The 288,358-nt window shown below is 43.1% G+C and overlaps 5 protein-coding genes across 6 annotated transcripts; 1 reads left to right on the top strand and 4 right to left on the bottom strand.

The window, feature by feature from the left end:
* Positions 1–2,453: 2,453 nt before the first annotated feature.
* Positions 2,454–10,369, bottom strand: CCNO (cyclin O). Its single transcript, XM_056848872.1, is given in 4 exon segments — positions 2,454–2,933; positions 4,612–4,797; positions 10,003–10,323; positions 10,325–10,369. Coding segments are annotated over 4 exon segments (1,032 nt in total).
* A 9,928-nt stretch (positions 10,370–20,297) lies between these two features.
* On the bottom strand, positions 20,298–59,172 carry DHX29 (DExH-box helicase 29). The gene is made up of 27 exons (XM_056848503.1): positions 58,980–59,172; positions 57,035–57,108; positions 56,629–56,742; positions 55,467–55,596; positions 54,873–55,012; positions 50,628–50,753; positions 48,931–49,057; positions 46,271–46,429; positions 44,435–44,600; positions 42,624–42,747; positions 39,630–40,232; positions 38,081–38,224; positions 36,628–36,804; positions 34,560–34,700; positions 33,358–33,502; positions 33,002–33,122; positions 32,761–32,845; positions 31,599–31,687; positions 30,385–30,513; positions 28,670–28,745; positions 27,928–28,152; positions 26,522–26,658; positions 25,727–25,820; positions 23,631–23,918; positions 21,675–21,806; positions 21,185–21,281; positions 20,298–20,442 (listed from the first exon to the last, which is right to left on the bottom strand). Exons 1-27 carry the CDS (start codon positions 59,170–59,172, stop codon positions 20,390–20,392), a joined length of 4,089 nt encoding a protein of 1,362 aa, XP_056704481.1. The 3' UTR covers positions 20,298–20,389.
* A 4,181-nt stretch (positions 59,173–63,353) lies between these two features.
* Positions 63,354–119,761, top strand: MTREX (Mtr4 exosome RNA helicase). Its single transcript, XM_056849039.1, has 27 exons — positions 63,354–63,481; positions 65,114–65,248; positions 67,479–67,545; positions 68,199–68,261; positions 69,151–69,263; positions 70,553–70,727; positions 70,959–71,049; positions 71,492–71,616; positions 73,009–73,107; positions 74,031–74,133; positions 74,237–74,368; positions 77,231–77,310; positions 78,170–78,280; positions 79,771–79,872; positions 80,526–80,651; positions 89,522–89,672; positions 91,262–91,434; positions 92,231–92,299; positions 100,957–101,085; positions 107,606–107,716; positions 107,989–108,177; positions 110,323–110,486; positions 113,612–113,717; positions 114,485–114,541; positions 115,246–115,408; positions 119,148–119,252; positions 119,661–119,761. The coding sequence occupies exons 1-27, from the start codon at positions 63,354–63,356 to the stop codon at positions 119,711–119,713; spliced, it is 3,120 nt and encodes a 1,039-aa protein (XP_056705017.1). The 3' UTR covers positions 119,714–119,761.
* Positions 119,762–119,941: 180 nt separating this feature from the next.
* PLPP1 (phospholipid phosphatase 1) lies at positions 119,942–215,492 on the bottom strand. 2 transcript variants are annotated; one of them, XM_056848328.1, is made up of 6 exons: positions 215,378–215,492; positions 185,643–185,797; positions 167,914–168,194; positions 141,304–141,361; positions 121,379–121,555; positions 119,942–120,318 (listed from the first exon to the last, which is right to left on the bottom strand). In XM_056848328.1, exons 1-6 carry the CDS (start codon positions 215,433–215,435, stop codon positions 120,187–120,189), a joined length of 861 nt encoding a protein of 286 aa, XP_056704306.1. In that variant the 5' UTR covers positions 215,436–215,492; the 3' UTR covers positions 119,942–120,186. The 2 variants fall into 2 exon arrangements, with proteins under 2 accessions (XP_056704306.1, XP_056704307.1); XM_056848329.1 differs by lacking the exon at positions 185,643–185,797 and adding an exon at positions 174,983–175,134.
* Positions 215,493–240,455: 24,963 nt separating this feature from the next.
* SLC38A9 (solute carrier family 38 member 9) lies at positions 240,456–284,393 on the bottom strand. Its single transcript, XM_056848327.1, has 15 exons — positions 284,379–284,393; positions 281,683–281,830; positions 280,694–280,826; positions 280,177–280,298; positions 279,959–280,022; positions 279,740–279,833; positions 278,147–278,317; positions 274,141–274,200; positions 271,159–271,356; positions 268,753–268,860; positions 261,805–261,911; positions 252,076–252,189; positions 250,091–250,239; positions 244,062–244,151; positions 240,456–240,674 (listed from the first exon to the last, which is right to left on the bottom strand). Exons 2-15 carry the CDS (start codon positions 281,784–281,786, stop codon positions 240,509–240,511), a joined length of 1,680 nt encoding a protein of 559 aa, XP_056704305.1. The 5' UTR covers positions 281,787–281,830; positions 284,379–284,393; the 3' UTR covers positions 240,456–240,508.
* Positions 284,394–288,358: the final 3,965 nt, after the last annotated feature.

Genomic DNA, 288,358 nt, shown 5'->3' with positions numbered 1-288,358 from the left:
TTCCTTAAATATATTTCCCTAAATAAACAATACTTTGTAGCACATCTGGATATTTCCCTTTTTGTTTTATTGTTCTCCCGTGTTTGTAAGGAATATATTACCTTCCATTTGCACAGTAACTTTTTGTGTTCCTATGTCAGGTTATCAACAGGTGCCTTTGTTCTTTTTTACACTAGGTATTTCAATCCATCATCATTAAAATATTACAACCTCAAATGATCACTAATATAATAACCAAATGTAAAGAAACCTGTCACTCCTAAAATATAGTATAACTGTGAAGGTTATGATATGGCATTTGTCATCTTTCTATGTACGATAATAATCCATCTGCATTCCTGGTAGTTAAGTGCAACGTTTTTGATCTATTTTTTTGCTTGTTTGTTTTGTACCGTCAAGTCACAGCTGACTTATGGCGACCCCATAGGGTTTTCAAGGCAAGAGACGTTCGGAGGTGGTTTGCCATTGCTTGCCTCTGTGTCGAGCCACTGGTGTTCCTTGGAGGTTGCCCATCCAAATACTAACCATGGCCGACCCTGCTTAGCTACTGAGATCTGATGAGATCAGGCTATCCTGGGGCTAACCAGGTTCTATTAATTGTACCTAAATGTACAAAGCCCTGACCTATGTGGCCCAGGCTAGCCCGATATCCTCAGATCTTAGCTGCTAAGCAGGGTCGGCCCTGGTTAGTACTTGGGTGGGAGACCACCGAGGAAATCCAGGGTCACTACGCTGAGGCAGGAAATGGCAAACCACCTCTGAACGTCTCTTGCCTTGAAAACCCTTCGGTGTCACCATAAGTCTGCTTTGACTTGATGGCACTTTCTACCACCACCAACTGTGCAAAACTACTTTCCTTTCCTTGTTGGAACCTACATTCTGGAGAGCCAGAGTGTTGTAGTGGTTAAGAGCGGTGGACTCTAATCTGGAGACCCAGGCTTGATTCCCCACTCCTCCACATGAGTGGCAGAGTCTAATCTGGTTAACAAGATTTGTTTCCCTGCTCCTCCACGTGAAGCCTGCTGGGCGCGTCCTTGGGCTAGTCACAGTTCTCTTTGAGCTCTCTCAGCCTCACCTACATCACAAGGTCTGTTGTGGGGAGAGGAGAGGAAGGAGATTGTAAGCCAGTTTGATTCTCCTTAAAAGAACTCTTCTTCTTCTATTCACAGAGATCAGATGTATGACAGGTTATTTATTTTCCAAAGATCTCCTCATGGATCACACAGTGCAGAACCTAGCACACTATTTTGCTTTAATATAAGCCTTAGTTTAAAAACAAGCAAGTAATTAAGCAGAGTTTTACCCTTTGGGTAAGTCTTCAATGGACTTAGAAGTCTAGAGCTTTTATTGTATGGTCAACAGATTTCTAAAATACAATTGTTAAAACTGGCCTGTAAATATTTTAATTTTTTAATAACTTCCCCGCCTGAGTTTCTTCTCTGTAAGCATAAGGTTAGATCTTCAAGAAACAGTGGCAGAATCTGCTAATCTCATGTTATAAATGGAGTTACTGGATAAGAGCAGATCAGAGACCACCGCTCCAAACTACCGCTCTTAACCACTACACCACGCTGGAAACCAACATATGGAGAAATGGGGGGGGTGCTGAACCCACCCCTTGCAAGGTTCTTTTCCCTCTCCATCCTAGATGTTTTTCTCCCACCCATGTTTACACCAGAAATAAGACTGAGAGAAAAAATAATCTCCTGTGGGAAGAGGTTGTTAAGGGGGAAAAGTAGAATGATACTGTTTCTGCATTCATTTTCTTTCATCTGTGTTGAAATTATCCCTGTGGATTTCCAGCATTTTATTTATTTTTATTTTATTAGATTTATATCCCACCCTTTCCTGACTACACACGAACACACACACATAAGGTCTGTCACTGTAAAGCATAGTTATAGTTAAGAACACAATACTAAATTGCTTCTTTTCTAAATGCTTCCCTATAAAGAGCTGTTAAGAACAAAACAGAAAAAGGGGAAGGAAAAGATGCTATTACAGATAGTTACTGATAACATTTTTATTAGATAAAAGTATTTACAGTACTTTTTCTTTCCTATGGCTTAGTAATGAACTACATTCTCAATAAATAAGTACAGAGATAATGTACACCATTTACAACTTCAGTTTGTTATTTAGAATAATGTCAGTGCAACATGTGACAAATCTAATGTGCAAAACAGAATTTAAAAGCTGTATTTTAAAAAGATCAGCAATGCCATTGCTAAGCAGATTGCATTCTCCACCGACATCATAGCTTCCACTACAAATAAATATAAATATGGTACCATGTAAAAGGGTGAAATGAATACTGTTATTTTAGAGGTATTAAAACCATCAGTGAATTTTCTTTATATGCACTGGGGGACAAAATTACAAGCTTCCAAATGAAAGGCCACAAGTAGGGCTTCAAGTACAGCTGCCTCCTCCTCCCCCCCAACCAATTTATCTCATTTATCCACATGCAGACACTGTTCTGAAATCTCAGGGGGCAACACAAGAGGCAAAGAGTCTTCATTCAAAGATACCAGTAAATGTAGTTTGTCCAGGCAGTCCTGTAAAACCTCTTCCGAATAGTCACTTAAATGCAGGTCCAGTGGTTTCTGGTGGTGTAACATCTGGTCAGCCAGCCCCAAGCAGCAAACGGCCAGCAAGGAAGGCACGTATTTGTTAAAAGCATAGTCAGCCAGGCTAAGTTCAGCCACACCTTTGGCCAGGGCCTTGGCATTGCTGGCCTCCCAGGCATAATCCTCACAAGCCTCCAGCCGCACGTACGTGAAATATTCCAAAAAGAAGTTGACGGTGGGGGCTGCCAAGTTGAAGCGGAGCTTGTTCAGGATGATGCACTCCAGGTTACAGAGCTGCTGGCGGGAGAAAGTGTCACAACAAAGAGCCAAGAGCTGTTTCACCTTCGGCGGGTGCACTTCTACCTGAAAGACACAGATGGACAGAAAGCAATGCATGTTATCAACCCAAGATGTGTGTGTGAAGCTTATCAGGATATATTTCCAAAAATTTCGCAAGACCCAAATGGTACTGTAGATATAAAAATCCATCACAACTGGTTGTTACGCTCCTAAAGGTAACGTACTTCTCAGAACCTAATTGCACATTATGTTGTTCCCATGGGTCTACATGGTCCATGGGAGGGGCTGTGGCTCAGTGGTAGAGCATCCACTTGGCATGCAGAAGGTCCCAGGTTCAATCCCCGGCATCTCTAGTTAAAGGGACTAGGCAAGTAGGTGGTGTGAAAGACCTCTGCCTGAGACCCTGGAGAGCCGCTGCCAGTCTGAGTAGACAATACTGACTTGGATGGACCAAGGGTCTGATTCAGTATAAGGCAGCTTCATGTATTCACATATGTATACCTGTCAGTTTGCCTGCTTGCAACTCAATTCCTATGCACACAGCACCCATTTCAGATTGGGGACCAAGGCATGTGAAGACAGGGGACTTCAGCTTTCCCCAAAACGATTTTCTCAACTTGAAACAGACCAGGAGAGTGCTACCTGCCCCATTGGGGTCTCCCATAATATGCAAATAGCAATCCTCAGGAAAACTATTAATTTAATTCATTTATACCTCACCTTTCTCCCCAATAGGGACCCAAAGTGGCTTACATCATTTTCTTCTCCTTCATTTTATCCTTACAACAACCCTGTGAGGTAGGTTAGGCTCAGAGAGTGTGACTAGGCCAAGGTCACCCAACAAGTTTCCACAGCATGAGTGGGGATTCGAACCTGGGTCTCCCAGATCCTAGTCCAACACTCTTTCGCTGCACTACACCTCACTGTCTATCTGTGGGGGGGGGGACATGTCATAGTCCTGATCTGAATTGGGCCCAATGCCCCTGAAAACTGAGTTGTCAGTAGGGAATGTGCAAGCACACGGGCTGACTGTTCCCGTGGAAAACTCAGAGCCCCAGCGAGGACTAGTTACAGAGGGCAGCCATGCTGTTCTGAAGTAGAATAGCTTGAGTCAAATCCACTGGGACCTTTGAGAACAACAAGATTTTCAGGGGGTATAAGCTTTCAAGAGTTCAAGCTCCTTCTGTCAGATCTGATGAAGACAGCTTTGACTCTCAAAAGCTTACACCCCCAAAATCTTGTTGGTCTTGAAGGTGCTAATGGACTTGAATCTGCCAAGGACTGTGTGCTGTGAAGTTAAGACTCCTGCTTGCCTTGCTATCTGTAACTGAATAAACACAATTTAGAACCCTGCTACATGTAAAGTGTGGAAAAGCCCTAAGATTGTGACACAGTATTTACATTCTTCTTTATTAAAACCAAATTGTTACTAATGCCTTGACTAAGAGTCAGAACAGTGAATAAAGAGATTATCTGAAGTATCATAAGGCAAAAGATGACATAATTTTTTGGACAGATCACACACATTAGAGCAAAATACCAGAGTCTTTGTATCTTGAGGAATGGGAGTTCAAGCTTCCCTTATTAATTTTTGGCTGTTCCCAGCCATCATGATTCAAAGCACTGCCTCCTCTCTAAACTTTAAGCCAATTTTAAATAAATTTGCTCTTCTAGGTTTTCTCTTTCTCTCCAGTAGCAAAGTGCTGATTTTACCACCTTAAAAGTGGAAACCTTTTGGTACCTGTTTGCAAGCAATGAAGAGGGTGGTGACCCCTAGGAGTTGGAAGCAGTCAGCGGCCACTGGGGTTGTGGTGAGAAAGCGGTCTAGAGTGTTTACTGCCAGGCATAAGGACTCAAAAGAGAAGCCAAAGTGTTTATGCACTGGTATTAGCCAGCTGATCAGTTTGCACCGGGCCTCTGCAGTCACCTGGGAAGCAGGGGAAACAAGGGGTTAGGAAGCAAAAGAGGCTATAGCAAAACTTGGGGGGGGGGGGCAGCCATTTGCAGCATTAATATGAATAAAAATATTAACAGGAAAGTACTTCAAGAAACACTCTGGCGATATACTGTATTTCTTACTCCTGATTATTTCACAGTTAGTGCTGCTTTATGAGTATATAAAGCACTCTGAGGAATAATTAAAACAAAGGAGGGATTCGGTGCTGCACATCTACTCCTTGTGCTCAGAATTATTTTCCTTATGCAGGTCCACTTCTGTCTCAGTGTCTTCCACTTCCAAGGTAAATTGGTGAAGCTTCAGTGAGTGGGAGAAGACACTGTATCTCCAGATTCTGATTAGCTGAGAGCAGTCTGTCCGCAGCAACAACAAAAAGTTGAGTTTACAATGTCAGTCAGAGATGAACAAAACTATTTCCCACTGTCCTGAATGTTAACTGTCCCCCCCACTAGCTACAACCAGAACCGAAACTGCTATAGAATACTAACAGCATCCAATTCTACTTTGTACATGTGTATATATCTATGTATTTTTGCTGTCAAGTTGCAACCAACTTATAGTGACCCCAACAGGGTTTTAAAGGCAAGAGATGTTCAGAGGTGGCTTGTCATTGCCTGTCTCTGTGTAAGAAATCCTGGATTTCCTTGGTGGTCTCCCATCCAAGTACTCGCCAGGGCTGACCCTGCTTAACTTCAGATATCTGATGAGATCGGGCTAGCTGGGGCTATCCAGGTCAGGGCACTTTGTGTATATTGGTTTCTAATTCTATAAGCTATCCCACGTACATCTATACCAGTGTGTGAAAGTAATTCAAAAACCTATTTTGCTACAGCAGTTGCCAAATGTGTACATGCAGCAAAACACACAGAAATGTCATGCATGTTTTTTTTAAAAAAAAATCCTTCTCCCTCCGTGTATGAAGTGGATTTAAAACTGCAAGAATAATTTTTGTTGTTGACTGAGGGAAAATTTGTTCCCTGAATCTATCCCTTGTGTAAAAAATGTACAATCAAAGAATGATGAAGTCCTTTTGGGGGCAAAAATGCTGAAGTGTGTTCCGATCAGAAGATTGCAAAGACAGTGTAACCAGAAAACCCATCCACCCCACATTGTTCACCAATAACTTCCATTGACCAACTTCAAGGAACATGTAGCTTTGTAAAATGCTTGGTATGCATTCTCTGAAGATGTTCAGAGGAAAGCAACATGCTGGTGGTAGAAAGACACAAAGCATAATGTGACAGACATATTATGTGATACAAATTCACAGTACAAATTACAAAAGCCATGCACAGAAGTACAGGGCGTATAACAAATGGTTGCAGAAGAGAGAAGGGATATCTGGATTTTAGCATCTACACATGATCGGATCATATGATCAGGGGCGCTTTGTTATTTTTATTTATTTATTTATTTCAATTTCTAGCTCGCCCTCCCTGGCCAAAACAAGGCTCAGGGCAGGTAACAATAATGTGTAATCTGTAACAACTGATCCATCCTAAACAGAGTCACGCCATTCCAAGCCCAGTGACTTCACTGGATGGTTGCTCTGCCTAGCATGGAAATGTTCATCCCCAGACTGCTTCAGAGGGTCAGATCCCATCCATCACAAGGATTCAACAACACATGTCAGTGCCTGCTGCCTCAGATTGCAGTCCTAAGGGCAATTTCCTGCGAGTAAGCTCCATTGAATCACATGGTACTTAGTTCCACACAGGATCAGGATTGCTCCCTCAGTCTCTGACCATAACTCCCAAATGTTCTTTGTGTCATCGAGCATTACTGTTTTTTAACACGTTTGTAAGGCTGTTCTTCCTTATCTTTTCAAAGTCTTGGTTCTTGTTTTGCTGTCGCTCTGGATTTGTCTGTAACTGCAATGCTGCAAGTTCAATGAGATAAGGGCTCCCCCCCACCCGGCATCATTTCATATAGTGCCTACAAATCTTCTACCTCCTTAACATCTCTAAAATGGACATATTCCTGCCCTAAAGAACTCAGGGCTGAACAGACACTTCATGTGCAACATGTCTTTACCCAGAAAGCACATGAGAACAGTATGATGTGTGACAATCACACACAAGCATTTGTGTGTAGAGATGCTGGGAATCCATCACCAACCTCAGCTTTCCCAGCATATGTACACACAGTAAAAGAAGAAGAAGAGTTGGTTTTTATATGCCGACTCTCTCTACCACTTAAGGGAGAATCAAACCGGCTTACAATCACCTTCCCTTCCCCACAACAGACACCCTGTGAGGTAGGTGGAGCTGAGAGAGTGTGACTAGCCCAAGGTCACCCAGCTGGCTTCATGCGGAGGAGTGGGGAAACACATCCAGTTCACCAGATCAGCCTCCGCCGCTCATGTGGAGGAGTGGGGAATCAAACCCGGTTCTCCAGATCAGAGTCCACAGCTCCAAACCACCGATCTTAACCACTACACCAGGCTGACAATTAAACATATACACGTTTAATTGTCACATGACAGCATACATGCAGGTTCACGCACATGTTTTCCATGCAAGAATATATAGTGAAGAAAACATTAGAAAGAGTAAAGAAGATGGAAGAATCTTTTACATAAAGATTGTTTGGGTACTGAACTGCAGTGGTTTTTTATCCAAGCTTCATCACAGCATCATCGTCCATCTGTTGTCTTTCTGTGGGTTTCCTTATCTTTTCTCTGTGCTCTCTCAAAACCACCTCTGATTAGATTTTGAGAAAGAACGGAAGAACAAGGAAACCACAGAAAGACAATGGATGTAGTGAAGAAGCTCAGGAAAAAAAATACCGCTGCAGTTTGGCACCCTAACCGCAGAAGCACTCTGCGTGAAAACAATAATATAAAATTACACGGGTCAGCTGTTCACTTTCTGAGATCCCACAGGGTTAATCATTGTCAGTCCAACAAAACGAAGAGCCCTGTGGTACCTGAAAGACTAACATATTAATTGTAGCACAAGCGAGCTACAAGCCCAGGAAACTATTCTGTTATAAACGTAGCGCCTTCCATTGTGATAATTTCAGATGAGCAGCTGTCTGCAGCAGTGTGACAAAGTCCAAATCCGGCAGCACCTTAAAGGCTAGCCACATTTATTCTGGCATGAGTTTTGTGAGTTAGAGCTCACTTCACCGTAAGTGAATATCCATTGGGTTGATGCTTATAGATTTTTATTAGATCTTTTAAGTCAGCAGCTCTTTCTAACCTCTTCCCCCTTCCATTGTGAACATAAAAGCATCGATCCAATAACACTGCTGAAATTCTGACTCAAGAAAGCTTATGCCGGAAGACATTTTCTAGCCCTGAAGGTGCCATTGAAGCCCTGTTTTTATTTTCTGATAATAAAATACATTAAAAGTGCCTCGGAGCTGTCCTTTACTTTTCTCCTGTTACAAAACTTGTGTCACCGAAGCCAGGTTTGATTTTGAGATGATAAAACAGAGCCAGGGCCGGTGCTCCCATTAGGCGAACTAGGTGGTCGCCTAGGGCGCAGACCTCAGAGGGGTTCTGAACCGGCCCGAGGGGCCCAGTTTTAAACAGATTAGTTTCTTGATTTAAAAAAATGCAACTGAAAATTTATATATTTTTTTACTTTAAGGTAAGTACCACAACAGTGCTATGGAAATAATCAATTGTAACGTCTTATAAAAAGGTTTTGTACTTTTGTTTTTTTCCTACAAGAGTCTGTTTTTGAAAACTGGTTAGCAATGGGGGGGGGGGCATAAGTAGTTAGCCTTGCCCAGGGTTCAAAAATGACTGGCACCAGCCCTGCTCAGAACTGCCACTGAAGCCTTGTTTGATTTTGCAATAATAAAATACATTAAAAGTGCCTCGGAGCTGTTCTTTACTTTTCTCCTGTTACAAAACCAGTGCCACGGAAGCCGTTTGATTTTGCAATAATAAAATACACTAAAAGTGCCTCGGAGCTGTTCTTTATTTTTCCCGTTACAAAACTTGTGACACAGAAGCCTGGTTTGATTTTGCGATAATAAAACACACTAAAAGTGCCTCAGAGCCAGGGCCGGTGCTACGATTAGGCAAACTAGGCGGTTGCCTAGGGCGCAGACCTCAGCGGGGTGCCGAACGGGCTTGAGGGGCCCAGTTTTACACAGATTAGTTTCTTGACGGAAAAAATGCAAGTGGAAATTGTTATTTTTTACTTTAAGAGAAGTACCACAACAGTGCTATGGAATATAATCAATTGTAACTGCCCTGACCTGGATGGCCCAGGCTAGCCTGATCGCGTCAGATCTCAGAAGCTAAGCAGGGTCAGCCCTGGTTAGTATTTGGATGGGAGACCACCAAGGAGGTCCAGGGTTGCTGTGCAGAGGAAGGCACTGGCAAACCACCTCTGTTAGTCTCTTGCCATGAAAACCCCAAAAGGGGTCGCCATAAGTCGGCTGCGACTTGAAGGCACTTTACACACACACGTCTTATAAAAAAGCTTTGTGCTTTTGTTTTTTCCTACAAGTCTTTTTTGGAAAATTGGTTAGCAATGGGGGGGGGGCAGAGTTAGCCTTGTGTGTGTGTTTTTGGAGGGGTTTTCATGGCAAAAGACTAACAGAAGTGGTTCACCAGGGCAGACCCTGCTTAGCTTCCGAGATCTGACGCGATCAGGCTCGCCTGGGGCCCCCGGCCCTGCTCAGATTTCGCTCTTTGCTTTCCTCCTGTTGCAAAACTCGTGCCACGGAAGCCCCGTTTTATTTTGCAATAATATAATACACTAGAAGCGCCTCGGAGCTGTTCTTTACTTTCCTCCTGTTGCAAAACCCGTGCCACGGAAGCCCCGTTTTATTTTGCAATAATATAATACATCAAAAGTGCCTGGGAGCCGTTCTTTACTTTCCTCCTGTTGCAAAACCCGTGCCACGGAAGCCCCGTTTTATTTTGCAATAATATAATACATCAAAAGTGCCTGGGAGCCGTTCTTTACTTTCCTCCTGTTGCAAAACCCGTGCCACCGAAGCCCCGTTTTATTTGCAATAATATAATACATCAAAAGTGCCTGGGAGCTGTTCTTTACTCTCCTCCTGTTGCAAAACCCGTGCCACCGAAGCCCCGTTCGGTTTCGCGACCATCACACACAAAATGCAAAGCGCCGCCACGACTTTTAACTCTCTTTTTTTTGGGGGGGGGGAACCCACCCCCCTCCCTGGTGCTCAGGGGCCGCCCCTTACTTGCGGCTGCCGGGCCAGCGGGTCCAGCGGGTGGAGCTCGCCCTCCAGCGCCTTCCGGCAGCGGTACCAGCTCCGCCCGTAGTCGCGGAAGACCTGCCGCTCCAGCGGGCGCGCGGGCGGGCCGCGGCCGCCGGAGGAGGGGGAGGGGGAGGAGGAGGAGCCGGGCCGGCCGGCCGCCCGTCCCACCGGGGGGGGCTCGCTCCTCTTGACCGGCGCGCGGGGCTGGAGGCCGGCCTGGGCGCCGCCCTGGGGCTCGGGACGCTCCTCGGGGGTCGCCGCCTCGGCCCGCCGCCGCTTGGCCGGCGTCCCCCCCCCTCCGCCGCCGCCGCCGCCGGCCCAGCGCCTCAGCAGGGCCGCCGGTCACCATCGCTGCGTGGCGGGCAGCGCCGAGGCGGGCGCCGGCTATATGTGGGCCCAGGGCGGCCCCGCCCCGCCCCTGCCGCCGGGGACGCGCCTCCCTCAGGCCTTCCCGGCCAAAGAACCGCGCTCGGCCCGGCCCGGCCCGGCCGGGTTGCCTCCCTCGCTGGTCTCTCCACAGCCAGCCTTTCGCTCCCCCTCCCCCCAGCAACGGGGGGGGGGCAGAGCGGCCCTCCAGGGCTCCCCTTCGACGCCGGGGGGGGGGAGGGGGAGACGGGGAGGGGGAGGGGCCGTCTTAACAGCAATATAGCCCCCTCCCCCCCCCCCCGGGCAAAGCAGTGTGGAGAAGATTCTGAAGTGTGAGGATATGTCCCTGGCCACCAAGACTAGATTAATTCATGCCACCGTCTCCCCTATTACAGGGGTCGGCAAACTCATTTGTCAAGAGAGCCAAATATCAACAATACAACCACTGAGATTTCTTTTGAGAGGCAAATTTCTTAAACTATATAGGTAGGTACGCTGTTTATTAACTTAATAAACCTTAATTCAAGTTTTAAGTCTTAATTAAACTATAGGTACACTGAATAGATTCTCGTCGTAGGGTTTTCAAGGTAAAGGTTGGTCAGAAGTGGTTTACCAGTGCCGCCTTCTGCGCAGTACTAACCAGGGTTAGCCGTAGTGGCACTGCCGTTGTCTAGGAAAGATCTTCCGCCAGTGTCCCCTTCCACTACTGCTGCTGCCCAGTAGCTAACCTTCAGGGATTCCTCTGCCCCCATCCCCATTGGAACTGCCTGTTCTCTTCTGCGGATGTGGCCATTGATCCCTTAAGGGGGTGGATGCATCTTTGCCTGGTGTCTCAGCTGTGACCATTCTGTCTTGAGTGACTCTGCTAGGAGTTTAGTCTCTTGATAGAGTCTAGACCCCTTACGGTATTGGTCTCAGCTTCCCTGACACTCACAAACCCCCTCACCACGTTAAGGTGTGCATCCAGAAGGGGAAACAAAAAAACAAATCAGTGGGTTCTAGATCAAATCAAGCCTGAACTGACCCTAGAAGCTAAAATGACTAAACTGAGGCTGTCGTATTTTGGTCACGTCATGAGACGACAAGAGTCACTGGAAAAGACCGTCATGATAGGAAAAGTTGAGGGCAGCAGGAAAAGAGGAAGACCCAACAAGAGATGGATTGACTCAATAAAGGAAGCCACAGCCTTCAGTTTGCAAGATCTGAGCAAGGCTGTCAAAGATAGGACATTTTGGAGGACTTTCATTCATAGGGTCGCCATGAGTCGGAAGCGACTTGACGGCACTTAACACACACACTGAATAGAAGGAGCCCCGTGGCGCAGAGTGTTAAGCTGCAGTACTGCAGTCAAAAGCTCTGCTCTCACGACCTGAGTTCGATCCCAACGGAAGTCAGTTTCAGGTAGCCGGCTCAAGGTTGACTCAGCCTTCCATCCTTTCAGGGTCAGTCAAATGAGTACCCAGCTTGCTGGGGGTAAAGGGAAGATGACTGGGGAAGGCACTGGCAAACCACCCCGCAAACAAACTCTGCCTTGGAAACATCGGGATGTGACGTCACCCCATGGGTCAGGAATGACCCGGTGCTTGCACAGGGGACCTTTACCTTTTACACTGAATAGAACTTGATATCATACTTAATAATGATCTTATTTATTGATAAAAATTAAATTGTAAGTAAGGTATCCATAAAATTAAATCATGACAATGACTGACACACTTAATGTGAACAATGGCCTTGCATCTCCTTGAAAAGTTTGGGTAAATCAGGTTTGTATGTTGTTGTTTTTAATTTTCTGCATGATTCCAGGTTCTCATCAATAAGACGACTTCTCAGTTTACTCTTGATAAGGTTCATGCTTGAAAAAGATTGTTTGCATGAATATGTAGAACCGAAAAGGAAAGAACAGCAAATGCTAGTAGAGGAAGGGAGGGGGGAGGAATGGAGAAAGGAAGGAAGGAACTGGGAAAGGAAAGAAGGTAGAAAGAAAGGGGGGAGGGATGGAGAAAGAAAGAGGAAGGAACTGGGAAAGGAAAGGATGAAAGGGAGGAAGGATGGAAGGAAAGAGTGGGGGAGGGACAGAAAGAAAGGGAAAGGAAAGAGAAAGAAGGAACTGGGGAAGAAAGGATGAAAGGGAGGAAGGATGGAAGGAAAGAGTGGGGGAGGGACAGAAAGAAAGGGGGAAAGGAAAGAGAAGGAAGGAACGGGAAGAAAGGGAGGAAGGAAGGAAGAGTGGGGGGAGGGACAGAGAGAAAGAAAGGGGAAAGGAAAGAGAAGGAAGGAACTGGGGAAGAAAGGCAGCCTGGAGCTGGACTTTTGGGAGCCGCCTGAGGGGGACGAGGAGGAAGGCGGCGAGGAGGAGAGTTTACCCCTTCCAAGTGGGCCAGTGATTAAGGCGCGAAATTCGCCCCCCGCAAGATCCCGGCCGGGCAAGACGCGGCCTGCGCTGTGGGCGGGAAGGCGATGCGCCGGACCGGCTCCAAACTCTCAGTCTGAGGTGCGGGGAGGGCGAAGTGAGCTTGGTCCTGGCCCAGGAAGCATCGTCGCCTTCCCCGCCCGGGGCCAGGCGGAGCCAACAGGAGGAGGTGGGGGGGTGAGAGGTCGCCCAGCTCTGGTCAGCCATAGAGACAGAGGAGGGAAGGCGGCAGCCGAAACGAGGACCGGACAGCCACGCCTCACTCCTCACGGTGGAGAGAAGGAAGGGGGGAGGGAGGAGCCCCCTCTCTGCCAAACCAAGGCGCACAGTCGGGCGGCAAGAAAAGACGGGGGGGTGGCAGCTGAGGGGCTCTTGTCGTTCTCCAGCCGCTGCCGCAATGGTGGGAGGCGGGGACAGCGCTGGGGCGAGAAGGAGGAAGGGCCACTCTTCCTCTCTCGGAGACCCTCCTGCTGCTTCGGCCGGCCTAGGGCGCTGCTTCCGCACGTGGGAAGAGCCGCACTCGGGCCCAAAGAGCCACTTGCGGCTCGGGAGCTGCGCTTTTGCGACCCCTGCCCTATTACTATGTATGGGTGTGAAAGCTGGACAGTGAAGAAAGCTGATAGGAAGAAAGTAGACTCCTTTGAAATGTGGTGTTGGAGGAGAGGGTTACGGATACCCTGGACCGCCAAAAAAACAAATCAGTGGGTTCTAGATCAAATCAAGCCTGAACGGACCCTAGAAGCGAAAATGACTAAACTGAGGCTGTCGTATTTTGGTCGCAACAAGAGTCACTGGAAAAGACAGTCATGCTAGGAAACGTTGAGGGCAGCAGGAAAAGAGGAAGACCCAACAAGAGGTGGACTGACTCAATAAAGGAAGCCACAGCCTTCAGTTTGCAAGATCTGAGCAAGGCGGTCAAAGATAGGACATTTTGGAGGACTTTCATTCATAGGGTCGCCATGAGTCGGAAGCGACTTGACAGCACTTCACACACACACACACACACACACACACACACACACACACACACACACAGGCAAAGTAGTGCACTGCGGCCCCTACCTACACAACCACTCACAGGAATAAAAATGTAAATTGTCAATCAAATATTTATTGGTGTTTCCATAATGAACAAGTCCTTTCTTACATTATGCTTCAGCATTTATTCTTAATCCAAACCCAAATTAACATTAATACTGTTCATTATCTTTAGTAAAACACACACTAAATATGCAAGTCACAACATACATAGATTAGCATGCCCCCCCCCAGGCGACTCCTTTTGTGGGGGGATTTTCAAGGCAAGAGACTCACAGAGTCTCTTACCAGTGCCTTCCTCTGCACAGCAACCCTGGACTTCCTTGGTGTCTCCCATCCAAATACTAACCAGGGCTGACCCTGCTTAGCTTCTGAGATCTGACCAAACCAGGCTAACCTAGGCCATCCAGGTCAGGGCAAGCACTGCTTACTTAGTTGGAAATGTTACATTTAGGTTATTGTTTTATATACATATATATCTTATTTGCAGACGGACCCCTCCCCTCTTTCCTTCTGTATCCCTTATATATATAAATAAATAAATAAAGTAAAAAAAAACCCAAACAGCAACAACAAAAGAATAAACAAGACACTGCACTCATCAGGGGCAGCCACAGTGGGGAAAGGGCCCTGCCATTTTTGGCCTGCTTCCCCCCCCCCACTCCTCCACATGAAGCCAGCTGGGTGACCTTGGGCTAGTCACGGTTCTCTTCTCGAGCTCTCTCAGCCCCACCTGCCTCACAGGGTTAGGCTGACCATATTTCCTTGAGACAAAAAACGGGACATTGGGATGGCAAAATACCAGGGGTATTAGTGTAACCCGACCGGAGCACTTTTTCTATGAGAGTTTACCCACCCATGCCTGCATGCAGCATTAGAAATGCCAGAAGGAAACAAACATTGGAAATTTAATGAGGTGCTAAACAGGACAAAATTGACATTTTAATTAAAAAGGCGGGATGGCCGGGAAATATAATAAAAACGGGACTGTCTCTTTCAAAACAGTACATATGGTCAGCCTACACAGGGTGTCTGTTGGGAGGGGAAGGGAAGGCGATTGTAAGCTGGTTTGATTCTTCCTTAAGTGGTAGAGAAAGCCAGCGTCTAAAAACCAACTCTTCTTCTTTTTCTGTGTGTACATATGCTGGGAAAGCTCAGGTAGAGAAAGCCGGCATATAAAAACCAACCTTCTAGATCAGTGGTTCCCAAACTTTTCGGGCCACCGCCCCCTTGGTTCCACAAACTCAACCCCAGCGCCCCCTACCGTACCGTTTGCATTCCCAGGGAAAAGAGCCATAAAATGCACCATGTAACCTTTTGCTCTACCTGCCGGAAGGGGTAAGATGGATGGCTGTTGTAAAACATGATCTGGGCATTGAGATGTATGGAACTGCACCCTTGGAGGAATAGTCCTTGGAGGGTCACCATTCCATATGGGACTGAGTTCCCTAAATCTGGATTGGGTAAGAGGCTTCCTGGCAGCTAAGGCAGGAAGGGTAAATTGTAAACGTACAGTAATGCTGTTCAAATGCTAGGAGCCAGATCCCCCTGAATGGAGCAGGTGGGTGTCAGAATTTGCATTTGTTCCACGGACTAAGTTTAGCTTAGTGAGATGGTTTTTCCTTAGATCTGTGCAACCAGTAGACATGATAGTCATTTCCCCTTGTCTTGTTGATGTCCCCCGGACAGCCCCATTTTGATCCCTGCTTGTCAACGTGTACATCTCAGTATGGGCCTAGAAATGAAAGATGGATTTTGCATCAAACAAATATTAAATAGCACTGACTCACACGAAGGGCATAAAGGAGCGCAGGGCAGCTCCTCCATCAATTGTGCAAAGCCCATTTCAAAGAGGGAGTCGACTGGAGGGCCGTTTTCCCCAAGGACCTAGGAGCCTCCTTGATAGTTTGGTCTTAGTGAAGGACCCATATCTCATAGACAATAAGCAATGGGCCAATTCCAGCAATTTCCCCCAGATCTTAACGATTGGACAGGAAAGGTTTCTTCCTTTAATAATATCAAGTACCCAGCCATCAACATTTACGAATCTACTTCCAAATCTCCCCAAGGGATGCTTTCATTGCAAAAGGAGAAAACTCCCCTCCACAATGCAAACAAATTAATTTCTTTTCAGACTGCCCATCTCTGGAAAGACTGGATTTTTATTACACTCACATCCCACTGCCAAAGTCAAAGTCGTGGCAAAGGTGGATAAAAAGTTACCCCTCAGCCCCAATTTTTGCAATTGGTTTAGGATCCATCCACTTACCTCAGCTTCACAGTCACTTCTCTTCCACAAAACTACTCTGCTACTCTTCCTTCCCTCCCCTACCTGGTCAGTTTCAGGCCTCCAGAGCTGCCTCATCACTGCCAAGGAATCTCCTCCCTCCTTTTCTCCAAAGACCAGGCTTATATGTTTTTGGTTGTCCACTTTCAGTTTCCCCCTTGTAGGCAAGTAGTTTATTAGATAAAGGCTTTAAATGGTTTTTTTTTAACATGCATTTTTCCTTTCTGTAAATTTTCATTTTACCTTGCAAACCATATACGGTTTTGTTTTGTTTTTAAAAATATGTTAAATAAATACCTTTTCCGTTTAAGATGTATTCCCCCTCGTTCCTTCAAGTGTTGGTCTGAATCTCAGCCTCGGTATACAAAGGGTTAAAATCTCCAATATACTTTTACCCCAAAACACGTGCTTTCTCCATACTAGCAAGGGGATACTTTTGCTAGTTACAGGACCTGCAAGCGTATAGCGATTTGGGTAACGTTAAAAGGTGCAAGCACCGGGTCATTCCTGACCCATGGGGTGACGTCACATCCCAACGTTTACTAGGCAGACTTTGTTTACGGGGTGGTTTGCCAGTGCCTTCCCCAGTCATCTCCCCTTTACCCCCAGCAAGCTGGGTGCTCATTTTACTGACCTCGGAAGGATGGAAGGCTGAGTCAACCTTGAGCCGGCTACCTGAAACTGACTTCCGTTGGGATCAAACTCAGGTCGTGTGCAAAGCTTCGACTGCAGTACTGCAGCTTACCACCGGCTTCCGCACCACAAAAGAACAATTTATTGTATTGAGCCGGCTACCTGAAACCAACTTCCATCGAGATTGAACTCAGGTCGTGAGCAGAACTTGGACTGCAGTACTGCAGCTTACCACTCTGCGCCATGGGTATCCCTGGGTAATGTTATGCTCTAGTTAATAACCTGTAGCAATAAAGTTTTCCTGTTCACGAGAGCAGACTGCGATTTAACTGCTCCCTGCACACCTTGGCCACTCGCTCACACTGAAAACATACACATGAGGGAAGGGCTGAAATAGTTGGGAAACAGCTCTTTTGCACATGCTCAGAGGCAGCCTTTACTAGTGTTCCACAAGTCACTGGTAATGTGAGAGGCTGGATTTAAACTTGGGGTGGTGGCACAAAGAAGAGGAACGTGCTTACATGCACACGAACACACTACATTCATGTAAACACACATAGACATGAGGCAGGTTTATGACAGCCCGTGTTATGGAAGGTACTGTCCAAAGAGGTATAGAATGCACTGTCTACACTTCAAAAGGCCTGTTGAACAGTTTCATTTCCAAGGGCATCAGTAGATTAGTTAAGAAAGACTGATTGGGGTCATGTCAATCTCTGTATTGTTTTCTGACTTTTAAATGGATGCAGTACGGTATGGTGGGTTTTAACAGTGAGGAATTCTAAGCCACCTTGAACTGTTAGGAAAGGCAGGGTAGGAAAAATGTAAAACAAACAGATGGCGAAGAACGACTGAAACCCGAGAGCTGTGGCTGTACAAGTCAAACAATTTGAACTGTTTGTTCAGCCCACAGCCAGCATCCAACCCATTCTTTCAAAGAGCTGATTCATCATTTCAGGATTCCGATCACCAAAGTAGTATAGAAAACGGTAGCTTTTCTCTTCTCTACCTGCCATTTTCTGCAGGTCTGTGTTTGCCTGAGGCCAGCAGGGAGTCTGGGGTGGTTGTGTGTGGGAGCCCTGAGTGGCTGGTGATGATTGGCAGCTGCCAATCATCCCCTCTGGTGTTTTTGGGCCGCAGTTCATAGGGTGGCCAGCAGAGTTTTAAGAGTGCAGGCTCTAAGACCCCCCTTTAAAAAAAAAAAGATAATAATAATAAAGCTCTGGTTTTGAGGGTTTTGGGCCAAGTGTGTGCAGGCCCCTGTGCTTTTAGAGTGGTTCTGTGCCCTGTTTTTCTGGGCTGCCACCTCCAGGTGGATATTTCAGCAAAGTGCGGGTTTTTATTATTATTAGTTAGCCAGGCGGCTTTTTGGGCACAACGAGGAGGGGTTTTGAGAGTGTGTATGCTTTATGCAAGACATGTTTTAGGGGTGGGGGGCTGGAAGGAGACCAACAGGACTTAGGGTGCCCAGAAGGCAGCAGCATAGGACTGGAACAATGTCCTTCAAAGCCATCTCACAGTAGGGGAAGCAGAATTTGCTGTTTCCATTTCTCCCCCCACCCCCAATTTTGGCAAGGCTTGCAATGTGTGGTGTAGTGGTTAAGAGTGGTGGTGTGGAGCGGTGGATTCTGATTTGGAGAACCAGGTCTGATTCCCCACTCCTCCACATGAACAGCGGAGGCTAATCTGGTGAACTGAGTTTGTTTCCCCACTCCTACACACGAAGCCAGCTGGGTGACCTTGGCCAAGTCACACTCTCTCAGCCTCACCTACGTCACAGTGTGTCTATTGTGGGGAGGGGAAGGGAAGGTGATTGTAAGCCGGTTTGAGTCTCCCTTAAATGGTAGAGAAAGTCAGCATATAAAAACCAACTCTTCTTCACTTTTCAGCCACATATTAAGCAAAGAACACTATTACCTAGTTGGGAGTCTACATCAGCAAAAGATAAAAGCTATGCTTAGAGTGAGGAAGAAGAGTTGGTTTTTGTATGCCAACTTTCTCTACCACTTAAGGAAGAATCAAACTGGCTTACAATCACCTTTCCCTCCCCACAACAGATACCCTGTGAAGTAGGTGAGGCTGGGAGAGTGTGACTAGCCCAAGGTCACCCAGCTGGGTTCATGTGTAGGAGTGGGAAAACAAATCCAGTTCACTAGATTAGCCTCCACCACTCATGTGGAGGAGTGGAGAATCAAACCCGGTTCTCCAGATCAGAGTCCACCACTCTTAACTACTACAGCACTAGGCAAGAGGAACTACTATATGTAAGACTTATTAAAAGGTAAATAAGGAAACCTGGATGGCCCAAGCTAGCCTAATCTCGTCAGAAGTCATCGCTGCCGCTTGGGAGTTTCAAAAGCCTGTCTTAAAACACACACTCACAAAACTGCTGTTAAGAGAAAGGTGGAGGGGGCACAGAAGGGAAAGAATCTCTCTTGTATGTATGTAAGCATGTCTGTGTATCTTCAGGATCTCTAGATTGTGGCCTAGAACCTTTTAATCGTTTAGATCAACAATGAGAAATTATCTTCACTCAATGTTTTGTTTATTCAGATTTACTAATTCCTCACTACTTGCATTTAATACCACTCTTTCTCCAGAGCTGCTTCCTTCAAAGAACTGAAGGGGGTTTACATCTATGTGGTTATAACATTTCTCGCCCCCTACAACAACCGAGTGAGGTAGCTTAGGTTCCAAAAGAGACAGCACATGTGCATGACTGATCATGGCCCAAGCAGGGATTCAAACTCTGTTATCCCCAGTCCAACATTCTAACCCCGTGCTGCCTCTGTGTTTTAGATGTCCTTGTACAGGAATTCGATACGACGATACTTTTGTAAGGTGGTCCAATAAATGTGTAGCACTTCAACTAGAAAAGCAATGAACGTTTAATTACGCTCCTCACTATTTCATAGGCTAACCTTTTCAGAAACCTGCCATTTTTGTGTATTGCAGCCTTCCTTCCAGAGTAGAAAATAGTTGTACCTTCTTGTTTTATAATGTTAAACATTTATTTCAGGAACTCATATTACACCTTTATCAAAGCTTAGTATGCATTAATTTCAGGCACAAAAGTGCAATTCTGACGATGATGGGGCCAAAGTATTAATGGAGCTCTGAAATGAAATAACTTTCGCTAATTTGTAGTTTGTTGGCTTAGGTAACAGTATTTAGAATTCACAAAAACCAATCCCAGTTTCTTAAAATGCACAGCTTAAAATTATCACGATGAAGATAAAATCCATCTCATAAGGGATGAATACTATAAAAAAATACCATTCCTGTCATTCCTGCTCACCCAACCACGTCTTCAAGAAGACAGATCAAAACAATTCCATACAGATTTAGATTCCGATCTTGAAAACTTGAAGATATGGAACTCATGCAGTGAGCAATGATTATTTTTATACCAAAAAACCTTTGAATTGCTGTCATTCAGAACATTCTTACAAGTGGCACCAAAATTTATTGTAAAATTTTACTATATATTTCCCCCCCGGTTCATGAAACAAAAAATGAACTTCTGTCCCTAGTCAACCAGTTCCCACATGATGACTGATGTAACATCCCGTTCATGTATAATTTTCTTCTTCCAATTATTGTGGCTCTGTAGATGCTGCTAAATTTGTGTTTCAAACGTTTTCTGTTTTTATCAGTTCTTTGATGATGTTCAAAATCTTGTCATCTGAAAGAAAAAATTACAATAGTGTCATAGAAATGCAACACCACAATGTATCTCAAAGACACGACTTCTAGAGTTTCCCCTCAAATTTTAATGCACTGCAAAAGGGTCAAACAAAACTTTTGGCTCCTAAAAGCAGCAAATAGGCAACACATTCCTGAGTGTGTGTGTGTGGGGGGGGGTGTACACAGGCGATGGCCAAGAACAAAACAACTTTTGCTAATTTGTAGTTTGTTCGCGTAGGTAACAGTATTTAGTATTCACAAAAAACAATCCCGGTTTCTTAAAATCAATCTCATAGGGGATTAATACTGTAAAAAAATATTTTAGCAAGTAAAAATAACTGTCATGTCTGCTCACCCAATCAAGTCTTCAAGAAGACAGCTGAAAACAATTCCATACAGATTTAGATTCTGATCTTGAAAAAACTTCAAGATATGAAACTTATGCAGTGCACAATGATTATTTTTTATACCAAAAACCCTTGGATTGTTATAATTTAGAACATGTTGATTGTTTTTAAACAAAACCGTATTTGTTTATATGTTGACTGCTTTTAAATTGTTATTAAACAAAACCGTATTTGTTTTCATCAGATGGACTTCCCCCATTCCCCTCCCTTTTTCTCCTTTCTGTATCCCTTAAAATACATTTAAAAATAATTAGAACATTCTAATAAAAATTGTAAGTAACACCATGTGCTTCATATACAACATTTTAATGGTGAAGCTACCAACAACATTACCTTCAAGAGACATTTTAGGGTTTTCAAGCTTTTGCCTTAAAACAGACTCGATGAGAGCTCTCAGCTGCTTGAAAATGACCGCGATTTTTACAGGGGCCTGTAGAGGTAAAAAATATCAAACTTTACAAAAATATAAGATCTTTATTCTCCACCTCCCACCACCAAACAGTCTATTATTGAGGAACTACTTTTTAAAAACCACATTCCACAAAAAAAAAAAAAATCAAGACCCCAATTCTGTAAGACGTTATGTACAATTCTTTGCATTTTAGCACTTGAACAGGAAAATATAATTCAGAAGGACATGCATAATTTTTCCTGTCTGGCAAGCTCTAGAAATTAAAGGCATCTTTCGTATCCTCCCCATCTTCTTACAAGTATCCTGTACTAATGCTTAGGCAAGGAACAAAAAACACACACTCGAACAGGGCAATGGTTCCCAAGGTACGCAGAATATAGCCTATGAAAAGCCACAAGAACCTAGATATACCTGAAAATGGATCCAGCCATCAACAGACAAGAGGCGTTCACGATGCAAAACCTCTATGTCACCCCCGAAAAGTAAAATTGGAAAGGGGGAAATTAAAGTAGACTCTTTCAAGTATACCTTGGCGTATCTAACCTGCACGCAAAACACAAAGACGAGTTAACTCAATTACCTTACCAGAACCAGAAAATTTATTGGCCATCACAAATAGCTAAAACATAGAATACTGCAGACAGTATTACATACATACGATTAGCTAAAACACAGTAATACAGAAATATAAATAAAACAAATTACTGTATATACTCGCGTATAAGCCGAGTTTTTCAGCCCCAAAAATGGGCTGAAAAAGCCGGCCTCGGCTTACACGCGGGTCAATACGGGGGGAGGGAGGGAGGAGGGAAACTTACCGCCGTCGCCACCGCCGCCGGGCCCGTGCCTCTTCCTGCCGCTGGGAGCGGCCTGGGGCAGCCTCCTGCAGCCGCAGGATGGCTGCCCAAGGCCCCCCTGCCCCCCCGCCATTTTTTTCGGGTGGGAGGGGCCTTGGGCAGCCATCCTGCAGCCGCAGGAAGGCTGCCCCGGCCCTTCCCGCCCCCCCCCGCCATTTTTCCTGGGCGGGAGGGGCCTTGGGAAGCCTCCTGCAGCCGCAGGATGGCTGCCCAAGGCCCCCCCGCCCCCGCCGCCATTTTTCCCGGGCGGGAGGGGCCTTGGGAAGCCTCCTGCAGCCGCAGGATGGCTGCCCAAGGCCCCCCCGCCCCCGCCGCCATTTTTTTCGGGCGGGAGGGGCCTTGGGCAGCCATCCTGCAGCCGCAGGAAGGCTGCCCCGGCCCTTCCCGCCCCCACCGCCATTTTTTTCGGGAGCCTCCTGCGTGCAGGGAGGGGGCTGCCACTGCCGCCTGCCTGCGCGCCTGGAGCCCGGTCAGGTAAGCCTGCGGGGGGGGGGGAGGGGGTGCATTTCCCCCTCGGCTTATACGTGGGTGCCTAATTTTTCCCCATTTTTGGGGTGAAATTAGGCACCTCGGCTTATACTCGGGTCGGCTTATACCCGAGTATATACGGTAATTAGTAACTTTTTCAGAAACCTTAGATCTTATTTTCTTTGCTTCTAGGGCAAACAAAGAAACCTTATATGTTACATAAGCATCTATATCAGACAGCAGAAATTGGCTTCTATGGGCCTCCAGAGGCCAGGTCTACTGCCAAGAAAGCCAATGGGTAGACCTGGCCTCCCAATGGGACTCAGCCGGAGGCCAGGTCTACCAATAGCCTTTTATGGCTGTAGACCAGGCCTCCAGACAAGGACTCCGGACGGGGAGGGGGAAATGGCAGGGACTTACAATTTAATTTTTATCAATAAAAAAGATCATTATTAAGTATGATATCAAGTTTTATTCAGTGTACCTATAGTTTAATTAAGACTTAAAACTTTAATTAAAGTTTAATAAGTTAATAAACAGTGTACCTACCTATATAGTTTTAAGTTTAAGAAATTTGGCTCTCAAAAGAAATCTCAATCGTTGTACTGTTGGTATTTGGCTCTTTTGACTAATGAGTTTGCCGACCCCTGGGATAGAGGGTTCTAGAGTGGTCATTTTTAATTAGTTTATACCATGGCGCTGCTATAGATTTTAAGATTACTAAACGATCTATCAAAGCATCAGCCTTATAAACCCAGTCTCTAAGCTGGTGATTATCAGTTGAGACTTCTAGAAGGTCATCCGGGATCGAGTACCTTAAGAACTACCTTAACAAACTGCTACTTTTTATGGAACAGGATGCTATTTTTCTATCCCCATCCTCCCTGAGCCCTTCTTACATACTCTTCGTGGTAAATATAGTGAGCAACTGTACATCTGATAACGTACTGCATGCGTTCTTTAGCCAAGAGGATAAATTCTGGCCTTGCACAGGGTTTTTCATAAGAATATATGACCGACTCTGTTCATTACAAGCTCTTACCTTTTCTTGATATAGCAGCCACCCGTAGGTCTGCAGGTCCCTGTTCACAGAAGAAGGGTGCACCTGGGCTTTACCCTGAGCCGTCTCCACCATGCAAGCCAGTTTCTCCGTAATATCTACAGACTTGGTGCACATTATCTTCCCCACATTGTCATACAGCCCTGCAGTCAGCACAGCTTTAAGAAGGGCTGTTTCTTGAAGCGAAAGAGAGGGGGCATCTCCGTGGTGACACGAGGGCGCTGCAAATCCTGCAGCCCGCACCACCTTGACTAGCTCTTGTTTCACATCCTGGAACAGATGTAGGCAGCTTGTATTTTAACCATCCATTCACTGCTCAAGTCAAGATTTTTAAAAGGGGAAGGAAAAAAAAAAATTCCACCAGTCCCAGCTAGACTCCAGAAATCAGCTATGTCAACTCTTCATTTCTCTAGTGTCAGAATCACACACGCTCAAATTCTGAGCCCGTTTACTAAAAGATGTGAAATCAATTACATCGTATTTTAAGTTAGTTTCCGATTAACAGCTCTTACAAGCAAGTCTTTAGGACCTCCCCACCCCAAGAAAACTAAACACTGCTAGGGTTCAGTTTCATGATATGTTGCATCCATGTTTTTTCCGTTCCTCTGGTCATGAATATGGCAAGGAATTTAAGGGAACAGTTGCTGGAGTTGACCCTCCCCCCAAATCAGGGAGGATGTTTCCGCACACACAAGAAACGGAGCCAACCTAGCCTCTCCGCTAAACATGCCAAAAGGGAGTTTTGAGACCCAGAAACGAAACACCTTGGAGAGGGGCAAGAAACACAGGAGTAACGCAATAATATGGCCTTTTGTAGGTTAGAAACCATCTAACCCATATCAATGGATATTTTGTGTTGAGACCCAGGTGCAGAGACATGTGAGAATGGCAGGAATGTCCAACATGGAAGTTAAGACACTGTTGAGGTCTTAATTAATTAAGGGATTGATTAGTGAATTCTTCTCTTCCCAGGCATTAAATGATCTATGAAAGCTAACAAGAAGCTTAGGGCTACTTAAATGCATGCCTATATCTGAATCAGATCTAGGGTTGCCAATCTCCTGGAGATCTCCCAGATTCACAACTGATCTCCAGATGACAGAAATCAGTCCTCCTGTAGAAAATGGCTGCTTTGGAGGGTGAACTCTATGGCATTATACCCTGCTGTGGTTCCTCCCCTCTCCAAACCCCGCCCTCCCCAGGCCCCACCCCCAAATCTCTAGGAATTTCCCAACATGGAGTTGGCAACCCTATATCTGACTGGAGTCATCTAGAACACTCTACATCATGACAGTGAAATTCAACTACAGACAATAAAGATGCACATACTCTAATGTCTTTGCTACTGGGCACAGATTATCACCCATTTCTAGAGCCCCACAAATGCATGGAGCTTCAAGCTCCACAAGCACAACAAACAATTCCCATATGTTTGAAAGATTTTGCTCCATTGACAGTGCATTCCTAGATTTTGGCGTTCAGGGACGGCGGGGAGGAGGCACCACAGTGGTGCCTCCTAACCCATTTCCCCGGTGCCAAAAGCTTTAAAAAAGCCTTTTAAAGGCTTTTTAAATTTTAAATGGGGCTTTTCGCCCCATAGAGAAAAGCGAGGCTGCGCCTGCTAAAAAGGCTTGCTCTTCTTGCCTCCGGTGTACCCAGGGCGAACGGGGACAGGAGGCTGCCTAGTGGCAGCTCCTCCCCCCGGAAATGCCTCCTGGGACGCTGGAACGCCCCCTGGAATGCCGGTGCGGGCCTTTACAACGGTGGGACCCCGGCAGAAGGTCCTGCTGGTGTTCTGGGCCTCCATGCCAGCACTGGGACCACTAACGCCATCATAAGTAGCCCGGGCACCGGTGCGGGGACCCGAACGCTGGCACAGCACCTTTCTGGCCTCCTCGAGGCTCAGGAATATGCTGTGAAAGCAGTACCATGGCATAACTTCAACTGTTTCAACTATATTTGATTTCAAATTCAAAGCATGAAACCAAATAACTACTGGTTCATTCTAAGGATACACTGAAAACTAAACCATGAAATATTTTCCTGCAACAAAAAATAGTGTAAATTGTTGCTGGTACCTCCAGAGTTAATAATGATGTCCTGTTGAGAAAATTTCTCCTGCAGTAAGTCATTTCTGCACGGTACCCTCCTTCCTGACGGGCTTTCTTCCACCTAGAAAAAGAATAATTTGTTATAACAAAAACTGCAATGATAACTATTTTGAAACACAGAGAAAAAGCATTAAGAGATCCTCCAGTGGCCTACTGACAAACGCAATCAGAACAGGAATGTCAGAATTAAGCCATTTTCAACAACCGATAAAATATAAATGCCTGTGTACATTTTTCAGAGGGTAACTGTGTTGGTCTGCAGTACAAGAGCTAGAAGAAGAAGAGTTGGTTTTTATATGCCGATTTTCTCTACCACTTAAGAGAGACGCAAACCAGCTTACGATCAACTTCCCTTCCCCTCCCCACAACTGACACCCTGTGAGGTAGGTGAGGCTTGAGAGAGTGTGTCTTGCCCAAGGTCACCCAGCTGGCTTCATGTGGAGGAGTGGGGAAACAAATCCAGTTTACCAGATTAGCCTCTGCCGCTCATGTGGAGGAAAGGGGAATCAAACCCGGTTCTCCAGATCAGAGTCCACCTCTCCAAACCACCACTCTTAATCACTACACCACACTGACTAGATTCGAGTCCATTAGAACCTTAGAGATCAACAAGATTTGTTTAATATGTTTCATACTTTATTGTTCACATTGTTTCTAATTTTGTAATCCTAGCCTGATAACATGTGTTTTTTAAAATTTGTAAACTGCCTTAACTCTTGGTGAGAAAGGCAGGCCGCAAATAAAAATAAATAGGTCCGTTACCCTAGATAGGCCTTGTAGATTGTCAAATGGTCAGAGCAGGCCAACGCCAGGGAAGATTTGGCAAGGTCTGCTTCGTCTTTTCTTCCAATAGGTGTTGTGAACGGAGATTTTTCTGTCATGACAGCAGCAAGAGTGGCCTGTGATAGATATAATATGTTAAGTCTGAACAGCAATGTTACTTTCAGGCCAAAGTTCTACTTTACAATAAAACAATGGACAAAAAAACTGCAGTTACAAGGTGCATATGAGCTCAAGTGTGTTCTCAGATTTCTTAGTTTAAAATCAGCAACTGATTATTTTAACAAATGTGCTATCAGGTTCTCTGAATTCCCAGCTTTCATCTCCCCCCCCCTTTTCCCCCCAAGGTGTCTTGCCCCTTTTGTTGCAGAGGTATGCATTTCTCATTATATCTCCGCAACAAAAGGGGCTAGATACTTCCTTTTTGAATGAAAGCTGGGGATTCAGAAAACCTGATAACACTGATTATAATGCTATAAGAATATTCAATTGCTGATTAAAAAACAAAAACAAAATAGCTCCTCAGTGGTGGAGGAGGAAGCGTGGCCGCAGAGGCAGGGAAAATGGCTGCCATGTGGACGGGGCAGGAAAAATCTGAATTTTCCAGCCACGTGGCAGCCATCCAGGGTTTGCAGAGATCTTTCCCAAAACTTTGCAACAAAGAAGATTTGGGAAAGAACAGAAAAAAGCCAGATAAAATCTGGGAGGTGCTCGAATGCACCATGATGCTGTAAGGAAGCAAGGGGGAAAAACCTCACTTCCCAACAGCAGCAAGCCCAGGGCAAATAAACAGCTTGGAAAAGGTCTCAGCCTCAGAGGAGTCTCTGCTCCTATAGTGCAAAATCAATTTGCACTGCATTAGCATTTTTTTAGAAGTTCTTACCTGCCCACTACTCTACCACAGGCCCTCAATATTAAAAAAACAACTTCATAAATATCAGCAGTGACTAGGCGTTCTTGGTGACTAGAGCAGCCCATGCCACTTCCAGCTTTTTGGGCTCCTAGCCATCAATACAAATATGCTGACACATGAGAACAGAATAATGCACCCCTCCCCCCCCCGAAAAGGAAAAAATTTTAGGCCCCTGTTGAGCCTGAGACCCAGGACCAATGGGTCTTCTGCCCCCCCCTTTGGCCCCGACACTGCCTTAAGACAAGATGGCTTAGGGTCAGGGGTGTCAAACATAAGGCCCAGGGGCAGGATCTGGCCCCTTGAGAGCTCTTATCTGGCCTGCGAGCCAGCTGAGGCAGCGACCCCTCCCTCTCGATCTGGGCTGGCAAGGCATGGACCGGCCCGACCAAATGACATTTATGCCATATTTGGCCCTTGTAACAATTGAGTTCGACACTCCTGGCTTAGGTGGACTATATAATGGTTGTTAATTTACCACTGGATCCAAGCAGCCGAATATAGCACCAAATATGAGCATTTTGCCAATCTTTACATTGACCGGCAACGCTGCGAGGTGTTGACCTAGAGGCGTCAGCTTGGGCTCGCTCAGTTCACAAGCCCCGATCTTCCGCAGGAGGTTCATGGCATTGCCAACTACTTGAGGCTGAGGTGGGTCCAGGGCTTTCAAGAGGAAATCTTCAGGAGAGCCAAGGTTACATTTCTGTACATGAACCAGGCAAGAAACAGATAAACACATGTAACAAACATAACCTAGAAATGCAGGCAATAAATGCAGCAGAAGACATTTTCTTTCAGCAGAACTGTCTCTCCTCCATTACCTAGCAGGTGATCTGACGCTTCTGAGACCCTGTTTTCTGAGGTTCAATAAAAAGATCACTTTTTTCTGCTCGCTTCTGTAAAAGCCAAGCTCAGGTGCTTAGGAACCCGTTTCTCTTGGAGTTCTAACTTTTCCACCCTGGTCTCCTTGCCTTTGAAAAGAGCTCAGCTGCTAGAACAGTTCTTCTTTACATACCTTGCTTCCTGAATCAGAGACAAATGCCCCGCACGAATCTCATGGGTACTTTTAAAAGACACAAACAGCCTACGTTTTGCAACTCCTTCTAAGAGGCTACAGCTTTTTTCAAGCCCCCAGAAATCCAGAGACCACAGACTAAGGCAGATACTGATGCCTTTCTGACAAGCCAGAAGTCCGAGTAATTAAAGCAGAAAGATCTTACCATTATGTGAAGGCATAGTTCTTCCAAGGGCACACGCAGTATTTCTGGAACTGAGTATTCTAAGAAACTTTCAAATCTGTAAAGATCACAATAAAGTCAGACTAAAGCCCAGTTCATGCTACATAAAAACATAGGAAAGGCCATGCTGGATCAGACCAAGGTCCATCATGTTCAGCAGTCTATTCACACAGTGGCCAACCAGGTGCCTCTAGGAAGCCCACAAAAAAGATGACTGCAGCAGATTGTCCTGCCTGTGTTCCACAGCACCTAATATAATAGGCATGCTCCTCTGATCCTGGAAAGAATGGGTATGCATCATGATTAGTAGCTACGGATAGCCCCAACCTCCATGAATATGTCCACTCCCCTCTTAAAGCCTTCCAAGTTGGCAGCCATCACCACATCCTGGGGCAGGGAGTTCCACAATTTAACTATGTGTTGGTGTGAAGGAATACTTCATTTTATCTGTTTTGAATCTCTTACCCTCCAGCTTCAGCAAATGACTCTGTGTTCTAGTATTATGCTTCTGAAACCCTTCAACTACACAGCCATGTGGGGAACTGAGCTGTATGTGGGGTGAACTGGCAATTGTTTCTCTGATTGTTGCTACTGGAAAATACCATAGAAGCTAAGAAATATATTATTATGATTCAGGAAACAGGTTCTATTCACTCTCCCTGAAGCCTTATGCTTTGCATTTGTACTATACAAGGAAATATTCTTGTAGAAGAATACGCCTCTGCCATTTAAAAGCGAAGAGAACTACCAGAATAGATGCTTGCAAGTACCATACTATGAAGAGGAATTGAGCATGGGCTGAGGCCTAAGTTACCCAGAAGCCCATTCAGGAATCAAAGATTCATTCAGAAGCTTCAGCATTTAAACTTTATACACAAGTACAGCAGGCATTGATGGAACTCTGTGCAGAGATCTTTGTACAGAAACAACAGCTGGAAACATTTGAAGGAAGTGAGTTTCCTCCTCTCAAGGGTAGTTGAAAATAGCCAAAAAAGGGTCAGCTTGACATTCTGTCCTTGGCCAGCAGGAATTGAATAACTTGGCTTGGGTAGAGGGATAAGAGGGAAAGTACAGATGTTTTGCTATCAGTATTTTGTAACCATTTCTGAGAATTCAAATCTTGTTTAAAATGTCTATATAATTGCTGGTATTTGTGGTTATTAGAGAGAGTGTGTCTGGTTGCTTGCCTGCCCTATAGGTTAACAACGCCTCTCTCCCATTTGCGCAAATGATTTACTTGCAATAAAGCATTATCAAATTGCAGATATTCTCTGATTTTTATATTTGAATTCAGCCTGCAGTCTGGACCTTAGCTGGGGTTTGGATTTCCCCCCTACAGCTACACTTCAGTGGATGGCTCTATGTTAGAGAAACACACAGCAGTGTTTCCTTAGCCTCCAAATTCTCTGATTTTTATATTTGAATTCAGCCTGCAGTCTGGACCTTAGCTGGGGTTTGGATTTCCCCCCTACAGCTACACTTCAGTGGATGGCTCTATGTTAGAGAAACACACAGCAGTGTTTCCTTAGCCTCCAAATTCTCTGATTTTTATATTTGAATTCAGCCTGCAGTCTGGACCTTAGCTGGGGTTTGGATTTCCCCCCTACAGCTACACTTCAGTGGATGGCTCTATGTTAGAGAAACACACAGCAGTGTTTCCTTAGCCTCCAAAATCCTGACGGTCAACATTGACTCACCTGTCTCTGGTGTACATTCGAAAGCAGAATCCGTCCCTGACACGCCCAGCTCTCCCTTGACGCTGTAATGCGCTCGCTTTGCTCACAAAAGTCTCCTCCAACGAGCTCATCTGACTGCTTTCATGGTACCTGGAAAAATGGCATTTCAACAGGAAGTTTGGGAAATAAGCCACATTTTTACCCCTCCTCACCCATACTCAATTTTAAAAACATTAAGAACTGGGTCAGCCATCAAATTTTATTACCCAGCTTTGAAAAAGCTGCTTCTTTCTCCGATCTAATCACCTATCGAAGCTGCATGCTGGACTGGGTTCCCTGATGTGTCTAGTGTGGTTATTTCTCCAGTCTAATGAATGTAACAATGAGCTCACACCAAATCTGCCATCTTAGTTAGGGCCTTACCAGTCTACTCGGACCAGACCTATTTCAATATCAGCCCCTCCCCTTTACCATATGGTATCAAGAAGGTGAAAAAGGGGACTCTCTTATGGCTAATCATAGACACCTCCCAAAAATTCCTGATTGGGCCCAAAGCAACCAGCAAATTCCATTTTGTAAATCACAGGGACGGTGTATGGGGCGAGTCTGCCAGCAAAAGCTTTTGCGGACTTTAAATGGCCATCTGATTGGCCAGCATGTCCATCTGTTTGCTGCCCTTCCTTTGATAGTGGGGCAGTACCAAACAACAATATGCCAAAGGAGGGAACCAATTTTTATTCAGTGCTCAAGAGGAACACTCACAAAAATGATTTTTTAGAAGATCAGAAGTGGAGGTTCCCTATAACAAGTTCTACTTTCTCACCAAAATAGCTAATTATTCTAATTTTTTTTTAAAAAAACTGTATAATCAACAGTAAAGACATGCAAACATACATGATTTATTCCAATGGAAGAATCTGGGTTTGTTTGTTTGTTTGTTTAAACCAACATAGCACCTCCCATGTCAGGGTAGACATAGTAAGGCCCTAATTAAGATGGCAGATTTGGTGTGAGCTCATTGTTACGTTCATTAGATTGGAGAAGTAACCACACCAGACACATCAGGGAGTCCAGGTTAAGGCCACTCCGCTTAAATCATCATTGAGACGGTTTTGGGGATGTTAGTCTGCAAGTTACACAGGAAGGTACTTCCAGCATTATCCGGACACAGCCGCAGTACAAAAACCATTTCAGAACCAACTCAGAAAGCATACATGATCGTAACTGAATATTACCTGTTTTCCTTTGTTCTCCCAGCGTCGATTACAAAGACGACATCGGGTATAGTAATACCAGTCTCAGCAATATTGGTGGCCAAAACAATCTATCAAACAAAAATACTTTTTAAATGCAAGTATTATCAGCCAGTCTCCAAAAGTCTATTTTTTGGAGCAAGGTTAATCAAGCAGTGGTGGCAAGACATCTCTAAGGACTTCCAGATATCACACCAATCTTTTTAGAACTGAAACCATTTTAGTCACCCTCTTGGATGGCCTATGTTGGGAGAAAGAAAGGGGGAGTGCGAGACACTGTTCATTCTCCTCAATCTTGTAGCTGCTTGTGGTAACACTGACCGCTCTATCCTTCTGGATCACAAGGCAGGGCTTGGGGCAAGGTGTTGTTTTTACCAGTCAGCCAGGTCTCAAAACCTAGTGTTAGACTGCTACTCCACATGGTTTGAATGCAGAATTTCCCATACTGTACCACACTAGTGCAAATATGGCCTCTGACTGATGTTCCTTCTTAATCTGGTTTTCCAAGTAAAACTGATCAACCACTGTTCTTACACCACCCCTCTGGTGACAACCACAATGATCTCTACACAAAGCCAAACACATCAGCAGAAGTATTCAAAAGGATTCAGGTAGGTTTAGGAAGATGAATTAGCATTTTTCAAAGGTGGCAAGAAGAAGAGTTGGTTTTTATAACGCGTTTTTCTCTACCTTTTAAGGAGTCTCAAAGTGGCTTACAATCACCTTGCCTTCCCCTCCCCACAACAGACACCTTGTGAGGCAGGTGGGGCTGAGAGAGCTCGAAGAGAGCTGTGACTAGCCCAAGGTCACCCAGCAGGCTTCATGTGGAGGAGTGGGGAAACCAACCCGGTTCACCGGATTAGTGTCCACAGCTCACATGGAGGAGTGGGGAATCAAACCTGGTTCTCCAGATCAGAGTCCACCTCTCCTAACTACTACACCACACTGGCTCTTGGGGGGGAGGGAGGGAAGGACCAACTTTGGGATGTTCAAGAAGGACTGCAGTTCCATAGCAACAATCCCAACATGTTTTAAGAGCTCTGAAAAGATCACATTGGTAAAGCAGCATGTAAGGAAAGTCCACACGAAATGTTAATCAGAGAGAGGCAAGGTGCAGATATCGATGCATGAAGAGATGTAATACCTTCCTAATACCAAGAGGAGGCAACGTAAATGCGGCTGCTTGGTCTTGAGTTGACAGAACCGAGTGCAGCGCAACTAACCGATGCCTGAAAGAAACAAATATTATACAGCTGTGAAAACTGACTTGTTTGGTACCGTACTCATGGGAATTTACATTTTTGTGTGCAAAATTCTACACACACACATGCAAATACATTTCCCAGAGTCATCCACATGTCGTTTCCCCAAGAATTTTTATTTACCTCTCCCTTAGATTAAACCTTCTGTCGGTTGAAATGAGATCATACAACTGCTGAATGTGAGCAAGCCCTGGCAGAAAAATTAAAACAGCTCCTTCCATGTTTTTGAACTGGGGACTTCTATCTGTAAGTATATGAAAGGAAGCAATTTACAAGACGTCTGTAAAGTGTCATGATTTAAACAAGGAAAAAAAGATTGAAACCGTATGCAAACCCTCTCCCAAAATTCAACATTCTTTTCAGGACTATTCACTGAAGAAGAAAACCAGCAAGTTCCAAATTAAGATTTAAAACCAAACAACAACAAAAAACCTTAACAGTAAGTAAAACAAGTGAGTTTGTTTTTAAAAGAAGCATACCTAAATATGCAAGCAACTCCAACACGAGGTCAAAGTTGATCTTATAAGGATTCATGTAGAAGATCGCCTGCTGAGTTCGGCTGCTGTATTTTTGATAGTAGGGACCTAAATCAAGACCTGAAGCAACCTGAACTGGGATATTTTCCTAAAAAATGAAGGGGACAAAAAATACTGAGAGTGAACTATGAAGAGGATGAAACAGGGATTAATGTAATTTCATTTTCACAGTATCACCTTAAACATGTTATGCTGAGTATGAAAAACATTACAAGTACAGCTACTGAATGAAACAAATGTCTTAGAAACTGAAGTCAACTGGCTTTGCTTAATAACAATTACGATTTAATTCATAATCAAAATGCCTGATGGACTTGTTGTATGTGCTTAGAATTTAAGGGAAGGGGAACCACCTAGCGTTAAACTTGTCTGACTTATCTTGAATTTCGTGGGCTGGGAGAGGGCAGATAATGAATCCTCTCTTTGAGTTCTCTTTGTGGGAAAACAATAACTTTTAGATCAGCAGAAGAATGCCCAGGCAGATTAAAATGTTCCTCCCACTGGTCTCTGAACATATGTTTACTAATTTAGAAAAAACCAGCACACAGCCTCTATACGTCTGTTAATTAGATTTTGTTATTTTGTTTTACTCTATCCCAGCATAGGATTGTTGACAGCCAGCATGGTAGAGGCTAGAGTAGGATATGGGAGACCCAAGTTCGAATCCCCATTCTTCCACAGAACCTTCCTGGGCAACCTTGGGCCAGTCATTCTCTCTCAGCCTTAACTTCCTCACAGAGTGATTATTATGAGCATAAAACAGAAGGAGAGAACATTGTTGTTAAACTATTTTGTGACCCCATTGGGGATAAAAGCAGGGTATAAATATCTAAATAAAATGAATAAATAAGAATAAAAAAGGGAAAACTGAACCATCTTTGAGGAAAGATGAGACATAAATGTAATAAATTATAGTTACATAGTCTCCCCGGCTCCCATATACTTGGTTTTCACCTGATAAAGCTTGGATAAGTCACTTATCAGGTTCTTAAAGCAGAATAGGAATCTATTTTCAATCAGTTCTCCACAGGATTTCAATAGAGGCTATAAGAATACTGTGTTTCTGAAATTAAATGAACTTTCAAAAGAATAGCTGCTTTTGTTTCATTAACTGCTCGTATCATTTGTGGAGAAAAATATCTTACCCGGTATTTTGTAATTCCTCCACCTTTGTTGGTAACATTAATCGTTACTTCCTCCTCTTCTTCCAAGAACTTCTGGCAATATTCCGAATCTTTTTCCAAAACGAAACCAGTTTCCTCTATGACATCTTCAACATGGAAAATCTAAACACATGCAAAACGAATAAACTTCAATTATTATTTTAAATAAACCTGAAGGACAGCATACCTCTGAGTAAAGAAGAATTAACTTTGCTACGAAGAAAGGTATTTATAAGGCTCAGCTGGAATTCTGATCTTGGCACAGAAGGTCCTTCTTCATGTTGGTTTGCCTCCCACGGCAGATTTCCATGTATGCAAGAATGCGTGTACAAGCAGAACTGCTACAATTACTCCTCGCCGTATGCCTGAACGAAGAGAAAGTGATGGTACCTCCACTATCTTTTCCGCACATGCAAGACATGAACCGTTTGTTGCACATTCCGTATGCAGATTGTTGTTTTGTGAAAAATTATACTAAAGCACTCTGTGTTGCTGCTGCTGTTGTGCTATGGCTTGTGCAAGTGGAGGTACACTAAGTACATTTTCCTTTATGCTCATGTGTCACTAGATCCAACCTGTTGTGCTGGTGGCCGCATCCAATTCTAGCTTCTGGTCAGCAGCCAGCCGCTCAGACCTGCCCTCCCTCCCACCTCCAACCTATCTCAACCATCAGGGACTGCTGACTGTCTTTGTCACTTGCAGCGACCACCTGGCAATTCTGATGCTGGAACTGGGCTGTTGTTATTGTGTTTTAAGAGGTGGCAACAACCTTGTGGTAAGAGCCCTGTGGCGCACAGTGGTAAGCTGCAGTACTGCAGTCAAAAGCTCTGCTCGCGACCTGAGTTCAATCCCAGCATTTAAAACTCCAGTACCAAGGCTAATGAGGAACCCCGTGGAGCAGAGTGGTAAGCTGCAGTACTGCAGTCCAAGCTCTGCTCACGACCTGAGTTCAATCCCAACGGAAGTTGGTTTCAGGTAGCCGGCTCAAGGTTGACTCAGCCTTCCATCCTCCCGAGGTCGGTAAAATGAGGACCCAGCTTGCTAGGGGTAAAGGGAAGATGACTGGGGAAGGTACTGGCAAACTACCCCGTAAACACAGTCTGCCTAGTAAATGTCAGGATGTGACATCACCCCATGGATCAGGAATGACCCGGTGCTTGCACAGGGAATCTGTACCTTTTTTAACAACCTTAGGATTTTAAGCGTAAACTTCCTTGAACGACCAGGTCTATACATTTTTTAAAAATAAATGATTCATTGTCAACATGATAACATTCACAACTTAAATTGGGAAGAAAGTTATATGGCAATGCAGACCTAGACCTAGACATGGCCTTTGCAGTCATGGAGTCAAAACTGCAAAAATCCCTCCCAGGGACATTCATTTGTCCCCCTTCTATCCCTGACCTCCACCAGTGGGAGAAGTCTTTTTTCCCCGTCCTGCCTGGTGTTCCCTTGATGATCTCTCCTTCTTGCCCTATGTTTTCATTGTTGGTGTTGTGCTTTCATATGTGTATTTTGTTTTTATTATGCGTTTTAATTTTCTGTTTTTAATTGTTAGCTGCCTCGGTAGCCCTGATGGGGCAAAAAGACGAATTATGAATTTTGTAAAGAAAATAAACCCCCAAATGGTCAGGGGGCTATGGTATTTTTAGACAACCTCCTGCTGTATGGTCTACCTCATGCTCCAAGATTTAGAATCAACTGTCTGGTCCCCTTCATTTACAGCACTGAAAAACTTTGTGTGAGGCTTCCTATTTAGGAAAGATTTTGGTTCTCTTTTTCAGAAGGGGAAAGGTGTGTACAAATCTCAGCAACTCAGGGTCATTTTTGTCGACAAATTGTGATTGCTCATGATGTCTGAATGCAGCCACAAAATCAATGAAATCACAGGATTTCAGCTTCTTCTTTTTTTTAAAGGATGGAATATTATCTTGGATTCACCAAAGATTCAAGATCATACAGCATTGCAAGCGTAGACATAACTGCATGCTGTCTTCAAGTAATTTCTAACAGTAATTCGACCACATTAATACAATTGTACACTCACCTCCACTGGATAGCTCCTTCCTGAAATCCTTAGTATGGGACAGTGAGTGAAATAGCTGGAGAATTTCTCGCTGTCTACGGTGGCACTCATTAAAACAAGGTGCAGATCTGAACGCTTGTGCAAGATCTCCCTCAGGATAATTAGCAAGAAGTCTGATTGGACACTTCTTTCATGAACCTTGGGGAGGGGGGGGAAGGTACAGAAAATCAGTTCCAGAGAAACAAGAGCCATTTATAAAATATTCGGTTAGAGTTCGGTAAGCAACATATTTCGTAAACAGTTTCAGGAGAGGAAATGTGTTGGTCTGTAGAAGCAGAACAAAATTTGAGTCCAGTAGCACCTTGTAGTCCAACAACATTTTCCAGGGTTATAGGCTTTCGTGAGTCAAAGCTGATTCTGTCAGATGCCTGACAAAGTGAGCTTTGACTCACAAAAGCTTATAAAAAAGGTAAAGGTCCCCTGTGCAAGCACCGGGTCATTCCTGACCCATGGGGTGACGTCACATCCCGATGTTTACTAGGCAGACTTTGTTTATGGGGTGGTTTGCCAGTGCCTTCCCCAGTCCTCTTCCCTTTACCCCAAGCAAGCTGGGTACTCATTTTACCGACCTCGGAAGGATGGAAGGCTGAGTCAACCTTGAGCCGGCTACCTGAAACCAACTTCTGTCAGGATCGAACTCAGGTCGTGAGCAGAGCTTGGACTGCAGTACTGCAGCTTACCACTCTGCGCCACGGGGCTCTTCTACAAAAGCTTATAACCTTGGAAAATTACATGGTCTGGGACCCTCGTCTCTTCAGGACCGCCTCTCCTGATATACCCCCCAAAGGACATTAAGATTGTCCGATGAGAATTTAGTGGTGGTCCCTGGCCCTAAGAGCGTGCGGCTGTCCTCGATAAGAGCCAGGGCTTTCTCAGCCCTAGCTCCGCCCTGGTGGAACACTCTGCCTGGTAACATCAGGGCCCTGCGGGATCTGAAAGTTTTCCACAGGGCCTGCAAGACAGAGCTTTTCCACCAGGCCTACAACTGAGGACAGCCGCTTATATCATCTTATACCATCTTTACTGGCCTCCCCCCCTTCCTTGAATGGGAATAATATAAATTGAAGGGTTGCCACCTGTATGGTGCCTAGAGCTTACTTAGAATTTGGGCACCATTATGTTAGGGTTTTAGAGTTTTATTGTTGGTTTTTATTAAGGATTATGTATATTGCTTGTTGTGCTTTTAAATGATGTTACCCGCCCTGAGCCAGCTTGCTGGGGAGGGGGGGCTATAAGTCTAATAAATAAATAAATAAATAAATAAATAAAATTTGTTGATCTTGAAGGTGCTACTGGACTCAAATTTTGTTCGGCTTCTACAGAGTAACACAACTGCCCACCCGAAACTGTTTATGAAATATGTTGCTTACCTAACCCCAACCTCCCCCCCGACACCTGTGAAAATGTTGCTTACCTCATCCACTATAACGTGAGACACATTAGAAAGAAGAACATCTTCTTGCAGTTTCCGAAGAAGAACTCCTGTTGTGCAGTAAAGCAGTCTAGTGGCCTCGCCTGTTCTGGACTCCATACGGATTTGATAGCCGCACAAGGAATTCTAGATTTAACATTGGGAAGAAAAAGACAAATCAGTCATCAGAAAGGCGCATAAGGCTGAAATTACTTTAGTTTCCTTAGTGTTCTAATTAGAATGGAAACTCTTTCTCCTGGTGAGTTCCATCTGGGTTCCCAATTCAAAATTACAGCTCAATCTACTCAATTTAATGCAAGAATACCTGAACACATGAAGCTGCCTTATACTGAATCAGACCCTTGGTCCATCAAAGTCAGTATTGTCTACTCAGACTCGCAGCAGCTCTCCAGGGTCTCAGGCGGAGGTCTTTCACATCACCTACTTGCCTGGTTCCTTTAACTGGAGATATTGGGGATTGAACCTGGGACCTTCTGCATGCCAAGCAGATGCTCTACCACTAAGCTATGGCCCTTCCCTCTACTTCCTTCCGAATCAGCTTCAGCACAACACAGGTAAGTGCAAACAGTTGTACAGCAAGAACGAATTTTCGGTTCGTGTGGCGGAAAGCCTGGCTATCTAGTTGACAGAGGTTAGGTTTGCTCCACTGGTACATCTCCGTACCAGTATGGCATTATTCTTCAGGGCACACAGTATGTACAAAGCTAGCAGTACCCAAGAACTAGCAGTAGCAGTACCTAAGCATTCAGTACAGCTGAAAGTAACACAGGCTAACTCTGCTTGGACACTTAGCATATCTGGACAGAAGCACAATTTTGTTGCTAGAGAAAGACCATTGTTTCAGGGCCTGACTGCGTTAGGGTTGCAAGGCACACCGCAAAAAAGTCTCCAGCAGTTACACAGGAGGGAAAACTCCACTTTGTGCAGGTCCTCCCATTACTGTTAGCACTTCGATGCTAGAAGACGGAACTGGCAAAATGTTCCCTTCTGTTCACTTCTAACAGACACAAGAAATCTCTCGATCTGTAATGGGCAATCCATCCATTCAAGTACGGTCACTGTTCTCTATGCAGCTGTTGAGTTTGTTAGATAATAAATAATGCCACTGTCTTGCTCCGTGACATACTCACAGCCTCCATAAGCAGGAGTCAGTATCAAATTAAGCTTGATTAAATTGGAAATCTCTGTTAGTAGCAATTGTGCATTTGTTTTATTATACACTGAAAATTGCTAGAGATCTTATTATAGTCTCTACCAAGTTTCACTATTTGTTTTAGCAGCCAAGAAATTCTGAGCAAAAGCTGTTTTCTAATCAGGGAACTTAACAAACTTAATTACTATCTTCATGGGGTTCAGACTGTTTTAAAATTATTTCAGTGTTATTTTATGTTATTTTAAAGATTTGTATGATAAGACTGTGATGGCCTTTGGCCACAAACAATAAACCTTTTCACAGGCTAAAAGGCAGGCTTGGTGCACACAACCAAACACACGATTACAAAAAATAATAATAAAAAATAAAAAATCTTACTCTTCCTCCAGGCCCACTTTCACAGCCCAGCTCTTCGCAAACTCTGGTTGCCAAACTCACTGCGGAGATTCGTCGAGGCTGGGTGCAAACAATATTGCATTTACTTGGGTTTCGCTCATTAGACAGCAAGTCCTCCAGCAAAAAGTGCGGGACCTGGGTACTTTTGCCGCTGCCTGTTTCGCCGGCCACGACCACGACTCGGTGCTTTTTAAGGGTTTCCACAATGGAATGTCTGTGTTTGAACACAGGCAGCTGCTCTCTCTCCTTCAAAAGCCTCTGGTATCTGGGCATGCTCTGCTGTTTTTTAAAGAGGGCCCTGGCAGGTTCCAAATCATCTGTTGCTGGGCTCTCTAGAGAATGCCCGCTGTACTCCTCTTCGGAAAGTAAGTTCTCCCAAGAGTCCTCCGCATCTTCTGATACTTTGGGCTTGCTTTCAGGCGGCTGTTGGGGTTGCTGCTGTTTAAGCTTGTTCAACAGTTTGGCAATGAATTGGTCGCGGGGCTTGTTGGTCTCCATCTTGTTTTCTTCTGCCTTTTTCTTTTCGGTGTCGCTCCATTCCAGCCAAACCTCTCTGTATGTATGAGGAAGTAACTGATGGACTGACTGCAGAAGAGAAGACAAACACAACGTCAGTGGCAAAGAAGGGGGGGAAATATACTTCAGATTTCAATATTTGACCTTTTAAAGGAGAATCCAGCTATAGAAGAATCAAGTTCAATAGCATGCAGGAACAAAGGAGATTTTACACTAGCCAGGGGGTAAGCGCTCAAAGCAATTTGAATGGCTCTCTCCCCTTTCTTTTCTATTACTATATCAAACATGCCCACACTATTTAAAAACAGAACCCCATTCTACAATGCCATGGCCACAAGCTAGCTTTGAAAACTTCTTCAATTTCAAAATTTGTTTGCCATGAAGGGAGAGGGTGCATTCTAAGATGTACAAAAGCCCAAAACCCTTTGGGAACTGTGAACTGATTACATAGTTCTTTGTATCTCAGGCAGTAAATGGCTAGGCTCTATTAACCACAGCTACAAAGATTCAGCATAAGTGCTTGAAAACCTATAGGTGAAGAGAGGGTTGTTAACCTATTCACATCATATCAAGTCAAACTCAAAATGCAAATATTGCTGAAATATTCATTAGTTTGCTAGGTTTTCTGAAATGCAGCATATTTCTGTAATGCCTCATAATGCGTCACACACCAAAAAAAACCCCACATTTTTATAATTTGAAGTTACTTACACTTATGGTTAGGAACCAGGAAAAAGTTTGTTTCCGAAGTACATATTTTAGAAGATCTTGCGTTCTAATACGCATTTAAAACTCAGAGTACTTATTATGGGTTAACTATAAAATATTTCAGAATTAGTAAAACGTATCACACTTTAAAAGAGTACAAGTTTTAATAAATTATATCGAACAGTAAGGAAACAATCTAGTCCACTGTAGGTGCGGTGCCTTAGCGCAGAGCCCTTTCTGCCCCCCCCCCCCGGACCCTGCTACTAGCTACGCAGCTGCCACTACAAAGAATGTGACATACACGGGCCCCTCACATAAACCTATCCAGGCTTCCCCCTTGGTGCAGTTTATTTGTTGACAGTCAGAGAGTCGAGCTGGAATCCAGGAGAACCAGATTTGAATTCCCACTCTATCATAGAATCTTGCCAGAGAACATTGGGCCAGTTACACACTATCAGCCTATCCTACCTCACAGGGTTGTTGCGAGGAAAAAATGGAGAAGAACCATGCAAGCTGCTTTGGGACTCCACTGGGGAGAACGGCTGGGTATAAAGGTAAATAAAATAAAATAATGAAGCCTGTACTTTGTTTCAACATGGCACTGAACTCTGCTACAAGCTTCAGGACAATCAACAAAATTCCTTCTTAGGTGATCTAGGGTGGGATTTTCTAACAGGTCTTATTACGGCCTCTTTTAACAGGCCTAGAAATACTCCCTACTGTACAAGCTATAGCTCAGAAGAAAGGGATCAATTTTTTCTGGCAAGCTACAGTCAACCAGGAAGGGCAAAGAACTACAGAATATGTAGTTAACGGCATTACTCCAAGGCCCTTTTGCATGCCCTGGGCTGGAACAAGCAACACCCGATACATAGATACTTCAAAACACAAGATCTAAGTATGCCCAGATACAAATTATTTTGTCTGCTGCCTCCGGTGAATTAACTACCTTGTCTTGTTCTGAAAAGCTCCACTGAATGGCCCTGGGAAAACATGCTGGTTATGAGAAGATTGTTTTTGCTATTACTGCCAGTGACTCAGTGATATGATGGGCTCTACCCAGTGTCCAACTAGACTTGTACTTTCTCCACCCGCACTCTTAATTGCAGCCCTTGGAGTTTCACTGCCAAAGTTTATAGTGGTATCAAGCGGCTGTTTGGGCTATCCAAGCGATGGGAATCTAGGAGCTATCATGTCAATGCCTGCGTCCCAAAGATCAACCGAGGTATCAAATGAACTGTCAAAGACACCGGGAGAAAAGCCCCCAAACTGTTTCTAGAAACAGATCAGACCCTTCAGCCTGCCAAGGCAGACAGCTGCGGCTCACACATACAAGTCAACATGTGATTCTCCAAGTGATGCATGTGCACATACCAATAAGCTCTTACTGCAGTGATAATCACTCAGTGGCTTGGGAGCCACATGTGGCTCTTTGAAATGCCACTTCTGGCTCTTCTGAGCCCTGTTCCCCAATATGGCACCTGTCCCATGTCTCAGAAAAGTGGGCAAGGCCCTTGCCCAGTGGGGCTTGTGGTTGGCCGGTGGTTCCCACCTTGAAACGGCCGCCCAGGGAACAGGTAAGCTTTGACCCTCCCTGAGGTGCAGGCCCCATGCCAGGAATGGAAGTAAATGCAACTCTTTTGGTTGATGGCAAAGGCAGCTCTCTGCTAGCCATGACCTACAGAAACAAGGCACAGTTGGCTTTTCACCCTGGGAAGAGTTTTGGGAGTTCAATCGTATGCTAAATCTCACCTGTCCTTTGGTTAAATGATAGAGTGCTAACGTGGCAGCCAGATGTTGAGCCTGCATGCTGTCCTCCGTAAGGATTGTCGGACACACTGCCATGGTGTCATCAGCTGATTTGATAACTCTTGCCCTTAACAAAAAATTACAGCAAATCTATATAAGTACTTTCACCCATAAAGCAGTCATTTCTACTCAACAGTAAAATAGCAAAATGTGGCTTTTGTCTACACATTGCCATCCAAAAAACACTTGGGATCATAACGGACATCAAAGGGGTACAACCGCACACTTCCATACTATCAAAGTCTGCTGTTTGTCTATTTGTTTTAATGTTAAAGGTTTCATTAAGTCATGGTAAAAGCACAATACTATTTAGCACAATAGCTGCCTTAGAATAACACTACAGTTAAAATAAGGTGACAAATGATACTCTTTCGGTATTTAAATATTTTCCCTCTTTGCACCTACGGAAGACTAGGGATTCTGCAAGATCCCACATTAAAAAAATAGTTAAACAGAAGCACAGTAACTACTTTAATATTTATTTATTTGAGGGTTTTTTTATACCATGGATTCAGAGTGGCATGCAGAATTTTTTTCTTATGCAAAGGGTCACTCTAGGAAATTTAATTATTCAGGGGAATAAAAAAAGAAGAGGAACTAAATGGAATTTTATATATTGTTGTGGAAACAGAGACAAGAAGATCTTAATCTTTCAGTACTGATTTTTTGGCTATACTGTAAGATTCCAATGATCCCAATTTGAAAGGGGGGGCACGTTTATCCTAAGAAGGAAATTAAACTTGTGTGAAATTGTAGCTCCACTTCCATGAAAAGAAAAACACACAAGTGTTTGGCTGTTGCCATTTGGTCAAAAATCAGCAGGGTATCTTCTATATGACAGTGCAATCTTAAACAGTTACACCCTTCTTAAGCCTTCAAGGGATTTAGAACGGGGTGACTTTGCCCTCAGAATTATATCTATCGCTTGTCCTATTTTAACCAAACCAGAGCAAACTATTTTTCTACTTGCACTATGAATATTTAAAAAGTTCAAGGTAAAAGGTAAAGGTAGTCCCCTGTGCAAGCACCGGGTCATTCCTGACCCATGGGGTGACGTCACATCCTGACGTTTTCTAGGCAGACTATGTTTATGAGGTGGTTTGTCATTGCCTTCCCCAGTCATTTTCCCTTTACCCCCAGCAAGCTGGGTACTCATTTTACCGACCTCGGAAGGATGGAAGTCTGAGTCGACCTTGAGCCAGCTACCTGAAACCAACTTCCATTGGGATCGAACTCAGGTCGTGAGCAGAGCTTTTGACTGCACTACTGCAGCTTACCACTCTGTGCCATGGGGCTCCCTAAAAAGTTCAAGGGACCCATGTTATGAGTGAAAAAGCCATTTCTGCTCCCAGTACCATTTTGTTCAAAAGTGAGTGAAATGAAGATTGGTGATAATGATGACATGTCGTTGTCATCGTCTAGTATGACTTGTATCTGCGCTGGAATGCAAGACATTGAATAAAGCACTCGGGTTCACCTCTATAGACTGGGGAAGAGGAGCCCACCTCCATCATGGATTCACACTAACTTTCAGCAGATCGCTTTGTCCATCTCAACTCCCCAGTTGTAAAATGGGGGCAAAAACAACCCAGCTCAAAAGGTTTATTGCAAAGATAAGTGCCAACAGGAACTACAAGTCCAAGTGTTCCTTATATTTAATATATCCATTCTGAATTATATAGACAGGTCAACGAAATAGAAAGCATTGAGCAAAATCATGAGGGGGGAAAAATAACTTTACTGGTAGTACATACCTACATTTCCAATACCTCCCCACTTGAACTTTTTCAAATGAAGGATTTGGGCACTTAGGATAATGTTTCCTGCACCAATCAATCAAAAACTGTTTGGGAGATTTACCAGTCCAGCTTCTAGCAGTATAATCAAAATTTCTCACGTCTGGAGGTTCTTTCTTTTTCACTAAAGTTTGTAAAAAAACCAAACATTTATACTGTTTTAGAATTGAAGAAAAAACAAGCACACAGCACATTGTGAAAACTGAAATATTGTCTGGAAATTATGTTATGATCTGCAAAATATGCCACGTGTGCTTAATTCAGATTAATATGAATCATAAAACAATCACATTTATCAGTTATAAACTCGTTAGAAGAATCAAATGCTGAGATGTTCACACATGTCAGTCTTGTAGGTCTTTACGCAGAAGTAACTGAGCGGTTCCTCAGTGGAACAGGCTTCCACAGGAGGTGGTAAGCTCTCCTTCCATGGAGGTTTTTAAGCAGAGGCTAGATGGCCATCTGTCAGCAATGCTGATTCTATGACCCTAGGCAGATCATGAGCGGGAGAGAATCTTGGCCATATTCTGGGCATGGAGTAGGAGTCGCTGCGGGTGTGGTGGGGGAGGTAGTTGTGAATTTCCTGCATTGTGCAGGGGGCTGGACTAGATGACCCTGGTGGTCCCTTCCAACTCTATGATTCTATTATTCTAAGTAGCTCCCACTAACTTACGTGAGAATATTTCTAAGTAAAGATACAGAGGCAACATTACAACATTAAAATGTTATACAATGATTCCCCTGCTGGAGTTAATTAAGCTTATTCTAACTATGTCAGCTGACATGGGAAAGCAAGCAAAAATATACAGGACTGAGATTCTTCCTAGCCCGAGAGAGGGATCTATGATGCATGTTGGCTGTTGCTTTAAGCTGAATGTGCAAATTCACACTATGGGATAACAGTGATATAAAAGTGTACATACATGTCTAAAACAGATTAAATTGTTTCAGGCCTGTGTTGTTTCGTCTTTCAGGGAAATGTGAAGCAAACGGGAGATGCTGTGTGTATGCTGCATCACCAGTGGAATGAAAGCTTCGGACAAACGTTTTCCACCAAGGATGGAATACGAAATAGCTTTGAATTAACAACAGAAACTGGAGTGAGGGGACTGGAGGGAGGGGCTGTGGCTCAATTCGTAGAACATCTGCTTGGCATGCAGAAGGTCCCAGGTTCAATCCCCAACATCTCCAGTTAAAGGGACTAGGCTAGCAGGTGATGTGGAAGACCTCAGCCTGAGACCCTGGAGAGCCACTGCCAGTCTGAGTAGACATACTGACTTTGATGGACCAAGGGTCTGATTCAGTATAAGATAGCTTCATGTGTTCATGTGGCTTTTGCTTCTATTTCAGGTTCTATTTCAGATCAGATAAAGAACGGAAGTTTTTGTGTCCCAGTAAGCTAGTGTGAGGCAGGATCTATGCAAAAGAGAGAGATTTCTGAAGAGCTAGTCTGTAGTTCCATCATCTCTCCTGTAAGATGAATGGAAAGGACTTGGGTACGCAAATATCTGGTAAAGCTACATTTAACTTCCCATCCTCTCCTTTTTGAAACAAGTATATTCTTGTGAGGATGAAAAAGCTGACAGCAACAAGGGAAAATACTTCCAAAAATTCCAAGGCACTCAAAAAACACAGGAAGAAAATTATAGTAGGCAAACACACATATTATGGATTCATTTCAGAACGTTGTTAAGTGAGAAATCGGCATCACTCAGCTGGTCTTGTTAATGTACTTACAGAGTAAGCTCGAGTTCTCAAAGGTTTTATGGTAATCTAAAACAAGTTTTGCCATACCTTTTTGTTCGTCGGGAGCCGCCTGAGGTTTTTCAAGTGCGTTCAGATTCAAAGCACCATCTGTTTCGAGGGGGACAGGAACCTTTTTCTTTTCACTTGGTTGGTTTGAAATTTTTATAGCAGGATTGAATACAGGATGTTCTTCCAATACTGACATTTCTGTCAAGAGGGAACTCGTGATTGGTTATTCAAGGATTTTGAAGGGTCTGAGTAGATAATACTGACTTTCATGATCCACTGGTCTGATTCAGTATAAAGCAGCTTCACGTGTATGTAAGTAACAGTGCAATCCTAAATGCAGAATTACTCCAGACTAATGCCATTGAAATTAGTATGTTTAGTGTGGAATAACACCACAGATTATTTCACTATATGACAAGTGCTAGAGAAGAAAGGGGGGTATATATCGCACCAGAGTTTCACAATTGGATCTAAGTTCTATTCGTTACCTACACCATTATTCTTTACCTTCACCATTAACCTGGACTAACCTAAATACTTTGGATGCTGCAATTTCAGCCGCAGCCAAGGGTATGCTATGACTGTTGGCATAGCAAGCAAACTATGGGAGGTAGTTCCATGGAATCCTTCAGGAAGGTTGCATAGGAAACAAATGCAATCTGCTCCTAAAGCAAAACGCAGGAAGTCAGGAAGAATTTCCTGTTTAGGCTGTACTGCAAGCAACTTTCAAAAGATGGCTTATCACCCTGTCAATATACCTGAGCCCTGAACCATTACAAATACTCGCTTTGCCTAGTCAGACCTAAAGAGGCAGCAACCAATATGAATAAGAACGAACCCCGTTAAATGGTCCTCTACACTTAAACAGAGAAAGAGATACACAAAGGTAAGGCATTGACTGGTGTGGCCTGGAAGAAGCTAATGGCTTGGGAGCCATCAGCCATACCTATGAGATGGTTGACCTGCAGAGGACAGATACCGTGTTTCCCCGAAAATAAGACATACCCATAAAATAAGCCGTAGCAGGATTTCTAAGCATTTGTGCAATATAAGCCATACCCCGAAAATAAGACATGGTGATAGGCGTGGCTATGCAGGTGCCGCGCGAGCCCTCCTGCCTCGCCGCGGCTCCTACCCGGACCTGCGCCTGCGTCACTCCAATGGCCAACCTCGCAGCGTGCAACTGGGAAACCTCGGCCGCTCCCTCGCCCCTTTAAAAACTTGATCGGCGGGGGGAGGAGGAGGAGGAAGGGCGGCTCGCAAAGTGCCTGCCTGGCCCTCCCGTCCAGAGGTGTCGGGCTGCTTTTCCTACCTTGTGCGTCCACCCCCCCCTTCCCCTGCGCCCTCCCCGCGCGTGAGGTCTCAGGGCTTGCTGAGCCAGCCTCCCGCGCCGCTTCTGTGTGCTCGGCGGCTTGCAGTGCCGCCTGCCTGCCCAACTCTTTCCCCTCACTGCCGGGCCGCCAGTTCCTGCACTCCCACCCCCCACCCCCCGATCGCTCTCTCCTCCGCCTTTTTCGCCCTTTTCTCTGTTTGAGGGGGTGGGGAGCATCGAAGAGCTCCCCTCCTTTTGCAGCAGGAGCCGCAATCTTTCCATCCCCACCGCTGCCTGCTGCTCCATGGCCGGCCACGAGTGGGACTGGTTTCAGCGGGAGGAGCTGATCGGGCAGATTAGCGACATCTGAGTTCAAAACCTCCAAGGTAAAACATAAAAACATTTCTCCCTTTGCCTTCCCTCTTTCTGCTTGTGCTTGGAGGTGTGTATGCGCCTGCGTCTGGATCGGAGTGCGTCCCCCTCCGGGGTTGGTTTCCAGATGGATTCGATTTGGGGACTTTAAACCCCGTTTCCCATCGAGCAGGTTTAGTTAAGGAGACTTAACTATCTTTGAATAAATGTAGATTGTTGTACCATACTTAATAAAAATAAGACATCCCCTGAAAATAAGCCATAGTGTGTCTTCTTGAGGAAAAATAAATATTAGACAGTGTCTTATTTTCGGGGAAACTCGGTATATGTATCTGAATAAGAAGACAATAAAAGCTGCAACTACTCTGTATTCTGTCTGGTTGAACCTGAGCTTTTTGTAATTGGGGGGGAAGGAAGAGAAGCAGAGCAAACTGGCTGCTGGAGGCTGCTCCTGAACTATTTCTTTTTTTGTATTATGAATCTTTGGGGGGCAGAGGACAAGGAGGCAGTCTGTTATCTCAGGGACATTTTGCCTTAACGTTCAAGTGTACTATATGACTGACAGGGGAGTCTTGTCAGCCTCCTGGGACTTCACAGCAGAGGATCTCTTGCTGAATATTCTGTCACTTTTGACCACTTCCCTAAATTTCCATCCTAGGACGGCAACATAAATGGAATTCTCAGCAGGTCTCCCATTCAGGCACTGACCAGATTCAGACCTGAATCAGTGCAAACTGACCCACCCATGTGCCTTCAGCCCATATTCTGAGCCAGGGCATTTGTGCAACACGCATGACTATGGAATCTGAGTTTGAGAGATCTGGGCCTGAAGTCCTCCATTCCCATTGTACAAAGTGGAATACAGGGACTATGTCCTTGGCTCATAAGACTATACCAGTTCTACAATGATAAATGTCATAAAATCACATTAGAGCACATGGTGCATGCTGAATATCAGCAGCATTGACTTCATCAGGATTTCCAGAGATTAAAACTGGTGTAATGCTCTTCCTACCTTGCTGAATGCGCCTTATTTTTTCTTGCGCCACCTTCTGGCCTTGCTTGTTTTTGTCTTGCTTGGATGAACTCGCCTGTTCTTTGGCTTCTGCAAGTTTGCCAGCTAGGTGCAAGTATCTTTCATTCTGTTCCAGATTAAGTAATTCATTAGTATGCTTTGCAAGCGTAAATATGTATTTTAGACATGGTGCTATGAAAACAGTTTTAAGAATCACTAATATGTTTTTTTTTTAAAGGCATTGATTTTTAGGGACCCGTGAATCAATCCTGGCTTAGAGCTTTTGGGGCATACTGTGGGCTCCTCTCCACGCAAGCAGAGGTGCTCTTGAACCAGTCGCTTTCTCTCAGTCTAATCAACATCACAGGCTTGTTGTGGGAGCAAAATGGAGGAAGGAAGAGCCACGTATGCCTCCCAATCTCCTCAGAAGAAGGGCTAAATGGGGTAAGATTCCTACTAATTTCCAGCACCAATAACCATCCCATGCCATCAAAGGAGGCACCAGCTTTGCTATCTTATGAATGATGCAGAATTAGTTTTCTTAAGCAGGAAAAAGGAACTTTGCCTGTACATCTCACTTAAGAGGAGGTGCAGTTTTCACAAAGCTACACTGTGCATTTATTTATTATTTAAAATTTTTGTATCTTGTCTTTCTGCCCAATTAGGGGTACTGAAGTGGCTAACAATTAAAAAAATACAGATAGCCGAGCAGAGAGTCCACCGGCACTCCTTTATCAAGGTCATGTGAATAGGTAGAAGTCTTCTCCCCCCATTAATAAGAAAATAAAATCACAGGCAAACAGGATATTCTTATCGATTGTTGCATTTAGAGAGGCTGTTCTAGCAAAAGGAGGAGCATAGCTATTATAGAAATGAAAAGTGGGTAAAAGAAGAAGAGTTAGTTTTTATATGCCGACTTTCTCCACCACTTAAGGAAGAATAAAACCGGCTGCCAATCCCCTTCCCTTCCCCTCCCCACAACAGACACCCTGTGAGGCAGGTGGGGCTGAGAGAGCTGTGATTAGCCCAAGGTCACCCAGTTGGCTTCACGTGTAGGAGTGGGGAAACCAATCCACTTCACCAGATTAGCCTCCGCCACTCATGTGGAGGAGTGGGGAATCAAACCTGGTTCTCCAGATCAGACTCCACTGCTCCAAACCACCACTCTTAACCACTACACCACGCTGGCTCTCTTAAGATAAAGAGTTCATAGTACTTTTATCAAGATGCTCTTTTAACCTATGTTATCAGGCCTAAAAGTTTTAAAAAACTGCTATTTCCTATGTGTGTGTAAAGTGCCGTCAAGTCGCAGCCGACTTATGGCGACCCCTTTTGGGGGGTTTTCATGGCAAGAGACTAACAGAGGTGGTTTGCCAGTGCCTTCCTCTGCACAGCAACCCTGGTATTCCTTGGTGGTCTCCCATCCAAATACTAACCAGGGCTGACCCTGCTTAGCTTCTAAGATCTGATGAGATCAGGTCAGGGCTATTTCCTATACCTGGGATAATATAACAAGCTGCTCAAGCTATAGGAACTGTTCTAACTGATGGAAGAACTCCTTCTTCCAATGAGAGGACTCTTGGCAGACAAATACTATGGCATTTAACCAACTGAAATGATAAAAGGTTAACCTTAGATGACACCTGTTAAAACTTCATTATAAGTGTCAAGTGAACAGAGATCTGCAACTAACTTACTGGGTCAAATTTTTCCTCATCTTCTGAATTTTTCGCAGACTCACTTTTATCTTCATTGCTCTGCTGCTCAGCGTACTGCAAGATCCATTCCTTCATGCTGATGTCTTTCTTTATTTCTGTGTTTGTCTTTGGGTATTGCAAGAATATGCAGATGATTGTAAATTTTAATATAGCTTTAAAAATGAGACCAATAGATAATAATACAATGGCACAATACATTAAATGCTTCAATAAGATTTGTGCCTTCTTTACTGGTAACAGTAAAGCCCCACTGCAGCGAGGGGAGGGGACGGTATAGAAATCAAAATAAATTCAGAAAGACATTCCCGATAGGGTTGCCAGCTGCAGGTTTGAAAATACCTAGAGATTTTTTGGGCGGAACCTGAGGAGGGCAGGGTTTGGGGAGGGACTTCAATACCACAGAGTCCAATTGCCAAAGTGGCTATTTTCTCTGGATGAACTGATCTCTATCGGCTGGAAATAAGTTGTAATAGCAGATCTCCAGCTACATTCTGGAGGTTGGCAACCCTAACTCCCAATTTTATCACACATTCTAATCATGAGCATAGTATGCTTACTGAAATCATGGGATATCTCACAGTTATTGGTTCTCGTAGGTTATCCGGGCTGTGTAACCGTGGTCGTGGTATTTTCTTTCCTGACGTTTTGCCAGCAGCTGTGGCAGGCATCTTCAGAGGAGTAACACTGAAGGACAGTGTCTCTCAGTGTCAAGTGTGTAGGAAGAGTAATATATAGTCAGAAGGGGGTTGGGTTTGAGCTGAGTCATTGTCCTGCAAAGTATTAAAGGTAATGTGCAAATCATTGTCCTGTAAGAATCAAGATAATGTGCTAATGAGGGTGTGGTATGTTAATGTGGAACCATTGTATCCTGAAGTGATCTGTTAACATGTGGAATCCAAGGCTAATCCGTATGGCTATTGTGGACTGTAGTCTTTGTTAGTCTGGAAGTTTTCAGGACAGGAAGCCAAGCCTTATTCATTCTTAAACTCTCTTCTTTTCTGTTAAAGTTGTGCTGATGTTTATGAATTTCAATGGTTTCTCTGTGCAATCTGACAAAATAGTTGGTAGAATTGTCGAGTCTTTCAGTGTCTTGGAATAAGACCCTGTGTCCTGTTAGGGTCAGTCCATGTTCAGCCACTGCTGATTTCTCAGGTTGCCCAAGTCTGCAGTATCTTTCATGTTCTTTTATCCTTGTTTGTATGCTGCGCTGTGTGGTCCCGATGTAAACTTGTCTACAACTGCAAGGTATACGATATACTCCTGCAGAGGTGAGGCGGTCTCTTTTGTCTTTTGCTGATCGTAGCATCTGTTGTATTTTCTTGGTGGGTTTAAACACTGTTTGTAGGTTATGTTTTAACACTGCTTGTAGCTACTGTTTGTAGCTCAAACCCAACCCCCTTCTGACTATATATTACTCTTCCTACACACTTGACACTGAGAGACACTGTCCTTCAGTGTTACTCCTCTGAAGATGCCTGCCACAGCTGCTGGCGAAACGTCAGGAAAGAAAATACCAAGACCATGGTTACACAGCCCGGATAACCTACGAGAACCAATGAACTCTGACCATGAAAGCCTTTGACAATATCTCACAGTTACTTTCTAAAAGTAATCCTGCTACATGGTGGCTATGAACACATCCTTTTACAAATGTAGACCTAACCCTACACACATATTATGTGAATTGTCCAGGTATAGAGGTATGTGTTCTTTGAAGAGCCAACAGTATTCCTACTCCCTTATCTTCTCTCAGTGAGAACAGGACATTTGGTTTCAGGGTACGATCTGCAGACACAGTATGCCGTGATCTTGATGAAGCTAAGCACATCTCCTGGAGGAAAGGTTTTCATCAAATCTATCAAGAGCAGGATACTGGATAGGGAGGCAATTGGACCATTGATGGCAAAGGAACAAAATGGCAGGAAGACTTTGTTTGGGTTATGCATCCTGTTTCCGGCCATCAGAGGTCACCTCGCTCTCCCCCTGCGTTTCCCTCATTTTGCCCACGTTTTCACATTCAAGATAAAACAAGTCCCTCAACATGCAGGCAAAATGCAGGAAAACGCAGGGGGAGAGTGAGACGACCTCTGACGGTCGGAAACAGCATGCATAATCCAAACAAAGACCCGAAGTCGTTGGAGGGGTGATGGCGAGTGAAACAGCCATGCATAAAAGACCAGTAAGGACTACTGTGGCAGGATCCCTATATAGGCCAGGTACATCACAGAGCCTCAAATTCAGATAATCATCAAGTTTCTCTGAAGCTGGTTTATGTAAATATCAAGTCCTCACCATATTTGTATTCAACTCAGTAGATGGTTCCTTTATAAAATTACCTTGAGGATCTTGCCTCAAACTTATTTCCTTCGAACAACACTGTGTTATAAAATCTAGCTTCTCGTTATTTTTTTCCAAAGTTTGCGCAATAAGCATTGTCTGCTTCACTAGTAAATCTAAACTTTCAGGTCTGGATGGACTAGACCTTTCAGAAGCTGATGAAGGAAACTGAAAAAACAAATCGTTATTATTTGGCACTTCTCTAACACTGGCGACTACCTGATGAGATAAAATAGAAACACTACTAGATGGAATAGGGGCGTCATTCGAAAGACTCTGGAATAGGGTTGCCAGCTCCAGGTTGGGAAATACCCGGAGATTTTTGGGGTGGAGGCTGTGGAGTGCGGGGTTTGGAGAGGAGAGGGACCTCAGTGGAGTATAACGCCATACAGTCCACCATCTAAAACGGCCATTTTCTCCAGGTGAACTGATCTGTCGCTTGGAGATCAATTGTAATAGCAGGAGATCTCCAGCCACCACCTAGGGGTTGGCAACCCTACTCTGGGACCTATTTGTAGCACAGCACAAAAGGATCTATTTAGTAAAAAGTCCTCTGTTCTACTTTGTTAGCTCTGTGGAGCTGTATTATCCTTAAAAGGGCATCCTCTCTTACCCATTTTGGGTATAATACAGGATAATTAATATATTGCCAGATGTTTAAAATGGTAGCTGGTTAGCAGAACAATACATATACCTAATTAATCCTAGTTGATTTACATTTCTTTAAAGCCCCCAAAATTAAGCTAAAATAAACTAAATAGCTATACAAAAACAATAAAAAGTTTACATTTTTTTCTAAAACTGATAGCACTACATGGCTTTTGAAGCTCTACAACCCACTGCCTGCTGACTTCATAAACCCAGCATACAGCTGGCACTTTGTATCTTCTTGAACAAATATAATAGATACAACAGCAAATAAAATAAAAAGACCAAGCATACAACAAGAAAAATGCCTTCTCAAACCAATAACAAAATATACTAAACAAAGTAACAAAATTACTTCTCTCCTGCGCCAGCCTCTGCTGCTAAAACAAGCCAAAAAACAACAGCTGGTTGGAGAAAACTTCTTTGTCGCACACTTATTATCTACCTGCCTGAGAGTTCTTTCTCTCCCCCGGAGAAAAAAACCAAAAGCCAGAGAAAGGAATTAAAACAAACAAAATAAACATGAAAAGCAAGAGCATGCTGCCAACAAATGCCCAGCCAACCGTAACCGGAAATCAGTGCTAGAGATATTGCAGGTAGGCAGGGGAAAAGGGGCAGGACTGGTCATCTCTCTCACCGCTTGAGCCAGACAAGTGGGGGGAGAGATTCCACTGCAGCCCCCAGCTGTGTGGAGCTGCAGCTGGGCAGGCTTGCCAGCAAACGGACAGCCCACCGAGCGGAGAGGGGAGGATGGCCTCTCCCTCCTCCATAAATCTTGTTGGTCCCACACTTGTAACGAATTGCTTAAAGTGTTTGTTAAACTGAACGGTCTGCATGAATATTGCCTAAAGAAAATGCTAACCGAGCAAGCAATAACACAATTGTTTCTAACACAAAAACCCAAATGGTTTAAAAGCACAGAAATAAAAGGATTGATAGTTCTAAGATAAAACCTATTGATTTTGTTCCTGCAAGGAAATCATTCCTACGTTTTGAAAACATAGTAATCATCATGTAAAACAACAACAACAAAAACCAACAGCCTCATTATGGTCTGGTTTTGACTATTTCTGACAATTGACAACATTAAAATGCTTCACCGAAAGTGGGGGAAAGTACCTACGGTAAGTTTATACTTTACCTCATTCACAAAGGACCTGGGAAGAGATATTAACAACCTGAGCCCTTGAGAGTAATAACCAATGTCCTTTCCGTATGAAAAACTAGCTTAAAAAATACCTTTTTTTCGCAGCCATCTTCCTTCTGTTTATTATTTGTCACCTGTGGAGTTTCACATGGCGGAGCGGGAGAATAAAATTTGGCTCTAGTTTTCTGTTGCTCTTCACCAAATTGCTGGCTGAAACCTTCTGGCAGTGCCTCTTAAAAAAAAAGTCACACACAGCTTAAAGTACTATCAAATAACAATTGCTTAAAAAGAATAGATAACATCCTATACGTCTTAAATTTGGCCACAATATGTTCTGAGGACACATATGCCAAGATATAAAGTAACATATAAAAATAAAATCCACACAGAGGCAGGCAATGGCAAGCCACCCCTATTCATTTCTTAGCTTGAAAACCCAACAGGTTTTCAAGACAAGGTTTGGCTGCAAATTGACAGTACTTTACACACACAGAGAAGTTTGAAGTACCAGCTTGCAATGGTTGGGGTACTAGTGTCAAGTAGTTAGCCAATGGCAAGGGACTAGCGTGAAGGCAGAGTTCTATAAGATTTTAAATTAAGAAATTATAAATAAATATATGGAAAGGGAGAGTTTCCATTCAAACTAACTTCCTTGAGCTTTAAAGTCAGTTTGCCTTTGTATTTACCATCTGAAAGGTTTAAGCACAACCAGTCAAGGGCTGAATGTAGATCACCACCATATAAAATAGTATTTTTCATAGCTTCTTCAATATCTTCAGTTTTAAAAGAAAATCCTTGCAAAGCCGTGTATACATCCTGAAAGGAACACCAGAATAAGGTCTAAGATATAGAAGAGATTTTTTTTCTCAAATCCAGAGGCTCTTTCTACACCTGGGAACTCTTACCAGTCACCATTCATTACTATGCAAGAATATCTGTGCTCCTATCTCATTGCAAGTGTAGAACAATCCCTGATTTTGCAGCAAACACAGAAATCTACAATCAATAGGAGCTAACTGTGCATCAGAATGCCTCCAGAACTTCAGATAAATTCCAAAGCCCATAAAACAGAGAAGGCACAGTATTAAGATGTTACGTTAACCAGGCACACCCATTAAAAAGAATGGATACAAGGCCCGTGTAGACAAAATGCCTCATCCTTTAACCATGCTTAACAATGAGGGATTCGATATACTTCTTCCTGCAACCCTTCAAATCCTTAAGCAAAACTCCTCCCAACAGACCTCACCAAGATTAATGTTCCATCAGTACCAGTACTAACAGGACATGCTAACTGAGATTAGTCTCTGTTTATGATGGAAACCTGATTGACATTTTTCCCAGTTAAGGTTAATACAGAATTGCTATAAAAGATAACTCTGTATTAATAAGGTAGGGAACATTTGCAAGCATAGCTCTTTCTCTAATCCCTAATGCGAGCACTGCATTATGTCTGAATCAGCCCAAAGATTCAGAAAAACCCTACTCAGTTTAAATCTGTCACATTTGTACTTCAAGAAATACCAAATGAATAATGTTCACCCAGTGACATGAGCACTGTAAGAAATTATTTTTATTTTACAAGACTGGATCTCTTTTTCAATATGATAATACATTTTATCCGATAGAAATACTGGGAAACAAGCAAGCCAATGTCAACATAAAAAAACCCACCCCCAATTTAGTGAGACCAGTTTTATTTTGCAGTCATTCTGAACTGTAAAAATAAAGTCAATATGACATGAGAATACGTTGAAGTGACAACCCTCCTCTCCCTATACGCATTACTACTGGGACATTTTGTATATTACCTATCATTGAAAAAGTGAGGGGAAAATTTCACGTTACCTGTAATTTCTTAGCAGTAAGTCTTCTAGAAATCATCCCCTTTTCGCCAGTTTGTTTTTTATGCTCATTAATCACGCCAATAATCCTTTTTTCCAACTTACTGTTAATCATTACCTATGATATTAAAAATTAGTAACTATCAGACGAAATTGTTATAAATTGCTGGCTTGAGTACTTTAACATCTGAACAAAGACGCAACCCAGTAGGGGCATGGATTATCTCTTTCACATTTCTACAAGGAATGAATGCTACACTATATTGGTATGTGCATGAGGATAACACTTGGTTGAATTTTGATTAATTCCCCTCACAAGCGTACAGCTAAATGTGACTCCTACAGACCACTTCCTGTTAAAAGTAAAGATAATGCTCCTTCCTCTCCTGCACGCTTATAGACACACCTACCTTAAGAATGGATTTATCTGCATTTGCAGAGGCGCCGGAGTCAACTGGAGAACCAAAGCTATAGGTTTTTGGACCTGCGTATTAAAAAAAAAAAAAAAGAATTACCTGAACAATACCACAGATAGACAAATTTGACAAGCAGAACACTACAGGCGTATCTAGCATATGAAAACAATGTGTTCTGACTATAGCAAAGTTGCATAGGATTGTTAGCATATTACTTAGAACAACATGGTCAGAATCTCAGAATGTTAACAAAACAGTACAGGTTACATTGTACGACAATGCATAGAATCCCATACTGATGACTAGGGTGCCAGCCTCAACGTAAGACCTGGGAATCCCCTGGAATGTTTATCGCCAGGCGACAGAGATCCATTCCCCTGGAGAAAATGGATGCTTTGGAGGGTGGACTCTATGGTATGTGCCCCTCTGATGTCCCTGTCCTACCCAGGCTTCATCCCCTAATATTCAGGAGTTATCCCAGCCTGGATCTGGCAACCCTACGGCCTCCCATCCCCCACCAGTGGCTGCGGTGACCTGGCAACCCTATGTGAAACTACCCTCCATGAATCTGCCTCATCCCCTTTTAAAACCATCTGTGCCACTGGCTGTCATTGCATCCGAATGCTATCTCTTAGCCGGCACAGGTTGTTGACTTATGGTTGAGGCCAGCTACGGTTCTCCTATAAATATTGGCCTTCTTACCCCCACACTGCCCCCCCCGTTTTGCTTGATACCATCTCTGGGGTATATGTATCTGTTCACCCGACTACAGCCGGATACTTATTTTGGCACCATGGGACATCTTTTGTCTTTTTTTGTTAGAATTTTGGGCCATTTAATGCTGTTTTAATGTTTTTATCCTGCTTTCATTCTGCGTGGTTATTTTCATTGAGCCACCTGGAGCCCAGCTTTTGGCTGGGGAGGGCGGGGTAGAAATGTAATGAAATAAACACATAAATTGACGTCGTCTAGTTAGTTGAGAGTACTATACACATCTTAAGGCTCGAAGATGCCACCACACAACTCTTGATGACATCTGGCCAAGCCACATCAACCCAGAACTGAGCACCCAGTGAACTCAAGGAGCTACTTCACAGTGGGTAGCCGTGTTAGTCTGTCTGCAGTAGTAGAAAAGGGCAAGAGTCCAGTAGCACTTTAAAGACTAACAAAAATATTTTCTGGCAGGGTATGAGCTTTCGTGAGCCACAGCTCACTTCTTCAAATACAGCTAGAATGTGAATGACATTCACATTCACGCTGTATCTGAAGAAGTGAGCTGTGGCTCACGAAAGCTCATACCCTGCCAGAAAATATTTTTCAGTGGGTAGCCGTGTTAGTCTGTCTGGAGTAGTAGAAAAGGGCAAGAGTCCAGTAGCACCTTAAAGACGAACAAAAATATTTTCTGGTAGGGTATGAGCTTATTTGTCTTCTGTACAAATGCAAAAAAGGGACCAAAAGACAGATGGATTCACATTCTAGCTGTATCTGAGGAAGTGAGCTGTGGCTCACGAAAGCTCATACCTTATTAGAAAATATTTTTGTTAGTCTTTAAAGACAGATGGATTCACATTCTAGCTGTATCTGAGGAAGTGAGCTGTGGCTCACAAAAGCTCATACCCTGCCAGAAAATATTTTTGTTAGTCTTTAAGGTGCTACTGGACTCCTGCCCTTTTCTACTCAAGGAGCTACGCATGGGAGGTTTTGCCTTGGATTTGCCCCTGTCCAGATGTACATTTTCCCCTTCTGAATTCTCTTGCATGGGGGCTGATTTGGTGAGTTTGGAGAATTTGGATGGGGGAAATGTGCATCTGTGTGTGCAAAGCGCCGTCCAGTCGCAGCCGACTTCTGTGCATCTAGAGAGGGGCGAATCCTCCCGAGCATAAATGGTCTTGCTCCCAGGTGGTCTGCAGCGGGGCCACCCCTGCAAAAGCCCCGATACCTTGCTTCAGGCGCGGGTCTTTGACGGCGGGGCGGGGCCGAGGCGCCGGGGGTTTCTTGCCCGCAGCTTCGCCGGCGGCGCCGGACTCAGCCGGGGCGGCGCCCACCGTCTTGGCTCGCGCCGCGGCCACGGTGGCGGGGTGGACCATGCCGGCCCCCGCGGCGCCCTTGTGCTTCTTGTTCTTGCCGCCCATGACGGAGACGCGCGACGGAACCCGCACAAAGCCGCCGCCGCCCTCACGCCGGCTGCTCACATCCGGGCTTCGGCGGCAGCCTCTCGACAGCACTTCCGCCCAAAAGGGCATGTCCCCTCGCACACAGCTTCCGGTTCCGTTGGAGTCTTCTCTCCACCCTCTCCTTTCAAGAGGCTTCAGTCTTCATAGTAGAAAAGGGCAGGAGTCCAGGAGCACCTTCAAGACTAACAGAAATATTTTCTGGCAGAGTAGGAGCTTTCGTGAGCCACAGCTCACTTCTTCAGATCTGAAGGGCAAGAGTCCAGGAGCACCTTCAAGACTAACAGAAATATTTTCTGGCAGGGTATGAGCTTTCGTGAGCCACAGCTCACTTCTTCAGATCTGAAGGGCAAGAGTCCAGGAGCACCTTCAAGACTAACAGAAATATTTTCTGGCAGGGTATGAGCTTTCGTGAGCCACAGCTCACTTCTTCAGATCTGAAGGGCAAGAGTCCAGGAGCACCTTCAAGACTAACAGAAATATTTTCTGGCAGGGTATGAGCTTTCGTGAGCCACAGCTCACTTCTTCAGATTCACTTCAGATACAGGTATCTGAGGAAGTGAGCTGTGGCTCACGAAAGCTCCTACCCTGCCAGAAAATATTCTTGCTAGTCTTTAAGGTGCTACTGGACTCTTGCCCTTTTTCTACTACTGCAGACGGACTAACACGGCTACCCACTGCGAATTAACTTTAGAACCTAAAGACCCAAGCCCACACTTGAATAGACTTATGTAGGATTATGAATAGGATAACAGCGCCATCCTAAAGAACACTTTAGAACCTAGAAAAGGGCAAGAGTCCAGTAGCACCTTAAAGACTAGCAAGAATATTTTCTGGTAGGGTAGGAGCTTTCGTGAGCCACAGCTCGCTTCTTCAGATATCTTCAGGTATCTGAAGAAGTGAGCTGTGGCTCACAAAAGCACGAAAGCTCCTACCCTACCAGAAAATATTTTTGTTAGTCTTTAAGGTGCTACTGGACTCTTGCCCTTTTCTTCAGGTATCTGAAGAAGTGAGCTGTGGCTCACGAAAGCTCATACCCTACCAGAAAATATTTTTGTTAGTCTTTAAAGTGCTACTAGACTCTTGCCCTTTTCAGGTATCTGAAGAAGTGAGCTGTGGCTCACGAAAGCTCATACCCTACCAGAAAATATTTTTGTTAGTCTTTAAGGTGCTACTGGACTCTTACCCTTTTCTACTACTGCAGACAGACTAACACGGCTACCCACTGTGAATCAGTCTTAATAGTAGTCTTAGCGTGACTTTCGGTTGTCGATTGTCACACATGAACATACATGAAGCTGCCTTGTGCTAAATCAGACCCTTGGTCCATCATAAGTCCTCTTATGGATTGAGAGCTGGCTGAAAAATAGGAAGCAGAGAGTAGGAATCAATAGTCAGTTCTCCCAATGGCGGGATGTGAGCAGTGGGGTGCCTCAGGGATCTGTGTTGGGACCGGTGCTTTTCAACCTGTTCATCAATGACCTGGAGCTGGGGTTAAACAGTGAAGTAGCCAAGTTTGCAGATGACACCAAAATATTTAGGGTGGTTAAAACAAAATCGGACTGTGAAGAGCTCCACATACTGGAAGAATGGGCATTAAAATGGCAAATTAGATTCAATGTGAGTAAGTGTAAAGTGATGCATATTGGGGCAAAAAATCCCAACTTCACATATACACTGATGGGATCTGTGCTGGCAGCAACAGACCAAGAAAGGGATCTTGGGGTGGTAGTGGATAGCTCAATGAAGATGTCAACCCAGTGTGCGGCTGCTGTAAAAAAAGGCAAATTCTATTCTGGCCATAATTAGACGAGGAATAGAGAATAAAACTGCTGATATCATACTGCCCTTGTACAAATCTTTGGTGAGACCACACTTGGAATACTGTGTACAGTTCTGGTCACCACACCTAAAAAAGGATATTACAGAGCTTGAGAAGGTGCAGAAAAAAGCAACCAAAATGATTAAGGGACTAGAGCAACTGTCCTATGGGGAGCGGTTAGGACACTTAGGGCTGTTTAGCTTGGAAAGAAGGCGGCTAAGGGGAGACATGATAGAGGTCTATAAAATTATGCACGGTTTGGAGAGTGTGGACAGGGAGAAGTTTTTCTCCCTCTCCCATAATACTAGAACACGGGGTCATCTGCTAAAGCTGGAGAGCGAGAGATTCAAAATAGATAAAAGGAAATATTTTTCACACAACACATAGTTAAATTGTGGAACTCCCTGCCCCAGGATGTGGTGATGGCTGCCAGCTTGGAGGGCTTTAAGAGGGGAGTGGACATATTCATGGAGGAGGGGGTATTTATGGTTATTAGTTAGAATGGATACTGGTCATGCTGCATACCTATTCTCTCTAGTATCAGAGGAGCATGCCTATTATTTTGGGTGCGGTGGAACACAGGCAGGATGGTGCTGCTGCAGTCGTCTTGTTTGTGACTTCCTAGAGGCACCTGGCTGGCCACTGTGTGAACAGACTGCTGGACTTGATGAGCCTTGGTCTGATCCAGCAGGGCCTTTCTTATGTTCTTAAAGTCAGTATTGCGTAAGACCGGCAGCGGCTCTCCAGGGTCTCAGGACTGAGGTCTTTCACATCACCTACTTGCCTAGTCCCTTTAACTGGAGATGCCGGGGATTGAACCTGGGACCTCCTGCATGCCAAGCACATTCTCTACCACTGAGCCACAGCCGCTCTCCTCATCCTCCATGCATGGGGTAAATGCGTAAATGCCAAGGAACGAGTATAAAAATGCCAGTAGGCGAGTATGGGGGAAAGAGGTTTCCTAAACAAATCTCTGTCCCAAAACTGTAAAAAATAAGTTAGGTAGTTTTTTTCCCCCCAGTGACATGGTTCACACCCTTTTGGGGGTGGGAGATAAAATCAACAGAGAGCTCCTGAGTTTTTAAATATTCTATAAAAAGAAGAAATTTAATAGACTTGGGTGCAGCGATGAGTGTATGTGATCAGCCCCCTTCATCGTTCTGGGGTGGCGCCCTCTTCCCTTTCTCGAAATTCCACAAGTGACTTGATGTCATTCAAGGAGGTGAGCTCTGCTTGTTTGTTGTCCCAGACAGAGCTGGCGCTATGATGAGTTGTATTCCTAAATTTTACATTATGGCAATCCTGAGTATGTTCGCTGCTATGAATGTAAATGAACATATAGAAATATTATGCTTATTTTGTCCTCCCTGTCCTCTTGGGCTCTTCTTTTTGTCATCTCTGCGTCGCAAAGCTACCTTTATTTTTCTTTCCCACGTTCGCCAACAGCCTAACCATCCCCCCTTTTTAACCCTCTTCCTCTAGTTCCGTCCCACCAACCAATGACACTATTATTTCAAATTATCACCTTGTGACAGTACCCCAGAGATCTCCCGGTAATAATTGGCTTCTAGACTGCCAGGGGAGGAATTTCTGCCTAGCTACAGAGCGAACGATAAACAAGGACAGGAGAAACTGGATGAAACTGCAACTGTACTGAGTCGCCTTTCTGTCTGTAATACAGATATGAATAACTTGATGTATCATCATAACTTGAATTTGGATCAATATCTCTTCCCCAGTATAATCGGGACTCAGAGATTTCTGCCCATCAGGGCCTCTGAGTCAGCAGCTGCAAATAAACTGTTTTCTTGATAACGATCTTGGGACTCTCTCCCCCCCCGAACCCCTGTTTTACTGCAACAATCTTGAAATTATTTCAAATCAGGAAGGAAGCATCCTTTCTCGTATGTTTCATCGACATAGGCCATTTATGCACGGGAGGCTCTGCCTTGGATTTGCCCCTGTCTAGATGCACATTTCCCCCATCCGAATTCTCAAAACTCTGCATGGGGGCTTATTATTGAGTTTTGAGAATTCAGATGGGAAAAATGCGCATCTAGACAGGGGAAAAGCCTCCCGTGCACAAATGGCCTCGCTTCTATTCCTTCCCGCGCTGGCAAATGGAGCATTGGGAACCGGAAGTAGGAGTGACAGGGAACGCCTGTTCACTTGGCTCCCAGGGAATGCCATAGAGTCCCTCTCTATGGCATCAGGTTCTAGAGAGGCCGCTCTTCGGCGCGGCATCGCGAGCCTCGAAGCCGCTCGGTCTGCGCGCGGAGCATTGTGGGGGCGGCCGGGCGGCGTGCGCCTGAGGGGAAAGATGGCGGACGCTTTCGGCGACGAGCTTTTCAGCGTGTTTGAGGAAGAGGCTTCCGCCGCCGCCGCGCCGTCTGACGCGAAGAAAGCGAAGGGAGCTGCCGCGACCACCGCTCCTGCGGGCAAGGCTGGGTGAGGGAACCGGGAGAGGGCTGGCGGAGATTTCCCTCAAGGGCCCAACAGCCGCAGGTCGCGGGTCACTTCTGGGGTCCCGTTGAAAGCGAGGGGCGCGTTGGCTTCTCAGGCTGCTGGGTCGTAGCCTTGGTTTCCTTGGTAACTTAAGGGCACTTGCACACAGCCCAGATAATGCACTTTCAGTCCACTTTCAACTGCACCTTAATGATCGTTTGCAAGTGGATTTTGCCCGTTTACACTGCAAAATCCACCTTCAAAGTGCATTATTTGTGCTGTGTGAAAGTGCCCTTATCCTCAGTGAACTCTCGGGAAGTAGATGGATGGTGCCCTCGTTATTGGCTTATTTTGTTGTGATCGGCCTACTTTGCTGTAGGGCATGACAACAGCAGTGAGGTGAGATAGCTTAAGACGCGCGCGCCCATGCACACAAAGCTCCAGGTAGCTAAGATTCCCCTGTTGGGCTGAACATGTGACTGCAAATTAACTAAAAGTGCAGGGAGGAACCTGTGCCGGTAAAAATTGAAGATGTATAGAAAGTTACTTTCCCATTTGTTTTCCTGACTTGCGCGTGATATTTTTTACATCAGTGCCTACCCAAAGGAGTTAACAATTAGCCAGAGGTGTTCTAAGATTGTTTATGACATTAAACTTTGTAAGCTGCTTTGGATCTTGTGTTCCAGGAGAGAAAACAACATAGAAATATTATAGCTAAACAAATAAGATGTCAGGAAACAATAGATGGATGTGATTATGCATTAATTTCCCAATGTGTTGGCAAAGTCATAATTAGAGTAGCCAGTTAAGGGTTTTTTTCTGGCTACTACACATGAGAACACATCATGTGAACAGAGTGTGTGATGGACTCTAGAAGAGCCATCAGCTTTTCCCTTGTAGCTTATTCATGGGTAGTGTATGTAGAGCCTACTGTGTGGTGGCATCTGTAGCAGTCATAGACATCAGTGTTCATCAGAGGGAACACTATACTGTTGTAGTCCCACCTGAAGTGTCATTTAACATATTGTCAAAGGCTTTCACGGTCAGAGTTCATTGGTTCTTGTGGGTTATCCGGGCTGTGTGACCGTGGTTTTGGTATTTTCTTTCCTGATTGGAAACACTTCGGAACAAGAAAGCACATCTACTTGGTTCTTTAACTTTTCTACTAACATACCACACCCTCATTACAATGATTAGCACATTACCTTTGATGCTTTTTTGCAGGACAATGATTCTGCTCAAACCCAACCCCTTTCTGACTATATATTACCCTTCCTACACACTTGACACTGAGAGACACTGTCCTTCAGTGTTACTCCTCTGAAGATGCCTGCCACAGCTGCTGGCGAAACGTCAGGAAAGAAAATACCAAGACCACGGTCACACAGCCCGGATAACCTACAAGAACCAATGTCATTTAACAGCTTGTGTTAATAAACAAACAGGTCCTATCCCCAGGCTTACTAAATCGGGACTTACAATGTAAGGGAAGTAGTAGGAGAAGGTATTGGAGGGAGATCAGTTTTACAGAATTTGTATCCAGACTGGGCCCTGTTGATTTTCTCTTGCTTGGAAGTGTCTCAGTTTTGCAACTTGCAGTTATTAACCACGTCTGATTTTTTTTGTCTATTTCAGGAAACGATCAGATGGCAAATCTCCATCATCTGTTACCCCCACAAAAACAAAGAGAGATGCAGAAACAGATAATGCAGATATTATCATTTTGGGAAAGAAGCCCAAGTTGGACGATTTTACTACAGATGATCTCAAGTAAGGAAGAAAAAAAAATTATTGCTTGGTATCTGAGAATAAGTACAAAGGTGGTAGTGTATGTTTGGATTGCTAAGTGCTAAAGGATAATGTTTTGGAGGTCATTAATTCATAGGTTTGTCATAGATTGGAAGTGACTTGATGGCACTTAACAAACACAGGATGATGTATGGTAACTGCGTAGTCCAGTAGGGAAGACCTTTATGCAGACCTAATTGTAATGAACAGAAGCTATGCAGGAATATTATCTCACTCTTGTACTGATTCCAGTGAGGCTTGTGCAAGAGAACTTCCTACTGAATGGTAGTTGATTTACAATGTCATGTTTTTCTCTGTACCTGGAGAGTCCCCAGTTCTGTGGAGGCCCCTGTCTTGTCAATGGGTGGCTCCATTGTGCAAATTATGTTATTTACATGAGGAGGAGGTATTTGACTATTAGATACAGTGATTATTCAGTAAACGCTTGCCTCTACATGTCTTCTGCCTGTATTCTCCCATAGCCCTCTGGTACCTTCTTCCAAACATTTCCAACTGAAGCTACTATGGACCATGTATCTGGTCCTCTAAAACCAAGAAAATTGCTGTCTCCATAGCTCTTTGCCCCAAGATGTGTGGTATTCCCATAATGCCTCCTTAGGACTAGGGCAGACATCTGGGATAGTATAGCAGTGGCAGTAGAAAATAGGCAATTTTTATGTAAAAAGGTAAGGTAAAGCCCCCTGTGCAAGCACCGGGTCATTCCTGACCCATGGGGTGATGTCACATCCCAACATTTACTAGGCAGACTTTGTTTACGGGGTGGTTTGCCAGTGCCTTCCCCAGTCAACTACACTTTACCCCAGCAAGCTGGGAACTCGTTTTATCGACCTTGGAAGGATGGAAAGCTGAGTCATCCTTGGGCCGGCTACCTGAACCCAACTTCCGTCGGGATCGAACTCAGGTTGTGAGCAGAGCTTGGACTGCAGTACTGCAGCTTACCACTCTGCGCCACGGGGCTCCTAAATTTTATGTACCACAGGGCTAAAAGGTAAGTGGCATAAGTCACTAGCACCCCAAGCCAGGGAGCTTGGCTTTAGGGGTGAGACTGGTCAGGCAAGACAAATAAAAAGGCTGAAGTATGAACCATACACCTCAGGGTATCGCTGTCAGTAGTCCTTTTACTCCGCAGCCAGCTAGAGATTAAGGAACAAGCCTCCAGCCCTCCAGGATATAAGAATAGAAATCAACCCTGTAAGGCTCTGCACTCACACAGTGAGTTCCAAAAACAGGTTACTTTGGTAGATGTAGCCAACCTGGGCCAAAGTACTGGATTCAGACTGAAGCCTCAGAATTCAAAAATATATCAAATATAATTAAAGTAACTTATTAAAAGAATGTGCAGGAATATACAACAAGCGATCAAAGAACCGTGAGGGTAAAATAACAAAGCTGAATAGCTAACCTAGATACAAATAGCAGTTCTCTAACCTAGAGGTTACCTTAGCAAGACTGAGTCCAGAATAGTTTGAAAGTCCAAATCAACAGGTGCCTGGCTATGCTAGCCCACCTCAGGTCAAGAGTGTCACAAAGCTAATTGTAGCCCAAGAAAAGGGCAAAACTGGCATGAGGATTCTTTTCTTTATGCCTTGCAGCCTGCACTGGCATGATTCTGTCTAACCAATCAAATGTAAGCCCAATGATGTAACCCAACTAACCAGGTAAGGTTTCCAGTTAGTCTCTGATGTTCTGCAGCTGCATCAGATCTAATTAGCCACCCTGGCTTCGGCCAAGAGAAAGGGCGAGATACAAGTCTAAAATATAAATAAATAAAATAACAAGTACCCACAAGATGGAATGTGTAGGCCTACTTAGGTGGCCTTGAAACCATTAGGGCAGATGATGTACTCAGCACCTCTGAATGCTTCCTATTTTCCCTTTTCTCTCCCTCTTAGTTACAGTCAACTTGACCTTGGTTCTCAGAGAACAGAGAAATTTCCATGTTCTGTAGGCCTCAAGCCTGAACCACTGTTTCAGTTTTGAACAAGAGACTATGGAAGAGGGCTAATCTTTTGACAATACATTGCCTTGGGATTCTATAAGTTGCCTCTTGATGTTTAGTAGTTACATATTGTGTTTTATAATGACCTTGCTTAGATGAAGTATTGGTAATTGTAATTAAATGGTAAATCACCAGTACACCAGATCTATATTCATTACTCTTTGCTAGCATTAATTCCTTTTTTGTTTTCAGTTTGGCAGACCTGGTGCCAAAAATAAAGGTGCAAGCGGTTGACACCGTTGAAGGTTGTACTCATGAGGTGAGTATTGTGTGAGCATCAGTATTTAATTGTATTTGTTACTACTTGAATGGATTTTCTGTCTTTGATAAGAGATTTAAAACTGCTGTAATTAAGCTTTAGTTATGCTGGAAATACCAAGGTCTAGATTGAAGTGCTGTTCTTTTCCTGTAGGAGCATATGGTATCACTAAGTTTGTGGTGGTGAGGAAACTGTCCCTGTTAGAGATGTGAATTCCCCAAAAAAGGGAAATATTTGGGGGGGGGGAGTTTTCCCCCATTTTGTCTGGGCTTGAGTAGCATTGGCAGCATAGGGTGCACCAGTTTGTAACTCTTTCTCAAATACTGGGTATTCTTGCAGTTCTTATAGAAAATGAAGCTATTTATACTTTTAAATTCCATAAATATGCCAAATAGTACAATTTTATATGCTGTTATAAATTATACATTTTATGATGTTCATTCAGTAAAAGAAGCTTAGGTTGGATCGGAAAGTAAATATTTCAGTGTTTCCCTACATTTCCATTTTTTATGACAGAACTGAGGAAGTTCTGTCTTCTTCAGGTAGTGGCTGAAGTACATATAACTGTGGTTGGTAATATATTGATATTCCCCCACCCCTTTAGCCATGGAGAAAAACCCCTAAATGTTTAATAATAAAAATATTTTTATTAGGTTGCTCTTCCCGCAGATGATGACTTCATAGCCCTAAAACCAAGAACTGGAAAAGCAGCAAAGGTTGGTAATTTGAAAGTCTTATCCTTTTAACTTTATAATTCATCTAGACTAATGTAGTGAGTGGGTGGTCTGGGTGGGAGTAAAGAATAGAGGTAGTCAAAGCTGGTGAACTTTTAATAATGTGGCTTTGTCCTAGTCTTTGGATATACCATGTTTTAACATGATTTGAAGGCTACCAGGAATTTTTCTCTGGTCAAAAGTATGTGTTCATTAAAACACTTACACCTGCCTACCTAATTTCTCCTCAAGGTGGCTTACAGCATTCATCATCTTAAAAACAGTACAATTTAAAAATTACAGCAATGTAATAAATAATGCCAATTTTTTTGCAAATATCCTATTGTTTCATCCAGAGAAGACAGTGACAATCCAGCAGACAAAGAAAATATAAACAATTGGTAAAAGCCTCAAAAATAAATTATTTTGCAGCCTCTCTTAAATATGATTACAGAATGGGCTTTGCAAGAAGATTGTTCCACAAAAGAGGAGTGCTAGCAGAGAAAGCTTGGCTCCTTGTGCATGCCAAATGAGCCCCTGGGAGAAGAGATTGTTAGAATTTGTCTAAGGCTCTTTGCCTGGAATTCCCACATAGTTGGTTCTTTATTTAAAGCAATTGGAAGGGCATTATCTAAATACTTGTATAGGTTGAACTCAGTTGCGATCCATAGGTGAGTAAGTCCTGAAGCTGATCTTCTGGCTTTGGAGAGTTTGATTTGCTTTGTTTGTGGGTCGAGTGTACTATTTTTTTGATATTGGGGAAGTTTGCTGTTATAATCCTTTAAAGTTGAAACTCTATTCATGTTCTGCACAGAAATCGGGGGAGGGCCAGGTATAAATAAAAATTCTATTTAAAATATAACCTGCAAGTATTGTATTTTTCCCCATCCAGGAATATCCATTCATCCTTGATGCTTTCCAAAGAGAATCTATTTTGTGCGTGGATAATAACCAGTCAGTTTTAGTGTCCGCTCATACATCAGCGGGGAAGACAGTTTGTGCGGAGTAAGTCATTCTTCTGGAGCAATAAAAACAAATGCAACACCTTCCTTGTTTTGCTTTTGCAATCCTTACTATAACACACACTCATCTGCTTGACTATTGGGAGTAAAATGATCACCTCCAGCAGGATAGGTGGTCTATAGCTGCTCTTTATTTTTAAAATGCATATACTTTTCAGTTGTGCTGCCCAAGACGGTTAATTTCTCTGTCACTGTCACAAAGGGGGAGCATGGCGTGTGTTCAGTGAAACATCAGTGGTGTTCCTCTCCAACTAAGCGGTGTTTTGTTAATGCAATTATTATTGTGCAAAGGTAGTGTTAGATATAGCAGGATTCTCAGGCAGTTGTGAGCGTTTACTGTTTCCTGCTTATTTATTCTTGTAGCATTGATCACAAGCACACATTTAGACTGACATTCCAGTGCTAGCATTTCAACTCACGCAAGCAGCTATTTCTGCTTGGATGCAATGGGCGTTTGCTTTATGCAGCAGCTTTCCACAGTTTGCATTACTGAATTGAAATCAGTGGGACTGGAATAGTTGGGAATGTCTGATCGAACAGTTCTGTTCATTTGTTGAGATATTTATAAACCACCTTGCTCCCAGGGAACTCGAGTGGTAAGATAATCAAGATATTGTTATGGTGTCAACAAAGATCTGTTGTTAACATACCAGCTGGCCTAATTTTAAAACTAAAGCAATATAAATAGAAATGAAATCCATCAGTACAGTTGCACAACAATACAGTAAAACAAGTGTCCAGGGAAAATGAAAAATATTTCAGCTGAACTATTAAAATCCAATTTAAAAAGGAATATTATGCATTTCCTATGAAAATCTTTAAAAGTTACATTTCTGGTTTTTTCTAGATTAGGAACTACAGGTGAGAGAGAGCTTTCATTCTGGCACTCTAGGACATCACTTTCCATTATATCTCCAGAGCATAGTGGCAAGGTCATAGTTGCCACATATGCTGGGTTGTGAACAGGCAGTCTCAAGTTTCAAAGATCCTAGGCCCTAAAGGGCTTTAGGGGGTGATACCAGCACCTTTTATTGAACCTAAAAGCCAATTAGTACAGCTGATTCAGAACTAGTTGAATGCATGGTTTGTTTTATTCCACCTCTAGCAGCAAGGAGACTATGGTATTAGTGGAAGCTTCTGAGTAGTCGTCAAAGGCAGCCCCATGTAGAAACTATATATGTAATGTGTACTTCTTGACAGATATTGGAGAAATGTAAGGTTGTTGCAAGTGTTTTTAATTATGATACATACTTAATTATATATCTATTCTAGGTATGCCATCGCCTTGGCTTTGAGGGAAAAACAGCGAGTGATATTTACCAGTCCTATTAAAGCTCTGAGCAACCAAAAATACCGTGAGATGTATGAAGAATTTCAGGACGTTGGCTTGATGACTGGGGATGTGACCATCAACCCTACAGCATCCTGTCTTGTCATGACGACAGAGGTAAATTGGGCATCTGGTTAACCAGCCCTATCTCTGATTCTCTGCTCTGATGCCTTTTTTGTGGATGAGAAAACAAAATGTTCAGATTTGGGCATTTAAAAAGTAGCTATTTTAGGCTGCAGCCCAGCTTCCTTCCTTCCATGGGCTCAGTAGCTTGTCTCCGAAAGACTTCAGCTAAAACTCAAATTTAACAGCTGGCTGCATCATTTACATGTTTACTTTTCTTTCTAGATTTTAAGAAGTATGCTTTACAGAGGCTCCGAAGTCATGCGGGAAGTTGCTTGGGTTATATTTGATGAAATCCACTATATGAGAGACTCAGGTATCGTGATTTTACTATTTCTGTATTTAGGTTTCTGCAGAAAATCTATCTTGGAGCTTTAAGTGAAAGTGGAAGGTGGGATATAAATGTTGTAAACAATCCAATGGTAGAAATATGTGACAGGGTGCTTGTTTTATGAGGTTGATTCTGGTAGCTAGAAGACACAGCTAGAATCAGGGTGTCCAAATGCTGTGAGAATAACATTAGACGTTTCTGTGCTATTGCTTGCTAATCTGTGTTTGATGGACAAATAACAAAAGCTGTCTGTACACTTCCAGTGCATTATTTTACTTACTTAGTTTCTTTAGGTTGTGAATAATGTCTTAAGCTTCTTCTTCAAAAAGAAATGTAGGCACTTCTAGAAATCATTCCTTTTCTTAGTTGCCAGTAAAATAATGTGATGCTGCCTTTTTAACTTGCTGTGTGGATTTTCTGTTTCTAGAGCGTGGCGTGGTGTGGGAAGAAACCATTATTTTGCTCCCAGACAATGTCCACTATGTGTTTCTTTCTGCCACTATACCAAATGCTCGCCAGTTTGCTGAATGGATATGCCATCTTCACAAACAGGTAGAGTTGTTTCTCACTATCAGATTTCACTTGTAAAATGCATTTGAGGTCAAAAATAGCAGCAAATGAGGGTGCTAACTGTTAGCACAGGGCTGGCAGGCTTTTGCAACTAAAAAGCCAATCCACATCAAAATTCAGAGCAAGCGATCATCAGAGCTAGTATAAGAAAGCCTATTTGAATAACTAAAAATATACAACTTATCATTAAATATAATTGACGTGTTGATAAATAATCCATACATTTTCAGCTGGCCAAACACTGTTTGTTACAATTACTTTTTTTAGGAAGTGGCACACATAAAGTCTAACATTAAGTAATAAACATGCACAGGAACACCCTGCACAGTAGTTTTATTGCCATAGCACAAATCTATGCACCGAGTTTGTTTTCCCATTTTTCCTCATAATGCCTGCTAGGTGGGCCAGTCACAGTTCTCTCAGAACTCTCTTAGCCCCACTTACCTCACAAGGTGTCTGTTGGGTGGGCGGAAGGCGATTATAAGCCACTTTGAGAGTCCTTAAAGATAGAGGAAAAGCAGAGTATAAAAACCAATTCTTCTGGTATAGCCAACCCATTCTGCTTGATAGTGCAATATCCTGGAATGGATCTGGCCTGAAGGCTTGCGAAAGGGCATAGGTCAGTGGCACAGTGTGTGTCCCTAGTTCAATTGTCAGAATCTCTAGTTAGTGATAGCAGAGCTGGAAAATAAGTCTTTGTGAGATCCTTGGAAAGCCAGGCAGCACTAGGCTAGATAGGTCACTCACCTGCCCTGGTTCTCTTATACACATATATCTTGATATTAGTGCAGTGTTGCTATGGGATTGTATATTATCCCGTACATCTGAACACTCAATTGCTCCTTAAGTAGGATGAGTCAAAGAAACTCAAAGGATTGCTCATTAACAGCTGTGTTGGTTTTATCTCTTGCTTGCTTGCGATGACTGCTGCCCAAAAGCTGTTTAGCTCTCATTTATGGGTAAATCAGGTTTAGGTCTTGGCACTGAGTGCTATATCAGTTAGGCTAAATGGTGGCCAAACATTCTTTTATTACATGAAGTAATTCAGAAGTTGATGGAAATGAGAAAAAATGCTGCCAAGGCTATGGTGCAACCAGATCCTATGTGTATTTATGTGTAATTCAGTCTCAGTGACTTCACTTGGTCTTATTCTCAAGTAACTGCACATAGGATTGCAGCCTTAATATGCCAGCAGCAGTGAAAATAAACTCTTGAAGTCTAAGTTTTAACTGATTACAGACAGCAGAGTTCAAGGTTCCTGGAAGGATAAATAAGTGAGTTCAGAATTGTCAATAATGTGCATTATGTGGGGAAGACGCTGCAGATGCTATAAGTGATGGTGTGTGTGTGTGTGTCTCTCTCTCTCTCTTCTAGCCTTGTCATGTGATTTACACTGATTATCGACCCACTCCTCTGCAGCATTATATTTTCCCAGCAGGGGGAGATGGACTTCACCTTGTGGTTGATGAAAACGTAAGGGATTTTTAGTTGGGTTTGAATGGACAATATACATGCAGAAGTAGTCGAACGTGCTGTGTGGGTTTGAAGAATAAGGACCGGGATCCAAATAACTGGTTTAGGTGGAGCCACAGTCTGGTGTTTCAGATGGGATAGTTAATTTCCCCCCCCCCTTGAACAAGCAGGCTGCTGTGCTGTATTAAAAAGCTGTTTCTTAAAGTGTTTTCTGTTGGAAAAGTTGCATCAGAGAGGGGCTGCTGTTGAAAAAAACAGAAATGCAAATGCTGTGAAACACAAGCAGGATGCTGCTGCTGCAGTCGTCTTGTTAGTGGGCTTCCTAGAGGCACCTGGTTGGCCACTGTGTGAAGATACTGCTGGACTTGATGGACCTTGGTCTGATCCAGCAGAGCTTTTCTTATGTTCCTTTTTAGTGGCACTTCAGATCCCAGTCAAGGCAATTGTTTCTTTGGCAAAAATGCTTTATTTTGGTATGACAGAGTCATGTCTGTCAGTCATAGCAGAGGACTCTGCTAGTCAGTCCTCTAAAATACTGGATCCTTTGCCTGTTCTTCACAGTACCATGTTCAAAAACCTAATTTAAGAAATCTTAGTGTTAGGCTCTGTGATGCATCTTTAACATAGCTGCTCTGTTCTTAGTCCTCATGGTTTTACTGAAACAAATTACAAAAACATGAGGATGTTTCTGTTTAAGCTCTTCCAGACAGAATAAATTGCGATGGAATTTCCATTGTTTAGAATGTGTTGACTCAGTGTAGTTCCTTTCCCTAGCCATGTCATTCTTCCTTGAGCAATGTCAGTGCCATTCAGTCTGAAAAGTCTTCAGTTAATTTAGTTTGAGGAATCAGCTGTGAAGTAAAAATAATATACACGTGAAGATTAAATATGTGAATGTTAATGCTTTCTCCCCCCTGCCCCAGGGTGATTTTAGAGAAGATAATTTTAATACAGCGATGCAGGTACTTCGAGATGCAGGAGACTTAGCTAAAGGTGACCTGAAAGGCAGAAAAGGAGGAACGAAAGGTATATTCTAACTTTTCCATGTATAAACGGTCTGTTGAGTAAACTGTATGTTCTGACTATGACAGTAGTCAGACACTTCTCACTGTCTTTGCTGTCTTTACAGGCCCCTCAAATGTGTTTAAGATTGTAAAGATGATCATGGAAAGAAATTTCCAGCCTGTAATAATATTCAGTTTCAGTAAGAAAGACTGTGAAGCGTATGCTCTTCAGATGACAAAACTGGACTTCAACACAGGTCTGTGCTGACCATAGGTGGGGCAGCTTCTAACAGCTGGCTTTATTTGTTTATTTACATTATTTATAGTCCGCCTTTCTCGTTGAGGCTCAAGGTGAATTACACAGAATAAGTTAATACAATACATTCAATAAGTTAATACAACCCACCCATGGTGGGACATCCAAAAGATAACGCAATAGGATTTTACTTGTAGAAATCTGAAACCGAGCAGAGGTAAAGCACAGTGTAAGTATTAATATAACATAGTAACAGGTAGTACAGCAACAGGTAGTACAAACTATACACAATAGTGTAGTCTACAGTCCCTAACCCTTTAGCCTAAGCTTCTTTTTCAACCATATTGCTACAGTGCAGCCCTGTTTCCTGTACAAAAGCCCGCTTGAATAATTCAGTTTAACATCGTTTCCAGAAAGCCAGGAGAGCGGAAGCCTTCCTAGCCTCATCAGGCAGGCCATTCCAGAAGATGGGGGCCAAAATAGAGAATGCACATGAGAGAATGCATGTGAGAGCCAGCGTGGTGTAGTGGCTAAGAGCGGTGGTTTGGAGCAGTGGAGTCTGATCTGGAGAACCAGGTTTCATTCCCCACTCCACGTGAGTGGCGGAGGCTGATCTGGTGAACTAGATTTGTTTCCCCAGTCCTACACACGAAGCCAGCTGGGTGACCTTGGGCTAGTCACACTCTCAGCCTCACCTACCTCACAGGGTGTCTGTTGTGGGAAGGGAAGTCAATTGTAAGCTGGTTTGATTCTTCCTTAAGTGGTAGAGAAAGTCGGCATATAAAAACCAACTCTTCTTTTTCTTCTGCTTGTTGATTTTGCCCGTTTTGGACTGGTACCCACAGAAGGCCCTGACCGGATCCAAAAATCTGCCTTGGCTCATGCGAGGGGCTTGTGCTAGGCCCTTGGAGTTCTTGAACGCAGGGCTTTTTCACTGAACATCGAACCCTTACAACATATCATAAATGACTTTTGCAACATCCTTCAGTTTCTGAAGCAGTTTCCAGCGCAGCACAGGGAATTGCTGTCCGAAGAAAAACAAGCCTCAAGGTCCCTTCAGCTCACAGGATTACTTTAATGTTTCTTTGAATCATAACCGGCTTCTTTAAAGATGTTTCTTTTCCCTGGTGGGGCACATAGCATCTCTAGGGTGTCAGTTGCCCTGAGGAAGGTGGGGAGGAAAGTTGAATATCCCTCTACCAAACTAAATCTCTTTTTTTCTTTTTTTGCCGTTAAGTCACAGCTGACTTATGGCAGCCCCGAAGCATTGTCAAGGCAAGGAGAACTTCAGAGGTGGTTTGCCATTGCCTGCCTCCATGTCACGACCCTGGTGTTCCTTGGAGGTCTCCCATCCAAATAATAGCCCAGGTCAGGGCAGAGTGTGTATGCCTGGCCCAAGGTCACCCAGCAATTTCCATGGCAAAGTGGGGTTTCAAGCCTGGGTTTCCCAGATCCTAGTCGGACACTTTAACCACTACACCACGTTAGCTTTCTTTCTTCCCCACTCCTCTTTGTTGAGGTTTAAAGAGATGTGAGTTCTCCTCATGGATTGGGTGTCCTTTTTGTTTTCATACTTTTGGCAAAATAAAAGTTTTTTTAATTTTTTGCCTTTTACATGATTATCTAAATAAGCACAGTCCGGTTGGAAGGTGTATAAATAGTTCAGTCATTTACAAAGCATCAGACTGTTGACCTCTCCTTCCCACAGCACAGCAGTTTTACTTGTCATGCCTCCAGAAAAGCTCTGCTCTGAAAACATAACACTACAGCAGAAGAGAATATGCCAGATGTTTTGGTGATTTCTAATACTCCATTTTGTAAAGGGAGAAAAAATTTTGGAATCAGAAGTTGATATTGTTCTTTGCATAGAGTTAACACTTAATTCATTGTTGAAGAAGCTTGTTTTACAATCATAGAATCATAGATGCCAGAACTTGATTCTGTGTCATGATACTGTCATGAAGTGATCCCAGAACAGCACTAAAGCTGCCTGTGGGTTGAAAGGAATCCTTATTAGCCTGTCTTTGTATCTTGTTTCTGTGTTGATTTTGGGCTGGGTCCTACCAGCTTTTTCACTGGCACAAGGGGGGAGGGAAAGCCACTTTTAACCCCTCACAAAGCGGTGCTGGGGATTATGATACCTCAGTGGACTACCAGACATGCAGGTCAGGATTGGTTGAAGTGAGGAGGGGAAGCAGGCAAGATTTCCTCTTCTCCCTCTTCCTCCACCAGTAAAGCTGGGAAGGACCCAACCCTTCGTATTCATGAATCTGTGTGTCCCACTTTCCTGTAGTTTAAGGCTGTATACAAAAATCAAAAAACAATCACTAACGATTATAAAATGTATACCTTTGAATTATAGAGTTGGAAGGGACCATCAGGGTCATCTAGTCCAGCCCCCCGCACAATGCAGGAAATTCACAACTACCTCCCCCCCACACACCCAGTGACCCATACTCCATGCCCAGAAGATGGCCAAGCTGCCCTCCCTCTCATGATCTGCCTAATCAGCATTGCTGACAAATGGCCATCTAGCGCTCACCACCTCCCGAGGAAGCCTGTTCCACTGAGGAACCGCTCTAACCATTGGTTCTGCTCCGACCTTCTGGAGCAACAGAAAACAACTCGGCACCATCCTCTATATGACTACCCTTCAAGTACTTGAAGATGGTTATCATATCCCCTCTCAGTCTTCTCCTCTTCAGGCTAAACATACCCAACTCCTTCAGCCTTTCCTCATAGGACTTGGTCTCCAGACCCCTCACCTCAAATGTAAACTCTAATAAAATTCTTGCTAGCGTTTTGGCACAGTGATTAAAAATGAGGTAATTTTTGTAAGGGAAAGTATTCATTTTTTTTTCAGATGAGGAAAAAAGGATGGTTGAAGAAGTATTTAACAATGCAATTGATTGCTTGTCTGATGAAGACAAAAAACTTCCTCAAGTGAGTATTTGTGCTATGAAATAGAGCTTGTTCGCACATCCCAATAACTCAATTTGTTTTCTTGGCTGTGAAGTAATCATGGCACATTCTTACCGTGCGCTGTAAAAATTGCGCTGAGCACCAACTTTGCTTCAAGTACTGTTCAACTGAGATTTGCTTCCAGGAGGTCAATAGTAATATAAAAACTTCTGTGTCATTATGATGTAAGGCCTAGCTTTTAAACATTCATTGTCATGTAAGCAGAGGCTTTCATATATTCTGAGAAGAGAAATAAATCAAGTGTCCTCATGCCTTTTGAGAGGAGTAATAAATTCCAAGTAATGTTCAGTGGCTACTGAGGAATGAAGTCCAACATCTGTTTTCATCCCAGTGCATATGAATGACATTAGGGGAAGAACGCTCTCCACAGTGTTTAATAGCTTGAGCTGAATCCTATGCAAGGTAGACAAAACTGTTGCCTTTTGAAGGCAAAGTTCTGACATGTTCAACAAACCTAACAGCCGACTCTTGTGTTGTTCATTGGTTGATTTAAGTTTGCCTTGAAAATGAATCCACACATTTTTACTTACTGTTAACGATAGAACGACAGGATATTCTGGAGGACATTGATTTATAGGGTCGCCATGAGTCGGAAGCGACTTGAAGGTACTTCACACACACACACACACACACACACACACACACACACACACTTCCCCACATATAACTAATAGAAGGGATTAAAGGAAAAGAACCCAGTTTTTGTAAGCTTTCCTGCTTGATAGACCAGAGAAAATTTTTTATTGCAGTAGACACTCTCCTGAAAAGTGGCTGAAAAGTCTAATTCATATGATGAATGTTTTCATGTTGGTTTTCGCAGGTTGAACATGTGCTTCCACTTCTGAAGCGAGGCATTGGAATCCATCATGGTGGCTTGCTTCCTATTTTAAAGGAAACAATAGAAATCCTTTTCTCTGAAGGACTGATAAAGGTATGTACTGTCTGGCATATACTGGTAGTTGGCTTTGGGTTGGATTTCACCAGGTTTTTGGCTGATGCAAAGTGTCCTTCTCGACCTCCAAAAAGGCTGTGCCAGAGATCATGAGAGCCGCTTGGCCAAAAAGCTGTGTTGGGCAGGGCTGCAGCGAGGAGGGGTATTGTGGGGCAAGATAGTCCCTCCTCCCTCTCACACCAGTGGAAAAGCTGAGTGATATGATCTGGTCCCTTCACTGTGTAATTCTCCTTAACACCATCAGGTTTTCATTACTACTTAACATACTTTGATAAACTATGAGGCACTCCTCACCACATGCTGCATGGTGGGACATAAACTTAGTAATGTTCCCTCACTTGATACTTTTAAATAATTGACTTTATGGGGTTTTATAGATCATGTAACTATGGCTGGCTTGTTTTAGGATATAGTCTTGTGGATGTGTAGGCAGATCATGAGAGGGAGGGCAGAAAGGGTTGTGTCACAGTTTGGCTCTCGTGGCCCTTCCTTACATGCCCAGGGAAATTCTGATCACCACTTTGGGATCAGGAAGCAATTTTCCTCCAGGCCAGATTGACCAGGGATCCTGGAGGGGCTTTTTCCCAATCTTCTGGGCATGGAGCAGGGGTCAGTGGGGGGGGGGGGAGGCAGTTGTGAATTTCCTGCATTGTGTAGGGGATTGGGACTAGATAACCTTGGTGGTCCCTTCCAACTTTTTGATTCTATGAGTCTATGTTCCATCTCTGATGTATACTGATTCATGTTTCGTCTGGATAATACAGTAGAGCCTAGACTCGTAACAACTTTTTAACAGGCTCTGTATTTGGAATTGAGGCAAAACTGAAGGGTCAGCGGCATGGGCTCTTCCAATTCACTTCCATAGTAAACAAGACTCTGGCAAAAGCCTCTTTTTTAAAATAACTGCATTCTCAACATGAAGAGCAGCAGAAGCTTTGGCAGAGCCATTCCCTTTTGCCACTTTCTCCCTTGTAAACTAAGCCACAGGCGGCAAGCTTTTCAATATCCTATCCCAAGGCTTTGTTGCCTTCACTCTCAGAGGAGCATGCCTATTATATTAGGTACTTTGGAACACAGGCAGGATAATGCTGCTGCAGTTGTCTTGTTTGTGGGCTTCCTAGAGGCACCTGGTTGGCCACTGTGAACAGACTGCTGGACTTAATGGACCTTGGTCTGATCCAGCATGGCCTTTCTTATGTTCACTCTGGCCTCAAGAGCTTTTTTTCTTATAACTTGGCTTGAGTGGATGAACCAGATAAATAATAAGACATGTCAGATCAGAAACTACACTGCAGGCCAGATTTCACGCCTCTGGGGATCCAAATTGGATCCCTGACGGCTCCAGCCTTTGCTGCAAAGTAATATTTTGCAGTAGAAAAGGGAAAATTCAGTGGAAATTAACCAGGCGGGTTATTTCAATGGTACATAACAGGTTTTTCTGCTCTTAAATCGTTGCTGTGTTTACTTAGGCCTTATTTGCAACAGAGACTTTTGCTATGGGAATTAACATGCCTGCACGGACAGTGCTGTTCACAAGCGCCCGGAAATTTGATGGGAAGGATTTTCGATGGGTAAGCAAACTTCAACGTTCTGTATGTGAATCATGCCCCAAAAGCAAAGAGAGCCTGGTAATATAATGGCGAGCATAGACAGATGCTTCCACATATTGCCAGTGGTTTGACTACAAAAAGCTAACGTTTGTTTTTATTTTATTAGAAAAAGTACAAAATAAATAGAAAATACCAAAAGTACAAAGGGATAAATCCCATCTTTAGCATTCCATATTAAGAATAGAGACAGATTCTCTAAACTTATCTTCCTGTTCATTAGAAAGTCTTTTACACTAATGATTTAGTTATTAGAGCAACTTTCCAAATTCTTAAGAGCCAGTCATTTGTGGAAAGAAATCGTTTTGATTTCAAGTAGGATGCCACACATTGTGCAATTGTTAATTGACTTGGTTTATGCTGCAGACAGAGAGTTACTAATCAGTCTTTCAGATTGTATAACTAAGTTAACATAGGATTGAATGGCAGGTTACACATCCAGTAAGCTTTAGGATATGATCCAATATTTGTTGCCAGAAATTTTAAATATGCTCCGCTCAAATGAACCTGCGGGATTCTCGGGTTCACCTTGTCCCTCCTTACAGCTCATTTAGCTGTAGAAAGTGGATAAATACAATAACAGTAATATTTACTATTCCATTTCATTATACGTTCAGATCTCCTCAGGTGAATACATTCAGATGTCTGGTCGAGCTGGACGTCGAGGCATGGATGACCGGGGAATAGTCATTCTGATGGTGGACGAGAAGATGAGCCCAACAGTTGGAAAACAGCTTCTAAAGGTATCTTGGTGTCTAAAATACATGTGCCACATGATATGGAGTAGTGCTCTTTAGTACTAACTTCCACTTGGATGTGCAAATGATAGTTACTATAGTGGTACCTTTTTTTTGTAACTTTATTTGGGGCTGTAGACTTTGAAAGGTTGTTTTCCCTTAGTCAGCTAAATGCATGTTGAGCGGTGCCTTTACACTTAATTTTTTTTACTGCAGGGTACTAGGTTTGATGTAAAGGACAGAACTCTGGTGCAGTTCCTGGTTTAATGTACAGTGCTCATTTTTATTTTGTTCATTTTGCCCAATCAGTATGTTCATTTTGCCCAAACCTGGATAGCCCAGGCTAGCCTGATATCGTCCGATCTCAGAGGCTAAGCAGGGTTGACCCTGGCAGGTACTTGGATGGGAGACCTCCAAGGAATACCAATCGGGATATGGAGGCAGGCAACGGCAAACCACCGCTGAATGTCTCTTGCCTTGAAAATCCCACCGGGGTTGCCATCAGTCAGATGTTACTTGACAGCAAAAAGAAAATGTTCATTTGTAGGATAAGTAGGGAAGAACCGTAGTGTTGCGTCCCAAGAGATAGAAGGAGCTTGCAGAAGTGTCTCAGAGCCTGTTCTCCCAAAAGCCCCTGTGATGCGTGGAAGGGTGATGTTGCCCTTCCTGGACAAAACGACCTTCGTCCCCTGACCTTCCTGGACAAAATGCCATGCAGCAAAGGAGAGCTGTAGTAAAGAGGTGGAATGCCCCCTCTGTTCTGCTGGCCCCCGTCCTCTGTTCATCTTCCTCCAAAGAAGTCATCACCTCCTCGGCATCACCTTTTGGGGAGTTGTATGGGGCTGCTGGGTGGGGGAGGGAGAGAAAGGTAGAAAAGATTTGATATTTGCAAGTTGTGATCTCAGTCTATTAAGATGCCTCCCATACTGAGCCATTTAAGGTGAGTGATAAGAAAATAGGTGATCATACCCTGAGGAATCTCCCTAGCACTCAATAGTGAATTCAGCTAAAATTATTTGAAGCTCATTGAATGATCTTGGGCTAATCGCTTCCTTTCCTTCCGCTTAACCTACCTCATAGGTTTGTTGTGAGGGTAAAATGGAGGAGGGAGAGTCTTGAGAGGAGAGAGAGCCAGCGTGGTGGTGTGGTTAAGAGCAGTGGTTTGGAGCGGTGGACTCTGATCTGGAGAACCAGGTTTGATTTCCCCACTCCTCCACATGAATGGCGGAGGCTAATCTGGTAAACTGGGTTGGTTTCCCCACTCCTACACGTGAAGCCAGCTGGGTGACCTTGGGCTAGTCACACACTCTCCGCCTCACCTACCTCACCTGGTGTCTGTTGTGGGGAGGGGAAGGTAAGGTGATTCTAACCCTAACCCTTCCTTAAGTGGTATAGAAAGTTGGCATATAAAAACCAATTCTTCTTCTTCTTCCTCTTCTTGAACTCTTTGGAGGAAGAAGGGGTAAAAACCTAATAGCATATGCTGGCATAGTCTTAACATCGTTGGGATGTGCCAGTAAGCGATCAGTGCTTTCAGTGGCATGTGTTCAAAATAAACAGCACAGATCAGTTAGCCTTCAATACATGTCAGCAACCCACTGGGACTTAAAATCGGTCTGGTTTAACACTGCTAGTGTGAGGGTTTTCCCCCTTCCACTTTAATTGCATACTGGTGAACTATTCTATCATCATAAATATTCAGTGATGTAAAGTTTGGAAATGGGTGGGAGCTTCAAATTTAGGATCAGTAAAATGGTGTAAGAGTGATCTTGCATTTGTAGGATTAGATAGCAAACAATACTGTGCCAGTACTTTATCTTTGCAGCATAACAAACGTTCATCATAAATCCAAGCTAAACTTAATGTACCCCAGATCCAAGAAGGAGAGCAGCACTATCTTTGTTTAACAGACTATATATCCAGGGAAAGAAGCCATCTGGAAGGTTTAATTTGTAGTGCTACATTGCTGTTAGGTCTTGCGCTGTGTGCCATAAGAATTTTGGCAAAACTGAAAAAAGCACGGCTGTACCTCTCCATTACTCCATTTATAGGCTGGCCTCCAAAGAGTCCTGTGCACACCCGCATAATGTTTCCATAGGGGAAGTGTGAAGGGGGTGTGTGTATTTTTTTTGTTATTGTGGCGACAGCTCTTTGCATCACACTGGAAGTCTTTCAGACTTCAGGAGCGGCTCTGTAGGGGCCACGCAAGGGCCAGAGGCAGGAACAGTGAGCCTGTCAAGGTTGAGGGCATGTGGGTCCCAGCAATGATCTGTAAACCTTTCCGTGATTTCCCCCCCCCCCCAGACTTCCCTTTGCAGTAGCTTCATTTTAAAAAAAAATCAATACTTATGTGAGTTAAATGATTTAGGCTGGAATCCTGGACATTGTTTCTGTATTAACCCATTGAAACCTGTAGGAGTGGAACATGTTAGTGTGCCCTTACTTTGCCATGTAGCCTTATGACAAGACGATATTCCTCGCCTTAAACAGATGGCCCAGCGTATGAATCTGCTTTACTGTCAGACTAATCCTTCTAGATCAGAGCAGTCTACTCTAACTGGCATCATACCTTCCAGGGCTTCAGGCAAAACAAAATCTTGCCTGTCCCTGGTACCTGAGATCCTTTAAGCTGGAGATGCTTTGGTCTGTATGTGGGACGTTGGGTCTGCAAATGCAGCAGTGGCTGTGCAACCGTGATGCCTCTTTGTGGAGAATGCCAGTGACCACTTTGTGATGAAAGCAACTCTCTGGCTCCCCATTCGGTTTTCCTTTTGTTTTACTGTAGTTGAGTTTTTTTTTCTTTCTTAGAAAGAGAACCTATAATCTCACATTATTTACCCCTAAAGCTAATTTCTCATTGAAAGCCATCCTGTGACCTCACTGTTTATAACCAGGCAGAGAGACAACCCTTCAAGCGAGCTGCTGGAGTGGAATTCATCCAGCTGCTTGGAGTCCATGTTATAAACATCAGCTGAACACACTGACTTAATTGCAGGCTTGTTGTCCGGTTTTACATCAGGCTCATTCACATGCCTTTCCAAGCATCCACATGTGTGGGCAGGTTTTGGAAAATGTAATAGACTGTTTGTTAAAGGGCTTTACCTGGCAGCCAGAGCATGGCATGAAGGACTAGGCAGGGGTGCCCGCAGAGGAGTTCAGTAACGGCCAGGGCGTTCAGTCCTGTGGTCCTGCTCAGAGCTGTAAAACTAGAAAAACTTCAGTTAAAAATAAAAATGATTCCAGATAGACTAATTTCACCTAAAATTCTGCCGGATGGTTGTTGTTGTTTTTAAACTTCAGTTTGGGAAGATATACAAAGCATCTTCTTGAACCTGCTAAGAGGTCCTCCGTAGTAGAATGACAAATCAGGTCTTTCACTCTTAATTATTAAAAATTATTAATGTCTTCCAGAGAAATTAATCAGGCAGGAATGTTGTCGTTATTAAGAGTAGCACTTTTAGAAGAAACATTTCTGGACGTTATTTGGTAGGTTTACATCTCATCCTTGATCCGGGTTTCTCAGAGCCGCATACCGAGGTAGTGTTCCATCCAAGTACTTACTGGGCTAAGAGTCTGTTTACTTCCCAGACTGTTTTCTGAGGCCAAGCGTAAATTAGATCAGTGTTGCTGAACTTCAAAGAATAAATCAAGGCTAATTCAGACATGCTACGTGGTTAATTGCACAAGTCTGGTGTTTTGCGCAATATAGTGGGATGGGAAGAAGATTAACTGACCTTCACTTGTGCTGATCCACCTTGCTGCCAGCTGGCGGGATTCTTGCTAGATCAGACCAAGACTAGATCAGTACATACAAAAGAATCACTTAACACAGATTAGACAATTGATGCAGAATTCTGGGCATTTACTCTTTCACCGATGATGTAGTGGAGAAAACGTCAGGCTAGGATCTGGGAGACCCAGGTTCAAATCCCGAGCTCTGCCATGAAAACTTAGTGGGCGACCTTGGGCCAGTCAGCTGTCTGCACCTGACTTACCTCACAGGATTAAGGTTGCAAAGCTAAAATGCAGGTGAGGAGGAAGAAAGAGTTGGCTTTTATACCCCACTTTTCTCTACCTTTTAAGGAGTCTCAAAGCGGTTTACAATCACCTTCCTTTCCCCTCCCTTCAACAGACACCTTGTGATAGTTCTGAAAGAACTGTGACTAGCCCCAGGTCACCCAGCAGGCTTCACGTGGAGGTGGGGAATCAAACCTGTTTCTCCAGATTCGAGTCCACCGCTCTTAACCACAACACCCCGATGGCAATCTTATAAGCTGCTTTGGGTCCCTATTAGAGAGAAAAGGGGGGTATAAATAAATAGGTTTGTGGGATCCAGAAAAGACAAAAAGTGGGACCATGCAAGAGTAGCTTGTCTGTGTCACAAACTGTGTAACTTAAATAGAAACACATGACTTTGCTTCTTGTGTTAGGGGCACGTTGAGCTATTGATATTTTCCTCTCTTTTTTTCCTTTGCCCGCTCTGCAAGGTCCGGATGGCTTACTGCCCAAACTGAATTTCTTGGGAATTGCATCTTGTTTGCCAAATTGGTCACAGTGAAGTATTTTATGGTTCAGCCTGTCGTTACTGGCTCAGTTGAGTGCCTTTCAGTTTTCCACACACCAAAAAAGCTTTAGAGTAAAAGCGTTAGTTGAATGTTTATTATTTTAGCCATTACAGTCATAAAAGAAGTGTGTGAGGAAAGGGGGGGAATTCATAGGAAGTTGTTGCATCTGTTAGACCTGATGTGAAATTCACAAAGTGCATAAAACACATTCTGAGGCTTGTTCTGTCTGTCACCAAATGCTTGCTTCAAGTTAGTCTGTCATCTGGCTGTGTCGCTCTTGCATTTTCGGTAGACCTGTGATCATACCCACCTGGATGGGTTACGTTGTGATAACTTTTATCAACTGGGATATGTACTTACGTTGCATTAAATCACCCAAACAGGTTCTCTTGCGATGGGTCAATTCCAGCTTCCATCTGAACCATCAATCTGAGCCTAGGACTGTGAGTTTGGCAGTTCAGAGAACTCCACACTTTGCTATTAGTTGGGTTACATATTAGATGGATTGTATGGGATGGGAAAAACCATAGTTAAAGCCATTGCTTCACCTCTATAGGCTGTTGCACCATTAAGATACAAGTGAGATGAACCACTGTCTCTAGCAGAAGAGCTAGATTCAAATCCAGTAGCACCTTAGAGACCAGCAGGATTTTCAGGGTGTGAGCTTTTGAGGGTCAAATCTCCCTTCATCAGGTGTGCCTTTGTCCGGGGGCACAGGAGAAAGAACGGGTGGGTAGAGCCACTGTTTCCGGCTCTTCCACACTTCCTTGGTTCAGTCCATGGCTGCTGCTATAAAAGTAAGATGCTAACTAGGGACATACAGTTGTGATTTCTGCTCTCCTAGTGCATCAGCTTTCTTCCGAATGGGCTTTGATTTCTCTTTCAAATCTGCTGTGACTACAAGTATCTGTGAGCTTTGATGGTGAAGCTCTTGAGCTGGGGTCAGTGCAAGACCTGATGTCGATAGCCGTGTAATAGCTGCAGTATCAGCCCTTCCAGTCTGTTTGGTCTATGATGGCCAGTATTAGCCAGGGTTGCTAATGGTTGTGATTTGTTAGTTTCTGAAATCTTGTTTCATTTATTGAAGTTGGATTCCTTCTCTTTTGTCACTTGAAGTTGAAGTTGCACCTTTCTTATCTGGAGCAGAAGAGGCAACACTGCAGATTTTTTGTAATGTCTCAGAGGTTGTCCCAAAAATTGTCCCAAAAATTCACTTCTGTTTCTTTTCAGAAGTTACTTTTCAGTGTATCTGCCTTTTTGTTCCTGATCTTTGCTTAGGTCAAGTTACTAAAATGCTTTGAATCTTTAATCCAAACCAAACATTTGCAGTTTTGATTGAATATTAGCCTTGGTAAAGGTCCCCTGTGCAAGCACCAGGTCATTCCTGACCCATGGGGTGACATCACATCCCGTTGTTTCCTAGGCAGACTTTGTTTATGGGGTGGTTTTACAGTGCCTTCCCCAGTCATGTACCCTTTACCCCCAGCAAGCTGGGTAATCATTTTACCGACCTCGGAAGGATGGAAGGCTGAGTCAGCCTTGAGCCGGCTACCTGAAACCAACTTCCATTGGGATTGAACTCAGGTCATAAGCAGAGCTTGGACTGCAGTACTGCAGCTTACCACTCTGCGCCACGGGGCTCCTCATTAGCCTTGGTACTGGAGTTTTAAATGTTCTCCATGTCTGGTTAGAATGGTATTTTGCTGAAGTTGTTCTCAATGAGACTTGTTTTAAAAAGCAGGCAAAATGTACGTAGTATTTGCTTGCATGACAAATAAGCAACAGCAAAATGCTTTTTTTGGTGTTGAACTTTTCAGAGACCACTGAGGTGGTTTGTTATCAAAGAGATTCTTGTGAAACGTAGGATGGAATGAAAGGCCATCTATTCATTTAATGAATTTAATTGTCCATTTCAGACAGACTGTATCATTTAAAGTTTTTCCCCAGAGAGTATCACAGAAAGCAAAATGATCAGTTTATGTTCTGAAATAGACTATAATAGAAAATAAAGTGAGTCATGTTGGGTTTCAGCAGTCTGTACTTCCCTGAAACATGCTTAGGACTGCAGCTTTTGTTTGTAGATGAAGCACCCGTGATTTGTAGTTCTGAAAGCAGATGTAGAACAGAGCTGGATGTACCATGCCTCTCAGAATGTTCTAAAGCTCAAGGTGCAGTATTGCTAGAATTTAAAAAAAAACAAAACACTTTCATGCAGTGTAGGTTTTGCACGAATTCCTCTACTAGAAAAAGTAGTAATTGATCATACTTATTTACTTAATTTATACTCTCCCTTTCTTCCCAGTGGGAACCAAAAGTGGCGTATATCATTTACCTCCATTTTATCCTCACAATAACCCTGTGAGGTAGGCTAGGCTGAGAATAAGTGACTGGCCCATGGTCACCCAGCAAGCTTCCATGGCAGAGTGCGGATTTGAACCTGGGTCTCCCAGATCCTAGTCTGACTCTTTAACCACTATCACACACTGGCTGTTTTTTTCAGTCCTTCAGTAGACTAATTGAAGAAAGTGATTTAAAGGAATTGGAGAGCTGAGGGCATGTATTATGTTTAGTGGTGTAGTGGTTAAGAGTGGCCAACTCTAATCTGGAGAACTGGGTTCGATTCCCCGCTCCTCCACATGAAGCCTGCTGGGTGACCTTGGGCCATTCACATTCTCAGAACTCTCTCAGCCCCACCTATCTCATTAAGTGTCTGTTGTGGGGAGGGGACGGGAAGCCACTTTGAGACTCCTTAAAGGTAGAGAAAAAGCAGAGTATAAAAACCAACTCTTCTTCTTCTTCCTAATGCTTTAATTGACTGGGATCAGACAGTAAGGAATAATCTGTAATGAAGAAGTCTAAGGATACTCAGTTCATTTGGGAGTCCCTGAAATACTCGTCCTCATCTCACCATAAGAAACACAAGGTATTGGGGTGCATTGGATGGCCAATTTTTGGCTTTCCATACCTTTTTAAGCAGTTGAAAATTTACAGTTTATTACGTTTGTTTGCTTTGTCTCAAGGTTTTATATAAACTGTCCAAGGAGCCATTTGGTTGATGGGCAGGGAACAAATATTTTAAAATAATAATAATAAACGAAGTACTCACTTTGAACCTGTATAGCAAACTTGTGGGCACATCAAATTGCTTTTGAAACTTCTAAGTTTCAAAAATGGTTTGTGACACAGGGTGGAAGTCTGCTGTTCAGGAATGCAAGTCTAAAGTCTCATTGGGCTTATGGAAGTAGCTGCGAAAATTGTTAAATCTTGGCCTTATTTCAGTGGTGTAGAGCAGTGGTTTTCAGGCTTTGTTTCAAGGAACTTTGGGCTCAGCTTATCAGGGGCTCCTCAATGAGACTATGAGTAAAGGCAGACAGCTTACGACCTGACAAAACAGTTCACCAGTACCGATATCCCTCTGCGGCTGCAGGGGAATGCTTGTTGTATTAGAGGAGGCAATCTCACTTAATGCTGGACCAGCTGTGCACCCTTGGAGCATCGTCCGGAACACTCTGCAACATGCCGCTTTCTTGGCAGATGAGTCAGTCTGGAAAAGGGTATCCATAAGGCACAAAGTTTAAAAGCCATTGATGCGCAGCATGCAATTATCAACAACTGTTTTCAATTAGGAGAATGTTTGTAAAGTATTAAGCTTCGTATCAGTATGGTAGATCTGAGAGTTGCACAGCTGTTATTGGCTGTCGTACATCTAGTAGTGGAGAGTTACACGCTGGTCTCTTCCATTATTGTCAGTTCCAGGGGGAGTCCCTGTCTGGAGAATTCTCATGCCGGCAGTGGGAATTTTCTGTGTACTCAGAGTACTTTTTCTTCAGCCTGTCTTGAAATAACATCCTGGAGTATATTTTATTCTTTTACAAAAATGTATTTGAACTAATTAAAATAAAACAAGTCCAGTGGCACCTTGAAGGCTAAAATTTATTTCAGTGTGAGGTTTTTATGATTCAGAGCTCACTTTTTCAGATATATAAAGAGAAAATCATTTTCGGAATTCTTATGGGGGAAATTGCAGAAGGGAGGCAGAGGAGTTGAGGCTGGGAGTTTTAGTGTGAAGAAGTGAGCTCTGACTCATGAAATCTGGTACTGAAAGAAATGTGCCACCGGACTTTTGTTTTGTTTTGCTGCGACAGACTAACATGGCTATCCCTCTGCAATTTGGAACAGGGTGGTCCATTATGAATATACAAACTTGGGAGGTGGGATGTCAGAGTTCCATTTGGGCTCCAAAGTTTAATTATTTTAGGAATGTGATGCTCTGTGTTTCCTGACCTTACCGATTTTGCTTGACTGTTTTAGGGATCTGCCGACCCTCTAAATAGTGCGTTCCATTTGACGTACAACATGGTACTGAATTTGCTGCGCGTTGAAGAAATCAACCCGGAATATATGTTGGAGAAATCTTTTTATCAGTTCCAGCATTACAGAGCAATTCCAGGAGTGGTTGAAAGTAAGTATTATGTGAATGTGTAACCATTTGGAAGCATGCCCACAGTGCTTGTGCACTCCCAAGGACTTACCTTTGCATAGTATTTTCCATGGAGTTGGTTAACCTGTTACTAGATAATGACTGTTTAGTTGGCAAGAACCATTATCAGCCGCAGGAAAGAGGTTGGGTGCAGCCCGTCAGATTTTTTACTTTGATCAGTCTGTCCTTCTGCCAAACCACAAATTGCTCTTGAAAATTAGAGGTCTTTCAAAAGGGGCTTGCTATGTGGCATAGAGGGGGGCTTCTCTTGAAAGAACACAAGCCAAAAGCCAACTTGGGCAGGCAGAGCTAGCCACATTTTTCTCGGGGTCCCAGCCACTGAACATAATGGAGTGAGTTCTTGTAGGTTATCCGGGCTGTGTGACCGTGGTCTTGGTATTTTCTTTCCTGACGTTTTGCCAACAGCTGTGGCAGGCATCTTCAGAGGAGTAACACTGAAGGACAGTGTCTCTTAGTGTCAAAGTGTGTTGGAAGAGTAATATATATATAGTCAGAAGGGGGTTGGGTTTGAGCTGAGTCATTGTCCTGGAAAAGAATCAAAGGTAATTGCAGGACAATGACTCAGGTCCATCCCAACCCCCTTCTGACTATAAATATTACTCTTCCAACACACTTTGACACTGAGAGACACTGTCCTTCAGTGTTACTCCTCTGAAGATGCCTGCCACAGCTGCTGGCAAAACGTCAGGAAAGAAAATGCCAAGACCACGGTCACACAGCCTGGATAACCTACAAGAACTGATGAACTCTGACTGTGAAAGCCTTCGACAATATAATGGAGTGAGTTTTCAAAGATGGTTCTTCGTCTCTTTCGCTGCTGACTTCCAACTTAGAGAACTGTAGTAGGAAGCAAGCACAGCTGTCTGCTAAAAAGAATCCCTTCCACCACTGAGTAATCTCACCTTGCTGTCCTGATGGTCCTTTCGGTGAGTAGCAGAGGAGAGGTATGAGGCATGGTACCCTTGCAGTCTGTGTATGTGCACTAGCACCAGGAAAAAGCAGTAGAGGTGATGGCTGTGTAGGACTTCGTGACCCAGCAGGTGGGGCTCCACAACCCATCTGAATGTGTCAAGCCATGAGCTGAAGACCACTGTCTTTGAAAAGGTAAAGGTGTCGACCCCTGTGCAAGCCCTGGGTCATTCCTGGCCCATGGGGAGACATCACATCATGACATTTACTAGGCAGACTATGTTTATGGGGATGGTTTGCCATTGCCTTCCCCAGTCGTCTACACTTTACCCCCAGTGAGCTAGGTACTCACTTTAACAACCTTGGAAGGATGGAAGACTGAGTTGACCTCAAACCAGCTAGCTGAAACCTCCTCTACTCTTTGGCATATGTGCAGGAACTGGGCCACGGTTATTCCTCTCAATAGCCTGGTATGCTGAATACCCATGCCATGGGGGAGTATGTGGGACCAAGGTTTTTTTGTGCTTTTGGCTGTTCCTCTGCTTGCATGCAGTGCAGTTCATGAGGGAACGGAAGTTACCATAGCTTGTAATATCACAGACTTCGATCTAATCCGTTTATCTTGAAATGCTTGTTTGTAGAGGTAAATAAATTAGAGCAGCAGTACAACGAGATTGAAATTCCCAACGAGGAAAGTGTGGTCATCTACTATAAAATCAGACAACAACTTGCTAAGCTGGGGAAGGAAATTGAAGAGTACATTCACAAGCCAAAGTACTGCTTGCCGTTTTTACAACCGGGCAGGCTGGTAAAAGTAAGTAGGTTTCTTTTCATCAGGTTTGTGTTTGAAATCTATGTTTTGGTAGCATAGAACAGAGGCTCCCAAACTGCTCCAAGGAGCACTTGGTGCTCCCCGAAGCATCTCCTAGTGCTCCATGAAGAGATTGGAAAGAAAAATACTCCTGTCATTCGATTTAATATGTAGGTGCTATGTGAAAATTAGTGCTCCGTGACAAATTTCTCTCCTGAAAAGTGCTCCATGATTCAAAAAGTTTGGGAAACTCTGGCGAGAATGTAAACTTTTAAACTGGATCCTCATGGTCTCTGCAGATCCCTAAGGGATCTCTTATTTGGGTTCTGAGCCTGTGGTTTTATTATATAGGTATAAACAATGTTCGCCAAGATTACTTAGCCATTTTATTTTGAAAATTGAATCACTATCCTTTAAAAAAAAATATCCAGCTTCAGAGTATGTGCTTCTGTAGGCTGTCTCATATTTCTTAGTAAATTAGTGGTGGTTTGTTTCTAAAAAAATGTTCGTTATATCACTATTTGACAACCACTTGAGCAATATAGTTTATTTACTTATTATATGATACAAACATAACTGAAGTGGTCAGTCAGGATTTCCTCTTGATTGAGGGACTGATTTTATAAAGTTTATACACAAGGAAAAGAACTGTTGGTAGTAAGTTTGTTCTCATGCCACATTAGGGCTTCATAATATTTGCTGCTTTCTATTATGCAGTTTTCTGATCTCATTTAATTGTAATTCTTTACTTCCAGCACAGCTTTATATTTGGATGTCATGTTCTGTTTTGTTTTTTAAGGTGAAAAATGAAGATGATTATTTTGGCTGGGGAGTGGTGGTCAACTTCTCCAAGAAATCCAACGTTAAGGTAAAACAATATTTAGTGGCCTTCCCACTGTGATATAAACATATACTTGAACTTTTTTTCAAAATGATAATTTATAATCACATTCTTGTTCATTTCAAGGTGGTCACTCATACTAGTATACTGAAGTCCTTGTTTCTTAATGAGCTTTATAATTCAAGGCCTGTAGCCTGATCTAGAAAATACGTTCCCCTAAGTGCAGTGAGGTTTACTTCTAAGGAAGTGTTCCGAGGATGGCAAGGATCTTGATTTCCAGGTCGTGGCTTTGTTCATAGTATGCACTAGTTTAGACCTTATTCAGACATTTGGCTATAAGCCCAGATTGCAGGTGAATTTCTGACTCATCCAAGACCTAATAATGTTAACATCCAGAGCCCTGAAGCCACAGCTATTACAGTCAGATCTGTGCCATAGGATGAACTCTGGGGCATGCAGGTCTGGTAGCAGGTAGAAGAAGAGGAGTTGGTTTTTATATGCTGACTTTCTCTACCACTTAAAGGAGAATCAAACCAGCTTACAGTCGCCTTCCCTTCCCCTCAACCACAGACACCTTGTGAGGTAGGTGGATCTGAGAGAATTCGAAGACAGTTGTGACTAGCCCAAGGTCACCCCAGCTGGCTTAATGTGTAGGAGTGAGGAAACCAACCCGGTCCACCAGATTAGCGTCCGCCGCTTATGTGGCGGAGTGGGGAAATGAACCCAGTTCTCCAGATTTATGTCCACCAAACCACCACTCTTAACCACTACAGCACGCTGGCTGAGAGAACAGAATTACTGACTCTCTGATCTTGCTGCAATCTGATCTATTTGTGGCTGACTTTTGTATCTCCTGGTGTTAGTTGTATGAAGGCGTCCATATGAGTCCTTGAAGTGCACATTTTTCCACAGGGCGTTTTATGATTCCAAAGCAGGCTCTGTAGAGCTTCAGTCCATCATATTTCTATATAGATAGTAAAATGGTCTAGGGAGACAACACTGATGGTTAAGATTGCAGTGAGATCAGAGAAGAGGCTCGTAGGACCTAAGAGGCAGGTTAATCTTTGTTTTTCAACTTCAGACAAATTACTTTGATGTAAAAGCAACTACTTCCTATAAGTGAATTTGGGACTTCCCTAAATTATTAAATGCTACACTTTTATTGTCAAATGTTAACAGTCCCTTGAGCATGAAAAGAGTGGGGATTCTTGTTTTACCATACACGTACCATTGCTAGCCCTTGGCACTGACAGCAGTGACCCTGGATCAACAAGGATCACTAATTCTTGACCTATTCAGCATTTCATTTTTACCTTTGTCTTCATCTGGAACATCTGTGCCCAGAGGGCAAGGAGAATATCGGGATAGTATGTTGATAACAGGGATTTCATAGCAGAGGAATCTCTCCTTACCTGCAACGTTATCTATTCTTCCCTAGAAGAGCAAAACAACTGTAGAACTTTTGTATGAATATTGCAAGTCAATACCTGTGATTTAAAAATGGCCTGTGTTTGCTTCACTTCTGCACTCTGGTCAGCTTAACCTGACCACCTCGACTTCCGGTAACTGAGTTGGTCCCAGCACACGTCCCTTGGGAGAGCTCCCAAGGGAATCCAAGAAACGCTTTGAATTGGAGTGTTTTTTAACACACCAACTCGGTTCTAAATAGTGGACCGGGACGCAGGAATTCCTCTGCAGCCCGAAGAAAGCGGTGTGACTCCCACACTCTCCGAGGGAGCTTTTTTAAGTCTCCCGGAGGTGTGGATGTTTGTCCCTGCTGGCATCGAGGGGAGAAAACATCACCGCAAGCGTTTCTTTGGCTTTAGGCTCGGACCTCCATTACCTATAACCAACTTATGAACTGTTTAAAGAAGAAAAACCTCACCTCTGAAATCTAAGTGAGTAACAAGAATTCTTTTGATCTTACCGGGAAAGGAAAGCTGAACCGATTGACAGGATTAACTGGGAACTCCGCATTCTCCCCCACTATCGTACAAGAACTTTCTTATTTGGATAAGATATCAGATAAAACAGCAAGGACTTTATCAAGTAGATCTGTGGGTAGACTAAACAACCGAACCTTTTGAAGGACGGGGCAATTACCAATCAGATTCTGTGACGTTTGAGGGGAAAGGAGAAATAAAACCCTCCTACCCCTTGGTCGTGCTGCCTTTTCCGGGTTGGAAAGGTCCTCCAGCCACGTTTCAAGATTCATTTTGAAGTACCGGAAGATCTCTACCAGCACCATTGTATTGCAAGACATACCAGGGAGACGGGAAGAATTGAGGTCCGCAGGACCGGAAGTGATTCCCCTCGGTGTACCAACTAAAAGGTTCGACACTAAAAACTACTGAAAGGGGACGACGGAAGGTCCGCGGCTCTATAGTTTTTGACTGATTGACTTCCTACTTCCTGTCTGCTTGTCAACCTAGAGCGTCCAGAAAACTCGATGGTACTTCAAATTTTATAAGTCTTTTTTTAAGCTGATTTGGAGGATTTGTGCTTAAATATCTAAGCGATTTTGCTTACCATAAGATTTTAAACTACCCACACTCTGGAAACAACATTTTTCAAGACTTGTCAAAATTGTTTAAGTTTAAAGATTCTTGCAAGAAGTAAACATGGAAAAGAAAATCCAAGATATGTTTGCCATACAAAGTGACACAACTGCAAAACAACATGAACAGCTGTTAAAACAACAAGAGCAGATGTCAAAACGGATGGAACGAATGACTGCCATGCTGAACATCTTTACCCAGTCAGTCATTCAAGAAATGAATGAAGCAATAGAAGACCTTAAAGATGTCCCTCTAGCTGACAAGAGAGATGAAGAACAGAAGAATTTTGCAGAGGAAATGGAGATCTACAACAAGCAAATTGCAATAACCCAGCTGGCAACAATGGATTTGAAAGTGAGTGACTTGGACCTCTGTCTCTTTATTCTACCGGATGACCTTTTCAATATCTGCTTGGAGGACTTAATGAGTAGAGAAACTGAAGTTGTCAGGATCCTTTTCTTTGAATTTGGGATGGAAGATAACGCAACGTGGATATACTATGAAGATCATCTATTTGTGGAAGAGACTATACCAACAACCTCCAAGGACGTTCTTCGATGCTTATTATTAATGGGGAAAAGAAGGAAATGTTGGAAATTCCGAGCTAAGGGACTAATCTAAAAGAGTTTAGTTTTTCTTGTGGAAAGGATTAAAAGGAATTGGTTAAAAGGATTGGCTTTAATGGAAATAGAACCATATATGATATTAATTTACTACAACTATAATATGTTTTAAATGAGTTTAGGGAGAAATGGAGGATTTACAGAATAATTAATTTTTAATGGAAATGGAGGGAGGTGTAGGAGAAGTTAATATATCTTTGATTACATACAAATATCTTTAATAATGGTTCCTATCTGCTTTTATCTTTTACTGTTTATGTCAACAAACTATGTGTTTAATATTTTTGGAAAAATTTAATTCTAAATGGGACCATTTAAAGGATACTCTTTGATCTAAACCCTTATCTACACTTTGCATCAGTTTTATATTAGGTATTGAGCTAATAATGTTCGATAGGACAAGAATATATTAATTAAAATAGTTGGGATTAGTTCCGTTAGCAAAAGTTTATACAATTTATTTTTAGATGGAAGAGGGAGAGGGGGAAGTCAATTTGTGGTTGATTTAGTAATATTATTTGACTCTTTAGTATTATTATTATTTTTTAACATTGGATAATGTTTTATATGTTGATATTTTAAATCAAGAAAATAAAAATTTTTTTAAAAAAAGCTTAACCTGACCACCTCCCTCTCTTCACCCCCCCTTTCCAAGGAATATTACTTTACAAGTGTGTGTGCGCACCCCTTAATGTCTTTTGTGTGTGCTATCTGCCCTAGCCAGCAAAGGCGACCTGTTGCGTGCTGTCAAAGGCAGTGAATTGTGGCTGGCTTGGAGTCCCACTCCAGCTACGTTTTAATATAAATCCTGTTATTGAGCACTAGTTCCTTTCCATAGGGTAGACATGACCTCATTAGTGCTTTTACCTTTTGCTGGCTGTTTTTTTAGTAAGCCTTTTACAGCCCCTTTGAGGACTTTGCCAACTGTTGGTTGGCTCCGGAGCTAGGGAAGGGGGCTGCCTTTGTCAGTAGGGGAGCTTTCTCTGTGAAAAGGCAGAACCCCAATCTCCTGGGCACGTTCAGTTTTCTCTTCATATAGGAAGTTGTCTTCTCGATGGCCAGAGTGCACAGATTGTAGAGCTTGCAAGAGCTCAGGTGGTTTTTGGCTTTGAACATTTTTACGATGATTGGAACTTGCCAAAAGGACTTTTGGAACCCACAGAAGTTTGGAGCATCCATTCTGGTACCCCAGCATTGCCAGGGAGATTGAGGGATCCCCTCCCCACCTCATCTTTCTTTTGCCAGTTTTAAAACTTATTTTAGAAAAAGAAGAGTTGGTTTTTATAAGCCAACTATCTCTACCACTTCAGGGAGAATCAAACCTGCTTACAATCACCTTCCCTTCCCCACAACAGACACCCTGTGATGTAGGTGGGGCTGAGAGAGTATGACTAGCCCAAGGTCACTCAGATGGCTTCATGTGTAGGAGTGAGGAAACAAATCCAGTTCACCAGATCAGACTCGACCGCTTCAAACCACTGCTCTTAACCACTACACCCCGCTGGTCTTTAATGTCTAGTGTGAATGATGATCTGGTTTTAAAATTCAGGTTTGCATTTTACTTGCTGCAGTGTGGCTTGATCTTCCATTTTGCCCTCTTGCGCTAACAGTTTTGCCCAGGTTACTGGTTTTTCTTTTTTTATAAGGAAATGAAGATGTCTGTGTTTTGTGGTGTCTTGGTGAATAGGAGAGTCGTGGCAGATGACAATTTTTGTAAAACCTGTGGGGGGGGGACTAGTTGAGCTGCCAGGTCAAGGTGAAAATACCCTGCAGGCTCTTGTTTCCACAGCAGTGACAGTTTTAACCCTATAGGGTGTTTAGTTTTTGTCTGTAGACCATATATTCAGAGACATTTTCTGACCAACACAACTTGGCTACCTGTTGTAGAGTGCGATTGGAGTAGATGATGTAATCCAGCATGGCTTGTTTTGTGTGCCCTTAGAGTATTTTATGCGTATGTCAGCCTGTTTCAAGTTTGAGTAAACAGCATGTGTTTTTAAATGTTGGCTTAAAGCTGCTTTTCCACATATGGATTGCATTTTCAAATGCAGTTCATATGACACAAGTAAACAGAAATCATTAAACCTAAATTAAAACAGCTGCTGTAAATATTTTTTCATACAGTTTAGGAGAGTATTACTTGCAACTGTGTTTCATAAATAAATACTTGGATTATTGGGTAATCTAACAATGACCAACCCATGTGTTTCTGTTTACAGCTAGGCATCTTAAAAATATCTGATATGGTTTCAACTTTTTGCAATGTCTTCAGTATTTTGCTTCAAGCCCTATGCTCTGTTAAGTAATGTCATTTTTTGTTTGCTTCAAAGCAAAGTATAAGAGCAAAAAACAAAAGAGCAGTGGTGTAATAAGAAAAATTTTAAAATTCAGTTATACTGCCTCTACATGTTCCGCATACACTTATTCTGAGGGATCTGTAAAACTGTATTCAAAGCAGTTCCCACAGTCTCTCTCTGCTGCTCTGTTACTGTGGGAACTGCTTTGGCTATGAAGTTTTATAGAAGAAGAAGAGCTGGTTTTTATACCTTGTTTTTCTCTACCTTGTGGAGTGTCAAAGCAGCTTACAATCACCTTTCCTTCCCCCTCCCCACAATAGGGACCTTGTGAGGTAGGTGGGGCTGAGAGAGTTCGGAGAGAACTGTGACTAGCCCAAGGTCATCCAGCTGGCTTCATGTGGAGGAGCCTAGTGCCGCCTGGCTTTCCAAGGATTTCACACAGACTTATTTTCCAGCTCCACTGTTGCTAACTAGAGACTCTGACGGTTGAAACAGGGACATTTTAATTTGTAAAGCACACACTGTACCACTGACCTATGCCCTTTCCCAAGACTTCAGCCCCGAACCATTCCAGGATATTGCACTATCAAGCAGAATGGATTAGCTATACCAGAAGAAGAAGAGTTGGTTTTTATACCCCGCTTTTTCTCTGCCTTTAAGGAGCCTCAAAGCGGCTCACAATCACCTTCCCTTCCCCACAACAGACATCTTGTGAGGTAGGTAGGGCTGAGAGAGTTCTGAGAGAACTGTGACTAGCCCAAAGTCACCCAGCTGGCTTCATGTGGAAGAGTGGGCAGTCAAACCTGGTTCTCCATATTCGCGTCTGCAACTCACGAGGAGTGGAGAATCAAACCTTGTTCTCCAGATTAGAGTCCACCACTCTTAACCACGACACCATGCTGGCTTTACCTGAAGATCCTCCTGAAAAAGCACATGCAGGACACATAGGGGCAGTATAGCTGAACAAAATAATTTTTCTTCCACAATACTGCTGCTTTTTTGGGGAGAGGGGTTTGCTCTGTCTTTGGTGTGGCCATCTTCTGCATCGGAACAAAGTGTGCCACAAACTGTCTAAAATGATACTGTTTTTATTATGTGATTCTGGTCCTGGCTTTGGACCCCTTCCGCCACGGAGCTCTCACTCTGCCTCCCATTCAATTGTCACATACCACTGGGCAGCAAAACCGATTTAGTGGATCACAGTGATCGGCAAAGATGATATCTAGATGGCTACTGGTGACCCGCAAATCTTTCTGGTGCCCCCTCGTGCATCCCCCGTTACCTAACAAAATGTGAGGTCCTGCTGCCTGAATTTTTCTTACACTGTGCTGGGTGGAAGCGCCAGATTCAGTTCTTCCCCTCAGGTTCTGGAAGAACTTGGGAAAAAAGTAGGGGAAGATGACCAGGGGGAACACCGCAAAGTAAAGTAGGGGTGGGGGAGAGCACAGACTTTAATTCGCCTGTGCTGCATGCCTGCCTTTTGTTAAAAACAAATGTAACCCCCTCCTTTCCTCCAGTTGAGATGTGAGTGGGCAGGGCATATGTATAATAAAGACACATGGACAGACACACAGCGGTCTCTTTGACTCTCAGGAAGGAGGGTCTCATTGTTCGAGTGCCTCCTGAGCTTGGCATGAAGCGAGAGTATGACTAATCTGCTGAGATTTCTGCTCATGTCAGTGAATTGGGGCAAGCGGGAGGGAGGGAGAACCATAAATAATCGCTGGCTACTGAGGCCAGCCAAACTATGTGGATCGCTGTTGGATCATTTTAGGAAAGGCGGCCAAGTTCTGGCCTGCCTGTTTTCTTTTTCAAGTTCCCTCTCTGCCTGTCTTCCATCTAAAAAAAACAACCCAACTATCCATTTATATCAAGGGAAAACTTGCCAAAAAAAGAGCAAACATCCCAATTTTCAGTGGTATGCCCCCCCCCATCCTTCCACTTTGTTTTTTGCTACGTTAAATCAGAAGATGAAGGCTGCCAACAGTCTGCCTCAACGGCTTTGCTCCTTCCGCTCCACGGCTGGTAAGAGCCACATGTTTATGAGATAGTGGTTAGAAGCAAGAGGATTAAAAGAGAATGTCATGCAGCAGAGATTGGTTAATCGGCAAAGGAGTCTTACAGGCTGGCTTTGAACGGGATCTGATCCTCTGGCGGCGGGGCGGGGGAGCACGAGCTGTGTGGTCTGCATAGCAATGCATCATACCCTAAGGCTCCAGCGGTATGCACACTGAGCTTGGGAGTAGTTCCCACTGAAGAAAGTGGGACTTACTTCTGAGGAAACACACCTAGCATTGCACTGTGAGAATCCCAAGTCAAGATTTTTAAAAAGAAAATACCAACCCATTGCCACTATTTGGAATGGTAAAAGCCATGTGGAAGAAGTATTCAGATGTTGCATAAAATCTATATCAGTTCATGAGAAGAACTAGGCAGATTTGTCCTCGGACTTGTGCACTCTCCATTTTCTTCTCCTGTGTATGTGGTGCAGAGATTGAACACTTCCTGGTTTGGAACACTGTGTTTGTAAGATCCTTATCAAGTGAATTGTAAACCAGGATTACACTGAAGCTGAGGATCCCAATTTGTAAGCATGAGAACGAACCACAGTTCTTATTTTCACCCAATTTGTGTGTCATAGGGCGAAAACGTATGGGAGGTTTTGCCTTGGATTTGCCACTCTCTAAATGCACATTTTCCCCAGCCAAATTCTCAAAACTCAAAAACAAGCCCCCATGCAGAGTTTTGAGAATTCAGATGGGGAAAATGTGCATCTAGAGAGTGGCAAATCCATGCGTTTTCGTCCATAGCAAGCTGCGGTTGATTCCAAACCAGGAAGTCTTTGGTCTGAGTTGTGCATGGCAAAAGGGGAACGAGGGTGCAAACCCAAGAACTTCCTGGCTTGTTCTTGTCACATACAAAGTTTGCTTATTATGTGTGAATGATGCCATAGAATTAGATACCTTTCGCCTGTCTGAAGACCCAGTGGGAGATTTACATTAACTGTTTTCAATTCTGCTTAGGAAAGAAAGATATGAATTCCAGGGTACAGAGGATAATATGCTTTGGTTTGGGATTTTACTGTGCTTTGGTTAAAAGAAGCACACTGGGGCAGTGAGTTTCATACGTCTCACTTAAAGAATGGTTCTTACTGAGCTGTTTGTTTTGGGATTTCACTTTTGTTTTGTTCTTTGCTACCACTGCAGCCTAACTCTGGCGAGCTGGACCCACTCTATGTTGTAGAAGTCCTCCTACACTGCAGCAAAGAAAGCTTGAAAAATTCTGCTACTGAGGCTGCCAAGCCAGCAAAGCCCGATGAGAAAGGAGAAATGCAGGTAAATGTCTTTCTGCCCCCCCCCCACGCCAATTAATTGGTTTTTAAAGAGCTGAGATCATATGACAATATAAACGTATCTTTAATATATTGGCAGAAGTGTGACTTTTTAGTTTTCTTAAGGATGTGGAAGCAGCTAAATGGATAAATATAGTTAACATATTCTTGCACAGCCGGCAGTTTTCATCTCAAGGGTGTGTTCCTTTCATTGATAAATGATTTGTAAAGCCAGTTTACGGCAGAGTTAAGTGGTCTGGAAGGTGTTCAAAAGTCTTGTGGTTCAAAAGTACGAATGGCCAGAATGAAGGGCACGCATTTTCTCGGTGAGAAAATCCTCCCCTCTTTTAAGGCTGGCCCTTCAGCTCATGTAGTGAGGTGCATACAGCAGGATCAGTTTCAGCTGATGACGGGCGAATGTGTACTCTAAGATCTTTTGCTTGTCCGGGTTGAGTAGTGAAAGTCATGAGAAATATTGGAAGCAGCACAGCCACGCATTGATACATATGCTGTGTGCTTTGCTACTCTTTGGTCTGGGAACTAAGGAGACCCGATGTAGACATAGCGATTTGAGATCAGGCCTGAGGATTGGAAGAATCAAACTGCCCCCAGTTGGAGTAGCAGTTGGATGGACAGAAGAATACTGAGGTCTCCTTCTTCCTGGGGACTCCCAGTGTCTGCAGCGTTGGTTCTTTATCTAATAGCTCAAAACTGAGTTGTACCTGCAGCTCCTTCAGTTTATGATAAGAAATGGCAGGGAAGAGAGTGAGTGTTGCTCAATCAGGGGAAGAGAGAGGATGAATGTGGGAGCCAAATAAGCATCGGCAGCCCGTCAAGGTGGCAAGTGGCCAGATCATATCTCCAGTGGAGGTAGGAAAGAGACCTCCTAAGGATTGCTGACTGGTGAGGAAGTAATGGCCTATTTATGAGTGAGACAAGGAGGCGGTAAGCAGGCATGGCTGCAAAGCAGCAGAGAAGAAGGAAGAGCAGAGAAGGACCAACTTGTTGGCAGCTCGACCCGAAGGAGAACAGCTGTCAAGACCCAGGGGGCTTCACAAGCTCTCAAGGATTAGGCCATGGCAAAAGTTTTCATGGCCTAGAGAAAGATGGTTAACGACAGGGTGAACCACCTGGGGCAGTTAATGGGGAACCCCTCACATCACAGCTTTGAAATAAGGCACCCCAGTTCTAGGTGGGTACAGAATTCTGGAAGACCACACCTCCCCATGCAGGCTGACCTGGAAGACAAACTTGATGGTGAAATGTAGACGTTCTCCACAAAGGGAGTGTAAAACACTATCTCTAGCCAGAGTGTGGGCTCATGAACTCTTCAACAGGTGACATGTTCCTCTGAATAAGAGGCTATTCTACCCCAGTCTTACTAATGTTTGACATTACTTTGGGTGAAGGAGGATGGAGCTCTTTGGAGAAGCATTGCCCTCAGAGAGAGGGAACTTTACGGTTATTTATTTTGAGTATGGGAGAAAGATTAATTTGTCTGATAAAAATCTGAGAATTCGTTGGATGTTGTCGGCTGGATCGTTGATCTGAAAAAGTGAAAGGCTTCTCTTAGTAGTCATCAGTAGAAATCACAAAGTGTCTTTTGTGTGGGAAATGATGCAGTAATCTTCGGTCCCAACTTGGTTAGGAGAAAGCTGGGCATATAAACGTTTTCAATAAACGTTATGAAAATGTGACTTTGCATTGATTTCACTTCCTAGTTTACTCAGCTGTTCACACATGCATATAAATCCCTCGGTGAATGCATTTGTGAAAGAGCCATTACAGAGTGAAAACCACTGACCCTTCTTACCTCCTCCTCCAAATGCTTTTCAGTTGGAGGTATTTGGCTGCAAATCATTGAGTTGTCAGAAAATAGGGGCTTCAGTGATTGATGTCCCTGCATCTGTCCCTAATTTAAGAATGGGTGAGGCTTGAGGCTGAGGCTTATGGGTGAGGCTTATGGCTCATTTTCATGATCATGGTGTACAAGTAGGGAAACATTAGTGTAAACCCTACTGTGCACATGAGGAGTCAGTTCTAAAAACGGCTAGACTGTCCCTTCAGAGAGCCTTATCCACAGATCTGCAAAGCAGCATATGGTGAAATGCGAATAGAATAAAACATAGAAGAGTTGGTTGCTGTTTCGTATAATATAGAACAATTTGGGTTACCTATCAGGTGAACGTAGAAATATTTGTGACTAAGTTAGCTCAGATCCGTAGCCTGTTGTATTTTATTCAATTGAGTGTGTGTGTGTGTGTGTTAAGTGCCATCAAGTCGCTTCCGACTCATGGTGACCCTATGAATCAAAGTCCTCCAAAATGTCCTTTCCTTGACAGCCTTGCTCAGATCTTGCAAACTGAGGGCTGTGGCTTCCTTTATTGAGTTAATCCATCTCTTTTTGGATCCTCCTCTTTTCCTGCTGCCCTCAACTTTTCCTAGCATGACTGTCTTTTCCAGTGACTCTTGTCTTCTCATAATGTGACCAGAATACGATAGCTTCAGTTTAGTCATTTTAGCTTCTAGGGTCAGTTCAGGCTTGATTTGATCTATAACCCACTGATTTATTTTTTTGGCAGTCCACAGTATCCGTAACACTCTCCTCCAACACTACATTTCAAAGGAGTCTACTTTCTTCCTATCAGCTTTCTTCAATGTCCAGCTTTCATACCATACATAGTAATAGGGAATACGATGGCATGAATTAACCTGATCTTGGTTGCCAGTGACACATCCTTACACTTGAGAATCTTTTCTAGCTCCTTCATGGCTGCCCTTCCCAGTCTCAATCTCTTTCTGATTTCTTTGCTGCAGTCTCCCTTTAAGACTTATAAGCAGTCAGGTATTGGGTACCTAGATGGATTCTTCTGCATCCACAAGTAGGTTTGTCTTGTTTGCCTTTTCTTTGATTTAGTCATTATTGGGGGTGGGTTTTTCCCTTGGGTGAAATACTTAAAGGAAATGTATAAACAAAGTGATTTAGGGCTCTTTGGCTGTAGCTTTCTTGGTAGAAAAATTTCCCAAGATTATTCAGGCTTAGAGCAGCGTTTATCGTCAAATCCCAGATCAGCCTTTCACAATTCTGTTTACCCCATTTTCAGGCATTCTCTAAGAGTCTGTTAAACTATTTCTTGGCTTAACAGGAGAAAGTTCATATTTCCCCCCAACACACACACATTTAACCACTAAATATTAAAGACGTTATCCCTTTTATTCATTCCAATATAGAGCTGACAACTTCTTCTGAGGGCTTTTTTTTTAAAAAAAATTTTTGCCATAACTAAACTTTTCCAGTTGGCCATATGTTAGGCACGTTCTATCATTGAGCATTACTGGAAGACAGGATTGGAGCAGTAACTGCATTTGGGCCCACTGGAGATTTTAGTCTGTCGGGCAGTTATAAATATTAAGTCATTTTCTAGAGTTCATCATTTATCTAAAATATCTCCAACTGAATGGACTTGGCTGTTGTTTTGGTATCCTGCCATTTTTTCTCCAACGAGAGCAAGGTAGCACTCATGGGGTTATCGCTGCTATTTTCCCAGTAGGGCTTTGACGTAGGTTAATTTGAAAAAGAGTGTGACTTCCTGAAAGCTACACAGTGATTTTAGATTCAAGATCAGTGGCACCTTAGAGACCAATAAGATTTTCGGGGTATAAACTTTTGAGAGTCAAAGCTCTCTTCTTCTGCAGACCAATATAGCTACCCTCTGAAGTTGTCTTCATGGCAGTGATTTTAGTTTATGATAAATTGAACACTCCTTTTTGTTTACTTGTACAAATATATATCGGGCACTAAACCGACTTTGTCTGGGTACAAAAGAACAATGAGTATTGTTGTTTCGGACTGGGTAACATCTTGTACTCTTGAAAGGTCTTCCGTGACTTAAGCCGTATTTAGTAAATCAGTAGGAAATGAGTTTTGCAGGAATTTGGATTTAGCCATCCAGCAGCAAACATTCTCTCACACGGGAGAAAGGGCAGCCTTCTCCTTTAAATAATTTTACTTCCTGATGGGCAGGTTGCTTTGGTAAACTCATTCCAGTTCCTCTGTGTCATTCAGTTTAATACCACTACTGCTTCATTGCAGATTCCTATCGGCCATCAACTATGGGTGTGTAAAGGGGGCTCTCAAGAGCCTGCTGCTGAGGTGCTTTTTGGCTTACAGTAATGAAGTCATGACAGGCTCCAGGGTAGAAGTTAGAATCATAGAGTTAGAAAGGGCTATACAGGCCATTAGTCCAACCCCCTGCTTAATGCAGCATCAGTCTAGAGCACTGGTTCCCAACCAGGGGTCCATGGACCCCCAGGGGTCCGCGAGAACTAAATTAAGGTCCGCAAAACAAAGTTATAAACCCATAACAAATTAATATTTTCAATTAAAAGCTTTCTATTATAAAAATATATATTCAAATATTATTCTAAGTTTAATGTTTAACTAACAGTTATGATTAAAGTTTATTTTCAAATTCTTGGAATTTTTATTTTGAACCTTGGGGTCCCTGCACCGAACAAAAAAGTCCTAGTGGTCCCTGGTCAAAAAAAGGTTGGGAACCACTGGTCTAGAGCATCCCTGACAAGTGCTTGTCCAGCCTCTGCTTAAAGACTGCCAGTGAGGGGGAACTTACCACCTCCCTAGGTAGCTGATTCCACTCTTACTGTAAAAAAAATTTTCCTAATATCCAGCCGGTACCTTTCCACCTGAAATTTAAACCCATTATTGCAAGTTCTAGCCTCTGCTTCCAACAGAATCAGCTCCCTACCCTCCGCTAAGTGACAGCCCTTCATATACTTAAAGAGAGCAATCATGTACCCCCTCAATCTCCTCCAGACTAAACATTCCCAACTCCCTCAGCTTTTCCTCATAGGGTTTGGTCTCCAGGCCCCGATCATCCTGGTTGCTCTCCTCTGCACCCGCTCGATTCTGTCCACATCCTTTTTGAAGTGAGGCCTCCAGAACTGCACACAGTACTCCAGTTGCAGCCTGACCAATGCAGTGTACAGTGGAACTTTGGGAGGTGGAGGTAGTAGGGGCCGAAAAATACACTAGAAAGGACGTTGCTCAGGCAATTTGTGGCCTGTGCAGTAACCTTGTTGAGAGAGTAATGGGAGCCTGTCCTTTGTGAGATGCAGACCTAATGAAATCGAACATATTTGTTTAGATACTTGTACTATACGTTTCTCCCCCATGGGGACACAAAGCAGCTTACAATGTCACTCTCCCCTCCTCGATTTGATTCTCACAACAATAATCCTGTGAAGTAGGCTTAGCTGAGAGAGAAAGACTGGTCCAAGGCCATCCAGTGAGCTTCCATGGCAGAGTGGGGATTCACATGAACACATTTAGTTGCCTTCTACTGAATCAGACCCTTGGTCCATCAGAGTCCTTATTGTCTACTCAGACCGGCAGCAGCTCTCCAGGGTCTCAGGCAGGGGTTTTCACATCACCTACTTGCCTAGTCCCTTTAACTGAAGATGCCAGGGATTGAACCTGGGACCTTCTGCATGCCAAGCAGATGTTCTACCACTGAGCCACAGCCCCTCCTAGAACCTTGGTCTTTCATATCACATATCTTCCAAGCGTTCCACAGTACTTTTTTCCAGTAAGAAAATATTGTGCCAGCTGATTGCTAGTGAAGATTGGCTTTGTGAAAAAGCTCCTTGCAAAGCCAGTCATTACTATGAAACGGGTTAGTTAAGTGGCCTTGCATTTGTGGCCATGAAATAGTCACTAGACAGTACCTGTGCATAACCTAATACCTTTAAACACACTCAGTGTTCAGTGAAGGGCGGGAAGGTTTGTTGTCCTTTGTCAAGAATATTTTTTTTAAAAAATGTGCTCCCTCTTAGAAAATCTGTAATAGAATAGTGGACTTTTAAGGCCATTCTTGCAGGAATCATATAGTTGGAAGGGACCACCAGGGTCATTTAGTCCAACCCCCTGCACAGTGCAGGAAATTCACAACTACCTCCCCCCCACACACACACACACAGTGACCCCTACTCCATGCCCAGAAGATGGCTTAAAAATTTTTTCCAGGATCCCTGCTCAATCTGACCTGGAAGAAAAGTGTTTTCTGACCCCAAAGTGGCGATGGACATTTCCCTGGGCATGTAAGAAAGGGCCACAAGAGCTAAGCACTGATGCAACCCTTCCTGCCCTCCCTCTCATGAACTGCCTAAGTTCACAGAACCACCAGTGCTGACAGATGGCCATCTAGCCTCTTCTTGAAAAACTCCAAGAAGGAGATCCCACCACCTCCCAAGGAAGCCTGTTCCACTGAGGAACCACTTTGACTGTTAGAAAGTTCTTCCTAATGTTTAGCTGGAAACTTTTTGATGTAATTTCAATCCATTGGTTCTGGTCTTACCTTCTGGGGCAACAGAAAACAATTCCGCACCATCCTCTATATGACAGCCCTTCAAGTACTTGAAGATGGAAATAACTAACAGTAACCGCATAACTGTCCCAAGATTTACAAAGATGTTTTTAACATGCTGATTGGTGTATATTTTGATAGGTTGTTCCTGTTCTGGTGCATCTTCTGTCTGCAATCAGCAGTGTTCGACTTTATATACCAAAAGACCTGAGACCTCTTGACAATAGGCAGAGTGTCTTGAAGTCGATACAGGTAAAACTATTTCTACTTTCTCTGTTTTTAAGAGGCAGGTAGCACAGACCTTCATCCTTAACCGTGTAAGATCCAGTATGTTTAACTTAGCACAAACCTTAAGGTAGTCTTTCTCTAAAATAATGGGGTGTGGTGGTCACTCCACAAACCAGTGAGGCATTGCATCCTACATTTCCATTTACAAGAGCTGAAGTTTTTACTTTCAATGCTGTCTTTTTGCCAGGCAAGCCTCTTTAAAAAGAATGCTTAATTTTTTCTCTCTCTCTTTTAAGGAAGTACAGAAACGTTTTCCTGATGGAGTTCCGTTGCTGGACCCCATCGATGACATGGGCATCAAGGATCCGGGACTGAAAAAAGTGATCCAGAAGATTGAAGCCTTTGAGCATCGTATGTATTCTCACCCACTTCACAACGATTCTAATTTGGAAACTGTGTACAAACTTTGCGAAAGAAAAGCACAGGTAAGAAAAGGCCATTCCAAGTGCTTAATGTAAAAATAGTCAACAGTGGGTTGGATCCTACAGAGGAACAAGGCTCTTTGTGTAGCAGAAGGAAGTGGTGAGATCCAACCCAGATTGCCATTCCTATGGACCCTTTCCCACAGGCTTTTTCCCCTCTAGAATTTGTTATTAGGTCCTGGTTGATTTGGCTATATACTTTCTTTGACAAATATAGTGGCCCATTAGCAGATCTTCAAATGATTTTTGGCAGGCGCAGGTCATTGGATCAAATGCAGCTTGTTTCTGATTTATTGGCTTCATTAATCTGCTTCATTGTACGCCTTACCATATACTCGACTCCATGGTAACTTGCCCTTTTTAAACCAGAAAGGTCTTATTCAGGATCCCAAGAGCGGTCCACCTACTTTCTCACCGCCAGTCTGGGCTTCTGTTATTTGCTGCACCATTAACTGCTTATGAGACTGCAAGGAGTTACAAGTGTTTTTTGGGGGGAGGTATGCTGTGCAAAACGAAACATTGGTTATCCACAGTCCCAAAAGATCCTAACCGTAGAATGTAAAAACAGAGAAACTGAAAGTGACCTGTATGTAAAAGGTAAAGGTCCCCTGTGCGAGCACCGGGTCATTCCTGACCCATGGGGTGATGTCACATCCCAACATTTCCAAGGCAGACTTTGTTTGCGGGGTGGTTTGCCAGTGCCTTCCCCAGTCATCTCCCCTTTACCCCCAGCAAGCTGGGTACTCATTTCACCGACTTCGGAAGGATGGAAGGCTGAGTCAACCTTGAGTTGGCTACCTGAAACCAACTTCTGTCGGGATCGAACTCAGGTCATGAGCTGTATGTAGCCCCCCTTTTTTTCTAAATCCCAGACCAAACAAAAACAGCTTACATTGCTTCCACAATTTCATTATTATCTTGACCATACATCAAAACAGAATAAACATGCTACAATATACTTGCGGTAAAATGTCCTTCAGGAGCCCTGTGGTGCAGAGTGGTAAGCTGAAGTACTGCAGTCCAAGCTCTGCTCACAACCTGAGTTCGATCCTGACAGAAGTCGGTTTCAGGTAGCCGGCTCAAGGTTGACTCAGCCTTCCATCCTTCTGAGGTCAGTAAAATGAGGACCCAGGTTGCTGGGGGTAAAGGGAAGATGACTGGGGAAGGCACTGGCAAACCACCCTGTAAACAAAATCTGCCTAGGAAACATCAGGATGTGACATCACCCCATGGGTCAGGAATGACCCGGTGCTTGCACAAGGATACCTTTACCTTTTTAAAAATGTCCTTAAAACGGTGTACCAGATCAGCATCCAGGTGAATTTGTGCTAGATCCAGATCCTGTGAACTAGGAGATGAAGTGTTGACTAAAATGCACTTGAATTCTGTCAGTGCTTTCTTAAGAGTACAAAATAAATAGATTTTGCTTTTGTGTTCAAGGTATCAAGGTGCTTTCTTGTGATACAAGTTGCACTCTGATTGTAGAAGCCGATTACAAAATACACATGCATTGTATTGGGTTTGTGTGTGTGAGTGAATTGTGTCTTTCCCCTTCAAAATACTTGCCAGTGTGATTGCCACCTCTGTGTAATTTGAAAACAAAAGACATTTATATTGAATGTAATTGAAACAGTGCACATGTGGATTATGTTTTGGTATGAGAACTAACAATAAATTGTGTAGAAGTTTCCTTGAGTGATCAGTGTATGTACAGTTGAGAAGGCATTTTCTTTCAGGTCAAACAGGCATTAGGGAACTGAGTTCTTACAGATTTTCTGAGTGGTACTTTTTACTTGCTTGAAGGAAGCATCTTTTTCTTAAGGTACATTAGAGTATTGCCTCTTGTCTGTCCGATATGGATAGTGATGTGGATAAATGCCAGTTAATTTTTAAGGAACTGATGTGAAGAATTCCTAACTGAAGATGAGGGAGGCATCTGTTCCAGAGAAAACTTTTCTTATTTGCAAAACCATTTTTCTTCTTGCTTCCCAGATGCATCAGTGGTCGTATAGCTTATGCCTGTACTGTAATGGGAAGAAACTTTTTTTCTGATTCAAAACAGCTCCTTTTTCAGACGGCAAGGGGGTAACCACTGTCTCAGCGTCTGATACCATAAACGCAAGTGTTCATGTATTTTTATATCTTTAGATTGCTGTAGATATTAAAGCGGCAAAGCGGGAACTGAAGAAAGCCAGGACTGTTCTACAGATGGATGAACTCAAGTGTCGAAAACGAGTTCTAAGAAGGTTGGGTTTTGCAACCTCCTCTGATGTCATTGAGATGAAAGGACGAGTCGCTTGTGAAATCAGCAGGTAATAGATGGTGTGACTGTTGTAGAAACACACTAATAAACATTCAGATGGTTTTCAGGGTTTCCTGTGTTTAGAGGCATTTTCCCTCTCCCTGCAGAATCAAAGAAGAGAAGGAGGCGCAGTGGGGAAAGAAATTTAATTGTGTTTCACTTGAAGATCTGTGATCATTTTTTTCTTCCTTGTTTCATGCTATTGGACACATTAAAAATGTTACATTACACTCACGTAAGAAAAAAAGACTAAAGGGATCATCCCTAATAGCCTGAAAGCATAACACAGAACACAATTTAGAATATAGAAGAACATGTGGAGGCTGAACCCCAGGAAGACAGCTGTGTTGATCTGTTGCAGTAAAAAAAAAGAAAAAAAAAAGAAAAGAGTTGTAAGCTTCCACAAGATAATGCTTTGTAGCTTACACTTTCTTAAATCATAGCCTATTTTGTCAGATGGTTGGTTAAGTCCAGGATCCAAACAGAGCCACACAACTACTTTTGAGAGCCAAAGAAAGTTTTGTGATGGCACCCTATTGTCAAATCTTCAACACAGAATATTGAGCACTATTATTTGGCCCCTCCCTGGAGTCGTAGAAATAAAGTAAGAATTTAGAATAATTTTATGAACAAATGAGGTCTTCAGTGTGTGGGTTTATGTATTAATGGGAATCCTCCAAGACCTTTTAATATACAGGTTGAGTATCTCTTATCTGGAAATCCAATATCCAAAATCCAAAACTTTTTGAGCGCCCACATAAGGTAATAAAATGGCACATGTGCTAGCCGGTTGCATCAACAGCAGGTTTCTGACGATGCCCCACATGCACAAAATTATTAAAAATATAAGGTATATATAAGGTTTATATAAAACATAAATGAATTTCGAGTATATGCAAATAGTCCAAAATATGAAGAAATCCGAAACACTTATGCTCCCAAGCATTTCAGATAAAGGATACTCAACCTGTATACCGTATATACTCGCGTATAAGCCGAGTTTTTCAGCCCCAAAAATGGGCTGAAAAAGCCGGCCTCGGCTTATACGCGGGTCAATACGGGGGGAGGGAGGGGGGAAACTTACCACCGCCGCCGCCGCCGGGCCCGTGCCGCTTCCTGCCGCTGGAAGCGGCCTGGGGCAGCCTCCTGCAGCCGCAGGAAAGCTGCCCCAGCCCCCCCCGGCCCCCGCCGCCATTTTTCCCGGGCGGGAGGGGCCATGGGAAGCCTCCTGCAGCCGCAGGATGGCTGCCCAAGGCCCCCCCCGCCCCCGCCTCCATTTTTCCCGGGTGGGAGGGGCTTTGGGCAGCCTCCTGCAGCCGCAGGATGGCTGCCCAAGGCCCTTCCCGCCCCCCCCACCATTTTTCCCGGGCGGGAGGGGCCTTGGGCAGCCTCCTGCAGCCGCAGGATGGCTGCCCAAGGCCCCCCCCCCGCCGCCATTTTTTTTGGGCGGGAAGGGCCTTGGGCAGCCTCCTGCAGCCGCAGGATGGCTGCCCCGGCCCTTCCCGCCCCCGCCGCCATTTTTCCCGGGCGGGAGGGGCCATGGGAAGCCTCCTGCAGCCGCAGGATGGCTGCCCAAGGCCCCCCCCCCGCCCCCGCCTCCATTTTTCCCGGGCGGGAGGGGCCTTGGGCAGCCTCCTGCAGCCGCAGGATGGCTGCCCAAGGCCCCCCCTGGCCCCCGCCGCCATTTTTCCCGGGCGGGAGGGGCCTTGGGCAGCCTCCTGCAGCCGCAGGATGGCTGCCCAAGGCCCCCCCCGGCCCCCGCCGCCATTTTTCCCGGGCGGGAGGGCTTTGGGCAGCCTCCTGCAGCGGCAGGATGGCTGCCCAAGGCCCCCCCGGCCCCCGCCGCCATTTTTCCCGGGCGGGAGGGGCCTTGGGCAGCCTCCTGCAGCCGCAGGATGGCTGCCCAAGGCCCTTCCCGCCCCCCCCCACCATTTTTCTCGGGCGGGAGGGGCCTTGGACAGCCTCCTGCAGCAGTAGGATGGCTGCCCAAGCCCCCCCCGGCCCCCGCCGCCATTTTTTTCGGGCGGGAGGGGCCTTGGGCAGCCTTCTGCAGGCGCAGGAAGGCTGCCCAGGCCCCCCCAGGCCGTGCCGCCGCCGGACCCTCGCCGCTGGAGAGCCCTGTCAGGTAAGCCTGCGGGGGGGAGGGGTTATAAGCCGACCCTCAGCTTATACGCGGGTGCCTAATTTTTCCCCATTTTTGGGGAGAAATTAGGCACCTCGGCTTATACGCGGGTCGGCTTATACATGGGTATATACGGTATCGTACGGAACTATTTTAAGCAAGTGATTTTTGGTGTGTTTTTTATTGGAAGCCCCATAGTGTGTCAGTCTTTGATTATTATTTTAAGTGAACCAAAGCATTAAATTGATCAGAAAAGTGGGAGTTCTTCAAAGACATACGTTGGTGGTGGGAAGTGCTGTAAGGCTGCAGCCAACTTTTGGCGACCCTGTAGGGTTTCAAGGCATGAGATAAATCATGGTGGTTTGCCATTGCCGGCCCCTGCATTTCAACCTTGACGTCCTTGGTGGTCTTCCATCCAAATAGTAACTGGGGCTGCCCCTGCTTAGCTTCTAAGATCTGATGAGATTGGGCTAGCCTGGGCCATCCAGGTCAGGGCCATTTTCTTTGAGTCCTGCAGAATAAGCAACATACACAGTAGCAATGGCAAATATCAGAGGTTTAGATGGTAACTTTGAAGTTTGATATGGCCTTCTGTGTGGACATAACCAGAACTTGTTTTATCTCCCAGTATACGTGCTGAGTTAAGCTTGTATGTTGGTCTCTTGAAATATTTTGAGCCTGTCCTTTTTTAATTAAATTGCCTCCTTTAGTTTCCCAACACTTGATCGCAAGCTAGTCTATCTTGACTCTTTATTTCTAGGAACCTTTTCAATATTCTGGTATCTATCCATGAGAGTTACAACTACATCTGGACATTTTCACTTTTTTCCTCTCTCTTAATTTCTAGTTGGCATTGTAGTAAAATGTTTAAATGATGTATTTTTTCAGTAATACTGCCTCTCATTCCACAAAAAAACCTAAGAGCTTTGTTTTCTTGAAACCTGATTTTAAAAATAGAAAACCCTCCAGAGTTTTCTAAGACCATCAGTTCTTTAATTTTTCTCCTCTTTCAGTGCAGATGAGCTGTTGCTGACAGAAATGATGTTCAACGGGCTTTTCAACGACTTATCCGCTGAACAAGCTACTGCTCTGCTAAGCTGTTTTGTGTTTCAAGAAAATGTGAGTTAATTTTGTGCAACTGGAGGATCCTAAACTTGACCCATTTGATTTTTATTTTCTGCTTATTTCCATGCCAGAGAAAGCAATATAGTTAGTAAATTAATTCAATCCTAGATCTCATTACATCCCTGATAAACATATCACAGCCAAGATTCCTTTACTTTTATCAGGTGTTTGGAGGGGGGAGGGACAAGATAGTCTAAGACTGGGTTGGAGCTTCTTCCCAGGAAGTAACACTGGAAAGTGAATAGAGAGGAATTTCTCCCCTCTCCCATGATCATAGAATCAGTATTTAAATTGTGGAATTCACTGCCTGTAGATGTAGTCATGGCCACTAGCACAGGCCTTTTTTCAAATGGGCTTAGACATATTCATGAAAGTTAGGCCCATCCAGGGCTGCTAGCCATGATGAATTGGGCCTAAGGGAACCTTCACATCCATCAGCCTAACACTGCTAGGAGGCAGAAGGAGGGAGGTCTCGGTTATACAGTAGTAACCTAAAGGTTTAATTGATTCGTATTAATATACTGGCTGGAGAGTAAAATTTCATGGTAATGGATTTTATCATTGTACTGGTATCCTTTCCTTCAAAGATAAGAACCATAAAGAATCAATGAGCACAATCCACCAAGCACTGTAGACCTTCGCTTGTTTCATTTAGGCTTTGTATATCAGTTTGTAACTTGTGATAGTTGAGGAATAATTCAGAATTTTAGACATGTAAGGGTAATGGACACCAATGACATTCCCTTTTCCTTTTTTTCCAGTCCAGCGAAATGCCCAAACTAACAGAACAGTTGGCAGGCCCCCTCCGCCAAATGCAGGTAAACTCCTTCATCACTAAGTTTGTTGAATTAACGCAAAAGGTCTTGCGCAGAACTGAGTGTGCTTTACCGATTTTGGTGAAATGCAGTGAGGATAATTGCAATGCCATAGGCAGTGCGTTTTCTATTCATAGCAATAAAATCTGATTTTAGAAAGTTATATTTCTTGCTTCACACTATGATCATGTGTTCTTCAGTTGTAATGTATGTAACACTGTGATGACATAGATCTTGATACGTCCACCCTAAGCAGTTCATGTAAGGGTATGATTTCATCTGATGATCTCTGAAGCGCTTGCCATATCTTTTAGAGTTGGTCTTCAAATATGAATGCAGTTAGGAGACAGAGGGGCGGCCATCTGGTTTTGTCTCATTTGAAAGAAAAGATAGCGAGTTGGATCCACTTACAATTGTGCAGGATCCGAGTCTACAATTTCTGTGGATTTCCCACTCAAGCTGTAGCCCCCTGCATGCTCTCCTCCCCCCCCCCCCCCAGTTAAACAAAAGTGCTTTGAGCTCTTATTGGCTGATTTGGAGTGTAAAAAGATGAGGCATCATTTATATTCAGTCTCTTACTCATTAGATTATCAGTACTGGCCATCTTTTTTGTGATATGCTTGCTTCAGGAAGAGTAGTGTTGTTTTTATATATATAGATATATATATAGATATATATAATTTAAATAAGGTCTTGTCTTTTTAAAGGAATGTGCAAAAAGAATTGCTAAAGTGTCAGCAGAAGCTAAATTGGAAATTGATGAAGAAAATTACCTCAATTCCTTCAGGCCGAACTTGATGGATGTGGTACATACCTGGGCCAATGGAGCTACTTTTGCTCACATATGCAAAATGACAGATGTCTTTGAAGGTATGCGTGACTGTAATGCTGGAATAGCATGATTGAATGCCAATCCATGGCCTAAGAGTGTGAAAGTTTACAATTCTGGGAGAATTATGTTGTCGTTGGCTGTTAGATCACGATGAGTAGCCATGTTAGTCTGTCACTAGCAGTAGAAAAGAGCAAGAGTCCAGTAGCGCCTTAAAGACTAACAAAATTTCTGACAGGAAATTCGTGAGCCACAGCTCACTTCTTCAGAATGTTGTTGGGTGTTTCCTTTTTTCTGAGAACTTGCAAGAATCTTCATGGAATCTAAACTAGTCATCAGTTTATTTCCATGCATCTTCCTCCCTTCCCAACCACCAATCTTCAGCATTTACAATGAAGCCATTTGTCACTTCCTTTGGCAGCAGCCACCTCGAAAGCAGCTGCTGTCATAGTACGTGGCAGGTGGATTCTTGGCTGCAGCCACTGAGTCAGTTTTCCTTCCTAGAAAGGGAACAATATGGGTAAAGATGATCCTGTCCATAGTTGCATAAGAAGTGGCACCGCTGAACTCAGTAGGGCTCATTTCTGTGTAAACAAGATCAGTTAGTACTGAAGATGTTCTCTAGTGCACTACCTTTCCTCTTCCTTGTAGGCAGTGTTTGTATTGTAGCAACACTCCCACAGGCACGCTACACTAACACTATATAAGATTAATCACCTTGAACATTAATAACGAGTGTGTTTGGGGGCGGGTCCTGCCATTTCAGCATCTGATGTTCGTTAATTTTACTTTGCTGGCAGAGAGCCTTAAATCTCAACAATAGACCATTTGTTAGTCAATTCCAATATCCTGGGGGAGACATTCAGTAAATTAAGAGAATAGATTGTTGCTGCATGTCTTAACTGGCACCCACAGATTGCTCCTGGTGGCTGAGTTCCAGCATTCCCTTATAACTAAACTACTGTTCAGTCTTGGCTGCAGGTAATACCAGGGTCGCTCTTTTATTTGCATTTTTGGGAGTCAGGGATTGCCACTTTGCCTCTTGTTTTGTGCTGGATGTTAGTCAGGCTGAGGATTAAACTACCTGGTACAGGGTAGACCCACGAAGAGATCTCCAAAATTCTCCTTCACATTAAAAAGCAACTGTGTGGGGGGGAATCTTTTGCACCATTTTCCTCTTAGAGATCATCCCAGTCCACTCAAAAAGTAGAAAACAGGACTGATTGTCCTCCTCAAAAATAGCAGCAGCAGAAGCTTCAGGCAAAGTGGGGAGCAGGACAGTTTCTTCTGGGGGCAGGGATATGTGCTGAAAGGATTTTAAAAAAACATTTCCTAGCACTGCAGCCCTGACCATGACCCAATCCAGGCCCTTCTGTGGGCTGCTTTGTAGCTTTAAAGAAAGTGGTACCTTATCCAGTTATTCCTGGATATCCTGGCTAGGGATCCCGTGATTCCTTGTGGTCTGCATGAATCTAATTATATGCCCACTGGTTAATTGCAGAGCAAGGTCTGTGTTAGTCTGTGACAATAAAACCAAAAATGAGTTTTGTGGCACCCTAATGACTGACAGACTTATTGTGAACACTAGTCCAAGTAAAATTGTTGCAGTGAAGCTGTTACCCGTTTGTTAAGAACTGGAGGTAGTCTGATTGCCGGTGTGCGTGGCTAAATAATGCCATCACTGTGCAAAATGCATACCATATACTTTTCAGGTATGACTGCATTATCAAAGAGAGAGAGGGTGGCCCTAAATTACTCATTTACTTCATTTGTATCCCTCCTTTCTCCCCAGTGCAGACTCCAAGTGGCTCACATCCTTCTCCACTAGCGGTATACCCTTCGTCCTTCTCCCCACAGACCAATTTAGAGAAGAGTAACAGGAACTGTGGGTTGAATGTCAAGAGAGACTCAAATCTGCATTCATCATTTACAATTTATTGATTGCAGGGAAGCAGGAAATCAGTTCAGTTGGTAGCTGCATTTGCAAATACTGTTATGATGGTTGCCCCCATCCCTTTCTCCCCTCCTCCCCCGAAAATGGGTAGTGGTAGGTCTTGGCCAGTAAGTGAACTCTCTGCCGCTGGTTGGCTCACCATACAACTGTGGCTTTCCAAGTTTTTTGACACTGGGCAAGAGGCAGGGTGGGATAATTTCTACTCTGGCAGCTGAAATTGCTAGTGTGGGCAGCTTACAGAGTAGAAATTATGCTACACGCAGACAAGGCACTGACCATGGTAGCGTAACCCCAAACCACCACCGTGCCCTTTTATTTATTTTTTTGCTGTAAATGGTGTAAATGGTACGGCCTTGCATTCCTATGGCAGGTAAAGCGGACCTTTTCACAGCTTTAGACGCAGCTTGTAGAAGCGGCAAGGAGCATCGGTGACAGGAAGGCACTTTTAAATTCCATGCTTAAAGCGCATTTCATTGAGATTTCAATGGATGCAGCTGTGGGGTGCATGCTTGGAGGAAGGCTGAAAAGGAGAATGGGCTTTAGCTTTGCAAAAGCTGGTATGATTTGTAGGCATTTGCAGTGTTTGCATGCAAGAAGCCTATACTCCAGCCTTAGATTGAAGGTGCTCTCTTTGTGTGTGGTGCTTGGATTGCATTTTTCTAATGAACTCTGCAATCAGAGGGCAGCAGCCTCTCCCCCTAGCTCTTGCCTGCTCAGAGTACAGCATGGCCTATATTTGGAGGACACACTCCAGCTTCTTTTGGCTCAGACTTGTGTCTTTTTTGTAATTGACTCCAGGTGGCTTTTAACTGGCTGCTGGATCCAGCATACAAAAGATCAAACTTAATTTCAAACTGACACAGGCTGAGCAAAAATCCATGTCACTGCCTTCACTTAACTTTATAAACCAAGTAGCAAAAGACCTTCAGCTCTTGTACAACTTAACTTCCTGTTTATGGAGTCAGCTTTGGATGCAGGCTAAAACCTAGATATTTAGTAAACAAAACGTTAGCCTGCTCTATGAAGGCTACAGAAATAAACCAGCAGTCTTATAAAGCCTTAGTGTATTAATATGCATATAAAGCAACATAGGATAGAAAAATGATATTGTAATTCATATAAGACTGCTGGTTTATTTCTAAAACCTAACCCTAGCAAGCAACACCAGCTGTCCTCAGTCCCCTCCTGCAGCAGTACAGTTTAGTGGAGAAGGCTAAGCAAGGACACCAAGGTGACACTCACGTCCCTGTCTGGGGCGGGGTGGGCTTTGCCAGGGTTTTACCCTTTTAAATACCTGCATGTGCACCGGGCTGCAAGGAACTAATTCCATTAACTGAGTAATCTTGCAGAGTCCAGTCATCAGGAGGCTTTTGTAAGTCTCTGCCATGCTAGCTTTGAGTACCCTCTTATCGTTTCTGGACTCCAGGGCAGGATGCAGTAAGCCACTTACCAGTGCCCAATTAAGGCAAGAAACAGTTGACTTAAGGTCAAGGGGGGGGGGTCAGCAGCTTCTCCCTTTTCCTTGGCTAGGGGCTCTTTGTGGGATTGAGTGCACCTAAGAGTGTAGGGCCAGCCCAAACAGCTGAAATGCAGGCTGCAGGGAATGAACCTGAGAATGCATTCTAAATACGGAATAGTGATTCTGGTAATATAATTAGAAGGAGGTTTTGTATTCTGTGATGTAGAGTGGGGATATGTGGGCTTGTGTATTCCTTGTGTAAACTGTAATATGGTGGAGGTACAGTAATCCTGTGACATGAGAGTATAGCTGATTTATTTTGTGTTTAAAAGATGCTCATCCTTTCTTTAAAAAAACAAAACACTAGGGAGTATAATTCGTTGTATGAGGCGGCTAGAAGAATTGCTTCGACAGATGTGCCAAGCCGCAAAAGCCATTGGAAACACAGAACTGGAAAATAAATTTGCAGAAGGTATGCCTGTATATATATACACACACAATATCATATAAATACACATGTCTTCAAACAAAGTGTTTAGGTCATTTAAGTGTTTCACTGTCCTTTCTGATACTTTAGCTTGTATCTTTATCAGTTGCTCTCCATTTTAGAGTGAATAATGTAACAAAAATCCTAAACGGCCATTAACGTCTTGAAAGCTCCTTCAAAGCAATCTTTAATTAAGAACTGGGAAAATAAAATGAGCAGTTGGGAGACTTGGTAGGAACCCTGGAGCGCAGTAGCCAGCCACATTCGAAGACTGGTTTTGTTTTTTAAAAAACATGCACCTTCTAAATGCATATTATTTTTTCTGCCAATGGCAACAGCCAGGTGGTGCCTTTTAGATTTAATACTGATATTTTCCCCTCTTCTTCTTAACAGGTATTACTAAGATCAAGAGAGACATTGTGTTTGCTGCAAGCCTTTACCTATAACAAGCCCGGGGATGTTTTGGAACAGGCACCACCCACCTGTTCACCTGTGGAGACTCTACTCAGTAATTCCTGGGAACATAAAAATTAACTGCAGAGACTGCCCAGTCCACCTTGTTCCCCAGCAAGACCGATGTTTTACAGTGTTCTTAATGTGTTGTATGTATTTCACCATAAGCAACATGCATATTACATACACCATGGCTGTTTGTACATAAATGTTACATTATTTTAATTAAAAAATAGCCCAAATAATGTGTCTTTAAAGCACAAGCTTGAACCAACAGAAATGAAGTTTTTAGATACATAGGTCTTAAATGTTACTATATACACGTAAAGTGAGCATCCAAGAGGTATAGCAGCAGCAGTCCCTTCAAAAGGCATTTTAATTTATTTCTTTATATAGGGCAGGAAGACTTGCAAAACTTTCCTTTTGGAGAACAGGAGATTCCACAGGGTATTAGCTCTTGAGTTGGTCACGGCTGGTGATTACTGCCAAAGTGATTTCCATTGGTAGGTGTCTCATGTAAAGTTGTGTGCGAATCTTCTTCCTCCTTCTGTTTAAAAGTGCGACCTCTCACTTTGAAGAAATCTGACACATATGCAACCTAGATGAAGATATTGGAAAGCATTAGATAAGAGTAAATGGCACCGAAATTGAGCTATTCCTCTACTAGTGCTGCATCTGATGCGAGAATGGTAAAGGAAGTCCACAAGAAGTTCAGACGCATCTGTAGACAGACATGGGACGGTGCCTCCCACCATCTCGATTGCATATTAACCCCCCTGAGATTTTGTTCTTGGGACATTGTTGCCCCTTCTGAACACTTAGTGAGTGTAGAAGGGTGGAACTCTTCTTAGTACTGCACTGTTAGTGGCACATGACTTCAAAGGGTGTAACTCTGCTCAGGACAGCATTGTAAGTCTATGACAGTTTGTGGTTGGATACAGGCCATAGACTGACTGTTTCCCCTTTTCCTCACTCTCATGGAAGTGGCAAATATCACAACAAAGAGGTCTAGGTGAATAATTCTTGTTCCTGTTTACATTGGTATTTACTTCCAAAGTGTACATAAATATTCCTTTCCTTTATCCCTTAGAAGCTCCTTGATCCATTGATCTTGAGCAGCGTAATTTTAAATCTAATGTTTGAGGGATATAAGGACTGAAATAAATCTTGCCACTGACAATGTAGCCTTGGGATCCCTGTCACTTAATAAAAAAGGCCTAGACACAGAGGCATTAGATTTATATGTTAAAAGGGGAGAGATATAACGTGATCGAAGTTCCTAATAAAAGCCGCATTCCAAAAGGGCATGAGCTAATAAATCAATAGAGCCAGAAGAGCAAGGACAGGTCCTTTCTGGGTATGGTATGTTCAAAATTATGCCTTGCATAATCATAAAGGGGTTAGCATTCAGTCTAACTAAACAGAAGGCTCTAGAAATACGAGGAGTTGTCAAATAATATGTAAAAGCGGGCAAACTGCATGATGGGGGTATTCCGAAAAACAGATGATTCAACCAATGAGCAGAGTGATTTGCTTCTGAGAAAAGGTATACAGGACCAGGATGTTAAGTGGCATTGCCCCGTGGCAGCCTACTGAAAAGACAAACCAGGTTTTATCAGCAGTACCTTCTGGCAAAGTAACTCTGTCTATGGACTTACGATAAGAACAGCTACCACTGCTCCCTGGATAAGTCCAGTCAGCACATCACTCCAGTGATGCTTGTAGTCAGAAACACGAGAGAGACCCACGTAGATCGATGACGCAATGAGGCCGAACTGTACTGTGGGACGCAGAAGTCTTGCCCAGTCACCTCTCATTCTGGCCTGGAGATAAAGCTAAAAACCAAAGGACACACACATTGAGCAGAAGCATAGAACAGGCGACTACTTTAAAAATCAGTTCAAATTAAAAAACAACAACAACAAAATCCCTAACTAACCATATAGATAGAAATCTGTGTGTGTGTTAAGTGCTGTCAAGTCACTTCTGACTCATGGTGACCCTATGAATCAAAGTCCTCCAAAATGTCCTATCTTTGACAGCCTTGTTCAGATCTTGCAAACTGAGGGCTGTGGCTTCCTTTATCGAGTCAATCCATCTCTTGTTGGGTCTTCTTTTCCTGCTGCCCTCAACTTTTCCTAGCATGACTGTCTTTTCCAGTGACTCTTGTCTTCTCATAATGTGACCAAAATACGATAGCCTCAGTTGAGTCATTTTAGCTTCTAGGGTCAGTTCAGGCTTGATTTGAGCTATAACCCACTGATTTTTTTTTTTTTTTTTTTGGCAGTCTACGGTATTTATAACACTCTCCTGCAACACCAAATTTCAAAGGAATCTACTTTCTTCCTATCAACTTGCTTCAATGTCCAGCTTTCACACCCATACATAGTAATAGGGAATACGATGGCTTGAATTAGCTTAATCTTGGTGGCCAGTGACACATCCTTACACTTCAGAAATCTATGGAAGCTTTCAATTAATTGGCATTGTAGAAATGGCAAACTGATTTACATTATCAGTTAATTCAGTGACATATGAACAGCCAGCCTATTGCAAGGACACATTTAACAGGACTTTGTGGCACTGTAAGATGCATTATAGATTTCACTAGATTTCCACAGTACGTGGATGGTGAAGTCTTGCTGCCCTCAAGCTGCGGCCTTGAATACTTAATTACTTCAGCAGTAGCTATGAGGAGGGACAGTTATTACTTCACACATTGGCATTCTAGAGCCAGGACTCTTAAGGCTGAACTAGACTCATAATCCTATCAAAAATCAGAAGTGCTAAGAGCGAAACTCGACTGGATGCAAGTTGTGGTCAGGACTTCCACAGACAACTTCTAAAGCCCCAGGTACCTGCTAGAACGTTAGGTTTGTGGAAATGGGCAAACAGAGCGTACTCTGTGGACAGTAGATGCTACTTTCAAAAGTTAAATATTTAGGGAATGCTTAAGCAGGGTTTGTTTTTTTTCAAAGAAGCCATTACATCACAGTTTTGGCATCCAGGGTTTTCAGTCGTCTATAAAAAGACTCTCCAAAAGTTTAATTCTGTATGAAGCAATTTCTTGGAAATCCTGATTAAAGTAGTTTTGGGCCCGATGAAGGTGTACACCAGGAATGTTTTGTTAGGCTTCAGTGCCAGCAACTATGAAGGCACTCGACAGGCATGTATGTCTCAAAGATGCACTCGATTGTCAACAGCCAGGATTTGCTGCAGTTGAACCAACAAATATAATTGCATTGTGCTGAGCTTCAAAATCCAGCTTTGAGCCAAATGCAAGTGTTTTCACAAGGCTTGTTTGTGACACCACCTATACCACCATAACACCACTTGACCCTAGTATGAGCCGGAGCAAGGAATCGTGCTGGTGGTCTGGAGAGAGCAGGCTGGTCTATCAGTGCTGTCCTGCTCCCTCCTTTCCCGCTGAGGAATTCTTCTGAAAACACTGAAAAATGCATTGCTTCGCTCAACATTCCTTCCCACATATAAGCAATTTCTGCAGTTGGCGGGCCCTGATGTACACTGGAGGAAAGGTGGGAATGAGTGGGCGAGGAGGGAAGGGAAGGGTAGCTCTCCAGAAGATGGTAGTCAAAGGCAAAAAGGGTTGGAGTTCCTGGAGCAGAGCTCCAGGGTGGTAAGGTTTCATGCCTGTTGCCAGCCTGCCAAAAACTTAACTGGTCATTAACATACTGTGTCTGAACCTCCCTGAAGCAGAATTATTCGCAGCGCCAAGCTCCACAGCTCGCACAGCAAAACAGGAAACTTGGGGTTTAATATTTACTCATGAGTTTCTTCCCACATTAAGAGAGCGGCTACTTAGCCCCGACTGTTTTAAGGTACGGAGACAGGCACGCGTTTTGAGCTAGGTTGGCTTTACTACACCCAAAGCGATTGGGGTGTTAGTTCTGCAGAAAAATAAGGGGGAAGCGCCCCTTTAATTGCACCAGAGCTGGTGGTGGCCGGCTGGCTCAGTGAGTGCCCAAGGCCCAGACAGCTCTCAATCGCAAGCAGTGTCTAGACACCTCAACAGGGACCAGCAAGTTTACTGCCCTCCGGACCCCACAGACACCAAGGCCTTCAAAGAAGCAACTTTCCAAACAAGCAGCAGCTGCTCCTGGCTGTTATGCATGCATGCTATGATTTTACATGCCAAGGCTGTTAGTGGATAGCGTAGGTCATCAAAGTATATTAGCTGCCCTCTATTCTGAATTTAGACCGAGCCCCCGCCCAAGTAACAGAACCAGCAGCAAAGATTTTGAGAGCGGTGCCTCCAAGCAACCACAAACACCAGAAGAGCTTGTACCCTAGCATGGAGCCACTTCCAGATTTAGTTCTCTTCTATCCTTTGTTAGTGATCTGACAGTTTCAAACTGAAAAGATTTTAGCTGCCATTGTATTAACCCAAGCTGAGTGTATTTTACACACACAAGCAAGCGGTTGCCCTGAGTCGCTGATTTAAACTGTGGCCTCACACACCCTCAACCCAGTATCCAGAAAGGCCTTGCTAGTGATGAGCCTTTCTTCATATCGGGCTGCTTACAGCTGCCACAGTTTTCCCCCTTCCAATCTGTAGAATTTAAAATTATGAGCCAGTGTGGTGTAGTGGTTAAGAGCGGTGGTTTGGAGCGATGGACTCTAATCTGGAGAACCAGGTTTGATTCCCCACTCTTCCACATGAGCAGTGGGCGCTAATCTGGTGAACCGGGTTGGTTTCCCCACTCCTACACTTGAAACCAGCTAGGTGACCTTGGGCTAGTCACGACTCTTAGAGCTTTCTCAGCTCCACCTACCTCACAGGGTGTCTGTTGTGGGGAGGGGAAGGTGATTGTAAGCCAGTTTGATTCTTCCTTAAGTGGTAGAGAAAGTTGGCATATAAAAACTAACCCTTCTTCTTAATAGCACTCACCCATGAATTAAGGGGACAGCTCCAGTTTCTAGACTACCTAAGGCCAAGCAGGGGTGGCAAAACATATGACAGGTGGTGAGCACCGACAACAGCGATGCTGATTCAGTGCAAGTGACACAAACAGACAATGTCATAAGGAACAGTAAAAGTGAAGCACTTTTTGTTCTGAACGCTGTAATTTACCTTAAAGCTATCACAAATCTCTGCCTTTGGTGGTCCCCTTTTTTGAAAGTACATTTATTAAACTAAACTGAAATATGCCACAGCTCCCTTCTAGATGTTTATGGAAAGTGGTTAAAATCTCAGCCATAACTAAATCACACACTCTTCACCACATCCATCCTGCCTACCATGTTCCTCCCCCTCTCTGGTCTAATGCTTCACTTCTCCCATTGAAAGTTCAACGTGTAGCCCCTTCAAAAGAAGCCACAGACACAAGTGGAAACATCTTTTCAAGGAGAGAAAGATTTGCTCTTGTAAAACTAGAAGTGTCTCAAAAAATCCTCGCTCAGCTCTGGCTTCAGCAATCTTTAGAAGACCTGACCAAATAAGGAAGAGCTGTAAGCTGTTTACTAAAAACTAAAAAGGAACTTTATAGTTTCTGCTTATAAAATTTTGTGAAACCTAACCCCCCTCCAGTCCAAAATAAGAGTATTATATTAAAATGTGTTACAGCTCTGTGTGTTTCTTACATCAGACAGGGACTATGGAAAGAAAGGGGAAATTGTAGGGAAACTAGATACCTAGCAAGGGCAGGGACTGTATGGTTTTAGCCTACCTTTCCGCCAGAGAATGACCTGTCCCATAATTCTATCCTCACAAACCAGCTTGCGAGGCAGCATAGGCAGGAATAACGCCTTGTCCAAGATCACCCAGTGAGCTTCATAACTGGGGGTTGGATCAGGGTCTAGCATACAATCAGAGTGGCTGCTAGTAGGCCCAGTAAGATTGCCTCGGTGGAATGGCTGGAGCAACCACTCAGTCTTACTGGCCCTGGAGAACCTAGACAGGTTCCACAGGGCATGGAGTTTCTTCTGGCAGAGCATTCTACCAGGTTGGGGCCACAATGGAAAAAACCCTTGTTCTGGTCCAAGTTAAACAAGCCACCTGCGGACCAGGCACCACCAGAAGTTTGTGCAAAGCTGAAGTGGAATGCAAGCACCATAGGGGGGTCATAATGGAAGAGGCGGTCCTTAAGGTATGACAGTCCCAAACTGTATAGGGCTTTAAAGGTTAGAAACAGCATCTTGAATTTGACCCAGAAACCAAGTGCGTCGAAACAGGCTGAATAAGTACATACTACGATGCATCAGTCAACAGCCTGACAGCTGCATTCTGAACAATCTGAAATTTCCAAAGCATCTTCAGGGCAGCCCTGCCTAGAGCAAATTGCAATAGTCCAATCTGGACATGACCGTCACATGAATCACCACAGTCAGGTCCAACTGGGACAAATATGGGGACAGCTGGTGAGCCTGGCAGAGAAAGAAAAATGCCATTTAACCAATGAGGACACTTGATTGTCCAAGATAAGCAAAGTGTCCAGCCTGACCCCCAAGCTCCTTGCAGAGTCCACTGATGTAAGCTGGACCCCATCCAGAGCAGGGAGTTGCAAACCCCCCAAAGACCCGGACTTTCCCAGCCATAGGACTTCAGTTTTAGCTGGATTTAACTTCAGCCAGCTCTGCCTCAATCACAGCATCCAGGCACACTCAAATCTCCTTGGGGAGGGGATTCCAAATTTTTGGCACCACGACCGAGAATAGGTAAATTGCTTCATGAATTATGTCAAAAACAAACAAACAAAAAACCCACGCTACTCTAGAAAGTTGCTCAGTTAAGAATTTTCTTCTACCTCCAATAAGTCAGTTTTGAGTATCCCCATTCAATCACCTCTTAGGATAAGGATGGCTATTTAGGGCCCTTTTAAGGAAGCCAGGAAAAGTTGCTGGGTGGAAGGAGACAAGACTGAGGTCTCAGACTGAACAAGACAGGCAGCTGTATGCTCCATGGTTTGGATGAATTGCTAATGGTGGACATGTCACAACAGGGACCCTTGAACAAGATCACTTCTCATGCAGGCATGCCCCTTGTGTACTTTTCTCTTCTCTGACCAGCTCACCCCCATACTGTCAGCTTTCTTTTTTCAGCTTATGTAGAGAAGGCTTGCTATAGCCTTCGAGCAGAATAAAGGTAACAACCCTTAACTGCTTACCTACAACGCTAATGGCTATGTAAAGGTCTCCTACCACCACCCCTCTCCAAAGCCTAAAAGCAGCTTCATACAAAAGATGGGTAAGGAGTCAAATGAAAACCAGGAAACGTGATCCTCTTACTCCTACTGTCACTGTATTTATAGAGAAAAAGTTAACCACTTTCATTCTAGATCCATGTTTCGCTCCAACACTTGCATACAGCATGCCTGTCAACTTTAAAACATTCACATTGTTTTGCTTTAATATTTTGTTTGGTACCACAACAGCCAGTGTTAGTTAGCTGGCGCCATACACATTTTAATTAGGCTGTTGTGCAGACAGAGCAGCCTGAAATATAATTTTCTCAAGCAATTAAGGAAAATACACTACATGACTGGCCAAAGAGCCAGAATGGTATGGTTGTTAAAGAGAGACCAGGATCCAGATTTCATAATATAAGGGTAGTCGTGCTGGATCAGACCAGTAAGTCCACCTAGTGTTGCATTCTGTTTCCAGCAGATCCCAGTCAGATGCCATATGGAGCACCACAGAAAATGGCATTTTCTGTGAGATATCTACCACAACCCTTTTTTCTTGGTCTGTCACCACTACCTGAAATTTGTGTATATGTAAAATTAGTATTGGGGAGGTTTTGCCCAGAAATGCATTACTTTCCACACACACTGCCTTTCATCTGCCATTTTGTTGCCCATTCACCCAGTCTGGAGGAATTATTTTAACATCTTGAGCAATTTAATTTGGTGTCCTCCATAAAGTTTCCTACTTCACTGCTCAACCCCACCCCCCAGTTCCAGATCATTTATGAATAGGGCTGCCAACCTCCAGGTACTAGTTGGGAGATCTCCTGCTATCACAATTGATGGTATATGTATATGTCCTCAAATGCTTGATTCCAGTTAATCTCTCTTACCTTCTATATAAGTAGATGTTTCTTATATCTAAAAACATATTTGGTTTACCTTAATCATTATAACCTTTAGAGAAATATATCATAGTCTATTTTCAATAACGTCATCTTTTGAAATATATATTTATCTTTTCATCAAACAAAAATAGATTAGAAACCAATATATTGAATTAGCAGCAGCAAATCTCTGTATTAAGTACGTTTATTATTGATTGAGATAACATTGTTTATTGCAAACGGATGCTAAACTTCCCCCTTTCCCTTTTGTATTCCCTAAAAAATAATAAAAAACTATATATATATTTATGAATAAGACGCAGAAGATTAAAGTTGCTGGGAATTCTAACGATGGTAAACTTTTATGAATAAGACGCACCAGTCCCAACACAGATCTCTGGGCCCCCCGCTGCTCACCTCCCCTCACTAAGAAAAACAGGAAAACACATTCCTGTTAACAAGCTCCTACAGCATGCATAGGTGATAAAAATACGTGTGAAAACTTCATAAATGTGTGAGGCACACAAGCCATTTCCTACACAGTTCTATGCACAAACATTAACGGGTTGGATTCCAGACTACATTTTCCAGTGGCAGAATGGCGTTCTCCTGCCACTCCCCTCCCACTGATCTCCAAGACATACTGTTCCTGAGGGCTAGAGGACCCTGAGGAATGACATTGGGGGGGGGGTCCATAACGGGGAGGGGAAATAGCCCAGTTCCAGTCCATTAGTTTGTGATGTGCCCTTCAATTTGCCAGCAGTTGCTCCCAATGTAAGATTTCGCAACACCTTGTCTCTGCAGAGCAGGTGCAACCTCACAGTACAGGTAATTAAAAAGGAAAGGTATTAAGGGGGGGGGGCGTTTTGTGCCAGATGCCTCAGGCAGCAAATGCTCCAAACCATCCCTCATCTTCAGGGAAGTGTGAATCATCAGACCACAGAAACCTCATCTGTTACTAGACTGGCAGTTGAGGTCTCTCTCTTAAGGGGAAAAAAAGAATCAATGAACGATGAGGTATTTTACAAGAGCTTTTAGTTGAGTTTGCTCACACCTTTCCATCTCCTCAGCCCTGTCAGAGCCGGGAGGCTTGGCAGAATGAGTTTTTGAGCAATGTTCCTTCAAACTACACTGATGAATATAAGCTGCATCGAAAGTGGCCTCAGGTTTGCATTTGTAATTATCAAAAAGCAAGGAGACCAAACTAGTTTACTGGTGTTTTCTCCGCTGATGAGAAGGAAGGATTTCCCCATTGTGTCAACCAGAGCTTTTGAAAGATGGAGGAGAAAACCATAGTGATTGCTTTCAGTTATACCTCTCTTCCCACAACAGATCAGCTCTTCATCATCAGCAATACCAAGATTTTAGATTCTAACAGGAAAATGAATAAAAACAGCACAGGAAATGCTCAGAAAAGGAAAAGTGCGGCAAGATAGACTTCCTTCCACACACCACAGGGCAGCTTTACACAGAGGTAGGAAAGCACAGACATCCAGAAAAACAAGTGAAAGCATGTGTCACACACATACACACACAAAACAATCACACCACTACCTTTGTCACCGCCATATAAATGAACTGTACCCGTAAGCAAGAAGTCCATGCGTGCAGTTAACATGCACAATGATCTATGCATTGCTTTCACATCATTTTCCACACAGCAATACTTTTACAGGAGAAAGCTAACTTCTTAAGCGGCCCTTATGTACACACATCGCAGCAGGAGCAGTTCCTGAACACTGAAGAGGAGTATTTTAAAAATCCAAATGTCAACTAGATCTTGGGTTCCTCATTGGCTGGCCTTGAACCAACAAGCCAGCAGAAAACATCCATTATGGCATAAGTAACCACAAGGACTTCAAATGCAACTAAAGCTCTTGGTTTTATTGGCTTTGCTAGGTAACTACTCATCACCCAAAACAAAGGCTGGTAGATTTTTAGTCTTCCTCAGGCCAGTCTGAGTGTTCCTCCCTCCTTTTTGATTAAAATGTAAGGGGCCAGCCACCAGCCGACTATTAGATATAGTGACGAAAGGGTTAAATTCAGGATTGCCCTATTCAGGACTCCCATACTCTGGACCACGTTTTCCTCCATTAAGCAAACTAATAGCTAGTTTCAAAATAGGCTTCATCTCTGCTTCTGGCAGGACAGGACAGCAGCGCTGGGACAGCTTTCGCATTCCCCAGAACTCTTTTAGGATGGATGAACATTCAGCCTAAAGAAGGGTTCTGGGGAACTGAGAACCTTGCTCGTAACTTACTGATGTCACTAATTACTTGGGGTTTTTGATTTTGATTTTTAGTTTTAAATGGAGCAAAACTACAATTTTTGTCTGTTTTCAAGATACCGGAGGAAAACACCGTATTATGTCATTGGGATAAGCCCTTAGTCTTAACCAGGATAATTTAGACAACTTAATTTACTTGTAGGACCCAGCTGGATCCCTCTTTGTTCTCTGGTTAACCCACTGGTTACCGCTGCTATTTAAATATTTATTTTATTTATCTACCTCACAAAATTTATATCCCACCTTTCTGCCTTCATAAGGGCCATCAGGACAGCTTACAAGTTTTTTAAAAAATCTTTAAAAGCCATTAAAACCAACAAAACACATAATTACGACAGTTAAAACCAGGGCTAAAAATACATACAAAAACATACAAACAACAATTAAAACATTAGGCAGGAAAGAGGGATCAATGAGGGAATACCAAAAGAAACGAGTTTTGACTCACTGACAGAAGATGGCAACAGACAGGGACAGAGTCTCCGTGTAAGTGTCAGTATGAGGTAGAAAGTGAAGGAAGAGTGCTTTACAAATGTTTTTCTACCATCAAAAGCACAGATTTATGCGCTGAGAGGGCGGGGGGGGGGGAGACCCCAGCTCCGCTGTTTGGCAGGAACGTCAAATCAATCCATTAATCATAAAAAGCCCTTTCCCTGACTTTTCAGTGGTCAGTTTCAGACATCATGCCTTTCACACATAGCAATATTATTTGGGGGAGGGGGAATCAATGTCCTGCATAGTCCCTTGTCTATTCCTTCCATTTACGTTGTACCCTGTTTGAGTATTGTATTTATTTATTTGTTAAATTTAATATCCCACCCCTCCCTGACCAAGGAGTAGAGAATTATTGTTTGGTAGAAGAGATAATGGAGTAAGAATGCCATGGTTGACATTCCCTTTCCTCTACAGAATGTCAAATTAAACCTTTGCATTTCCAGGCCAATTTTTACCTCCGAACAACCATCTGTTGAAACATACAAGAAGATCCCTCTGGCTGTTGTTTTCAGAGCACTTGATTTGCATGGACTTGGTCTGCTCCGCTTCCCTGAATATCCCAGCTAGCCTGTTTGCTGTCAGAAAGGGACCTCAGCAGGAGATCTGGTGTGCAACCGAAGCCTCAGTATTGCTGACTAGAGCCAAATGGCTGCATTCTAGTAAGAAGATAAAGAAAAGGGCAATCCCTCAAAACAACCTACAAAATAGTGCAGCAGCACAAAAGGGGAGGGGGGAACTACCAACTTCTTTTTTTGCCATAAAGTCACAACTGACTGATGGCAACCGCGTAGGGTTTTCAAGGCAAGAGACATTCAAAGGTGGCTTGCCACGGCCTGCCTCTGCGTCATGACCCTAGTATGCCTTGGAGATCACCCATCCAAATACTAACCAGAGCCAACCCTGCTTAGCTTCTGAGATCTGATGAGATCAGGCTGGCCTGAGGCTATCCAGGTATGAAAAACATATATAAATCCATTTTGAAATTTTTACACAATTACATAGAAAAACACGTCCAATTAAACAGAAGAAATGTATTTATTAGGACCAGGAAGAGCCAACGGCAAACATAAGAAAGTTGCACAAAAAGAACCGAATAACATCACTGTACAGTCAGCCCCGTGGCGCAGAGTGGTAAGCTTCAGTACTGCAGTCCAAGCTCTGCTCAAGACCTGAGTTAGATACTGATGGAAGTCGGGTTCAGGGAGCCGGCTCGAGGTCGACTCAGCCTTCCATCCTTCCAAGGTCGGTAAAACAAGGACCCAGCTTGCTGGGGGTAAAGTGTGGATGACTGGGGAAGGCACTGGCAAACCACCCTGTAAACAAAAGTCTGCCCAGTAAACGTCGGGATGTGACGTCACCCCATGGGTCAGGAATAACCCAGTGCTTACACAGGGGACCTTTACCTTTTTTTTCTTTTTCTTTTTTTTTTTTACAGTCAGCCACAAATCAAAACGCTGATAACATATCTATATTATGGCTGCTAGCCAGACATTTTTAATTATCTTAATTATCAGATAAATAAATGCTATTCTTTCCTTCAGATACAAAGCATGCTTCTTTCTGTCTTTCTTGTATGAAGCCACCAATCAAATGATGAATCGAAGATACCAGTTTATCTTTAACGGACAACCTTGCATTGAGCAAGAGAGAAACTTGCCTGTTACAGAGAAGCACACTTTATATCTGAAGGAAAGAACAACATTAATTTATCTGAAGAAGAGAATTTGAAGTGTCCTGCTAGCAGCCATAATATATCTATGTTATTCACAAGGCTTTCAGCTTTTTGATTTGTGGCTAACTGCACGATAATGTTACATGGTTCTTCTTGAGAAACTTTCTTATTCACGTTTGCTTGGGAATAGCACTGGATCTCCCTGTTCCTTAACATACACATTTCTTCTATGTAATTATACAATTACAGAGAAAATTGTGTACAAGTTTTTTGAAACAGATTTTAAAATATATTTTTCATTGGTAGTGGGTGGTTTTCCCCCCTTTTGTAAATAACCATTTGCTTAGTCAGGTAGGAAGAATAAAAACTGAGAGGCAAGCATCAAAGAGGAGGAGGAGGAGGAGAAGAGATGATTTTTATATGCTGACTTTCTCTACCTCTTAAGGAAGAACCAAACCAGCTTACAATCACCTTCCCTTCTCCTCCACACAACAGACACTCTGTGCGGCAGGTGGGGCTGGGAGAGCTCTTAAGAGAGCTGTGACTAGGCCAAGGTCACCCAGCTGGCTTCGTGTGTAGGAGTGGGGAAACAAATCCCGTTCCCCAGATTAGCATCCGCCACTCATGTGGAGGAGTGGGGAATGAAACACGGTTCTCCAGAGTCCACTGCTCCAAACCACCGCTCTTAACCACTATACCTCGCTGGCTCTCTAGGGAAGGGTCCCCCCTCTTTCTGGGCATTGATGGAATCACAAACTATTTACATTGTATGCCTATGCAGATGTGTTAATAAAATATTGTGGACTAGTAACTTGCACACTAATTTGCAGCAGTGAGCTGAAGTATCGCCTTCATGTCACGTAGCCTGGAGGGTTGGGGCTGCAGCTCAATCTGGTCTCAGTGGCTCCCACAGGCAGCAGAGAATTCCACTCCCTTTTCTCTGTTTCTCAGACACAAGACAGTGAGATTCTCTCTCTTACCCAACAAACAGCTATGATTGTTAGGTTAAGAGCTAAGGCAGCCTAAAGGGAATTTTACTATGTTGTGCTGAAAGCAAATGTGAACCATCTCAATGAAGACAAGGATTTTTTAAAAAAATCTACTATAAACCATGACTGTGCATTAGCCATTTGGTAAACACTTTGGGTGGTTTATTTACCTCACCATGGAGCAAACTTAAAGAAGCCTAAACAGAAGCTTTATTCTATAAACAGCTCTTCTCTTGCAGTATCTAAAACAAAGAGGCCGTACCCATGCAATGATTGGTCCGTATTACAAGTAATTCCCAAGTCAATATTAAAGGTAAAGGTCCCCTGTGCAAGAACTGGGTCGTTACTGACCCATGGGGTGACGTCACATCAATATGTTTACTAGGCAAACCGTGTTTACGGGGTGGTTTGCCACTGCTTTCCCCAGTCTGTATTTTGCCTGTTTCATAAGCGTTAAGCAAACCCGCAGTTCATTACCCTCTGTAGCATCAGGTCTAACCCAAGACTGGATTCTGGGTACAGTCAACGGCCGGCTCTGCGGTCCCATCTCCCGGGAAAGCCCTACAAGAACAGCTTAAGACATGAATCACCTCTATAGGCTCTTTCATTTTTCCACACTGGTGGGGAGAGGGAGGGAGAAGCTTATGGCAATCAATGCAAATGCTACAGAAAAGACGACAGCGGCATTTTCATAGGCAGGGACATGTCCAATTTCCATGTCAAGTAAATCTTTCCATTCCTGAGTCACTCAGGACAGCTTCCCAGATAACCCGAATTTAGATTCCAAGGAAGCACCAAACTCCACATCTTAAAACCATGTTTTATGCACCTTAGATTTTATTATAAAATTATTTTTCCTTAAGATCGTTTTTGTAAAAAGCTGGATTGGGGGTGGGGGGCTTTCCAAAAGCAATGTTTCTGTCCCCCATACACACTCCATTCCAAGTCACTGCTTTTTTAGGCCAGCCAAATAATAGGCAACATCCCCTCTCAGCTGCCCACAAGAGAAGTGCATGAGTATGACTCACTCCCTTCATTCAGAAACCCAGGAAACAGATGCAAATCTCTTGCAGTCAAAAAGGAAAGGGAAAAGGTGGGTGGAGGTAGCTGTTATTACCTCACCCAGTTAGGACACCCTCTTCCCATTGCTAACAACGTGCACTTCAACAGAGCGTTACATATAAAGAACTTCTCTTCCAATCAACACCCCACAGCCAAAACATGAACCAGAATTGGTTCTTGTAGGTTATCCGGGCTGTGTAACCGTGGTCTTGGAATTTTCTTTCCTGACGTTTCGCCAGCAACTGTGGCAGGCATCTTCAGAGTAGTAACACTGAAGGACAGTGTCTCTCAGTGTCAAGGGTGTAGAAAGAGTAATATATAGTCAGAAAGGGGTTGGGTTTGAGCTGAGTATTGTCCTGCAAAAGTATTGTCCTGTAAGTATCAAGATAATGTGCTAATGAGGATATGGTATGTTAAAATGGAACCATTGTATCCTGAAGTGATCTGTTAATGTGTGTAATCCAAAACTAATCTGTATGGCTATTGTTGAATGTTGTCTTTGTCTGGAGGTTTTTCAGGGCAGGAAGCCAAGCCTTATTCATTCTTAAACTCTCCTCTTTTCTGTTAAAGTTGTGCTGATGTTTGTGAATTTCAATGGCTTCTCTGTGCAATCTGACAAAATAGTTGGTAGAACTGTCCAGTCTTTCAGTGTCTTGGAATAAGACCCTGTGTCCTGTTTGTGTCAGTCCATGTTCAGCCACTGCTGATTTCTCAGGTTGGCCAAGTCTGCAGTATCTTTCATGTTCTTTTATCCTTGTTTGTATGCTGCGTTTTGTGGTCCCGATGTAAACTTCTCCACAGCTGCAAGGTATACGATATACTCCTGCAGAGGTGAGGGGGTCTCTTTTGTCTTTTGCTGATCGTAGCATTTGTTGTATTTTCTTGGTGGGTTTAAACACTGTTTGTAGGTTATGTTTTTTCAAAAGTTTCTCCATCCTATCAGTGACTCCTTTAATAAATGGCAAGAATACCTTTCCTATGGGAGACTGTTTTTCTTGAGTTTTCTGATTTTTGTTTGGTTCAATGGCCCTTCTGATTTCATTCTTGGAGTAGCCGTTTGCTAGCAGTGCGTGATTTAGATGGTTAGTTTCTTCCTTGAGAAACTGTGGTTCACAGATCCGTCTTGCACGGTCCATTAATGTTTTGATTATTCCTCTTTTCTGTCGGGGGTGGTGGTTGGAGTTTTTGTGTAAGTAGCGATCTGTGTGAGTTGGTTTCCGGTAGACCTTGTGACCTAACTGAAGGTTTGATTTACGGATGACAAGGGTATCAAGAAATGGGAGTTTACCCTCAATTTCCTTTTCCATGGTAAACTGAATGTTTGGATGGATATTATTAAGATGATCTTAATAATATCCATCCAAACATTCAGTTTACCATGGAAAAGGAAATTGAGGGTAAACTCCCATTTCTTGATACCCTTGTCATCCGTAAATCAAACCTTCAGTTAGGTCACAAGGTCTACCGGAAACCAACTCACACAGATCGCTACTTACACAAAAACTCCAACCACCACCCCCGACAGAAAAGAGGAATAATCAAAACATTAATGGACCGTGCAAGACGGATCTGTGAACCACAGTTTCTCAAGGAAGAAACTAACCATCTAAATCACGCACTGCTAGCAAACGGCTACTCCAAGAATGAAATCAGAAGGGCCATTGAACCAAACAAAAATCAGAAAACTCAAGAAAAACAGTCTCCCATAGGAAAGGTATTCTTGCCATTTATTAAAGGAGTCACTGATAGGATGGAGAAACTTTTGAAAAAACATAACCTACAAACAGTGTTTAAACCCACCAAGAAAATACAACAAATGCTACGATCAGCAAAAGACAAAAGAGACCCCCTCACCTCTGCAGGAGTATATCGTATACCTTGCAGCTGTGGAGAAGTTTACATCGGGACCACAAAACGCAGCATACAAACAAGGATAAAAGAACATGAAAGATACTGCAGACTTGGCCAACCTGAGAAATCAGCAGTGGCTGAACATGGACTGACACAAACAGGACACAGGGTCTTATTCCAAGACACTGAAAGACTGGACAGTTCTACCAACTATTTTGTCAGATTGCACAGAGAAGCCATTGAAATTCACAAACATCAGCACAACTTTAACAGAAAAGAGGAGAGTTTAAGAATGAATAAGGCTTGGCTTCCTGCCCTGAAAAACCTCCAGACAAAGACAACATTCAACAATAGCCATACAGATTAGTTTTGGATTACACACATTAACAGATCACTTCAGGATACAATGGTTCCATTTTAACATACCATATCCTCATTAGCACATTATCTTGATACTTACAGGACAATACTTTTGCAGGACAATACTCAGCTCAAACCCAACCCCTTTCTGACTATATATTACTCTTTCTACACCCTTGACACTGAGAGACACTGTCCTTCAGTGTTACTACTCTGAAGATGCCTGCCACAGTTGCTGGCGAAACGTCAGGAAAGAAAATTCCAAGACCACGGTTACACAGCCCGGATAACCTACAAGAACCAATGAACTCTGACCGTGAAAGCCTTCGACAATATTATGAACCAGAATATCCGTTTGTTCGCTAGTTTCTTCACTATGGCACAGATGCATCTCAAAACTCCAAGAAGACTCTTTGGTTCTAAAGCTGTCAGCATTTCCAGCATAGAATCATAGAGTTGGAAGGGACCATCAGGGTCATCTAGTCTAACCCCCTGCACAATGCAGGAAATTCCAAACTACCTCCCCCCGACACACACACAGTGACCTATACTCCATGCCCAGAAGATGGCCAAGGTGCCCTTTCTCTCATGATCTGCCTAAGGTCACAGAATCAGCACTGCTGACAGATGGCCATCTAGCCTCTTCTTAAAAACCTCCAGGGAAGGAGCGCTTACCACCTCCCGAGGAAGCCTGTTCCATTGAGGAACCGCTCTGTTAGAAAATTCTTCCTAATGTCTAGACGGAAACTCTTTTGATTTAATTTCAACCCGTTGGTTCTGGTCCGACCTTCTGGAGCAACAGAAAACAACTCGGCACCCTCCTCTATATGACAGCCCTTCAAGTACTTGAAGATAGTTATCATATCCCCTCTCAGTCTTCTCCTTTTCAGGCTAAACATACCCAGCTCCTTCAACCTTTCCTCATAAGTCTTGGTCTCCAGACCCCTCACCATCTTTGTTGGCCTCCTCTGGACACATTCCAGCTTGTCCACATCCTTCTTAAATTGCAGTGCCCAAAACTGAACACAATACTCTAGGTGAGGTCTAACCAGAGCAGAGTAAAGTGATACCATCACTTCGCGTGATCTGGAAACTATACTTCTGTTGATGCAGCCCAAGATTGCATTTGCCTTTTTTAGCTAGCGCATCACACTGCTGACTAATGTTCAGTGTTTGGTCTACTAAGACCCCAAGATCCTTTTCACACACACTACTGCTGAGACAAGTCTCCCCCATCCTATAATTATGCATTTGATTTTTCCTACCTGAATGCAGAACTTTACATTTATTGTTGTTGAAGTGCATTTTATTACTTTTAGCCCAATTCTCCAGCCTGTCAAGATCATCCTGTATCCTGGTTCTGTCTTCTACCGTATTATTCTTCAGCCCCCAAAAATTGATTGCCAATGAGATCAGGGATCATTCCAGTTCCTCCTAGAGGTTTGTTCTCTCCCTGTCCTTGCACGAGAAGTGGAGTCACCCAACATCTCCGCTTTGTGTCATCCCTTGACCGAAATCAGAAGCAATGCAATCCAGAAAAAGTTTATACATACAAGCCTTTTCTACAACCACAGCATAAGTCTACCGGAGCATTTCTCTAGGGTCACTGGGGGAAAGAAAATGACAACAGGCGGTGGTCCTTACAATCTTGTGTTTGTGGTGCAGCTAGATTCTTTAAAAGAAACTGACAAACGGTGGTATTTGCTTGCAAGCCAGAGCAAACACTTCCTCCGAAATGAGCAATCTGGAGAAAGTTAAGGGGAAATAGTTTGAAGCAAACTCTGAAAAGAACTGAAGGGAAGCCTGGGGCTCCATTGGTTTCCCCAAATCCTGCAGAGCCCCTAATTTACTTGTCAGTGTAGCTCATAACTACCATATCCTTTCGGATTTGAGGTGGAGGTTGCTGTTTTTGTTTTTTTGTTTTTTGCAGTCAGTCATGGTATCATACATCAGATTCCTTCAGCCCTCAGGAGGCTGACATTTCAAGAAGTCTGGCTCTGATTAACGCAAAGCTGTGAGTAATGCCACATGTTAAGGACTGGGGAGTCACGAGCAGCGCAGAAGTACAGCTGCAGTTGAGCGTGCAAACGGCAAGACGAAGCTGGCCCGAAAGTACATTGGAAACAGGTTATCAGGCACACCAGACTTGACTCGGGGCCAGTGGCAGAGCTCTTGGACTGCCACGTGGGAAGGTTCGGGGTCCTGAAATGTCAGCACAGAGAAGTGACTGCATCTGCAGCGTGTAAGCAGCAAGCCATTACAACAGGCAGAACCAAGTCCTATACTACCGCACAAAACTTTGCTTCGAAGGCCTGAGACACAAAACAAGTCCACAGAAATTATGGCACTTTCTAGCTTTTCCAGTTTAATACCAACAGGGGGGCAGAGAGGGGTCAGAAAAGAGCAGACCATCTTCATTTACTACTTATTTACTAAGCCATCACTGAAGTGATCAAGGGTTACCTTTGTCTGATCATAAAAATGCTATCTACGTAAGTAAATGGAACTCAGCAAGAGCGCAGCAAGCTGTCCTGCTGCTCTGATATTTATCTTATTATTTTATTTTATTTGACTTTATACCTGCCCTTTCCCTGCAAACTGGGCTCAGGGCAGCTTGATAGTGGAGACAAGGATGATATAGGAGGAGGGGTTTTTTTTGTAGGAAGCAAACAGATAAGTTGCAGAAGAAACAGCAGAGCAATTTGCCTCAAATTATCCTTGGCATGCCAGAACAAAGAGAAAACTCTGCCCACTTCCTGCCAGCAAGCCAAGAGAATTAACCTCATTTAACGGTGGACACTGTTGCAGCCCCTAAATTGCCTGCTTTACTATTATAATGCCAAGCAATTTTATTTGGTAAAGAAAATGATTAGAGGTCTCTATGTCACAACAATCTTAACCTATTTTTAACAAGTAAGAAACCCAGTTTGTTGACGTGGAGTCTGGCACCGTTTTATCTGGTGAAATGACAAAGGGCTCTAGGTAGAGTTGCCAGTTCTGGGTTGGGAAATACCTGGAGATGTGGGGGCGGAGCCTGAGGAGGGCAGGATTTGGAGAGGGGAGGGACTTCAATGCCATAAGAGTCCAATTGCCAAAGAGGCCATTTTCTCCAAGGGAACTGATCTCTATCGGCTGGAGATCTGTTGTAATAGCGGGAGATCTCCAGCCACCACCTGGAGGTTGGCAACCCTAGCTCAAGGGCCAAAGAATTCCAAGGTTCCAAGTCACACAGACATGTCATTGGCTACCTTACATGCACAATGAGATACTGCAGACAATACTTCACCTATTACACCAAAGCAGTGTGGTGAGACACAGGCATTATCACTCCAAAATGGGAATGAAGAACACATTCACATGACCATTTTTAAAATGAGATGAGGTGAACATGAGTAAGCTTTTCCTATTAGTCTCACCCACTAGTCAAGCATTATGCTAGGTCTCTCCTTCTAAATCTACCATTTGCTGTTTGAATATATTTCCCATCAGTCAGCTGCTTCAGAAAGAGTGGTGCTTTACTTTAGAAAGGAATATGGCATTGGAGAAGAGATTTAAAAAAAAAACTCTTCTAGTACTCTGGCCATCTGAGATCACAGCTGTCCTATTATATTGTCCAGCATGTATAGGGTTGCTAGGTCCCTCTTCACCACTGGCGGGAGGTTTTTGGGGCGGAGCCTGAGGAGGGGGGGTTGGGGAGGGGAGGGATTTCAATGCCATAGAGTTCAATTGGCAAAGCGGCCATTTTCTCCAGAGGAACTGATCTCTATCGTCTGGAGATCAGTTGTAACAGCAGGAGATCTCCAGCTAGTACCTGGAGGTTGGCAACCCTAAGCATGTCACTCAGGACTTCTTGTGCCAAATTCCTTATGCATGTCAAATCAGACAGAACCAGAGATGTTTGTAAAAGAAAGATCCTACTGTCCACAGCATCACCACTATTTACAAATGCTTTCATGTCATGTAGTGCAAAGGAGGCATGCCTCTGACCCTTATGAATGATCTGAACAGATAAAAAACCCAAAAGTCTAATTTCAGGAAGGTCTCTGTCAAGCTCTTAGTGCTGCTGCCGACAAAACAAGAACGGGAATTTCATCTATGTCTGCAGACCAATAATTACAAAGCTTAAGATTCTACTGGGAATCAAAGAACTCTTACATTTTATCAGAGAGATCATAAAACAAAACTCCGCTTACGGAAGTGATGGGCAAAAAGTGTTAAGTATTGTTTAAAAACATGCTCCCTGTAAACAGTCATACCGCAGGCCATCCAGGTCAGGGCTGATTTGATCTATAACCCACTTATAACCCACTTTTTTGGGTGTTTTTTCTTTTTTTGGCAATCCACAGCATCTGTAACACTCTCCTCCAACACCACATTTCAAAGGAATCTACTTTCTTCCCGACAGCTTTCAGAGTTAGGGATACTAATTTGAAAATAAATAAATACTGGTATCTTTTAAGTTTCAAAATAATTTTTTTAAAGGATTTTTGAAAAAATGAGATGTGCAGGAAAAGTTGCTACACAGAAAGTGTACACAGTCACTATAAAAAGGCAAAATACTAGCTAGTCAGCTTCTTTCCCCCTTGACTCCATGCGCTTCCAACCTGCCAGCTGCCTCCACGATTTTGAGCAAGCTCACCTAGAACACAGTGGCCAAAGCATACCAACCTTCAGTTAAAACTGGCTCAGAGCACGTGGAGTCCTTGCACACCCGTCATTTTTTTTTTCATTTGAATGCGTCTCTTGCACAACCCCTCCTCCCGGAATTTTTTAAGAAATGTGAACAAACTTTTTAAAAGCACACACCCTTAGAACTGGCAGCTTAAGAATATACTTACTGCGAGGAACAGCATGCAATACATGGAGAACGAAGAATGTCCAGAGTAAAATGACAATCTGAAAAACAAGAGAGTAGGCATGTGTTGGTTGCTTTTTACTGTGCACAATGGCATGAAACATTACATCGATCAACCTCCTGTTGACAAAAGGCCAGTTATAACACAGAACTTCTGACAATACGTTTCTACTCAAAGCACTATCCCAGCTCAACTCCAAAGGAAAATTTTCAATCACCAAGTGTGGATTTGGGACTTTGACTAGGGGGTAGATACTGCTTTATCAAGTATATTTCACAAAGAAATAATCTCTATGTGGTCTGCAAATTTTCTGTTCTCCAGGAATTTCCCCCCACAGCTTGTCTAGTGAGGAAACCCTCTGCCAGGATACACTGTATGCCAGCGTGGTGTAGTGGTTAAGAGCTGTGGTTTGGACCAGTGGACTGTAATCTGGAGAATCAGGTTTGATTCCCCACTCCTACACATGAGCGGCGGACGCTAATGTAATTTATATATAAATTGGAAAGAAAAGAGGCCAGAAGGCAGCCTTCACTAACCCTTCTGTTCACCTTGATCTCTTTGATTAACTGACCACTATTTCCACCATTGTTGTGCCTGAGTAATCATACCTGCTTCAGATATACACGCAAGCTACACGCAGAAGCTGCTTACAAGCAAAACCATAGAAGCCGCTCCCCAGTGGCACCCCCTTTCCTTCAGCACCAAGCACGCATGCACACACACACATTCCAATGTCTGATAAGGAACACGCCAGCGTTTCCCCCCTCCCCTTCAGTAACTTTTGCTTCGCTCTGCAAAAGGACACTGTGAGCCTTCTCAAGAAAACAGGCTCCATTCATTAATGTAGCGAGGCTCGCGCATGCGCTGTAGAAACTAATGACGTTGCATTGACAAGCTAACATCGGATGTTAAGAAAATGTATCATTGTTGTATTAGAATGTCAATGTCTATTAAACCTCTTGCATTTGCCCTGCTTCGGTGTGACAGGATTGCAGAGCTGTTTGTCTGGATCCTGGCTCACCTGGTTATGACTCCTTGGCCAATAAAGCAAGCCGTAAGCTCAAACCAACCTCCTTGCCCTCATTGTTGCTCATTGGACTCTGCAATAATGGGGGGAGCACTTCACCATTCAGCTGCGCTGTATTATTCTGAATCAGTTTATGAATTAACCAAAGGAGCTGGCAGTCAATAGAGGTCCTTGCTAATTTCCCCCACAATCTAGCCTGGGGTAGACAATCAAAAGCTCCTTTTAGATAAACGAAGGCCACATAAAGTTTACCTCCAGGTAGTTTAGAATATTTTTTCAGCCAGATGCACAAGAATGGTCCAAAACAGAGGGCCATCTTTTAAAACCAATCTGGGAAGGCATAATAATCTGGTTGTCTGTCAGCCAAGTTTGTAATTTTATAACTACATAAGAGCAAAATAATTTTGCTAGACATGACAGTAAACTAATTGGTCTGTAATTTTCAGGAAGAGAGTGGCCCCCCTGTTTATAAATGGGAACTATTATAGAATTAACCCAGGATCATGGTATAAAGCTATTATTAAAGATGTTAGAAAAGGCCAGGAGCCTTTTAAGATTTCTGATAGGGCTGGTCATTTCTTTCTCTGTTATTGGGGGCCAAGGAGGAAGGTTATCTGAAAGACTGTATATTCTACTGTTCGCAGGCAAAGGAGATGAACACAAGATTTTTTTCAAAATAATCTTCCCATGTATTAAAAGCAATATGACAGCATGTTAGAGAGGTTACTGCCAAACCCTTACTAACAACAGGTTAAAAGATTACTGCCCAAAAGCCAGGAGGAGGAAGAAGAGGAAGAAGAAGAGGCGGAAGAGGAAGAAGAGGAAGAGTTGGTTTTTATATGCCGACTTTTTCTACCACTTAAGGAAGAATCAAACCAGCTTACAATCACCTTACCTTCCCCTCCCCACAACAGACACCCTGTGAGGTAGGTGGGGCAGATGGGTATACATTATTTTACAATAGGAGTAGTTCAGCAGTGGAATTGGCTGCCTAAGGAGGTGGTGAGCTCCCCCTCTCTGGCAGTCTTCAAACCGTTGGCTTGATGAACATTTTCAGGGATGCTCTAAATTGATCTTGCATTGAGCAGGCGGTTGAACTAGATGGCCTGTATGGCCTCTTCCAGCTCTATGATGCTAGGATCCACTCCGCTGACTGCAGGGATCAGTCTATACTTTCATGCTTCAGTATACTTGTGGCAAACAAGAGCCAGCATGGTATAGTGGTTAAGAGCGGTAGTTAGGAGCGGTGGATTCTGGAGAACAGGGTTTGATTCCCACTCCTCCACATGAGCGGCCGATGCTAATCTGGGGAACCAGATTGGTTTCCCCATTCCTCCACATGAAGACAGCAGGGTGACCTTGGGCTAGTCACAGCTCTCTTAGAGCTCTCTCAGCCTCATCTACCTCACAGGGTGTCGGTTGTAGGGAGGGGAAGGGAAGGTGATTGTAAGCCGGTTTGATTCTTCCTTAAGTGGCGGAGAAAGTCGGCATATAAAAACCAACTCTTCTCCTTCAAACAGAGGCCAAAACTTCTAACTTCAGTAGAGCCACTGAATGGTGTCAGAGTTCCACCTGGAAATCTGCTCTGTCCCTTTCCAACCTGTCAGCAACGCACATTTGCTTTCCTCCTCTCCCCCCGCCCTTTTCAGTTTTAATATTTTAAACAGAAATATAGGCAGAGAGAGAGAGAGAGATAATATAATTAATGGCCTGCCGAACATTCCTCCCCAGGCTGAGATGGAGGGCCCTTCCTCCAAAAGCAGCTCTCGGAACATTCCGTCTCCCCGGCCAGCCAAAGACGTTGCAGCCTTCCCGACTCCATCGCTACGCCAGCAGATGCAAACCCCTTGCCCTTCGCGATACTGCCTTTCCCATCCAAATAAATTTGCCCAAAGAGGAAGTATCCTAAGGCTGGAAACACCAAGCCCCTCATTTAGTTGTTTTTTGCCCTCCCCCCCACCCCCTTTAAATTCTTTTAAAAATATTTCAGTCCAATCCAGTAGCAGTTCATACATCTGGCTTCAGAGCTGTCAGGCTGTATATTATCGTTTCATGACAACTGGCTTCACGTATTATTTTTTTCTTGGAAAGGTTTATTTCAGCAAGTCTGATAAATGTGCGTTCTGGGTTTGTATTATTTCAGTTTCTCACCGTGGCCACCAAATCCAATGCCAGCACTTCTTTTTCTGTCTTTTTTTCTAAGAACAAACCACTTAGTTTGGGAAAGAGCCCCTAGCTCCCAAGCCTTTTATGGGAGAAAGAGGCTCACCTAATAGGGCATTATCTATCATGGATCCTTGCCATGCATGCCCCGCACATGTTTAAATACATCTGATGGTATCATTCTGGAAAGCGCTGTCAAGACAGTGGGAAACTAGCCTTCTAATGCTTTTTTGACAGAGTTAGCAAGATAGTTTGCATACTGCATCTTATATGTATGAACCATGGTAATTTGTACAGAAGAGGGCTGTAACCCTCTGAAATTTTAAGTTTTCACAAAGCAGTAAAAAAGAGCAGGGCACCATAGAATGCCACAAGTTTCAAATTTATTTATTTTTTAAATCAAGACTTTGACAGTAATGATATGACCCAATTATGCTAAGTGTTTCATCCTGTTACTACAGGCCTCGTATTTCATATAACTGAGAAAGAATCAGGGTTAGTGGGGTGCAACTCTGTGTGTGGAGGGGAAATGAGCTCTTATGCATAATGTAGTTGTTAGACTGCTGGACTAGAATCTGGGAGATCCCAGTTTTACTCCCCACTGTAGCTTGGAAGCTTGCGGGGTGACCTTGGGCCACATGTTCAGCCTAACCTACCTCAAAGAGTTGTTGTAAAGATCAAATGAAGAATGATGCAAGCTGCTTTGGGCCCCTATTGGGGAGAAAGGTGGGCTATAAAAGTAGTAAATGAATACATACATTTAAAAAATGGGAGAAGATGGTATAGGGGCTTGAAAGAAAGGAAAATCCCGAACAGATAGAACTATAAACATTAGGCATGTTGTAGGCTGATCTTGTCCGTGTAAAGTGATGGCAAGTCCCAGCTGATTTACGGCAATCCAGTACGGTTTTCAAGGAAAGAGACTAACAGAGGTGGTTTACCATTGCCTTCCTCTGCGCAGCAACCCTGGTATTTTTCAGCAAATCAAATAAGGAAAAAAAGATGCCAGATGACAGCTTTATTGTAACGTTCTGTTGAGTTCTATCGCTGTGGAACGGGTCAGCACAAAGGAACTCTGATCCCCCAGACGAAGTTTATACAGCGAAACACTTAGGGGCTTTAAATGACAATAAAGCTGTCGCCTGGCATCTTTTTTCCGGTTCGCTGGCATGCTGCTAGGTGTAGCCCTATTTTTCTTTTCTCCTGTAGGCTGCTCTGAAAAATATATACGGATAAAGGAGTGGATGGCACAGGTGAGCAGGGACCGTCTCACGTATTATGGGGCGAGGGCGACAGCACATACCTGGTGGTCTTATCCGCATGGAAACTTATTTTAAAAGAGGAATAGCAGTGTCAAAAGGCAATGAGATAGCACACTACACAGGAGATACTGGGGGAAAGTTCTGGAAAACGAACAATGGGCAATAATTCCCACAGCCACAGCTGCAGTTTCTTCCTCCCACAGCAACAATGGCATTACTGTTGGCCGCATTCATAACGACTCGCTTCACGCATTATTCCCATGCCTACCCAAGGATGGCCAAGGCTACCATTATGCGCCCAAATGCATTGTGCAAACCAGATCCAATACTATAAACATCAGCAGCATTAATTGAATAATAATTAAAGAATCTGTGACCCATTCAGCTGCCTTTGTCCAAAGGATCAAATTTAAATGGTATTTCAATATAAGTCCCTTTTTGGTAAACCAAAGTACAAGACAATTTAACAAAAGCTATCACTCGTTGTTAGAGAGGAAAGTCATCTTCATATTTTCTTTTCATCTTCTGTTACAGAAAAAGTCAAACCAGCATAAACAGAGAAAGGCACTTACGGTATGAAGATGAAACCAAAATTCAAGGAAAACTGGACATATAGTACGGAATGAATCCTTACAACAAAGATATCTTCACCGGTGTGTTACTTTGGTTCTAGTCAACTGTACAAGGTAACACTAGCCTACGAAACTTCCTTAGGACCACTGAACCATCCAGGTCAGTATTGTCTACTGACAGGAAGCAAATCTCTAGGCTCTATAAGACAGAGAAAGGTCTTTCCTAACACCTCTCTAATACACGTTTATTCTGCCCTTCCTCCAAACTCAGGGGAGCATGTATCAGTCTGTCCACCCCTCCACCCACCTGAGATCTTTAACTGAAAGTGTCAGGGATTAAACCAGGGAATTTTTCTTGCATGCAATTTGCAAGGCAAAAGCTTTACCACAGTTCAAGCATTCATAACCGATTAATCCATAGACTTAAATATGAAAGGTTTCCTCATGGGTGAAGGCATGTAAGCTAGGTTTGCCAGCCTCCAGGTACTAGCTGGAGATCTCCTGCTATTATAACTGATTTCCAGCTGATAGAGATCAGTTCACCTGGAGAAAATGGCTGCTTTGGCAATTGGACTCTATGGCATTGAAGTCCCTCCCCTCCCCAAACCCTGCCCTCCTCAGGCTCCGCCCCAAAAACCTCCCACCAGTAGGGAAGAGAGACCTGGCAACCCTAGTCCTTAGAACTGTGTATTGAAACTGTATAGTAGAGGCCCATCTATCTCACAGAATCAAAAAACAGGGATCCTTATTCTGAGCCATGGCAATTATATTTCCATTTCCAAACAAAACCAGATGGTACAGATGGGTCTTGAGCCATGAACAGGTTAAATGGTATAATTTCCTAAATACACAGGTTTTGTGCACTGTTTACTACGTGTAAGTGTTCTGAAATAGAGGAGAGCCTTAGGTTGGGACAAGGAAAGGTATCAATTCTGCGTAGGGTTGCCAACCTCCAGGTAGTAGCTAGAGATCTCCTGCTATGACAACTGATCTCTAGTCAATAGAGATCAGTTCCTCTGGAGCAAATGTCTGCTTTGGCAATTGGATTCTATGGCATTGAAGTCCCTCCCTTCCCCAAACCCTGCCCTCCTCAGGCTCCAGCCCAAAAACCTTCCACTGGTGTTGAAGATGGACCTGGCAACCCCAGGCATATTTAAGCACCACAGCTGCCCAGACAGTTCGAAGAGAAGCCAACTTTGTTTAACGAAGTTAAGAATGTGATTCTTTTTTAAGCCAAGCATGAAAGATAAGGAGATAACCCTGTATTTGTTCTTCGTGTTTCCACAGCTCACAGTATGCCTTAAGAAGTTACGCATTTTACACAAGAACAAACTGCACAGAATATTCTCTCCTTAGATTGTTAGCACTTAGACGATAAGATGATTTGTACAGCCATACACAAAAATTCTTAGAACGATTATAGCATCCATTCTCATTTAATGTTCTATGTCTTTTCAAAGGTTGAACTCTTTGTCATGTTCTGGGAACACTCAGATCCAAGCAAATACCCCTTGCGTACAAAAATGGAATCCATTCTCTTTGGCTGCATATCTATATTCTAAACTAAGTGAAGAGCAAACAGACTAACTTTCCTCTATCCCCTAATATAGTAACATTTCACAACGCAACACAGCAAGCCGCTCAGAGAAACTACTGCCAAATAAATACGACGGGGGAGAGGGGAGAAAGAGACTAGGTTTTTCTTCCTCTATACAGAAATTAGAATTCTGGAAGCAAGCCCGAATTAGAGTTCACGTAGAAAGGAAACAAAAAAATCCAACCTGGCTTGCTGTGGACAAAGTAAATTGTGCAAAACTATTTGCAAACAACAAAGAGAGAAGGAAAGCAATTCCATTTTTTGTATGCATCTTTAAGATACCTTCATCTATTTTAGGTTTTACATGAGCTATGCCCATTTAGAGATAAAAAAATGTTCAGTTACTTGCCCTAACAGAGCAAAAACATGTAGCAGTGACCATAATGGGCTTTCTAACAAGAGTCCAGTAGCACCTTAAAGACTAACAAAAATATTTTCTGGCAGAGTATGAGCTTTCGTGAGCCACAGCTCACTTCTTCTGAAGAAGTGAGCTGTGGCTCAGGAAAGCTCATACCCTGCCAGAAAATATTGTTGTTAAGTCTTTCAGGTGCTACTGGACTCTTGCTCTTTTCTACTACTGCAGACAGACTAACACGGGCTTTCTAACAGGATGCTTCCTTTGTTCCCCCACACACACACCTTTAAAGAAAAAAAAGTAAGTGGATCCAGAAGAAAACATTCTAGAAGAAGAAGAAAAAATAGTTGCCTTTTATATGCCAACTTTCTTTACCACTTAAGGAAGAATCAAACCGGCTTACAATCACCTTCCCTCCCCCTCCCCACAACAGACACCCTGTGAGGTAGGTGAGGCTGAGAGAGCTTTAAGAGAGCTGTGACTAGCCCAAGGTCACCCAGCTAGTTTCATGTGTAGGAGTTCACCAGATTAGCACCCGCTGCTCTTGTGGAGTGGGGAATCAAACCCGGTTCTCCAGATCAGAGTCCACCGCTCCTAACCACCGCTCTTAACCACTCCACCATGCTGGCTCTAGCGTTTCACAATTACTAGGAAACTGTTTTGTATCTGTATCATAGAACAGCACAACCAACATATAGTCTGGCTAAAAGCACGGTCAGTTTTCAACCACAACATTTCAGAATAGGTTTTTCATTTTTGAAAAATATGCAGTTACTGCAATTGCTTAAGAGAATTTCCTATTTCTCCTCACTGGTGAGCAGGCACCTGCTTTTAAGGATTTTTTTAGCAAACACGTTGCCAGGAGTCTGTCTGCTGGATCGCAAATACTAATTTTCTCAAATAACGTGCTAACCCGCTAAGCATAGCAAAAAGCTATTTTCACTTGATTCCCCCCCAGACAAAGATTAACTGGTATTTATAAGAACCCAAGGGGTTTATAATTCAGTCTGTATCATGCACATGCTTCAGCAGATTTGCCATTAGCAGCTACACTAAAATGGAAATGCTTTGGCATATCAAGTGATGCAACTATTAATAAGAGAAGTAGCATGTGTTCTTTTCCATGGCTTATATTCATTTCATTTATTTATTTTACAAAATGTCTGCTTTGCCAGAACTTATGTGGAACCCATATTCATACGGTTTAGCAATGTATCATGCAAAGAGGTGAATATAGGCCTTATAGATTAAGACAGAGAGATCCTACATGAAGTTCAGAGCAGATGTGTAGATCCAACCTTAGAGCTATCACTGTACTCCAAAGCAACAGAACTTAAAATATTATACCATTTCCCCAAACGAGGTCATCCGCTTACAATAAGAAAACCCTGTGGTACTCACACAACAATGTTGGGAATAAAATGAAATAACAAGAAAACAAACAAACTTCTCTTACTCAAATAGGGTTCCCAGGTCCCTCTTGGCCACCGGTGGGAGGTTTTTGGGGTGAAGCCTGAGAAGGGAGGGGTTTGGGGAGGGGAGGGACTTCAATGCCATAGAGCCCAATTGCCAAAGCGGCCATTTCCTCCAGGTGAACCGAATTCTGTCGGCTGGAGATCAGTTGTAATAGCAGGAGATCTCCACCTACTACCCGGAGGTTGGCAACCCTACACTAAAAATACATCCTCTCTCAGATCTCTGTAAAAGGAACTCTACGATCATGGAAAGCCAAATGAAACAAAATAAACTTGTATCTTTTCCTAAACCCTTGCAAACATACTTATCACTGATTCACGGCGCAAGTAATATAACAGAAAAGGTACAGGCTCTGGTCACAGAGAAGAAATGTCAAGAAGTAGAGGACTAAAAGAAAACAGAAGGCACATGGTTCTGTACAGGAAGAAGCAAGACATGGCCATGAAATGTAAGAACCAGCACCTCAAATTGAGCTCAATAACAAACTGGCAACCAGTGATGCGGTTTTAAACAAAAGTGTAATATAGTCAGGCTAGCCAGTCCCTGACAAACAGACCATCACATCTTGCCCTAACTGAAGTGTCTAAGGGAACCCACCATGCAGGTCTTGGCAATGAAAAAACTACCAGCTCAGACATCCGTCCTGAGACAGCACTTTTTTGTGGCTGGCTTTTAAAAGAGCTAATGTTATAAAATCTACCCACTCCTAGCAATCAAAGGGTCAGGCCACAGGTCAATAGTCTAGTCCAATGCCATGTCTCCTGCAAAGGCAGCCTAACAGCTTTTTTAAAAAGACTAGTCTATCTGTAGTAGTCGCTATTACAACATTCTGCAACCTTCTAGATCCCTTATCAATGTCCGTTCCATCTTCAGATATGCAATCTAGGAACTGATGGGGGGGGGCTGAGTGGAAGGAATTGCACCAGGGTAAGGCATTAATTCATGTATTTGCCACTGGCCTTAACATCAGGAGTAATTGTTCTGTGGACCATTCCTAGGGTTGCCAACCTCCAGGTACTACTAGCTGGAGATCTCTTGCTATTACAACTGATCCCTAGCCAATAGAGATCAGTTCCCCTGGAGAAAAAGGCCACTTTGCAAATTGGACTCTATGGCATTGAAGTCCCTCCCCTCCCCAACCCCCCCCTCTGCAGGCTCCACCCCAAAAACCTCCCGCTGGTGGCGAAGAGGGACCTGGCAACCCTAACCATTCCATATTCTTTATATGGGCCTCAGGGCCAGAGCAAAAAGCATCAAGCACTGGTAGCTCCTAAAGTTCCTAATCCTTTGAGCTTTCCTCTCCTAAAAGCAGTGGGTTTAAAAAAAAAAAGATTAACTTCCAATTTCCAATTGCAGGGGGGTTACAAGAAAACCACCTTTTAATGCTTCTGGAGGCACAGTTTCGTACGCAGCAAACCTTCTGGAGTTACAGCCAAACCTTTTATCAAATCAAAACATTCACCAAAATTTCATAGCTACGCACCAATTTATCTTCCTAGTCAAAAGTGACACACACATCTGGTTAAGAACTCTGGAGAGCTATCGCTTTTTTTGACGCATGCAATTAAGAGACTGTCAGGTTGGATCAGTATTATAAACTCCATTTTTATGAACAATTGCCAACCGTTGTCTCAACTGCACCCAACACAGAAAACTCAAATCAATTAATCAAGTCTCTCGCTACTAGGATTATTTGGCCTTTGATCATATACAGCCTGAAATCTAAAGTCCTGCTTTCTGCTCACCAACTGAAAGACATTTAATTTGAAAACATCTGAAGATCCAATTTCTGTCTAAAGTGAAACTTTACCCCATTCCCAGCTCGTGCCAGAAATGGTTTCCAAAACAGAGAGAAGTATTACCTCAGTAGCAAAGCTCTTGAAGGGTTCGTTTGATGAGAAAGACAGAGCTCCCTTCTATTGTATACAGTGAAATTATATCCTGTAGCAACTATGCAAACTTCCATCCATGAGATATACACATGTATCTCTCACCTCAAACTCCCATGCACAAAATTCAACCATTAATCAAAGCTGTTAGGTACCAGTGGAAAAAAATCCACAAGTTCAACTTTAAGCTTAAGCAAATGTGCTTTCAGCCAACCCCACAGTGTCGTTTCCAAAGAGCCAAGCCTTTCCTTTGTTATTTTGCAATGACACATACCATTTCTGACAAATAATCCTCATGGGGCTCTCTCTCATTCAAGACCATTTACCTAATTCCACGACCATTTGCAGAATTTGAGTCAGTATTGCTTTAATGAAGTGATACATAACACCTCAGAGATGACCTTTTGCCTGACATTACATTAAAATCAACAGAAAGCCCCCTTAATTTGACCAAGACCAAACTACAATGCCTACGACAGAGCTGATTTCACTGGCTGTCATTTGACAGGTTCCCTTCAAGATTCAGTCTTTTTTTCCTACCGTGCTGTAAAATTTAAGCCATCTTAATTTTAAATTAAACTAATCATCTAAATTAATTTAATAGGACGTTGTAGCCACTAAGTCCTATTAAGGAACCTCAGCATGGACGCTGGAATCCCTCTGGAGGAGCTGAAGGTTTTTAGTTCAATACCAGTACTAGTAGCTCAGTTGAACTTAAACTGGTGCTGCACTGAGAAACCTGGGTGGAATTATCTGTGAAAGATCTACTCCCCTTATCACCCTGCCAAATCTCAGTAATTCACACCAGATCACCCTTTCCATCCAGCCTTAGATCTTGTATGATTCATACTTGGCTACAGATTGGGCCTGATATTCAGAAACAGCGCTCATTGATCGATGGCATACTAGCCTGACAATGAAGGCTTCACAGGATGAGACAGGATTGGGAACGAGAAATGGGACAGACACCAATGGTCTGTCCTTATTTCTTCTACTAGCAGTTATCAAAACTGGACTGCAAAACAGCTAGATCTTTCTAGTTAGCACTAGACTTCTACTTGTAGCCCTCCACCTTTCTGTTGCCATCAAGTTGTAGCCAACTTATGGTGACCCTGTAAGGCAGGAGTGTCAAACATATGGCCCACGGGCCGGATCCAGCCCCTTGAGTGCTTTTATCCAGCCCATGAGCCAGCCAAGGCAGCCACCACCACTGTGCTCCCAATCTGGGTGGCGAGGCATGGCCCAGCCCAACCGACATTTATGTCATATCCATCCCTCGTAACAAATGAGTTCAACACCCCTGCTGTAGGGTTTTCAAGGCAAGAGGCGTTCACAGGTGCCCCAGCGTAACGACCCTGGTATTCCTTGGTGGTCACCCATCCTAATACTGAATTGGGCTTCTGTTAATTTTTAACCAACGCAATGCTGTGAATTGTTTTATATTTCTTGAAAATGAAAAGAAAATGAGAATGCACTGAATACTTTCAATCTGACAAGGGAAATAAAGGTGATAGGGAAGAGTAAGAACAGGTTTAAAGGCTCTCGTGAGTCTATAATCCTCCACCTGCTATAAAAGAGGTATTTGGAAAGATTTCCATAGGAACTAACTGCAAACAGCGAGTAATAAGGAAACAAGCTTCCCTTATTCCCCTGGAATACCTCTGATTGCAAACTTAGAAATGAAACTTATACAAGAATGACAGTTAGCTAGTTTCTCTCTCTCTCTCCAGGCAGAAGAGTCGGATCAGATCACTCCGGCTGCCTGCTTCAGTAGTGAAGCAGCTCTGAATAAGCCCTGAAAGTGGTTCTGAGATGGAACTGAACTGCAGTGTTGGCTCACGCTGGAGAACAATAATAGAACATGAACAGAGGTCATTGTGGAAATTGGCTCTTTCCCCCCTGCCCTACTGCCAGAGAGCACGGCTGAGCTATAAAACTCCTGGCTGACTTTCCAGCTGCCTGCTGCCCCAAATCAGGGAAGGGTGAAGGAAATGCTACTCCTTTCAGTGCTCTGAATCTTGCTCCCATTCTCCCCCCCCCTCTAATTATAGCCCTTCTAAGTTGCTTTATTCTTTCTAATTTTTCCTCCTTGATGCATCCCAGTCACCCCACCCCCCACATTTCCCACCTTCATTTTTTTTGACTCCTTCTCCCTTTCCACATGGAATATTTCTTCCTCTCTTCTAAAAGTCCTCTACAAACCTACCTATACTTCTAATTAGTATAATTGCTAATTAGTAATTCTCTTCTAATTTTCGTGCAAATGACATTCAATGAAGAATAATTGTGTGAGTCCAGTAGCACCTTAGGAACTAACATGATTTTCAGGGGATGAGCTTTTGATAGTCAAGGGAGTTCTGACTCTCAAAAGCTCAAGCCCCAAAAATCTTGTTACTCCCTAACGTGCTATTAGACTGGAATCTAGCTCTTCTACTGCAGACCAACATGGCTACCCTCTGAAACTATGAACTGTGTGTATTTTTTTTTTACTTACTACATAAAATGAGCACATCTGCATTACCGAGAATCTGATTCCTTCTCCCTCCCTCCCTCTTAGACAATAAATAGGTTCAGCAGAAATAGGCCTTAACACATGTACAGTACTCCACATACTTCTAAGCACTTAATAGTGCTTACTAAGAAAATGTTTGCAGGGAGAATGGAACTGGAAAACTGCCTGGAGTCCAAGGGCCAAACACACCCTTTGGTGTTCAAGATGCTCTATGCTTCCCTGCCCAAGTGTGTCATCTGATTCCATGGAAAACGTGACAAAATAAATACATCCCAGAGCATTTTCTTAAGAAGTGGCAAGTCTGGAAGCCCTAGATCTCAGATTTCAGTAAGCCAGGAGAAAGGAAATTTCCACTAAAAATCAAAGCTCTGCCTTGGAGACACAAAAACATAGATCTAATCATTAAAGTACTGTTTTTGTTGGTTTGTTTTAAACAAACTACACTGAACATTTCTGTGGTGGCAGTGGAAAGTGACAACAAGTCGCAACCCTGTAGGGTTTTCAATGGATGAAGTGGTTTGCCATTGCTTGCCTCTGTGTAGTGACCCTGGACTTCCTTGGTGGTTTCCCATCCAAGTATCAACCAAGGTCAACCCCGCTTAGCTTCCAAGATATGATGAGACTGTGCTAGCCTGGGCTATCCATAGAAACAGAAATCCATACAAACAGAAATATTTCTACAAGCGGAATATTTTGAGGGTGTGGTTAATAATTGTTGGACACGTTGGAATCCATGTAAGCAACAGGCATCTTTAAAGTTAACTGTATGCGTAAGGAATACTAACATTTAAATTAAAAAGGTAAAGGTAGTCACCTGTGCAAGCACCAGGTCATTACTGACCCACGGGGTGACATCACATCCCGACGTTTACTAGGCAGACTATGTTTTACGGGGGGGGGCGTTGCCAGTGCCTTCCCCAGTCATCTATATTTTACCCCCAGCAAGCTGGGTACTCATTTGACCGACCTTGGAAGGATGGAAGGCTGAGTCAACCTTGAGCCGGCTACCTGAAACCAACTTCTGTGGGGATCGAACTCAGGTCGTGAGCAGAGCTTGGACTGCAGTACTGCAGCTTGCCACTCTGTGCCACGGGGCTTTAACATTTAAATTATTTTATATAAAATGTGTTTCCTAAACTAGTCCAGCACCTGTCTGTTTTGCTTGACAGGCACTGCTGTACTGACATTACCTACCTCCTCCTCAATAGAGTAAAGCAGTCTCATACAAGGCCATTTCACGCGGGATAATGAAGAAGCGGAAGCAGTGACGGCCAGTTTCTAAGGATCTTTCTTAGCCTGCTGGTTTTGGAAGACCAAAACAATCAGATTTTGCCTGGCAAAAACTCTGGCCCATCTCTCTTTTCTAGGATGCTGATTTGGTGGATCAATACAAACTACCATATCTAGAAATTCATAAGCAGGAAATGAAAGCAACACCAATCCTCCATTGTCTGCCCAAAGCATCTGGCACCATAGGACTATTAGACAGCTACTTTAAATACAGATTTGTTTGTTTTATAGTTACCAGCAAGATTTTGTACGTCTCTGCAAATGGATGGACAAAATAGTTGCCATGTTGCCAAAAATGAAAGCATATAATATTAATTCAGAAACAGCAATAAAGCAACATCTGGTACCATGAATTACTGATGGGGCTATGAATTTCTTAAACTTGCATAAATATATTTATCCAATTAGGCTTGTCAAATAAACTTGTCCAGCCAACATCCAACCGTCTGAAACCTAGCCCAACAAAAACTTCTTGAATTTTTGTGATTTTATGGTAAACATGTTCCTTCTTTTGTAACTAAGGAAGAAACATACACCAAGAAAACAGAGTTATTTAATTAACCAGAGGTTTTTGTCAACTAAACAAACGTTCCCCCAAATTTAAAAGCAGCTTGATTCCCAGCCATCGCTTGCAAAACAATGCAATAAAACATCACAGGGATGCCCACATACGCTGTATTTGCAAGCTGACAAAGTAAATCAGGATAAAAACAAGTAAACAAGGGCAAGGGAAGCTGCATTCGTGCTCATCTTCAATGCTATACTTATCATACTGAGAAACCAGAATAGCCAGTATATGAGTACTTGTCTCAGTATATCTGGCCTTTTTACAAAAGAACTGTGATGCATCACTTTCCACCATGAAAATAAATAAAACTGGCAGCACAAGTGCTATTTCTAATAATATTGTCACTTGTTTATAGCAGTATTACAGTGTTACACTTAACTTCCCGCCAGCTTCCATTTTAGCATTCTGTTCATACAAATAGAACAGTATTCTCTAATTAAGCACTTAACCTGAGCCTTTGGGGATTAAGACAGGTTGTAAAACAACCTCACCCATCCTCCAAAAAACTGTACCTAGCAACAAATCAGATGCACACTAACAGCCCAATCCTAATGGTGGGGGATAGTTCTGCCAGGGACACGCACCCACATCACTTCCTGGGCAGCTTGCTGCTGGGTGAAGCAAGCTGAAAATACAATTTTGAGGGAAACCCTGTGGAACTCAGCACCTGTAAAAAAAGTGTATGTTACCACTTACTTCATCTGCAGTCTGCCTTTCTCGCCAAGACTCAAGGCGGGTTACAATGTTTTAAAAAGCAAGCCTATTTGGATTTTCTAACAGCATGGCAATTTTGTCCCAGTCTCTTCTGCCTCCTTCTGCCCCAATACGAAAGAAACATGGTGCTCCTAATCCCATGATGCACTTGTAAGGCAAATATATGGGGACACAAGGTCTGTGTGTGTGTGTGTGTGTGTGTGTGTGTGTGTGTGTGTGTGTGTGTGTCGGGGGGGAGTTAGGAACACTATGCTGGGATGGAATGTTATCCTTCAAGCCTCCTTTTCCAAAAAATTGACCTCAACATGTATCTAAAGCCACTGAGTAATAACACTTTAAATCCAAAAGAGTGATTAAAAACTACCCAAGTAAATAAATAGGCAAGCAATCCTATCAGAGAAAAATGGGCAGGGGAGGGGTGAGAATTTAAAAATCAGAATTGACAGGTATGGGAAAATTTAGCACCCTTCCTCACCCCATCCCCATGCTGGAAGTGCCCCTGTATCCTCACATTAAAAGGTTTGGGAACATGTTTTTACTAAAGTAATATGCAGTTCCTAGTTCCTGCCTGGGTATTAAGATCACAGGGAGAGGTCCTCTGACTGCCCCATCAATCAAAGACGCTCATTTGGTGGGTATATGAGAGAGAGCCTTTTCAGTGGCAGCCCCATGATTGTGGAGCAACCTCCTCTAGGAGATGCACTTGGTCCCCTCACCTTCAATCTTTAGGAGGTAGTTGAAGACAGTTTTATTTTATTTAGGACCGCATTTGATTAAGTTACTAGCAGTCCTGAATTGTGATTTTAAATTTTGGGTTTTTGGTTTTTGGTTGTAAGCCGCCTTGAGCTCTGAAAGAAATGCAGCTAATAAATGTTTTAAATAAATAAGTAAATATCCAAGAACCTGACACATCCTGTCAGTTAGTTCTGAAAATGAAATTAGCAGCAGCATAACCATTATACAACAAGCTATATAACCAGAAGCACATTTTATTTAAAAGTAGATTTGTCTTTCTTTAGGAAAATGCCCTTGTTTGGCTTCTCAGCTCTGTTTTCGTTCTTTCAGTTTAAAAATACTGAGTGTCCTTCCGTAGGCCAAACAAAGACCATTTAAAATTAGATGTGTATGTTTATTTACGTCAAACTGTGGGAACAGTGCTTTCAGTAAGGTTTAAAGTCGTAAGTTAACAGTAGCAGGACAGCTCACGTTATACCATATACTTAAAAAAAAAATACAGACCAATGATTTGAGTATTATGGAGCCGACACCAATGTTCAAGCTTTGTGGATATAGAAAAACAGTATCTGTTTTTACAAAACCATCTTGACATATTCTGGCCGCTCAACATGCTTATCAGGCTGCTTCTAAAAAAAGTCCCAGCCCTAAATAAAACTGCTAATTTTTACTTAACAATTCACTTTTTTTCCATTTAATTCATAATTCTGGGCATGACCCAGCCAAACATATATATGTTCAAGTTAAATGATTTAGATGGGAGATAAATATGTGCTTAAAGTATCTCCCGTAGAACAAAGGGGACTTTACTACTTTACAACTCACCTTTCTCACCAGGACTCAAAACAGATTACAAAATATGAAAAATAATTCAAACAGCAAAGACCTCTAACAAACCAAACAATGCAGTGAGGTAGGATGAAAGGATTGGGGAAAATGCAAAGAAATAAACTGTATCAAGCAACAGAACTGTCAGTGTTGGCAAAGAGTTGCCCTAAGGCAGGGGTCTCAAAACTGTGGCTCCAGAGCATGCGGCTCTTTGGCCCGTTGAGTGCGGCTCTCCGAACTTGGTTCGGAGCCCCTGCTCTTGCGCCCGCTCGCACCGGCAGCCGGGCTGCGGAGCCGGCGCGCCTGAGAGAGAGAGAGAGAGGGTGAGCGGGCGAGCTGTCTCTCCCCCCGCCCCCGCCGCGGAGAATGGCCGGGTCCCCCTTTCCCTTGCCCTCAATGGTTGGGAGGCTAAAGCCTCCCCTCCCCTCTAGCCACGCGATTGCTGGGCGGGCGGCTCTGCGGTTCCTGCCCCCCCCCCACCTATCAGCTGTTGGGCAGGGCGGGCTTCCTTTGGTAGACCGAGTCCCATTGGGAGGCCAGGTCTACCCACTGGCTTTCTTGGCGGTAGACCTGGACTCCGAGGAGGGGGGGGGAGTCCCCCTTCAGAGGCCAGGTCTACCAATTGGCTTCTTTGGGCCTCCGGAGGCCAGGTCTACTGCCAAGAAAGCCAATGGGTAGGCCTGGCCTCCCAATGGGAATCAGCCGGAGGCCAGGCTTTTATGGTGGTAGACCAGGCCTCCAGACGAGGACTCCAGATGGGGAGGGGGAAATGGCAGGGACTTACAATTTAATTTTTATCAATAAATAAGATCACTATTAAGTATGATATCAAGTTTTATTCAGTGTACCTATAGTTTAATTAAGACTTAAAACTTTAATTAAAGTTTATTAAGTTAATAAACAGTGTACCTACCTATATAGTTTAAGTTTAAGAAATTTGGCTCTCAAAAGAAATCTCAATTGTTGTACTGCTGATATTTGGCTCTTTTGACTAATGAGTTTGCCGACCCCTGCCCTAAGGCAACAAAAAGAGCTTAGTAAGTGGCTGGATAATTACTGACCCTATGAAACTACACCTGATGTGCAGTTGCAAATGCCAAAAAATAACTTGAAGTGAAAAGTATACACCCACACACTGATGTAAAAAAAATCCATAAAATCCAGCCCCTAGTCATTAATAATACATAGAGAGGGGAAAGCTCTCTGAATGATAAAGACATGCATATACTAATAACGATATCTATTGTACGAGCTATTAAATCTAGCACCAATACTATCTACAGCTATTTTTGATGGGGAACCAATATGTCTGTGCTTTTCGACTGAATTCTTACAAATGTGGTTTCCGATTATCAGCAAAGAGACTCCTATTCAATAACTATCCTTATTACAAAACCAACTTCTCACAACCAACTAGCTGTGTGATCTGTGTATTTATACCAAAATAAACTCTTGCTATGCTTCACGGGACTGTGGATCCACTGCAGTTGTGACAATTTCCTTACACACAGATAATCTTCACAGAAGAAGAATTGTGAGCAATCAGTTTAGGAGGATAATGAACCGGTAGCCCATAAGAGAAAACCAAACAACATTATCAGGTCCCCAGTGCTTCAAAATTTTAACCAGGCATTAGGCTCACTAATAAAGACATTTTTTCACGGCACAAGAAATAGGGATATTCTAAACTTTAATGTCGTTTTCAATAAAACTTGGATGCCATTCCACCAGGGCTTAAAGCTTTTTCAAAATTATTGCACTACTGACAAAAGCAAAATGAAAAACGAACAACTAAATGTTATGCCGCCCTCCATTTTGTCTTTTCTCATTCAGCCACTTTGAGCCACGAAGAAAGGTGGAATATCAATATTTTAATAAATACAAAAATGTGTGGGAATGCCTGAATTACCTAAGGTGCCCAAGCCTTCTTGACTGCCAGATGTTACCTAATGCAAAGATGTCAAAGTAGTGTGAGGCTCCTGCCCCTCGCTCTCTTAAGTCTAAAGGGGAGGAAGACATCCTACTGCTCCTCACGCCTTCCCCCCAATGCCTCAGAAGTGGAAGGGGGCTACCACCACCTGGTTCCCTTGCCTCTTAACAAGCACCTCCTGCCCAGCCTGGAGACATTCAGTCTCATCCAGTGTGGTGTAGTGGTTAAGAGAGGTGGCTTGGAGTAGTGGACTCTGAACTGGAGAACCGGGTTTGATTTCTCACTCCTCCATACGAGCGGCAGAGGCTAATCTGGTGAACTGGATTTGTTTCCCCACTCCTCCACATGAAGCCAGCTGAATGACCTTGGGCTAGTCACAGCTCTCTTAGAGCTCTTTCAGCCGCACCTAACTCACAGGCTGTCTGTTGTGGGGTAGGGAAGGGAAGGTGATTGTAAGCTGGTTTCATTCTTCCTTAAGTGGCAGAGAAAGTCAGCATATAAAAACTAGCTCTTGTTCTTCTTCTTCTTCTTGTCCTGGGCTTCTGGCTTCCCTTTCCGCAGCCTCCCTGTTAGACCATGCCCACACCATGGGTGGCCCTAAGTTTTTCCTTCAGCCAACAGACCTCACCTGTGCTGGGCCACTCCCTCAACTTAAACAGGACTGGCTCTGACCTTGTCGGTTTTCCTTCTTACTCTTCCCCTTTGGGAGGTTGTGTTGCAGCTTCTCTAGTCCCTCCCCTCAGCTCTTGCTCTCTCAGCTAGTTGGTGTTATTTCCCCCACCCCCGTGCCCCTAGAGTTGGTCAGCAGTGATTTAGGGCTCCCACAGCTGTTCAGCTAGCTAGTCAGAGGCCTAGGCCATGCCCTCCCAGGGGTGTCAGAACTGACTAGGGTTGCCAGGTCCGGGTTGGGAAATACCTGGACAGCCTGAGGAGGGTGGGGTTTGGAGAGGGGAGGGGCTTCAATGCCATAAAGTCCAATTGCCAAAGCGGCCATTTTCTCCAGGTGAACTGATCTCTAACAGCTGGAAATCAGTGGTAATAGCAGGAGATCACCAGCTAGTACTTGGAGCTTGGCAACCTTTGAACTGACCCAGGACCTGGTGGTGGTATCTGGTGAACTGGTGATTCCACGGCTGACGCTGAACAATAAGCTGAGGCAGATTTGAAGATAATATTATTTCAGAATTACAGAAAGCTGTAATGATCTAAATGCTTGTCAATAGCAGCATTCTGACAGTCACAGCTTTAACTTTCTGTCCTCCTTGTTTTGTCTGAACTAGCTCAAGCCCTGCACCAAACCATGGTTTGTAATAGTCAAAGTTTAATGCACAAGCTGTGGTTTTGAGCTGACCCACACACACAGCTACGGTTTGTTTTTATTTTATTAAATTTATAATCCGCCCTTCCCAGCAAAGCCAGGCTCAGGGCAGCGCACAACGTATCTAAAACATATCTTGATCATTTTAAAACATTCTTAAATTGCCCCATAAAATCAAGCTATAAAATATCAGTCTCATTTGGCCTGCTTGGTGTAACATAAAACTGCAGTAAAATAATCAATCAGCGCCCCCCCATAAGTAACAAATAAATAGAAAAAAGGGGGTGAGAGGCCAGCATTTGTAGTAAAAACCATAGTTGACCTCAACCATAGGCCTGGCGGAATACCTCAGTCTTGCAGGCCCTGTGGAATTCCCTAAGGTCCCGCATGACCCTGGTCTCACTAGAAAGGCTATTCCACCAGGCAGGGGCCAGGGCAGACAAAGCCCTGACCAAGGCCAGCCGGACACTCTTTGGGCCAGGGACCACCAGGAGGAAGAGGAGAAGGAGGAGGAGAAGGAGGAGAAGAGCTGGTTTTTATATGCCAACTTTCTCTACCACTTAAGGGAGAATCAAACTGGCTTACAATCACCTTCCCTTCCCCTCCCCACACAGACACCCTATGAGGTGGGGGGGCTGAGAGAGATCTAAGAGCTGTGACTAGCCCAAGGTCACACCCAGCTGGCTTCATGTGTAGGAGTGGGGAATCAAACCCAGTTCTCCAGATCAGAGTCCACCGCTCCAAACCACTGCTCTTAACCACCATACCACACTCTTAACCATTATACCACGCTGGCTAGCAGAACAAAGTGTTCTCTGGGGCACATACCAGGAAGGCGGTCCTGCAGATACGAAGGTCCCAGACGGTGTAAGGTTTTAAAAGTTAAAACCAGCACCTGGAACTTGATCCAATGTTCCAGCTGGAGCCAGTGCAGTTGTCGGAGAACTGGCTTTATATGTGCTTTCAGCGGCGTCCCCATAAGGAGCCTCGCAGTGGCATTCTGTACCAGCTGTTTTTGTTTTACATCTGGTCAGCACTCACATTTCTATAGGTCACAAGCTTCTGGAAGCAGAGTAATGATTATACATATGGCTTATCCATTCAGACATCCTACAAAGCTACGGTTATGGTACAAAACACAGTAAGCAAACCCACTTTAAATGACGCCTTCCATTTCTGGTTTGCTAAATGACAGAAAGTCATAGCTTGTCTGTTCAAAAGACTTCATGCCAAACCACAGTTAAAATACCCCAACACCTAGGATAGGAGTTGTGAACAGCTGCTTGTTTTCTCTGACAAGTGCTTCCTCTCAAACCCAGTATTTGGTCAACACTATGAATTTCCAGCCAGCGTGGTGTAGTGGTTAAGAGAGGTGGACTCCAATCTGGAGAACCGGGTTCGCCTCCCCTCTCCTCCACATGAAGCCTGCTGAGTGACCTTGGGCCAGTCACAGTTTTCAAAATTTAAACAGTTAATTCTGCATTTTTATCCGTTCCCCAAGTGTCCTGTTATCAGACCAGAACCAGCAGGTTGAAATTAAATCAGAAGAGTTTCCATTCTAGACATTAGGAAGAATTTTCTAACAGAGCGGTTCCTCAGTGGAACAGGCTTCCTCAGGAGGTGGTAAGCTCTCCCCTGGAGGTTTTTAAGAAGAGGCTAAATGACCATCTGTCAGCAATGCTGATTCTATGACCTTAGGCAGATGATGAGAGGGAGGGCACCTTGGCCATCTTCTGGGCATGGAGTATGGGTCACTGGGGATGTGGGGGGGAGGTAGTTTGGAATTTCCTGCATTGTGCAGGGGGTTGGACTAGATGACCCTGGTGGTACCTTCCAACTCTATGATTCTATTATTCTATTCTATGATTCTCTTTTACTATTAGGAGACACAGAGAGGGAAAGAAGCCAAGAATTGTAATTGTACAGCAATTATGCATATGTAATTTCACTAGCATCAATGAGAGTTAAGATGCATACAACCTGTAGGCAAGGAAAACATATTTCTGAAGGCTGCAAACCTTCTTGCTACTGTTCTCATCCCAGCTCACACAGTTCTAAAGGTTTGTAAAACAAACAAAAAAAGGTCAGGAAATGGGCCAAGCCTGAACTTCTGCACTACAATTAAATTATGCTGAGTCGAAGTGTTGAAGGCCGTCACTCATACTAACAGTAAATGTCTGTGCATTTGAGCCAAAAGTCACTGTGATGCAGATGATGCTCCAAGCACTACCTTAAACATTTCCAAAATAGTAATACATCTAGGGGCTAAGCACAAGGAATTCTAAGAACTGCAACCAACATTTTACAGAACTGGGCTTTTCTACTTCCTCCTTCCAGCTGTTACTCCACTACACCTATAAAGATAAAGGTGGCATACAAATACTTTACATAAGAACATAACATCAATGGTTGTTCCTGAGAGTCGAGGAGTTGGCCTTGCCGCACCCCCATGATGCATGCAGGATGTGATATAGGAGACTGCAGCTAGAAGTGGGTCTTGGCAGAACCTCCTCATTGGGTTGCCAACTAGCCCAAAGTGTCTTCTTATCCTTTTAATAGAGGTTTGATGTATGGAAATGGCCAGGGCAGTTGACGCTTTTCATGGCAGGATCGTAAACAACGCCCGGTAAATAACATCCAATTATGCCTCTGTTAAAGAGACAAGACATGTTTCTCCAGACTAGTTGGAAACCCAAGCCTTTCACCCAGGATGAGAAGTTTCCAATTTGCACAAGTAGATGTTTGGATCTCACCTCATGTTTTCCCTTTAAAATGTTTGAAGCTTAACACATTATATGCCAGCTTAATTTTTGCAGTGTACCTCACTACAAAAAGATTCCTCTGGTTTGTATTGTATTTTCTATTTAAAGAATCTATTAGTTCTCTTCCATTTTGGAAAACTGCCACATTTTTAAAAAACCTTTGAGAGCAGTTTTATTGCTATTCTGCCATTTATTGGAACAGGATATGCAGTAGTTTCTTCTTCAGCAATCATCTACTTTAAAAAGCTGACTACTTTAAACAGACTGGAGTAAACGTCTCGATGCCCTGAGTTGGCTCTACCAAAGACAGAACACGTTTCTATGGGTAGAAATTATAAATTAGCTAGGATGGTGCAAGGCAAACACTACAATGTTTGGCATCCCTTTAACAGAGGGCAGGGACTGAAGATCAGATGTTCCACAGCTGACTGCCAGCATTCAAAGAACAACTTTGGACAGAAAGGATCAGCTATGCCTGGAGGAATCTCTGGCTTGGAGCTACAGAACCACAACTCCACTTGCAAAATGGAGCTTTGTCACCTTACACTTCAGACTGCAGCTTACTATGTCCCCGAAGAGTCACTCACGAGGCTTGGGAACAGCATGAAGGGCTGAAGTGCAAATAAGCAGCACTTTTCTACTGCCCCCACACACACACACACAGATGTGCCCTTCTGCTTGCACAAAGGGAACGGACAGTTCCTTTTGAATGACAGACTCCCCCCCCCTACACACACACACACCATGGAATTTAATATACTACTTCTGCAACTCCTCAGTTTTCTAAAGAGGTTCCCATATGTTTGAAAAATAAAACCTAAAACACCATTGCAGATTTAATCATGCACGTTCTTTGTTGTTGTTGCTGTTGTTAATTCAGGCCATAGTAAGTGCTGTTACAAATTTGATTCCAAGAGCTGCATTCCAAAACTGCACACACATTCTGGACCAGCTGTAGTTTTCAGGTTGCCTTCAAGGGCAGCCCCACACAGAGTGTGTTGCAGTAATCTAACTGTGAGGAATATATGTTAATGGGAGCATACACTGCCCATTTTGAAACAGCTTCATTGGCTGCCACTCTATTTCCATGTTAAATTCAAGGTGCTAGTTTTGAGTATCCTGATACACCAAAATGGTCTCCCACTGGGCATGGCTGCTTCTGGTGTTTGCTAAAACTTATGCCTACACATGCCTCGTTGTCTTTAGTGTTTCCACTAAAGGAGGGGCTGTGGCTCAGTTTGTAGAGCATCTGCTTGGCATGCAGAAGGTCCCAGGTTCAATCCCCGGCATCTCCAGTTAAAGGGACTAGGCAAGTAGGTGATGTGAAAGACCTCTGCCTGAGACCCAGGAGAGCCGCTGCGGGTCTGAGTAGACAATACTGACTGTGATGGACCAAGGGTCTGATTCAGTACAAGGCAGCTTCCTGTGATCTTTAAAGTCCTTCATGACCTCGGACCCACATATTTGAAGGACTGTCTCCTTCCATATGTCCCTGTGCTCCAACAATTGTCATCAGGCAGTCATCTGTTGGCTATCACACATCATCTTCAAGTAATTGAAGGGCTGTCATATAGAGGATGGTGCTGAGTTGTTTTCTGTTGCCCCAGAAGGTCGGACCAGAACCAACGGGTTGAAATTAAATCAAAAGAGTTTCTGTCTAGACATTAGGAAGAATTTTCTAACAGTTAGAGAGGTTCCTCAGTGGAACAGACTTCCTCGGGAAGTGGGAAGTGGCCCTTCCCTGGAGGTTTTTAAGCAGAAGCTAGATGGTCATCTGTCAGCAATGCTGATTCTATGACCTTAGGCAGTTCATGAGAGGGAGGGCATCTTGGCCATCTTGTGGGCATGGAGTAGGGGTCACTGGGGGTGTGTGGGGGAGATAGTTGTGAATTTCCTGCATTGTGCAGGGGGTTGGACTAGATGATCCTGGTGGTCCCTTCCAACTCTATGATTCTATGATACGACTTAGGGTGGCCCGTCTGGGCCTTTTCTATCACAGCTCTGGCTCTGAAGAGTGGGCTACCTAAAGAGGTGAGGGGGGCCCTCCTTGGAGATTTTCAGGAGATGTTTCAAGGCCTGCCTCTTTGGCTCAGTGGTAGAGCATCTGCTTGGCATGCAGAAAGTCCCAGGTTCAATCCCCGGCATCTCCAGTTAAAGGGACTAGGGCAAGTAGGTGATGTGAAAGACCGCAGCCCGAGACCCTGGAGAGGTGCTGCCAGTCTGAGTAGACAATACTGAGTTTGATGAAACAAGGGTCTGATTCAGTATAAGTCAGCTTTGTGTGTTCATGTGTCAGGGATTTTGAGGGTGTCTGAATAGCAGGCATCTTTTCAAGGGGCGACGGGTAGCAAGTTTGGGGCTTATTATTTTATCTTCAGGTTTAGCTGGGAATGTTTTAACTATTATTGCAAGCCACCTTGAACCAAGAGGAACGTAGGGATATAAATGTTTTAATAAATAAATAATAAATAGATGCCCCTATTCATTGAGACACCCTATTCATGGAGAAACCCCTATTCATGGAGAAGCAGGTTGGGTGTTGTTTTAAGTATCTTCTTTCACCTGTATCTAGCCAAGAAAATTCAACCCTTTTTCAACCCAACCAACCCAGCCATAACTGATCCACCCTACTGTAACCTCAAGAATGGATTATTGTAATGCAGTCTACATGGTGCTGCCCCTGAAGACCAGCTGGAAGCTGTTAACTGGTTCCGAATGTCAGTTAGACAATCCTTATGATGCTACTACACTAGCTACCTGTTTGCTTTCTGATCCAATTCATGGTACTGTTTTTGACCTTTAAAGCCCTCGTAAGTCCCTCATAGCTGGACCACCTTTCCCCGTATGAGCCAGGACTGGATCCTCACAACAAGGTTTCATCTATTCTCCCTCCTTAAAGGAGGCAATACCTGTGAGTGGCAGGGCAAGAATGTTTGTGAATGCCAACTGAAGGGTTGCCTCTCCTTTCATCCAATTTAGGCGGAGTTGAATGCTGTATTGTTTAGACCGGCCTTTTCCTGACTTGGTTTTAATGGTGTTTTAACTGTGTTTATGTTTTAATATGTCAGGTGACCACTCAGCTTTAACTTGCTGGTTTTATTGTACTCGTTTTGGGCAACAAGGAAAAGCAGTATTGAAAAACAGCAAATAAACTTTTCTACTTTGGGGGGAAAGGTAACTTGAACAAGGAACCTAGAGTTGACTAGTTTAATGCATTAATCCTTATGCTAATTATGCCTTTCCGTTCATGAAAATGTGAGTATACCAAAGGAATGCCTGATAATGACAGTTGCAAAAAATCTGCTCCCTGCTGTTCCCTACGTAGACTGAAAGCAGACTACAGCAGCTAACAATCATTTAATCTTAATTAACATAATTCTGGAAAGTAAGGGGCTGTATTCACATAAACATTCTTTCCAATATGTGCAATACATTCTACATGCTGATGGAGGAAAACTCCCAGTTCATGCTTTGAGGAACATCAAGTCTACCCAAGTTGGTGGCATCAAAATACAATTCTCACTTTCTCCAGAAAGTATAATCAGAAAAATATTAAAGCTGTCACAGTCAAATACGTTGCGTTGGCATACTCACCGTCCCTCATTAACCTTGACTTTGTCTCCAAGGCAGTGAAAGTTCTCAATGTAACCCGAACTGCAGTTGATCTGTCGCCAATCTGGGTTACATATAGCCACAAAGTGAGGTCTCAGTCTGCCTATCGAGTATTTGGCAATGTCTGTCAGAGACTGGCTCACAGCTGCGCCGAAAATGAATGTCCCAATAGCTTTGTAAATAGTGGCGATATAGTTGTTTCGGACAAACGAGTTGGAGTGCAAATGGTTGTAATACACAGAAAGGGCTTCTCCTATGATTATCTGGGGAGAAAGAAAAAAAAACCACAGAAAGAGACAAGTTAAAGAAACACACATGGGTCCTCTGAGGAAAAGTAGAATATCAGATTGCACTGCTAAAGCAACTTTTGAGGGCGTAAATCTGGTTTTCAATTAACAATGTGGAAATTAAGTTATAATAAACAGCAAACAATTTCTGGAAACCCATTTCAGCGTCTGTTTGAACTGGCTGTGCCAAAAAACACACTGAAGTAAACAGGAACCTCTGTTCTTTTCCCCATCTGATTACAAGGTGAAGGTTTAATGAACTAGCAACGTAAGTACTGGGAACCTTAACCTTTTCTCCAGAAATAATCACCGTTCCCACATCAACTCACAGAAGACCCAGAAGTAACACCCTCAATATGCAGCACATTTCAGTTCTACATCCTTTACACTCATTCTTAACCTGCTGCTCAGAAGAAAATGTTTCTTTGCCAAGAACGTTACGATTCCGAAAAGTCAGTAACCAGGTTAGAGGGCTAGACAAGAACACAGTTGCCAGAGATGTTAAAAGGCCAGTTTTTAAAATACAGAAATCTCCCATATTTTAGCAAAATGGAATTTATTTTTTTAAAGAGCATCTTTGAAGAAGTGAAGCTTTACTGGAATAATAATAAAAATGCTGGAAGTAAAATGCTGAAGCAAAGGGAAAACACGGCTTCGAAACTGCGGGATAGGAATGGGAGGGTTAGGGTTTTTTTGTTTGGTTTGTTTGCATTTTAGAAATTTAACAAAATATGCACAAATACTTTTTGATGCTGCATATTCATAACTAAAGCTTATTTTAATTTCTTCTCTTAGTTCATTCCCTACTGTTGACAATGCAAGATCTGAACAAGAGAATGACTTCATTTTAAGTGTAGTCAGTTCATAAGGAAAGATACAGAAGTGCAAGAGTGGGCATTTTGAGTTAAGGAGAACTATACGTGGAAGATTTTTTTCATTCACAGAGTAAATATTATTAAGCCGTTAAAGAAATGCAGCACATACTTGATAAAAATATATTTCTCAAAATGTGCTTTAAAAATCTTTTTTGCGTGTGTATAATGTTTTAATTTGTTTTTACATGATAGGGTACTGTAAGAAGAAAAAAAGGGGGGAAAGGGGAAGTGAAAAAAGATATATCCATAACTGTGTCCGAGATTCTATAATACATACACATTTCTTCATCAATTAAACTAAGACTGTAGGTTTCTAATACTAACTAATTTAAAATCTTCATATTTACACACTAAAGAACAGAAGAGTTTAAAGCATGTGAATAATGATCATATAGTGGCTGCCATTTTATCTTAAAATCGTCTAATATTTTCATTTTCATCAAGTGTGTTAGACATCAAAGCAAAGTCAAATAGTTTGTTAATCCACTCAGCAATGTCTGGAATTGTACTGGATTTCCAATAGGTTACAGAGTCCTGATCAGTATCAAGCTATGCTTCATAATGAACATCTGTTGATAAAGAATTATCAGGTAGGAAACAGGGTAACACTGAAAAGTACATGCACATTTTTTGATTAGCCCATATTTTGCAGCTGGCATATATCGGTCCATTAAATGTCTGAAAGCCCTTGATGAACTATTCTTCAGGGTTTAAAAAATACAGCCAGCATTCAAAAGGCAAGCACACAAACCATTGAAGCTTTTTCAGTTCTTCCCATTTCCTGTTGTTGCCCCTTGCAACAAAAACCACTTGTAGAGATCAGGGGACCCTCCAAAATAGTTTTGATGTCATATGAAAAGCTGTAATGGAAAGGGAAAGTTGGCAACCCCCGAGGCCATTCAGTCATTGGGGGGGGGGGTGTCTTTGAATCACAGATAGTAACATAAAAGCCTCTTGACAAAATTCAGATTCCACAATCTCAATTTCTGTCCTGAGCTCATCTGTATAACTCACACTCCCTACTTTCTTCATTCAAAATGTGTAGTCCATAATGAATAAACCTGGAACTCCACACACTTCCTTCATGGAGCATTATATGGACCCAGCACACATTACCAAGATAATCCTGAAGGCCCAATTTTGTCCATATCACAGTCTCAAGGCCTGGAATTCCACAAGACAAAATAGTGTAGGCTATTTCTTTCTTCTAGAGGGCAGGCAGCATGGTATAGCCCAATCTCGTCAGATCTCAGAAGCTAAGCAGGGTCAGGCCCGGTTAGTATTTGGATAGGAGACCACCAAATAATACCAGGATGCTATGCAGAGGAAGGCACTGGCAAACCACCTCTGTTAGCCTCTTGCCTTGAAAACCCCATAAGGGGGCGCCATAAGTTGGCTGCGACTTGATGGCACTTTACACACATACACATTACTTTCTTTTATCCTGCCTGCAATATACAAGCCATCTAATTTGGAGATTTACTCTTCCAAATACAGTAGGTGGTCCACTGGTATAGAGAGCTTCTGGTAATGAGGTATCTGGCAGAGAGTTCATAAAAATTTATTTGAATGGAGCCCTATAATGCTTTGTCTGTGGGAATTCCCATGAGTTTGTGAGAAAGCACTCAGTGTAGAGAAACCGTATGGAACGGCCCCAAGAGCTATGAGCTGCAGTTTTCAAAATGTTTACTTAGGGAGTCAGTTCCATTGAATATACATGTTGAGGACAACAGTGGGTTTTTGGGTTAGGGTTAGGGTTGTGCTGGCAAAATAACAACATTTTGAAACACAACTGGAGGAATAAAGGAAAACTGTTTTTAAGCCAGCTGCAACTCATCCCTCTGTTGATGCTTCACTCCCAAGGCAGTTCTAGTTCCAGTGGGGAGAACTGGTGGTGGTTAGGAGCTTTGCTTGTTTTATTGTCATCCTGCATCTTTCATCCAAATTTGCTAGAAGAAAGGTCTCCTCACAGGTAATCAATGACCTCACTAAATTTCTCACAAACAACTGAGGAGATAAGGCTTTGTCTTTGAACAAGGTTTCGTTTGGTTGTACTTGTTTGGTTACTTGGTTTCCAAATTGTGAGTTTCAGGGTGGATGCCATCCTACTCAGATGTCATCACCACAAACAATCTATTATTCTGCAGATGCTGACAGCTCAATCAAATGGAGCTCAGTAGGCTTGAATTACTCCATGCTTCTCACCAACTACTGCTAATAGTGATGTCTTTCAACATTTTGGTTCCTTACTGAACACTAGTCTCTGCCACTAAACCACATCAGCATTGGGCCAAAGGTAATCAAGTGGAGATAAGGAAGCTTAAAGATAGGCAGAGATTCTCATGTTCCACCTGCATGTGTATGCTTACTACATACAGGTACTAGGATAGTGATACCTTTACTGATACCCCTTTATTAGGGTTGCCAACCTCCAGGTGGTGGCAGGAGATCTCCCGCTATTACAACTGATCTCCAGTCGATAGAGATCAGTTCACCAGGATAAAATGGCTGCTTTGGCCATTGGACTCTATGGCATTGAATTACCTCCCTTCCCCAAACCCCGTCCTCCTCAGGCTCCACCCCAAAAACCTCTCGCCGGTGGCGAAGAGGGAGCTGGTAACTCTACCCTTTTTTGAGGAAGGGGTGCTAGCATGTCGCAAGATCCACTCCTTCTAAAGAAATCATTTAGCACTGGAGTGCTTGATAATCATTCGGTATGAAAAACTGGAAATCCTCTGGTGATGATACCTCAGCAGTGACATGAAGACTCCAAAAGGAGTCTGGATTCAGGCCTTTCTATGCAGTAGGCCCAGCCCTCACCAAGTTACTAAATCTACTGAATGGAGGACAGGTGGCCAATCTAGCTAAGCTGGGCTTTAAAAGCAGCACTTGCTATGACAGACCATGCAAGTGTGGTTTCGACTGGACCTACAAAATTGGAGTTAATTTACTTGTTGTGATGGTCTTCGTCCTTGAAAGACTTAAGACTGAGCGTCCCTTAATGTTGCTCAGTATGTACAAATAGGAAGAACAAAGTCCAATACCATCAATGTGATGACGATAACACAGACTATGCATCTCTTGCCTCACAAATCCTAACAATTTCCATGCCAGAAAAATACTAACAACTGTATCAAGCTTTTTTGATACTCAATCCAGACAAGATTAGAATAACGCCAATTCAGAAAGGTAGCCAACATGAAAATAACTTCATATATTGAAAGATTACAGGGTGAGGTAGTAAGTAAGACAATAAAAGAACCTTAGAGATACTGACTATTCCTTTCCCACAAGATCTTAGTAATCAATAATGCGAATTTGTTAATTTCTGCTGTATCTGTTATAAGCATATGAAACTTATTTGTAACCCAGGCATTAATAACAGTTCTAGCAAGAGGAGTGGGGATTATTAAGAAATTGACTGAACACCGCCAGCATTGTGATGACCTTATATAGCTCTGTGGTGTGGCCTCATTTGAAACAATGTGTACAATGCTGGTTGTTGTACCTCAAAAGATTTTGCAGAGCTGGAAAGAGTACAGAAGAAGGGTGACCAAAGTGATGAAGGGGGTTGGGAAGATTTGCTATGAGGAAAAGCTAAAGAATCAAGGACTTTCCAGTTCAGGAAAAAAATGGCGACTGGGGTGGGGGAGAATAGGAGAGGTTTATAAAATTATGCACAGAATAGAGAAAAGGGATAGAGACAACTTTTTCCTCTCTCTCACACAACCTCAGAACTCGGGGGCACCTAATAAAGTTAATGGCCATTAGGTGAAGAAGAAGAAGAAAAAAGTACTTATTTACTCAATAAATAATTAAACTGTAGAATTCACTGCCAGTAGAAACAGTAATGTCTAGATGGTTTTAAAGGGACTTTTATTCATGGAAGACAGGTCTAAAGATAGTCATGGTGACTAAAGGGAACCTTCAACATTCAGAGGCAGTAAACCTCTGAATACCAGTGACAGTAGGCAACATCAGAAATTGACTTCTGTTTGTTGGCCCTCCAGGACAACAGGCTGGCTATGCAAAAAAAAGGATGTCAGACCAGGATGTTGGATAAGATGGACCACTAGTCTGATCCAGCAGGACTTTCCTTATGTTCAGTTTCTACAACTCCACATTCTATCGGCTTCTTGCACTGCTTCTCCATTGCTTGCATCTTGCTCAGAATATAGCAGTACAGTTGCTCTTTTGTCTATCAAACAAAAATTAAAACTACACTTGATCAGCCTTTTTTATGCTGTGTCTTATAGTGTGCTTTTAATTTTAAAGATGATGAACAGTAGGCCCTGGTCATATTTGACAACTCACTCCTGAAATCCTCTCCTGGAGGCCAGGTGAACTCAAACAGCACCTGATGACAATGTAATCCAAAGTACAGTTACACCCTTTTAAGTCCATTGAAGTCAGTGATCTTAGAAGGATATAACTCTGTTTAGGATTGCTCTGAGTATCCTGCAATCACAGCATAAGCTGACAGGTAAATGTGCCTTTGCTGTGGCAGGACACAGAGAGCAGGAACTGCTCCAGATTTCCCAGTTCACAATGTGTACTCAACGATGGCCTAGGCTAGCCCAATCTTGTCTGATCTTGGAGGCTAAGTAGAGCCGGCCCTGGTCAGTACATGGATGGGAGATCAAGGAATACCATGAAGAGGTAAGCAATGGCAAACTACCCACCTCTGTTCATCTCTTGCCTCGAAAACCCCATGAGGTCACGATAAGTCAGCTGTGACTTGATGGCACTTTCCACCACCTCCACTCAAGGCCAGGTAACCAACAGTAAGATCAAAAAGAGAAACTATCCAGATTGCAACTATCCTGTATTATCACTGAACACCTTCTGATTTTTTCAAGAATCAATATCTGTCTTCCAGATTTCAGTAAAATTGACACAAGTTAAATATTTAGAACCTCAGTGGCAACGTAAAGTAGCAGCGCAGCTTAGAACTTTAGGCTGGATTCCTCTCTGCAAAGGGGAATTCCAGACTTCAGCCCAGTCAAGGAATATTTCTGGTCAGAGGCCATAATCATTTTCAATTGGATTCAGACCTGTTAGTAATCTCAATGTTTCTATGACCTCAAGGCTGGATTGCTGTAACTTGCTTCACCATGCTTTATTAGTGAATGCCCTTCAATTTTAGAGCTTTCCCCCCACCCAGAAATTCACCAGCACTGTCCTTTAAAAAAAAAAAAATACTGCAAGATCTTTCTATTTAGGCTGGCTGTTGAAGGCTACTGTTAAAGTAGGCAATGGATTTGACATTTAGTTGATTCAATGTTTTGGTTTTCCTACCTAGATTCTAAACCTGCAGGATTTAAAATGTCTACTTTAAAATCAAGCATTAGCTACCATGAGCTTTTAAGAACATAAGAACATAAGAAAAGCCCTGCTGGATCAGACCAAGGCCAATCAAGTCCAGCAGTCTGCTCACACAGTGGCCAACCAGGTGCCTCTAGGAAGTCCGCAAACAAGATGACTGCAGCAGCACCATCCTGCCTGAGTTCCACAGCACCCAAGATAATAGGCATGCTCCTCTGATCCTGCAGAGAATAGGTATGCATCATGACCAGTATTTCATGACCAGTATGCATCATGACCAGTATCATGACCAGCTTTTAGAATGGAGTGCAAATTAGCAATCTTTTTTAAAAGCTAGGACATATTGTGCTTCAGTGTTTTAAAAATGTATGGAACCCTTCTCATAAGGCACTTATTCCTCATGCAGCAGAAATATTATTTTCATTGCTTAAATGTTGCCTTCTCCAAGGTTCATGGCTTCTTTCTCCTGACAGAAAAAATACTTTCCATTGCCATCCGACAACCAACAAAATACGACAATGTCTAAAACGCAATGCAATGGAGGAAAATGATGTGTAAACTTACAACAATTATATCCAAAGGAACAATTATTCCTGCTAATAATTGATATGAAATGGTGTCCTCTTTGTAAGGGTACTTGATGGATTCATCACTACAGAACACTCCTCGTGTGTAGGGAGTATGCCTTGCAGTCAGAATTGCGAAAGGCAAGCCAGCTAGCAAAAAGAATAAGATAATTATATTACACAAGGTATACAAAAAAGCTTCATCCCCCCCAAGCACCTTCCATTCACAGCAATAAGCAAGAGCGCAGAGAACACAAGCAGAAAATTAGAACACTTCCACTTCTTTTCTATAAATGCTGGTTCAGGACATGCTTAGAATTTTCAGCTGAGTAAGATTCAAAGGAAACAAGAAAAGCTTTCAGGATTTCTTTTCGCTCCCACAACTGTGCTGAATGTTCCATTTGCGCAAATCATTTCCTTAAAATGCATATTTATGACATCTCTAGTTGTCCTCTATATCCGCTTATCACTTTCAACCAAACCAGCTTTGTGCTACACATACAAGGCAACCTCTGCTACTCTGAGACATAAGACTCCACTCCATTCCACACAATCACACGTGCACCACAAAAGCAGGAAGAGAAAGGGACCAGAAACCACACAGAAGAACCTGGGAAAACTTGGTCACTGCTTGTTTTGTAAAGCATCAGACATTAATCTTGCCTCCCCTTCCTCCAATCCATAGGCCCTACGTGACAGCCACCTCATCAGAATTGTGACTTTACATTCCAAACATCTGTCAGAACTAGGTAGCCATTTTCCAAAGCTTGAAGTAGTCTGCATTTTTACTACATCCAGTTGAGACCAGCACGTAAGCTCACACAGTCATTTGTGCATATATATATTTCCAACCTATTTCTGGAAAGAATTCTAAAGTTATAACAAAGGATGAAATACTTTTCAAAGGTAATTAAAGTGGCAACTTTACGTAAAGTTTTTTTAGAAAGAAAGGAAGGAAGAACAAATGTACTGTATAAGGTAAGCAACAATCTAGTTTGGCATTAAAATATCGAAGTGTAACAGTGCAGGCGGAATGAACAAAATATAGTCTAGTCAGCATGGCTGGCTTCTGTAAACACTGTCCACCAATTGAAAACTAGAAAATTACTTTACAAAAAAGAAAAGAAGCTCTCAGGAAGTCTTCTTGTTGGAAATCAGTTTCTATGCAGTCCGCAGCATATAGGCCCTGGCTCTTTAACGTAAAGAGCTTCCCTGTATTTGGATGATCTTATGGGGTATGCCAATCAAAGAACCTCCTGCAATTTTTTCTGTTTATCTTTCCTCTTAATTTTGGTTCACAATTTGGGCAATTCTTCATCAAGTTCTTTTGTACTTAACAAAAAGTACATTTGCTTCTCAACTTCTCAAGGCCAGTTTACACTTTCTTTTTAATCTGTTTTTTGGGAAAAGTGAACATTATCAGTTCTAAATTCCCACTTAAAGCATCCCAACTTGGTACAAAATATTTCACACACTGGTGCTTTAAACATAGATTCTCTTGGTCCAAGTAACAGAGACACTGGTTTGGAAATGGAAGAGTAGGTTTTTATACCCCGCTTTTTCTCTTCCTTAAAAAGTCTCAAAACGGCTTACAATCAAGCTCCCTTCCCCTCCCAACAGCAGGCACCTTGTGAGGTAGGTGTGGCTGAGAGAGTTCTGAGAGAACTGTGACTAGCCCAAGGTCACCCAGCAGGCTGCATGTGGAGGAGTGGGGAATCAAACCTGGTTCTCGAGATTAGAGTCTGCCACTCTTAACCACTACACCACATTGGTTCTCCAATGGGAGACAACAGAACTAGACAGCATAAAAAAATGATTAATTAATTATTCCCAACGGCTATGATTTGGGAAGCCCTTTTGCAGAAGAGATAGCAAATGCCACCATCACTGTATCCCTTTCTCTCTCTTCCTCATGCATGACACGACATCAACACAGAGGTACACTGCCTTGACCGCAGCAGCCAAAAATGTGAGGTGTGTGCACAGCACACAGCTAAACGACCTCCCAGTATGGGTAGGGTTAACATATGATTGATGGGTGGAAGGAGTGTGTGGCAAGCAAGTTCTGGATCTCTCAACAGTGTACATCTTTGTCTTCGGACATTCCTGACAAATGCAAAACACCCACAGCCCTTCCACACCGCAAACTGCTTTGCATACTCAAAAGCAGCTTGCGATGCAACAGAGAGAAGGCGTTGCAACAATGTTTGGGTATCACTCTATGCGGGTGTGTAAAGTGCTGTCAAGTCGCAGCGGACTTATGGCAACCCCTTTTGGGGGGTTTTCATGGCAAGAGACTAACAGAGGTGGTTTGCCAGTGCCTTCCTCTACACAGCAACCCTGGTATTCCTTGGTGGTCTCCCGTCCAAATACTAACCAGGGCTGACCCTGCTGAGCTTCTGAGATCACTCTATGCCTAGATATAATTTCATGATTACTGGACTGTAGTCGTAACCCTTATTTTCCAGTGCTTTTCTGTGGTATAGGGTGGGGGTCAGAGAGTATGCAGCACAAAATGTGTTCTACTACTAGTAGTCACGTGTAGGAACATTGCTATGAAATGTGAAGTCCCACCATCTGACCACCGAATAGCCTATTGTGCCTCCCCACCACCACTCAGGTCTCAAAACGTCACCAGAATTTGCTCCCACATTTCAAACCCATCTTTAACTTTTTAAAGTTAGATTCTCAGGATGTCAAATTCTGAATCCATGTTTGATAAAGCCTTGGGGGGGGGGTGCCCACAGCAACCGAAGTAAGTTACTTAATTCAGAAATTACCATGTATGCAATGAAGACTGAAGGGCAATAATTCTCTAGCACTACTGGACTACTTTCTCTAGCATTAAGGCCTTATTTCCCAGCCTCTTTAAAACTAATTTCCTATCCATGCATCAATGTCCTGTTGCATCTGCAGGCTAATGCCTGCTTGCATAAGTTTCCATTCCTTAATAAAGATATGTTTTGACAGGAAAACCAACACTGTTATTTAATGTATTTGCATTCTGCCTTTCATATAAAAAGGAGCTCAGCCTAGTGTTTCAGTTTCATAAACAGTCCTATGACGTGGGCTTGGCTGAGAGAGTGGCTTGCCTGAAAGTATAAGGTGCGTAGGAGGTTGAACCTAAGTCTTCCACATCCAAACCCAAATACTAGCAATTGGACCATGCTGTTCTTCTAGCCATACTGGTTATCTAAGAATCTCTTCAAGATTCCACCCCCCCCCCCACGTAAGCCCACTACTTTAAGTTTTTCAGGCCTCACTTTAAGATCCTTTAAACAGTATTACTGTTACCATAAGGAACCATTTCACACATTACTTTACGAACAACCCCAGGCTTGCCTGTTAATGTGGAACTGCAGCCAGTCCAGACTCCCTGAACATACGTATATAAAACACACTGTTGCAAACAGTTATTTATTGCATTCACACTTCACATTTTTAGATACACACTTAGCATATATTCAGACACACACCTAAAAAAGTAATATATTGCCTTAATTCCATAAAACAATGTATTGGTTTAATTCCCAATCCACGAGTTCGGTGGAGGGGAGGCAGAGGGAAGAGAGGATGGGAAAGAAAATCACCTTATGTATGCATAGTGAAATGGGTTAGAAAAGGGGGGGGAGAGTATAGAAAAATATAATAATTAATATTATTGCAAGTGGTTTTATCTATTATATGCTGTATTTGAATTTATAATAATGTAATTATTATTTATAATAATCTTAAAACCATGTTTAATTAAGCATCATATAGGATACTATGCCAATAAAGGTATTTGAATTTGATTTGATACTCATGATTTGTTTTAAGATTAATGGAATGATCATTGTTAAACTATTATTGCTATCATTAATACACTGAGTTGTGTTTATTGTGTATTGCAAAGAATATTATTGTCTGCTACACTTTTGCCTGTAGTCCAGATGTAATGATAACAGTATGAGATTTGACTTTTTCTGTATATTGATTTTTCTATATCTATTCTATATATATTATATATCATTAAATTAACAGAGGAGGGGAAAGGAAAGAGACCACCAAGATAGATGCTATAGGAGTCAGTAAGGATACAGTTTATGAGAAGTACAATCCTAAACAGATTTGACATCAATGGACTTTGAAGAGTATAATTCTACTTAGGAATCTGTACGAATCTGAAATCTGATCTTTCCAATCCATTATTCTATCTGCTGGCTGCCACAGACCCCCACTTTGTTATGAGAATGGAGTAGCAGGGGCGGAAAACACAAGTAGTAAAAAAAAAATTAGAGTATGGGGATGGCACAAACTCAAGACAGAAGAGAGGTCAGTGTTCTATTTGCATCCTGCTTCCACCACTCCCACAGAACCTGCTTCTCCTCCCATTAAACTAGCTCCCATTTCCACTTGCAGTAATGTTTACACCCTGGCACAGCCCTGAAACAGGTTCTAAATGCACTGCCCAGATTCCTCAGGAAACGGCTGTACAAGGGAGTTTTGTGCAATGTACGTTCAGGTGGGTTTTTTTTAAAGCTTTATATACAGGAATAAGAGTTCATAAATTAAAACGGGTCCTAAAATAGTAAGCATCTTGATTGTGCTATTCCTGAAAGCAGACATCACAGCACAGAACTTAGACTGATAATACAGGAAGGTAAATATAGCAAAAAGCAAAATGTTAAAACCTGTATGGAAAGCAGCACATACCCAGAAATGTATTTCAAAAAGCCTTTCCTGTTTATAGAACACACTAGGGGGTAAACGTGACAGAAAATTGAACGACCCATGTTACTCATTCAGCTGTGTAGATATAGGAGCAACATTAACATTTATTTATTCCTCACAATTGTACATTTCAGACTACAAAGGTTAGTTCAAGCTGAAGAAGGGTGCATGGCGCGCCCCACTGTGTTTAAACTGACTGGTCAAGACAACATCAAGTTATACTGGCTCACAGCATGAAGTCCAATACTTTGTCCTCCTGAACTTTAAAACGTTGCTTTCAGCTGCTCAAACACTTAATGAATAGTGGCCAAATGACTCCTTTTGTACTGTACAATAGTGAAAAGAGGAGCAGCCCCAGGGAACTCACTGATCCATTTCTCTGCCTTTGTGCCTGCCTTTTTTCAATGGGTGTTTTCATACGCAATGCAGGCTAAAAACAAAAACAGACCGGAGCTTCCCGGTATTGACTGAACAACCACCTAGACCCGTGTTGGCGAACCCATGGCACGCGTGCCGCAGCTGGCACATCAAGCCCTCTCTGTGGGCACGCACAGACCTGTTGCGTCTGGTGTTGCCGTGGTGAGAGCACTGAGGGCGGTGCTCCTTCTCCCCAAGCCCATGCTCCCCAAGCCTGCGCTGGTACCCTCCCTCTCCTTGCACCGGGGCAAGCCCCTCCCTCTCAGCTGAGCTGCGGCCGCAGCTGTTTGTTGGGACGCCCCGCCCGTCTTCAGTTTGGACCGGGAGGCTGTGGCGAGCACCTTGCCACGCCCCCCTCTCAGCTGAGCTGCAGGGCAGCTGAGCTGTTTGTCAGGGCCCCCGCCTGTCTTCAGTTTGGACCGGGAGGCTGTGGCCGAGCACCTTGCCACGCCACCCCCTCTCAGCTGAGCTGCGGGGCAACTCAGCTGTTTGTCAGGGCCCCCGCCCGTCTTCAGTTTGTCTGGGGCCCCGCCCGTCTAAAAAAGCATTTAGAAAATTCTACAACATTTGCAGACAATCCTACAAGCCATCAGGAAATCTACAAGGAATTTTCCATCATTGTAGCAGCTGCAAAGGTGAATTTTAGTAACAGATTTTTACAGTTCCGTAAGATGGAGACAACCCTGTGTTTTCTTACTTTTCCAGATAAAGCCAAATTTGAAGAACTTGATCTTTCCTGCCCACACTGGTTAGATTTAGAAAATCTGGAAATGGAGCTAATAGAATTTCAAGAAAGCTCTGTCTGGAAAAATAAATTCTATGACCTGCCTGAAACACTTGAGAAGATAGAAGGGATGCCAAAGGACAGCACAGTTAGTTCTGAAAATGAAATCCTTAAAGTGTGGAATTCTCTGCCAAATAATTTTAAGTCAATGAAAGCACTTGGGATTGCTTTCCTTATTTTGTTTGGATCATCTTATGCTTGTGAGCAGCTGTTTTCAGCTTTGAATTATATCAAATCTGACACCAGAAGCAGGCTAACAGATGATCTGAGTGCTGCATGTGTTGCTCTCAAACTTACAAAGTATGAGCCAAGGGTGGACAAATTATCAGCATGCACACAACAGCAAAAATCACATTAATTGTTCCAAAAATTTGACGATGTCCTCAAAGATGTCACAAAAATGGTGAATTACATCATGGCTCGTACTCTGAATTGTTTCAAGCACTTCTTGAAGAGGTTCAGGCACAGTATAATTGTTTACTTATGTACAATAATGTCCGGTGGCTGAGCAGAGGATGAGTCCTGGAGAGATGCATGCCAAAGGCAAACTTTTACCTTTCAATAAAAAGTTGTTTGTATAATTGAAAGCTCCGTTATTGTGTTTTTCTTTTAATGCAAAATATGTGAATGTATGAGTTGTTTTTTCTAAACTAAAACCTCAGTATTCAGGTTAAATTGCCGTATTGGCACTTGGTGATAAATAAGTGGGTTTTGGGTTGCAGTTTGGGCACTCGGTCTCTAAAAGGTTCGCCATCACTGACCTAGACCTCTCCTAGCTGCTCACAATCAGGGATACCTGTCAGAAGCCTCTGGCAATGGCCACATCAAAGCCGGCGGAATAAAAAGGCAGGCCACCACTACTGGCTCAGTCAGCAGGGCGCTAATTCCTGGATTAAAACAAAGGCTAATTTTAGTTTATGATCCCCGTTGCTTTCTAGTCTTATCCAGGACAGGGGGTTCACAGCCTTCGTAAATTTCTCCCCCTCCCCCAAATCCTAACAACCCGCAATATAAATACACACTTGCTAAGAGCAAGCCTCGTTGAATGACTTCTGAGAAGCTACATGAAGAGCTAGGGGCCAGCGTAGTGTAGCAGTTAAGAGCCCCAATCTAGAAGAAGAAAAATAATTGGTTTTTATATGCCGACTTTCTCTACCACTTAAGGAAGAATCAAACCGGCTTGCAATCACCTTCCCTTCCCCTCCCCACAACAGACACCTTGTGAGGCAGGAGAGGCTGAGAGAACTCAAAGAGAATTGTGACTAGCCCAAGGTCACCCAACTAGCTTCATGTAGAGGAGTGGGGAATGTGAAGGAGTGGGGAAACCAACCCAGTTCACCAGATTAGAGTTCACCAAATTAGAGCTCATGTGGAGGAGCAAAGAATCAAACTTGGCTCTCCAGGTTAGCATCCACTGATCTTAACCACTACACCACCCTGGCTCTCTATTGACATCACTTTATTTTTTGGAGCAAGGGAAGAAAAGGGGGTGGAGGATGCTCCTTCAGATAAAAGGTATCTGTGCCCCAGAATCCACATTTTAGTACAACTGGAGTTGTCTTTGAAGTGGTACACTTACCTTTGGAAAGCATTTTTTCCCTGTTTACACAGCAGTCAGCCCAGAAGGCTTACGCTATTTTCTCTTTCTTTTACGATCACGTCAGCCAATGTTAAATCCTCTCATTGTTTTTCAGGGTGTATTGCCCTGAAGTCCTAGAAAACCCATACTTTCTAGGAAGACTCCACCCCACCTCCTTTTTTCACTCATTTCTAAGGTTACCAACTCCAGGTTGCGAAATTCCTGGAGATTTGGGGGTGGAACCTGGGGAGGGTGATGTTTGGGGTGGGCAGACCTCAGTGGGGTATACTGCCACAGAATCCACCCTCCAAAGCAGTCATTTTCTCAGGGGAATTGATCTCTGTAGTCTGGGGATCAGTTTGAATTCCAAGAGACCTCCAGGGTCCTCCTGGAAGTTGGCAACCCTATTCATTTCAGACTGTTTGAATCAACAATCAACCATATGCTCTTGTATTGTCCATTTTATTGTGAAATTTGTGCTGTCCTTTTAGATCCCTTTCTCTCAAATCATGTAGATCAAGCTGATGATAGTAAGATCAAATTGTTGTTATCCTCCTGAGATTCTGAGACTATTCAATCTGTGGCTAAATTTTTTGATGAAATTGTTAAGAGGTGGAGGTTAAATGATGTTTAGAGGGTTGGTTTCATTTGATCGACTGCTTGATAGTATGCCAATAAAGGTATTGAAATTGACATAATAGTGGTGGTAAAATATGCTTTGAATCTATATTAATGTATATCTAAAATCCAAGCACTTTGCTTCATAGGAGTTCAAAAAGCAAATGACTCTTCTCCACCCAAACGGTTTCATAGCTGACATAATTAGGTGGGCATTAAGTGTTAGGCTTGTATGTGCTTCCTAAGAGTAAATATTCCTGTTTGCTTTTACCAAGATCTGGAGTATTAACACTCTAATGCTGTTTGTGAAGCGAAGAGCAAACATATGAGAACTACTAACTTTGGGCAATGCAGGCTGAAAATGAAATATTACTTCCAACGAGCAGCTTACTATAATGGAATGAATGTAATTTGGCTTTGTTCAAAGGCTAAAAACATTTCAATATAAACACTAGTTTTATTTTAAAAACAAGATCGCAAAAGTGCTGTGCTAGAGAATTTCACTGAATTGCAGGATCCACAAGGCCTTTTAAATGAACTATTTCCATAAATGCAGCCTAGTATATCATGACAATTTTTTTTATTTATTTTTTAATGCAAAGCCCACCTTCATTCCCTGCCAAGGCTGGGCTCAGGGTGGGTAATAACCTAATAGGCTGTAATCAAGTAAAAAAATAAACTAGCTTTTCAGATCAAAAAGTCTCTAATAATTCCTACAGCTGCCATTTTATGCACATTTATTTGTGGGATAACACTACAGAATTCAGTAGGGCATGTTCAAATAAACACCATAGGACCATGATGCACATCTTACACTTACATTAACCCAGCTGGCTTCATGTGTAGGAGTGGGGAAAACAACCCGGTTTACCAGATTAGAGTTCACCGCTCATGTGGAGGAGTGGGAAATCAAACCCGGTTCTCCAGATTAGAGTCTACCACCCTAACCACCGCTCTCAAACATTACACCACGCTGGCTTTACCAACTTAGTTGGTAAAGCCCCTTCCAGACTGCAAGTGGGTAAAATCACATGGTTGAATGCTTCCCCATAGAAGTATTCTTCTCATATACAAACCTAGCCAAAGAAGGAGGGAAGTTAGGCAAGAAAGCATCTTCCTAACATCTAGTTTTGTCTACTGTGAGTTTTTATATTGAGTGCTGAAGCATTCAACCCCCTACACACAGTCAGGGATATGTACATCTAGGAGCAAATGTACCACCTCGTCAGCTGTTAGAAACTGCTAAACTGAAGTTATGCCATTTTGTGAAAATAAACAATTGTAAAGACAGACTTCATTCCCACCAATTTCAGATAAAAGGGTGCTCCGCTCCACAGAAATCAATGAGACATAAATGCGTATTTAAACACTTTTGCTTCAGTTGTATAGGAAGAAGGGGCCCAAAATCTAATCCAAAATTTACAGCTCTGAGACTAACCTGCTCACCGATTAACTCTGATTCAAATAAGACTGCATCAAACCTGACACAGGCAAGTAATATTGAAGGAAGAAAAGAATCCTGTTCTTGCTGCCTTCTTTTTTTTCTGCTAGGGCCAGTTAATGAAGAGCAAAAAGAATCTTAGCTGGGGGGGGGGATGAAATAAGCCAAGCAACACCCAGTATGATCACATTATCCAAGCTACAACTTGTTCAACTATGCATCAATGGCATTCAGGCATTTCATATTTTTATCATGGTCTCGCCATAGTGCAAACTCAGAAGAATTTCCCATGTGTTCTGAGAGCAAGCCTGTAGTAATGAACGGGTTTAATTTATATATCTTATATCTAATTCTGAACCTGACCTCTAGTATGCGGATCAAAAACTCTGCACAAAGGGCCAGGTACAGACAGCGGAAGGGTTTCTGTAGACCCGGGAGAATCCCTATGTTTGCTGGGAAAAACCCAAACAGGTTTTTTTTAATTAGCGGGTTTTAAATCCCCCTCAAATGGAAAATGCATACCAAGAGCTCACAAAACCTCACAATATCACTGTCACCATTATGGAGTTGTCTAGCAACCCCAGCAGGACAGGAAGCTTTTAGACTGGAACAGCAAGTAATGCAGAGATGGGAAGGGACAAAGGAGGGAAAACTGCAACTGGAAGTATTAGAAAGAAGAGAGCAAAAGCAGCCATGTGTGGGCAGAGAAGGAGAGAGCAGAGAAGGGAAGCAGGAAAGGGGACAACAGGCAGCAAGAGGGTAAGACAGGATTGCCCTTCCCCATGGGTCTTGCAAGGCCCCACCTGTGTCTATTATATTTCCCCTCTCAGTTCTATTTTAACAGTACCTTCAACTAATTTGGGGTTAAGACAAAGTCATTTATACAACTTTATACAAATGCAAAGTTATCATCTGGAGATTTCAATAAATTCATGGCAACAAACTGTAGACAGGCGACCAATTATTTCAAACATAATTTACATAGATGTTGGTTTCTTGCTGACATTTGGTTAGACTTTTTCCTTGAAGACTTGGTCACAAAGAGAAACTCTCAACATACACAAGGCTTTTCCCACACACAGCTGCCCAGATATTAAGCTACTTACAGAGCAAATGGGCAAGGTGAACCCCACTGTGTAGAGGACAGTGGATGTGACGGTACTGTCATGGAATGGATACTTGATGGTGTCATCACTACAGAAAAAGCCTCTCTGATAAGGCTTTATTTTTGCCAAGTTTAGAACACCAAGAGGTAAGCCAGCTGTTGGGGGAAGGGAAAAAATACACAGTTACAAATATATTTTACCAAGAACGGAGAGAACTACTGCACAACATGCAAAACTCAGGGGACTTCTCCAGGTCAGTGCTGTGTATTAAATATCATGCAACACACATGGATACCTCAGACATACCTGCAACGATTTAAGAAATTAGGAAGGTGCATAGTTCAGAATCCCCAGATAGCATACAATGCTCTCTACCTGAGACTGACCTGGATGGCCCAGGCTAGCCCAATCTAGTTTGATCTTGGGAGCTACGAAGAGCTGGCCCTGGTTAGGACTTGGATGGGACACCACTAAGGAAGTCCAGGGTTGCCACTTAGAGGCAGGCAAGGCAAACCAACATCTCTTGCCTTGAAAACCCTACGAGATCTGTAAGTCCACTGCAACGGCACTTTCTACTACTACCCTAGATTGAATCGTTTAGATCAGGGGTGACAAACATATGGCCCAGGGGCCAGATCCGGCCCCTTGACAGCTCTTATCTGGTCCACAAGCCAACTGAGGCAGCCACACCCCCACTGTCAATCTGGGCTGGCAAGGCATGGCCTGGCCTGACCAAGTGACATTTATGTCCTATCCAGCCCTTGTAACAATTGAGTTCAACACCCCTGCCTTATAGTTCATGACCACAGAACTATTCTGACATCCTAGTCTGAATTATGTAGGACTTCTTTGAAGCATGCAAGATCTGGTCTTATGGGTGGAAGGCTGGAAGATTTCAATTAATCTTCTGCCTATGTTCAGTCCTATGAGTTTGACCCAACAATAGGTATTGGGGCATATAGCTACAGGCCACATATAGGTCTCGCAGTTAGCCTTGAAGATGACTGGGCAAGATCTGGTTAACTTCTCCCTTTGCTGCTGCTTCTCAGAAGGCAGAGTTGCCACTGCTACAGAGGAAAGCATGGCAAAGCCTGGTGTTACCTGCACTGCTATCCACCTTGCCAGGGTCACTTCGGGGCAATTAAGAGACCTATAATAATGTCCCCCCACCTTCCTCCTCCTGCCTGGTCAGCTCTGACTCTGTGATAACAAAGTCGACTCCACCACCGAGCTGCTGAAAGTAAGCCTGGCCTGCTCAAGACACCCAGGCATGGTGCAGTGGTTAAAAGTGTCCGCCTCATATCTGGGGGGTTCGAATCTCCACTCGTGCCACAGAAGCTTGCTTTGTGACCTTGGCCCAGTCACACTCTCTCAGCCTAACCTACCTCACAAGGTTTTTGAGAGGATAAAATGGAGGAGAGGAGAAAAATGTCAGCTGCTTTGGGGTCCCGGTTGGAAAGAAAGGTAGGGCACAAATGAATTAAGCACATAAAATGAATAAATAAAAGCAAAAGATGGATCCCAACCTTCTCCTGAGGAGCATTCCATCTCTTTTCAGATCACTTCCACACAGTTAAGAGCCCCCTTCCCAACCTCTTTTGAAAGTTTTGAGGATGCACATCTCTGCAGATGCAGGAGAGGAGGGGGAGGCAGGGGGTATAACCAGGCCTGGCAGTGAATAAGCAGGGGTGGGGGGGAATAATAAGCCAGCCAATGAATAAGGGGGGGGGGAGAATAGGATACACAGGATTTTCTTAAAGCAAGCATATGCAGTGGGGCATACCGCTTTATTCTTTGCCCAGGACTACAACAGTTCCTTAAAGAGACTCTGCCTGTTGCCCAGCGCTCTGTTGTTGCCACTCTCACATTCATGGAAGGACCCCTGGATATAGCAACCTAGACCATGTCCCAAATCCAGCGTTTGACATCTTTCCCCACCATGACAGATTTATCATTTTAGTCAACCTGGGAAATTTATCCTATCTACCAGCAGGGTCTTTGGGTCTTTACTGCCCCTTTATTGATGGGACTCCTAGAGGATCCCTAAACAAACAAACAAAATCTTTAACAAGTGGAGCTTTTCTGTATTGTTGCTGTGGTGAAGCACAAGACAAGCTTTACTGGGACATCTACCTATCGGTATCAAACCATTTGCAAGTGGATTTTCCAGTGTGGATAAGCTGATCCTGTGGCAAATTATTGGTAGAGTGAAATGACAGCACAATACCCAACAATGTGTAGATGTAGCCCTGTTGGGTGTCCTCTCCGCCCCACTTCTATAAACTCTGCGCAGGTTGTGGATGCGTTAATCCTATGCCCTCCGAGCTCCTTGGCCAGTGTAACTAAAGTTACAAACTTGCTACATTAAAAAAAAAAAAAAAAAAAAAACCACTGCATCTCTAGGGCTGCCACCCTCCAGGTACTAGCTGGAGATCTCCTATTACAACTGATCTCCAGCTGATAGAGATCAGTTCACCTGGAGAAAATGGCCACTTTGGCAATTGGACTCTATGGCATTGAAGTCCCTCCCCTCCCCAAACCCTGCCCTCTTCAGGCTCTGTCCCGAAAAACCTCTTGCCGGTGGCACCCCTATGAATCTGAGAAGAAAACAAAAGTTCAGACTTTGCTATTTGGATCCATGAGGATTAATCCAAATGCAAGTCTCTTCAATGCTGCGTTAAGCAATAACTGTATGAATGAATCTCAACTCAGACATTCTATTCCAAGGCAAGAAAAATAGCCCATAAACACAAAAGGGAAAATCCTTTAGAGCATCAATCAACAAAAATACCTCAAAAGGTAACAAACTCTAGCAAGACGACATGCTTACAACTGATCTGCCACTTCCTCATCCCTTTCTGCTCTGTGTCTCTCCTTATGCAGAGCATAGCAATCCCGCCTGCACACTCAAAGCCCTATCATATGTGCTTATACTGACAGGATACCACAGCGACGCTATCTCCCTCTGTACCCTACTACTGGCACACAGTCAGTACAATGATCCACAGAGAGACTTTGGGGGGGGGGGTTAAGCCTGGGGAAAGCAGATCACATGTTTTGCATGAGGAAGGTGCCACATTCAACCCCTGTTAAAAGATCTCAGGTAAAGGGGGATTGGTGAGGACCTCTCTTGGCCTGAAATACTGGAGAAGCACTGCCAATCAGAGTAGACAATCTAGAGGTATGGTTGGTATGATTTAGCAGAAGGTTAAAGGATCACCCTTACAAAAAGGCCATACCTCCCAAATCTTCTCACACCTTCTAGCTCCAGGTTATATTGTGTGTGTTTAGTGCCGTCAAGTTACTTCCGACTCACGGTGACCCTAAGAATCAATGCAGGGCCTAAGAATTCCACAGCTATGTTATCTGGCTCAATGTTATTCCTTGTTCACACACTGTACAGATAGTCAATCACCTCCTTTAGAAGACTCCCTGTTATATGTGCCAGTCTTGGGCTGGTGATTCAAATGAGCATATCATATAAAGATGACATCTCAGCCCTTAAAAGCCAAAAAGGTAACCAATCATTAAGTACAGCAACCATCTTCAATTTGCCTTCAATTAATCCTTTCTATGTACGTGGACTTATGTACCAAGGAACCTCAACATGCCTGCCATGGAACTCTGTGCATTGCAGAAAATTCTAATGCGTGTTTTAAGGAATATACTCAGCTCACACAAGGCACTAGACAGAAATACTGTTCCTCACCATTGAATTTAGTGTGAACTGAGAATGTGCTCAGCATCATAGGATATGCTCAACATTCTTCCCATGCCACACTGCAGGGGAAGGAGCGGGCAGTAATGGAATCAGATTCACCTTTGTATCTTTCCAGTGGGAAACTCCCGATAAAGTCTGGAGTCACTCCAGGGTTCCCTGGAACACAGCTTGAAAACTATTGTATTCCAGGAATCCAGTCTTCTGCACTATGTTGATTCGGGCACCATAAACATATTTTCCATTAAAGTAATGCCAGCATTTTAATCTCAAGGCACAGAAGTGTTACCAGAGAATCTATAGTATAAGATCAACTACAAAGATAAACGGGGAAATACTTCTGAGAACAGAGGTGAATGTCAAAGTGCTGTAAAGCAGAAAGGGAAGACAGGGAGTAATAAAATGTAAGCAGCATAGATGAAACACACAGAGATGAATATACAGCTTAAGTACAGGTACATATGTACCTGTTACTACACTCTGTTTTACAGATTTGGCTGCAGTTTACAGTTATAGCAATTCCAGAACATGCCAGTCAAACCAAAAAAGGCCACAAATACCCTTTATACCTTGTTTAAAGGTTTAGAGAAGATAAGTTAATCCTCTAATGCAATTCAAAAGAGAAAATGTGCCAAGATGACACAAGGAAGGCGTATGGCTACAAGATCAACACAAAGCATCAAGACCAAACAGAACAACAGCTGTTCTCTGGGATACTTATACATTCCAACTTCTCTTTCACTTCAAATAATCAATGCTAATCCCACTCTGGTTATAGAGAAAGCTTAGAAACAGGGAAACTGGCTTAAAATTCCCATTCTGCCATGAAACTCCCTGGGTGATCCAAGGACGGTTAGTGACACCTACCTCACAGGGCTGCTGTGAGAGTATAAAATGAGGGAAGACAGAATTTTTGCATGCTGCCCTGAGCTGAATGGAGAATGAACAAGACAAAAAAATTTTTTTAATTAAAGTTTTATAGACAGTATATTTCCCTTATTTGGTATGAAACACAGCCGCATGATTACTGCCTAGCACAGGGTTAGAGAGACACAGGGTTAAGATGTACATCACATCTTAACAGTCTTCCACTGACTGCTACTGTTCCAGGATTGATTGCAAATATTGCATCTATTTCAGGTTTCCTCCAAACTTTAATTTTTTTTCTTGGCGTCAACATTTTTGGAAACTTTTTTATCTCTGTTCGTAAGCTTTAGTAAGCCTACTTACTAGTAGTCTGCAGTGATGTCGCCAGTGTTCAAAACTGCTTGTTCCAAGACACAAAGTTGTTCAGGTCATGGTGTTTGACTGTATTACAAATTGAGCATCATTTTCCCTAGGTGTTCTCTGGCTTGGAATGTAAAACAAGTTTGTGTGTGTGTGTGCAGTTTAGTTGGCTGGTTACCAAAAGGAAGTGGCTTTGTAAACTTGTGTGCAAAAAGTTCTGTGATGTCAAGCCCTTACTTCCACTATGTGAGTACATCACCTGACCAAAAAAACCCTTTTGTTTGGTAGGGTTGCCAGGTCCCTCTTCACCACTGGCAGGAGCTTTCTGGGGTGAGGCCTGAGGAAAGCGGGGTTTGGGGAGGGGAGGGACTTCAATGCCATAGAGTCCAATTGCCAAAGCAGCCATTTTCTCCAGGTGAACTGATCTCTATTGGCTGGAGATCAGCTGTAATGGCAGGAGATCTCCAGCTAGTACCTGGAGGTTGGCAGCCCTATTGTTTGGTGAGTATCTCAGTTCCCAAAAATTGTTTCTTACCAGTGTTTTATGTGGCCAGTGTCTTCCATTCAGATCTAAACCCTTCTCTCGTTCCTGGGTTGTTTTGTTTTTGAGGAGTGAGTGGGTGGTTGAATTTCTGATTACTTCTCTGCCATGGCTGGTGATGGGAATTACGATTCCCTATTAGAGGTTACTAGAGAAGTAAATTTTAAAATAACGCTTGCCTTATATAAAAGGCAGTTGCTTAGCCTACTGGGATAAGGAGAGGATGTGGATGATGCTGAAGGAAAATGTATTGAAAATGTATTTTCCTACACACTGAAAAGCGAGTGCATGGGAAAACTGATTTTCAGTCTTTCAAACATGAATACCAATAGAAGGGAAGAGCCTCAAAAGTGGTTTAAGTAGCACATGTTAAATCTGTCTTGGATAAAATAATTTAAAGGTCTTTCTGGCTCCATAACTCAATGCATTTTTCTTAGCATCTCTTTAATTAATACAGAATTACACAAACATCTAAAAAAAGACTGAGCAAAACGTTTTCATTTAGAGATGGGTACCATAAGAACTAATGTAACCCAGCAGACAATAGAAGACGTGGGAGAAGTTTGGAATGGGGAAGTGCATTCAGATATGCTGAACCGAAAAAGCCAACAAAAAATTTACTGGTATGGATATTTGGCTTTTCTGAACATTTTCGGGTCCAATAAACCTGAATCCGAACCCCCCCCCAAAGGTCTGGAATTCCAATATGGCAACAAATTCACTCTCTGATCTTGTGTATGTCATAGGCCAAAACCAGTTAAAACTGAAAGGCATTCTTCATATTATAAGTTCTGTAAGGAGTCTTAAATAAATGCAAGGTATGTTTTATTTGGTCCTGCTGAAATATTAAAGGAAAAGCCTTCAGCACATCAATAGATCACTGTGATGTGATGCATGGATGATCTGTAAATAATGCCCTAAAGTGTTGTGAATTTCATACATATTTCCTGACAGGTGGCTTAAGTGGCAAGGAGGTTTGATGGAAAGGATGTGAGAGAGAAGCAATTCTGAGTAACAGATTGGGGGGGGGAGGAAGAGGGGGGAGAGGACTGAAGAGTTCTGGCAGGATGAGAGGATGTGATTGAGATGGGATATAGTGGAGAGGCTAAGAGAAAACAGGAGAACAGTGTATGGGGATGTGGAAAACAAGATCATCATAGGAAGGATCAGGCTAGATAGGTAGGGATTTGTAAAGTGATTAGGAAGCATTAGGTTTATTGTTGTGTCGTTTGGAAATATTCCTTTGACCGATTTATATTTTTCCAGTATTAATCCAGATGTTGAGAGAAGTGGTTGAATATTTTTAACTCCACATGATTCCTAAAACAAAGTTTTATTTCTTTATAAATAAATTACTTAAATATTTTATAACTATTGTGTCCCCAACACTTCACTGAAGAATAAGAGGAGGAGGAGGAGGAAGAAGAGTTGGTTTTTATACGCCAACTTTCTCTACCTTTTAAGGAGAATCAAACCGTCTTACAATCTCCTTCCTTTCCCCTCAACAGATACCCTGTGAGGTAGGTGGGGCTGAGAGAGTTCAGAGACAGCTGTGACTAGCCCAAGGTCACCAACTGGCTTCATGTGTAGGAGTAGGGAAACCAACCCGGTTCACCAGATTAGAGTTTGCCGCTCACGATGAACAGTGGGGAATCAAACCCAGTTCTCCAGAGTAGAGTCCACTGCTCCTAACCACTACGCCACGCTGTCTGGAATTACAATTCTGAAGGGACAAATAAGATATGAAAAGAAGAATGAGGGAAGGGCCACACAAGCCATACATTGTGAAAATACTCTGGCGAGAAAGACATCAGAAACTGAATAATGTCCACTTTCCATTATACATAACTGGAAGCAGTAAGAATTGGCTACAGCTATTTTTAAACCAGTTGCTGCACGTTCACTGGTGCCCTGTACTGGCATTCAGAATGTTTTAGAAATACGAGGGGGAAAGGCAGCTGAGCAACTATTTCAAACTACCTAAAGCCATAAAGATTAAACAAGATTTTGCCAACAAAAGGTCATTGCTGCAGAGAGCATATAGGCTCACTCACTTTCGAGCCATACAGTAGGAAGCTCTCACCATGGAAATCTATTAATAAAGTATCATCAAATAAACTTGGAATATTGTGTGGACATTCAGTTATGGAGGGATCACCTTTCTTGCCAGCAATTCAACAGGCACTCCCTTATGATGATACAGCCACATTACATATTCCAATCGCAGCAGCATAGAAGATTCTGATGGAAAAAACCGAGCACCACATTTGTCACCCCAGCCATGAATTGCTGAGAAAACACAATTTCCTTCAGTGTAGGCATGACAGAGTAAATATGGCTGTGCCTCCCTTAACAGAAGAGTTACTAGGACACGGGTGATGTTCCATTTGTGCAATCACAGCATTAGTTCATCAAAACAAAAACTGCTTTGGTTTTGATGCACGATTACAGACACACCATACCAATTGGCATAACTGACTTCGAGGAAGGAAAAGGAGGAGGTACAAGCAGGGAGGGGGATCCCAGAGGAAATCCTTAGTTTAGAAAGTCAAGTCCAAAGGAAAAGGAGTGCCAACATGTTAATATCCACAGAGGTGAGAAATGTGCTTCTCTTGGCAAAAACTGGTTAGGTTTCTCATTAATCTGAGTCTATTTACATTAGGAAAGTATTCCAGTTAAGAGTTGAGATTTTAAGCCCTAAAACAAGCAAAAAATCAGGCACGCTGCATAAATAACTAAATGTTTTTGGTTGAGAAAACAAGTGGTTCCTATCCCTCAATAATTTCTCACATAGGCGGGGAGTACAGTATTCACTCTGAAGTCATTCCACTGTGTGCTCCCGTTTTTGGTGCTGGAAAGTGCTGTCAAGTCACAGCTGACTTATGAGGACCCAGTAGGGTTTTCAAGGCAACAGACGTTCAGAGGTGGTTTGCCATTGCCTGCCCCCTGCATAGGCTGAGAGAGTTCTGAGAGAACTGTGACCGGCCCAAGGTCACCCAGCAGGCTTCATATGGACAGCAGGGAATCGAACCTGGTGTCCCCCCCCCCACTCTTAACCATTACACCATGCTGGCTATCTTGCTACAGTTTTTAAAAGGTCATTATTATCAGCTTCGGTTTCTCATGGGTGAAACAAATTTACATTTCCTCTTTTAGACACTGAGCGGAAAAAAAAAACAGGACAGAGATTCAATCCCTATTAACATATGACTGGAGTATGGAAGAGAATTTGCATGCAATCCCAAAGGTTTCTAGCAGGAAGAGCTGAAGAATTGGTATGATTTGTCATTTCACAGAGCTGGTTCCAGAACAACAGGCTCAAAGAGTAAGTGATTTGCAGCAGGAACACCATCAGGCCCTGGCAATATAGCACCCCACCAACACTGCCCGGGGGTTCAAGTGTTTTCCTTTGTTGTGGTGAGATACAAAGGAAGATTTCATTCCAGGAGAATTTTGCAGGTAAACAGTACTTCCTAGCACAAATGAGAAAAGGCAAGCGGGAGAATCAGGTTATGAAGTCCCCGAAGATAGCCCGGGACAGAAGATGGTAAAACAATGACTGATCAGTTAATTACCAAAGCTTCAAAGTAAGTGTATTTTCTGGATAAAGAAATCCATAGTTAGAAAAGTCGTATTTAATGGTAAGTCAAGAACATAAAGGAGACCCGCGGCGCAGAGTGGTAAGCTGCAGTACTGCAGTCAAAGCTCTGCTCACAACCTGATTTCGGGAAGTCGGTTTCAGGGAGCCGGCTGAAGGTTGACTCAGCCTTCCATACTTCTGAGGTCGGTAAAATGAGTACCCAGCTTGCTGGGGGTAAAGTGTAGATGACTGGGGATGGCAATGGCAAACCACCCCGTCAACACAGTCTGCCTAGTAAACGTTGTGATGTCACATCACCCCATGGGTTAGTAATGACCTGGTGCTTGCACAGGGACTACCTTTACCTTTTAAAGAACTTAAGAACCACCTGCTGGATCAGACAGCAGCTGGAGGGCCAAACGAACAGGGCCCCTGAGTTCTAATATTATGGGAGAGGGAGAAAAACCTCCCTCTATCCACTTTCTTCACTCCATGGATACTTTTATAAACCTCTATCATGTCTTCCCTTACCTGCCTTTTTTCTAGACTAAAAAAACCCAGATTCTACAGCCTTTCCTCATAGGAAAGGTGCTCCAGCCCCTTGATTGTACTTTTCCCAGCTCTGCAATATCCTTTTTGAGATATGGCAACCAAAACTGCACATAATATTCCGAATGAGGCCACACCATACCTTTATACAAGAACATTACAATATTGGCTGTTTTATTTCTCAACACCCTTCCTAATAAGCAGATCTTAGGAAGGGCAGGAAGGGGTGAGCCAGTGTTCAGGTCTCAAGGCCCCTTCTTATATGCCCAGGGTTATGCCAAACACCACTCTGGGGTCAGGAAGGAATTTTCCTCCAGGTCAGATTGGCCCACAGATCCTCGGGGGGGGGGGTTCCTAGCAGTTTTACCTACACAGGATGCATAGCTTAGTACACCACACTGAGTCTTTAGTTTATATCTAAACCCTACATATGGTTTGCACACTTCTTTCTGTACAGAAGCGCTTTCTGTGCAGGAAATTAAGTTTGTTTGAAGTGGCCCTGAAACTCAAATCTAAAACTCAAGGAAGGAAAACAGTTTGCTTTTGTTAACTATGTTTTTCCGGATCTTCTCTGAGCACTCAATACAGTTCTGCAAAACTAATGTACAACAATAAAACCTGTCTCAGGTGCCAAAACCTACTCTTGAGTTCCAACAACTTGCTTCAATAGGTGGGCTGAAAGCCTCAACGCTAAACAATGAATAAATCACCTTTAAACTGCTGAGAGACTAATTGCAGCTTGCACTGCAGGAGCCAAAGCAACTTCTAATCAAAACAAGGAAGCAGAAATACCAAACTCAGCCACCTTTGCCTCCCTATATGACTTTCTATCCATAAGAGGGATAGGTCCCTTTACAAAGCAGTTCACTCTTTGATTCACATCAGGAATTCCTCTTGTATGCATCTTTAACCAAATTTGCTACTTGCTTAAAAATCAAAAATTAATTACATGCTTTTTTCTTCAACCTGGAGACTTATCAATAGGGCTGACTGTGATGTAAACCAGAACCATGATCAGCCTTCCTCACAAGTGGGACTGTCAAGCTTTCAGGTGAGGCTTCAAAGAAATTAATGGAAGACCAGTGATTTTCTGATAACCCACAGAAATTTACTGCTTAGCCCAAGAGCATATTTCAGTGTTGATAAACGGTTAACAACACAATCTTATAAACAGAATAAGCAAGAGTAATTTTAAGTCCAGAAATTTCTATCTATGTAGAACATCTTCCTTACATAAATTTTAAAAAATCAATATGTTTTCAAAAGATCCATAGCTGGGGAAAATCAGTGATCCACATTGGGCCTAGGCTTGCCAAAAAGACCAGAAGAAAAGAGGTGCTCCCCCTTTAACTGAGGCTTAATATCTAGAAATGGGCAGCTGAAGCTTTTCACGGCATGGAGGTAAATAACATCCCACTAAGCCTCCATTAAAGGGACAGGGATTTTCTCCAGGCAGTTGGCAACCCTGGATGGCCGCACCCTGGCTACAGTCCCGAGACAAACCTAACGTTGACAACAAGTGTTAGGTATGCATTCTCTAATGCGGAAGGCCTTCCCTAACAACCTAGTAGTTTTCCACTGTGCATAAAGCAGCCAGTTATTAAAAACCTCTCCCCGCTATTAAATGATACATACACGCTATGATTAATTCATGCCATCGTATTCCCTATTACTATGTATGGGTGTGAAAGCTGGACAGTGAAGAAAGCTGATAGGAAGAAAATAGATTCCTTTGAAATATGGTGTTGGAGAAGAGTGTTACGGATTCCGTGGACTGCCAAAAAAACAAATCAGTGGGTTATAGATCAAATCAAGCCTGAACCGACCCTAGAAGCTAATATGATTAAACTGAGGCTATCGTATTTTGGTCACGTCATGAGACAACAAGAGTCACTGGAAAAGACAGTCATGCTAGGAAAAGTTGAGGGCAGCAGGAAAAGAGGAAGACCCAACAAGAGATGGATTGACTCAATAAAGGAAGCCACAGCCTTCAATTTGCAGGATCTGAGCAAGGCTGTCAAAGATAGGACATTTTGGAGGGCTTTCATTCATAGGGTCGTCATGAGTCAGAAGCGACTTGACGACACTTAACACACACACACACACACACACACACTATATGAACAGATGCAATCTGGAGTGAATCACCTTGAAGTTCACAGCTGCCAAGTGGGGAAAAGATAAACAACCAGAGCTGACACTGTATTTTCTGAAACGACAGCAGCCACAATACAATGAAACCAAGTACTGAATACGAATCCGTTCTGAGTGTAATTAAAACCATTCCTTCTCTTGGCACACTGGAGTTTCCACAGCATGCTGGACTGGAAACAGCTGCAGATCCTGCAAGCTCTGTCTTTAAAACTGTGCCATTACTACATTTTGGGACATTTGCAGATCATGCTTTAAGCAGTAATATATGTTAATAGAGGATATCTAGGTACTTGTGTGTGTGTGTATATATATATATATATATATATATATATATATATATATATATATATATATATATATATATATATATATATATATATATATATATATATATAAGACAAGGAAGTTCTAATAGCAATGGGCATCCTAGAAATAATAAACAGATATTAAGCCTTTAGGACACTGGTTCCCAACCAGGGGTCCATGGACCCCCAGGGGTCCGCGAGAACTAAATTAAGGTCCGCGAAACAAAGTTATAAACCCATAATTAATATTTTCAATTAAAAGTTCTCTATTATAAAAATATATATTCAAATATTATTCTAATGTTTAACTAACAGTGATGATTAAAGTTTATTTTCAAATTCTCTGAATGTTTATTTTGAACCTTGGGGTCCCTGCACCGAACAAAAAAGTCCTAGTGGTCCCTGGTCAAAAAAAGGTTGGGAACCACTGCTTTAGGAGGAGGTGAGCATTACTGGGTAGAATCTAAAGAAGTGAGCTGTGACTCACGAAAGCTCATACTCTGCCAGAAATTTAGTTAGTCTTTACAGTGCTACTGGACTCTTGCTCTTTTCTACTGGGTGGAACAGTCATTCTTCATCTTTTCCATCAAAGTTTAAGACCAAGTTATAAAATTAATGTCTTAGGCACCTGGCCAAAACAAATGTCAAGAACTTTGAAGGTAGAAGATCAGTCTTCCACAGGAACAAAAAACCTCCTGTATTTAAAAGCCATCACATTTCTATTTTACCCTTCCTCTGAAGGAACTCAGGGCAGTGTACATGACTCCACCTTCCATTTTATCCTTACCACAACCCTGTGAGGTAGGTTAGGCTGAGAGAGTAACTAGCCTAATGTCATCCAGCAAGTTTGAGCTCTTCTCCCCAATCCACTTCACCCCACTGGCTATCATAGCCAATCTGACTGAAGGACTTAAAATTGGTTGCGGAACTACTAAAACTTGGTTATCGGTCAGAGCACAATTTCCCTCCTCCTAAAGAAACGCACACACGTGTTCATGTAAGACTGGGGTGTCGAACTCATTTGTTACGAGGGCCAGATATGACATAAATGTCACTTGGTCGGGCCAGGCCATGCCTCGCCAGCCCAAATTGGGACTGGGGGAGGTGGCTGCTTTGTCTGGCTCAGGGCCAGATAAGAGCTTTCAAGGGGCCGGATCCATCCCACAGGACGTATGTTTGACACCTCTGATGTAAGAGCTATTTCAGGGATGTGTGCATTCAGCAGCTCTACTATCAATCAAGACTGTGTGAGTACAGGTAGTGTTACGGATCACAGAATACAGCACCCTTACAATCTCAGTCATGGGATGTGGAATGGTATAGTATAGCCCGATCTCATCAGATCTCTTAAACTAAACTGGGTTGGTACTTGGGAGGGAGACCTCCAAGGAAGACTCTGCAGAGGAAGACAATGGCAAACCACCTCTGCTTAAACACTTGCCTTGAAAACCCTATCAGGGATCATTATAAGATGGCCATGACTTGACGGCACATCACACACACCCATAATCTCAATTATCGTTTTAAAAAGACCAACTTCTATGCATTTTAATCCTTCTTGTTCCTGAGACTTCAAAGTAGAGACAGCAATGTCTAGAGCATATCCGGTGGGTGGGGGATAAAGAGAACAGGCATTGTAAGATTGTACTGGTCGGGGAGGGGACTGCTTCAGAGTTGTGCATACTACATTGACCTCCCTCCACTATTAGCAGAAGTACTATACTGCAGATTTCATTCATCGGCATAATTACAATTTTTCTGGATTTCAAGTTTCCTTGTCACAGAACGTTGAAGAAGAATATTTAAACACAAAATAGTTAGTTCTGTCAAAAGGTTACTTAGCACATTTAATACAGAAGCAAAATAGCTAGAAAATGATAACATTCTCAAATTACACCCAACATTTCGTTCCTCATTAAAACAATATATATAAAACAAGAAGGATAAAATTCGGCTGTAACCGTCTTTTCTTTTTAAAAAGTTTCTATTCATTTGATGGCTTTCTTTGCCCTAATTTTCCTGGCCGCCAAAGCATAAAGCACCATTTTTCAGGAGACAAAAGAATCCACAACTGATATCAAAAAAATTGATTTCTTAGCATCAGATGAAGAGTGTAGAGTAGTTAATATATTGGCCAGGATCTTATTCCTAGGCTCAATATATAGAGGACAAGCAAAATATGATACTATAGTGTGAGGTTTATGGCACAGCAACTTGATTTTGTGGGTGCAAGGCAGCAAAGGTATAGTTAAAGCTAATTCATAGCTTCAATGTACATTCTGGAGTTTCATTGGTCATAGTAGTAACCACCTTAGCCTCATTTATAAAACACATACTCACTAAAAGTAAGATTTACAATTAATGCTGTTTCAAGAAAGGTTAATTATTTTTACACCATTGACCTTTGAATATTTAGGCCAGTTTAATTATTCAACAGGTATTTCTAAGAACACATACTAGGAAACTGACTATATAAAGTGAAACAGAAATCCTGAATAGAGCCATTCTATTTCTGTATAAGCCCACTCAGACAATCAAATTTGCCAATGTAATAAAGCACAGCTAGGCAAGTAAGTGGATTCAAGATCACATCAAGACTGAACTCTCCCTAGGAGCTAAAATGACTAAACTGAGACTATCGTACCAAGGAAGCCCAGAGTCGTGACACAGAGGCAGGCGATGGCAAACTGCCTCTGAACATCTCTTGCACTGTAAACCCTATGGGGTTGGCATAAGTCGGCTGTGACTTGGCCTCACTTACCACCGCTACCATCACTGTTGTAACTCACTTGTCATACACAAGCATCCCTTTATCATATGATACTGCAGTATATCACTTGATGACCACTGCTTAAATTGGTCCTAAAGGTAAAGATAATCCCCTGTGCAAGCACAGGGTCATTACTGACTCATGGGGTGACGTCCCATCATGGCGTTTACGGGGTGGTTTGCCAGTGCCTTCCCCAGTCACCTAAACTTTACCCCCAGCAAGCCGTGTACTCATTTTACCAACCTCGGAATGATGGAAGGCTGAGTCAACCTTGAGCCGGCTACCTGAAACCAACTTCCGTCGCGATCGAACTCAGGTTGTGAGCAGAGCTTTTGACTGCAGTACTGCAGCTTACAACTCTGTGCCACGGGGCTCTCTAAATTGGTCCTACAAGGCAATTTAAAAAATCTAAACAAAAAATGTACTTGGCATAACTTAAAACCCATACAAAATTAGTAAACCAGCCAAGTTCTCTAATACGTATTTAATGTTTATCCCATCAATATGCTTTGGCAGAAGGCATTAACCATATTGGACTCACATGAACAAACAAAGTGGAGGGAGGGATTAGCGTTTTTGTCAACAATTTGTCAGTTTATACTTTGTTTTAATAGATAAAACCTTCTAGACAGTAAACTGAAAGAGTTGCCGGCAAGGGGGAAGTGCCAGACTGCAGACTAATATAGATTAGGGTATACAAAATGTGCTAGAGACAAAGCTAACCCATGCTTCCCATATGGTTGAACCTGCTGAAAAGCGCTCCTTATTCAGCTGTGACTGACTCATTAATTGCTCTGAGAACCTGTTTTAGCAGCCTCCACCCCCACCCTTTTCTCCATTAATTATTTCTACATAAGAGGGGCACATGTGTTTACATAGCAACTTGGACTGCCCAACCATGCCTCTAAACGGCATGCCAGAAACAGGAGCCCAGTTACAAGACCTGAAAATTTAATGTGTCAGCGAGAGCTGAAAATAAGAACTACCCCCGACTCTCAAGCATAACAGCCAAAACATGCAGCCGTCCCTGAAACACTGTTGTGGTAGGTGAACATGAAGTCGTTTTAGTTGAACATGAAGTCGTTTTAGTTGAAATAATCAAAAACCTATCTTGTTCTTGTGCTACTGAAAAGAAAACCAGACCAAGAACTAAAACTAAACCAAAGAATGTGTTTGCTGTTGTCTCAAAAGGAGAATTATGATGGAGTTGTCTGTCTTTGGGTGGGGCAGAACACTCTTGTGCACATGCTTCTTAGTGCGGTTCTTGGCAGAGAGACCATATCGCAGGCACAGACAAGTGGAGAGAATTACATCAAACCAACAAGAGGAAGATGGCTTTATAATTTAGGCCTTTCACCCTTGATTCTATAATCCTGTTTGAGAATTTAAACGACTTTTGCTTGGTGAAGTTTACAATTTTTAACTATCATAACAAGCTTCTCCAAAGATCGGGAGGGGGGGGCATACATAATGCACCATTCATCAACATTTTGTGCTGGATCCTGACTAAAATGACAATTTCCATCAATGCCCCTTTCCCCCAGCAGACCCCCCCTTATGTCATTCCACAAGTATTCCCATATCCCCAGTAGCCGCAGTTCAGGGAGATCAGCAGGCTGCTGAAGAAGGCAGAAGGCAGGAAAGATCCACTCTGCCACTGGAAAACTTAGCCTGAATCCAGCCCTTTACCCAGAAAGCCTATTATATTTATTCCAGTGCAATTAGTTTCACATGCCTTCAGTCTCTGGAACCTGATTCAGATGGGATATCTATTTAAATCCTAGGAACAATGGAGGCCCTGAGCACCATCTATCACAAACAAGAGCACACACAATCATTCCCAGCAGGAGGATAGGGCCCAGTGCAAATCTTTAGAAGGCACAGATCCTTCAAGAAGCCGCAGATTTACCCAGCAATGAATTCACTGATGGAGAAATGCTGTAACTATTGAATTTCTGTGCTTTATCCAGAGGTCAGAACTACAGCAGCACTCCTGGAAGTTTTTTTTTTTTTTAATGTAGTCCTACACATGGCTAGTTTGTGCTCTACAGCCTGGCCTGACTTACAGTACAATGCTGTAAAGAATTACTCCAGCCCATTTAGGGAGCCAGTGTGGTGTAGTGGTTAAGAGCGGCAGGCTCTAATCTGGAGAACCTGGTTCATAAGAACATAAGAAAGGCCATGCTGGATCAGACCAAGGTCCACCAAGTCCAACAGTCTGTTCACACAGTGGCCAACCAGGTGCCTCTAGGAAGCCCACAAACAACTGCAGTAGCATTGTCCTGCCTTTGTTCCAAAGCACAAAGTTCGATTCCCCACACCTTCACATGAAGCTGCTGGTCACAGTTCTCTCAGAACTCTCTCAGCCCACGCGGAGACAGGCAATGGCAAAATTCCTCTGAACATCTCTTGAAAACCATATGGTGTCGCCATAAGTCAGCTGTGACTTGATGGCAAAATCACACACACACAAAAGACCATTTAAACGTCTGTAACTCTACATAGTAGGCCTTGACAAATTTAGTCGGCTTTATGAGCCACCTGAAAATTTTAGGAACCACACTTATTTTTCAGCCTTCAGGAGTTTATATTTTAATAACCACTCTTTCTAATTACTGCTAGCACAAAACCGAATCCTAAAGTCTTCACAATTTCTTGTCATTGTTTTTAAAGCTATAACAAAAATGTGGTAGTGTATAAATAAATATGGGGTAACCCTGGTTGTCAGTATAGCAAAAAGCTAACCTATAACCCATACCTAAATAAGCTTTGTACTTCTGCTGAGAATCACTAAGAGGCACTTAAAATAAATGGCTAGGTTCCAGTAGCACCTTAGAGACCAACCATATTTTGGGGGTATAAGCTTCGTCAGATATGAGTTGGGTCTGACAAAGGGAGCTCTGACTCTCGAAAGCTTATACCCCCAAAATATGGTTGGTCTCTAAGGTGCTACTGGACTCGAATCTAGCTGTTCTATTGCAGACCAACACAGCTACCCTCTGAAACTATGTTAAAATAAATGACTGCTGAAAACACTAGGAGCCACAATGAAATTTCTAGGTCCCCACAGTGGCTGAGATTTGTCAAGTCCAGCGGCATAGAATCATAATGAAAGACTCACTCTTAGCAGCACCTCAACTTGTACTCCTAGATCAGGTTGACAAATCTATCATTGGATGTGACAGTAAATGCTCAAAAGTAGTAATACTTTTTATTTCGTAAATTTTATCACTTCTGTGATTATATGACATGTGGAATTATGCAGAGATTGTGACTCACAAATTACAAGGAGGGTGCGTGCGCATGTGTTCACCTAACGCAATACAGGATTGAGGATTTGAGAGCCGATAGCTGAACAGGCCAAGCTCAGTTCTGCGTTACATCAAACCGCGTTTCAGACTGCAAACCTCAAACCATAGAAAATAAACCCAAAACAAGCTAAACAGCCTGAGAATCAGAGTGGCAAAAAAAAGTAGGAATTGGGGGGGGGGGCAGCACTGCTACACCTTTGGAGAGGGCAGAGAGCAAGAAACACTGCTGCCAATTTTAACACCTGAAGCTCAGCTTTTGTTTGCTGTTCTGGTCTCCAGGTATGAAGCCTGGGTGTGACTAATAGGAACAGTGAAAGGGCCCTTGGCCCATGGCCTTGGATGAGCTGGTAAGACAAGATCAAGATAACGCTAGGGATTTTTCCTACTGAATTTTTATTGTACTTTTTGCTTCCTGTTGTAAGTTAATGAGGGTCCCTTCAGGGAGAAAAATGGGTGTGGGGGGAATATTTTAAGTAAAAGGGGGAGGGAAGCCTGTAAACACTTTTTATGTGATCCAACAGGGGTTTGTTTTTTTGCATATTTTACACAGCACCTAACTCAATCCAGTACTCACTGCTTTTCAGTTGCTTTTTAAGGACTTTTAACAACGAATGTTAATTTATTCCGACAAGTAAATCCTTTTACATATTTTAATTGTAATATTACTTGTTCTGCTGTGTTCCACTTAGTCAACACTTAGAGAGACTTGCAGCGATAGCGCCTGCTAGGTGGTACGTGGTTCAAAGTACACACAGTATGTGTGAAAATGAGTGACAGGAGCCCAGTGGCCTATTTAGTTAAAGAAGAGCCACTTCTGATGGAGACAATGTTTCCCTGCCATCACCCCCCCACACAACTGCTTCAGGGCTTCCTTTTGATTATGCATGCCTTTCCCGACTGTCAGAGGTCACCTTGCACTCCCTACACATTTTGCCCACATTTTCTGGATTCTGGCTAAAACAACATCTGGAAAACATGGGCAAACACACAGGGAGAGCAAGGCAACCTCTGATCGGTCGGGAAAGGCATGCATAATCAAAAGGAAACCCCGAAGCAGTCGGCGGGGTGACCACAAGGGAAACAGCCCTGCATAAATGCCCAATGAGAAGCAGAGAAGAAGCTGGAAAGGGTGCAACAAATCCTTTCCCCACCTACCATTTCCCTGCTCTACATGCAGCTTTTCATCCAAAGGTGCTTCAACCCATGAAAGTCACAGGTGGGGGGAAGCAACCTGGACAGGGAACACTTTTGGCAAAGAGAGAGTTACGTGCCCCCTTCCTGTGCCAGTTCTCCCCCATCGGAAGTGGCTCCTCTTCATTTACATGGGCTTGATGGACTACCATTATATCCCCTTACACGCAGGATATAGTTTGGGCCTGGATACTGTTTTAATCGCACTATAGCAGTATTACAGGAAGTTGCAATCAACCTGAACTGTAGTAGAACTTAAATTACTCACAGCTTTGGAAACAAACATCATACCGTAATTAAAGTCAAATGTTAACCCAACATCAGAGGCGTTTCACCCATTATATTAGGAAAGTAATCATTTAAAGTCTTAGCAGGAAGAAGGAAAATTAAAAAATCCTCAAATCAATTGTTTTCTGTGCCCTAAAATGAGTGACCTGACCTGGATAACCCAGGCTAGCCTGATCTCGTCAGATCTCAGAAGCTAAGCAGGGAAGGCCTGAGCAACTGGTACAATGGGGTCAGCCAGGCTGGCAGGGGACAGGTGAGCTCCAGTTAATGGGTACACCCCTACAATTTATGTATTAGCTGCTTCTCCATCCTAAGTTAAGACGATACCATCAGGGGAACAGAAGTAGGGATGTGCATCCCGGTCTATCTGGGTTGAAAAAATACCACATTTTTTCATCTTAATATATATTAGAGAATCTCCCAGGCTAGACAGTTATCCCAATCCCAAAAAAATCAGGTTTATGCAAGAATGCTGAATAGGAACTGTTAAGACTCTCCAAGGTTGCACTTTTCCTGCATTCTGTTGTGGCTGAACTTGTTTTTTCTATTTTGAGGGGGCCTGGGAAGCCCTGCTTGGTGTTGTTTTTGTTTTTTATTTGGTGTTTTTTCCCCTTACCATTCCTATCCTGAGCTGTTTTTTTTCCTTTTCTTTTTTGGGTTTGGTGGGAAGAGGCTTTGTTTTCTTAGATTACTTTCTGGTTCTTTCATACATTTTTCCCCTCTTTTTTTTTTTCTTTTTTTTTTGGTAAAGATTTTATTTATATTATTGAAGGGGTACAGGAAAAAAAAGGGGAGGGATAGAGCATTATAAGTATAAAAACAATACACTATTGAAAAAGATAAATTCGAATACATACTGTAAGACTTTCTCTATATTAATAAAAAAGAAAAAAAAGATGTTGCAAAACTCCATTATATTATTCTACTTGTATTAATATTCCATTATATAAGAGTCTAATGTTACTCACAGTCCTATATAACAAGTTAAATGTATTTAAACATCACATTTCATTCAGTTAGCTGGTGTTCATGTAATTGTAGAATATCACCCACTTTTCGTCAAATTGCTCTGTGAATTCACTGGATTTTTGGTTTATCTCAAAGGTCATCTTGGCCATGCAGGCATATTCCAATAGTTTTTCTTTCCAGTCTTCTATTTCAGGTATTAGAGTTTGTTTCCAAGTTCTTGCAAGAACCATTCTAGCTGCTGTCGTAGCATATTTGAAGACGTCATGAAATTCCGACAGTAGGTTAGGTGGCACTATACTGAGAAGATAGAATTTTGGATCAATTGTTAACTTAATATTAAACATTAACTGTAGTTCTTGATGAATTCTTTTCCAATATGTTTGTAACTTTGGACATGTCCACCAGACATGAAAGTATGAACCATCTGTATCTTGGCATTTCCAACAAGCACCTCTTTTTCCGGGAGTAGTCATCTGAGAAAGCATGTTGGGAGTCAGGTACCATCTATAGAATGTTTTATACCAATTTTCTTTCACTTCTTGGGAGACGGTATATTTCATTTCAGAAGTACAAAGTTTTTCCCATGAGTCCATATAAATCATTTCTCCAAAGTTTTGCATCCATTTTATCATATTGGTTTTTATTGTTCTTCTTCTGTTTCGTATTTCAATAGAAGCTTATAATTTTTTCCTAGTAAGTGTAGATCATTTTTAGATATTATCTGCTCAAATTCTGTTAATTCACGAAATGGTTGGGGATAAAGACAGTCTTTTTGAATGTTAGATCTCAGTTGTAAATAAGTTAACCAATTCAGTTTTTGGAAGTTTTCTTGAAGATTGGTCAGGGTCTTAATTTCTCCTGTGGACTCAATCATTTGATTATAAGTAAAATGAACACCCGATTTTAATTTAACATTGTCATGATAAGCTTCAACTGGTGACATTATAGATGGTGGAGAGGGACTTATTCTCTTTTTATATTTTTTCCATACTTTCAATAACGCCATTTTAACATCAGAGTCTTCTGGTGCTTTATCTTTTTGAATTCTTGTTGGTGTATCCCACAAAACTTTATGGAAACCTTGTCCAAGGTCCGCTCGTTCCAGAATGAGATGTCTGGTTATTGGGTATTTTATCCATTCTACAATCCAAGTCAGACAGGCGGCGTGGTAATATAGTTTAAGGTTGGGTAATGCTAATCCTCCTCTTTTCTTTTCGTCTTGTAACACTTTGAATCTTATTCTCGTTTTTTTCCCATTCCAGACAAATCAGTTAATTTGTTTTTGCCAACTTTCTATTGTTCTATCTGGAATATCAATCGGCAAAAATTGAAACAAAAAGTTCAGTCTTGGAAGTACATTTATCTTTATCACCGATATCCTACCCAACCATGAAATGTTCATGTTTGACCATAAACTCAGGTCTTTTTCTATTTTTCCCCAGATTTTCTAACTATTTGAAAACCTGGGGATATTTGGCTCTTTTGACTAATGAGTTTGCTGACCCCTGGGCTAGTGCTAGGCAATTAAGAAGAAAGATTGCTTTTAAACAGCAATCAGTATAGATTAACTGGTAAAAAAAAATTAGTGTCTGCTCTGAGCTTCAAAACATTTGAAGCCAGGCGATTTTAGAAAGAATAGTGCTTAGAAAAAATAGTGCTCCATTTTTCAGAAGGGAGCAAAGTTAGGTTAGTTGCAGTTTAACAAAACAAAAACGTTATGGGTTTTTTTTGGGGGGGAGGGTTGATTAAAAGGTTTTGAGAGTCTGGTAGGTTGTAGTGCAGGTAGCTAGGTACCTAACTTCCCTGATCTAGAGATCTAGAGATACAGAATGAGCAGCAGGGAGTGCAGCGGGGCCTTGGGGGGAAAGCAAAGGAGAAGACTGGGCTGCAGATTTTCCCCCACCTTTGCGGAGGCCTGCTCCATAGCCACCTTCTACTGCCCCAACCTCTGGGGTGGTGCAGTGAACAGGCCTCACAAGGCCTCCTTCATTGAAGCTGCTGCTGGAACACCGCCTGCAGGTGCTGGCACTGGGCTGGGGTCTGCTGCTCAGGCTGCCCCTCCTCCAGCTGTTGTTGAGACTCAGCAGCAGGAGCAGCCCGAGCTGCCTTTTGGGGTGAGCTTGGGGGATGAAAGTGTTCCAGCTGTGGAGCTCACCCCAGGGACCCAGAGGCAGCTAGAGGAGATAGAGGAGAGACTGGGTGCCCCTTCTTTGGTTCCTCCAGGGTCCAGCGGGCCTTCCGAGGAGAGACAGGAGGAGAAGTCAGAGGTGGCGCTAGAGGAAGAGAGCTAATGTGTTTTCCCCCATGAGGGCGACCATGTCAGCCCGCATCGCTCACTTTCGCTGCCCCGGACAGCTGAGAAGTTGGTCTTCCCCAAGTCAACTTGCCACTGTTCTAATACCCACTTCTGGACTTTAAGGGTGAGTGAAGTGAACATGTGGCTGCTGCCTGCATCTTCTCTCTGTCTGTGTTGGGGAGACAGGGCAAAACGCTCTTCCCAAAATTCAGATGTCACTGGAAAGCACCAGGGCAGTTACCCAATTTGATTGGCAGTATCTCTCACCTCCCCCCCCCATCCCTAATGCTATTCCAAATCAACCTGCACTAAAACGCCTCAACTGAACCCTAGCAGCTGTGCAGCACAGGGGGATGCTGGAGGTGATGCTCACTCAGGCATCAGCTACCCCGCACCAAAATTGCATGCTGAATATTATACAGCTGCATCAAAACTGTTCTTCATCTTGTTGGAACAAGATGATCGGGACAGAGTTAGGGACCTGTGTGTCAAACATTGGGATTTAGACCAGCAGACCTACAGGAGCACCATAAATAACGAAGCTAGCCTGCATGAATACTATTGCTTTGTGTAACATTCTTCTTTGCAGAGGTGGGAAAAAGAGCCAGTGACGAAGAGCAGATGCAGCATCTAACGTTCCTTCTCTGGGGTAATGATGGTGTGCAGGCTGCTGAGAAAGCAGGATCTGGGTGCACACAAAAAAACCTCCCTGTCACTTTCTGAGGCCTTTCCTGGGGAAGTGATGTTAATGTATGTTTGCCAGTGGTTTGCCATTGGTTCTGTTGTGCTTGCAAAAAGTGGCCCATTCTAGCTTTAGACTGCTATGCTGGGCTTCTGTAGATTGACCTTGGTTCTGCTGGGTTTACAAAAGTGGCCCCCTTTGCTTAAGACTGTTCTGCTAGTCTTCTGTGTATTGCCCTTGGTTCTGCCCCCCAAAAAAGCCTGCTGGGATTCTCTGATTTGACACTGGTTTTGTTGGGCTTGCATGGCCACACTGGCCCTGAGTTTTGCTGGGCTTCTCTGTTACACATTGGTTCCGTTGGTCTTGCAAAAGTGCCCCCTTGCTTGAATTGCTGGGATTCTCTGGTTTAACATTGGTTCTGTTTGGCTTGCCACATTGGCTTGTGGTTCTGCTGGGATTCCTGGACTCTGCTTTGGTTCTGTTGGGCTTGTGTTAGTTCTTGGCATGGGAGGCATTGCCCAGGGTTGCTGCAAGCATGTCTCTTTGCTTTTGCCCTAAAGAAAAATGCTGTTCCCCCCCCCATTGGAAACAATGGAGGATAGGTGGGGTTACCTTCTTTGGGGGCCCACAGAATTGGACCCCCTGATCCAATTTTCTTCCTTAAAATTGGGGATTCTTCTTTGGACATGCAACAGCAGCTCTGCTACAATTTTGGTGCCTCTAGCTTAAAAAACACCCCCGAGCTCCCCCCTCCGGATGGGTTTTTAATAGGCTATAAGTGGAGTAATTTTAGATTCCCAAATAAAACCCAGATCCAAATACCATACCAGTATTAGGATCCTGAAAAATCGAGAATACCAATATATTTCGGCTCCAATATACCCAAATCCACAAAATACCATTTTTAAAATGTACACAGAAGCTTCTCAACTGAATAAAATACTTGGGAATATTAGATCACCTGGATAGTCAGAATCACATGAATTAAGGTCAAAGGGAATGAGCTTGAACAATTAAAGAATGTGAGAATGAGTCTTTAGGAAGCCAAGAACTCTTCAGCATGAGCTGGATAGCAACAATATACCAGGAAGCACTCTGATTCATCACCCAATTAAATAATTAAGAACTGTGCAAGACCTCAGCAATACTACTATGCCCTTCTGAATCTCCTGTTTATATCTCTGCTCTAGACTTTTTCTGCATACAAAAGGTAACGATGCTGTGAGCATACTTTAAAAAGTAGTTTATAAAATATGCATAACATATACCCAACCTACCAGACTGTTCCATCCGCAACAACCAAAATAAAGGAAACATGGCCTGCAGGCAAAAAAGTAATCATTCACAGGTCAGATCTTCTGCATGGGCAAAACTGTTTGTGCTAAAACCTAGCATATGGAAAATGAGCATTAAAAGTTTCCACAAATCTAGACACCCAATAGTATATAGTGTTCACTATAAATTTCTAGGGTGGAGGATGTTCTTTCATACACAAAATCCACAATTTATGGCCAACGTTCTGTACAACCAGCCCATAAGGGCGGAAAAAGAAGACAGATAGCAGAGAAAGATATATTTCATTATTGGACTACACAAAGGTACAGAACTATGCTACAGAAAACAAGTAAGCTCAGGAAAACTGTGCCCCATGTCAGCACTGGTTGAAGTGTTTAGCTTTCTGCTTCCTGCAGGAAGTTCTGTGAAGGAAATTCTGCTCTAGTACCACATTGGCCCCATAAGGGGTACCCGTCTGGAGAGCTCCTTCTCTCAACTCTGAGTTCAGCATGAGAATAACTCTTGCAATAAAACAATTTCATAATACTATCAGGCATGCAGAAACAGCCACTATGTGTTTCTAACTCGAGAATAACAAATATAAGAACAAGTCAGATCCGTGCTTCAAAATCTATTTATACAGCTGTATGGCAGTTATGACAACTCAGTTGACCATTTCTGCTTTAGGAATCAAACCAAAATGTTGGACTGAGAGAGAAGCAGTATCTCTTTAATAATGCCATCTGACTACATTGCCTATTAAAACCTGAATGACTGGTTGATACAGTATTCATAGGGACTGTAAGAAACATTCAGTACTCTTGTTTCTCATGTTTGGAAAGCTGTTCCTTGATCTCTCTTTCATAAATGTTTTGGATGTATGCTTGTCCTCATGCTTATTTTTATTATTTGACTTAATTATTTATATCCCACTTTTGGAGAGGGGCACCCAAAGCAGTTTACAATACTAAAAACTAAAGGGAGAAGGGGGGAGGAGTCTAAATACAGAATAGTCTTCCTTTGCCTCTGTGCTAGTGGATCCTCCTCCAAGCTCCTGGTTCTGGCCTGTTGCCCTTTGGCTCATACCTCTGAGCATGCCCAGGCTTTAATTACCTGTTCCTGTTTCAAAATCAGACCGCCTACATGCCCCAAAGCATCTTGGTGAAACTAATAAAACAGCCCCACTATTGTGGTAGAGCTGTAATTGAAACTTAACCTTACCTCATACTTCACTTATATTGTGCCATACAACAATCCTGTGAGGTTCCATATTATCACCCCCATATTACCAACAAGGAGCCAGCGTAGTGTATCGGTTAAGAGCAGTGAACTCTAATCTGGAGAACCAGGTTCGATTCCCCACTCTTCCACATGAAGTCCGCTGGGTGACTTTGGCCCAGTCACAGTTCTCTCAGAAATCTGTCAGCCCACTCGGGAGGCAAGCAATGGCGAACCACCTCTGAATGTCTCTTGCCTAGAAAACCCTACGGGGTCGCCATAAGTCAGCTGTGACTTGACAGCACTTCCCACCACCATTACCAACTGGGATCTGATAATGGGAGGCAGTGGCTTGTCCAAAGCAACCTAGCGGATTTATGACAAAGGCAAGATTTTAACTTGGGGCTTGCCAATTAATACCTCAGTCTCAGCCAATAAAAAAATTCTTGCAGCTCACTTAGCGTTAACAGTGATCTGCAAACAGGATTACCGCTGCTTAATTCTTCCTCCCAAGACAGAAACCATAAAAAATAGATTTTTCATTCCAAGGTAATATTTTCCCACATGCTTGCAACCACGCAAGAGAAACATTATAGTTAAATTACCCTACTTCCTTTCAATGCTCTATTTGCCGAAATTAGAGGAGGCCTTTCCGAGGTAAGGTAAATATGTCAAGAGGCTTATAGTGTAATCCTGTGCAGTTACTCCAGTCTAAGCTCACTAATTTCAATGTATGGAGAAACTCTGCTTAAACACAGTTAAAATCTTATGTTAACTTTGAACAGGAAATTATTTCAGAGCAGGTTCCTCAGCCCTGGTTTACACATGCCAGAGAATGAAGCAACAGAACATTGACATGATAGAATGGAATACACCCCTTTGGACCACATGTGATGGACTCCAGCTTTAAAGTGTTCCTTCAAACTCCATACGAGCAGAAAATTAGCACAGTGGGGGGAGGGAAGCTTCTCTGCTTTCTCTTTGCTTCCTGCTATGATCTATTTTCAGAGAAAAGAGTGGACCTCTTCAAAACATGGATCTCCATGACCCTACACCTGCAGACTAAAGTGATGTGGTCCATTCTGTTGCCTCAATGTTCAGCCACCTTAATCCATAACCTCATTCTTCTGGACATGTGTGCCAGACCTCATTTTTTGAAATTCAACTGCCAACATTTGCATGGGAAAAAAAGTGTTCCTGATCCCTTGCAGAATGTAACATTTTCAAATTTGAAGTGCTCACTCATTAACCGCCAGTAACCATCAAGTAGCAGTATCAGATTTCATTCCCAGTGATTAAATAGTGAGCATGCAGAGTGTTGTGAAACAGTGTAGATCTCCACTAATTCCTAGAATTGACAGATCACGTTTTACAAGCTGCCATTATCAGATCTAACACTTGGAAACATTTAACTATAGAGAAATGACACCCCCTACAGAGAAATGACATTTACAAGTCTTTAACCAAAGAAAGTCACCCCAAAGCCAAATGCCACATCACAGCAGGGTTTTCCAAAGTCCACGATGGTTATGGACAAGCAAACCTAATCCTTCTTCAAATCAGTATACTACATTCACGCATATCCTATTTTCCATTTAGCCCTCACATGGAGCAAAATAGAAAGGAAAACAACATTCAGAAAATGAACCTTGCCATGCCCTGCAATCAAAATAGGAGCATAATGTTTTGACTGACTGAACACTGCAGACAACAAACTCAAGCAACAGGCAGAAAGGCATGTCAGTCACTGAGGACATCTACTTAACAACTGCACTTTGGGACACCAACATCCAATCTGGCCACCTGTTCTTTCTTAGTCTTAACACATGATCCTATCTACGTTACTGAAAAAATCAGCCACTGCTTTCCTTTCGGTGTCAGCTTCATGACAATAAATCTTTCCGACGCATTTCCATCTGGTACAGGTGTGTGGAGGTGGGCGCAAGTCAATGCGTACATCCATTAACTCCACATTGTTGTGGTATGAAACAGAAGAATCACAGTGACCAAGTTTCTCCAAGTGAGATTAGGAAGAAGGGGGAATTATCTCTAGTTCCTTTCCACTAGGTGAACTCATGGATGGTGAGTTGTCCAGAAAGAAAGAAAAAACGAAGACAGAAGTGATATGCAGCAGCATGGGCAGAACAAACAAAATCAAGATGGGGGGGAGAGAGAGTTAAGAAAAGAATCTCCTTTTAGCCCTTCCCCAAAGCCATGGTGAGAGAAGATGGGAAAAGTCAAAGATTAACTGATCAACATGCCACAGAAGTTAAGTTGCAACACACTCACTCCGCATACAATGCCACAAACCTCCCATTCATTTTTAGAGCAACAGATTAACAGGCTATCTATCCCGTCAGAATTACTGCCACAGACAGTTGTGCGTGTGAATGCACACGTAACATATATGTGACTCGACACATGCACAAGGTCCATTTTGAACATTTTAAACAGATCTATGTGTATATAGAGTGCACAATCTGAAGAGGTATATTACAGGCATGTGTACGTATGTGTGCCTATGCTCATGTTGTACACAAATTTTAGCTATAAAAGAATGATATATACATCTGTGTTTATGTTTTGCTGGTTTACTTATTTCATTTATAGCCTGCCTCGCTCACGGAGGCTGGAGGTGGGTTACAAAATAAAATTTAATCAGAAGGCCCGAGACATGCAATAGGACTTCGTGTAGCTATAGATATCAATCAATAATTTATTTGCAGTCACAGACCATCAAATAAAGCAAATTTGCGTAGTTAAACAGTATAGGTGAAAAATCAAATACAAAATAGATTTGGCTATTAAAAGGTTAAAAATGGCAAGATTATAAAGGTGCACAACTGATTAATATCCGAACAACACTAAATGCCGGTAGCTATAGATCACATTTGTGTAAGACGTGGGCATGTATACACATGCACACGACATAAAGAATGATATATGCGTGCACACATACATACGTATGCCGGTACCTTTTTTTAAATATAATATATTTTTTTAATTTTTCTTCATTTAATATATCAACGGAAAAATATAATAATAATAATAAAAAGAAAAACAAATAATATTTCTAGTTTAACAATCGAATGACTTCCCCCTCTCCCATCCAAAATTAAATGGTATAAACCTTTGCTCACGGAACTAATCCCAACATTATTTTAATTAACCTGTTCTCGTCGTATTCAACATTCTTAAATCAATACCCAATATGAAAAATTAATACAAAGTATGAATAAGGGATTAGATCAAAGAGAGCATCCTTTAAATGGTCCCGTTAAGAAAATAATTTTCACAGTGCCTGCTCCAAGCCTCCCATTCCCTTCCCAAAAATTGCACGTTCGCATTCTGATTTATCAAAGCTGTAAGCTTCGCCATCTCAGTCAGTTCCAGCCTCTTTTTTAAGCCAGTCTTTCGGTACCTTTAATAAATCAGGCACAATAAGGCCGTGTCACGCATAATGTGTATACACACACACACATGTATGCGACGACCGCACTCCCTGCATCGTCAGGTTTGGGCAAAGTTTCCGCAGCAGCCCAAAGGGAAAGTGGGAGCAAAGCAAAGCAGCGCAGGAGCATCCCCGGCATATACACACACACACACACACACACAACAAGCACACCGCCGCCCTCCCCCTCAGGCGGGGGCCGAGACGTACCCAACACCACACAGATCACATCCAGCACCACATAGGGGAGCCGCGTCTTGTCAAACATGGTCGCGCCGCCCGGCTCCTCCGGGGGACTCGGGGCGAGGCTAGCGGCGGCTTGAGGGCGGCGAGGAGCCCGGCCGCATCCAGGCGCGGGGACGGCCGAGGGAGGAGCGGACAGACCCGGCCGCGCCGCCTCACGCTCGAGGCGCCGCCGCTAGTGAGGCTCGCCGGGAGGACAGGCCGGTCCTTTAAGGAGGGGGCGGGGCGACGCGAGGGAGGGAGGGAGGGGGCGCGCGGGGAATCGCGTCCGGCTCCTCCCGCGCCCCGGCGCTCGCGCTCTTGCGCATGCGCACGCGCCCTCGCGCCTCCTCCGCCTTCCCAAATGCGGCCGCGGCGTGGATTCCTCTCAGCCGGGCGCGCGCGCTTCGTCCCGTTCGCCCCGCCCACTCGCTCCTCCCAACCGCCAATAGCCGAGCCGCCTCTCTTCTCCCTGCCACGCCCCGTCCATACAAACAGGGAAGGCACACTCCTTCACAAACTGAATGAATAGTGCACGGAAGGACTGAAAGCTTGAAAAAGTTTCATGTGAAATGGAATTATACCGGATTTCCATTGCACAGCACAACGTCTGGTTGCCTACTTGTTAGAAACTGCATTTTATGTGGATGGACTTGAACTGAACTGAGCATTTGCGCCTATTTCCACTTATTTGTATCGCTTTTGCGACTCTGTATTGGGTCTATTTTAGACCATTTGTAAAAAATATTGGTTCTATCTGCTCAACTGAGGTTGTGTTAGTGAGAATTTATTCTCAATGTATTTTTTTCTAAACAGCAATTTGCATTGTAGTTACCTTATTGGGTGTACTTTTGCTGGTGCTCTTTTTTTGATTTGCCAAAACGCCCCGAGGGTGGGCTGGCCTCTGATTGGAAGCGTGGTCGGACGCTCGCGTTTCGCTTCCCCCGTGTTTATGGATGTGTAAAGCGTGACTGGAAACGCACAAGTAGGAAACAAAGCAGAATCAAATGTTGTTGGCAGATTTGGGCTAGGAGCAGGGGAAGGACGCATGGAATTATGTGCGGGCAACAATTGCAAACGCGTGCTTCAGGCAACCAAATAAGGTTGCCAACCTCCAGGTACTTTAATAACAAACTTGGACCGCAAATTAATTAGTTAGTCAACCGTATGCAGTCACTAGGGCTAAATAGTAACATAAATCAATAACACCAATTTGAAAATAAATTCAATTAATATATAATATAATCATTTGTTACTTCACAAAGATCATATAATTCATACTTTTTCTTAATTGCAGCTTCAAAATACACAAATCACAAGGGACCCTAGAAAACAAGCAAGACAGGGATCGGGTAAAGTGTCCTGTTTCAAAGTCAATTTTCTTCAGTTGATATATATATAATAGTTCCAAATCATAAGAAAATAATTCTTCTGCTCATCTGAGTATCTTTGTTTTCTTTTGCAGGTTGCCAACCTCCAGGTACTAGCTGGAGATCTGCTATTACAACTGATCATCCAATAGAGATCAGATCCCCTGGAGAAAATGGCCGCTTTGGCCATTGGACTGTATGGCATTCAAGTCCCTCCCTTCCCCAAAATCCTCCCTCCTCAGACTGTGCCCCAAAACCTCCGGCGGGTTGTGAAGAGGGACCTGGCAACCCTACAAATAGATAAACAGAGGCTATCGTATTTTGGTCACATTATGAGAAGACAAGAGTCACTGGAGAAGACAGTCACGCTAGGAAAAGTTGAGGGCAACAGGAAAAGAGGAAGACCCAACAAGGGATTGACTCAATAAAGGAAGCCACAATTTGCAAGATCTGAGCAAGGCTGTCAAAGATAGGACATTGATTCATAGGGTCACCATGAGTCTGAAGCGACTTGACGGCACTTAACACACATGACAACGTGTGGCTGCTTTTTTCTTCCCATGCTGTTTGCTGGAGCTGGTCACGTGGTTTAAGGAGGCTCTAGATCACCATGGGTAGCCGTGTTAGTCTGTCAGTAGCAGTAGAAAAAAAAAACAAGAATCCAATAGCTCCTTAAAGACTGACAAAATTTCTGGCAGGGTATGAACTTTCGTGAGCCGCAACTCACTTCTTCAGATACAGCTAGAGTGTATGTCCATCTATCCTTAAGTGGAGAAGAGTGAATTCACATACCCGATGGCAATAGAATGTAAATGTCAATACCAGGTACCCCTCTGCATATCATACCTGATTGTTGTGTCCATGAAAAAAAAAACCAGCACAAACACACTCTCCCCTCTCTGTCTGGTAACAAGCAGAACACACACATTCCATTCTGAAAAGCACAGACACCACAGGCACACACACACACACACACAGCCTGATTAGACTGCCTTTGCTCAAGGACAAGACTCCCTCCTTCCCTGTCCGTGCGAGCTAAAGAACTCTCTGATCTCTATAGATTGCTTTATTGTCCAATGTAGTGAAACACTGGTTAGACGAGTTGTGCAAGTATAAGCGCTGACTTTGTATCTTTCATACTCAAAGATGATGCTGAAGACTTGTATGGTTAATTGTATCTTTTAATGGAATGTAACCACTTTCATGGTATAAAACATATTGTTTGCCCCTTGCTCGGGTGTGGCAGTCTCCCAACTGTGTTTGGTTTGGAGTCTGTGCACCCGGTTCTATTGCTTTGGCCAAAATAAAGAGCTGTAAGTTTATCCAACCTCCTCCTTATTGGCTTCATTGGACTTTATGACAATTGGGGTCACAACATGATCCAATCACGCCTGCTAATATCATTTACCTGGTATTGAAGGTCCCAGGTTCAATCCCTGGTATCTCCAGGGAAAAGGATCAGGTTTTAGGTGGTGAGAAAGACCTCAGCTTTAGACCCTAAGCCACTCCAGTCAAGTAAATAATACTGACTTTCGTAGACCAATGGACTAATTCAATATAAGGCAGCAGCTTCCTGTGTTAAAAACATATCCCTACCTTTCATTAAATTGGGACTGCATATGAGGCTATAAGAATATGTAAATAAGAACAACTGTGCTGGATCAAACCAGTGGTCCACCAAGTTCGGAATCAACATCCCTATTCACACACTGGCCAACCAGGTATCACCAGAAATCTTATAAGCAGGTCATGGAGGCCAAACCATCCCACTGACGTGCTGCCCACACACATGTTGGTATTAAAAGGATTATCTTCTCCGAACAGGGAGGTTCTGTTTAGTCATTGCGGCTAATAGCTATCAATGGATCTATCCTTCATGCATTTGCCTAGTCCCCTTTTAAAGCCAGCTAAATTAATGACTATTTCGACATCCTTGGCAGCAAATACCACAAATTAAGTACTCAATCACTACTACCTTATGTCTGGCCTCAAGTACTGTCCTTTGCCTTTATTGGGTGCTCTTAGTTGTAGCATTGTTAAGAGAGGCAGAAAAAGGTTATTTCTGTCCACTTTCTCCACCTTAAAGGTAAAGGTAGCCCCCTGTGCAAGCACCCGGTCATTACTGACCCATGGGGTGATGTCACATCTCGACGTTTCCTAGGCAGACTATGTTTACGGGGTGGTTTGCCATTGCCTTCCCCGGTCATCTACACTTTACCCCCAGCAAGCTGGATACTCATTTTACCGACCTCAGAAGGATGGAAGGCTGAGTCAACCTTGAGCCGGCTACCTGAAACCAACTTTGTTGGGATCGAACTCAGGTCCTGAGCAGAGCTTTTGACTGCAGTACTGCAGCTTACCACTCTGTGCCACGGGGCTCTTTACCTTATTTGTGATTTTATCGAGGTCCCCCAATTAGTTGCCTTTTCTTGAAGTGAAAAAGACCCAAACTCAGCCATCCCTCGTATGGAAGATGCCGTAACCTACTGATCATTTTGGTAGCCCCTTTCTGCGCCTTCTCTAGTACTTACAGTATCCTTTTTTGAGATGTGGCATCCAGAACTGAACACAATATTCCAAATATGCCTGCACCATAGATTTATCCAAGGGCAACTTGATACTGATTGTTTTGTTTGAAATCCCTTTCATAACAGAAGTTGCCCTTTTCACTGCTGCCATACACTGAGTCAACACTTTCATTGAGCTCTCTGCCACCACTGCAAGACCTGATTCCTAGTCAGTGACCATCGTTCCAGCCCCATCAGCTTATATTTAAAGGAAGTTTGTTTTGCTTCTATGTGCATTGCTTTATCGAACTTCATTTGCCCTGTTGTCACTTGTCTATTTAGAGAGATCGTTTTGGAGCTCCTTGCAATCCTTTTGGGCTGCCAGCATCTTAAATAACTTTGTATCATGTGCAAACTTTGTCCCTTCACTGCTCACCCCTGATTCTAAATAATTTATGAATCAATTAAAAAGCACTGGACCCAATATTGATAGCTGTGGAATCTCGCTGCTTTTACTTACGTCGGTTACAAGAACTGTCTGTATATTCCTGCCCCTTCTTCCTGTAATTCTATCAATTTTAATACTTAAAAGTATCCACCCTCGTACCCCATGACTGCTAAGTTTACTTACAAGTCTTGGGTGAGGGACTATTGCTACCCCCATCCCTGATCCTTCCTCCAATCCTGGCTTTTCTGCTTACCATCTGTTCTGATCCCTTACCCATTTGTTCCCTTACCTGATCCGGCCCATATGGTACATAGCCCTCCTTTCTCCTGGTTCCTCTACATCAGTGCTTCCTTCCACCCCTCCCCTTCTTGTCAACAAGTTTTTGTAAGATTCTTCAGTCAGGTATACACAGTAGCTGCACTGTCTGTCTGAATTTTGTGACTGATTCTTCTCCTGCCTCCTCCCAACAGTTGGAAAAGGTATGAATTTTCTCTGATATCACAGCAATTCAACCAATACAAGAAGAGGTGTAGGCAACATGCAGTCAGAATTCTGATGTTATTATACAACTTGCAATCAAAAGTAAACAGGAAGCTGATTCAGCACACCAAGCATTAAGACAGTAAGTTCAATGCATTCAAACTACTAAAAAATTGTGAATGCAAATTTTGCAATTGCATGCATTTCTGTGGCTTTCTTTCTCCTGCACCCTCTGAGTTCTCTAAAGGGTCAGGTTGGGGACACCCACAGATGACATGAGAGGCAGTGTGGGGGCTGCAAATGAAAGCATGCATGGTTTCCTTCTGCAGAGGAATCTTCTATTGGAGGAAGATGCTTTCTTGATCTGTTAAGGATCTGGTGACAATATCTCGCTGGAAAATATCGGGCTTGAGAACTTTATGCTTCTCACATTTTATGTAGTCTGAGAAACTCCATTTTCAGCTATTGTATGATCCATATAATCTCTTGATCATCTTGATTTATTTGTGGTACATTTCAGCATTCTGCAAATGATTTTCTGTCCACTCAGTTCTTGCAAATTATATAAATTCCGTTGAAATCAACAATGGGATTAATGCTGTTTTGGCAGACTTCCAAAGCGAAAGGAATGTGGGTGAAGTATTGGTGGGATTCACATCTCCAAGTATTTTGCCCACATTCTTAAATTGCCATCACTGAAAAATATCCATTGAAACATGACAAGTGGAAACTATAGGAACATTCAGTGACACTATAAGTTAATGTGCAGTCTGACTTGCACACTATCTGTAAAAGTGCTTAACAAATTGGTCACAGTGAGATTCGCTATTTTCTAGAAATGTCCAAGATGTAAAAGGGCTTTTATCATGTAGAATAGCATCACTGAATAGCACTGCATGAACACCATGATGACAGAGAAATGTATTTTTTTCTCAGCCATGACCAACATAGAGTAGACTCTAAAATGGCTCCAGCCTGTACCAGTTCAGCCCTGGCATGCGATTTCCTCCATTATCACTTTAACTATTGTCCCTGCCACTTTAGCTCCCTCTAGTTCTCCAGAGAACCAACATGTAGGAGAGGACACTTAGGAGCAATAGTTTCTGTTGCGTATGTGGCCTCCAAGTCAAGAGGCACACCAAATATTCAACACGACTGCCAGCTTTATTGGCAGGAACATTCCACAGAGACATTAGAAAAGTCTTTAGATCCACCATCCTCTGGAGATGGAGCATTCCAGATGATCTCCAACCCCAGCAGTGGCTCTGAGTTGAAATCATATCATGTAGTGTTCTGTACATGACGAAGGAGTTACAGTGAACTCTGTTTCCAGATAGAAGACTTGTGTCCTGCACAAAACCCCCAATCAGGAGAATGACCGTTGAGTGTCTACCCTTGATGCATGAAAGCTGCTGCCCAGGAAGTGGATATGACCCGAGACCAGCAGTAGTCACAAAACATTTAGTACATGCAACAAATGTGCTTACTATGTGAAGATTGATTGTTTCTCAGAAACTTGTGATTTAATGGCAGGAATACTTGGAAACTGTAATTCCCATGCAGTGGAAGTGTTTGCTGGGGGAATGCCCTCTACACTATGCACAATAAATCAGCATCCAGATGTGCATTCCTGTACAAAAATCACCACTTCTGCATGTCCGTAGGGAGACAACGAGGAATGCTGTCAGAGATATCCCTTATAAATATGTTCTGAAGGTTTATGGGAAATAACCTCTGCAGTGTATGTAAAAGCCTTAGTGAATACTATGCCTCTGCTCACCAAGATTAGTATTTTCATGTGCCGACAACGTAGGATGTTTTTTGTCCCCATTTCCAGTTTTAACAAGGGAACTCATTATTTCACTTAAAGAAAAGTTAATTCACTAATAAAAAAAACATTGAACCAAACTCAGACTTCTCATAGGTAGACATAATTTCCAGTACACATTGAATTTCATTACAATATCAAAATAATAACGGAAGCCACATCATTCTCACAGAATTGTTCTGGACAAATTAGTGTGGCTTATGTGGCAAATGTGCTTCAAGGCTCACATGCCAAAGTGTTTATATAAGAAGAAGGCAACTTAATAAGAGGGCAGCCAAATGTAACCATTGTGAGGATTAACCTAGACAGTCACAATGAACATGTGAGTCTGAAAATCTCACTTCCTCTGAAGTGTGAGGTTTGATAGTGTTCCTTGGAATGTCATAATGATACCTTTTCCACATCTGTAGTATGGCAGGATAACAGCTTACCTGTTTTAAAGGTGCCTAAATATACAGCTGGTGTTAGAAGCATCAGATCAGACATCAGCATCAGTTTACACGTATGAGGATCCTGACAACCATATATAATAAAAGCACAGACTGTCCACAGTGATCCTGATATATGTGGTCACCACGTTACCTGACCAGGGGTAACACATATATTTTGCATGCACATACAGCTTTGGTACATGTAAACTAGAACCCTAGAAAATACAACTGACAGTTTGCATGTACCAAAGTTGTATGCAAATGCAAAATAGGCACATTGTCCCTGTTCAGGCAACATGGCAACTCCTCATATCAGGAGGATCTATGAATGATTGCCAGGTTCAAGGTATGCATGAACATAACGTCTGAAAGGTTTTTCGTTGCCTCTTACTGTGAGCTGCTCAGAGCTCCAAGGCTTCCTTGTTGAGTAAAACACCTTATGAACTGGTTGAACTTCGAAGCTGTCTCTGTCTTACAAGACTTGCCTTTAGGTTGACCTCACTGTTTAGTTAGGCAAAGGAAAGGAAGAGTTCTGGCAGTTGGTGTAAGGCACTTGTGCTGGAGAAGAGCTTCTGCTGGTAGAGCTGAAGCAGCTATACTGTGTCTAAAAGGGGGATGATTCTTGGCTGACCGGCTGGGATTGTTTGCTCTGCTGGACTGGATTTCATTAGTAACTGGGAATAGAACATTGCAGAGGATAATAGATGTTCTCCTGAAAGCAGGTCACGTTTGAAACCTGCAGAGCACTGTGGTTATAAAAGGGGTTGGACTGTCCTGTGACATTTGTGGTAAAAAAATATATAGCTTTCCTGCATGACAAACTGACAAATGACACTGTGGTGTTATTTTATCTTCCCCTGAGCCATGTTGGTTATCTGAAGTGGTTTGCTCTTTGAGCATCTTCATGCAACGTGCTTGCTCTTGGTAGTTGGTAGCATAGGGAATGGGGATGAGGTATGGCTCCCAGGACCTTTCCCATCTTCATTTTTCTGATCATGGATATTCTAGATGCATCTCGGAGAACTTCTACATTAATATGTGACAAGAGCTTCAAATGGCCTAGCAGACTATCTGGAACCCCAGGCTTACTTAACAGCAGCATTGTTCATGAGACCCTGACAGTGCAAACAGAGAAAAGGAAGCTAATCACATGAACCAATCCCTTAAAAATGCACAGTGTTATAACAGATATTGATAATTTCCATTGTTGCATGCTCTGCACTTCTCTGAGCAGCAAGAAGGCCACAGAGTACAGCTGTCGGGTTTACTCTCCTTTGGATGGCACTAGAAACTGACAACATCTTCATGACATGTAAGTAGAAAACTACGGAGAGCAACTTGGCCAGGTGCCCCAATGCTACACCTCCCAATTTCAGACAAACTCTTAGCTCTGACTCTGTTCCATTTCAGACTTCACTTCTTTTTCTGGCTGTCTGGCCACCCTCCTCAGCTGGACTGCATCACCTTCTCCAGGCTCTGAGTGGTATTATGTCCCAGGCACTCCAGTGAGTTCATCAGCTATTGTTTCAAGTTAGAATTTATATTTATAGGAGTGTGTGGAGAGGAGGGAAGGCATCATGGTATAGCCTGATTTAGTCAGATCTCAGAAGTTAAGCAGGGTCTGTACTTGGATGGGAGACCACTAAGGACAGCTCTGCAGAGGAAGGCAATGGCAAACAACCTCTGCTTCTCACTTGCCTTGAAAGCCCCTTTCTGGGGTCCCCATAAGGCGACTGTGACTTGACAGCATTTACATGGATATGTGTAGGTGTAAAGGCTCCCAGCATGACCTGGATAGCCCAAGGCTATCCTGATCTCATCAGATCTCAGAAGCTAAGCAGGGTTGGCCCTGGTTACAATTTGGATGGGTTACCTCCAAGGACTACCAGGGTCGTGACATAGAGGCAGGCAATACCAAACCACCTCCGAACATCTCTTGCCTTGAAAACCCTATGGGGTTGCTATAAGTCAGATGTGACTTGATGGACACACACAAACACACACATGAAGCTGCCTTTCACTGAATCAGACCCTTGGTGCATCTAGGTCAGTATTGTCTACTCAGACTGGCAGCGGCTCTCCAGAGTCTCAGGCAAAAGTCTTTCACCTCACCTACTGCTTGGAGATGCCAGGGATTGAACCTGGGACTTTCTGCATGCAAAGCAGAGGCTCTTCCACTGAGACACAGCTATGTGGGGAGGCCACATAGAGGCTCTCAACTAAGGGAGCAATCCTAAGGAGGCCTATTCAGAAGTAATTCCGTTCAATGTTTTCAATGGGATGGATGGCTTACTTCCAGGAAAGTGCCCTTAGGATTGCAGTCTTGAGACTCTTAGAGTTAAGTCTTCCTGGAAACAGACATACAAAGATACACAGCCAAGGAGTCGGGAAGCGAAAGTGCATATTCCATAATAGCCTTTCAGGGGGAAGAATGGGGGAAGGAAATGCAAAGTTTAGTCACATTCTCAGCAAACTTAGAGATCAAGATACAGTTCCACACTGTCCATATTTATTTTCTTGAAAAGAGCCACTGCTCCATATGTCAGGGCATGCATCTGTCAAAATATGCACCTTGGGTGCCTCTTTTTTTCTGAAACAAATAACTATGACTCAAGAGGCCCACATGACACAGAATCATGAGTCCATGTCATGAAGTTTTTCATACTCTTGTGAGTATGAAACATTAGGCTTGCCACAGGGATACAGCCAAAACCAGCATCCTTCCCTTCCCCACCCTCTGCCATGAAGTTTTTCATACCCTTGTGACACAGCGTAAAATGAAGTTTCATCTTTGAAAGCATACACTCAACTTTCTTTTACTGTGTTTACCTTTAACAGATAATCATTTTGTGATGAGTAATTCATTGGGGGAAGCTTTTTCAGTAATGCAATAAATTTCAGTTACTCCATTTTATGAAATCTGGATCATAGAGTACAGCTCCCATCAACCAACCAATTATTAGCCAGTTAGCTAACAATTCACTTTACACCATGGAACATTAAAATGCTCAGGGGGCTCAGTTTGAGCTCAGTTTTGCAGATTGGCTCATTTTTGTGTTATAAAATGATTTCTCACAAGTGATTAAAAAATAGTTTGCTTGTTATATCCATGGTCACTGCTTCTCCCTCAAGGAACCCCCACTGAGTGGCAAAGGCCATGATTGACAAAGACCATGATTGACAAAGAGAATGGAACAGAGCACTAAAGGTGGTTGGGAAGGGAGAATCTTAAACACAGTAACACATTAAGCTGCCTTATACTGAATCAGATCCTTGGTCCATCAAAGTCAGTATTGTCTACTCAGACCAGCAGCAGCTCTCTGGGGTCTCAGGTGGAGGTGTTTCACATCACCTACTTGCCTAGTCCCTTTAACTGGAGATGCTGGGGATTGAACCTGGGACCTTCTGTGTACGCCAAGAGTGATGCAGACACTCTGGGAATATTCGGAGAAAACTCCATAGAAACCATAGAGTTTTGCCCAAGATCGCTAGAGCGTTCAAGTCGCTTCTGGGTAAACTCGGAAGTGACTTGGGCGAGTCGCGTGGGGGTGTGTGTGCACGTGCGCACTGTGCACTACAGCCACAACCCCAGAAAGCTCCCACCTGTGGAGTTACGGGGTCTGGCAAGCCTAGATTTTGTTAGTCTTTAAGGTTCTACTAGACCTTTGCTCTTTTCTACTGCAAGAGGTAGATAAAAGCCTTCCCATCATGATAGTTCTAAAGGAGCTGAGCATCAAATGAAGATAACTAGCTTGTAGAGAAAATAATTGGGCAGAACAATTTTTCTGGCACACTAGAGTTCCGCAACAGGAACATTTCCCCCCTCCATGGGCAAAGGTTATGGTGGTGCTACTGAGAAAGTGAAAGAGAAGAACTGAGTTGCATTGTAGGAAAAGGAGAAGTAGAAAGTAGAAGTAGTTATATCTGGTGGATCCTAGTCATATAAAGTTATTGGCATGGTTCAGTTTAGAAAAGTACAACAGATCCAACACATGTTTTCTCACAAGTAAGTCTTGCTGAGTTCGCTGGGACACAGAGCTGGCATGAACATTAGGCTTGCCACAGGGTTACAGCCAAAACCAGCATCCCTGCGGGGGCTTCCCTACCCCACCCTCTGCCATTTGGCCTCATTACATTGCAAATGACCACACCCCAGTTCCACGTTCCTGGCAGCCACTGTGAGGATGTGGTTGCTCACAAAGTAAGAGCTTCTGAACAGTAAATCAAATCAAAATTTAATACAGTCCAAGACCAATAAAAATAGAAACAATACAGTAATTCAAACTTCCAGAAGATCAATTAACTAATGGGAAAAATATTTTAAATGGTAGAATCACAGAATTATACAATATCTTATAAAACGCATAGCTAAAAAGCCTATAAATGGCTTACCCAAATTTCCTAATCTTGTGGCTAAAAATTATTGCTAGAAAGCCTATATATGGCTTACCCAAATTTTCCTAATCTTATAGGCTATCCATCCTAATTTGGCAACCTTAAAAGTGATCTCTTGATTCTTATTTGCTAGCATTACTAAGAGGAAGTCCTTCTATTTTTACTGGGATGGCAGGCAATTATGGGGGTAATCAGAGTTTCCCTAATATGACTATAGATCTTACAATCAAAAAGGATATGCTCTAGGGTCTCGATATTTCCATCTCCACGTAAGCAGGCACATTCTTCCGAACAGTATTCTCTCTCTGTGTATGTACATAATACTCCCTACAAATATGTCTTTTTCTGAATGATCCATGTGGTCAGTTAATTTGTGTAGCTCCACTTTCAAAGTCATAATGCTTTGGTTTGCAGCGGTAGGTGTGAGTGATGACACTTTAATATATTGTCTGGCATGAGCTGCTGTAGTAGAGGATGGAGGAGGGATGTTGGCTCAGTGGGGATGATTCCATGCGAAGCCAATTTTTGTCCTGGAATGGGTGCAGGATCGTATGTGTCACTGTCTGAGAAACTGATGATTGTGTGTGTGTGTGCGTGCATGTGTGCATGTTTTTTCTTCTTCAGGCCTTCCAACGATTCCATCAATTTTTCTTCCAAATCCTCATAACGTTACCAAATGCGTACATTGCCTCGGGACGTTTGTGCGAGGAGATAAATGTTCAGTGACACATCCCTATCCATCTGCCTTCCAGGCTGCACATCTGGGGCTCTTTGAGACGGAAACTGTTCGACGTCCACATGCTCCTTGGCCTCCTAAGCTCGCTTCCAAGCCTTGCAGTACTTTGTGCTGACTTCAGTCGATGCGTTTTCAAAGGACAAGAGAGGCATGTTGTGCAGTGCAATCAAATCACCCGTTTTATTTCGTGCGCCTGCAAAAGAGAAACTGAAGCCTGGGGAAAACATAATAATTTATTAACCCTGTTGCAGAACAAAAAAGAAGTGCAACACACAGAGAGAACTAAAGCAAAAAGACCCCGTTTTTTAGAGTCATTGACCGGCTTAGCATTAAAAACGGCTGCTGATCATTTGCCTGTGCTAATTAGTTTCAATGACTGCACATTTTAAATGTCTCAGTGTTTGGGGCTGAGCCTTAACAAAAAACTAGAATATGGGGAAATTAAAAATTTAAAAAGCTCCATTGATGCTAGAAACCTAGGTAGGGTTGCCAGGTCCCTCTTCGCCACCGACGGGAGGTTTTTGGGGTGGAGCCTGAGGAGGGAGGGGTTTGGGGAGGGGAGGGACGTCAATGCCATCTACTCCAATTGCCAAAGCGGCCATTTTCTCCAGGTGAACTGATCTCTATCGGCTGGAGATCAGTTGTAACAGCAGGAGATCTCCAGCTAGTACCTGGAGGTTGGCAACCCTAAACCTAGGGAATATTTGCACAGCTCTGACTTTGTTTTACCCCCAGGGATCAGATACATTTGTGTATCATAATTGATTTTGCATACTACCTAACCATGAGTTAAACATATGCAGCACCTCAAGTCTTAGGGTTGGATCTTGCCTCCCCCTTCCCACTGCAGCCCTCTGATATTCACAATATGCTGCTCCTGGGGTATAGGAGACCCTGGAGACCAGCACTGGGGGGGGTGCTGTGGCTCAGTGGTAGAGCATCTGCTTGGCACACAGAAGGTCCCAGATTCAATCCCCGGCATCTCCAGTTAAAGGGACTAGGCAAGTAGGTGATGTGAAAGGCCTCTGCCTGAGACCCTGGAAAGCCGCTGCCAGTTTGAGTAGACAATACTGACTTTGATTGACCAAGGATCTGATTCAGTATAAGGCAGCTTCATGTGTTCAGGAGGTTGGCACCAGGAAGGGGGCATAGGTGGAAATTGCTAGTTTAGCCTCGAGCCAACCTAGGGGTGCCAGGTTGCCCCCTGCTGCTCAATGGAGCAGCGGGTGCAAAATAAGGGGAAAATCACAATTGTATGATGCAGCAACATCACATTCACGTCACAAAACCAGAAGTGACATTGACCAATGCTAATGTTTATAGTCCCTGCCCTCCAATCCTCCCAGGGGTTGCCACCCAATGCTGTAGGGTTGCCAACACTTGACATCAATCATTCTTGCACCAGAGTGAGGTTTGGGGATAAAAATCAGACCACGCTGGGGTCAGAGCCTGAGTAGGGTTCCCAACCTCCAGGTACTAGCCGGAGATCTCCTGCTATTACAACTAATCTCCATCCAATAGAGATCAGTTCATCTGGAGAAAATGGCCGCTATGGCATTGAAGTCCCTCCTCTCCCCAAACCCCGCCTTCCTCAGGCTCTGCCCCAGAAACCTCCCACCGGTGGCAAAGAGGGACCTGGCAACCCTAAGCCTGAGGTGTATAGCCAGAAAAGACTGCTGACCAAGTTCCTTATCAGCTGGCAACTCCTGGTCTCCACCACTCTCCCAATCTATATGCCCACCAGAAAGATACCACAGCTAGGCCAATATGAAAGGTGCAACTGATTACTGAAGATGCTTCCAGATGCTGGGTTGCAATCATGGCCAGGAGGGAAGAGTGTCTTCACTGCACTGTGAAGGCAATTGCAAGAGGCCTGGCTCCCTAGAAAGGCTGTGAGGTTTAATGACAAGGCAGTAGGGTTGCCAACTCTGGACTGGGAAATACCTAGACATTTCTGGTTTGGAGCCTGGAGTGGGTGGGGTTTGGAGAGGGACCCCAGCAGGGTATAATTCTATACAGTCCATCCTCCAAAGCAGCCATTTTCTCCAGGGGAATTGATCTCTGTAGCCTGGAGATCAGTTGTAATTCCGGGAGATCTTGCGTCCCCACCTGGAGGTTGGCAACCCTATAAAGCAGAGAGCCCAACTGAGTCCAGAGTTGAGGTTGCATACATGCAGGGAGGAGGAGGATACACCCCTGGGATAAGAGCAAAATAGCCCCTGCTAAGCTTCTCTTAAACATCTTGTGTGTGATGCTTTAGTTTTTTCCTTGCATTTCCATCTGTGTATGGAGCCACCTTCTTCTGCTTCCCTCTGGACTCAATTGCATTAGTTTTATTATGATGATGGTGAATCTGACATCTCATTTGCCGCCAGTTATGTTAATAACCAACTGGCATAACTATCAAGAATTGTGGGACTCTTTGTTCATCTCTAAACTGTAAAATGACTTCAAAAACATAACCATGGAATAACTTTTTTAATTCAGAAAAAACATCTGAACAGCTGATATGATCAATAGTTCAATTAGTATAAAGCACTTTTTATTTAGATTGGCCTCATAGCCTTCGTTTTAGAGACGTGTATTTTCTCAAAAACATCATGATGGATGTCCCTTGCTTCAGACACCGCATCTTTAAAGTGGCCTGTATTTTTGACATCTGATCCAGCAAAACAGGTTAGCCAAAGTACTGAAGGGGGAGGAACCAATAATAATCCTTGCCTCTGTTCCAAGTCAAAAGTGCAGCCAAGACACATTTATTACTTTAAGGACATCTAACTCTCTGGTACGTTGGTGTCCAAATGATTTAAAATTAAGACTACTTCCAAAAGCTGCCTGCTTATAACTGTTTAAAACACATATGCAAGAACAACAGCCATGTAATATCTTTTATTAGGACCAACCAAAATGACACAAACCTTTAAAGGTCTCCAGAACTCTTCAACAGGTTAGGTGCTACAAAAATGTTTTAAAATATAAAATATTAAATCCATCTAATTGGTATGTGTTGCAGAGTTGATTATTGCTATTTCAGCTTGCTATTACAAAACCACTGGATGGGAAACCACCAAGGGTTGTTATGCAGAGGAAGCCAGTGGCAAACCACCTTTGCTCGTCCATTGCTTTGAAAACCCCATGGTTCAGGGGTCACCATGTGTTACCTGAATTAGAGTGTCTCCACATTGGTTGGGGGAATTAGCGTGGAGGCAGAGCTTTGTGAGAGGTTGGGTAACCAGGATCTTTGCAGCCTTTGTATACAGGGATAAATCCTTATGGAAAACTCCCAATAAAGAAGCGGTTTGTTCCAAATAATATGGAGTTTTATTATAAAATAACTATTTCAGGCACACAATGTAAACACACACGCAATTCACAAAGAGCTAAGGAAAGTAAAGGGTGGAGGGGTGGGATTCTAGAGTAAGGGTTCGGGTGATATTTATCAATCTTGAAGAGTGATGTCCAAATGGAAGCAGTGCTGTAGAGAGGGGAAACAAACAAGCGTCTAAGGAAAGCAAAAGCAAGAGACCTTACAGGCAAGTAAATGGTGAGTGTTCAGATCCAAAGACACACACACATACTATGAATGCCACAAGGGCTAATATTTATACCCCTAAATGAGTCCTGTTACAGTATGAGGGACAAAGAACTTGATTGCTCCTCCAATGTCCGAACAAAAGAGGGGAGAGGCTTAATGTCTCTCAGGAAAGAAGAGTATGTCTGTATGATTCCTTGATTAATTGCTGGTGATTACTTGGCATAGATATTAGAATGTGAGGGAATGTCTGAACAGTTTCTCAGGATGGGTGTGAGTCAGACCGGAGATGATTGATTCACTCTCCCCTGAATGCGTAGATGAATGGCTTGAGGGGCATCAATGGCTTGAGGGTCTATCTTTATATTACTACCTGGAGGTTGGCAACCCTAGTCTTAATGAAGAGAAAACAAATCATGCCACTAGCCTAATAACTCAGGAGCTGTGTGTTGGGCCATGCTAATATGTCAAGAGAGAGCTTTAAGTGTGTCTTTGTATCACCATCCTGGGCTTGCTTTCTTCTACTCTCCTCGCATGGATAATTCTGTACATCAAGACAATGCTCTTGTTTTCATTGAAACAGGCATTGCTGCTTCCTGTAGGAGAAGGGCCTAATCCTGATGGATCCTGCTCACTGCAACCTGACTCCAGTTTGGTTTCTATCCGTTGTGGCTCTTAGGCCCAAGTAGGATCGCCAACCTCCAGGTAGTAGCTGGAGATCTCCAATGGTACCATTTGGGAATGTGTGGCCAACTGTTCCTCTGTTGCAAATATACCTGCTTATCCGGGATAAGGCTAGGCTAGAATTCTCCTCTCTGTCATGCTAGCATTTCACAAGCATGGACTTTTTGATAAGAGACAGAAGTAGTGTCAACAACTTATATCGCCTATTAAGAAAAAATGGCTCAGCACTAAATCGTGGGCAACAGAAGAAAACAAACATGTTAGCTCAACTGTTCTCTATCTTAGTATTTATGATATTTGCAGAGACTGAAGGAATAATGCTTAGGTTAAAGCTTTAGTGAAGGATACTATCCTATAATTAACGAAAAAGATCCAGTTTTTCCCTGCACAGACAAGTCAGTTTCCACTCTAGTTCCAGGAAGAAAGTAAGATCCTATCAGTCAAAGACTTTCCGAAAGAAGAGATGAAAACATGAGTCAACTGATAATTTTTTTAAAAGGCAGAGCTGAGCGAGACTGACAGCCCATTCCTGAGGCTGGGGGCCGAATCACCTTAGGAGGTGGTGTGACTCCTATGCCGGCGTCCGTACCACTTGCACCATGCAAACTGGCACGGACGCCAGCATGGGGCCACTTACGCCTGGACTGTGGCAGCTTCCGAACCCCTTTCAACCTGGAAACGCCTCCTGGGGCGCCGACGGTCCTGCAACATGTTTTTTTGGTGGCACAGGCCCACTTTCCCCTATGGGGGGAAAAATCGGGATATAAAAATCGGGGAAAAAGGCTTTCCCTCCCTCTGTGGCGGACAGGAAGCCTCTGAGGAGGCTTCTCAGCTGTGCGGCCCCGGCCACTGTGGTTCACGCCCCCCCTCCAGAATAGGCTGTGTGAGTTGACCAGTGTAAAAAAATATATCAACTATCACAAGATTTAAGCTTGAATCCCATCAAAATTTCCTGAGTGGGGCTTAATGAGGGGCATCCACAGAGCATAGCTTCCTATCTTCCTCCCCAGCAGCCCAAAATATCCTCTGAAACGCTCCTGCGGGACAGAGGACCTCCTGGAACAGCATGAAAAATGAGTTGGAAGGCTACCACAGGAGGAGAAAACTGGTGAAAATCACCCTTGCTTGTGTGGATCCATTCAAGGGGCCCCAGCTCACAAAACTGGAGCATAACTTCCTGTCTGTGTAACAGGAAACACTAGAGTGCACATCTCTTCTGAGTCAGGGTAAGATACAACTGTGCACGTACAGAGCAAGTGGAAACAAGGTATAGGATCCAAGCCAGATATTTAAATTGCCCTAATATAGAATATGTACACATGAACATATGAAGCTGCCTTATACTGACCTAGACCCTTGGTCCATTGAAGTCAGTATTGTCTACTCAGACCGGCAGCGGCTCTCCAGGGTCTCGGGCGGAGGTCTTTCACATCACCTACTTGCCTAGTCCTTTAACTGCAGATGCCGGGGATTGTACCTGGGACCTTCTGCATGCCAAGCAGATGCTTTACCACTGAGCCACATCCCCTCCCCTAATGTATTTGAATATGATCAGACAATAAAGAAAATGTATACTCACTGTACAGAAAACTGGACATTTTCATCTGCCACCTTAGCTGAGTAGACCAAACAACCCCATTTTCTATCATTAATACAAATATGCAGTTTGGTTTTCCATAGAGCAACCCTATAAAGTTAACCCACATATTTGTATGCCTTTCAATCACACTGTTCATCAAATGGGCTTAATCGCTTTTGGAATCCAAATAGCATAATTTGAACGTTCCAAATCAGGCAAGAAAACAACCGTGACACATTTTACTCGACTTCTGATGACAGCTAGTTCTCTTTCATTTGAAGATTAGTATATTGCAAAGCCTGTTTATAAGAATTAAACTTCCTGTTATTGCTGATATAAATATAAGCTATGGACCATCATTAGCATGTGGAAACTTTGGTTGGCAGATGTCTGGGAAGTTTATCTGTAGATAAAATAATCTGGCCGGTCACTTCAAGACATGGTGGCTTGGAGACACAAACAATAAGTAAGAGAATAAGTAGGAGTCCAGTAGTAACAGACAAGCAAGATTTCAGTCCAGCATAAACTTTCCTCAGATGCAAGGAGGAGGCCCTTACTAAGCAGGCATTTAGAGAATAAATTTCTGGGCATTGTTGTAGGCAGTCTTATTTGCCTCATCTGATCAGGGTGTGTTCATGCATTTTCATGTAACATATGGCTTGGGCCTAGGGTTGCCAGGTCCCTGTTTGCCACTGGCGGGGAGGTTTTGGGGGCGGAGGCTGAGGAGGGCAGGGTTTGGGGAGGGGAGGGACTTCAAGGCAATAGTGTTCAATTGCCAAAGTGACCATTTTGTCCAGGCGATCTGATCTCTGTCGGCTGGAGATCAGTTGTAATAGTTTGAGAGTTTAAAAATCCAGTTGCAGACCCCCCCCCCCCCGGAAGATAAAATTGGACAGAAGCAGACCCGGAAGGTTTGACACAACTGTGTACACTAAAGAAACAACAACATCCCACATCATAATAAACCTATCACAGCATCTGTACAACCCTGTAGACATTGTGCAAATGCTGGAGTTGCATGGAATTCAGTCCAACACAGAGGTTTGTGAAGCTCAAAAAGGAACACACCTTTATACTGGAATGAGCCAACAAAAGTCATAACTTTCCCCACTTTTCCCTCTCTTCTTTTCATACCAAATCAATGGGGTTGCCAGGTCCCTCTTCGCAACCAACGGGAGATTTTGGGGGTGGAGCCTGAAGAGGGTGGGGTTTGGGGAGGGGCTTCAATGCCATAGAGTCCAATGCCCAAAGCGACCATTTTTCTCCAGGTGATCTGATCTCTATCGGCTGGAGATCAGTTGAATTAGCAGGAGATCTCCTGCTACTACCTGGCAGTTGGCAACCCTACAAATCAACAATTCTCTAGCTGCCAACCTACTTTAAACTACATTTCTAGCCTGAAGAACTGAAATATATTTACCAATATTCCTTAGATGTCTTTGTTATAAAAGCCACCTCAAGGCTTTTCTTGAATGAGCTGAATGACCACTTATTAATTTTTAATACACCAAATTAGGCTTTTATGCTTTTGAAGCGCCCACAATCAAGGTATTTTACCTGTGGCACTATTAACTGTCCCTGCGTACATAAGCAGGTGCAGGAATCCTCCTTTTAGACGTGACAACCCATGTAGATAAATGCGTGTCAAGAATCCCCCCACCCCGTCTTCTCTTGCTTTCAAATTCACTTAGTCTGCATAAAGCACATATACTAACATTCCTTAATGTGCAGCATCCCTGCTTCGCTGGTGTATTATCTTGGTAACGAGAACTTCATGTTCATCTAAAAAACTGGCTTAATGCAGAATTGTCTGTTAAGGATGACAGCATGAGAAAATTAGGATTGTATCGTATTGAAATCCATTGTGAGAAGGCTATAAAGCTTGAGCAATTCTAAACAGCAATGTGATTCTTTCTTTTGCTTTTGGGCTGGAGAGATTTGATCCCAGCTTTGTACTGTTTAAAACTTGGTACCATTACATAGTAAACTGTTAAACTAATTCCTGACCTCCAGTGCGTTATCCTTGATCGGACCTATCTGGATAGCGTTTTCTAGGCACAACACTTTAACATTTTGTACAACCAAGGAACAGCGAGAAGTAGCACTTTAACTTTATTAATGTACTTTGACAAGTACTTTATTGGGACACTTTCTAACTACTTGTACTTAAACTATTTCTTATAAGGCTGGAAATTTTGCCAAGAAAGCATCCATTATTTTCTTAATTATGCACAACAAGAAAGAAAAAATTGCTTGTAGTGAAAGGTCAGCTAGTTCAGGGCAGGCCCATTCCTGTTCTGGATTTGTTTTTTGTTAAAAGGCCTAAGCAACTTCCCTTAGTCAAGCCAAATTCACACAGAAAATGCCTGTTATTTGAAAGCATGTATCTATACAAAGAAGATAATAACTCCCCCCCTCTGCCCTGCGAGCGGCCGGGAGGCAGCAGCGGCCCCAACCCATGCCTCCCCTTTGCATGTGCCGCAGTGGCCGGGTTTCTCTCTTGACCCCCCTCCCTTCCCTGTTGGTGGAACAGTGCCGCCCCAGCTGAGGAAGAGGGCGAGTTTGCAACTTGCTTGGCTTCTGGAGGCGGCGGCAGAGGGGCCACGGCGGCCACCGCCAGCTGGTGGGGCTGGGCATCCCCTGTGTGGATTAGAAGATAACTCTTGACGTTTACAAACTTTGTGAAATAAATTGTACCGTATGAGGGCAAAGAGTAAGTTGTTTCCCCACATTTCTGTACAAGGGATATGTGTTCTGAAGCGCTTATCAGAATGTGCACACATAGTATAGGGGAGGCGGTCGTGACTCAGTAGTAGAGCATCTGCTTGGCATACAGAAGGTCCCAAGTTCAACTGGCATCTCCAGTTAAAAGGATCAGATAGTAGGTGATGTGAAAGACCGCTGCCTGAGACCCTGGAGAGCTGCTGCCAGTCTGAGTAGGCAATACTAACCTTGATGGATCAATGGTCTGATTCAGTATAAGGCAGATTCGTGGGTACAATGTGCATCATATGTATACAGGCGCACATACAGATGGCTGCACAGCTGGTATTGCAAACCAAACTCAGATCTGCACCACATTCGTGGGTCTGCTTCCAGCACTACATTGCCCCTTTCCCCTCTTTAGATGTTAGCACTAGGAGATAGGACGTTTAGGCTTGGGTACTTTCACTCATGTTCACCCCCGCCCCCGGTCTCGGTTGTTCCTTGAGTTATGCATGAGTTTTCCCTCCATTACAGATGACCTCGCTGCCAGCCCTCACAAATCCTAGGACTTCCCCTTCCCTCTATTAACCTGATTCTTCCCTCTCCCTGAGCTCAGCCAGCTTGAAATCCCCATGCATAAAGCAAAGCACGGGACACAGAAGCTTGGTTTCTCTCACAGCAAGCAGACAGCCAATTACAAAGCAGAATGTCAAAGGGCAGGGATTCAAATACTTCCTGCTTCCTTGGAGTTCTTTCTGAGCAGAAGGCTTTTTAAAATGAGGCTTGAATTTCTCCCTCCCCCTTTCAAATAGCTCCGTTTTTGTTCTTAAAATGCTCTTAACATGCTTTTTTATGTGGCAATTGGGTTTGGGGGGGGGCTTTTCTCTCACTACAGCCAATTATGAAGCAGCATTTCAAGGGGTGGGGATTCAAATACTTCACGATTTGAGCTTGGAGACTGCTGGTGCATAGACTCCCAACATGAAAGTGTGGGTCCAGTGAGCAATGAACCTCAGGTAAAACTCCCATGCATGAACGACCATAGAAAGTCTAATTCCCCAATATTTGAAAGCTGTAGGATACATTTATAGCTGTGAGAGGGTAGTTTTGCTAGGAAAGCAGAAACATTGGTGAACAAATTGACTACTCAGGATTGATGCTTCAGAGGGTAGCGGAGTTATTCTGCAGTAGTAGAAGAAGAGTGGGGTATTTGGAGAGAACTGTGACTTGCCCAAGGACACCCAGCAGGCTTCGTGTGGAGTGGGGAATCAAACCTGGTTCTCTAGATAAGAGTCCACCACTCTTAGCCACTACACCACACTGGCTAGTACAGCTAGATTTGGGTCCAATAGCACCTTAGTGACCAAACACATTTTTGGGGCATGGGTTTTCGTGTCAGTATCTGACAAAGAGAGCTTTGACTCTCAAAAACTGCTATCCCAAAAATCTTGTTGGTCTGTAAGGTGCTACTGGACTCAAATCTAGCAGTTCAAGACCGATGGATTGTAAAACATATTGAGAAACAAACAAAGCTGTCAGATGGCCAGACTGAAGGCCGCAAAAATGCATAACAATCAGATTTAAACTAAGTTATGTTTAAAGTAGGGCTTTGTCACTGAAATTACAGGGCCCAATCCAGCAGGTCTGAGCAGCCAAGATCATCCAGAATGCTCAGGAGTTACTTGACTGGATTTACTCGTGAGGAGGAGGAAAAGTGGATATCACATGCTATTGAGAAGCAGCACTGACCTGATGTTCTGTTAAATTAAGCAATCATGGGGAATGTTCAGCCCCATCAGAAGGAAGCTGCAACAGGAGTGCCATCATTACAGTTGCTAACCTCCAAGTGGGGACAGGAGATCTCTTGGAATTACAACCAACCTCCAGACTACAGAGATCCGTTCCCCTGGAGAAAAAGGCTGCTTTGAAGTGTAGATTCTATGGCAGGGATGGAAACATAAAGCCTGAGAGCTGGATCCAGCCCCTTGAGAGCTCTTATCCGGCCCGCAAGCCAGCCACCCGCCCCTACTATCAATGAGGGCTGATGAGGCATGGCCCGCCCTGACCAAGTGATGTTTATGTCATATCTGGCCAGTGCTGGATTAAGATGAAGAGAAGCCCTAGGTGATTCCACTGGTGAGGCCACCCCCAATCCCCCACCGTCGCAGCTAGAGAAAGATGGAAGAGTGTTTTAAGCCACATTCAGTGAAGCTGAGGATGATGGCGGGTGTTTAAAATATCGCAATTCACAATTCATCCTCTAAATAGGGTTGCCAAACTCCAGGTATCAGCTGGAGATCTGCTATTGCAACCGATCTCCAGCTGATAAGAGATCAGTTCACCTGGAGAAAATGGCCGCTTTGGAAGGTGGATTCTACGGCATTGAAGTCCTTCCCCTCCCCAAACCCAGCCTTCCTCAGGCTCTGCCAATGGCGAAGAGGAACCTGGCAACCTTACCTCTAAAGGACATAAGATGTTATTGTTAAATACAATAATGATTGGGAAAAAATATTATACACCTTGGCATGAGGCCCTCTAGATTTTGAGGCCCTAGGCTTCAGCTTGCCAAGCCTATAGGTAAATCAGGCACTGTATCCGGCCCTTGTAACAATTGAGTTCGACACCCCTGCTCTATGGCATTATACCAAAGTCCCTCCCCAAACCTGCCCTCCCCAGGCTCCACCTCCAAATCTCCAGGGCCTTCCCAACCCGGAGTTGGCAACCCTAACCATCAAGAATCTGGAGGCTGCCGCTCCATCGCACGAGTCCCAAGAAAGCTAATTCTGGGTACTGTAGAAGTAATTAGGAGGAGGGGAAGAGAGACAAGCAAGATTCAAGGGCAACGTTTTTTGTACATTGAAGCCACTCAAGGAAGGAATTGCTATGGATTTAAGAGAAAAGAGCATGCTCCACACTCCATATCTAACTGGAGCTTGTCCCAAGCATGCTGTTTCTTCAGGGCAGTCTGCACCAGTCAGGGCCTCGTTATTACTTCCTGTAGCTCAGGGAAGCCAAGCTTTTAAGAGTGCAGGCATGGAAAAAATGGGTTCCAAAAACTGCAAAGTACAAATGAACTGGCAAGTCATGTCCAATTACGCACGAGAAAGTGTAACCTATATGCCACACCTCTGCAAGAAAAATGAATAAGCCCCATTTAAAATAAATAAATAAAATAGCACCAATTTATTTTTTTCCCTTCTGTTCACAGCCTCCCACATTTCTGATTCACATCAAGACAGTTACATAGAGAAATCACAAAGCCCAATGCTGGTACTAGACAGAGTTTCCATTTGGTGGTCCTGCAAAGCAATCCTGAATTAGTGCAGGGATTATACAAGGCTCTGCACTCATCAATCACGCGCCTCGCATAATGCCTGCAGCACAAATTCCAAGGGTGGCTAGGAGACTGGAGAAGCTGAGAGAAATAAAATTGGGCAGCCACAGGGTAAAATCCCAGGGAGGGACAACTGCCTCTCAAACACAGAACAGCAGACAAGGTGCTATTAGAACAAGAGATCATAGATGCAATGCAGCAGTGAGAATGAATCAGGACTGGCCCCCTAAATTCTTTACCACTTTGTCACTGGTCCATCCATGCATACCTGAATTGCAGTTATGTTTAAACATGGTGTGTAGATAAACAGTGACAAGTACAGATTCCAAATTTGGGGGGTTTCCAGATTGAGAAATCCTACAAGAACACTCGGGATGTGCAGGAATGTCGTCGTCGTGTTGCGACAAGCAGCCAATGCATGCCCACACACACACAATTTAAAGCCAGGCTCTTGTGACATTAGGATATTATTGTTTAGTTGAGAAGACGGACACGTTCACCCCCAAAGCACTATACTAGTCGTCCAAGGTCAGTTCAAACTAACAAGGCCTCTTTGGCAGTGGAGTCCTTTCAAATACAGGCAGCATGTAAGGAAGCTCTAGGATTGTCATTTCAATAGGAGCTGTTATGCTGTACCTTAATTATTCAGCCATGTTCAGATAACCCAGATATTGGTGCATAATAGCAGAATACTTTTTCAAGTACAAGGTGTATTTTACACATCTTCTAAAAAGGCAACGGAACAGAGATGACACTTTTTTAAAAAAAAATTGATAAAAACATCTTTTGCTCTGTGCTACATTCCACCAATAACTATCCCAACCAATTTTCCTGGATTATCAGTGCAGTTGCTTCATAAATTCACTTGGACCGTTCAGTTTGCCATGGTGAAGCAGATCCCCAAGTACATTGTCTGTTTCCTAAAGAAGCTTTTTTTTAAAGCGTAGTTTTTCTTTGGGGGTGGTGGGAAGTTCACCACCACAGAGAGGCAGTCCTCCAGCTTCTGCAGTCCTGTTGCTCAAAGTCACTTCTTAAGCCTCCCGGAATCACTCCCAAGAAAGAAAAACTGACCCAAAACTCGTTCCACGTTCACATTAAAAACTGTGCAATCAGGTTAGCCACTCCAAGGAAGATGATCAAGATGTGAACAGCCAGTGTCAACCACGTTAGTTGCCCTTCCCGATGCAAAGAGATAACATAGATGAGGGATGGATAAACGAACACAAAGGCCAGGCCACACGTTGCTCCAGAATACCTGGGGGAAGGGGGGGGAGGAAACAGAGGATTTAATGTAACCTTCTCAGACATTTTATGGCAGAAAAGAATCTCCCCACTAATGCCCACATCTCTTAGCAAGATCAATCGGGGGGGGGGGGGCTCATGCCAAGTAACAAGATAGTAGAAAAAATAGTGGCAACGATCACTAAATGGATACAGCAATCAAAACTGCATATGTACAGTAATATCATAAAGCAACTGTATCCCAACACATTACAAACTATGAATAACAATATGTGTATTAAAGAATCTTGGTGAAATTATATAAACAGTCATCATCATCATCATCATCCTTTATTGGCATGCCTTATATAAACAGTCAATGTGTATTTGTACTGCAATGGCGAATGGCGCTGAACTATTTGCTTTGGAGGTCTCCATGATGTCTTATTGATGATTTGTTAATGTGCATTTATGAATTGATTTGGATGTTCTTATGCATATTGCAATATAAATACATAGTTTGTAATGTGTTGGGATACAATTGCTTTATGATAATGTGTGTGTAAAGTGCCTTCAAGTCGCAGCCGACTTATGGCAACCCCTTTTGGGGTTTTCATGGCAAGAGACTATCAGAGGTGGTTTGCCAGTGATAATATGCAATTTTAATTGCTGTATCCATTCAGTCATCAGTGCTGCTATTTTTTCCACATCTCTTTAGCATCTAACATCTCTGGCTAAACGCTTACTTGCTGTTATGGCAGAATACAGCTGTTATCAGCTGCCTCCTCCTGTCTGGAATGATTTTTTTGATAAAAGGTTGCCACCCTGCTGCTCTTACTGAAACCACACTGAAAGCCATTTGCAAAGGCCTGTACAGGATCAAAACACAATTAGTTCTGTGCTCCCATAAAGGGTTTGAAGTTGCATTTCCTGAACAGCTGCTTTCTGTGCCATCAGGCGAAACTGCTTTTGGAAACCAAGGAGTATTCCCAAGCAGGTCAGAGCCAGAAATGCTGCCGTGTACTCTCACGTTCTTAGGTGTGCCTAAAGCAGCTCTCTGGATCTTGGCAGTTCTGTTCAGGGAAAATCATCCTGCGTTCTTAAACCCTTTCATTCAGTATTGGCTCCCCGATTCTACCACCACCCAGCCCTAATTGCAATACTGTTCTTTCTGGTGCGGCAGTCAGTATTTCAATAATGCAACAATATTTTAAGAAACAACACTAAGTAAAATAATAGACTGTGCTTTAGCATGTTCTGCATGTGATCTCAGCAATCCTTACAATACCCCTTGTAGAGTAGGCAGCGTTATTATGCTTGTATTACAGATGGGAGGGCTGAGAGTCCATGGCTTGCCTAATGCCCCTTAATGAGTTCATGACAGAGGTGGCGTGTTGTTCACCCTCTTGGCCGTCACACTAACAGCTCTCTTTTCTTGACCAAAAAAAAAAAAAAGGTTTTAAAAGAATTAAGTGCATCTCTTTTCTTTTGCAGTGGATTATCCATCTGCACACCCTTTAAAAAAAGGTCTGAATTATTTGCTCCCCCTAAAGATTTACCTGCCTTACTATAAGTAAAGTTAGCAGGAGTTAAGGGAAGTAAAAATAAAATCTAATTGTGGGCTCCTTATTACAGCCTTTTGTCAGACTGGAAGTGTTTATTTCCAAAATACTCTCAACTATCCGGCAGGCCCGGTTTATTCCAACCACATCTCCAGATGCTTCGTTAAGTAGATTTCCTACCTTTCATCTCATTCCACTGAATATGACTGATGCATTTTTCTCTCACTTTGGAAACCTGCCCGTTTGTCAAAAGAGGGCCTGGCTAAGCACGACAACTCTTGTAACTGCATAATTTTAAACCCCCAAGAAGTCAAACATGGACACGCCTTGCCTTCCTCGCCCCAGCCCCTTCGTGAACCACGTCCAAAAAAGCTTAAATGAAACATTAATTGACAACATTGTCAAGCAATTGTTCTCTTCCATCACTTAATGAGCTCTTTGGCAGCACCATTCCCTAGGAACAGCTGGCTCATGAAATGAAAGAGCCAGGCTAAGCCATGTACCAAATACAGTTCATATTATGGTAGGAATGAGTGATGAGAAATAATTCCATCTACGTTCAAGCAGGCTGGCTTATGATGTTTTAAGTTCAATGTGGCAACTTGATTCTGCCACCTATTCAGATCAGATGGGCAATTTTTCAAGCTCCCTAGAGCCCAGGGTGGTTGGGCTCAAACACGGATGCCGTGCAGCAGATCAATGACTGAGCTGTACAACAACTTTAAGAACATAAGAAAAGCCTTGCTGGATCAGGCCAAGGCCCATCAAGTCCAGCAGTCTGTTCACACAGTGGCCATCCAGGTGCCTCTACGAAGCCCACAAGCAAGACGACTGCAGCAGCATCCTGCCTGTGTTCTGCAGCACCTAATATAATAGGCATGCTCCTCTGATACTGGAGAGAATAGGTGTCCATCATGACTAGTATTCATTTTGACTAGTAGCCATGGATAGCCCTATCCACCATGGACATGTCCACTCACCTCTTAAAGCCTTCCAAGTTGGCAGCCATCATCACATCCTGGGGCAGGGAGTCCCACAATTTAACTATGCTTTACTTCAAAGCAGCCATGGGAAGAGGGGGCTGTGATTTTGACTACCACCACAATGATGAAAATGAGAACATTTAAACCTTTCCATCCCTGCCAAATCTAAACAGCATGACATCTCACCGCTTCTATTAACCATATTGGAGGGAAAAAACTACTTCTGCCTGCTGTCTAGTGAACAGCAGCTTTGGGAATGAGATAGAATACAGACTGAGGAAAAGAGGAATGAGGAGGGAAAACTGGACCTAAAAACCCCTCCTTCCACATGTTGGAGGAGACCAGGGGCCTGCGGGACCTCTCCCAGTTCCACAGGGCCTGCAAGACAGAGTTGTTCCACCGAGCATATGGTTAAGGACTTGACATATGCTCTGCAAAGAATACCTGCCACCAGACAGAACCTCCCCCATCTGTACCCCCCCTGACTTCCCTGTTGTTAGTGGATGGCTGTGGACCTATTAGGGCACGGTGAGATAACAATGGGATTTTAGTGTACCATTTATTGTTGATTGCTGGCTGATTTTAAATTGTATATTAGGATTTTATAAGCATCTATTCTGTTTTAATTTATTGTTGTTAGCTGCCCTGAGCCCCACTTAGGCAAGGGTGGGAGATAAGGCGAAAATATAAATAAATAAATATCTCCGACCAAAATTGGAGCTACCTGTGACTGCTCTGAAGAAAAAAAGATGTTGGAAGATTCCATTCTTCCAGCACAGATCTGGAATTATGTTAAATTAAGCATTTCTGCAGAACAAACTGTATCAATCAAGTACTTTCAATGGTGAACCAACACATTCAAAAATGCAAGAGTACCTTATGATTCCACCTATGTTAGGGTAAAACATGGCCATGGCGACGCCAACGCCTACAATCGCAATGTTCAAAACCAATACATGGAAAATGCTACAAGAGAAGAGAAGAAAAAATAAAGTCAGTTGTCTACGTTCTACATCGCTACTAGGCCAACTCTCTTTATTGGTTTCAGAAAGCTCATGAAAAGGTTTCCATTTCTGTGACATTCACTAAAAGCGTGCCCTCCGAGCACCCATGCCCAACAACTTTTCTTGAATGTTTGGACTCTCTGTTGAAGTTAAGATGGCGTGTGTATGATTTGGCAGTTCTGAAAACAATAAAACCAGAACAAGTACGCTGCCTTCCAGTTTTTCAGATTGATGTCTGCATACCAACAAAAACCAAAACGACACACTCTAGAGCTCAATTTCCACATGGAAAAAAGCAGCATTTTGGATGCGCAAACAGACTAATGAATACCAGCAGACAACTCTTCAAGATAGTGGAATGCATCATAATAAATACACGCACAAGCAAATCTTAAGCATTCTGACAGATTAAAGAAACAATTAGGTTTGCAGGACTCATGCCTAGAAATCATTTTCATTAAAATCAGAATCTTTGGAATATAAACAGGAAGGTCATTATATTCCTATAAATTTTCTAACTAGAAAAAAAAAAAGTTGGAGAATTTTCAAGTTCTAAACAAGCCCCATCTCTTAATATAAACAAAGCATTAACTTTGTTTAAATACTGATTGAAGTGCCAGATGAAAAAAAAAATTCTGGCTTGAGACACCTAGAAGAACTTCTGCTTATAAATGGTATTTATACTGAAAATGTTCCTGCCCTGGAATTAAGATCACTGGGAGAGGCCCTCCTGACTGCCCCATCAATCAAAGAAGCTCATTGGGTGGGTACACAAGACAGGGCCTTTTCAGAGGCAGCCCCACAACTGTGGAACAATCTCCTCAAGGACATGCGCTTGTGGCACCTTTCTGTTTTTAGGAGGCAGCTGAAGATGGTCTTTATTTAGGACTGCAATTGGTAAAGTTCACTGGCAGTCCTGAGTTGTGATTTTAAATTTTGTTTTTTATGTTTTTAACGTATTTTACTGCATATGTTTTATTTATGTTGTAAGCTACTTTGAGTTCCATAAGGAAAAAAGACAGCTAATAAATATTTTACATAATTTTTAAAAATGCAAGGAAAGTACCATATATAGATAGGGTTGCCAGGTCTCTCTTTGCCATCGGTGGGAGGTTTTTGGGGTGGAGCCTGAGAAGGGCAGGGTTTGGAGAGGGGAGAGACATCAATACCATGGAGTCCAATTGCCAAAGTGGCCATTTTCCCCAGGTGAACTGAGCTCTATAGGTTGGAGATCAGTTGTAATAGCAGAAGATCTCCAGCTACTACCTAGAGGTTGGCAACCCTATATAAAGTGTATGGATGTATAGCACCATTTTCAGTTCATGTAGGAAAGACCAACAAATTCAAGGATAAGCACAAACACTCTCCCCTTCATACTGCTCATTTCATTTTTTTTCCTGGCAGCAACATATCAAAACCTATTAAAGAATCCACCCACCCCCTTTTTTAAATACAAGGCTAGTCTCTGGGCCTGTGAGTGTTTCACACTGGCAAATATGCACAATTTAATGGCTAATAATCTAAGAGCCAAACCATGTTGCTTTGAGGCTCTCTTTTAACTTCCTTTTATTTATGGCCTAGGAAATGAGACACAGCTAGCTGGAATGGAATTAAGGAAATTAGTGGAATAAGGGAACACCACTAATGGTCGGTGAAAATGAACAGCTCTGAGCCATAAAAATGATGAACGGTAAAGAAATACCAGTGACAGTACTAAAGAAATGCACCACAAGGGCAGCAAATATTAGAAAGACATTTACTGAACTACAAAAATAAGTAGGCATGGGATTTGAAATCGCCAGCTTCTGACAGAGGGGGAGGGGGCTATAGATAAGATGAATGTCTGCTCAGTCTGATGGATGGCTATCTGCAATTGGTCACTGACATCTCTCCAGTATGCCTGGTTGAGAAACTGGGAGAAAACGTTGACTAAGGGTTAGGCAAGGTCTAGAAATGCAACATCTGTAGTTCTCCATAGTCCTGCCATACTGCTAGCAAGAATGAACCACATCTGAAGTGGATAGCAATGTGTGTGTGTTAAGTGCCATCGAGTCGCTTCCGACTCATGACGACCTTATGAATCAATGTCCTCCAAAATGTCCCATCGTTAGCAGCCTTGCTCAGGTCTTGCAAACTGAGGGCCGTGGCTTCCTTTATAGAGTCAATCCATCTCTTATTGGGTCTTCCTCTATTCCTGCTGCCTTCAACTTTCCCTTAAAAAAGGGGCCTTTAAAAATCAAAACCTGTATCTCAATCAAGGTTACAGAAAACTAAACAACTCTCATATTTATAGATAACGAAGTTAACTAAAATTGACATGGGCAAATGGTCATTTCATAATATTGGATATAGGCAGAATGAAGACATCACAAAGCAATAAATTACATCCAGAGCAGTGTTATGAGTAAAACTGCTGGTCTTTGTTCTTCTTCAAAAGCTGGGTGGTTGCTCCCGAGCTTGCTCTATATAGAAAGGAAAGCATACAGCCTCTACACTACAGCATTAAGAAGTCCACAAAACATTATGGTCCAGGTGGTAGGGATGGAGGGGAGTTCCATTGGTCATCATGACATCACGAAACACTATTCAGTAAGAGTTCGTGGAACAAATGCAATTGTATTCATTCCCGGGGAAATCACAATGGCTGAGCTAGCCTGGGGAAGAATCACATCATCCCAGTAATAGAATATTCTTGTTTGAGTGCTGGGAATTACCATATCCCTAAAAATGATTACCTGATGAAGGGCATCTGGAGTGTATGCAGTAAATAACATGAAAAAAAGGGGAGAGTATGAAAAAGCCCAAATTACTGGTGGCCTTGGTCATATCTCAGCCTTTCAGCTGATACCGACCTACCTGTCTGGAAGAAGCCAACTGAAAATAATTGACTGAGTCTTACTGCGCTCATAGACTTTCATTTTCTTATCCTCCTCCCTTAAGGTATCGGAAAATTCCCTATTTGGAGGGGAGTTTGTTCGTTGCCACACAACTGCATACTGCAGAAATAAAGACTGTAGCTCAAAGTCTTCTGTGAACGACTCCTGCCAAGCAAGTCTCATTAAAAGCAGCAAGCCACACATGGGACCATAGTAACCCCTGTGCACCTTATGGTCATTCCAGTAAGTGTTTCACATAACTCTCAACTCAACCTCAATTAATAAGGCCATGCCCTCACTTAATAAAGTTTATTTTTAAAAGAGTCTGAACATGCACATATAGAGAACATGAATATTTATATCAAGGTACAGTAAAAGCTTTCTTCTCTAGCACTTGATTTAAAAAAAAATATTTATTTTTTCGTTTTATACCCTGCTCTCCCTTCCATCAAGCCGGGGCTCAGATCGGCTAATTACAAAGGATTATAAAGGATGCTCAATCAATCAGTATCTTTAGGAAGTAAATTGATCATGGTGGGTAGCCGTGTTAGTCTGTCACTAAAAGTTGGGGAATTTCTCAGGAAGGTAAGAACTTTCCTGTGTGCAAAATCACAATGAACTCCAACGACAGGCATAGGATCTTGCTTTGAGGGTGCAATCCGCCATATTTCAACGAGACCTGCAAGATAGTAATCTACCTTTCCACCCAGTTTCTCTCACCACCAAATCAAGCTCCAGAAGTTTCAAAGGTGATTTGCAGGGTGACTCCATCAATATAAATGGGAGGTTCTATACAGCAACATTTGGTAAGTGTCCCCCCCCCCCCAAGCCGTTTACATCTATAGATATGATGGGGGACACACTTCTAAGTGACTCATCCACTTTATTAGGCTTCAGCAAATGAAAATCATGCAACTAGGACTAGATTGTACTACAATACCATTCGGTGACTGAACTGAACCAACCATGGAATCTAAGTCATGGCAGATGTGAGCAGTTTCATCCACAAAAATGGGATGCAAAATTAAATGCCACAGTCACAGCGAGTATGCGTGCAAGAACATGGGTACAACACACTCCCACAATCCTGCCCACACCAGAAAGCAGATTCTCATATTTGGCATCTTAAACTTCTAGACACAAAACAGACCTTCCCTAGAAAAATAATCCAGGAACAATGTGTTTCTCAACAAAACAAATTGTTAGAGAAGTGTTATTTGGCAAGGGACAAATTCCTTAATTCTTCTTAAAGCTCAGCTGAAATTGGTTCTCAGTTGGTTGCCAAAATGTGAGGATTAGACCACACTTTTCTTCCAATAATGTAATTATCTGGGTTTTTCCCTACAATTTTATTGCCAGTAACTATAAGACGGTAATTTCCACATCTGTATGTTTTTGGCCTTTCAGGACTATGAGATTCAAGGCAGGCTATAAGAAGCAAGATGAAGTCTAAAGATGAAGACAGTAAATTTTCCTATGGATTTCAGCTGGTGAAGAAATTATTTATACAAGTAAAGTTTGAAGACAGGGACATGCAACTGCATCTCTTCAGAATTATAAATCTGATGCGGGATTCCTATTTCTCCTTACAGTCCTAACAAGGTCCACAAAAAAGCTACACACTTACCATTCAAAGATATAGCCAACACATATTGGATTACAAATAGCCGCAGGATATTAAGTAAATGGAGTGTCTTCTAGAACATATACCCGGCTACAAATTGGTTCCTTTAGTCACAAATGAATAACATAGCTACGTGTGGACAGGTGAGCTAATACAAATGTGAACTAACAAACAGCTGTACCTGGCAGCTGGAAAGCTGGAAGTTCAGTGTCAGATGCAGATAAGTAAATATAATTTGAAAACCATCTCTACATCTACACCATTTAATTTGAATGTGTTGACCAAAAACATGGTTAAGGAGTTGTTTCACAGTAGAAGTCCATGTCAAAGAACCCTTCCAAAAAACAATCTCAAAAGAGAAGACTCCAGGATTCTCATGGACTTGTTCGCCTATCACTTGCCCACCTTAGGGCTAGGAAATGACTCTGGGCTAAAGGAAATGAAGTAGGATGGTTATTTACTCCTTAAGACACTTTCTTAACTCAATGCACAAAATCTACATGAAGGTTTTGTTTCAATAAAGAGCCCCATGGTGCAGAGTGGTAAATTGTAGTACTGCAGTCCAAACCCTGTTAACGGCCTGAGTTTGATCCTGACGGAAGTTGGTTTCAGGTAGCCAGCTCAAGGATGACTCAGCCTTCCATCCTTCCGAAGTCGGTAAAACGAGTACCCAGCTTGCTGGGGGTGAACTGTAGATGACTGGGGAAAGCAATGGCAAACCACCCGTAAACAAAGTCTGCCTAGTAAACGTCAGGATGTAACGTCACCCCATCTCCACCATTTAATTTGACCCCATGGGTCAGTAATGACGCGGTGCTTGCACAGGGGACTACCTTTACCTTTTTTGTTGCAATTGGATGGCCCATGAGGACTTCCTAGGCAAGTATGAGAATCTCACTACTAAAGGGACCCTTTCTATTGGAAACAGGAGTTGGGGCACCAGGACCCAGGAGTCTGGTATGAAGCACGTCCTTTGTGGCATAGCTTCACTCCTGATATTATCAGCCTGTTTGCAAATAGCAGCCTGCACCTCCCTAAGAGGTCTTCAAAACACTGTGCAGTTCCTGGTCTGCAAAAGCAAGTCCAGTAGTGGAAGCCATCATTATCCACTATTAGAAGGGTTGCCTTGATAAAGGAGAACAATTAATGTAAGAACATAAGAAAAGCCATGCTGGATCAGACCAAGGCCCCTCAAGTCCAGCAGTCTGTTCACACAGTGGCCAACCAGGTGCCTCTAGGAAGCCCACAAACAAGACAAATACAGCAGCAGCATCCTGCCCGTGTTTCACAGCATCTTATATATTTGGCATGCTTCTCTGATCCTGGAGAGAATAGGTATGGTACTGTGTTTCGGGGGTTGGGAGTTGGCTGCTATGGTGTGTAGATGAGAGCTGTCCTTACCTTGGATAAATATTCCCAAATACATGTCCTAAAAGCTGAACTCGTGCCAGGTAACCAAGCAGTGGGTACACAGTCATCATCTGGAACAGCAGGAATATTCGTCCAAGAAACGACATTATGTCATCACTGGGGAAATTGTCTAAAAAATTCTAACAGAGGAAAGGCTAATGAGACAAAAATAACAGATTGTTACACTATGCATTTTCGTCCGCTATTAAAACGCCCAAGGAGAAACCCTGACCCCACTGTCGTCATTAATGAACAAAAAAAAAAGGGTCAACACTAGCATATGTATCCGTTCTCACACAAGCACTGGGAACCCAGTGAGAGACATTCTTTATACTGGCACACAACATTTCCCATTTCCATCTTTAAAATGCATCTATACCAATAAAAAGGTGAAAATTACCCCTTGATCTTCCTAGATGGAGGGTGGATTCAAGTGATGACAACAACCATTCTGGGGGCATTTGTTTGGAACAGGGACCACCGCTGTGAATGTCCTGACGTACTGCAGGTAAGCGATGAGACTGTAGCTGCCTCCTTTGAAATTCATTTCAAATGCAGTGTAAGCCAGGAGTCTCTGAACTAACACTAATTTGCAAGAAATGTTACCATGCCAAAGCAATCAGCTTTCATCTCCTCAGGTATTTGTTTGGATCTATTTAATCTATTATTAACTCAATTCGGATGAACTGGGGCACTTTGATCCTCTTCAGTACATGAAGCGGGAGCCAGCATGGTGTAGTGGTTAACAGCAGTGGCTTGGAGTGGTGGAGTCTGATCTGGAGAACCAGGTTTGATTCCCCACTCCTCCACATGAGCAGGGGAGTCTAATCTGATGAACTGGATTTGTTTCCCCACTCCTCCACATGAAGCTAGCTGGGTGACCTTGGGCAAGTCACATTGTCTCAGCTTCACCTACTTCACAGGGTGTCTCTTTTGGGGAGGGGAAGGTGACTGTAAGCCGGTTTGAGTCTCCCTTAAGTGGTAGAGAAAGTCGGCATAGAAAAACCAACTCTTCTTCTGCTTCTTCATATATCAAGTCAGATCATTGATCTATCAAGGTCAGCTCTGTTTCACCAGGAACTCAGAAGAGGTATTTAACCTTTCTAAATACTACCTAATTCTTTTTTAAAAACTGAAGACAGTGGGAATTGATCCCGGGATCTTTTTCATGCAAACCAGATCTGTAACACTGACCAAAGCCCTTCATTTAAGCTGCCTTTTACTAAACCAGACCACTGATTTACCAACAGCAGCATTGTCTGCTCTGGTTGGCTGTAGTTGGTAGAGTTCTTTCACATCACCTCCACTACCTGATGCTTTTAGCTGGAAATGTCAGAGACTGAACCTGGGCCCCTTCTGCATGAAACCAGATGCTCTATCACAGCTCTGCTTCCTCCATGGTCCTCTCATTTGTTTTTGCTGGCAGATTTTGGATCTTCTTGAATGAGAAGGGAAGAAACTCCTACTTGGTGAGGTATTGATCACTGCCAGTTATCAAGAAGTAATTTGCAATAGTCTTCTACTGGTTTGTTCTTCTATTTTGATCCTTCCCTTAAAATATCCTTGACTAATTGTTTCTTTTGTTTCTTTTTATTGTTTGGGATTTGTGAACAGACCTAGAATAGGCAGCAGAATGCCCATATACTAAGCTCAACCTACACTCAAAACCATCTCCCCAATTGTGTTAGAAAACATAGAAAGTACACAATCTATTTACCCAGGGCAAATGGATATTTCAGATTACAGCCAGCTTTCATTCAACACTTAATGCTTTTGGGATAGCCTTGGCCAGACCAATCTGGTGTGATTTGTGTGTGGTTATCCACAATTCTGGTTTAGACCCAATATGTGTATCAAGTGTGGACAATATTCATTCTAAGTCAATGGAAAAATAATGGGGGAACAATAAATGTGGCCGCATTTAATTACAAGTGTTCTGAAGGATACCCAGTGTGCCATAAAGTGTGCTCACCTACCTGTTCTATGCATTCTTTGGTCAATGGCGGAGATGGAAAAGCAGAAAAGATTAACACCCCAACATAGAGGTATGTCAAACCCACCAGGAAATATGCGATGGAAAGGTCTCTCACCTATGGTTAAGTAACAAAAAACAAAGAGTTAAGTCAGCAAAATTAGGACATTAATCATGAGGTACAAGACAGCATCACAGTTCTTGTTTGAATTTGCTGTCCCTGCCCGTGTGTAAATGGAGCCACATGTCAAATGACCTAAATGTCTCCAACTAGAAGAAAAAATTGAGGACAGCCTGCATTTACTAAGTGGATACAGTTGACTTCTTGGAAAAAATACATTTTATTGTAATGTGCAGTATTAATGTAAATCACGAAAAAAGCAATTCACTTTTACAGTCTCAACAAAGCATTAATCTTAGTTTATTACAGGACAAAATCTAATTAAGCTATGAAGCTCTCCCAAAAATGTTAATGGTTTTTAGTTTAGACATTAGAACAAAAAAAGGGGTGGGGCTTTAATACAAACTTCCCTCCACTACAAAAAAAACATGATGTACAGCCTATAGGCGCCATACCATTAAGTATTTTCCTTGAGCTCATTTAGCCATGCTTGTTACACCACCGACAGCACTGAAACAGGCGAAAGTACTAGCAGAACTCTCACTAAACTCATACCTATTGGTGAGAATTTGCAAGCTTCAGAGCTTCACAACCCTACTCCACAGGTAGCTAAGATCAAAGAGCGTTCACGTGACATGGTGGCATCTCATATACTTTGTTATCCCTTTGGATTAAGCAAGTGCAAAAACAAAGGTGGATAAATGTGCTGGGGTGGTGAGGGGCAATAGTTGGTTTCCCACGCTCCCAGAAGACAGCGCAAACATTTATACGATCCTGACAGCAGCAACTCAAACAAGGACCTTCCCATCTATGTTCTACTGTCCATCATTCTGGACCGTGGATTATGATATTCTCCGAGGATTATGATATTATCTCAAGCTTCATGGAGAGCCCTCTCTATGAGGCAGCCCATCTGTCACTTCTGATAGGTTAGTCCCATGAACATTTCCAGGTCAGGGTTGGTTTTACGTAAGCCATAGCAGACAAGGCCAAGCTAACATCTGTAAGGAGCACAGAGCACTTTAGGCCAATCACAAGCCAGCCTGGAGAACTGCAAGTGAAGGTATGTGATCATCTGTGTCTTAAAGGGTTACAAGTAATGAACACATGAAGCTGCCTTATACTGAATCATAACCTTGGTACATAAAAGTCAGTATTGTCTACTCAGACCGGCAGCGGCTCTTCAGGGTCTCAGGCAGAGGTCTTTCACATCACCTACTTGCTCTAGTCCCTTTAACTGGAGATGCTGGGGATTGAACCTGGGACCGTCTGCATGCCAAGCAGAGGCTCTCCCACTGAGCTTTATGCACATGGCTGTATTTCTGTGCAACATATTAGGATTTCCCCCCATAGCTATACATGCTGAATTAAATTGAACACAGTGGGATGTTTCTGGGGAAGCTGTACAAAAAACCCCAATATGAACTGTACTCTTAATTTTGCACGTTTTAGCTCTTTTAAAAAATTAATGGAATATGTAAATCAAGTGAACTGTATAAGGCAGAAAATTAATCTAAACAATGTAATTGGGCAATGGCTCATTACAAGCTGGACACTATCTGTGTCTCTCCCTGTCACACAAACAAAAACATTTACAGCACTGGTTCCCAACCAGGGGTCCATGGACCCCCAGGGGTCCGCGAGAACTAAATTAAGGTCCGCGAAACAAAGTTATAAACCCATAATAAATTAATATTTTCAATTAAAAGTTCTCTATTATAAAAATATATATTCAAATATTATTCTAATGTTTAACTAACAGTGATGATTAAAGTTTATTTTCAAATTCTCTGAATGTTTATTTTGAACCTTGGGGTCCCTGCACCGAACAAAAAAGTCCTAGTGGTCCCTGGTCAAAAAAAGGTTGGGAACCACTGATTTACAGTATTCAAACGGCAGAACCTGATTCACAATTAGTGCAGAAGAGTTGCTGCACAGACAGTAAATAAAAGCACTGACTACCTACACAGATCATTCTTTAACTGGGCCAATTTTGCAAACACACACTATATTTAAACATATATATTTCTCCAAACTGCGCGCTTTGTTAGCAAGAACAGTTAGTAAAAAACTTTACTGGAGGCTACAAGAAAGTGCCCACAGACACACACGTACACCAAAACCCAGATGAAGAGCCTCAAACGAAGCTTCAAGCATGTTTTCAAATGTATCTCCACATTTATGAAACTAGAGATTACTATTTTGTGCAAAATGTCTAATTCTACAGAATTTTACACTTATGAACATGCTTGGTTGGATCCTACAAACTACAAGGGCAAGAAGGCGGTGGATCTTCCCGGCCTTCCCCCAGTTGCCTCCTTTGACCTCTGAAAACCCTCAGCTGAGGTCATGGAAAGCCACGAGGCAAAGGGGATTGTAGGAAGAAAGGGAAAAGTCACCCCATGCTGCATGGGGTTTCTAAGAGGGTTCAATCTCCAACTCTCAGAAAATGGTTTCTGAGGAAAGGGTGTCGCAGGAGGCTATTGGAGAAAGTTCCTCTGTGAGCGTCCTCCTGGCCCACAGGATCCAAGAGAAAAGAAGGCAAAGGTAGATGCTGACAAGAGCGGTGGAAAAGCGAAAATCTATTGAGGGAATACTAAAAAGCTCCTCTGTTTCGGCGTAGCTTTGTCAGGGGATCCAAAACGTGGTATAAAAGAAACAAAACCATATGGAGAACTGTCAAAATACCAGATATTACAAACACATAAGAAGAAACCTGAATGAATCAGCATGAGTACAAATGTAATATAAATGGAAAAATCCCAATGACTATAAATATCATCTTTCATTCATAGGATTCAGCCTACTGTAAACTAGTGACTAGATAAACATTTGACAGACTAAAAAAACAAAACCAGTAAAGGAGACTACCATTGCTGTCCTTCTGGAATTTGACAGCACCGGGACAACACTGATTTGGCCAGACCTTTTCTAATGGTTTTGCTGGGCCTTATGCTAAAGATCCCTTTTTCAGACCGGCTGTGTCCCTGCCCTCTTCAGTCAGTGGACTCCTTGGTACATATCCTTTTGCACTGTCCTTATGTATACCAACTCACGCTAAAATGGATTATACCATGTTTTAACAAATCGTCCACATCTTCTCAAGCAACCTTGGTTCAGTTCCGCTTAGAGGACGCTGACCCTCAGTGTACTTATTTTGTTGCTCGTTTTTTAGAGGCTGCAGAGAAGAGGAGAGGTGTTTTTAGAGATGGGTCTTATGTACGTTTTATGGTTTTATTGTTCAAGACCTCGGTCGAAGAACAGGGGGAAAGAAGGACAGCATTTGGCCAGACTACCTTTCCTGATATATTTTCAGGGGGGCTTTTGCCTCCTTCCGTTTCTGCTCCGCTTCCAACATGCTGCTGCTGTGGGGGTTGGTAGCCTCCCTTCTTCCATGGCTTTCCAGCTAGGGAAACAGTACTGCGTTAATGCAGTACAGGAAGGAGAAGCAGCCTGAGGGAAAAGGAGGGCAGTGCGAAGGAAACGAGGGCCCTCTCTAGTCGCCTGAGGCCAATCATCCTTCGCCACAGGTAACCGCTTAATCACGAGCTTCCAGCCTCCCTTCTGAGGAAAAAACACGATGCAGGGAACGGGAGTCAACTCGTTGAGCGGCCAGACTTGGACGGCCGTTCTCGAAAATGCATTGTGTCACTGTCTAGAATGCTAGACACAGATCAGCAGCCCACCGGGTTATAACAGAGCCATACAAACACATCATAAAACAATGGCTCTGGTCCAAGACATTGTGTAAGCATTACAAGGAAGGGGAATTTTTAAAGAACCAAACTGCTGAAAAGGGGAAGGGAAGGGAGATTAAATTTGAAGAATGGACAGCCTTAAACTCAGGACTCTCCACAAAATCGCTGTAATATCTATGAAACATATAACTACTAATTCCATAGAAGTGGTCAAGTCACAGTAGGGCAATAGTAGGTACCTTTCAAAGGATTGAGAACCGCTGCTTATAGTCTCAGCTGCTATATCTGAAGGAAATGGGATGAGTCATTGCTTTTCCTCTGGAGCACTCCTACCTGACACTAGGGAAAAACTTCACGAGCTTTAATGATAGGCCAAGAAATAAGCAAAGACCATGCCAGCATTTGGTACAACTGCCTCAGGGAGAAAGGGAGCATAATAAGAAAACCATGGCGCTGTAAGGCTGAGCTTAATTGGGAGTTATAAATCACAAATTACGGATGAAGGCAAACATTTTTAAAATGTGCTGAAAAGTGGTTTAAACATATGTTTCTCTCCTGAAACCAAATGACTGAGGATGCAGCAAATATTCAATCTACTTTCACCACACACACAAAAAGTCTCATTGTACTCTTCATTTGAACTTACTCGTAGTTTCAAATTTTGTGAACAGGCTCTTTTTACTAATTGCTTTTTTGCTGATAAATAACACAAATATGCTCCGATCTGGATGCTGCTTCTAGTATAGCCCAGGCAGAAGAAATGCCGAATACTTTGTTCTACTTACGGACCACTTTGACCTAGTTACCTGATAGACAGATAAGGTCCTGGAATCTATGAAGGCCAACAGTTGTGCGCTGGATGCCTACCCTTCCTGGCTGCTAAAATAATGTAAGCACCACATTAATGAGCCCTTGATGTCCAGCATAAACCAGTCACTAACAAATGGTACCTTCCACCAACCACTCAAAAAAGTAGTTATCTGGCCATTACGGGGGGGGGGGGAACTCACAGAAAAATGAAAAAATCCAGCCTCAAATCTTTCCTACAAAAAGTGATAGAGCAGTAACTAACCAGCTCCAGGGTTTCTTAGATAACTTACATGCTTGGGACCCTTTTCAGTCTAGTTTCAGGCCAGGCTATGGGTCAGGGATAGCCCTAATGGCCTCACTGCTCATTCCTGAGCCTTGCAGCAGCTGGGGACAGTGTGGCCGAGGCACCGCTGCGGCGCCTCCAAAGAGGTTTCCCAGCAGCTGCAAGGCTGAAAAAAGCCTTATAAAAAAGGAAAAAGTGAAAATGGGGGAAATAGCCCCAGCATTGCAGCTGGGGAAACAAGTCAATGAAAGCTGAAAAAAACACCTTCTTCCAACTCAGTCTGGCCTGGAACATGACTCCCTACCTTGACATGGCCAATCTGGCCTCTTGGATCCATGCCATGGTAACATCAAGACTAGACTACTGTAACATACTCTATATAGGTCTCCCCTTGAAGTCAACTCTGAGACTCCGGCTGGTGCGGAACGCTGCAGCTTGATTATTATCAGGCGCTAGGGTGGAGCATTTGTGTTACTCCCATTCTGTAGGCGCCCCATCGGCTACCCATCAATTACCAAGCTCTATTCAAGATATTCACTATCCTATGAAAAGTCCTCAGACCCTCATATCTGCAGGACTGCCTTTCCACCTATGTCCTATTGTGACAATTGTGCTCATATCCACAGGGCCTTTCTATAGGTGCCACCCTGTAAATGCTCAAAATCAACAGATGCCTGTACATGGGTCTTCTTTGTAGTCGCTGCGTGGATTCAGCCCAGTCACCCTCACAGCTTCTCTAATGCAGCAGCAAACCTACCCCACAGGGCTAGCAAGAGATAGAAGAGTGTAAAAACATTTTGCAAAATGACAAATGGTGATAAGAAGAGACTACTGGGGTGGTGTGTTCCGTAAAAACAGTTTAAGAAGCTTCTGTCCTTTGTTTTACGCCTGCTGGGTGAATCTTATTAGATGCCTTTCAGTTCTGATGCAAAACGAAACAGCAAGTGAGTGCTCACTGTTTACTTGTTCCAAGTCATTCGTGATATCGCAGGCTTCTATTATGCCCTTAGACATTCCTTTACTAAGAACAAGAGCCCCCGTGTGTCTTAACCTCTGCATGTGTAGAAGGCATTCCATACTCCTGATGACTTGCTCTGCTTAATCCTTTTTCCAATTCAGGTCCTCAAGGGGCATTATGATGTCACCGGTGTGCAATAAAACCATTTGTTGTAAAAATCCACTCAAAATGCATTCACAGCCGGGAAGAATGCCACTCTGAAGTACAAGCTTGACACAAGCAGAATACAACAACAGATTAGGTCTCGCGCACATTAACATGGCACGTTCTTCCAGTTGTTGTCTGCATTGATTTGCCTATTTGGCGCACGATTCACATGACTTTTATATTCTGTAAGCCACTCTGAGCCTGGCTTTGGCCGGGAAGTGCAGGGTAACAAATGGAAATAATAAATAAATAAATAGTAGAACAACAGTTTTACATGCAGAAGGAAAGTCTCAGGTTCAATCCTTGGCATCTACAGTAAAAAGGATCAGGCGGTAGGAAGACTGCATACCATAATGCCATGTAAAGCCTTAGAGGATGGGCTTTGGCTCAGTGGTAGGGCATCTGCTTGGCAGATGGGTCCAAGGTTCAATCCCCGGCATCTTCAGTTAAAAGGATCAGGTAGTCGGTGATGTGAAAGACCTCTCCCTGAGATCCTGGAGAACCGCTGACAGTCTGAGGAAACAATACTGACTCTGATTGACCAAGGGTCTGATTCAGTAAGGCAGCTTCATGTATTCCTCCACATAGAATTATAGAATCATAAGAGTTGGAAGGTACCACCAGGGTCATCTAGTCCAACCCCCTGCACAATGCAGGAAATTCACAACTACCTCCCCCACACACCCCCAGTGACCCCCTACTCCATGCCCAGAAGATGGCCAAGATGCCCTCCCTCTCATCATCTGCCTAAGGTCACAGAATCAGCATTGCTGACTGATGGCCATCTAACCTCTTCTTAAAAACCTCCAGGGAAGGAGCTTACCACCTCCCGAGGAAGCCTGTTCCACTGAGGAACCGCTGTAACTGTTAGAAAATTCTTCCTAATGTCTAGACGGAAACTCTTTTAATTTCAACCCGTTGGTTCTGGTCCGACATAATGCCATGGACATCAATATCTGTACATGATATATAATCTGCTTCTCAAATATGGAGCATAACTGAGTGAGTGGAGAAACTAGTGCGAGCCTAGTTCTCACAAACAGAAAATGAAGCTACACACCTGTGCCTGAAACGTACTACTTCAGATTCCACACAAGACTGAATGCTACTCTTTAAAGAAGAGAGGAGTCTTTGCATACAGAAAGATAGCATATCATGCTGGAACACTGTAGCCTAGTTCTCACTAATATACTCATTTTCTATGCAGGGTTTGGGGGGGCCCTTCTGTCATGTGATTTTCCACCGGCTGTCTGAAGTGGTACAACCAGGCACAGGTCTGAAAAACATGGCTAGCACAGAACTGGGTACATGGGAACACAACACTAGTTAAGCTTCAGTGTGATGCATATTGGGGCAAATAAATCCAACTTCACATACACACTGATGGGTTCTGAGCTGGCAGCAACGGACCAAGAAAGGGACCTTGGGGTGGTAGTGGATGTCAACCCAGTGTGCGGCTCCTGTGTAAAAGGCAAATTCCCTGCTGGCTATAATTAGAACAGAAATAGAAAATAAAACTGCTGCTATTGTACTGCCCTTATACAACTCTACACTGAGCCCACACTTGAAATATTGTCTACTTTCTTTCCTTCTTTGCTGCTTATGACCCTTAGGTCCTGAGCAGTTATTCCTTAGAAGAAAATATGATGGAGAAATATTTGGCCACAGCCTATGGTATACTTTGTTTGGTATGGGGACTATTTTATCTTTTGTTATGGTGGCAGGAATTCTCGCCAATATGGGAGTAATCATCTAGATCATTGCTCATCAAAGTTGTGGGGTTATGATTTTCATCGTCTCTCCATTAGTATTTTGACTGGCTTTGTGGCATCTTGAGAGGGGGATATTGTGTATAGTTCTGGTCACCATACCTGAAGAAGGATATTGTAGGGCTTGAAAAAGTACAGAAAAGAGTAACCAAAATGATCTTTTCTTCTTCAGGGATTACATCTGAAATTTTTTGTATATCTACCTACATGTTTATCCCTCTTTCCTCCAAAGTGCTCAGAAGTACATGCTTCTTCCCTCCTTCATTTTATCCACACAGCCAGCTTTGAGGTAAATTAGGCTGAAAAGCACATGATTTAAACTCAAGGTCACCCAGTGACTCTCACAGTCACACAAACATATGAAGCTGCCTTATACTGAATCAGACCATTGGTCCATCAAAGTCAGTATTGTCTACTCAAACCAGCAGCGGCTCTCCAGGGTCTCAGGCAGAGGTCTTTCACATCACCTACTTGCCTAGTCCCTTTAACTGGAGATGCTGGGGATTAAACCTAGGACCTTCTGCATGCCAAGCAGATGCTCTACCACTGAGCCACAGCCCCTCCCTCAGACAGATTTACAAGAAATTAATACACAATTACTACGACGTCTGGTTAAGTGACTTTTAGCAACTGCATTAATCACACAGAATAAAAGAGACCCTTAATGCTGCAAATGTCCGTGTAATTTGGGGTGTAATACTTCAACATTCTTGGAACTGATTTAGGAACCATGGTTTCCTCCAAAGAATTCTGGATAATATAATTTTCGGGTGGGGCAAATAATTTATTGGAGTGGGAGAAATGATAAATTTGTCCTTCTGCACGCCAAGCAGATGCTCTACCACTGAGCCACGGCCCCTCTCCAAGTGAAGATATGAACCTGGATCTTCCCAGTCCTACTTTGACCCCTATTCCACACTGGATTTCATTTTTCTCAGAGCACATGTACCCAGTTTTTACTTGAGGGATTTCATAGTACCGTGATCTGTGAAACACACTAGTATGCTAGGGCAACACAGGACAGAGTGGGGAGAAATCTTCGGCGGGAAAGGCAAGAACATGAGTCCTCTTAGGTCTGTGCATGTCACACAAAGGGGTTTAACGCATGGCCAATTTGTCTCGCCTTTGTGCCTTAAAAGTAGCGAATCCCCGTGGTCCACACGCACGACCGTCCAAGGGCTGCGCATTGGACCTACCTTAGGCGCGAATTAAGGCAAAAAAACCCGGGTTAAGCAATCCCTGTTTTCTAGCGATCTTTTCAGTGCTAAACCGCTACTTTTTTTTAGTTCGCCACATTACCGGAACGCCGGTGTGCGTGTAATGACTCGACTAGCTCGCTACTAATGCCCCTTACCGGTCTCCCCCGCCCCGCCCCCTTTCCTGCACGAGCAATAGCCGCTTCCGGTCTTCCGCCCCGCCCCCTTTCCTGCGCGAGCAATTGCCGCTTTTCCCGCCATTCCTCATTCCGTCACTGTATTGGTCATGTGAGGGCTTTATTTGTGGGGATTTATTTGACTATTTTTTGAGACGATGGTATACCGGAACGCTGGTGTTCCAAGAAAAAAAAAGGGGGGAGAATCACCCTTTGATTGGATAACCCCTCAGCCAATCCTTGGCCGATGTCACTCCCGCTATCCCACATTGTGGACTATCCCACATTATATGGGTGGCTCAAACGAACGGGGAGCCTCCAGCAGCTACTTGTTTCAGACTTATAGTGGGATGGACTAGCGTCATGCGTTTGATTATCCGGTCTCGGATTAAAATATTGTGAGATGAGAGAGGAGCGAACCAGGAACATTCTGCCCATGCGTTAATCCCCAAAGTCTCAAAAGCAGACAAGAAGCATTTATCACCTGCAGACACAAATTTTCTCACGTTACTTACATTATTTTCCTGGTTCTTGTTGTTCTTAAGCAGTGTAATGACACAATTATGAATAAAGAAAGCCAGAGTCAGCACTCCTGTAAGCTGAGGAAACAGAATCCTGAATTCTGGGGAAACAAAAAGTCAGACCAAAGTAATCAAAATGGCACCCAACTGCAATCAGGTCCGTTGCTGCCCTACTCCACCAATTCTGTGACCATTTTTCTAGCCTGCCTGTTCTAAGTTTTGAGGGAGGTTCCCTCAGTCACCTGGTGGACCAAATGGAGTAGGATGGACGGAGGGGGAAGCAGCCTTAATTGAAATCATACCAAACAAAGCAGTTTTATGATTTAGAGGTTTGACTAAGAAATTGTTGGAAGTCCAGCTTGGAAATAGAGGAATTGAATAGCAGCATCAGAATAATGAATGATGGTAAGTGTTGAATTTTTTTTTTAAAAGTAACTTAACTGTCATTTTTTAAAATGTAGAACAACATTTTGTGTGCAGAAGCATCAGATTAATGAAATGTGAGTGACATTGAAAAAATTAGCCTTTCACATTTATTTTGTGTGCAGAATTGTGTGGTCTGACCTGCAAAGTTACAGCATATGACATATGGTGGGGGGAGGTATTCTGAAAGTTCAAAAAACACAGAAATGAGACACACATACGATACCACGGACTTCAGCAAAGCTTACTCTCAGCTTAAGGCAGGAGGGCAAGGGCCTCTCTGATGGATGGGATGCTCAGCAAAATAATTATGCCAAAGTACTCCAAGTCTCACGCATGCAGCATTTTCCCCGAGCAAGCCATATTAATTTTGCATATTGGGAAAATGCAACTTCAGTCCCTAGGTAGTTTTTTATTATAAAGGTTGTTCTGTGAAATGCCTCTCTGGCTGATGACAAATAATGGAAACATTTTATTTAAAAAAGGGGGAACCAAAACTGATCTACAGGTGCAAGATGAAACAGGCTTACTGAACTTCAAAGGATATTTGTCCTTCAAAGGACAAATTCCTACACACACACACACTGAACTGTTAAAAACATTTTTAAAAACGTCTTTAAATCTGTTTCACGCGGAACATGTGAACTGACCATCTCCTGCTCTTTGTGCTTCTTTGCGGGTGTGATACACGATTGCCAATATGCATAAATTTCTAATTACAAGTTCATTTCCCCTACCTCTAAAATACCAGCAACATTCAATTATGTGTAGAATATTACATTCTACTTTTTGTTAACAGGGTAAAAATGTGAAAACAAGCACCCTCATGTTGTACCAGTGAAGCCCAGGAGCGTTCAACCAGGTGTTGAGGTAAAGTAGCAAACCCCACTATCACAGTTTTTAAAAAAAATTCTTTAAAAGGTTGAGGCTGTTAAGAGACTGTGTCCTATTCCTCTCCAGCATGTTTCTTCCAAGTTTATAATGTTAAATACCAGGAAACATAAATACATTAGTGTACCCCACCATCAGCCAGATCACCTCTGCATCTATTGTGTGTGGAAAGAACATTGAGCTTGACAGGCAGAGCAATCCAAAAGGGGGGTGGGGGGTGCGAAAGGGGATATGAGCCTGCATGACCCCCGTGCTGGTGTTAGTGTCACTTGTGCTGGCTAAACTGGCATTAACGCCAGTGCAGGGCCCCTTAAACCAGCTCTGGGGAGCAGTGTGGAGCACGAGCCATGGGCGCTGGCGCAGCCTAGCCAGCAGCACTGCCCCAGTTGCGCTGGTGCCAAAGGGGGCATTCCCAGGGGCAGGGCTGAGTTTAGTCAGTTCCCTGAACCCTTTTGCCCCAGGAACACCCCTTTTGCCAGCGTGAACTTGCGCAGTAAAAGGGTGGCAAAGGCCCGTGGGACTCTATGGAACAGTTCCACTGGGTTTTTGCAAAAATTCCATTTTCGTCTTGCTGAGCCCAGCAGCAAGTCAATCAGGAGGTGGCCTGGCTGAACCGTCCCGGGGCCTGCCCCAACTACACCCCCCCACTCAGGATTGCACTCTTAGGCTAACAGGGAAAAAGAATATCTGAAAAGGCTCTAAAATCAAGAACACACAAAACACTTCCCACTATTGCCACCCCCCAGTCATCCACAATCATCATGCAGATTATGGTAAATGTACCCTTTTTAGCAAATATAGGCAAATACACGGCAATATCTCGCTTCATTCAATGATGGATATTGAACATGCAGCCAACTGCCCACCCACGATCTAAAAGCATGCCAAGGCCAAATTTCCCGTGTTTGCAGCTTTGGTCTTGTACAAGTTAAATCTAAATTTACCAAGATGCAGTTGTTGGCTTAACATCTGTTCACATTCACTAACAATTCATCAAAATTGCATAATTCCCCCCTTTTGCTCTATTTGGATAACCATGTAGCGTTATAAACATTCACAGATTAAGTGTGCCAGTAAACAATAAAATCCGAACAGCGCTTTCTGACAAAGGCCATCCGGAGGCCTCTCATGGAAGAGCTCTACAGATCTCTCCTCCTCTTAGATCAGCTGAGAGAGAGCCAAAACAGATGTTACAGCTGCCACAAATAAAGCCCTTACAAGCATTCCACACGCACTCCATCATGTATAAACTGGTTTTTACTCTGAGCTGTTCCAGTTGCGTGCAGTAAGGATGCCAGCTACTGGCAATCTGGGCTTGCACAAACAAGTGCTTTGCCTGGGGGACGATGCCACATCTGTTTCGGACCCCTGCCATCCTTGCTACTTGGCTAAGAAGAGTGTGCTCCGTCCAGGTCCACTGAAACAGATTCCCCCCCCCCCATTCTGTCAAGCCAAGGTTAAACCGCTCTGTTTCATCATACAGATGGGAAGCGATGTTTACAACAAAAATCAGCCATTGATTAGGAAGCTTTTTTTTTTTTTTTGCTTCGATGCTGTTAATTACACTGTTATAGTGGTTAGGAAAGGAGGGGGAAATGTTTTCCCCCCCTTCTAAACCACGAATCCTAAATCTCGGTGTGGACGTCTTCCGAGCTGCATGTGTTTTTCATTATCGCAAACAGCAACTCTCTTTTAATCAAAATGACCTTTGTTTATGAATACCATCAACCTCTAGAAACCAGAGAATATCAAACGGTAAGAAAGCGTCGCTGTTTGTACACAGTTAAGATCCAAGCACACATTGTTATATGATACGATGGGCACACAATACTGGGACATTTTTTGTAACTTGTCTGTTTCTCATCATCGTTTTATCTATCATATCACAGGATATGCAACAAGTCCATTTCTTCAGAAAAGACACACAGGTCAGAAATTATTTCTTAGGGTTGCCAACCTCCAGGTATTAGCTGGAGATCTCCTGCTATTACAACTGATCTCCAGCCGATAGAGATAGGTTCACCTGGAGAAAATGGCCACTTTGGCAATTGGACCTTATGGCATTGAAGTCCCTCCCCAAACTCCACCCTCCTTAGGCTTTGCCCCCAAAACCTCCTGCCGATGGTGAAGAGGGACCTGGCAACCCTACCCCAGCATCACATACAGTGTATTTACACAAAATGGTATTTTGGTCACATTATGAGAAGGAAAGAGTCACTAGAGAAGACAGACATGCTAGGAAAAGTAGAGGGCAGCAGGAAAAGAGGAAGACCCAACAAGAGATGGATTGACCCAATAAAGGAAGTCATGGCCCTCAATTTGCAAGACCTGAGCAAGGCTTGCAAAGATAGGACATTTTGGAGGACATTTATTCATAGGGTCGCCATGAGTGGGAAGCGACTTGACGGCACTTAACACACACACACACACACACACACACACACACACACACAGAAAGAGTGGGTAGTCTAAAGCCACCAAGCAAATTCAGAGCAGTGAAAGATTTGAAGGTGCTCACACACCTTTGCTACTACATCTCCCAGGCTCTCAGCCGCTATGCTACTGTAGCAGTGCAATCCTAATAAAACTGGGAGTAAGCCCCATTGAACAGACACAAGCACGTTTCTGAGTAGACCTGCTTAGGATTGCTCTCTAGCTTTTGTAAAGAAACAGCCTAACAGATGACTGTGACCCACAAACTATTTTGGCTGGCCCACAGCAATTCAGCATTGTCTCCTGATCGGTTTAAGCCACACTGCATTAGCGTAGTAACAGATGCCATAGCTGTGCTGACACCGCCCCGTGCAAACAGCTGTGCCATGCCACAATTTGCATGCATTAAATGGGCCTCTTTTGACATTGTCCTATATTTGGAGAGGGAAACAGAAGATATATAACATCTGGTAAGAGAATGATTCCGGTATTGTGTCAAATGTGCATGCTGCACTACTAAAGAAGCCCACTGAAAGGCCTGGTGGGCCTGTCTCTTCTCCTCAACAGCAGATGCCCCTTCAATTGCCCCAAATTCAATCCGGGAAATGGTTAGGGTTGCTAATGCCCCAGTCAGCCATTCCTGTACACAGAGTGTGCCCTCTACAACATATTGTGGGCACAGGAATATACTTTTTGCCCCTTTCCAGTTTGTGACTGAATCCAACCAGAATGCTGAAAAGAATGGGAATGGCCAGGTCATGTGAGCACAGAGTTCTTTCCCTTATTCACGGTTTCTCATTTTTGGGGTGGGAGTGGCTCCCATGATTTATACCATGCGCCCCCCTGCTACTTGGGCCCTGATTAGGGTTGCCAGCCTCCAGGCTGTGACTGGAGATCTCCTGCTATTACAACTGATCTCCGGCCGATAGAGATCAGTTCACCTGGAGAAAATGGCCGCTTTGGCAATGGGACTCTATGGCATTGAAGCCCCTCCCCAAACCTCGCCCTCTTCAGGCTCCGCCCCCAAAACCTCCCGCCGGTAGTGAAGAGGGATCTGGCAACCCTAGCCCTGATCACTGCAGGGCAAGTCCATACATTACTTCCTTCTCCACAGTGACAATGGGTATGCTTGAGCAGAGGAGTGAGGCAGCATGGTAACAAAAGCCCCTTTCAACTGTGCCAATCCATCAGCAATGTCAAAACAGATTTCATATTGTTTGAGCTGCGCTCACTCTGAATGAAAGACAAAGACGTTGGCCAGAATAGGCTCAAAATGCCTCTATGAATGAAAGACAGATAGACAAAGACATCGTCCAGAATCAGCCCCCAAATGCCTCTGAGCTCACTGAAAAGGCTGGTTTCCCAACTAGTGCCTTTTAAAACATTCCTCCAGCGATGTGATCCAATGCAGGTTTTAGCATGGCTACTTGCCGATGGCAATGCTGGAATCGAACTCCCAACATGCACTTCTCAGGCCAGAGTATTTCCCACATTGCATAGCTCTGCAGAGGAAAGAATGACACCAGAACCAGGCCGTAGGCAACTCCCCTCACATTTATGGCAGTCAACACTTAATGACTCAAAAGACCTGCAAGACTGTTTTGGCTTGTGGAACACGTACTATCGGAAAGGAATTGTGAAAGCCACTTGGGGAAAACTGTACTGAGTCCCTCAGCTTCATATTAAATAATTAGTGGCTGATTTCCCAAGAAGCAGAGGAAGTCGAAAAGGGCAATCTAATCAAGACACCAGTTGAAACAGCAGAGTCTTTTTGGCAGTATAATGTCATTCCTGGTATGGTTGGAAGAAGCTGTCCCTGATGCCTTATTACAGAGCCTCTCCCAGGAAGAAAAACAGTCTTCTTAAAAGCATTCTAGCGGTGCCAACGCAAGCACCAGGTGCTAGCAATGAGGAAAAGTAATTCAAAGAAACAGTCTTTAGGGCAGGGAATCCAAATTCTACCCAGTCCTGCAGCCATCTTGGGTCTGTCATACCTGATACACTGTCCTGCTGGAAAAATTTTTTCACACCTGGGTAAATTCTTCCACAGGAAGGGGAATTGCTGGGGGAACATATAACAAGCTGCACAACATTGCAGCTGTACCTTTTCTCCTCCCTGCTGCAGGAAACTATAAAGTTTGTCAATGCTCAGAAGTACAAGTTGGGTAGGGTTGCCAGGTCCCTCTTTGCCACTGGTGGGAGGTTTTTGGGGCGGAACCTAAGGAGGGAAGGGTTTGACAAGGGGAGGGACTTCAATGCCATAGAATCCAATTGCCAAAGCAGCCATTTTCTCCAGGTGAACTGATCTCTATCGGCTGGAGATTAATTGAAATAGCAGGAGATCTCCGGCTAACACCTGGAGGTTGGCAATATTTTATGGCTCTTTGGCTCAAACCCTACAGCTTGCAGCAGGCTGCTGTGGGAAACCAGCTACAGAATCCAGGACTAGCCCTAGAAGTCATTTGCTGTTTTGTTTGGATTATTTATAATCATACTTTTTTGCTGTTGTGAGCCACTTTTGGGCCCCTCTGGGAAGAAAAGCAGGATACAAATATTTTAAATAAAACACCTGACTCTGTTTAGTTGTGGAGGAAATGTATGTAAATGGGATGCAGTAGAGACATATTTGCCCATGCAGGAAGCAAAGCAGAACGAGGATAGGAGAGGAGGCAAGGTGGCCCTGGTGACCTGTGCAACATGAATGGCACAGCCCTTCAAATATTTAAAGAGAGCAATCATGTCCCCCCGCCCAACCTCCTCATCTGCAGACTAAACACTCCCGACTCCCTCAGCCTTTCCTCTTAGGGCTTGGTCTCCATTGGGTAATCTCAGTTTGAATTCCTGAATTAGCAGGACAGTCCCAGCACAGAAACCTCCCTAGCTCCTGTAAGTGTAAATCTCCCTTTTAAAAACCTTCCTTTGAAGTGCCCAAGGAAGGTGATTGTACAATATGATTAAGCATCTTGTTTCACTGGTCCCCTGCGCTTATAGTGGCAAGCGACACTAGTACCTAGTGGCATAACTTCAGAAAATGTGTCCCTGAAGAAGCAAAGTTGAGCTTCTAGGAAGACGGAAAAAATATAAGAGAATGGGATAACTTTGAATTAACCAATAACTAAACTCCTATTAAATGAGCAAAAGGTCTGGTTTTTAAAGAGTTAATTGCGGTTTTTAAAGGCAGATAAGTATTTTTACCTGGCACAAAATATGTGCTCTCTTCAATCCAGTGGAATTGCAAATGAAATCCCAAACGTGCAGCTTTCAGAGAAACAAGGAAAATGAGATAGACGACTGAAACAGTACCTATAGTGGGAAAAGGTGTATAAAAAAGACACTTAGCTGTGGCAAAAAAGTTGTTCTGACCACCAGAAGATACAGACTATGGCTGATACCATACTATAAACCCAAACAGCTCCTTACTATATCTTTTTTTCTTCTTCTAAATTGCAGTCCAAGTTGCTTCCCTCCACGCTTTCCCTCCGCCTTTCCCCTCTTATTATGTGTTTTGTTTTCACTTGTAAATCAGCTCAGAGAATATGCTACTTACTGAAAGGAAGGCACTTTACACACACACTCTGGGTTGGGAAATTCCTGGAGATTGGGAAGGGACCTCAGTTGGGCTATAATGCCATAGAGTCCATCCTCCAAAGAAGCCATTTTCTTCAGGGGAACTGATCTGATGTCTGGAAATCAACTGTAATTCTGGGAGAACTCCCTCCCCCACCTGGAGGTTGGCAATCCTACCTGAATTCAATGCTGTTGGGAAGCAGGTCTTTTTCCTGGTACCCAACAGCATCTTCGTGTACCTCCCAGGATGTCCCTGGCTTTTCTCTGACCTTTCCCAAACCTGCTTTGCTGCAAAGTTTTGGGAAAGATCGCAGCAGAGCCCAGGTGGCTGCTATGGGGATGGAAAAGTTTGGATTCTCCCAGTCCCACACACCTGGCAGCCATTTTCTTTGCCCATCTTCACATCAGCCATTTCCTCCCCCCGCAACAGACCTTTGGTTTCACCCCCCCCCCCCACAGCAATTTAATACTGTAATGACAATTGTGTATCAGGTTCTCTGAACTGAAATGAACAGCATTCATCTCTAGTCTCTTTCATTGTGGAAAGATAAGAAGAAAGGGTTAGAGACTTACTTTTAAAAAACCTGGGGGGGAAACTCTGGTGGCACAGGGTGGGGTTTGGAGACCATTACTAGGGGAACACATGAAACTGCTTTCTACTGAATCAGGCCCTTGGTCCATCAAAGTCAGTATTGTCTACTCAGACCGTCAGCGGCTCTCCAGGGTCTCAGGCAGAGGTCTTTCACATCACCTACTTGCTTAGTCCCTTTAACTGGAGATGCCGGGGATTGAACCTGGGATCTTCTGCATGCCAAGCAGATGCTTTACCACTGAGCCACAGCCCCCATTGTGGCAGTGAAACCTGCCAGATGGAAGCCCCGTTGTCACAGCACTGTAATGGCAGCCACATCAGCAGGTGGCAAAACCACACAAAACCATCCCTGTGTGGAAGTCACCTGTAACAAATGTGAGTACAAGCTGGTTGTCATGTTCTTCAGTGACCACCAGGGCCATCTAGTCCAACCCCTTGCACAATGCAGGAAACTCACAACTACCCCCCATACCCCCAGTGACCCCTACTCCATGCCCAGATGGCCAAGGTGCCCTCCTTCTCATGATCTGCCTAAGGTCATAGAACCAGCATTGCTGACAGATGGCCATCTAGCCTCTTCTTAAAAACCTCCAGGGAAGGAAAGCTCACCACCTCCTGAGGAAGCCTGTTCCACTGAGGAACTGCTCTAACTGTTAGAAAATTCTTCCTAATGTCCTCCTCCCTTCATACATCACAGCCAGCTGGAACTTAATTCAAGGCTTCCCAAACTCAGAAGCTCTCAGTGTTGCTCTGCGCAAGAAGTGAAGGGAAGGAGGGACTATAGAGGCATGAGAATAAACTGTGGGCATACTGGTCGCAGACAAGCAGAGGTTGTCATGGTGTCTGAATGTGGCCATGGAGAAGGACACTGTGAGGAGAGGAAATTATGTCATCCTTAATTTTTATGGCAATTATTTATATTTGAGGGGGAAATAAAATGAGTAGAAATTCTAAATAGTAAGATAAATCCTCAAATTCCAGAAGCCGAATTTTCTCAGCGCAAAGCCCATAGTTCATCTCCAGACTACAGTGGTCAGTTCCCCTGAAGAAAATGAATGCTTTGGAGGGTGGACTCTATGGCATTGTACCCCACTGAGGTCCCTATCCTCCCCAAACTTCATCCCCAGATCTCCAGGAGTTTCCCAGGAGTTGCGACCATCCCCCTCATCCCCCACCAGTGGCCTGGGAGGACCTGGCAACTTAGTCTCAGAACTGAGCCATGTCAACCCAAGAGTTGGCAGCTTGAAGCCTCTTACTCACAGTATACTATGCACATCAACAGACAGCTCATCCTTCGCCTTCAGTCTAATGACAAGTAAGAGCACAGCGAAGCACAGACAGTGACACAATGTAGAAGTTGATGAAACCAAGACCATAGAAATCCAAGAGGAAAATTGTTTTCTCCGAAGAGTAAGGTAATCCCTAAGGAAGTTCTTGCCTACCTAAGATGTTAAACTTGGCAAAGAAAGATGGAGACTTAAAATTCAACAGAGGCAGAAGAATGGCAATCAGGTAAAGCGGGACAGTTCTTGACTTGCTCCACCATATTTCAAACGCCTCAAATCCCGATTCTCTGGTAGAAAAAAACACCAACGTTTTGTTTCCCGGTACTTCTGGACCAGTATCACTTGGACAAATTACTGTAAAACCAAAAAGAAAGCAGAGATTAAGTTCCAGGAATGCACAAGAAAAGAAATCAGACGAATAAAATCACTACAGAGCTGAAGCTTAAGGATAAATGCTGCTTGGGCCCCAGGTTCATCACATACACCACAGAAACCCTGCCCATTAAGGTCACATCTACCGAACTCTGCCCAGAGAATCTTCCAGATGCTTTGAAGTGATCTGGACAATTGAACAGTGAGTTTCTACACAGAGTTTCTGCTGTCTGTGAGTTACAAAAGGGAGAGAAGGGGGGTAAGGGAGAAAATGGGGGGAAAGGGGGGAAAGGAGAGAAAAAGAGAGAAGGGTAAAAAGGGGAAAAGAGGTGCCTGTAAGAAATAGTTATTCCAGATTTTGCCTATTATCCTCCAAGGCTCATAATGTTCCTCCACAATCGCTGCTCTGGAACACGATGCCCTGTAACCAATTTTGATACGCACAAGATACCACCTTCCATTGATATGGGCATAAGTATGTGGTTAGTGATAAATCACACACAGTATCACAACAGCGGAGGAGCCAAGAACGGAAGGCCAGCGGCTACTATGAACAGTAGGGGCATGAGACAGTATGATCAGATGGGGCTTTAGCCAGGGCTTTTGAGGAGCTAGCTCTCTGTGTCCAGCCTAATTTCCTTCGTCCTCCCCAGGAGTCCTTGTCTTCCCACACCCCACAAGTTCCCAGCACTGCTCCAGTCCTATCGAAAACTGCATGGATATGAGCCATTCAAGCAGAAAAAAATTAGTCTAATTAAACGGTTGCATTAAGCATCCTGGACCTAGAATTTGTTCCTAATGTGTGGGCCGCCCTGATCTGGATGGCCCAGGTTAGCCTGATCTTGTCAGATCTAAGAAACTAAGCAGGGTCAGCCCTGGTTATAGTACTTGGATGGAAGGTCACCAAGGAATACCAGGGTCGCTATGCAGAGGAAGGCAATGGCAAACCACCTGTTAAGTCTCCTGCCTTAAAAACCCTACCAGGTCGCCATAAGTTGGCTGCGACTTGACAGCGCTTTACACACACAATGTGTGGGCTACCTTATTCAAATGGAGCAATCAGTTAATGCAGCCAGTGTAACTTCCCTCTCGGCCACAGACCACTGCATGCAAATGTTGCCCATGGAGAGACAGACACACAGACGAAAGACCCTGCCTATAAGACGCTGGACAGAACCATAGTTTTTCCTTATTTCCTACAGGCTCTGCAGATAAGGAGCAGGTATCTCTCAGCAATGCTGATTCTGTGACCTTAGGCAGATCATGAGAGGGAGGGCACCTTGGCCATCCTCTGGGCATGGAGTAGGGGTCACTGGGTATGTGTGTGTGTGTGGGGGGGGGAGGCAGTTTGGAATTTCCTGCATTGTGTAGGGGGTTGGACTAGATGACCCTTCCAACTCTATGATCCTATGAGAAAGGCCCAACATGCCTCTTTTGTTCATCAAATTGGATGCCTCCTCCAACACCACACTGCCTCTATATCCCCCTTGAAGCATTCAGACCTACTACTGTCACAGCCTGCGCTTTAGTCACTGATCTCTGTATGAAGTCACCCTCCCCCCCTCCTTTCTCTATTTAATTCTGGTACAGGCAGCTGTCTGCAGTAAACAGGCATGATTGATTTGCAGAGTATGGCCTAGCTGTGTCTCCCCTGGAATGTGCCCTATGCCACTCTTTTCATCCCACGCTGGCTGAACGCCCACCCAGTTACAATGCCCTGAGACACAAAGCTTTACACAGCAGTTGCTTGTCCTTCTGAAAGGTCAATGGCTGTGACTCAGCCACCAGCATTAGTTTTGCCAGTCTGTTCTCCACTGTCTGCATAATAGGAGTATTTTGAAAGAGGAAGGATAATGCTTCTGAAAATACATATGGGACTCTTTCTAGGGGGAGGGGGATTAGTTATACCCCTACCCAAAGCAGTCTGGTGCAAACTTGAGTTGAGAACTATACAAATGATGTAGCTGACATCACCTGAGATAGGTATGGTTTTTCAAAATCCCTGGACATTATACTCCCCACATGTGCACTATATCTTTATTCTGCAGAAATACCCATGTAGTTCCTCACACAAAGCAACAACCTTGGAGGTGAAGGGAGGCAGGTATAAAATTAGGCACAGGATGGAAAAAGTGGACATGGAAAATCTTTTCTCCTTTTATTTAGTTGAAGTATTTATGTAGCTGTATTTATGTAGCTGCTTTTCTGACAAGTACTCAACGCATGGCTTCTCCCATAATGCTAGAACTTGGGGGCGCCCAATCATGGGTAATATTCCAGAAGGACAAAAGGAATTCTGGAATTCGCTGACAGTGGATGGAGAGATGGCCATTAAGCAAGAGGGCTTTAAAAGGGGAAGAGACAGATTTATGGCTACATCGATGGCTACTAGCCATTACGACTTATGGGAATCTGTACATCCAGGGCAGCAGACCCCTAAATACCAGTGATAGGATGTAATATCAGGAGGAGGACGTGGCCTCTATGCCCTGCTTGTTGGTCCTCCAGATTAGGTGGCTGGCCATGGTGTAAAAAAGGATGCATAGATAGACCACTGGTGTGATGCAGTTATGTTCTCCACCACTTTTTGCTCCAACCTTTCCTTTTAAAAAAATCAACTTCATTCCAACCTGACTATTCACTAAGCACAAGCTCATTAGTGGAAAAAAGGTTGCCCAATTTTTTGAAGTTTTGACCAGGAAAGCTTCTTGTCAATTGTATCAGAACATTTAGAGGATAAGAAACTCGATTTTGTGCTTTCCTTACCTTTATTACTCCCATTTGTACCAGGAACAATATCTGTAACATTAATATGATGGACGTAATCTAAAAAAATAAGAAAGTAAATGTCTTCAGGACGTTCTATCCTGCAATTATCTTCCTCAAATATAAACTTTTGAAACAAACAAAACACACACGGACATAGAACACAGTGGCCATTTCCTCAGTTGCTAGGCCACACACACACACACACACACACACACACACACACACACACACACACACAAAAGCTGGCATGCAAATATCAGAGGTAACATTCCCAAACCTTTGGAAGATATAGTAACATTATACTCAAAAGCGGTTAAGTGTACCAGTGCGGAATAGTAGCTGGTGCACAGTTAGCCAGTGAAGGTTCATCGTTAAGCATAGGGTTGACAACAATAGGTTGGGAAATTCCTGGAGATTTGGGGTTGGAGCCTAGAGAGGACAGGTATAATGTCTGGAGATCCGTTGTAATTCTGGAGCTTGGCAACCCTGGTGAGCAAGAAATTGAGCCACGGTTTTCCCAGTCCTAGCCCAATGCCAACAACTCTATCACATTGGTTTACCCACCCTGTCAGCAAGTCTATGTCAGCAGTTCAGCGGCCTTTCAAACACCTGTTTCTAATCCAATCTAATAACTCTGGCTATGTCTGCGTGTTTCAGATCCATTTATTTGCTACAGCACTGTCAAATGTACCTCTGCATCTATTAAGAGGCAAGAGCCTTTTAGAAAAAGAATGAGATCTGTGATATTTCAGGATACTTAGAAAGAGAAACTCAGTGGGAAGACAAAATACTCCAGGGATTATGCAAAAGCAGCAGCCTGCTCTAACTTTCTTTCCTTCCTGCAATGAATTGCATTGCCATCTGCTGGATAAATGGCTTAAAATAAAGCTGTCTCATTGCTACAACAAACTTAACAGTACAATCCAGAGCTCTAATTATACCTACCTGGAAGTAACCGAAACCGATTGAGACTTCCAAGTAGGTGTGTTTAGGTTTAGAACTTCAATCATCCTAAAAGACATTCCAACTAAATCAGTCTAGGGAGCTTAAAAAATAGTTTTAAAATGCCTGCAACAGTACAATATGTTACGTGTTTAATCAAACTAAAAATTTAAAAATGTATTCCAGAATGATGGTTTATTGGATGGCAATAAACAGACAAACCAGTGTAATTTCTGCATTGGGTAAACTACTAGAAAAAAAAACTAATATGCAGTTGTGCCTTATAAACGATTTTTATTGAGAATAAAAGCAGGTAATCTGCATATGTTTTCACAATATTTCAGTCATTTCCAAGACACTACCACATTCAAGAATTTTCCTAGAAACTACGGCTTGGATCCAGACTAGCATTTCTACAAATGCAAAGATTTCCACTGAGGGTGTTTGATTTTCCTGCTCCCCCACGGCAGCCTGAAACCCTGTTTTGAGGGGAAGGGTCTTCTGTCCCCCAGGAACAGGATTTCAAGGAATGCTTCAGGTTGCGGTGGTAGTGGGGAAATCACACTTCAGGAGTGGAAATACCTGTACTTGCAGAAAAGCTAGTCTGCATGCAAGTCATTGTTCCTTAATATGTTACTGATTTATTTAAAAGACCTAATTGAATAAACAGATGCACAGACTACAAATAAATTGTCTGTTTTGCAGCAGGTCTTCTACACAGCAAGCTGTTAAATCATTTATTCATTCAAGAACAGTCAGGAAATATCACTTATAAGCAAATTTTCATAATATGTTTTTCTCTCTCTCTCCCTCAAAGCCCACTACCAATCTCTTAACTGTGGTTAAGAGATCACCATTGCTATGTCTGTACTAAATCAACATGTTTTAGCACATGTCCCCCCACAAAAAAAAATTAATTACAAAGGTATTGAGTAATGCTGATCTATTACACTCTTTCCCATGCTTAGTCACTGTTTAAGCAGAGTTCCTGTGGCACTAACAACACAGGAAATTAGTGGTTCGTGCTGTCTGACGAAATCTGAACCGTTCAGGTTTTATATTGTGAGAAAAAGCTTTAAAAGATCCTTTGGCATCATTTAAAGAGAGCCCTGGCTTGTTGAAGGAGACAATCTTGACGTCAGTTTGAATTCTGCTACATTACAGTCAGACACTACTGGCTAATGACCAGGAGTTCTTTCCCTAAGAGAGAAAGAAGTCTGATGATGTAATAGAACACAGCACTGGTTTGTCAGCTCGACACAGGGATAACTAAGAGTTATATCCCCTTTGATTATTTTGCCATGGAATGAGGTCAAGATCTTCTCATTTCCTAAGATGCATTTGCTTCCAAGTATACTGAACAGATACCACATTAAAAAGTCCTCTGCTGGAGAATCTAATACCTTCTTTTTGACATTTTTGGAAGGCCAGATAAGACAATATTATACAATATGCAGGTTAGGTGAGATTTGAATCACTTTGACACACTTGCATCATATCTATATGCAAACCCAGAGAACTATTTGATAACCCCTTCTGAGTGCATACATTTAGAAGAGCATTTAAGCACACAACATATACAGTTTAGGTATTTGTAGCTTTTGATCACTGAACGGGAGGTTTATTTTCTGCAAAGACTAGGGTCTATTTTTTGCAACATCTTCCTGGAATGAAATGAGCACCTCATGACGGTCTTGCAAAGGTACACATTGACAACAAGGATACATAAAAGATGCTGCCAAGTTACCTGACAGGGCTTGTTATGCAGGAAGGAACATTTTAAATAAAAAATAAACATTGCTGGCTCCTAAATCAATGTGTGAATTCCAAACATAGGCCCCAAATACACTCTATTAACAGTGGCACTGTCCTCCAAAGCAAGGAGCCTTCCTCTGACCCAGAATGTTCTTCCCTCAGCAGATAAGTCTCCTGTATCAGTGGAAGGATCTTTCCAATAGAAGACTGCATCTCCATTAGTGGGATGGACCCATGGGATCCATTCCATAGTGTCTATGGTTCATCATGGATAGGGTTGCCAGGTCCCTCTTTGCCACTAGAGGGAGGTTTTTGGGGTGGAGCCTGAGGAGGACGGGGTTTGGGAAGGGGAGGGACTTCAGTGCCATAGAGTCCAATTGCCAAAGCGACCATTTTCTCCAGGTGAACAGATCTCTATCGGCTGGAGATCAGTTGTAATAGTAGGAGATCTCCAGCTAGTACCTGGAGGTTGGCAACCCTAATCAATGGAGCCAACAACAGACCGGAATATTTTAGATTCTGCTATGGCAGGTCACAGAAAGGACAAATACATACTTATCAAGAAATATCTATAAAAACATAACAGTATTTTATGTTTCAGGAGTGTAGCAGTATTGGTCTGCAGCAGAAGAGTTAGATTCAAGTTTAGTATCACCTTACAAACCAACAAGAATTTTGGGGTATAAGCTTTTGAGAGTCAAAGGTATCTGACAAAGGGAGCTTTTACTCTTGAAAGCTTATACCTCCCAAATCTAAGGCACTACTGGACTCAAATTTAGTCTTTTATGTGATAGCACTACCATGCTGCAGTGCAAATGGATATGCTGGCACAGATGGAAAATCTGGAAAGTCAAAAATGAAAATACAGCTGACTTACAATGCCTGAGACGCTCTTTCTCCCTTATAAGAAAGCAAGTAAATTATGTGAGAACATGTTACTTTAGTATATACACACATAAATGCATAAATATTCGGAGGCACTTTGCATGTCGGAAAAGTGTTACAAGGCAAATCTAGGGACTTCAACTTGTCCTGGCTCCTGCTGGCAATGAGGATTTTGCCAATTTTCCAGCCCTGCTGTGGCTGGCACCTAAACATAGGATTCTTCCCCTGCCCCCAAATCATGCTGATCCTTAAGAGTTCATAATATTTTCCAGCCCTGGAAATGTCTACTTAATCGTTCAAACACACACATAACTAGAATCAAATGCAGTAATTAACTTTGTTACCAAGTTCTATATATCATTTTGTCATGTAGGAAAGCCAAGGCTCTGCATCAAGGAATTGTTTTAAAAATTACACTTACTATAGATAAATTTTCCTGTGTTGAAGAGGAAATTGGACATGAGCACCCAGTAAACCACCATGGCACCAATAAGAGACACCAATGAAAACAAAAGACTGGACCACTGACCAAAGGATCCAAAATAATACTGGCAAACATCTGGGAATTCCCAGGCTGAAGTATCTGTTGAAGCTGAAACAATAATAGTGGAATAGTATCCATCAAACAGAGAGTTAATACCAAATTATATTAATCTGATCCTATGCTAGTTAAAAAGGATAACATCTTCTCAATAGGCATAAACTATACAGAATTAACAAGAGAACTTGCTTTCCAATATACTAATGATAAACAAGAGATAATAAAAATATTTTAGTAAGGATATTTGCACAAATTAAAGCAGCAAACACTTCATAGATTAGCACACGATCAAAGCTGGGAAGCCTGTGCGTATGATGCACACCCCAAAACAAAAAATTAAAGTCAATTCAGTCTTCTTTTCTGCAGTGTGATTAAATCAGTTTAAATAGATTTTTAAAATACATATATGAATATATATGTTCATCAGTCTGTTTCTGTTTTGAAGAGTTAATTGTACTCAGATTCCCAGCATCCATGCCATGGGATGGACTTTATATCCTCTGTATATGCCATTTCCCATAAAAGAGAGTATACATGGGTCCAGGCATGTACTATTTATACACATACTAGCTCCTAGCAAACATGAGTAAACCCAGAGCAGAATATGAATATTGTACATGGAGCCCTGCTTTAATCATAACTGCCTTGATTAGGTACTGTGGTTATGAAATAATATTATAATAGGCAGCCTGCTATAACCCCCATGACCACAAGACCTCGAAAAGCATCTGCCCTAGAACTGCACATTTTGAAATGCTGCCTTTATATCAAGCCAGTCTAATAGTTGAACAAGGTAAGTACAGAACTCTGCCAGGGACCAGCTTCCCAAACATCAGGCTGAGATCTTTATTAGTTCCGATCCCTGAAATCCTTCAAACAGATAGGCCAGAGAGTTAACTTGGAATTCCATACATGCAAACATGTGTTCCACTTCAGACAAACATGAAAATGTCACACATGGCTTTTCCTACTGTAACAGGAAGTTATAGGACTGATTAGTCTGCATAGACTGCTAAATTCACATACTCTCCAAACCGATTGAGTCAAGTGAACTGGCTCTTATCTGTTGCCATTCACAGCAACATGTTAATTATTTATTTGTGGAATAAGGACCTGCTACACAGAACGAGTGCAACATGCTGTACCACTTTCATTTTAAAAACTGTGTTTCAGCAAATCTTGGGCGTCTGTGGAAGTTTATCAGGGGTTCTTCAAGGAGAAGATCGGGATTTCCTGTCATCCTAAAAAACACCGCTGTTCATATTTTCTCCTGCAGCCACGCATTAGGTGGGTTATTTTCCTTACCCTCAGTTCACAAGGGAGTGAGTGTCAGTGAAGTCCAACAGATCTATGACTTGTATGCCTCTTGAGCTGACAGCACACTTTCAAACGGGCCCTATATAATCTTTTCCAATGCTTGGGGGTTCCCTAAAGGACCATCAACGTGGATATAGTGCCGAAACACATACTTACGTATTGTTGTCCTTGATTTCAGAACTCTGTAGCAGCAGTAAAGGGTCAAGAGGCCCATTAGTAAAATAACAACAATCCCAGTAGTAAATCCTGCCTGTTTAAAAAAAAAAAAAAAAAAAGGAAGAAAGAAAGAAAGAAAATTACTCAACACATTAGCAAATCAAAACTACTTCTTCATTACTGTGCAATTATTTCCCCTAAAATAAGAAAGTATCTCACCTGTTTTATTCCCCAGGGAATGCTTAGTATAGACGTTCCCATCATTGTGTTCCAGATCATGAAACTGGTAAGATACATGGAAATACCATTAAGAAAATTGAATTAATTGCTGCTGCTGCTTTTTTCTTTTTCCATTTAGTATTGTGAATTTACAAACAGGGCCAATTTGCAAAACAATGTACATCATATCCGCCATGCATGCAAAACCATTCACATACATGGTTACCAGGCTTGAGTTTTTGCCATAACCGTCAGCACAGCCATCTATTTTGAAAGCCGTTCCTGAAGGACTGTACACATAGATTTCTTCAGGATCAGGAACTACGTGATCAGGAGCCACCTAAACAAAAGAGAACCCACAAAGCATCAGCTACAATAAGAAGTCTTTAAGTGTTCCAACACTGCGCTTGTTTTCTGACATCTGATTTGGAAGACCCTCCTCATAACTCTGCGTGTGGGAGGGTTACTCATAGAAATGATGGCCCCACGTTTGGGGCATCCTCTCTTTGAGCTCTATTACACATATTCAAAGGCCAAGTACTGAACACACCTTTCAGGGCTTATCACTGACTTGGATTAAACCCTACTCCACATCTCCATTTACGTCAGCTACCTTTTCTTCCATATTCCCTGCTTGTACATTGATTAACTCATCACTGCTTTCAGAGTTAATCAGAACACAGTTGCTGCTGAGTGACCTAGATGTTTTACAGTAGCCCATCTTTTACTTCTTACCAGTGCTCTGTCTGAAGGCGAAGAGAGCCTGCTATAGTAGTGAATCCGCTTATTCATTGCTGAAGCTTCATCGGAAACCCTCTGAGTGTCGTCGTTCATGTTAACAATATTTGTGGGTTCTACATGGAATGGCCTGCAAGAGAAGCAGAAATAGCCCTTGAACATTCGTTACAGTAGTCTAACACAGAGGAAAATTAGACTTGAATGATGTAGCAATAATTTATCCCTTTTAGGGGTAAAACAGCTGTCGGTTAAAAAAATATAGAAGTCAGAAACTAGATTGTTAAAGTATTCTAATGTTGACTTGGTCAACTGTAACTCATTCCTCCAATCCCTTAGCAAATAAACAAATGAGCATTTAAGCAGCTGCAAGCATGTAGCATTGCCGCACACATGAGCCATGTTTTATTTATTTATTTATATTCACATTTATAGTGGAATAGCTAGCGGCTGCCCTCATACGTCTGGCAGAATAGCTCCATTTTGCAGCTCCTGTGGAACTCTTTCAGGTCCCATAGGGCCCTGATGTTACTAGGGAAACTATTCCACCAGGCTGGGGCCATAGCTGGAAAAGCCCTGGCCCTCGCTGACAATAGCCGCACATGCTTTGGGCCGGGAACCACCAGTAGGTTATTGTTAAAAAAGCTCTCGAGGGCGGGGGGACTCAAAAAATCAGCATTATCAGCAACAGTTAAAAGTCTTGAAGATTTCAACCTTCTCAGTACCCTGTCTAATATTCAGGAGGATACTGCCTCAAGCAGTAGATTTTGGGATGCTATCTTGAAGCACACCTGTTACCCCATCTTATCAGTATCATTTCAACTTAGAGGTCTTGGGAACTGGGAAGACGAAGTGAATAGAACCAAAATAAAATTCATTATGAAACAGGAATGCTGAAGAAATCAGAATGTCACAATTTCTTGTAGTTTTCTAATCAAATGTTAGCTTCACACTATTATCAATCCCCACAGTTAAATGCTTCTCTCCACCTTTTGCACTTAATGTCTTCTGGGTTAAACTGAATATTGAGGACTCCAGCATCATCTTCAGCACCTCCAACTGGGACCAGGAGAGGTTTAATATCTTCCTCCATATCTGAAGAATGCTCTTCTTCTATTTCAGTAAAATTACTTTAACCTTAAACAAGGGAAACAAACAAGAACTGTAGCTAACCTAATAAACATGTATTCCATGCAAATTATATATTTGCTCATGAAACCAAACAGTTATAATACTAAAAGTCATTAAAATCACCACCACCATCACATATTTTGAAACACAATAAAATATATTTTCCAGTTTTACTATCAAGAATAGCTGCATTGTTCTGATATTGTTGTTTTTTTAAATTACAAAGGTCAGAAATATTGGCTGTTAGCAATTCAGGATGTTAGCAATTACTTATCACATTAAAATACTGGTCAGCAATTTTTAACAAAGGTCGCATTTTATAGATTACAGCAAGGCTTTTGACTATGTGGATCATGAAAAACTACGGCTGGTTTTAAAAGAAATGTGTGTGTCACAGAATCTGATTGTTTTGATGCACAACCTGTACTCTGGACAAGAGACTACTGTTAGAACAGAATATGGAGAAATGGAATGGTTTGCAATTGGTAAAAGGTGTCCGACAAATATGCATTTTATCTCCGTATCTCTTCAGTTTATATGCAGAACATATTGTAAAGAAGGCTGGATTAGATTTGGATGAAGATGGAGTTAAAATTGGTGAACGGAACATTAACAATTTGAGATATTACTGGCAGAAAATAGTGAAGACTTGGAATGACTAATGAGGAAGGTTAAACCAGAAAGTGCCAAAGAAGGATTACAGCTGAACAACAAGACGACAAAAGTAATGACTACCGGGGAACTACACAACTTTAAGGTTGACAATTAAGAAATTGAAATTGTTCAAGATTTTCTATTCCTTGACTCATCATCAACCAAAAGGGAGACTGCAACTAAGAAATCAGAAGGAGACTGAGACTGGGAAGGGCAGCCATGAAGGAGTTTGATCTGGCAACCAAGATAATTCATAGTATTCCCCATTACTATGTGGGGGGATGAAAGCTGGACAGTGAAGAAAGCAGACAAGAAGAAAGTTGATTCATTTGAAATGTGGTGCTTGAGGAATTTTATGGATACTGTGGACCACCAAAAAGACAAATCACTGGGTTCTAGATCAAATCAAGCCTGAACTGTCCCTTGAACCTAAAATGACTAAACTGAAGCTATCATACTTTGGTCACATTATGAGACTACAACAGTCACAGGCAAAGACAATAATGCTAAGAAAAGGTGAAGGCAGCAGGAAAAAAAGAAGACCCAGCAAGAGATGGATTGACTCACACAAGGAAGCCACGGCCCTCAGTTTGCAAGACCTGAACAAGGCTGTTAATGATGGGATGTTTTGCGGGACATTAATTCATAGGGTTACAAGTTGGAAGCGACTTGACGGCCCTTAATACACAAACACACACACACTTTTACTTGAGCGATTCCTGGTAGTGTTAGCCCTTCCTTCTGCCTCAATTCTACCCAAATCAAGCCACAAGTGGATTCCCACAGTGACCACCCTCATGAGAGGCTCTGCCAGATTTCTCTCCTTTTGCATTCTGTGGTCCAACCCTATGCATACTTGCTCCGATACAAATCCCACTGAATTCTTTGGGTTGCTCTACTCATAGGTACGGTTGCCAACAGGCCTGCAGAACTGTGTTCGGTCCCTTTAATAAAGGCCTAACGTATGAAAATGTGGCATGGAGGTAAATAACATCCCATTGAGCCTCTACTAAAGAGGGCATTTTGTTTTTTTCCAAGCAGCTGGCAACCTTTCTTCCAGTGCTTAGGATTGTTTTGAAACAGCCTTTGCTGTTCTTTCTCATTTGTTGTCCTGGAAAACCAGCAGAGGAAGGTATGGATTAAGAAGAAGAGTCCTTTGCCCTTGTGTTGTAGTGGTTACAGACTACAGATTGAGATTGGGAAGGGCAGCCATGAAGGAGCTTGATCTGGCGACCAAGATAAAGATAATTCATACTACAGCATTCTCCATTACTATGCATGGGTATGAAAGTTGCACAGTGAAGAAAGCAGACAAGAAGAACGTTGTCAGACAAGGGCCTGGGAGATCTAGGTTTGAATTCCTACTTCGCCATGGACCGGTCAACCTTTCACCCTAACGTACGTGACAAGTATAAAATGCAGAACCTTGTAAGTCACTTTGGGTCCCCATTAGGGAGAAAAGGGGGGGATTTAAATGAATAAAAACATATAAATAAAATTATATGCAAGGGAGGAGAGAGCACTGCCAAAGTCCCTGTTGCTGTTCTCACTAGCAGCCAGGTGGGAAGGTTTTGCGAGAGCAATCCTAGGCAGGTAAACGCCAAATCCTACTCTGGGCTATTCATGGGGGCTTGCCCCAAAGAGAGTATTCTTAGGAATGCACTGTAAGCACCAGTTCACCATCCCTTAGCTTGCTAGGGGGAAGTTGCTGAGCCATATATTACATGAAGATTTTTTTGGAATTAGGAGTTATTCTAGAAGCCAGAAGTTCTAGCCCTAGTAAATATGTGAAGCTCAGCAAGCACAATTGAAAAATCTGTGTTTTATAGTTCAACAGGGATACAGATTAATTACATCCCTGCTAAGTATAATAAAGAGTTGAAACAATTAAGGTAATTACCAGTTAGAGTGTTCTCTAGGCTGCTTTCCATATGACTTGTTCCTTCTGCTCTGCATTAAAAAAACAGTCTGTGTAAAAAAAAAAAATCTGTAAATCAGCTTTTAACAATTTTTTTAAAAACAGCCTTTTGTTCTTTCAAATCATAGAACGCATAAGTCACAGCAAGAAAAAAGAAAATTAAACTTTATCAGTCCACTGAAAAATTATCACTGTCAGGAAAGGTGAATTGTTAATGTCCAAATTATAAGAGAAACAAAATGACAGAAATACAGTTTCCAGGGGCGTAGCCATGTGTTGGTTTGCTGGAGCAAAAACATAAAGAGATCCTGGGACACTTTACAGATTAACATTTACTTCAGCACAAGTTTTCATGGATAAAGCCTACTTAATAAATGAGTGAAGCTACTCAAGTCAGCAGGTACACCATCCTTTTTTATGGAGAAGAAAAACACAACCAAACCAGATGATTAAATTAGAATGGAAAACTCGGCCCTAGGAAGTTAAAATTTAACTGTGCAAATACTGGTGGCTGACTGAAGTTATCAGAGAATTGTAAAGTCGCTGAATCAACGATTCCTAACAGAAATTCCTCTTTTATTTACTTAATCCAGTAAGGCAGTGGTCCCCAACCTTTTTGAGCCTATGGGCACATTTGGAAATCTAACAAGGCATGGTGGGCGCAGCAACAAAATGACTGCTGCAGGAGGTATAGCCAGCCACAAAATGATTGCCACAGCTTAACTTAAATAACACAGTGCGGATCCTTGTGTTGCAGTGGCAGCTGTGCCAAAGAAACATAGAAAAAACATCTGCACAGCCAATAAAATCTCCAATAGTCAATCAGAAGCCCGGCTGGACAAAAGCTCTACCTGGTGCCATCCACTTCCTAAAAACACTTGGCGGGCACCACAAAAGGTGTTAGTGGGCGCCATGGAGGCCACAGGTACCACATCGGAGATCCCTGCAGTATAAGGATTTAGAACACAAGAAATGAGCTACATGACTTAGTATTTATTTTTAGCCTTAGATGGAGTTGCCAACTGCCTAGTTGTCCCTTTAATAGAGCTTAATGGAATATTATTTGCCACCATGCTATGAAAAGCATCAGCTGCCCATTTCCCTCTATTACAGGGACAGGACAATTTTCTCTTCTTCTCCAGCCCTATCAACAACTCTACTTATAAGGCCTTCTTCTATGGGTTGGCTTTGATGTCAAGGGATAAAGGAGGAAGTTAACTAATACTCTATCTCAACCACCACATAAATAGAAGATTATTTCAAGTGGGTAGCTGTGCTGGTCTGCAGTATAAGGGAAGGGAAGTTTGACTCTCAAAAGCTTACCCTGGAAATCTTGTTGGTCTATAAGACGCTACTGAATCTCGCATAAATAGAACATCCTAGTTGCCTGGGTCACCCTTCAGTGTGACCAAGATACAACCAAGCCAGTGCAGTGGGCACGGACTGCAGGTCATTCTTGTCTTTTGCCACCTCTGGAAAACCACTGACAACATCTACAATCTACCCCAGGGGTGTCAAATTCATGTGTTACAAGGGCCGGATACGACATAAATGTTACTTGGTCGGGCCGGGCCATGCCTCGCAAGCCCAGATCGGGACTGGAGGGGGTGGTGGCCTCAGCTAGCTTGCGGTCTGGATAAGAGCTCTCAAGGGGCTAGATTCAGCCCTCAGGCCTTACGTTTGACACTCCTGATCTACCCTGTGTTGGGAGCCGCACCTCCTGAAAGCTGTTTGAGAGAAGGAGGACAATCTTCCTAGCAGTAGCTCGAATCCTCAGGTCTCTTAAGTGTTGAGGGAGGGAGGACAGACCCTGGCATTAGGAAGAAAAATTAATGATAGGAATTAAGGGCCTTGTGATTCCTTTCACAACTACACCAAAGGAAAAACCAAATTGCAGAGTGGAGAATTCACATTAGAACCCAACTTAATCTCAGAATCTAGTCTCCTGTGACAGAACTGAGAGAGCCAGTATCTGGTGCATCGGTGCCGAAGTCCCCAACCATGTTGAATCTGCGGACACTTTTGGAATTTTGAAAACAAGTACCATGTACCACTACAAAATGGCTGCCATCGAGACTGGGGCCAATTGGGAGGTTCCAAACCAAATGTCTTCCTATGAGGGAGGCAGCTGTTTTCAAATGGGTCCTCCCTGCAGGCACAAAACCCTGGAATCATCCAAAGCACTTCCTGCTCCAATGGTATGGAGAAAAGCCATCACTGGCCCTTTACTTTGGAGAAGAAGCAAGTGGGCTGCAGGAAACATCCTGGTGGGAACCATGGTGCATAGGCATAAGTTTAGGATTGCTGTTTGTCTAGGATTCAAGAGGTGCAGATTTAAATTTCCACTCACTGTGAAACTCATTGCGTGACCTTAGGCCAGTCACAGTCATTTGACCTAACCTACCTCACAGGGTTGGTGTTTTGGGGATGAAGTGGAGGAGGGACTGAATCATTTACATCACCCTAAATTTCTTAGAGCAATGTAAATGAATAAACTGAGATTACACTAAAGAGACCCAGTCATCCCCGTAATACACTTCGCCTCCCTGGGTCCCTTCTCTCCTTGCATTATCATGACATGACTTTGCTAGTAAAACAATACAGTGGCTATTTATTGTTTTTACTATGTTATTGATATATTTAGAATGTTGTTTTTAATGTTGTAACCTGCCTTAGAGTCCAGAAATGCTGGCCTAGGATTATTTTAAGCAAACAGTTCCTGTTCAGACTTACTTACAAACTACAGCTGCTTAACACATTGTACTTGGAAATAAGTCTTATACTGATTTCACTGGAACATCTAAAGGAACATGCTTAGGGTTGCAACTTTACTTCCTGACCTAAAGTGCATTGCTTAGACCAGCAGTTCTTAATCTACTACCAGCCACCAAATATGCAACATTATTATCGAATGTCCTCTAAACTACAAGTAAAAAAATTAGGATGTAAACATAGAACTCTAGACAAGGTAACTTTATTTATATTCGTATATTGATGGTATACCGAGACAAGAGAAAACAGGCTCTCAAAAAGAGTGCCAATTTTTATTTGAGCCCATATCGGTACTTTCTGCAGAACCTATTTCTCCCTTGTCTTTTGTTGATATTATAACGTCCCCTCTTGTTTTCATCACATATGTTTACAGGGCAATCCCAAGCACAGATATATCCTTCTAATGGCTAAGCTACACTTGATGTTTTTTTTTAATTATTCGGGCCTATGTTCCCCGAATCACAATGGCCCCAGATGGCGTCATTTGCCCCATTTTGGAGCTGCATGTGTAAGTGAGGCAAATTATTCAAGGCTTAGGATGTTAAGTTACATTTAAAGAATTTCAGACATTTTAAATCCTGATTTAGAGTGATTCAATCCTGGTCCAGAGCGATTCATGACATTACTATAGACACTTTTCCTGATATCCATCTAAACTTTAAAAAAAATATGTAGGTTTCTTATATCTGTATGTCTACAAACCATTGTCTAAAAGTTGCCATCCTATACACATCTATTTGGGAAAGTTTTCTAGGTTTCAATGGGACTTATCCCTAACTGTGTTATAGAATAGTAGCCAAATAATTATTTTGATAAACAAGTCAATAGTACTTTCCATTTCTGAAGGACATAGATCACAAGCCAAAGCAAAACATTTCAAGATCTTTGAATGCAAACATTCCAAATGCATTTTGAATGCACGGAAATCTTCTTCCTATTAAGTATGCAACAGTTACAAAGGACCCTAAAAAATTAAAAAAGTATTCAGCTGAACCTCAAGGATGTACAGTCAGAGAAGTCCTGGCTCATTAAACGGTATTTTACTACATAGAACTCAATCCTGAGGAGACTCCTCTTGCTTCTGAGGACAGCTGATTTCTCACAAACACATCATAGAAAATGTACTTCCCTGTCTCCAGTGCATCCACAGGGTCGTCCAACACAGCTAAGTTCTGAGCAGTAGGAAGGTT

Source organism: Euleptes europaea, chromosome 4 (genome assembly GCF_029931775.1).
Source record: "Euleptes europaea isolate rEulEur1 chromosome 4, rEulEur1.hap1, whole genome shotgun sequence".
Taxonomy (NCBI): domain Eukaryota; kingdom Metazoa; phylum Chordata; class Lepidosauria; order Squamata; family Sphaerodactylidae; genus Euleptes; species Euleptes europaea.
This window is presented reverse-complemented; position numbering and strand designations above follow the sequence as displayed.

Coding starts and splice junctions, on each gene's coding strand:
- PLPP1 (XM_056848328.1), bottom strand. CDS start 215,435: ATGTTTGACAAGACGCGGCTCCCCTATGTGGTGCTGGATGTGATCTGT. Junction 185,798..215,377: donor TGTGATCTGTGTGGTGTTGG/GTACGTCTCGGC, acceptor TTCCCCCAACAG/CTGGCTTACCTCTTGGTGTT. Junction 120,319..121,378: donor CAGTGGTAGCTGTTCTTATC/GTAAGTCCATAG, acceptor ATCTTCATCTAG/GTTGCATATGTGTCAGATTT.
- SLC38A9 (XM_056848327.1), bottom strand. CDS start 281,786: ATGGAGGAAGATATTAAACCTCTCCTGGTCCCAGTTGGAGGTGCTGAA. Junction 280,023..280,176: donor AACTCAAGCCTGGTAACCAT/GTATGTGAATGG, acceptor GTATCTTACCAG/TTTCATGATCTGGAACACAA. Junction 252,190..261,804: donor ACAAGAACCAGGAAAATAAT/GTAAGTAACGTG, acceptor ACTTAACCATAG/GTGAGAGACCTTTCCATCGC.
- MTREX (XM_056849039.1), top strand. CDS start 63,354: ATGGCGGACGCTTTCGGCGACGAGCTTTTCAGCGTGTTTGAGGAAGAG. Junction 80,652..89,521: donor TTGGAAAACAGCTTCTAAAG/GTATCTTGGTGT, acceptor TGACTGTTTTAG/GGATCTGCCGACCCTCTAAA. Junction 89,673..91,261: donor AATTCCAGGAGTGGTTGAAA/GTAAGTATTATG, acceptor GCTTGTTTGTAG/AGGTAAATAAATTAGAGCAG.
- DHX29 (XM_056848503.1), bottom strand. CDS start 59,172: ATGGGCGGCAAGAACAAGAAGCACAAGGGCGCCGCGGGGGCCGGCATG. Junction 33,123..33,357: donor GGAGTTGCTTGCATATTTAG/GTATGCTTCTTT, acceptor ATATACTTACAG/ATAGAAGTCCCCAGTTCAAA. Junction 26,659..27,927: donor TCGGCTGCTTGGATCCAGTG/GTAAATTAACAA, acceptor TATCTATCACAG/GCCACTCTTGCTGCTGTCAT.